We start from the raw sequence: 260,057 nt of genomic DNA, 5'->3' as shown, positions 1-260,057 counted from the left end.
CTATTAATAACCTACTCTGCCAATTAATGACGTCAATAAGTTGGAGAGAGGTCCAGTCCTCGGGAAGCTCAGACTGTTACGGGAGACAGTCAAGTAAGCAAAAGCAACGTTAGAATGTCTGGGACAAAAGGCTCCGTCAACAGATGGACTGTGACCCAAAGGTGGGTCTGCTTGGCACCGCTTCCTCTTCATCTCCCACACCCGTGTTCCTCCGGATACTTCATGGTCACTGGAGACCAGACTTGGCCACAATGAGGCAGGCTGTTCCTCTTTCTCATTCCAAAACCCCTTACCCCTGTCTCCTTACAGATCTTCTCTCCTGGGCTCCTTGCAGGCAGGCTGCGGCCTCTGGGCTGCGTCACACATTCTTAACCACTAGCTCAGGTGACACTGTCTCAGAAGCCTTCCCTGATGCCGGGTACGGCTCGCACAAGTACACACACACACCTGCTAGGTCTGGTTTGCATCCCCTCGCTATGCCCCTGCACACCTATTTTTTATTTCTTCCACTATTAATTGAGCATCTTAATGTCGTTACCAGAAAGGGGACCTGGCCCTGAGCAGGTCCGCCCAGGGCCAGCGGTAGCGTCTGGGTTCTTGACTTCGTGCAGGAAGGAAACGTTTCAGAATACGCATCCAGGTGAACTTCAGAGGCTGTTGATTAAAGCTGGGACAGTGAAACAAGGACGGGCTGGGGAGTGAGCCTGGGCTGGGCTGCTTTGCTCACTAAGACGTCAGAGAAAGGGGGGCCTTGGGGACAGGTTCAGGGGGGTTGTCTGGGACAAACCGCCGCTGCCCGCCGCTGCCCTGGTGGCAGGTCTCATGGGGTCCCTTAGAGCTTAGAAGATGCACGCCTGTCTCATTATAAGAGACCATTTTTTAACCTCTCTGTCCACAGACCAGTGCCTGGCATGGAGCAAGGACAAAATGAGTGAATGAGTGAATGAGTGAATGAATGAGACAGCTGTTCCTTTGGAAGAAGTGGCTGGGTGGATTCAAGATGTTTGTGTCATCCTCTTTGGATATTGGCTGTTTGGATATTGGACTTGGATGGGACATTACGGGGTGGGGGTGGTCCACGGGCCCACCTTCAGAGCAGGAGCCCCACTCAGGGGGACAGAAGTAAAGAGACAAGCGAGCCTCTTATTTGAAGAAAGCAAATAATTCAACTGAGGCCAAACAAAGCCCTGCCTCTCCGCGCCCAGGGGACCCCCAGAATATCTGTCATCTCGCATCCCTGTCTCCTGGATGCTGCGCCTCCCAGCCCATTAGAAATGCTGATCTCCAGCTCAGAGCTGGATTAACCATCCCAGTGGGAGGCGACAGGCACCGTCCAATCTTCATTAAGAGTGAAGGCTGTACCCGCTCTTGCCCAGCTGCCCACAAAGGGATGGAATCTGGGAATTCATTATCGCCCCGCTCATCAAGACAGCCTCTGCTGCTCACCCCCTATTAGGTGGGGGAAGGCAAGGGGGCCCATGTCAGCCTCCCCCGCTCCACTTAATGCATCAGAGCCCATTTGTTTGATGTCGGTTCCTCTGGAGCATGGGCCAGGCAGTGGGCCTCAGAGCAATTTGGAGCCACAGCTGCGGCCCAACCGCCTGGCCCCCAGCCCCCAGCCCCAGCCCCGCCCTAGAACTTGCTGCTGATTAACCCCAGACCCCACGGCGGAGAAGCTTGGCTTTGTGTAGACCAGGAAGCAGTCTGGTAGGGCCCATGAACCCTCTCAGCCCTGGCCTGGGTTCAGTAGGATTTCACCTTACCCACACTCGGTGGGAACTAGAATTCAGACCCCTCAGCCTCACAGGATGAGCTGTGTGGCTGGAGGGCAGGGGAGTATTTCACTCTGAAACAAACAAAATTACTATATATATGCCATCACAATACCCTCTAACAGGGCTGAATCCTATAAAATCGAGGGTTCAGGGATTGATCCGGGCAGGGAGTTTGCAGATAAGCAGCAGGAGAGAGTCCTATATAATGAGGGGAGGGGGCAGATTTTGCAACTCCAGAGGCAGATGAGGAGCCGAGACTGGCAGAGATTAGAGTTGTGACTCTCCAAGTATGGTCCTTAGACCCACAGCACAGAATCACCGGGAACTTACAGAGATGCGCATGCCAGGGCCCCGCCCTCATCTCCCGTGTGGGGAATGGAATCGGTGGTCGCACAAGCCCTCCAGGTGGTCCTGCTGCAGGCCCAAGTGTGAGGGCCACTCGATTAGAGAGACACCCTGAGCGCGCTGGGCAGTCTGGGGTGTGACCCTTCCCTGCGCCCCCCACGTTCTCAGCCAAGTCTACCCAGTCAGTGAATTTGCCTCCTGTGAGTGGATGCTTTATACAAACCAGCAGAGTCGGGGGAGTCCACATCCACACTGATGCAGGGCGAGGCAGAGACCACAGGAGAATGTGGGGGTCAGAGAACAAGCCCCCGGAATTAGCAAAAATGGTGGGAGGGACTGACATCCACAGACCATGGGATTGGCAGGGGCTGATGGGGAAGAGGCCAGCGGCACCAGATGGCATGTGTGTCACGACACACTTAATGACTGGAGGGAAAAGGGGAACTCATAATGTTGACGCTTGCTGACTGCGTGAGGAAGAGGGATGTGCACTTGATGCAAATGATCTCCTTGAACCCTCACACCTGCCCTGGGAGTTGGGTAGCTCTACATCCTGCGGCCCAGGAGGACACCGTGGCTCCAAATGGCTGAGTCACTTGCCCAAAGTAAGTGACAAAGCCAGAACTAGCTGCTGACGCTACAGCCCAAAGTAAGTGACAAAGCCAGAACTAGCGGCCAGGGCCGTCTGACGCTACAGCCTCTGCTCTCCCCACTGCACGCGGGTCCCCTCCCTGAGCGCTCACAGCTCCGGTCCCCCTGGAATCAGTAGGCGCCGTAACCTCCCTGCGGGCATCTGCCCTGAGATTTAGGAGCCCGACTCTCCCATTTAAACACAGGAGAGAAACCACACCACGGCATGAGAGTCTCCACACGGACCGCGCCTCTCCCCGGAACGGGAGTAGCCCATCATCCACGCAGTCAGCTCTGAGGTCCAGAGGAGCTAAAACAAAGCAAAAAGGCTGCTCCTTCCTCCTGAACAGCCTTGGCCTCCCTCCCAAGCTTTCCGCAGGGCTGTGCCCTGGTGTGGCTGGGCCGCAGAGGCCGCCGGCTAACTGCAGGCAGGGGACACAGGCTGGACTGGACGCGCCCGAGGCCATGAGGCAGTGTGGTCAGCAGGGTCCTCAGAGAGGCCCTCAATTATGTGCCCCGGGTCAGAGGCACAGACGCCAGGGCTGGGGCGAGCCCTGGTCCACCCCCCTCGTTCTATTGTTTCCCCATGTTCTCTAACGCTGCATCCAAAACTGCCCCGCCCACAGCGAGTACGCCCCCCTCCCTTCCTCATTAGCTAAGGCCTCCTTGGGAAAGAATTTCAAATTATGGCCACATTTCAAAGGATGGCCAACTAGACTGCATCTGAAATGGCCGAGAGTTTTTCTAGGGCGAAAAATGCACAAACTTGAGATTGATGGAGACTGAGATACGGCGCCAGCCTGCCACGCTGTGGGGAAGGCTGGGCAAAGGGGCAGTGGCTCTGCCAGCACTTCTGTCTGGGAGAAAGCGGCCCCTCCAGCTCTTGGCCTGAAGCCAGACAATTCAGTCCCTCCCCTATGTCCCTGGCACCTTTCGTGCTGCTGCCCCAGCGCTGGAGCTCAAAGCCCGTGAGTCCAGTGTCAAAAAGCCCTATTTGTTAGTTTCACCACTGATCTCATCAGAAAAATCTGATTGTCCAGCTCAGAGCCTCCCTCACCCCAGCTGCAGGGACAGGACACAGTGATGTGCCCCACGTGGTCCCCGGGCTGGGGCAGGAGGGAGGATGCTACCGGGCCCCGAGCAGCACCAGGAAGGGGAGCCCATCATCAGAGGGTGACAGTGAGATTCTCAGAGCTGTCCCTGCACAGCCAAGCAAATGATCGCAAGTTCATCAGTGGATCAAAAAAGACAAACCCACACCCCTCAGCTACAAGATAAGCGCACCTCAACCAGAGGTCCCCAGCAGCCAGCAGAGACTAAATGTGGAGATAAGCTGTCCCCCACCCTCACTGTGATGTCATCGAGCCCCCCCTCCTTTGCCTGGACACCGCCCAAAGAAAAGATGGAAGGTTCTGAGAAGCCATTACTTCCTGTTATTCCAAAGTAGGTTGACAGATGAATACAGATAAATGTCAGATAAACAATGATTTTGTTTTATTTTAAAAAAACACCACACAGCCCTGGCCTGCTTGGCTCAGTGAATAGAGTGTCGGCCTATTCACCGATTCGGGTCAAGGGCACGGACCTTGGTTGCAGGCTCCTCCCTGGCCCTGGGCCCTGGTCAGGGCTCGTGCAGGAGGCAACCAATCGATGGGTTTCTCTCACATTGATGTTTCTCTCTGTCTTTCCCTCTCTCTCCCACTTTCCCTAAAAATCAATGGAAAAATATCCTGGGGTGAGGATTAACAACAACAACAAAAATACACAAATTTACAAATATACTCATTCTGAGCCAGATAGAAATAGATTGGGGTTTCCAGCTGCCCTAGACTCCCACGGAAGCAGACACGGGGAGCTGTGCTGGGCTTGGGGAAGGTGGGGGTTGGAAGAGGTAATATGGGAATTCTCAGCAATCTCATCCGATCCTAAATCGAAGTCTATGTAGGTATAACTTTAGTTTCCACGAGCAGGCAGACCCCAGAGGAGGGTGGAGCTCTGGGCACCCTCTCCTCTGAGCCTCACATCCGCCCCTTCCATTTCCGACGCCCCAGCCCTTCCTCAGAGCTGTCAGGCACGCTCTCGAGGGTCCATCAGCGGCTTTTAGAGGAGGCCCCGGCTTTCATCCTATTAGTGAGCCCGGGAGTAATTATGACTTCATTAGCCAAATAGGTTCTTGGTTCAGAGACTTCCTCCCCAGAAAACAAAACACACACCCGCTTTCCCTTTATCTGAAGTCTGTCCCCTGGGGCGGCAGCTAACAATGCAGCAGGGCCCCAGGGAACCTGGGAAGGGGAAGAAGCCAGGGATGGCTGGCCAAGGGGGAGAGGCCCATCGCCCCCCTCCTCGGAGGCGCATCTGTTGGTCGGCTGGCCCCTGGAGAGGTTTTTGACAGGAAGAAGGATGGCACTCCAGCAAATGAGAGGCATGACCCTTTGCATCTGTCTGCGGCCCCTCTGGCCCTGCTAGCCCTTCCAATCACAGGATGGCCTTCGGCGGATGGCCAGGGCACTTCCCGGTGGATGGGGTGGCCTTTTCCTTTGGGGGACTCCCTGGCAAGTGCCCAAGGACCTCCAGAGCGCCCCTGGCTCCTCTTCCCCCCATGCCAGGGTCTGCCACCTAAGGACAAAGCTGTGCCCCAGGACCAGCTGGCTGGGAGAACCTTGGTCAGCCTCGGCCACCAGACCAGGAAGGCAGGTCCCTGGCACCTGGGAGAGATGTACCAGGCATCCCACACCTCAGTGTTAGAAAGCGTTTTCTTCGGGTCAATTAGCTCTCCGTTGCAATTAAAACCATCCCCCCTTGGGAAACTGCTTATTGTCCTCTTTTCCTATTCTTTTAATAGGCTTTAGGGCCTGGAGTCCAGTCCTCCCGCCTCTGGCTGGCTCTACGGGAACCTCCCTCAGTTACCGCCAGCCACCAGGATGTGCCAGCTCCCGCCACTCCCATTGCCTGCCCTCCACAGGAGAAGGTGCAGGCTCCTGCAGGTCCTCAGACCCAGGCCTCTGTGTCCATGCAGCGTCCGAGAGAGCTGGCTGCTGCTGCTGGGGCTTTGCAAAGAGCAGCTGGTGAGTTCTCGTTCTTGCTGAGGGTCCCTCTGCCTGGATCCTCAGCCGGCAAGAAGCCATCTGCTGGGGCTGGACCCAGAGGCAGGAGGATGGATGAGATGACCTCCCGACAGCCCTGCCACTTACCAGACTCCACGCTCTGCACAGCCTGGCCTGGCCCTGGCCCTGACCCTAACCTGACCCCGTTCAACCCCCAGGCCCGACAGCTCTGCCTCTGGCCCCCGGCCCCCAATCCCAGCCCACAGCCAGCGCAGGGGCCAGGCAGGAGGACCCCTGCTCCTCGCCCTTCAAGGAAAGGGAGTCCCCGGAGACCGTCCCAGCTGTACACACTGCGCCCATTCTCGTGTCCCCCGAAAGCAACCGTCCTTTTGTTCATTCTGCAATTTCCCCAAGTGCCAGGAGCATTTCATCTGACAGTCAGCGCATCTGTTCCTCTCACTCTCCAGAAGGTCGGGTGGGAAGCGTGCCAGCCCCTTCCCCGAGGCTCCCCCTGCCTCACACTCCTTCCCCCAGTTTGGGTGCCCTGCTCACCTGGTCCCCTGGGAGCACCCCCAGTGCCTCTCTGCACCCCTGTCCCCTGATACAGCACCCCCTTGGCCAGGGCTGGCAGGCTTGATAACCATCGCCCCTTCTCGGGCCATGTCGCCTGCCCAAGCGGATGGGTACCGTTCCTGGTCCTCGGGGGACTGCGGGGGAAGAGGCTGTTCTTCCATTGGTGGCCTGCCCAAGGCCCCTCTAGATAGAGGAGCCTCGGGGGGCCCAGGAGAGAGGGCGCGCCATACGTGGTCCTCCGCCTTGCCCTCTCTACACACGGCCTTTGGGCTGCTCACGTCCAAGGCAGTGGAAGTGATGGCTGGTTCCTCAGCCCAAAAGCCCCCCGGGAATCTGGCCTGCCCCGGTCCTGAGCTTCTGCATGGGGTTCTCGCCCTCCGCACCACTGACACTCGGGGCTGGGTAATCCCTAGGTGTGGGCTGCCCTATGCATTACAGCCTCTACCGACTAGAGGCCAGAATACGTATCTCAAGAACCAAAAATTGTCTCCAGACACGGCCGCATGTCCCCTAGCTGAAAATCACTGAGCTAAGGCGCTAAGGAAAGCTGACAGCTGAGTGTCAGTGATTGACACCCCAGCTCCCGCCTTTCTGATGCCCAGGCTGCAGGTGACGGAGGGACGGCCTAGCGAGGGGCTGGCAAAGGTTTCCTGTGAAGGGCCAGATGGTAAATACCGTCAGCTTTGCACACCATCCAGTCCCTGTTGTGACTACTCAGCTGCTGGTGTAGCGCGGACGCGGCCAGACAATACGTAAATGAACAAGCGTGGCTGTGCGCCAATAAATCTTTATTTATGAACAGCGAGATTTGAATTTCATATTATTTTCATGTGTCATGAAACATTTCTCTTTTCCTTTCTTTCCAACCATTTAAAAATGCAAAACCCGGGCTTAGCGCATATACCACACCCCTGGCTTCGAGGATCTCAGAGGGACCAAACACCAGGGCCCCTTAACAAAGCCAAGGGCAGAGGCTCAAGTTGAAAATGGGTCCTGCTCCTTTGAGAGTGTGGGGGAGCCAAGTACCCCAGATCGCTTTGGCCCAGTAACGCCGGTACTGTTTTTAGGGGGGTAACCCCACTGACCTCAGCAAGACCCACTACCTGATGTTCAGCGCCCAGTGTGAAATGAGAATGCTGGGGCCCTTCTTGCAAAAGCAGCAGGAGAACGTTCAACCAAGCAGGCACCTTCTGAGCACAGGCCCGGGAGGCTACGGGCTGCACACCCACGAGGCGGCCCTAGCGCTCGGCCTTCTCCCAGGAAGGCCTGCGTCCTGCTCAGAGCCTCCGCCGGACAGGGGGCTGGCACTTCAGGCTGGTCCTCTGACCCTGGAGGGCAGCTGCTCCCCCAGGCCTTCAGGCTGCGCTGCCATATAGGACTGTGTCCTGCATGGTGACATCGGCTGAGGTGGTGAATGGGGGCGAGAAGCTAGCCCTGCTCCCCTCGCCAAGCAGTGTGTCCGGTGCAATGCCACACCTGCGTGTGGGAATTTGCACTAAATGGGCAGGTACTGGCCCTGCCTCCAGGCACCCAGGAAGTGGAAAGAAGTCGTCAACTCTGCCCAATTGGGTCTCCGCTACCCCATTCTAATCCCCTGAGAGAAAGAGATGACCTGCTCATCAATCCATGTAATAAATAGATGCAGAGCCCCTGACGCTATTCTGAGGACATAAATACTCAAGGTGCAGGGTGAAGACACCCCATCGCCGTACAGATTAGTCAGAGGGAAGCCTATGAAGTGACAAGGACACCAAAGAGGGACACCTTGTGCCTAAGAGAGAGCCGGGCATGTTAGCTTCTTAAAGAGGTGACCCCTGGGCCAATTCTTGAGGACGAGGAGATTGAGCCAGGTACACCTAAGGAGGAGGGGTGACTATCCAAACAGGATGAAGAGAGTAACACGAGAGACTTGGGCCCTTCCCGGAAGGACAGGCAGGGCAAGATGGCTGGAGTGAGCTGGGGAAAGGCAAGGGAAGAGAGCAGAGCGAAAGAGGGGGCCCGGGGACAGTGAGGCCTGTGTCCCGGGAAGGAGCCCGGCAACCCGGGCAAGGGAAGCTGAAGAACTTTTAGCAGGAGCGTGACGCGATCTGACTTGTGGGTTAGGTAGCTCACTCTGACTGAACCCGGAGGGTGGTGGGAGGGGCTGATCCTGGACCCCAGGAGCCTGGTGAGGACAGGTAGGCAGAGTTCAGGTGGAACTGGAAAGGGTCAGGGTGAGACTGTGGCCGGAGGCTGGGGGCATGTGTAGGAGACGCCTTGGGGAGGCAGGGGAGCAGGACTGAGCAGTGGTCGCCACGGTTCTCCTGAGAAACAGAACCAGTAGGGTGTGTGTGTGCATGTCATACACACATACCATATATAATGTGTGTGTGTGTGTGTGTGTGTGTGTGTGTGTGTGTGTGTAGATACATATACACACACAATTTATTTCGAGGCATCAACTTGAACAATTGTGGGGGCTGGCGGTTCGTTCTCTGAAGGCAGCCAGCAGGCTGCACACTCAGGCAGGAGCTGGTGCTGCAGGTTGCCGGCGGGATTCCTTCTTCCTCAGGAAAACCTCGGTTGTGTATTTAAGGCCCTTCAACTGACTGGATGAGGCCCACACACATTATGAAAGGAAATCTCCACTTAAAGTCAACTGATTATGACATTAGCCACATCTATAAAATACCTTCACAAGCAACACCTAGCTCAGTGTTTGGTTAAATAGCTGGGTACGATCGCCTAGCCCAGCCCACACATAAAACTGACCGTGGGAGTGGGGGTTTGGTTCCCTCTAGAGATGGGAGAGGCCCAGGAGCATCCAAGAGATTCTAGCTGGCCAGCGCAGGTCTGAGCTCAGGCTCCAGGGCGCTTCCCGGGCCTCCTCAGCTCTCCTCAGACTAGCTGCCTCCGTTCCTTCCACCCTCCCCGCCACCAAAAGTGGACTTTCCGAAGCACACATCCCAGCCAGTCTTCGCTTGTTCAGACCCTTCCAGGAGCCCCTGGTGCTCTCAGACAAAGCCCCTACAGGGCTCATGAGGCTGACTCCTCCTGGACTGGCCTGTCTCCCTCCCCGAGCCTCATCGCTTCCTCGAACCCTCCGCTCCAGTCATGCCGACGGACTCCTTCCCCAAACTCGCCATGCTCTGCCAGTGGCTGCCTTTGCAGGAGCTGCTGCTTCTCCCTGGGACCACACCCTCCTTCCCTCCGCGCAGCCCGGGCCACATACACCTGGTCCACCTGGTGAGCTCAGCTGAAATGTGTTCCTCTGTTTCTGAGACTCGCTAGGCCAAGGCATGATAGTCTGTGCAAACTTGGGTGACAGAACTTAGACCCGATTGTGTTTTGATTATTTTCACATGTCATCCAGTCATTACACTGTGATCTCCTCAAAAGGACAGACCATGCCCGGCCAATGTGGCTCAGCTGGTTGGGCAACATCCTGTGCACCAAAAGGTTGCCTGTTCAATTCCCAGTCAGGGCACATGCCTGGGTGGCAGGTTCCATATCCAGTTGGGGCAAGTATGGAAGGCAACCGATCCATGTTTCTCTCTCACATCGATGTTTCTCTCTCTCTCTCTCTCTCTCTCTCTCTCTCTCTCTCTCTCTCTCTTCCTCTATTAAATTAATTAATTAAGCTTATTTCTTTTTTTTAAAAAAAAGAGTACAGACTATGTCTTATTCTCCTCAGTATCCCCAGTACTTGGTCCAGTGCTTGGTCCAGTATTTGCCTATTGGATGGATGGATGGATGGGTGGACGGACTGATGGATGAATACAACAATTTTCTAATCATTCTGGCCAACACTTCTTTGTTCCAGGCACTGTGCTAGGAGCTCTAAGTCATGAATAAGCCTAGGTTCTTGGTTGCAGGCCGCAGCAGCAGACTTTGGCCACCCCAACAGAAAAAGATTTCACCAGAAGTCCATCAGGTGAATTGCAGAATCCCTGGGAAGACTAAAGAAGCCAACTCTGAAATGGGCAGAAACCGAGGGAGACTAATCGTCAGAGACACATCGAAGTCACAGCCCGGGAATGGCCTGACCAGGATGCCCGTGCTGGCATCCCTTCACTGGACACTCCTCCCAAGGGAGCCAGAACCTTGCCATCCCCACTGCTGTGCACCTCACCTGGGCCACACAGCCTCTGAGGCAGAGGCTCACCTCTGCTTAAGGAGGAGAAGCCCAAGGCCACATGGCCAGACAACAGAGGGCGAAACTGGAAACTGACTTCAAGGCCACAGACTCCCACCCCTGTTCTTAGTAAATACAGCTTTCCAGGTAGCCTGTGACCCAGCAGCCAGGAAATTCTAACGTGCTGGCTTTTGTGTAGCTACGTATTTTGGGTATGTTTTTGGCCCCGACAAATTGCATTGGGGAAACATAAAGACAGCAAAGTCGGCACAGGAAGGCGGAGTAATGAGAGAGGTCTGTGCACTGACATGGTTGATTGCCGCAGCTTCCAGGAGGCTGTGCATCAGACATGCGGGGAGCCCCGGGGGGGGGGGGGCGCGGGGGGGGGGGGGCGGGGAGGGCCTGCAGAATCTGGCCAAGGATTCCTGGTGTCTTCACCTGCCCCTCCCTGCTCCCACGTTTCACAACTGCCCTCAGCCACCCTGGGCAGGCTGAGGGAAGAACACGCCGGCCGCGCCTCTGCCGCCAGCCCCCATCACCGGTCACAGCAGCTCCCTACCCGGCCGGATGTCCTTGGCAGACCCAGCTGCCCCAGTGACGTTGGCGGCAGAGCTCAGATCAGGGAACCCAACCTTAGTCTCAGCTCTACCTCCACTGCTCTGTGACCTTGACCCCAATCATTTGACTTCCTGGGCTCTGGTTTCCCTATGCCTTTCCCCTTCCCCTTCCCCCACCCTCCCACCTCTCACACTGGCCAAATTATTTCAGAAAAAAGAACTCGGGTTTCTTTGAGCTCTTTGGAGAGACCACATAAACGCAAGGCATTATTAGCATCATTACTATTAAATATTAATAATGGCATTAGCATTGTCTATTATAAGCCTGAAAAAGAGGTTCCAAGAGCCCTGGGTAGAAATGGCTAGGAGAATAATTAGGCCCTTCAGGCCACAGACCCTTTCAGGTCCTCAAGTGAAATTAGAAAGGCAAATGAGACGGAGCACTGAGATTTCCCCTTCAGCAGCCCCTGCTCAGTTCAACGTGGCTCCTCCTGGCCCCACACAACTCATGCTCCTTCCAGCCCCCTACGCCCTGTGCCACGACTGCATTCCCACCCACCTCTGCCTGTCCAGGCCTATTTCAGGATGTGCCCCCCACCCCAACCGAAGCCTTCACCCACGCCCAGCTCCCTCTCTCCCCACCACCTGAACTGTTACAGCGGTTATTCCCCTCTGCTCATCACCCCGTCAACCAGGGTTCACCGAGTCTCTACCATCCGCCAGGCATTGTGCGGAGCAGGAGGGGGTGCAGGAAAACAGGGACAATAATGAGATCATCGCTACCTTCGGAGACTTCTTAGGGGAAACTGCGTAGGGAATAAAATCGGTATTTTGTATGACACTTGGCTAAATGCTCAAACCACCCTAAGTAGGAATAGGATTATTCCCGTTTTACAGATGCGGAAACGGATTCCTCCATCAATTAAGTGTGTTCAGCGGTCTGCCCAGTGCATCCCCTAGGAGTGACGGAGCTGAGGAGTCTGTTCTCCTGCCTGCAAACCCTGAGCCATCCCAGCCATCGCAGCAGCGAGGGCCCGGCAGCAGGCGTACATCCCTGTGCTGTGGCTGGGAGGCTGGACCCCAAAAAGGCCCAAAGGGAAGGCTGACATTTACTGAGTACTTGCTATGTGCTTGGCACCGGGCTAGACACTGCAAGGGTAACTCAGTGCTCGCAGCTGAGGTGTGTGTCTTCATCCCAATTTTCCAGGTGAGGAAGTGAGTGGCCAGGCCCCGGGCCACCCAGCTCACAAACAGCACGCCTGCCTGTTCATCTGGCCTGAGTTCGGAGCTCACCCGTCCTGCTTCGTCGCTCTTCCCCGCAGCTGCGGGTGAACCATCCTGGGACCTCTATCAGGCTGCTTCCAGAAAGACTGAAGACAGACCACCTCCTATGAGTTTCACCTCCTCACCCGAAAGGCAGAACCTCCTATGGCTCTCGAACCCCCACCGCTCGAGGCCGAGAAGCTGCTCCATGAACCTGTGGTCTCCTGGGAGCTCTAGAAAAGTGACTGAAGCCTGAACCCCAGACAACGGTGCTGGTGGCCAGAGGCCCAGACAGGAGAGTGAGGCTGAGGCTGATGAGGAAAGGCATCGCAGAGCCCCACAGTCCCCGGGCTGGGCTCCAGGCCCCTCCCACAATCCTTTGCTGTTGACTTGGTGGGGCTGCTGGAGGCGGGAGCAGATGATCTAAGAAGGGTTGGGTGACGCTCAAGATGCCTTTTGGGGGGCAGTGCCCTCGGTGGCCCCAGACCCAGGGACGCCCCTTCTTCCAGCCTCCAGCCACTCCCCTGCATCTTATCCAGTCACCACCTTCAGAACCACCTCCCAGAGCAGCCAGCGCACCTGGTTTATTTCTGCCTTAATCCTTATTGCCGAACCACCACGAGCTCCCAAATCCGTCAGCATTATCCCACCAGGGTGGAGGCTGCGGTCAGCCGCCTGCCCCGCCTGCCTCTGCGGGCCCCCCACCTACCTCTCTCTGGGCTTCTAGTTCGACCTGGACCTGGACGATGCGGCTCTGGAGGGCTTGGGCCGCTTCATCCGTGAGTTGGTAGAGAAGAAGCGTGAGGGCGCTGAGCGGCTCTTAAAGTTGCAAACCCAGGCGGTGGGCGCACTCTCCCCCAGGACGCACTGAGGCCCCCCAAGATGAGTGGGCAGAACTCAGGGCGCCAGGGAAGCCGCCCCGGCCTTGGAGAGGAGCCTGACCCAGGCCCTGTGGTCCTGCGTGCCGGGTTCTGCCCACGCAGACGCTCAGCTCTGACTTCCTGCAGAACCACTTCCGGGTGAGGAGGTGAAACTCATCAAGATGGGCCACACCTGGCTCCCCTCCACAGGCTGACGGCCCCCAGGCTGGGCTGGGCGAGTGTCTCTTCGAAAGGCTCACCCTCAAGCACGACTAGGAGCCTTTGGAGCCCAGAGGACTTTGAGGGGCCCCTCTGCATCCCCTGGTGTCTGGCTTTGACCTGAGCCTCTCCCCGAAACTACTAGCCATTCTTTGAACCACCTGAAGCCCTCTCCCATGCATTGGACCAAATGAAACAATAAAGCTTTTTGCAGGGGTCGGGGGAGCCTTTTGGGAGCTCCCACTCTGAAGCCAATTCATGTTCACAGGCGATCAGTGGCCCATTGATTAGCTACCCACTCGTCTTCACTGGCCCTTCTTTGTCTGGCCCGGGAGACTGTGGGGACTCCACTTGGGATGCGGCGTCCTGCTCGGTACAACATGGAGATGCATTGGTTAGCCACAGCGAGCAGAGGGGCTCCTTACAGGAAGTTGTACTGAGGATTCCGGGACCTGGCAGACACCAAAACAGAGGAAAGCGTCCTCCCCGGCTGCGCCCCTCCGAAGGCAGGTGCCGGCAGCTGGAGCCCAGGGCACCGTGGTTAAACCATGGAGGCTGGAGCCAGACCAGCAGGCTCCACGTGCGGACTGTTTGCGTGGAGCAAGTTCCCTAATCGCTCAGCATCACCTGTAAAATGAAAGAAATAGCAGCAACACTTACGCCGTGATGGGTCATTCCGGTAAAGCACTTAGCACAGCTTCTGACACATTGGAGACACTCAGATGATTATTAATAATTTATACAAAATTAATATGACATCATAAAATATTCTGGTCGTTATCAGGCTAATGGACCCCACAAGCAAAACTCAGCCTGGACCCTCAAATGTTCACCCCACTTTTTTGTCAGAAACCACAGGGGTTGGCAGTGAGGATCCCCAATAACCCCCCAAATTCATTGTACCAGGCTCAGGTGAGAGCTTGGAACCAGTGAGAAGAGAGAGCTTGGGAAGTGTCTCCCCAAAGCCAGGCCTGGGCTTAGTACTGCTCTCAGTTTTCACTTTTTTTGTTGTTGTTGTTAATCCTCACCTGAGGACATTCCCCCTGATTTTTAGAGAGAGTAGAAGGGAGGGGGACAGACATTGATGTGAGAGAGATGCATCGATTGGTTTCAGCCGGGGATTGAGCCTGCAACCAACGGACGTGCCCTTGACCCCGAATCGAACCTGGGACCCTTCAGACCAAGGGATGCTCTATCCACTGAGATAAAGCGACTAGGGCAATTTTCACTTCTTGCAGCTGCCAAGCCCACCTGGGCGGGGGTGGGGCCGGGGGGCGGGGGTATGCAGGCTGCAGAGGAATTGAGGGGACCTTTGAGACCAGTCACCTGCACTAACTGGGAGGGAGCTGTGACCACCCCAAGAGCCCTGCCCTCACCACGGGACAGCAGCTGTCCGACAGTAACCACAAAGACAGCTGTCTCCATCTAAAGCAGCCCTTGCAAGCATTCCAGACCCTTGGCCCCCCAAGTCAGCCAAGCCCCTGGCCAGCACCACTCCCGCACACACACACACACACACACACACACACACACACACACACACACACAGCAGAGGTGCCGCCGCTTCCCTGGGCACCACTTTCTGCCTGGGGAGACTCAAAGTCTCTCTGCAGGGCCTGGGCTAACCTGGGCGGTGTCAGAGGGCAAGACACACCACAGGCGCTCAGGGCCAATGTACCAGCCCCAGCAAGACAGACAGAGAGACAGACAGACAGACAGAGAGACAAGGCTGCAGTGCGCAGAGGCAGGGAAGGGAAGGCACCTGGGAGGGATCTGTAGAGAGGCCTTCCCAGCTAAAGGCGGTCACTGGCATGATGGATCGGACGTCTCTCCGCCTGAAACAAAGAACACTGTCTCCCGAGTTGGGAAAGCACTTGGAGGGGAGCAGGCAGATGGAGGGCAGAGCACCTGGGACCTGGGCAGGCATCCCGGCCCTGGGCGGCTGGGCAGCGACTCCTCCTTCTCCAGGCTCCCCACTCAGCCCCGCTCTGTCCCCAGCCCCTGTGACCCGCTCTGCTCAGGAAGACCCGCGGCCACGCTCCAGGCTGGACAGGTACAGCCACTGAGACTCCGAGACCGGCCCGGTCCTGCCAGCTGTTTCAGCATCTGGACCGCTCACGGGTCTTGCCTGTGTGACTGGACAGCAGGTGGACAGAGGCGGGTGAGACAACAGTGACAGCTGATGGGGCCGACAACTGCCACAGATGGCTGGTCCCTCTGCTTCTGGGCACACACACCCCCACCCCTCATGACAGGAGCAGAGCAGGAGAGATATTGCCCACCTGGGTAAGCCCCCAGCATCTCAGAGCTGGCAGTGAACTTGGCCCTTCAGGTCCAAGTGTGGCTCAGAGAGGACAGCGCACTGAGCCTAGCACCCACAGCCAATCAGCAGAGCCCAGCCTACCCTTCAGACTGCCAGGCCCCCCACCTGGTGAGCTTTCTGTGACATCACACTGCTGGTTGATTAAGACGAAGCGTGGATCCATCGGTGCTGATGTGGGACGTGTCCCAAGATCTATTATAGTTCAAAGTATTTTGCAAATCATGACGCCTTGTGCGATTCATTCTCATAAAATAATACTAATAATCCATGGAATGATATACATGGAATAATAAACACGGAGGCACGGAACTCAAATTTGTTAAGGGACTTTTACTGTTTATTTTTAATTTTCCTCTCATGTTTGGATCTTCTGACAAAGGGCCGTGTGGCTTTGATCAGGGAAACAATAAAGATGAACATGTGGGGTGACCACGAAGGAGCCCTCCACCCCACCCGCCCTGCGCGACAAGCTGGAGATTTCTGCTTTGCATTCCTTCCTCAAATTTCTGGGGAAACAAGGAGTTTGGCTCCAGGAGTCCCCAGGGGTTTGAAGAGCAAGAACCACTTTCTTCTCCCTCTGCAGCCCACCCCTCTGCAGCCCCTTCAGCTCTGGGCTGGGTGGGATCGGGGGAGGGGGGGCGGGTGTGGAGGGGGCAGGCCAGACAGCGCCCTTGAGCTGAGCCGCCCATGCATATGGAAGACGCGGGCACTCGGTCCTTAAATGACAGCAAATGAGGTAAAGCCAGGAGGGTGGGGACGGGAAGGGGGGGGGAGGGGGCAGAGGAAGTCATCTCCAGGGCCCGAGCGTTGGCTGAGGACAGGAGCCAGCCAGTGAGCGGAGCCAGGGAGAGGGAGGAGCACATCTTGATGCAGAGATGCTGCAGTGGCTCCGGGCGCGCACACACACCAGCGCCCTCGCCCGCCACCGCCGCCAGGGCTGCCGCCGCCGCGCCAGGACAGCAGCGAGCGGCTGAGGGAGCCGGGGCGGAGAGGCGGCCGGCCCAGAGGGCTGGTGGCCGGGCTAGCTCTGACTCATCGCCTCGGGCAGCGTCCACCTGCCCCAGCCAACACCCCTCTTTCACCCAGGTAGGTGCCAACCAATTTTGTCTCCTCTCGCAGCCGCTGCCGGGGGACTCCCCAGGGTGCTATTGTGGGCAGGCACTCAGTGCCCTTGCAACTTAGGAGGGGCAGGGGCAGGGCGGGAACCCCCGCTTCGGGCGGGGGGCCAGTCTGACTTCTCACCACTGGGACTGGAAGTCCCCTCCGCCCTGTCTACATGGTGGCACCCTGCAGGGCCCGCAGGCCCCGCCTGGCCGGGAAGCTGGCCTCCTGCAGTGTGCCCAAAAATGTAAGCCGGTCGGCCACTGGCTGGCAGCAGCAAATGCCTTCAGAGGGGACAGTGGCTGTGGACCCTGCCCCGGCCCCCAGCCCAGGACCAGGAAGTCCCAGAGGCCAGGCCCCAGACCCTGGCCTGCCCCCAGATCTCCCGGATGGAATGGTGCTGACTGCCCAGGCTGGAGGCCCCCCGGTCTGCCTCTGCAGGGTGACCTCTTTGCAAAGTCTTGCTTCGGTGCCACAGAGGAGGGAGTGGACCGCAAGTTTGGGCAAAGGCCTGTCCAGGAGCAGGGACTTAGGGAGGAGAAACTGAGGCAAGTCAGATCCCAAAGGGTAAGGAAGGGGTCCACAGGGGCTGACATTTCTTTTCTTCCCTCCCCCCTCCCCAACTTTATCTTCCCCCAAATCCCTCCCTCTCAGCTTCTCTGGTGGGAGAGAAAGATGTGCATGAAGTTGGTAAGAAAAGGGGCTGGGGCTAGAAGGGGGAGGGACACAGTTTCGGGGTCTAGGGAAAGAGGGCCACCCTTCTCCCCAGCACCATGGGGCTTACATAATGGGTCTGCGGTGGGGGAAGCAGCCCCAGGCAGTGCCCCGAGCGGAATCCTGTCACCCGGTCCAGGGGGCGTTCCAAGGCCTGGGAAGGCAGAAGGGGGAGCGAGATGAGACAGTGCCTGTGGGAAGAGAGTCCCAGGGCCGCACGGGACAAAGCCAGGGACGCTCAGCATAGACCTCTGGGAGCTGAGCCTGTGCCCCGGGAGGAAAAGCTGTCAGTCAAGGTTGTTTGGAGGTTTGGGAATCCAGACAGACCAGGGTGGGAGGAGCTGTGAGAGCCCGTGGCCCAGCCCTGCAGAAGGATGGGTTTCCAGCACCCAAGGTACCTGTCCTTAGCTTTGCCCCCTTTCCATGTCCAGCCTGAGACTGGTCAGACCTACCCTCCTTTCCTTTCAGCTTCACTCCTCAGCCATGAACCCCCTTCCCAGCCCAGCCAGCATCCTTTCTCCTCTGCTCCAAGGGAGGCAGGAGTGGGTACAGCCCAGTACCCCAGCCCATCAGAGCCATCCTGGTCTCCTTCTGGGCAGACGACTCCGTCTCCCCTCCCAGCTCTCTGGCCAGAGAGCCCCTCAGTCCCCTCAGCCACGCCTCCTCTCAGCTGCACTCAGAGGGACCAGAGCAGCCACTGGGGATCCAGGGCAGCCAGAGGTGGGCCACCTGTGAGAGGCTGGTGTGACCGGGGCTCCTGGGGGTGGGGCAGGGGGCGGAGCCCAGACTCCTGGCCTGGACAGCAGCCCTCTCCAGGGTGCCCACCAGTTAACCCTTTCCAGCCAGGCTGCAGACCCACTCAAGCAAGGCTTTGCCACAAGGTCAAAGTTCTTCCTGATCGCCTGTGGGGTCTATCAGGAGTCCCCAGCCAGCAAAGGGGAGGCAGGAAGGGAGAGAGATGGGAAGGGGGTCCCGGAGCACATGACATCAGTCACCAAGATCCACCTGTCCTTCCGGGGCTCAGCACGAGCAGTGAAGGAAGCAAAGGCTCCCTCTCTCTCTCTCTCTCTCTCTCTCTCTCTCTCTCTCTCTCCCTCATTCCCACTCATCCTCTACGCCCCACCTGGCCAAGCCCTCACACTTTTTTCCCTGGTCAAATGTGCTCTCCACCTTCAGCCCTCAAATAGAGACGCATGCGGGACGGGCCTCTGAGCCTTGTGCTCAATGGGGTGCTGGTACAGACCGTCTTTGACCCAAACTTACTCCTCAGGAGTAAGCACTGGGGAGGGCACCCCAAGGCATCCTCTCTGGCGCTAAGGCTATCAGGGAAGCAATTCATCTGGCAGGGGGGGGGGGGGGTTTGGAGGGTGCACATCCTCCACCCCCCACGCCCAGAATATCCTCAAGCCAAAGGCTTGTGAGAAAGTGCATCTCAAAGACAATCGAGGTCTGAGAGTGGGTGGTGTTTGCACCTTTGGAGGGATTCCTGGGGCAGAACCAGGGTGTTGAGCAAGAGGTGGTCAATACTCATGGAAAGAAGAACCAGAGCGAAGAACAGTCCAGTGAAGCAGGAGGGATTGAAGTTAGACTGCAGGAGGCACTTCCTCACCAGAAAGATGAGCCCGAGGCGGGGCAGTCTTTCCAAAGAGGCCATGGGGAACGGGGCTCCGGTCCAAGATTAGACAGTGTTGCTTGGGGGTGGAGGTTGGGCTGGATGACCCTGTACATTTCCCCCAGGCTCAGGTAACCCTCTTTCCGTTGGTGAGAGGCGGGTGACTAGGACTCCTTTCACTCCCTGCTGCCTGCCATGCAGGCCATCTCTCCCAGCCTCTCTCATTCTTCTAGGCCACCCTGACCTAGGCCCCCCCGCCCCCCATGGTTTGCTCACCTGGACCCTGTGGGGGTTTCCGTGGGCTCCGTGTCTCGATGGCCGCCATCCTGGAGGAAAGCAGTCCTTCCTCGGGTCCATGAGTCCTCCTGCTACACCATGAGCCCACGTTTTCTTGTTTATCAAAGGAGGACGTGTGATGTGCTCCCCCAAAACTGAGCCCGTGGCATCCCAGGACCCGTGCAGCCCCAAGTACAGCTCAGCGTCCTTCTCATCTGATGAGCCACACAACCATGCCCCACCATCCCCCCACACCGCCCCCCCCCACACACACACACACACAGAGCACCCATCCAGATGAAACCTCGGGGGCCTCCTCTGGCCCCAGCCCACATCCTCTCAATGTCTGCCAGCCTCCTCAGACCAAGAGGCTGTCCCACCCTGTGCCTGCCCTAAAGTCGGCCTCCTTGCCGTGTAGCCCAGAGGAGCCGTTCAGCTGGGCTCCAGAGCAGAAGCTGGCCTGAGGGGCGGAGCAGGTAGTGCGCACCCCGTCAGGCTTGGCGCTGACCGGCCTGCAGGACACTGTCTAGGAACTGGGGCGTCTCCTTTCTGCAGACCTGAGGGGACATGCAAAATCACTCCACTCATTTCTTCCCGATTCAGTTCTTCAGAACCAAATTAAAACAATTATTGTTACTCCTGACATCTCAAAAACGTACCCTCCTCCCAACGCCTCGCTCCTTCCATCAGCCCCTATCCCAGCCCCTCCCAGGAGGGTGCAGGCCCTCCCTCTGTCCACATCCCCTCTGAGGGCCTCTCTGTGCAGCGGCAGAGGCAGGAGGGCCAAGGTCTTCAGGCTGAAGATCCAGGGCCAGGTTCCCTCAGGGCCAGGCTGAGAGCTCACACACCCACTTTTCCTCAGCGGGCAGGGCAGTGAGTGCCAGGGCTGGGCCTCAGGGAACCGGCTGCCAATGCAAGAGCCTGCGGACACCACTGGGTGCGGGGAGGGAGGGGGCACTAGAGGGGCTGAGGAGGGACCCAGCTACACAGTCCCCCTGCCCCCCCTGGGGACTAAGAAAGTCCCCAAGCCTCAGGACCTCCTCCAGGGAGGGCGCCTGCCTTCCTCACCGAGGCCTCTCAACCATGGTCCTGCTCCTGGCCGCGCCCACCCTGCCTGCCACGTGGCCCCACCAGGCCACCATAGAGCCCTGTCCTCCCAGAGGGGCGTGGAGTGGTCCTGTCCCAGAGTCCCCCTCCCCTCTGGGACCCGAGGGAGGGCAGCAGGTGGGGAGGGTTGCGGAGGAGCACCTGCTTGGGATGCCCCGTGGGTCCTCGCCAGGTGCTCTCCTGGACAGCTGGTGTCTAGATGTGGCTGTGCATCCTTGTGCCCTCCTCTGGGGTGGTGTGCGTGCTGGCTTGCCCGGGCCCCCGCGCCTGGGAGGCGGAAGCGGAAGAAGGCGCCTGCCCCGGAGACGTGGGAGGCTGTCAGCATCCTAAACCCGTGTGAGTGCAGCCCCCACGCCGTGACTGTGTGGAAGTGAGCCTGACACAGCCAGGCCCAGCGTCTGTGGACACCTGTCTGTGCCCCCCCACCCCCACCCCGACACTCACCATGGGCCAGGAATGGCGCTCACCTCACCAGAGTCCCTTGGGGTGGCTACCCCTTCTCACCCCCATGTTGCAGACTGAGGCTCAGAGACTCTAAGTAAGGAACACGGTCGCCAGGGCTGTGCTAGCTCGTCAGCACCACGGAGGTCGGTTGAGGGCCCCCCCGCTAGTCTGTGCTGTGCTGCGGGGTGGGGCGGGGGACCTGAGGGCTCAGGCGGTGCTCGTCGCCTTAAAATAAATCACTTCGTCTCTGCCCTCCACTGGACTCCAAACTCCCCCTTTGTCTGTCCCCACCCATCGGAAAGCAGCCCTTGGTGCTCACCTCTCCCCGGGGGTGGCGGGGAGGCGGATTCAGGGCCAGGAGCTGGGTGTCCCCAGTGGTAGCATTTAGGAGGCGTGTGTCTTTCATTTTCTGGCTGTTCTGTTCAGGGCCCTGAGCCCAGCAGACGCTGCCGTGTGCTCAAGTCCGGCTCTCAGTCTCCCCCCGCCCCTCATTGTCCCCCAGGCCCTTTGTTCCCAGGGCCAGCAATCCAGCCAGGTCCCCCTGCAGCCTCTGAACCCCAAAGCAGCCCGCTTCCTCATAGGCCCAGCCCCCCTGATGGCTGCAGCCTGTGCCCGCCTGTGCCAGCCTGTGCCTGCTCCCCTGTACCGGGGCAGCTGGCCTGGGCCAGGCTGGGCTGGCTCGGGGCTCACAGGGCCAGCTCCGGGCCTGGCATAGCTCCACTCTGGCCTTGCTCCTGACAAAAAGGCCTCCTCCATCCTGAGCATTCTAGGACGCGTCACAGGGCAGATGGCGTGAGGAGAGGGCTGGTCCGTGGAGCTCACGAGCACATCCTCGTGGCGCGCTGGTCCATAAAGGCAGTTTTGTTACCGTCTCCCGGCGCATAGCACAGTGCCTGGCACATGGCAATGAATGCTGGGAGGAAGTGCACACGGGGCAAGACTGGATGCCAACCGCCTCACCTTCAGGGAGCAATAAGCTCCAACCTTTGACCCAGACTCCAACGCGTGTGTGTGAGCGTTCACACAGGCCTTGGCACACAGTGGGGCTCAGCGTACACCTGACAGGCCGATGGGCCCCTAGTGCTGCCATGTCTCTCTGGGGCAACCCAGGTGCTCCTCCCTCTCAGCCCCTGCCCGGCCCTCCCCGGTCTGTCCCTTAAGGGTGCCCAGGGCCCCTGAGCCCTGAGGTGACTGACAAAGGTCTGGGTCAAGCTGAGTTTTAGGAGGAGCAGTAGAATTGGATTATTCACAGAGTTTGATAATTACCTGTGGTGACATCATTCTGACCGCTGTGGGTGGAGGTGAGTGATCCAGGATCAGGCCTCCTCGTGGGCCACAGGAGGACAAGGCAGGGCTGGGTTCATGCCCCGTGCAACCAGGGACTCACACACACATGCACAAACACATGGGCACACACACAAAGACTAGACATATCCAAGCACAGACCCACAGAGACACAGGCATATACATAGGGACACAAAGACCAGACCTCACATATCCACAGGGACACATAGGCATGACACACAGATACACACCAACATCATACACAGGCACACACGCCACCCCGCTCTCTCCAGCACTGCGGGAGCAGCAGTGGCTCCTGTCCAGGGCCCCCAGCTCCCTGGTAGTCCGTCTCTGCTTGGCCCTGGCACACTCAGGGTAAGTGCCTTGAGCCCAAGCCAGCACCCTGCCCCTCACTGAGCGCCCAGACTGGCAGACAAAGGGCGGGAATGAGCAAGCAATGATTGAGCCCCTTCTCTGTGCCCGGCTCGGGGATGTGCCACACTAGCGCTAAGGGGGTGTTTTCGAACCTTTTGGAACCCTGGGACCCTTAGTTTAAAGCCGGCCTGGGGAGCATCCGGCTCCTGGGCAGATTAAGGCCCTGCCAAGGCATTAGGGGTGAGTTAATTAAATGTTTGATCAAATATAGCAGGCTAATTTGTAAGTTGATAATTCTGTATGGCCCGTGAATGATGTTGTTAGAAATACCCAAATGGCCCTTGGCAGAAAACGGTTCCCCACCCCTGGTTTAAAGGGAACCGTGTGGGGAAGTCCAGGAGATGAAGCAGAGCTGAGTGAGGCCGCTCTGGCTGGAGCTGGGGAGGGTCTCAGCCATCCGCTCTCTGGCCCCATCCCCGCTGTGACCCTGGCCCCAAAACTTCCCCGGCAGGCACTCCAGTACCTCACTGAACACCAGAACGGCTCTGCAAAGTGATCTCCACTTTGCAGGTGAGAAAACAGGCTCCAGCAGGGGAGTAACTTGTCCAAGCTCACAAAGCCCTTAGGAGATGAAGTCAATGTCCCCGAATCCTGTCCGCGGAGGCCGAACCCTGGACACTCACAGAGCCCCAGCGCCTCCCTGTTGGGAGAGCTCCCTGCTTTGGTGCAGCATCGTGGGTCATACTTCCCCGTTCCTGTGACCGAAGCCCCTGTGGCCCTAGAGACCCGAGTGTGTGTGGGAGAGAGAATGTGAGAGAGTGAGGTGTGAAGGTGAGTGTGAAACGGAATGTGTGTGAGAATATATGTGAGAGAGTGTGTATGAGAGCGTATGAGAGCCTGGCCGGTCGCCCAGTTGGTTAGAGCATTGTCCTGATACGCCAAGGTTGCGGGTTCGATTCCCAGTCAGTGCACATACAAGAATTAACCAAGGAATGCATAAATAAATGGAACAACAAATCGATGTTCCTCTCTCTCTCTCTCTCTCTCTCTCTCTCTCTCTCTCTCTCTCTAATCAATCAATAACTTTTTAAAAAAAGTATAAGAGAGTGTGTGAGGGTGAAAGTGTGTGCACGTGAGTGTGTGTATGAGGGAGAAAGAGTGTGAGTTTGTGAGAGGATGTTCGAGTTGGCCCCGGGGTTGTTCTGGGGAGCGCTGGAGCCTGGTTAGCCCAGTTGTCTATTGAGCTCCACTGTGTGAGTGTGAGTGTGAGTGTGAGTGTGAGTGTGAGTGTGTGAGAGTGTGAGTGTGTGAGAGTGTGAGTGTGAGTGTGTGAGAGTGTGAGTGTGTGTGTGAGTGTGAGTGTGTGAGAGTGTGAGTGTGAGTGTGTGAGAGTGTGAGTGTGTGTGTGCGTGTGAGTGTGAGAGTGTGAGTGTGAGTGTGAGTGTGTGAGTGTGAGTGTAAGAGTGTGTGAGTGTGACAGTGATGTGCACAGGCTCCTGGAGGCACAGAACACAGCTGTCCTCAAACAGCACCACACAAGTCAGAGCTATTCCGTGCCAGGCACTTCGCCAGGCTCGGGTGAGACCTGGAGGAGACACGGTCTCTCCCCGTGGGGAGCTCACAGCCTCCTATGGAGGCAGACATGCCTCCTCGGGCAGGGCCACGGCAGTCAGGATGCGAGCTGGATTCTAACTGCGTGCTCGTGGGGCATGTTAGGGGCTTGGGTGAGCTTGAATGGGGCCGTGTGGGATGCGGAGGTGTGTGCCCGGCCTGGGAAGGGCATTTCAGAGGAGGGGAGTCACGTGACAACGGCACAGAGATGGGGTGTTGGGGGAAGGTCATGGGACCAGAAGTGCTGAATTTCTCAGTTCAAGTCTGGAACGTGGCCAGGACAGGGGAAGGGGGGGTGGGGCAGGTAGTCGTGAGAGGTGGCCCCAAGGCCCTTCCTGACAAAGGCAAGCGGGCATGAGGCTGGAGTTGGGCGGAGAGGCTTGAGAGGGTTTGGGGACTCTCTTTCCAAGAACACAGCATGAAGGGAGACAGGGAGGTACTGAGCGTGCTGTGGTTTTCAGACCCTGTGCTGACCCGGGGCCGAGTCAGAGCCACCTGCACCTGCCTCTCCCCGGCCACCCCGCCCAGGGGACAGCATCCAGGCCCTCAGCGCCCTACCCTCTGCGAGCTCCCAGTCTCAGAGCTGGAAGGGGCCTTAGAGAGCAGCCATTCTACAGATGAGGCACCGAGACCCGGGGGGTGGGGGGCGGGTTTGTAGACAGTGAGTGGAAGAGCCCCAAGCCAGGCCCCGCTTCTCCTCCTGCCCAAACCCCCACCACCATCCCCGCCCCGCTCTTAGGTGTCTGCGAGGGGGCAGGCAGGACAGAGACGCAGACTGGCTGCCTGCTGGCTCCCATGGCAGCTCTGACAGGGACCCTCGGGAGCCCAGGGACCCAGGCACCCAAATCACGGAAAGCACGCCCCTGCGATGCCCCGCTCCCTCCGGAACCTGGAAAGCTGGCCCGGAGACGGGGAGTGGCTGGAGAGGCTGTCCCTGGCCTCGCTTCTAGGGATGCGGCCCCACCTGTCAGACTGGCAGAGGGGCTCTGAGTTGTTCTCGGGGGCCCCTCCCTAGGGACCAGGTTGCCCTGAGCTCCCAAGATTTAGCCAAGACCCCGCCAGCTCCGTGCCAGGAGGCTCCTCTGGAAGCTGCACCAACGCTTTCAGCTCAGGCTTCTCTGCCCATTCGCCCGTGCGGTCGGGAGCACCGCTGTGCGGTCGGGAGCACCGCTTAACGGGCCACATGGCTCCACCCGCAGAGACGTGATGCCTTAGCCGGGGGCCCGGGGAGAGGGTGGGTGCCTCAGTGAGACCCCTCCTCACTAGAAGCAGGGCTGGGCCTGAGAGACGGTGCATTGCCCCCCGCCCAGGCAGCTATGGGGGGAGTGGGCCCCCCTTACTAGAGAAAGATGTTACTAGTTCCCCAAGTCCAGGCCCGGGCCCTGTTCCCGTCAGGACCCACACCAAGAGCTATTGCAGGAGAGCTGGCAGCTGGCCCTTGCCTCCTGACCCCAGTTGGTCACTGTTTCCCCTCCTGAGGTCCCTGCTGGCCGAGGGGGTAGAGGAGGGCAGGGCAGTGACTGAGCCAGACTCCCAGGGGGCCGTGGGAGGCACTCAGCCATGGAAGAGCTCCTTGGTAATAGCCAAGCCCCTTCCCCTGGGCCCCGGGAGGACGAGCACTTGAGCAGTTCCGGCCTCGCCCAGGCAAGACCCAGACAGCCTGGAGCTGGGAGGGGCGCTCCGCTCAGGGCCCCCGGCCCTCCTGCCTCCCCAGGTCCTGCTCAGCGTCCTGCCGCACTGTCCTCTCCTCTCCACCTCGGCCTGGACGCCGCCATGGGGACACGCTCCGGGAGGAGGTCGCCGCCGCTGCTGCTGCTGCTGGCTGTGGCCCTCGTCGCCTCTCCAGGTAAGAGGGCTGTGGGGTCCCTGAAGCCCAGCAGGGTGGTTCTAGGATTATGTCATTGCTATTATTGGGGTGATGACTACAGAAGTCCCTGGCTCTGTAGTGCTGTGGCACTTAACGTTTCTGAGGCATTTCCTGGCTAGAATTTCCCCATTTATGGATCTTCCTCCCCTTTGAGGTTAGGAGAGGGACTGAGTCTTGGCCACGTAGAGATGAAAGAAGCATGATCAGCCCTAACCGTTTTGGCTCAGTGGATAGAGCGTCGGCCTTCGGACTGAAGGGTCCCAGGTTCGATTCCGGTCAAGGGCATGTACCTTGGTTGTGGGCACATCCCCAGTAGGAGCTGGGGAGGGTCTCAGCCCATCCACTCTCTGGCCCCATCCCCGCTGTGACCTCCTACCTCAGTGCAGGAGGCAGCTGATAGATGTTTCTCTCTCATCGATGTTTCTAACTCTCTATCCCTCTCCCTTCCTCTCTGTAAAAAATCAATAAAATATATTTTAAAAAAAGAAAGAAAGAAAGAAAGAAAGAAAGAAAGAAAGAAAGAAAGAAAAGAAGCATGATCAGAGAGGGTGAAAGGCTTGCCCTGGGTCACCCAGCCGGATTACGGCACAACCAGACCCCACAGCATCAGCCCGCAGTGGAGGCCTCGAAGGCTGCTCTGTTCAGTAGCGTAGCCAATAGCCACGGGACGATCACAATGAAGAGAAATTCAGTTTTAAAATTGGTTCCTCAGTGGTACTAGCCACATTTCAAGGGCTAATTGCCACGCTGGACCGCAGCACAGATTACAGAACATTCCCGTGGCCGGAGGAAGTCCTCCTGGTGGTGCAGGGCTGACATTTATTTTCTTCCCTCCCCTGGCAGACCGTGTGGAGCAGGCTGTGGGGAGAGGGGAGGCAGAGCCCCGGGGGCCCAGGCAAAAGGCAAGAGGGACCCCAGCAAAGGCTCTCACGCCAGGGGTGCTGCGAAGTGGGGGGAGGGGAGGACGGGCTGATGGGAGGAGGAGGGGGGCGTGGAGAAGAGGGCCGTGTAGGCTGAGAGGCCGGGGTAGCTGGACTCTGGAGAGGGTGCCGGAGACCCAGCCCTTCTGATCGCTGGAGAGCGCTCAGGCCACCTGCTGCAACTTGAGGGGTTCGCTATGCCCACCGCCGGCCTCTCTGCCCTGACCCCCAGCCCGGATCCATAGACGGTCCTTTTCTCCTTAAGATCTCCATGGGAGAAAGAGTGCCCGTGCTCCCCATCCTCCTCTGTCCTCCTGGAGTCCCCGCCAGCTCAGGCTGCACCCACCCCTCCCTCAAGGCTGTGGCCACACATTCTAGGTTCTTGTGTCACCAGGGAAGGACTCGGCTGGCATGCTTCCCACCGTCTCAGCGTGTCCCAACGCCTCTCAGTCCTGCACCCGAGCCAGTGAGGCTGCTGGGAAACAGGAATGACCCGCGGGTGGGCGGAGTCTCCCAGCCCCAGCCCCAGGCCTAGCTGCCTGGGAGGGCCCTCCGTCCCCAGGAGCTGCTGGGTTGGGGAGCCCTGGCTGAGGGAGCAGGAGACACCCATCCTGCAGAGAGCAGAGAGGGGCCTGGGCCGCTCAGCACTGCGCCCTCAGGGATAGCTCAGTGCTGGGACCCCATCACTGGAGGCAGAGGTGTGGGCAGCCTCCGGGGTCCTTAGGCCCAGAGATGCAGGGAAGGCCACAGGAGAGGGGACCCGGTCTGCCACGTGGCAGAGCTCCAGAGACTGGAGTGGAACATCCTGTGGCTTGTTCCGCCCCCAGGAAGGTGCCTGGGCTCCACCTCCTCACTGCCCTGCCCGGGAGGGGGGGGGGGGGCTGCACCTGGTACAGGGAAAGGCCAGAGGGCTCCCCTCCACCTCACGTCTCGCGCCCCTCACCTGTGCTTGGGGAGCAGCGTTGCCAGGACAGGGAATCCTGCCTCCTGCCTGTGCGTGTGTTCGTGCGATGTGGGTGCACATAAGGGAGTGCGAGCAGGTGAGAGGTGTGGGCACGTGCATCTGTAGATGTCGGGGTGAGGGTGTGCACACGGCTGAGTGCAAGGAGAAGGCTTTACCGGGACGAAGGCCAGTCTGAAAGCATCGGTGCCCCTGGGCCCACTCAGCCGCCCCCACCAGGGTTCCTGGAAGACAGGGTTACTGGAAGCTGCTGTTGAGCAAGATGGTTCCCAGCAGCCTGGCTGCCTCCGCCCCCCTCCCTCCCCTCCCAGCCCCTCTCCGCAGTCCCAGCTGGGGCAGGGGTCCCTCCCCTCCACCACCATCATTAACTTGGGATTAGGCTGGGCCCTAGCCGCCATCTCCAAGGCCTGGGGCGGCAGTGAAGGGTGGTGATGGGCGGTGGGGAGGGGGGTGGGGGATGCATTTCAGGGAGCCCTGCCTCCATCCTCATTCTGAGAGCTGCTTCACAGCTGCCCTCCCTCCCCGGGGTCCAGGCTGGGCCTCAGCTGTAGCATAGGGACCAAGTCCCCGTCCCTGGAAGAGGGCTGACAGCTGGGTGCGTTGGGCGAGGAGGCACTAATTGGTTCATGGAGACCCCACAGCCCCCATGACCCCCCACGGAGGGCCTGGAATCAGCTGCACTGAGGGTGGAGCAATTAGGGGTGGCCTGGCTCCTGCCTGACACTACGAAGGCGCATGAGCCTGGTCACAGGAATTGGCACACGGAGCCGCTCCCCACCTCCCAGGAAAGGCAGGTGCGACTCGCTCCCCCCTGCGCCCGGGGCCCTGCCCTGGTGAGGCTGCACACTGGCCCTGAGGTGCCCGTTCGCTCAGCTAATTCAGGAGACCGAGGTGCAGACCTGCACGCGCCTCAGACCTGCCCTGTGACCCGGCACGTCGTTCCCTCTTCTGCGCCTCTCTTTCTTTTTTCTTTTCTTTTTTTTTTCCTTTCCTTTTTGTTAATCCTCACCCGGGGATATTTTTCCATTGATTTGTAGAGCGATGGGAGGAAGAGGGAGAGACAGAGAGAGAGAAACATGGATGTGAAAGAGACACATCGATGGGCTGCCTCCTGCAGGGGCCTGGGGCCTGGGATCCAGCCTGTAACCCAGGGGGTACGTGCCTTTGACCGAAATTGAACCCGGGACCCTCCGTCCTCGGGCCGACGCTCTATCCACTGAGCCAAACCGGCCGGGGCTGTGGCTCTCCTCCTTGAGCTGTCACCCTGGGACTGTATACAAATGCCCCCAAAGCAACGTGCACACCATCCACCCGTCAGAAAGCCGCCCTTCCTCCCCCAGTCCTCCCCCACCCACACCTGGGTCAGCAGACATCTGCTGAGCACACGCCCGTGCCAGGCTGAAGCCTCCCACAGACCCTGGGAGGGGAGTGCACCTTCTTTCCATTGCACAGGTGGAGATGTTGGGCTCAGAAGGTTCTAGAACAGCTGGTAAGAAGCTCAGAACCAGGGCCCGTTCCCTCGGGACAGCCTCTCCCAGGGACATAGATTCCCTCTCCCCCTTTTGACCAGTGACTTCCCACACAACCTCCAAGGCCGACCTCACAGCCTGCAGACCAGCTTTCCCGAGAGATCCCCGACAGCCCCTGGGCAGTGCCCCCTGCTTCCACTCGAGGGCCCCCTGCACCTTGAACCTAACCTGTTAGGGTGGCTCTTGTCCCCTGTGCTGGCCCTTCCTGTCTGCCCTCCCGGACTGCAGTCCTGGGGGGAACAGGGTCTGTGTCTTCCTCATGTTTGCAACACAATCTCTAGCCCAGCGCCAGGTATACAGCAGGTGCTCAATACCCGTGCAGGATGGGTGATCGACTGAACTAACTTGCCCTGATCGGGCCTGTCCACCCTATTTAAATTCAACGTTTAATTAATTACAATTAAATAAAATTAAGAATTCGGTTCCTCGGCGGCACGAGCCACATGTTGAGGCTCCACGGTGGCGAGTGGTGCCGGACTGGACCGTGCAGAAAACAGAACCCTCCCCGCTGTGAGAGTTCTCCTGGGCGGCACCGCCCCGGGGCCAGGCTGCAGCCCCCGGTCCCTGAGGCCTGTGTCCCCATCTCAGCTGGGAGCTCGGCCCGGGGATCCCCGGCCACCTTTGGGCCTGTCTTCGAAGACCAGCCGCTCAGTCTGCTGTTCCCAGAAGAGTCCACGGAGGAGAAGGTGACCTTGGCGTGCCGTGCCCGGGCCAGCCCTCCGGCCACCTACAGGTGAGACCCCACGTGGTGAGACCCCACGGTGGTGAGACCTCATGGTGGTAAGACCCATGGTGGTGAGACCTATGGTGGTAAGACCCCATGGTGGGTGAGACCCCACGTGGTGAGACCCATGGTGGTGAGACCTCGGGAAGCTGTGCGGGCAGGACTCAGGGGCCCTCCTCCCGCTGCAGGTGGAAGATGAACGGCACCGAGATGAAGCTGGAGCCGGGCTCCCGCCACCAGCTGGTGGGCGGCAACCTGGTCATCATGAGCCCCACCAAGGCCCAGGACGCTGGCGTCTACCAGTGCCTGGCCTCCAACCCCGTGGGCACCGTGGTCAGCAGGGAGGCCGTCCTGCGCTTCGGCTGTGAGACCCAGACCCGTGGGGTGCCGGGACATTCTGGGGGAGGGGGTGGGGACTGGGAGAAGTGTCCAGAAGAGGCAGGTGGCTGCCCCCCACGGGGGCTGAGTGGGAGGGCCCGGCGGGCGGGAGGACGGCGCCTGAGCACGGCCTGGCCTTCACTCCAGTCCTGCAGGAATTCTCCAAGGAGGAGCGGGACCCCGTGAAAACCCACGAGGGCTGGGGAGTGATGCTGCCCTGTAACCCCCCTGCCCACTACCCAGGTGAGTCGGGCCCTGGCCCGTGGTTAGACAGAGGGCCCAGGAGGGCGCCGGCCGCCCAGCAGAGGAGGGTGGGTGAAAGGTGGTGAGTGACGCCCGGGAGCTAGCCCTGGGCCCTCAGCCTTAAGTGACGGCTCCTCGATGGGCCCATCCTTTTCTAGCGCTGCCCTGCCGTCCCCTTCCGGCGCGAGGTCCCTGCGGGCCGTTCCCTGTCAGGCGCACTGCTCTCCCCAGGGGCAGGGATCAAGGGCAATCTTCCCTCTAGGTCTCCCCTCAGCCCAGCTCAGAGAACGGGGCTCTCAGGACCCCCCCCAGCAGCATGTTGGGGTCCCACCCAGAGTGGCCTGTTGGCCCAACACCCCCTGGTGTCCTCATACTCCCCACGTCCTAGGCCTGTCCTACCGCTGGCTCCTCAATGAGTTCCCCAACTTCATCCCGACGGACGGGCGGCACTTCGTGTCCCAGACCACGGGGAACCTGTACATCGCCCGGACCAACGCCTCCGACCTGGGCAACTACTCCTGCCTGGCCACCAGCCACATGGACTTCTCCACCAAGAGCGTCTTCAGCAAGTTTGCTCAGCTCAACCTGGCCGCTGAAGGTCAGGGTCGGCGGGCAGGCCGGGCGGGGAGAGCTGAGGGGCAGGGGAGGTGCAGAAAGGGGTTTCCCCTCAGGGATTGTGAAGCAGCTCAAGGGCACAGGGTCTGGGGCCCAGACCACCGGGTCCTTCTGCTACAAGCCCTCAGCCGCTCGGCCCAGGTCCCCAAGGGGGAAGCGAGTTAGGACGGAGTCAGCGCCGAGCTGGGCTGAGATCCTGGCACGGGAGCACCTGACCCGGACCTCTAGCCTCCGACCTGCCAAACCCTCTCTCCCCAGACCCCAGGCTCTTCGCGCCCAGCATCAAGGCCCGCTTCCCAGCGGAGACGTACGCGCTGCTGGGGCAGCAGGTCACCCTGGAGTGCTTTGCCTTCGGGAAGTGAGTGGCGGAGGAGGGCGGGCGGGCGGGACACGGGTGACCCCAGAGAGAAAGGGGGCAGGCAGGGGCAGCACCCAGTCATCGTGGCGCCCCTCTCAGGGTCTAGCGGGGTGCCAGGCCCACAGTCTGCAGTGGCCTGCCTGGTTCCAATCCCAACTCCGCCACTTGCTGGCTGGGAGACCTTGGGAAAATGACTTAACCTCTCTGTGCCTCCGTTCCCTTATTTGCGCGTGGTGATGATAATAGCTCCTACCTCGTGGGGTCGTTATGAGGAGGCAGTGAGTTAATATACGTAAAGTGCTCAGAGCAGAGCCTGGCGTTCAGTCAGGATTCTGTGGCTGCTGACCGTTGCCTTTTTTAAAAACTGCGATAGGAATCATGCTCTCCCAGGAAAAGGATTCCCTGGAACGGGCGACACAAATTGTGGGTGTTCCATAAGTAAATATCTGCAGAATGAATCCCTCCTGCTATTTGGGGAAGCCCAGGCTGCCCCCTGCTTCGGGGAGAGTTATTGGGCTTCCAGAGAATCCTTTTGTCAAGACTCACTGCTACCTCAGTCCATTTTAGCGCACAACTGGAGGCCCTGTGGGAAGCAGCGGCCAGGCCTGTTGGCAAGAGGGGCAAAGGGCCCATAAAGACCCAGGTCAAGGCCACTGTTGGCGAGGGCAGGCCCAGAGGAGGCACGGTGGTCAGCGCAGGGTGGGGGCGCGAGGGCCAGTCAGCTTCCGGTATAGACCACGCGGAAGACCATGCTCACGGGTGTCACAACTGTTCAGGGGCGTGGAGGGAGGAGGGAGCCCCCCTTCTTGCCCCTCCCCTGTCTGTGCTCCCAGCTCACCTGGGAGAGGCCCTTCCCTCCCTCGGTTCCTTCCCAGGCCCCCGGTGAATGCCCTCCTCCCCACCCCCACCTGCCCAGCATCTCAGGAGGACCTGAGGGTCTGGGTGTGGAGAGCTGCCCGCACAGGGGAGTCAGTGCACCCCCTCTGGCTTTGTCTCCCCGCCAGCCCAGTCCCCAGGATCAAGTGGCGCAAAGTGGATGGCTCCTTGTCCCCGCAGTGGGCCACGGCCGAGCCCACCCTGCAGATCCCCAGCGTCGGCTTCGAGGATGAGGGCACTTACGAGTGTGAGGCGGAGAACTCCAAGGGCCGAGACAGCGTCCAGGGCCGCATCATCGTGCAGGGTACGAGGACGCCTCTCCCCGCCTTCACCCTGGCCTCGGGTTGAGGGAGTCCATCCAAAAGTCAGGGAGGAGCCTGGGAGGCCCGTTGCTTAAGCCTCTGGCTCCAGGACTGCCCTGGGGGTGGGGACAGAAGAGGCTAGGGCCTGTGGCCAGCTCAGCTGGCGTTACAGAAAGCACGCGGAAGGCGTTAGAAGGACTTAAGTTGCTAAGACAGCCAGTGGCACGGGCTGCATGTGCCAACTTGCTGGAGCCGCTTCTCACCACATCCCAGGATGCTGATAGCTCCCTCTGCTGTCTGGCACAGGAACTGCAGTGCTGCAATCCCGGCCCTTTCAATGAGCTGGAGGCTCCTCCCTGCTCAACCCCAACCTCTCTCTCCCTTGCACCCCACAGCCCAGCCCGAGTGGCTCAAGGTGATCTCGGATATGGAGGCCGACATCGGGTCCAGCCTGCGTTGGGGCTGCGCGGCCGCCGGCAAGCCCCGGCCCACAGTGCGCTGGCTGCGGAATGGGGAGCCTCTGGCCTCCCAGGTAAGGGACTTGGGCTTCCTCCCACACCCCTACCTCCCTACCCCACTCCCACTTCTGGGCAAAAAGGGTGTTTCTAGGTGCTTCTTTTCATCCCCGCGTCACTTGGCCACAGGCTGGTCAACCGGATAGACTCCTGACTGGAGTCCAGGCACAGCTCAGCCACAGAAACACTGTGTGGTCCTGGGCGGGTCACTTCGCCCCTCTGGCCTCAGTGCTGATGCACAGGGAGGCCCAGCGAATCAAGTCCTGAATTCCAGGCGACTCTGAGATGGGACTGGGCATATGAGCCCCTCCTCCAGGGAGTGGGCCCTCCATCCTGGACCTCCAGTGGTCCCGACGCCCCTGCCCCACCCTGCACCCGGCTCTTTTGCACAGACCCGGGTGGAGGTGCTGGCCGGGGACCTGCGGTTCTCCAAGCTGAGCCTGGAGGACTCAGGCATGTACCAGTGTGTGGCAGAGAACAAGCATGGCACCATCTACGCCAGCGCTGAGCTGGCCGTGCAAGGTAAAGGGCCCAGGGAGGCTGGGGACACCCCTGGGGGGCAAAGGGGGGCGCTAGGGGTCGACATGCAGCATTTCTAAACACACAACACACCTGGCAGTTTTCCTTTGTTTTCCAACAGCTTCTGAGTAGAACTCAGGGATTTAAGAAAGGAGATGAGGTGGCTTGTTCTATGTCTGGCACAATTTAAATGTTTGTGTTGCAGTGAAAAAAAAAAAAAAGATGGCAAAAGTCATTGGAAACCAGATCAATTAGATTAGTGTTTAGCCTGGACCCTTCAGCGCTGTGTCTCAGTTTATTAATTTATAGAATGTGGGCAGTAGTCCTGCCCTCACACAGCTGTTGTGGGATTCAATGAGATGACAGAGGTAAAGCGTAAGGGACCTGCCCAAAGCATAACAGGTGCCCAGTAACTGTTGGCAGCTGCTCATATTCTTATTGTGTGACTTGAGCTCATGAAACTTTAGTCTTCTCATCTGTAAAATGGGCACAGTGGTGCCCACTTCATCAAGTTGTAGTGAGGCTTACAGAAGGCTCATTCATTCATTCCACTAATATTTATTCAGTACCTCCTCAGATAAGGTCACTGCCTTCAAGTATCTTACAATCCAGTAGAGAAAGAGGGCAAATAAACACAAAATCAAATCATTAAATAAGATAATTTCAGACAGCCATTAAAAATACAGACTAAAAAAAAAAAAAATACAGACTAAAAAAAAAAACAAAACCAGACTCAAGAAAAGCCGGTAGTGAGGTAGGAGGAGGGGGGCCAGTGAGATGGGGTGGTCGAAGAAGACCTCTCTGAGGCAGTCGCTTTGAGGATGTGACCCAAGTGTTAAGAAGGAGCCAGCCATGTGAAGATCTGGGGGATTTTCAGTGCAAAGGTCCTGGGGCAGGAACAAGGGGTAGCATTTTCAAAGAACAAAAATGGCCCAGGTGATTGGAGCACACTGAGTGAGGGGCAGAGTGGAGTGAGATGGGATTGGAGAGAGGGACTTAGTTCTGAGTCCCTGTGAGAAGCTGGACTTCCTTCTGAGTGCCTAACTCACATTTTTAAAAAGATATCCCTGGCTGCTGCGGGGGAAAGAATTGAAGAAAGAAAATGCAGAAACAGGAAGACCGATTAGGGGGCCTTTTCACCGTCCAGCAGGAGGGGTGGGGGCTTGGAGCAGCTCGGGGGCAGCGGGTGATCGGAAGGGGTGGATTCCGGGTGGATTTTGGAAGTGGTGCTAAGGGTCACTCATGGACTGACCACGAAGGTCCATAGTGCTTAGCACCCGGCCAGGCGACGTCTTAGTCACGGGTCCTGTCGTGACGCCCTGGGTGACTGTGGGGTGCTCCCCTTTCCTTCCAGCACTGGCCCCCGACTTCAGGCTGAATCCCGTGAGGCGCCTGATCCCTGCAGCCCGCGGGGGAGAGGTCATGATCCCCTGCCAGCCCCGGGCAGCCCCGAAGGCCGTGGTGCTCTGGAGCAAAGGCACTGAGATCTTGGTCAACAGCAGCAGGTACCGCCCGCACCCACCCCCAGCCACTCCCGCTCCCCCGCGTTCTCCCTGGAGCCGAGTCCCTTCCCCGGACCACGTGTGTCCCCGGGGTGGCCCCATCTGCTCTGTCCTGGCTGCAGAGTGACAGTAACCCCGGACGGCACCTTGATCCTAAGAAACATCAGTCGGTCCGATGAAGGCAAATACACGTGCTTCGCTGAGAACTTCATGGGCAAAGCCAACAGCACGGGCATCCTGTCTGTGCGAGGTAAGGGTGTGGTGTGGCTGAGGCTGGTGGACTCAGCCACAGGGGGCACCATCCCCCCTCGCCACCGTGCCCTGGAGTCCCACGCTCCTCCCAGCGTGATTGTGAGACCACTCCGGGACCCGGGTTCATTTGGGGCCACCCTCTCGCCTCCATCCAGAATGTAGACCCGCCTCCTCCCACACACTCGTGGGGCTGCTGGGAGGTCCGGATACGTTGGCCACGCCGCCCCTTCTCATTCCCGGGGCTTAGGACAAACCTCTCCCCTCACCCACCCAGAGGCCTTGTATTTCTTGGCAGATGCGACCAAGATCACGCTGGCCCCCTCCAGTGCCGACATCAACTTGGGCGACAACCTGACCCTGCAGTGCCATGCCTCCCACGACCCCACCATGGACCTCACCTTCATCTGGGCCTTGGACGACTTCCCCATCGACCCCGACAAGCCTGGGGGTCACTACCGGAGGGCCAGTGTGGTGAGGCCCGAGGCCGAGAACCCAGAGCCACTCCCTCCTTTTGGGAAGACAAGGCACCCAAGATGGCCTTGACCGCCCACAGCCTTTCCCCGCTCCCTCGGGAATGCCAGCCAGGGCAAGCTCGTCCTCGGGTTCATAACCATCCTCCCTGGAATGGCAGCTGCCTGGGTTCTCCGGAGCCCGTGCGCTTAGGAGAGATGAGGGACAGACCCCGAAGGCACTCGGCCACTCACTCCCCCTGTGGTGACCCTGCCCCCCGCGCCCATGGCATCAGTAACGTGGGCCCTTGTAGACTGTCTCGTGTCACAGACCGTGTTTAGTCCCCGGTGGGACTGAGTGGGGAGGAGCCGATTCCTCCCACGGAACAGATGGGACCGAGGTACGGGGAGGGCCGGAGCTGCGCCCCCTGACCTGGCCTCTCCCTGTCCCCTGTGTGCAGAAGGAGACGGTTGGAGACCTGACCATCCTGAACGCCCAGCTGCGCCACGGCGGGAAGTACACCTGCACGGCCCAGACGGTGGTGGACAGCGCGTCCAAGGAGGCCACAGTCCTGGTCCGAGGTGACGGGGTTTCCACTGCCACCCCCACCCCACTTCCTCAGAGGCCAGCTGGGCTGCTCCGGTCTTCACTCCCTAACTCCCCGCCTCTCCCCGAGCCGCGGGGAAGGGTTTCTGACAGAAGTTCGCCGAGCTGAACTCATCTGGCCGTTCCTTATAGATCCTAGATCCGTGGTCGGCAAACTGCGGCTCGCGAGCCACATGCGGCTCTTTGGCCCCTTGAGTGTGGCTCTTCCACAAAAATACCACGGCCTGGGCGAGTCTATGTTGAAGAAGTGGTGCTAGAAGAAGTTTAAGTTTAAAAAATTGGGCTCTCAAAAGAAATTTCAATCGTTGCACTGTTGATATTTGGCTCTGTTGACTAATGAGTTTGCCGACCACTGGCCTAGATGAATAGAATATTCTTTCTCCAAAGCCAGTATCTTAGGAAGCATTCCTAAACACATCCCAAGAGTAGAGAACTTTGCTGCGGCCAGAAGTTCTCCGTGCTGGGAAGTGAGTCCACATCCCTCTGTGAGGGTCTCTGGGACCCTCCCAGCCTTGGACACATCCCACCCACCACGCAAAACCCCATTCCTCACTCTCCCACCAGAGCCTGGGTTTGTGGCGCCCTCTGCTGCCTCCACTTGGTACTTCACCAGCCCAAACCAGCCTGGGGGAGGTTGGCTTCAATTGGAAGCTGCCCAATTCTGACCCACAATGCTCTGACCTCTGGTGCAGGTCCCCCGGGCCCCCCGGGAGGCATGGTGGTAAGGGACATCGGCGACACCACTGTCCAGCTCAGCTGGAGCCGTGGCTTTGACAACCACAGCCCCATTGCCAAGTACACCCTGCAAGCTCGCACTCCGCCTGTGGGGAAGTGGAAGCAAGTTCGGACCAGTAAGTGCCCTGCCCTGTCAGGATGGACAAGGCCTGGCTGTGTGCCAGCAGTGGGGGCAGGGGGCAGAGGGCTGGGGCTGAGCCTGGAGCTTCAAAGAGGGACAAGCTTGGGCCATCTGCCTGCAGAGAGCTCCCGGGCCAGTGGGGAGATGGTGGCACGGGGACAGCAGGAGCGTGGGGAGAGCTGAAGGAGGAGGCGCTCAGTGTGCACCCTGAGCGCTGGCGGGAATGTTACTGGGCAATGACTGCATGCACGGCGGCATAGGGTGCCCACGACACCAGCAGAGGCTCCAGGGCGGGGAGGACTCGATTTATGGTCGTTTCTGAAAGAGGTATTGAGTGCTTTGTATGTGTCAGGCCCCAGCCGAGGGCTGGGCCCAAAAGGTGGGCCAGGCTCAGGCCCTGCCCGCCCCGTCCAGACCACCGACTCCTCCGTGCCTTGCAGATCCCGCCAACATCGAGGGCAACGCGGAGACCGCCCAGGTGCTGGGCCTCACGCCCTGGATGGACTATGAGTTCCGGGTCATAGCCAGCAACATCCTGGGCACTGGGGAGCCCAGTGGGCCCTCCAGCAAAATCCGGACCAAGGAAGCAGGTCAGCCCTGGGTGTCCCCAAGTGAAGTAGCTTCAGGCACAGACACCACCCTCCTCCAAGGGAGCCCCAGCCAAGAGCAATTCGCAGAGTCCCCCCACTGCTGACCAGGCTTCAGACTCTAACGCAACACGAGACAGGACGCAGGCCAGGGCCGGGCCACTGCGCTGCACGCAGCCCTGTGCCCTGACCACGGCCTGGCCAAGGCCCTCGTTAAAACATGCGGCAACCTGACAGCTCCATGTGCATCTACGATATCTCAAAACAAAAAGGGTTTTTTACTGGGGGGAAAAAAGTTTGGAGAAGGGAAGGGTCATAGTCTGGACTTGAACCCAGGACGCTGGGGTGGTGGGCAGATGTCCTCCCTGGAAGTGCACGAGCTGCAGAAATCAGCTATGAGGAAGGTGTGTGTGTGAGAGTGTGTGAGCATGGAAGTGTGTGAGAGTGTGTGAGCATGGGAGTGTGTGTGTGTGTGTGTGTGAGTATATGACTCTGTGTATGAACATGTGTGAGCATGTGTGAGTGTTTATGAGTGTATGACTCTGTGTGTGTGTGTGTGTGTGTGTGTGTGTGTGTGTGTGTGTGTGTGTGGTGCAGGGGCCTCGGGAAGCAGCCAGTGTCTCCCAGTCCTCCGATGGTTCCTTTGGGAGCAGGAGGAAGGCTGTCTGCCCACAGCCCTCCTGAAAGGCGGTGTCCGAACCTGAGTGGGGCAGGAGAGGGAGATAGCCTGGTCAGCATCTGCCGAGAGGCGCCTGCCCGCCCTCTGAGCCTGTCCCAGGCAAAGGCCCAGCGCGAGAGCCCGTCAGTCCACCAGCCCCAGGCAGGGTCCCGGGACTGGAAATCTACCTCGGGAAGTGGGGCAGGGAAAAGCCTGATAAAGAGGCAGGACACTGCCTGGCCGTGAACAGAGTTTACGAAGGGAAGCCAACGTGGGCGTGGCCTTGGCAGCTGCAGGATGAAGTGGATGTTCTGTGCCGCCTGACAGCACCAGAGTTAGAGAGGGTAAACGGGGGATAGGCACAGGTCCTAACCAGGCACTCCCAGGTGCAGGTGCGGGAAATTACTCTCCCTGCTTGACCAGGTCAGGACAAGGGCCTATTCCAGGAACCAGCAAGAAGCAGGGGTGCTGATGTATGCCAGAATAGGGGCGTCTCTATGAGGGTCTTGGAAGGACCCTTTGGCTTGAAGGACAGACAGTGGTCACGTCCTAGAGCAGTCTCTCGTCCACAGAACCCTGGAGCCCCGGCCGGGCAGCAGGGAACCAGGACGCTGCCTCCCCTTCTCCTGCCCACACAGGCCTGCCTCCTGGAGGTGTAGTGAGGGTCTGCCTTCTCGTGTCCCTTCCACATAGTTTCCTGGATCCCCAGGCTGACTCTGGGCCCTTTCTGACTGGGACCCTCCTGAGTCAGGAATCCAGGAGCACGTGGCCTGGCTTCCGCAGGGCCGGGTGTGGGAGGGCAGCAGTCTCCTCACTCTGGCGCCCCACCAGTTCATGAGCACAGAGGCCACTGTGGTGCAGAGGGAAGATGAGAGGCTTCGGAATCAGAACTGAGTTCACATTCTAGCTGTGCCGTTTTGCTCTGTGACCTTAGGCAAGTTGCTTAACCGCACTGGGCCTTAGTCTTTCCGCGCTGAAAGGGGGACAGTAACACCCAGCTCGCAGGACCCCAATGGGCACTGAGAGGAAGTGCTCCTTGCAGGTGACAAGGCCCTAAGCTACGGTCTTCAAACCAAGTGATAAGCCTCTAACTGCTGGGTCATCTGCAGAAATATTTTGACCCTCAGCCAACTTAACCCCTGTCAAGCTTCATGAGCTGATGAAATATATCCTTGTTTTAATATCAGCCTTGTTGAATAATAGAGACAATTGGGAAATTAATTCTGCCACAAAAGGAAAAAAGGTAAAACACCCTGCAACCCAAAATAAATGCTTTTTTGTGTCCATTGCATTCTGAATTACTCATTCCCCTGAATTCAAAGCACATTGGAGCTGGTCTCTTATTTAGTTTCAGCGACAGGAGGGAAGGAGGCAATGATCATTGATGGAATGCACACACAGAGAGACACACACACACATGCACACACGGCCGCCACTGTCTTTTTACATTTTATTCTCTTTACAGCCCTTTGAGAGAAACAGTATCCTCATCTTCCAGAGGGAGAATCAGGCGCAGAGAGGTTAAGTAACTTGCTCAGGGAAGCACAGGAGTAAACGGCAGAGGTGGGATTTGATCTCAGGTCTGCCTGACTCCGGGGCCCACGTCCAGAGGGACTGTTAGAGGACAAAACCAGGGCCCATCTGCAGGGGGGTCCCCATCCTAGGTCACTTCACAGGCACAGGCTCAGGGCTTGGGTTCCCTCACTGCCCGTTAACCAGCCCGTTAACATCTGTGTCCCTTGGTCCTGACAGCCCCCTTCGTGGCACCCTCGGGGCTCAGCGGAGGTGGTGGAGCCCCTGGCGAGCTCATTGTCAACTGGACGGTAAGCGCTCGGACAGAGGCAAAACGTGCTTCCAGTTCTCTGGGGGGACAAGTCCTGCCCCCCCCTCCCTCCTCAGTCCTGACTCGTCTCTGGGCTGGGCCGCTGCAGGGAGAACCCAGACAGAGCCAGTGCCCAGTCCCGCAGCCGCCGTCCTCTCCCTCCCCTGCACCCGCTGCCTCCCGCAGGAGCGCCCACACAGGATACACACCACCACGGCGCAGTCCTGGGCTGCCCTCCTGGTGAAGGTTGGGTGGGGGCACAGGATGGGCAGGAAACGCACCCGCGGCCCCTCACCCATGCCACGCTCTTGCCCCTCAGCCCATGTCACGGGAGTACCAGAACGGAGACGGCTTCGGCTACCTGCTGTCCTTCCGCAGGCAGGGCAGCGCCGGCTGGCAGAGCGCGCGGGTGCCCGGCGCCGACGCCCAGTACTTCGTCTACAGCAACGAGAGCATCCGGCCCTACACGCCCTTCGAGGTCAAGATCCGCAGCTACAACCGCCGAGGGGATGGGCCCGAGAGCCTCACTGCCCTCGTGTACTCGGCGGAGGAAGGTGGGTGGCCCCGGGCACCCCTTCTGCCCCATCGCGGCTGCTACTCCCCCCTCAGGCCCACAGTGGGGTGGAGAGGACACGGGTGCCCACGGGGAAGACAGGCCTGGGGTTCTAAGCCGCTGGCCTCATTTCTAGCCCTTGCCACCTGGTCTCCCCTCAGGCCTGGGAAGGAGAGGGAGGCCCTCTGGGACCCCCGTGGCCTTGGTCCTGGACCCTGGGCCCTAAAGTTTTCAGCAAGGGCCGTCGGGGTTGGTGGCTGCCCTGTCAGACACGAGGAGGCCCTGGGAATCCAAATCCATTCTGTATCGGTCCCCAGAGCCCAGGGTGGCCCCGACCAAGGTCTGGGCCAAGGGGGTCTCAGCCTCAGAGATGAACGTGACCTGGGAAGCGGTGCCGCCGGACATGAACGGGGTCCTCCTGGGCTACGAGGTGAGCACTGACCTGGGGCCTGGGAGAGGGAGGACACTGGGGTTGAAGGTTGGGTGAGGGCGCCCAGCCAGCGGGGCTCAGTGGCTGAGCGTCGACCTGTGAACCTGGGGGTCACGGTCCGATTCCAGGTCGGGGCACATGCCCGGGTTGCGAGCTTGGTCTCCCCATGTGGGGCCCATGATGGGAGGCCTATCGGTGGTTCTCTCCCTCCTTCTCCCTTCTTCTCTGAAATTAATAAAAATTAAAATAAAATAAAAAACAGATTCGGTGAGAGCACTAGTCATTCCTCTTTGGAGCACTCACTCACTAACCTGGCAAACAGCACCCAGTCTGTGCAGTCTGTGCAGCAACCGTAGCTGAGACCCGATGGCTGGTGCCCACGGGGAAGACAGGCCTGTAGACAGCCTTGAGGTAATGCTAGGCCAGCACCTGCCCTGGAGCTACGGGGCCTAGGAGGGGAGGGGCCTAGGAGAGGAGGAGTTTGGGGAGGAGGGGCCTAGGAGAGGAGGAGTTTGGGGAAGAGGGGCCTAGGAGAGGAGGAGCCTAGGAGAGGAGGGGCCTAGGAGAGGAGGGGCCTAGGAGAGGAGGAGCTTGGGGAGGAGGGGCCTAGGAGAGGAGGGGCCTAGGAGAGGAGGGGCCTAGGAGAGGAGGAGTTTGGGGAGGAGGGGCCTAGGAGAGGAGGAGCCTAGGAGAGGAGGGGCCTAGGAGAGGAGGAGTTTGGGGAGGAGGGGCCTAGGAGAGGAGGAGCCTAGGAGAGGAGGGGCCTAGGAGAGGAGGAGTTTGGGGAGGAGGGGCCTAGGAGAGGAGGGGCCTAGGAGAGGAGGGGCAGGTTCTGGAAGGGGCATGGCCTGCCCCTTTCATGCCAGAGCCCAGCTAGCTTGGCATCCTCAGGGCTGCAGGGAACCACATGGCCCCCTCTATGTACCAGTTGATCATCCTGTCCCTGTGGAACTCTGGACCCAGCAGTTTCTGCCCTGAGCCCTGGGCCCACCGATGAGCCCACCCTAGGGTGCCTGTGCAGGAGAGGGGGCGAGAAGCCCAGAGGAAGGACGAAGAAGCAAGGCTGTCACTGCCTGAGGAAGCCATCTGCCCGGTCACTAGTGATGTGGTCGATGCCACTCCAGCCGTCAGCTGGGTGTTAGCCCAGCAGGCTAGGCAGGCCCCACTGAGGAGTGACTCCCCACTCAGGGAGCAGGAGAGGAACAGGATGTGGCGGCCAGGGCCGGAGTGAGGGGAGCCCTGCAGTCCCGCACTTGACAGCTGAACCTAGGGTATCCCGGCCCCCTCAGATCCGCTACTGGAAAGCTGGGGACAAAGAAGCAGCCGCTGACCGCGTGAGGACGGCAGGGCTGGACACCAGTGCCCGAGTCACTGACCTGCACCCCAACACCAAGTACCACGTGACCGTTCGGGCCTACAACCGGGCGGGCACTGGGCCTGCCAGCCCTTCTGCCAATGCCACGACCATGAAGCCCCGTGAGTCTGCCGGCCCGGGGTGGGGGACAGGTGTGTTTGGGGGGAGCGGGTGTCTCCAGGATCACTCTTCCCCCCAGTGCAAGACAAATGCTCTAGCCCACAAGCCTGGCTGGACGGAAACGAGGCAGCAGCCTCGTGAAAATGGGGCGTTGCGTTCACAGCCTCTCTCCTCCCGCCGGTGGATTCCCACGGGGTGTGTTTCTTAGGCGGCTGTGGCGGGATGTTCTGGGTGCAGACACTCAGAAAAAGGCTGGCCAAAGGCAAGGGGTGGGTGGTGAGGACGCATGCACAGGTCGGCCCAACTCCTCCCTCCTCTGGCAGCTCCGCGGCAACCCCCCGGCAACATCTCCTGGACGTTCTCGAGCTCCAGTCTGAGCATTAAGTGGGACCCTGTGGTCCCTCTCCGCAATGAGTCTGCGGTCACCGGCTATAAGGTAGGAAGGGATCGGCCAAGCGCTGGATGGTGGGGAACGGCTCGTCTGCATTCGCGGGGAACACAGGAGGGCCGCACTTTGTAGCAGAAGGGACCCGAGTTAGATGTAAGCAGGAGACACACGAATGGGTCTCCAGGTCACTTGTAGTGGCCACTGTAAGAAAGGGGGCCGCAGGAAGGCAGGGTCCAGGGGGGCCGTGAGGGACTGGGGGCAGTCTGGGGTCCTTCTAGCCTAAGGGGTCTGCAAAAACAGTGCAGCTGGCTGCCAGCTTTTCTCCACCAATGGAGCGCTTGTTCAAGAGCCTGGTCCTGGTCAACAGGAAACAGGAGGGGTGGGGACGCAGGCCCTCTCGGGCCCAGTGCCTCGGGCTGAGGAAGAGGGAGGAATCGGCCCTGGTGTAAGTGACGCCACCTGCCTAACCTCCCCACAGATGCTGTACCAGAATGACCTACACCCGACTCCCACGCTCCACCTCACCAGCAAGAACTGGATCGAAGTGGCCGTTCCCGAAGACATCGGCTATGCCCTGGTGCAGATCCGGACCACGGGGCCTGGAGGGGACGGAACCCCGGCAGAAGTCCACATCGTGAGGAATGGAGGTGCTGCCTCCCCCCACCCCTTCCCCCGGGAGTCTCAGGGTGCTCTCCTCAGGGGCCAGGGGGAGGCCGAGGCCCTGCACAACGCTGTAGGAGTGGGGCTGAAACACCTCTCCGTCCCGAAGCCTGCCCTCCTTGCGTCTCCATAGAAAGGCCTGGGTCCCCTCCCAAGAGTGGGGTGTGTGTGAGGGAGGAGGGTACCCGGCCAACCCTGCCCCACGTTTCTGCCTGCCGCTTCCAGACACAAGCATGATGGTGGAGAACTCGGCAGTCTGCCCGGCCCCGCGCCCCAGCACCATCCTCTCCCACTCCGTGGCCATGCTGGTCCTCATAGGCCACCTGGAGCTCTGACCTTGGCGCCCCTCCCTCCACCGCCGGACACCACCTCCGAGGATGCAGCCAGCTGGCCCGGCCCCTCCCGATGCCAAGATGGCCCAACACTGTGCCTGAGACTGGCTGGTTTAAATACCTACTGTAGACAGCGCCCTTTTTGTAGGAGGCAGGGTATTTCGTATTCTGCCACTGGCTAGAACCCATGCGAGGATTTTTATTTATTTATTTTTTAATCAAGAGGCACCGGACAGTAATTTCCAAGATGATACGGAACCCGTGCCGGGCCCTCTGGGGTGCCAGGTCTATGGGAAGAAGGGCATCTGAAACATTCCCTTCACGTCTGTGGAGATGGCGTCCTGGGACCGCAGACGGACTCTGTCCCCTGAGGGCAGCGCCCCAGACCCGGCAGGAGCACTGGAGGTGACCCGGGCTGAAGTGGAGCAAGGCATACACCTGAGCATCCCTCAGTCTAAGGAGAGAGCCCCCCTGGGACCAAGGACCCTCCTACTTTCTCGAGGGGCAGCACGGCTGGGCCCTGGCATTGCCCTCGATGACTCCCTGGAGGATCCTGCCACCTGACCAGGTGGCTGAGCACCAGTGCCCTGAGGGCTGAGCCCCTGCAGCGTTGGGGGTGATACTCAGACTTGGGGGGAGGGGAGCTAACAGGGACTGAGAGGCTGGGACACCTGGTGGGGAGGGGCACCAGACTTGGCCTGACGTTGCCCTCTTTAGCCAACACTGCCAACCCGACCTGTCACCCAGAGTGACAGCAGCCACTCCAGGTGGCGGGGTGACTAAAGGGCTTGTCTTGGGGAGGCCCCCCCACCCACCAAGACCCATTCTGCACAGTCCCTCCAGGGTTGGGCAGGAGACCAGAGACAGGGGTATGTGCCCACCCTCCTCTCCAGCGTGGCCTGCAGGCCCAGGACTCCCTCCCCCGGCACTGACCCCCTCGCGCCTGGGAGAGTAAAGGGCAGGCTTCTGAGGACGACAGAGGATAAACATGGCCCTGCCTGCTCCCAGGAAAACCCGTCCCCGGGCTGCCTCAGACCGCTCTTTTGCATTTCTCCAGAAGAAAAGGGGATAATAAATGGGACCTCCGACCTTGTGCTCTGGGTATATTACCAGTCACAGAACATCGAGGCTTTAGAGCTCACCTGTCCAAGCCCCTCACTTTACAGATGAAGACACTGAAATCGAAAGGGTCAGGGTCACACAGCGTGCCCGAGACGACGGGGCTCAGATAAGAACTCCAGCCCCCTTATTAAGGAGGGCGTGGAAAATTCTGCTTCTAGAGATCCTGGTGGGTGATCGTGGGGTGAGCAGCCTGGCTGGGCCCAACCCAAGGTGTGGGCAGATTCTAGGAGACATCAGGCCTTTGCCTTCGGAGCCTCGCTTCTGCTAAGACCTCACTCTGCAGTGCTGGCTTGAAGCCCCCGTGCCCCTTACCCTTGTTCCCAGAGGCCAAAGCCGGGACAGGGACTCCCCAAACCCAGGGGCCAGTGGCGGCACAACCTGTGCTGACTGGTGGCCGTTGACATCCACGAGCAGCAGGACAGGTATCTTGTAGGGAACGGGCCCCTACGCCTGGTTTTTGTGGTTTACAGTCAGAGCCCTATTTTGCTATGGTTTTTTAAACGTTTGAGTCCTGCTCTATTTTCCTGAGCAGGCTTATGTTGATGTGTTTACCCACTACAGTTTTTTTCAAAAATGCAAGCTCACGCCTCTTCTCCCCACCACCTGCCCCAGCTCAGGACTGCCTCCCTGGAGACACCAGATCACACCCTCCTCACCTGCTACCGTCCACCCCCCCCATGTAAGGTGCTGGGCTGAGCTCTGTGACCCTTACAGTGACCACGAACTTGGCCTCGCCTCCGGGCTGACCTCGGTGGCGGTGGTTCGGCCATGCCTTGCTCTGTCAGAAAGGGGATGCTCGAAGGAAGCAGCCTTCCAAGGTTTAGCTGAGTCTGTCCTCACTGCCGGGGGAGCAGGGGACAGGCATCTGTGCTGGGCCCAGAGGGAGGAGGGGTTGGCACGGTGCCTAACAGCGCAGCTGGAGGCTGCAGCCCTGAGCTTGCCTGAGTCAACAGACACCACCAGTGTCTTAGCTCTGAGGAGGCCCGTTAGCAAAAGGGAGGAAGGCAGGCCTCTGGGAGCTGAGGAGGGTTTCTCACTGGGGAGACTCAGTCCCAGGGAAAGCGAACCCCTGTGTGGGGAGGACCTGTTCCAGGGACGCAGGACTGCACTAACACCACGTCCTGGCAGCTGGAGGCTTCAGGTAGAGCTCAGGGTTAATGAGGACGCGCAGGTCTGAGAAATAGAACAGCCTCCTGGACAGGAGCTCGCCTGGGGGCGGAGGAGATGAGATGGTTTTTCAGTCTCTTCCTGCCCCAGGGGCCTCCGATTTTCATCTCCTCTGCTGCTCGATTCTGAGTCTCCCCTCTCTCCTCCCAGGCCCAAGCAGCAAGTACTGTCCCCCAGTTTAGTGGCCAGTAAGTGCCTTGAGGACTAGGGACAGAGACAGCCCACAGATACCACTTCAGGGACGGGGAGTTTCTCTGCTCTGTGTCCTTGGGCTCAGGGCTCCTCACCGTGGCCTTGGCTACCCGGTCTCGTGGCTCTGACAGGCCCAGGGAGGGCAGCTCTCTCGGGATGGGGTCTTGGGGCCCAGCAAGGTCAGGTTGTCTACTGCCATCCAATGATCCAGATGCTGCCAAGAAACAGAAGGGCCAGGCCGGGGGCTTTTTCTTTTGATAAAGAGCCTGAAGTGAGACAGAAGCGTCTGCAGTGACAGCCTGGATAGCAAGAAGCCTCTACCTTCCTAAGAAAGCCTTGAGGAATGCGGACAGCTGGGGTCTAGTGAGGTGAGGACCGGAGGGTGGGGAGATGCTGTAGGGTGTCCCTCCAGGGCCGAGATCCTTAGAACCAAAGGTGTCGGCACAGGAGTCCTGGAGCGTCCATCTGCTGTGGCCCGGCCGCATCACAGTGGGAGGAGCTCACCCAGGCAGCGATGCCCAGCATGCACTGCCTCCTGGCCAGCCCGAGGACCACCCTTTCTGTGCTCTGGACAAGAGCCCAGGCTGGTTGATGATTGTACTCCTGTATCCCTTTCCCAGCCAGAGGGCTGTCCTCCTGGTCTCAGAATGACTGCCACCTGGGCGCCTGCCGTGAGGCCCAGGTGTGGTGCCGATTGCCCTGGGTCGGCCTCCCCTGGGCTTTGTCCTGGGGATGAATGGGGTTGCCAGAGGCTCCTCGAGTGGTGCGGGGGACTAGCGAGGCATTTTAAAGGGACGTCAATGAGCCCCAGGGAAAGAGGTGCCTGGGAGCTGTCTATGTATATGGTCATAGTTTTGGGAAGGTACAATAGAAGGAAACCGGAGAAGAGGGGAGTGGGTCAGGCAGCTCTGCCTAGAGCCCGGGAAGCCTCGTGCCCTTGTGGGCTGGGCCCCGCCTTGGTCCCCGCGCTCCAACTTACCCACCTCTCCAGGGCCTGCAAAGCTTAGGAAGGCTCCGGGCCCGCAAGGCCTGGGGCTTCCTCAGACCCCGGACCTGACTCAGTGTTTGTTCAGACGGAACCACTCCCACCGGCCTGTTGTCTGTCTCTTTCTCTCTCTCTTGTACTTCTTGTAACGATAGTTATTGACTCTGGTAGCAGGCAGTTCTGAAATAAAGACGGTTTCTCCACCTGCGGAGGCAGCCGGCACCAGCTGTGGGTGTTTTATCATCAGCTCCCGCACCTCCTCCTCCTGTTCCCTAACCCCGGGCGGGCGCCTGGCCCTACCTCCCCTTACCCCAGGCCAGTGGTCGGCAAACTCATTAGTCAACAGAGCCAAATATCAACAGGACAACGATTGAAATTTCTTTTGAGAGCCAAATTTTTTAAACTGAAACTTCTTCTAACGCCACTTCTTCAAAACAGACTCGCCCAGGCCGTGGTATTTTGTGGAAGAGCCACACTCAAGGGGCCAAAGAGCCACAGTTTGCCGACCACTGCCCCAGGCAACTCAAGGCCATCACAGCGTACAGCCCATGCTGCTCCATGCAGTCCTGTGGGGGAATCCGCCAGGAGGTTTAGGGAAGCCCAAGCAGCACACGGCGGGCATTCTGCCAGACAACACGATGGGCGGTCAACAGGGCTTGTCTTTCAAGGTGCCCCGGTTTTTAAGACATTGGAGGTATTGACTCAACTGTTCCCAAGGGCAGTCTTCTCCCTGCAGAGACGTAGTGACCCCCACCTGGAGAAAAGGTGCCTCCAGGGTCCGCTCAACAGCAGCCAGTAGAACTGGAGTTCCTAGTCATGGCTCCCAGCTGCAACCTCTCTCAGGCATTCAGCAGACACCGACCACACTTTCGTTCCGTTCGTTCCTTTTCAGAGAACGGGGAGGCGGAGGCGAAGGCCCCTCTACTTGCTACTCAGCCTGTGCCTGAGAAATAGAACAGCCTCTTGGACAGGAGCTCACCTATGTACCCTGAGGGGCCAGCATGGATGGCAATGATACCTCAACAGGCTCATCCCCTTCACTTTGCACCCAAAAGGGCTGCTGGGACCATTGGCCACTCTAGACCCCAAATTTTAGTCCAGTCAGCATCTCCTTGACCCTCAAGGCTGATTACGTGCACAGAATTCAGTGAACTGAATTGGGTCTGAGTCTTCACTAACACATCTTAGGGCCTTTTGTTTTCTTCCCTGTTCAATCCCTTCGCACTCTCAAGAGTCAAAATTCAAGAGTGCAGTGCACAGAGGGCTATAAACCTACATCTGCACAACATTCCTTCCAGGCTTGGCCACTGACTTGCTGCAAAGGTGACCGAAGTGACTTGGCTCGTCTTGGGTCTCAGTCTCTCCATCTGTAAAACGTGGAACCGAACCCCCGTCCTCCTCCCTCCTCAGCAATGGCACGTTGAGTTCCTACAAAGATGTTGTTTTTATGGCCTTTGAAAGTATAGCAAGCTCTCTCCTGACTGCTTCAGCCGATTGTCTGGGTCTGAACTAACAGGCATCAGTCATAACTCTGCCCCATTCATATCCAGTCCTTCAGTCAACAAGCAGTTTCACTCACAGGATCTCATTTGGTCCTTACAATCACGTGTTCAAAGATGAGGACTCAGAGGGTCAGAGCTGGCTCCATTGTACAGTCACGAGTAGAAACAGAAGCAGAACCCAGGTCTTCTAAACCCATCCCCTCTGAGGTAGAGAGAAGTGGGGAGGGGGGGAGCATTGTGTGTGTGTGTGTGTGTGTGTGTGTGTGTGTGTGTGTGTGTAAAATGTAAGGTCTTCTCAAAATAAGAGCAATAGTAAAGACTCCCTGTGCACGGCCTAGGCCAGTGGTCCTCAATCTTCACTATGAAGCAGAATGGCCTATACCAGTGGTCGGCAAACTCATTAGTCAACAGAGCCAAATATCAACAGTACAACGACTGAAATTTCTTTTGAGAGCCAAATTTTTTAAACTTAAACTATATAGGTAGGTACATTGTTATTAACTTAATTAGGGTACTCCTAAGCTGGCCTTTGCTAAAAACTCAAGGGGCCAAGGAGCCGCATGTGGCTCGCGAGCCGCAGTTTGCCGACCACTGGCCTATACCACTCCTACAAAACAAACATGCTTTGAACTTATGATTTCTATGAACCTAGGACACTGAAAGGACCCAAAAGCGGTGACTCCACAGTGCAATAAGCACATCCAGCGCCCAGCCCTTGGTTTCTGCCCCCACACTATCAGGAGGCAGAGCTCCCTGGAGAAACAGCAGATTCCGGTTTGGAGAAAGTCCGAATGTGGACCTCAGACATATTGTACTAGGAAGCAAGGACATACTCGAAGTCAAATGGAATCACATCTAAAGGACAAAAGAGCTGGCTTGAAGGGACTCCTCCTAGCCAAAATTGGGGACAATTTGAATATCAAAAACATGACAACAGTAATGGATTATATACAATTCACTGACTAAAAAAGAGAATACATTGAGACCTCAAAAATAAAGAGTCAAAAGAGCAGCTCTTCTTTACAGAAAACTGCAGGCTTATAAACATAGAAATGATGAATGTAACGAATCAACAGTTTGCAACCCCCACATGCCATAATAAGGTAAGGATTATGAATGGATTCCAAAATGTTTGTGGAGATTTTTTAAGAAAACCAGATAATCACAAAGTATCATCCCACAGATTAATTACAAAAGGAAAAAAACATCCTGGAGTGGGCAAAAGTAGGTTTACTAGTACGGTTGTAATACAAATAACTACAAGGATAAACTTTCGCGTATTAACTGCAGACCTACTTTTGCCCACCCCTGTATATGCCTTTGGAGAGGCCTATCGACAGCAGTTCAAACGGGCATCATGCGCCTACTGAGGTGATGCAATAAGTACATGTCATCATCCACATAGGCTCTTGTCAAAATGTTGAAGATTCATTCCTCAGAACCTAGTCATCAGGAAACAATGACAAATCTAGATTGTGGGACGCTATTCAAGACAACTGACCTAGCTAGACTCTTCAAATCAATGTCATGAAAAACAACAAAAATAGCAGCCGATCTGTTGTAAAATAAGGGGTAAGAGAAACAACCAAATGTAATATGTTAACTTTCACTTGATCCTAGATCAAAAATTAAATTAAAAAGCTCTAAGATTTTAGGAAAATTAAAAGACACAAATTACATGCGAGATTAGGTAACAGTTCATTTTCTTAAAATGTGATGAAGATATTGCAGTTACACCAGGGAATGCCCTTATTATGAGGTGCATACATAATTTAGGACTAAAGGCCACAGTGTCTGTGACTAGCTTTCAAGTGGTTCAGGAAAATCAGTATTTAGGAAGATAATTGCAGCAAAATGTTCAAACTTGGTGAATTTAGGTAAAGACTCTATGGGTGTCACCAAACCTTTCTTTCAACTTCTCTTTGGATTTGACGTGTTGTTTTTTTTAAATTAAAAGTAGAGGAAATCATAGAGACCCATTGGCCATAATTGAACTGAATTAGCATCCTCAAGGCTCAGGAATCTTATATTTCAAAAGCTCATGCAGGTGGTTCAGACTCAGCTAGAGAAGGGAACCACTGGTCCAAGTCTTGGTTTCTACTACACCCTCTGTAGCCAGAGAAAAGTGAGGGGAAGGAATGCTGTAATTTTCTCAGAATTAGCTTGGCTACAGCCAAGAAGAGCCTTTTTCCTGATGGTTCTACAAGCCAATTATCTCTGACAGTCGGAATGGCCTCTGCGGGTCTTAGATTGGATTTCCCATGGCGGAAGGTGCTAATCCTCCCTTAAGGGGCCTTGGCTGCTGTAAGAAACCTAATACACTTGACCTTTCCAGGAACACATGCTTCAGGACAGAGAGAGCTATGAGGGAAGCAGGGAGCAAGCCAAGGCACTTTTCGGGGGAAACCTATCAGATGAAGACTCCAGTGTTTTGCCAGGAATCAATGTTGCACTGAATACAGAGGGTTCACCTGGGAGGAAGGAGAGGGGCTGATAAATTATTAACATTTAGTGAGGGTCTATTCTATACTGAGTCAGATGTCATTGCTAACCTTGGATCTGGTACACAAAGCAGTTTGTTCAATACCTATTCTAAGAAATTGGAGGAAAACGAAAGCCCAACCGATTATGGGACTATTGAAACAAGTGCAAGAAATTTTGAACTCAAGAGTAGGAAAGATGATCTCCACTCAGCTACTGTCGATTATTTTTATTGAGGAAAAAAGTGTTTTCACTAGAAAAGCTATTATTAATGTACCCTTCTATGTGATTATGCTGCTCAGAAGGGAGAAAGTGGTGGGGAGGTATACCAGATGTAAAGTGTAGAAAATAAATGCAAGTTTGGAAGACAGAACTCTTCCCAGCAGAAGAGGAGATGCGTGCTGTAAGGTTATCTGGGTGCCTAGTGGGCAGGGAAGTTCAAGAAGAGGTCCATCTGGGACACAGTTGAGATACTGCCCATTGCTACCAGGATGCTGTCCCTTCTCCACACCCCCACTCACTCTTTTGGCTCTGGAAACCCTCCCTCCTAGCTGGTCCACAATCAGGCAGCCAGACGCTCCCCTGAAAATCTAGCTTGGCTTCCTGAGCAGTCAAGTCCTGCTTCCTGGGCAGCCAGCCCTTCAGGAGCAAGGCCTATTAGGTCTAAAGGTTGGCATTGCTATTGCCCACCCTCAACCCACTGTACAAGGCAATGCCCAGCGACACAGTGCTAAACACTCCACTAGCAATTCCTATTCCCAAGGCTATAGCCACCTTCTTTCTCCACGGTGGACGGTAAGGCCTGGAATAGTTACCCAGATTCACTTCCAGGCCCTCATCTACTAACTTCTGATCCTCCGTGAGGGACTGCTGAAAATTCAGCTTCACCAACCTAGGAGGAAGGACCCTCACCCCAAAATAGAGCCTCTTGACAAGTCTCAAGTTTTTTAACAGCTGCACATCACACCGGTAGGTCCCAGAGTCCTCCTCCTGAATAGATCTAAACTTCACAAAGTGGGAGCTGGCTCGGAAGGGCTTGAAGACTTCGTCATTAGTGGAGATGATACCCCGAGCAAGTCTCCAGGTGAACCGGAATTCCTCCTGCCCGATCTCCAGGATGTCTGAACTCAGACAGCTCAGCTCAAATTTCTTGCCTTTGAGAACGGTGAAATGGAGCATCCCACAGATCCAGTTGGTCAGACACTCCAAGCGCTGAGATTTACACTTCCTTCTCACTCCATCAGGGCCCACCTCACAGACGGTCTCCTCCTTATAGCCAAGGCCACAGGTGACAGTACAGGTGGTGGCGTTGACAATGACTTTCCCCACAGCTTCTTGCAGCTTCTCAGGGATGGCCAGTGTTTTAGGGGAAGTCATGACAAAAGGCATGTAGAAGGCCAACACCAGGCTTCCGAGGATAAAACTAGTGGCCAAGGTCATCATGTCTCAGTAGACATTTCACCGCTCTCGGACAGCACCTCCAGGTGTTCCAGTTGAATCCTCTATGATATCATAACTCAATTCCTTCGACATGAGATATCCTTCAAAGTTAGAAGATATGATGCATGCATTGTCAATAAAATACCGCCACTTCATAAGCCAAAGTCCAGTCCTTATTAACAGGCGAGGCCACAGGCAGGAGTCACCATGTTGCTGCTTTACCACCTCTGCTTACTAGTGACCCCCTTACCAATCCCTTCTTTCCACATTCTTTCAATGACTTTAAATCCACCTCTGGGGAAGACAAAGATCTCAGAAGCTGAAATGAATTTCCAAACCACCTCAACTACTTGACTTCAAAGAGTGAGTTTCCCTCACTCTTTCCCCTCCCCGCCAAATTGTGGATCTAATTTAAAGGGTTTCAAAACCCCAGCTAAATCTGACCAAGTAAGAAATCAAGTCTTAAAAGAAAGAGAGGACCAACTTGAATTAAGTTACTGACTCTCAATGCTCCTAAACCTTCTATAAAAAGGCCTAAGAACTCCGGACTAGGAGGCAAGTGACTTATCCTTCCTGAACTGGTATGTCTAATTTCTCCTTTGTAAGTTAAAACCTTCATGCCTATTTCAGGAAGGTCATTTGGAGCATCAAATGAAAAAGTGCACACAAAAATACTTTGTAAAGTGTGAGAGACTGTTCCTGTGTAAGGAATTTTAAATAGAAATGAAAATTCATGAGGACAAGGGCCAAGAGCCCTTTTAAAAATCAACTGTTCTCAGCAAGGTACCGATATTAAAGGCAGCTCCTCTCCACCTCCCAGGCACTGTTCCTTCCCACGGGCACCAAAGGTATTCTCTGGAGGAGAGGACGCGCGATTCTCCCTGCCTCTAGGCCTATGCCCTTCATTCTGGAGGCTAGAGGAGCTCATCTTTCACTTGGGCCAATGTTGCTATGAAACAGCTATGATGTCAAAGATGGATTCTGTCACATAATAGAAAAGATTAGTAGGCAAACAGATGTGATGATTAAAAGCAAACACTTAACTAGCCTTTATAAAACATCTTGTTTAAGAGACAACACATATTCGGTGGGTTCTGAAGCTATTTAATCTAGGGGGAAAGGGCCAGTAGAGGGGAAGTGAACTGTGCTCATGGGTGTTAAGAAGCTCCTTGGAAGGCAGGAAGCTCCTCGCATGCGTTTCTATAACCTACAGAACACCTCCTAGCACTGGGGCCTCTATGGAGTCGTTACACACACTTATACTGCATTTAAAAATATGAAGAGATCATTCCTAGATGATCTTTTTAACACCTTTTGTTTGAATGGTTGGTTTATAATCTTGTCCAGAGGCAGAAACCTGGATACCTGAGCATCCCTCCCCCTCCCAGCTCTGTATTTTCACAAAGAGAGATCATTTTCCGTCATAAAGCAAAGGGGCAGGTGAGTTTCAGAAGTGGTGAGTGCCTACAAACACGCATCTACACCTGCTCTTTAATAAACATCCAATTTTATTTACAAAGCATTAAAGCTTCAGCAAGAAGTACCCAAGGCTAAGTCTCATCTTGTACAAAACTACAGAACATTAGAAAACGAAAGGAGGGGGATGAAAAAGGGAAGAAGATAATACGCTTATATGGTACAAATTAGAAAATCACACTGAAATGGACAGATTTCAGGATCTGAAAAAATTCCAAAAGCATAAATAATTATGAGGAGCTGCTGCCAGAAGCCTTTGTGTTGGTTTGCACACTACTGCAGAGCATAGCACACAGATGTGGAATGGAATGTCTGCAAATGAAAATATGTCAGTGAGCCACCTACTAATCTCAACCACTGGTCTGAGATGAAATATGAAATGAAATTCACAAAACAAGCATTTGAGGAAAAAGTAGTGGCATCTAAAAATATAGACATGTTGCAACTGACTCAAGGACAGCTCATCAACCACTGAATATTTTGGTTCAAAAAGATGGAATAGGACAGAGGCGCTTACTGATGTGATCTACCTTGATTTCCATCCTAAAATCCAGTCCTAGAGGAGCGCCCACCAGCTGATAAGAGATTTCACAACAAGCAGTGTGCAAACTCCCCTTTGAAAACCCTGTGAAAATGATGATGCAGGTTAAGCACTCTGGTCAGCTAAAAGCTCTCCTCAGACCAGTGACCCACCCCCTCACCTCCCCACCCCCCCACACACACACCTGGTTTCTTTACTCTGGATTTTCAGAGAATTTCAAACACCTAATGTACACATCCATCCAATCTGCTACCTTTTATATAAAAGAACAGCAAAAGCAAGATGTAAAAAAATTTTTAAAAGCTAAGCAACCTTTCATAGAAAGGAAGTGACTGGAACATGTCATAAGGAAAAGGAGCTTGGATACAAGGAGGGGAAGATGCGATGACTGACAGAAGGACAGATATTCACAAGCAATGATAAGAAAGTTTTGTTCCTTCATCTGTGATTTGAACTGTTGCTGCTGCTTTGATTTTGGGCGGCTTTACTGTAGTTCTTGCATAGATTCCCCCACCCCAATAAAAAAGAAGCCTGTTGAGAGACACCTTGGTTTGTTTCCATCTCTGGAAGCCAGCACAAGTAAAACAATATAAACTACTGATGATTCTTTGCTGGAGACAAATGAAACTAGTTACCTTAAAAAAATAAAAATAAAAAAACTACACACACACACACACACAAAACATGATTAATGTGAATGAACCAAACTGGAGGGAAACATGCAGTGAAAGGAAAACAAAAACCCCTCTTGCAGCCCAGCTTGAGCAAAATGGGGTCCATTAGGAAGAGGGGCCTTTCTCATCGTTCTTCCCTTTCTAAAAATGTCAAATGTTTCAAGCGCTCTCTTCTTTGCCCATCCTTTGTACACAATATGGAAATACAGGAGGAATCTGGCGAAAGGGAAGTTTCAAAATGGAAGAATATGCAACAGAAGTTTTCGAAGGATACTGGTAGCAGAATTTCAGATAAGAACAAGTTACTCAAGGACATGCACTGAGGATAGAAGGCAGGTAGGAGACAGGAAATGACAGGTCAAAATGATGCTGGGTACAGTAAGATTAGATGAGCAAAACAAGTATCTTTTCTCCAGCAACGTAACTCATATTAAAGTGTAAATGAGTCAAACTCCCGTTTGATGTCTTCACAAATCCGCCTTCCTGAGAGCCTATTTGGACTTATGCTTGAAAGGGAAGGGATGTACTCTTCGTTCATAATTCACTTCTTCATTCAAACATAAAGTTCACTCCTTCCACCTCCTGAGCGAAGCAGAGGCATTTGCTTTAAATTAAAGTCACTTTCAAATGACTGAACAGTGTCCAGAGCCACATGATGGAAAAGTGGGGAAGATCGAAGCACTTCAAGGATCTTCATAACAGTTCAGAGATTGCTCCCCCTGCTAGAGATTAGACACAAAAAGATTTTTTAGTATCAACTTAGACCAGTTACTCACAAAATACTGATGGATGCTGAATGATGCAGGGCAAGCACACATGGGCTAAGAATCCCTTCTCCTTCCCCCCTTTAAGCTAAAACCAACTCCAACTCCCGCTTACTCTTCTTCACTCAGGCAGTAATCCAAAACCCAAACCTCGACCCCACACTTCCTCGGTACTGCCCCAAAGGGCAAATAAGGCAAAATGACCAGAGTTCTACACACTTTCTAGGCTGCTAATTAACCATTCTCCAAGGTGTTAACAAATATTGCTTTATAACCCAAAAAGTACAGTAAGTAAGGGAAATTCTAGGGCCCAACATCTTCAAATCTTTCACATATTAGGCTAATGAGACACTAAATGATTAACAGTGAGCAACAAACCCTTTCCCAAGCACCCCTATTCCTTAAGTGACATTCTCATCATCACCTTAGAATTCCAAATAGGATGAAATGTTAATGAAAACTACCGTTGGCATTTCTATGTGCCAACAACTGATCAATAAGTAAAATCCTCAATAGTAAAATCAAATGAACACTTTCCTGGTTGTTCCATAGGAGCTGTTCAAGCTCTGAGGGACATCCTTACATGGGCTGTGAAATATTAACTAGGAAGTGTAAAAAGAGAACAAGGTGAAGAAAATCCTCCCAGGTGTCATTGGGAATGGGGGAGAACATGCCACTTGAAGGTAAAAGGGTTAAAAATAATGGCCCAAGTTATGAAAGTACCCATTTACACATTGCTTTTAATCTGATTTTTAAAGTAAAAATTAAAGCACAAATGAAAACTGGCAATAAAAATACATTCCCATTTGCCTGAGAACAGACTGAAATTATAAACTCTTCCTGGATGCTATACTGTCAAAAATCAAATTTAACCTTTATATAGTTCAGTAAGATAAAGTGTAGTAAGCACCTATTATGCAGATCTCTCTCAACAAAAACATAATAATTAATCTCTTGAGTCCATTTTTTAAATGTCTTGAGATAGAAGAATCTACGCCACTTAACACTTTAAGGTTAGTTTTGCTGACTGTCCCCTCAGGTATGTACCCTATCAATCTAGTTTTAACAATTTGAAATGAATGCAACATTGACATTGTAAGCCTAAATCATGACAGGAAAATCAAAATAAACCAAAACCAGAGCAATCACACTATGAGCGAGACAAGGTACACGGAAACAGCAGCACAAGGGAAGACCTCCGGGCAGCTTAGTCTGCTCAAGGACACACACAGTTTACTTGCAACAGAAAGGCAATCTACAATAACAGAAAATTCAGCTGAAGAGGAACAGCTACTACTACTACCTTCCAAGAGCAGCCCAAGCCAGTGGCCTAAGAAAATACTGGTATCAATTTTTTAAAATAAATATGTTTTACTGCTTTTACAGCGAGATGAAGAGAGAAGGAGAAAGGGAGGGAGGGAGAGAGAGAAAGATAGATGCTCAATCAACTGAGCCACAGCGGCCAGGGCTCGATACTGATTTTCAAACATTACCTTAGTCATCTAATAAAAATCACAAAGAATGAGGAAGAATATCTAAATAGTTATCTGATTTTGGCAGAAATTCATAAATTATTTGACTGATAATTTTTTAAGAAGCAAAGGGAATAAAAACCCTCACTCACTACTAAGCATTCAAAACCATCACAGATTCGGGAGATGGTTAGGAGGTCCAGGGTGGTGGGCCAGCAGTAGGCGGGGTAGGGGGAGGCCAGTGCAGGGAAATTTCCCCGTGCCTGTCCTCCCGGAGAAGCAGCGCCGCTGGCATCTCGGTCATGGCTCTCCCATTAGACTAAGTGCACACCAGCCCCTTCATGCCCACCATCTCACGAGGCCTTTAGACCACGTATGCTGACAGACCAGACTTTGTCACACTTGCTACTGCTGATGTTTACTGCCAAGGAGCCCTAGTTCTTGGGCAATCCTTGAGCAGTCACAGGGTAACGGGGACACTGGTGGTTCTGCTTGCATCTCACGTTTCTGATCTGAGGACTGTCCTCTGGAGAGTATTTAATAAGGAAACTGAGGGGACCTGGTAAGTGCCATGTTGGTCTGGTCTTTCCAAGAAGTCCCAAGGTCAGGTCACCCTCACCACACTTCACTGATGGGTCCTCCCTCAACACAGAAAGTGTGTCTTCATGGATGTTATCCAGTACCGAGGAGCTGTTTGATAGGGAAGAATTTTCTGTGGCTCTAGATTCCAGAGAGCAGATTATTTCTATATGGTTTATGTGTCTTCCAACCACCCTTTGAAATTCATAATGTCCTGTTCCAATACGAACACACTATAGCAGCTTTGTCAGGGCTAATCAGGGCTTACCAAACAGTTTATTCAATAACTCCTAAATTGCAGATATTAACCAACAGTTGTCATTTATGTAACTCGAGCAGTAACACATAACCTACACCTATAATCCTGCCTTCAAATAATTTAGTTTGAATGCAAAACTAGGGCATTTTGAGGGAGGCGACCTTGAATTGTAGACCCTCAGACTGAACTGATTTGGGGGGATGTGTGTGATCCTTGCACAGGGGCCATGCTCATCTCGGGAGCGTCCCAATTTTCGTATACGTGCTGCTGAAGCAAACACCTGAACTGATTTCTGAAGACGGTTCAGCCTCAGGCATTCTGGGTCAGATTTCATTTCTGAATACCTCGGGGAAATCTATCTACAATGATTGTATGCTGCGTTTTACTGAGAATCTCCAAGGTGTGGAAGAACATGAAACTCAAATACCAGAGTTGTTATCTCTATGGCCTTGGGGGACTATCTGAAAATTAATAGCGTGTGTCAGCCAGCCTGTGCCAGCCAGCCTGTGCTTGCTCAGGGCCCTCCAAGCTGACCATCGTATTGGATGAAGCCCCATTCTTGCCTGAAAAATCCTACACAAAGATATGATGGGTTGTCTTGCAACTGAGGCTTCTAATGGAGTTATCTGTAATCCTCAGTTGCACCACTCTCCCCAGATTTACAGCCATCACAAAGATCCTAACCAAACTGCAGCTGGTCAATAAAGCTGGATGCAGCTCTCTGAGAAAGTCTTGGAACCAATGCCCCTTTGAGGTTTCTTAATGATCCTGACCCTCAGCAAACTCAAGTTTACTCTGACCATTTCAGTTTTGAGGTTTCCATTTAGCAAAAGGTCAGGGCACCAAGGCCAGCGAAGAAAGGAGAAAAGGGCAGAAGGAAGCCTAGGTTACATGGGGAAGCACGCATGCACGCAATAATGAGAAGTTGGTGAAATGTCTGCAGTAACTATGCAACTGTTTTGTCTGTGTGTTGTCAGAAAATGTATCATCACCCTGGCTCTATTATATAAAAGTCTCCTCTAGTTCTTTTAAAGGGTAAAGCTGTGCCCTAACTGGTTTGACTCAGTGGATAGAGCGTCGGCCTGTGGACTGAAGGGTCCCAGGTTCGATTCCGGTCAAGGGCATGTAACCTTGGTTGTGGGCACATCCCCAGTAGGAGGTGTGCAGGAGGCAGCTGATCTATGTTTCTCTCCCATCGATGTTTCTAGCTCTCTATCCCTCTCCCTTCCTCTCTGTAAAAATCAAAAAAATATATTTAAGAAATAAAAAATAAAGGGTAAAGCTGTTAAAATAGTTGTGTCTACTTAAGGTTGACCAACTCAAGTGCCTAATAATGTAGAAATAAAAATCCAGTTTGAAGCACCCAGCTATTCCAAGATACAGGTTCTAGCCTTTAATGAGGTTGGTGCCTCATTTAACCTTGTCAGCAAAGTGAGTGGAAACAAACTTCCAAAGGCCCCTGATAATGGTTTCTATTCTTTCTAGAAGGAGCTTTGAAATGCTGATTTGTACCAGTACTAAAATATGTAGTCCACATATAGTTCAAAGTATCCCTGAAAACTGTATTCAGTATTTTGAAACGTTTAATGAATAAAGACCCATTTCTTTAAGGTTGAGTAAACTTGCCAACATTTTGATTCTGACTCTCTCAGACCTTTCTGAAGCATAGCTGAGAACCCACTGCTGTCACACTCTGCAAATGCCAGCAGCACCTCACCGGTGCCTCTGACAGAAACCCAGTTTGGCGAATGTCAGAGATATTTAGTTACTGCCAGTGACCACACCAACTAAACGTAAAAGTTGAAATCACTATATCACAGAGAGAAAACTTAATGGTTTATTTACCATACATTTACTATCACAAAGCAAATGATTAATTATAGGCAGCTTTTGAAGGAGCTAGGAGACTGTGTCCTAGAATATTTCAATTAATTCACTATGTTTGGCCAACTTTTAAATCACCCTGAAGCATTTCCAATCCCAGAAAAATCTACTTACACCTTAAACTGTGTCTTCTGTAGTAGCAGAAGTGTGCAAGAAGTGGGTTATAAAAGCATCAATTTTGCCCTAGCCTGTTTGGCTCGGTGGATAGAGCGTTGTCCTGCGGACTGAAGGGTCCCGGGTTCGATTCCAGTCGAGGGCATGTACCTTGGTTGTGGGCACATCCCCAGTGGGGGATGTGCAGGAGGCAGCTGATCAACACTTCTCTCTCATTGATGTTTCTAACTTTCTATCTCTCTCCCTTCCTCTGTAAAAAATCAATAAAGTATATTTTTTAAAAAAGAATCAATTTTATTCAATGAGTCAATCACTAATCTGCGATCTTTATTGACGATACCCATATAACTCTTTTAGGCTATTTAAAAATATACAGACAGAGCCTTTGATGGATTGAATGTGGAGGTGATAACTATCAGTGAAGCACCATAAATGTTGGGAAAAGTGGGGGTTCTCAGCGGTAAGGTGTTGGGCTGTGAAAAAGTGGGGATGTTCAGTGGTAAGCTGTTGGGCAATAAAAAACTGAAGTCTAGCTCATTTGAGGCAGAATACTCAAAATGAGAGTAACTGGGCCTGCTTCAGCTTCTCTGCAGAAGAGAAGTTGTGTGCACAATGATGAACTGACTGAAGGTGTAAGCAAGGAATTCTGTCTCATCCCAGTGCATCTCATCATCACATATTCATTACAATTGTAAAGCAAGGCAGGGGGGGGAGGAGGCCTGAATACAGCCGGATATTTTATCATTGGGGCGCTGAGTCTACTGACCTAGCCGCCAAAAACTAGAGAGAACTGTATTAACTAAAGTAATGCTTTGTACATAAAAAAAAAAGTTTCTAAAACCCAACAATGTTTGAATAGAAATGGATTCTAATTTGATTACTAGTTTCCAAACAAGAGACCAAAGCTTAGAGTCACAAATATTTGATAGAAAATTGAAACTGTTCTCCCATCCCCTAATAAAAATTCCTCAATCATATAAAAGTGAGAAAACTCAGTAAGTTTCAAAAGGCTTAGGTGTTAAGAAGCTACAAAGATACTGTGGTTTCTGTCTTTTTGGTAATCTCTTGTTTGAAAAACAAAACAACTCATCTTCTTTTTTTATTATGACAGTACTACGAACAACTTAATTACTGCTTCTAGACTACTGGCAGAGAGACAGAGAGAGAGAGTGAGAGAGAAAGAGCGAGAGAGAGAGAGGCCACAGTTAAATAATCATGGGCTATATAAAGCAAGCTTATAGTTCTGGTTATCTGCATGGCTCTTTCATTTGAGACAAAACAAACATCTAAGAGCAAATACAGATGAAGAAATGAATTAAACTAGGGGTTGTTTCCCCTTTTTGGGTCATGAATTCCAATAGGAAATCTAATTAAAGGTATGGGCATCTTCCCCACACAGATATTCACACAATATTCTGAATTCACATAATATCAAGGGAATGCAGACCCTTGAAACCTATTTAGGGACCCAAGTTAAGAGCCACGAAATTAAGCCAAATCTGTTTGAGCCTGCCCTTGTTGGAAGCTTAAAACTCAGAGAAAAATCTACCACTTGGAAAAGGAGGAAGGAAGAAAAAATGCTGCAGGTACACGGAGTCAAGGGCTGTACAAAGCAAGGCCACAAAGCAAGCCAGACAGCGCTCCCAATGTGTCCTTACCTGTCAAGGGCTGGCTGAGTTCCGCCTGCACTTTACCCTTCGCTGATCCTTCCAGAGGTAAACCTCTGTCCCCTTTGTAGAGTTTCGGTTTAAATGGAGAATCTTTCTCTTTACCTTTTGATCCTTTAGGCCGGCCTGCTTGCTTCTTCTTGGATTTGCCATCCCCCTTCACACCCAGTAGTGGATGGACTTCTGTAAAAGGACAGACAGGCATGGAAAGGAATCCGTACACCACCAGCCCCATCATCCCAACTAAGCACATGGCATACCACCTATCCAGGAGCAAAGGATGTTGCCCTTATGTCCCAGATCCACTAATACAAGGAGAAAAATTTGCTTTATTATTTAAAAAGAATGGTCATTGAGAAATAGTTGCTTGGCCAAAGGGCACATATAGCCTATATGGTTTGCACCAAGCCACAGCAGTTCTAAATGGAAAAAGTAGCTGAAAGACACACTGACACTGTACACACCAAGGCAGAACAGGAGTACACACAACCATAATGTCATGTGAGAACAGAGAGAAAATGGGCTTTGGCACTAGAGAGTCCCAGGTAAGAATCCTGACTCAACCACGTGATCATTAAGGCTCCCAGAGTCAGACTGCAAAAAGTATGTAGGAGGAAAGAAGACTGTCCAAGTCTGACTAGTACTCTACCACCTAATAAACTCTTCAGGGGCGGGGTGGCAGCAGCGATGGAAACGGTGGCACGGTGAAACAAACTCAGAGCCAGATGTCAGAAGACTTACAGTGTGTCATGACATCTTAGGCAAAGTACAGAGGGCAGAATCTCCCCATTTTGAAAGAGAAGTGAAAGCACGTGGAATCATTACAAAGTTGTAAAGACTCATGGGGAAATTCCTTTAAGGGAAAATCACTGAAGCAGGAAATTGCCAGATTGTATGAAGAGTAAAAAGTGGGGTCTATCCGACAACAGAAAGAGGCGGCTCTTACCATCATTTGGAACTCCTTGAAGTTCTATATTGGTTGTTTTGGGTTTCTTCTTAGGTGGCTGGGACCCATCTGCTGAAGACTGCCTCTTCTTCTCTGAACTAGCCCCTTCGTCTATCAAGGAAGTTTGGACTGCATCCGGTGGGGGGCCATAAGGATTTTCTTCTGGGTCTTCTACCTCAGGGGCAATGGGTAAATATAATAGAGCCTTTGAATCTTCCAGTTCTTCATCACTATTTGGAATAAGATCAGAGAAGGGATTGGAAAAAAAGAGGAGACAGTTGCTTAAACCAATAACCCTTCCTCTAGGACAGAATCACCTCTAAGGATCTGGAATTCTAAGAAAGCAAGCATGAATGAAAGGAAATCAGACAGCATGATTAATAAAATCAGTAGTAAAAAGCCCTGGCTGGTTTGGCTCACTGGATAGAGCATCAGCCTGGGAACTGAAAGGTTCCAGGTTCGATTCTGCTCAAGGGCGTATGCCTGGGTTGTGGGTTTGATCCCCAGTGGTGGACTTGCAGGAGGCTGCCGATCCATGATTCTCTCTCATCATGGATGTTTCTATCTCTCTCCCTCTTCCTTCCTCTCTGAAATCAATAAAAATATATATATTTTAAAAAATAAAATAATATCAGTAGTAAAATTAAATGGCATAAATGAATAAAATCGGTTTAAGATTTTCTATCAGGGGAGAAAGGAAAGGATTTTGTGTACACAAAAGCAGCTATCTCTTGGGGCTAATAAGCAGATGGGACTGAAGGACCAGCCACGGGGAACTGAAGAGGAGGAGTGTCCCGAGGCCTAGCCCCCAAGGTGGCTCACCTGCTACAGAAAGCAGCAATAGGGTCCACACTGGTGACATCCACTTCTTCATCCTCAGCAGCATCAGCCCCTGCAGGACAGATACACAGCAGAGGTGTGAAAAGTGCAAAACTGCTTTTCACTCGTGGCTCAATGATTTTCATAAATGGAAATTCAGAAGAAACCAAGGAGGAGAAGCAAACAGTTCATTTATTTAATCATTCAACAAATATGTGCTAATTGCCACCATGTGCTAGGCATGGGGACTACAGTGAAACCGAGAAACTTGGGACCAGTTCTTCAGTAAAAGCCTCATAGTCTAATTGGGAAGACAGACATTAACAGATTATTTCAATTCAACATAGTAAGTGCTACAGTAAAGATATGTTGAATTCAATTCAACATAGTAAGTGCTACAGTAAAGATATGTTGAATTCAATTCAACATAGTAAGTGCTACAGTAAAGATATGTTGAATTCAATTCAACATAGTAAGTGCTACAGTAAAGGCTTCACAGAACACAACTCGATAATATCAATACAGTCCAGCACATGCTGCACTCCCGGTGGTCCTGCTAACACACATGAGGTGTGCAAATTCCCTACTATTACAAAATAGGGACCTAATTCCAGCACCATCAAGGTGATCTGTGGCATTAGTTATTCACTGACAGTGCCAACTGGGCAGAATAAGCATTCACACACTGAAACCCCCACTAGATATAAAGCCCTGTGTTAGACACCATGGGGAAAAAAAGTCAAATCTTTATTCTCAAGGAGTTTCCTACCTGGAAGTTCAGAAGATAGAGAAAAATATCAATGATCACGATCATAACAGAATGCCTATCAGACCTGGCACTATACTGAGTGCTTCAGGTGAAGTACCTCATCCATTCCCCACAACCCTAAAAGGCAGGCTCTATTATCACCACTCTTATACGCACGAGGACACTCAGGTTTAAGGAATATGTAGTTTTCCCAATACAATATGACACCAGAGCCTGAGCTCTACCTTCACTTTACTGACAAAGGAGAGACAACACATGATACAGCTGAGACTCAGCATGTGTGGGAGCTTTGCTAAGTGCTACAGGTAAATCCTCAATTAACCATCTATAATTAATCAGGAAATGCAAAGTGAAATGTTAAGAGAGCTGGTGAATCCTAGTAATAATGCCCACGTAAGCCCTTAGTCAATTAAAAAAAGGTGACATTTTAGACTAAATGATGAAGTAAACTTTCAACACAAATTAAGGATGAATACGAAATAAAACAATCAGTTTTCTTTTGAGAAATACTATCTGCAATGAAGAAATATTACCTGTCTGCTCCGGCTCACTCTTATCTTCATCTTCAATATCGAACTCTGATTCCCTTTCCTCGTACTCTACATTTTCATCCAACTCTTTGAAGTCTGGTGCAAAGGCACTCCAATTTTCCTACACCACAAACAGAGTGCATAACCGTCTGAGAAAGCAACAGTCTGTGCTCTAGCCATTAATCACATAAGTGAAAGATTTAAACATGAAAGCAACTTAGAATTCGGAGATCAAATTTGATGGACAATGAAAATCGGAGATCTATAGGTTTTACTATATTAAGGTAATTCCTACCTTGAACATTCCAAGTTATTATTAACTGTAGTTCTTTCATTTAAAAAAAAAAAAAACCTGCCATCTTTAATCTTTTTAAGATGTAAAATCAACTCCAATTCCCACTTACTCTTCTTCATTGAAGCAATAATCCAAAACCCAAACCTCCACCCCAAACTTCCTCAGTACTGCCCTAAAGGGCAAATAAGGCAAAATGACCAGAGTTCTACACACTTTCTAGACTGCTAATTAACCATTCTCCAAGGTGTTAACAAATACTGCTTTATAACCTAAAAAGTGCAGTAAGTAAAGAAAATTCTAGGGTCCAACATCTTCAAATTTTTCATATATTATTAGACTGATTATGAGTACATCGATTATAAATATAATGAAAGGTGTTTAAAATAAAACCAAGATATAAAACAGAAACTGAGCTGGAAAAAAAGAAACGCAAAAGAATAATCTATTTCAGATAAAGAAACAGAAAAATGTAGCGGAAAGTCCACTAGACTTCTCGCTGAAAACAACTAGTAAATTGGCTATCGCCCAAGACCATCCCATCAAAATAAGGCAAATCTAGATGCACTGAACCTATTTAATTAGGTTACAAGATTCATATACAAGCCCAGCTGGTGTGGCTCAGTGGTTGAGCATCGACCTATGAACCAGGAGGTCAGGGTTCTAGTCCCAGTCAGGGTGCATGCCTGAGTTGCTGGCTCGATCCCCAGTAGGGGGTGTGCAGGAGGCAGCTGATCAATGACTCTCTCATCATTGATGTTTCCATATCTCCCTCTTCCTTCCTCTCTGAAATCAATCAATCAATAAAAATAATCATATGCAAAAAAGTAAATAAGGTAATTTTTAGTGTACTATTTGTAAAATTCTTTGATAAAAAAAAAGGGTTTCTAGTTTCAAAGTAATTAAACCAGAAAAATACTTACTACTTGATTTTGCGCCCAGATAGATACCACTCCACTAGAAATAGATGCTATGATGGGTCGAACAGGATGCCACTAAATTTAATGAAGGAAAGAAAAATCAGTTCTAAGAAGGAATCCACGATTGTCAGTGTTACAGAAGTAACAACAGCAACCTCTCATTCTACTCACAGCCACATCCAACAGGAGCTCTCCTCTTGTCCCGTGGAGAATCTTCACCAGGTTGCCTATGCTCTTCTCCCAAATGTACAGGGCGTGCTGCCGGGCTGACCCTGCCACTATGTATTCCCCATCCCCCGAGAAGCAGCATTTCTTCCACGGGGTCCTGAAGGACAAAGAAAGCACCCAAGGAAAACTAGAACCCGAGCCCAGGTTATGACTCAGCACACGTTCTTCCAGGTTCTGCTACCCACCTATTGACCAGGTCCTGTAACTTCTGCATAGGTTCAGGCTCTCCATCTCTCCCACAGGTTAAGATTTCCCTGCCATCATAAACTCGGATTATTCGATCTGCCGTGTTAATTAAAAAGCAACTGCAGAAAGGAGAAAAATCACAAGTCAGGAATCTGTTTCCGTTAACATTTTCTATTACAATCTGTTACTTAGAACAGTACCATAAAACAACTAAAAAATTGGGGAGAAACTGAGTAAAGACCTAAGTAATATACTCAAATACTTATGCATCTACTTGTCACATTCCAAACCAAAATTTAATTTGAAGTGAAGATATATTATATACCACCCGTGTATGCTTGAACCCTGCATGTGCAAACTAACAAACCAATCATCAGTACTGACTGAAATCCAAGACCTGTAAATTGAAACCAGCTTGAATTCCCAAGAATACAGTTAGATGTATATAAATACTTCATTTCTCTGGCCTATTTTATTCACAATATATTCTTCTTAATGAGTTCATAAACTATTTCAATTTAAAATGTTCCTTTTGTTTCTTACTATTAATAACTTTAGAAATTTGTCTAAAATATATTATTGCACACCCTCCTTCCAGACTCTACTGACAAACCTTTTCTTAATCAAAGAGAATTTCGAACATGAATGTCCCCTAAGCGTGTATGGTGTTCCTACATGAAATAGGATGACTGTTACCTCTTTTATTGACAACCTGTTTCTTCTTGTCTCTGTTGATATGTCTACTTCTAGCTGGATAACCAAACTTACCAGAAAAACATTGGAAATTAAAGGGGTAAACAGGTTGGTTTTATGTGAATAAAGTATATGTTCAGTTACTCTGTGAATTCTGTGACATCTATTCTAATTATAATAATGGCTAATCTTTACCCAGTGCTAACCACATGCCAGGCATTGGTTCCAGCGCATATCACTCAGCTATCCTTTCTGTAAAGGAACTGCCTGATAACCTCCTGGTAAAGAAGATTGTAAATGCTGGTTCAATGCAATAAAATTAAGAACCAGATATTGACAGTTTCTAATAACCATTTTTAAAAGTATTTTTATTGATTTCAGAGAGGAAGGGAGAGGAAGAGAGAGATAGAAACCTCAATGATGAGAGAGAATCATTGATCGGCTGCCTCCTGCATGCCTCCCAATGGGGGTCAAACACACAACCCAGGCATGTGCCCTGACCAGGAATCAAACCGTGACCTCTTAGTTAATAGGTTGATGCTCAATCACTGAACCACGCCGGCCGGGCTCTAATAACCATTTTTAAAGTAAACTTTTACAAAATTTTAAGTATAATATACACAAAAAGTGTGAATCAATGTATTTTTGCATTCCACTCAATTAAAACTGTCCCTAACAAGACAAGGTCTCACCTCCCCTTCCGGGCAAACTCTATTGACTTAATGGCTGTGGTATTGCTGGTTCCAGTTGTTACTCTGAAGGAAGCAACAAGATCTTGAGAATCTGTTTTTAAGACCAAAATCTAAAGTTTAAAAAAAAAAAAATAAAAGTAAGTAGTCAAGTAACTTACAGTAATTGGATCTGGCTTCTGTTTCTAAAACTGGGAGAGACTAGGTAAAAATATATAAATATCTTTATTCCCATGTATTCAACTTGATTAACTGGTATTGCCTTTTACCTCTTCAAATAAAGGACAGTGTCTTAATCTATTCTTAAAAGAGAATGTTTGGTGTTAATCACAATGATCAAAAAGTGGAAGCAACCCAAGTATTCATCAACAGATGAATGAATAAACAAAATGTGCATACATACAATGGGATATTATTCAGCCTTGAAAAGGATGGAAATTCTGGCACATGCTGAGCATGGCTAAATCTTAAGGATATTATGCTAAATGAAATAAGCCAGTCACAAAAAGACAAATACTGTATGAGTCCATTTATATGAGGTACCTAGAGTAGCCAAATTCACCGAATGATAGTGACCAGGGGCTGGAGGGAGAGGTAGGGATGTGGGAGCAGGGAGTAGGGAGTTATTATTTAGTGTTTTGCAAGATGAATGGTGGTGATGGGTGCACAACAATGTGAATGTACCTAATACTCATGAATTATACACTTAATGGTTAAGGTGCTAAATTTTATGTTGTATGTACTTTATGTTTTTTTACTGAAATTTAAAAAAATTGTCACTTTCTAAAGTAGCAATGGAATTATACTAGCCCATGTGCCCTAGTTTAAAAAAAAAAATTCAAGAAGCCTTATAGAACTACAAACTCTAAGCTTAAAAGGTACCTTAGCACTCATCTAACCTGACTTCTACAAAACGACAGGTTAAGCTAGCCTGAATTATACAATATTTACAGAACTAAGTATTTTCACCAGCAATAATGTGACTTTTAAATTTTGTAATTTAGAAATGATCCTTCCTTAGTAGCACCCAGTAAAGGCCCTTCCATCATTTTCTAAGCCACATAATCTCTGACCACTCTAAATCCAAAGAACATAAATTATTAAGCATGAGAGAAAAATAAGCAATATGTGTGGGAGGCATGCTTAGAGTGGGGGTAAAAGGAATTTCAAAGGAAGTAGCATAAGCACACACAAAATGAGCCAAAGCACAGGATGACTGAGGGGTATTTTGCTGGCTTCTAGGCTTACCTTGCCTTTTGCATTTCCTGTATAGATATATTCCCCTCGCCTATCAAAAGATGCAACCACGTTCAAGTCCGAGTCATCGTCTACCGGTAGAACAACATGTTTGGAATCTGAAAGGGTCAACATGACAGGAGCAGATTTCATGGGACACACGAGAACCTTGTTCCTGTTTAAAAATATGAATAGTACATTGGCTGTTGCTTTGGTATCAGAAGGTTGATACCCTCACCTACTCTTCTAGCCCAAACAAACTGAATACGTATAGTGAAAGCCTAAAATCTAACTGTGTAATGACAGAGAAATGACTGAATAAAGTTATGGAATCCTACCTTGACAAAATAAAATGTAATCACTAAAAATAAAAATGTAGCAAACTAGTAAAATATGTATAAAATTAAGTAAAATATTGATTAAAACCATGTAAAAAAATAGTATTTATGGACACGTAACATGCATGTCTACACTTTGTGAGCGATAAAGCTTTATATAACAGCCTTTGTACGTAAAGAGAACTTGACTAAAAGAGAACCCAGAGAATGTCTGGGTAACGGAATGATTAGGTAATTCTTTCTTTAATGCAGTTTAATACTGAATGATTTCTTCTACTAAAGAAATCCAAAAATGGGGAGGGGGAAGGGCAGGTCAAGGACTAGTTATTATACTTATTCCTATCTTTGTCCATTTCCAAAGTCCTATGTTTGGCCAGCATTTCACTATATAACAATCTCCTTAAAATATATTTAGTAGAACCAACCTAGACAGGAAGACTTTTTTTTATGTGGAAGGTCTAGGGATGTGTGAATTTGCTGCCCAAAACCTTAAACTGAAATTGTCATAAGCCTGGAGCTAATCCATATAAAATTAGACCCCACCCCAGGAAGAACAGCTCAGATTGAACATACTGATCTCTTGGATGATACTGGACTTTTAAGATGGGTGAAGGGAACCGAAACCTCTGGTCGCAGTCTCCTGAGAGAACATCCCACTGTGACACTATGTTATCAGTGGAAGCACTCACGAGCTTATGGCCATCTCGACTCCAGCTGAGAAGGGAAAAAGAGTAACTTAGCACATGTTTTTTTTTTGTGTTTTTTTTTTTTATATATTTTATTGATTTTTTACAGAGAGGAAGGGAGAGGGATAGAGAGTTAGAAACATCAATGAGAGAGAAACATCGATCAGCTGCCTCCTGCAAGCCCCCCACTGGGGATGTGCCCACAACCAAGGTACATGCCCTTGACCGGAATCGAACCCGGGACCCTTGAGTCCGCAGGCCGACGCTCTATCCACTGAGCCAAACCAGTCAGGGCTTAGCACATGTTTTAAGGTAAAGTACATCATACCACTCTTACGGACAAAAACTCTTAAGTCATAATATTTCTTTTTTTAAAACATATACTCAATATTTCTTTTTTTAAAACATATACAACAAGCTCTCCCAACTAAGCAATAAGAATGTTTTCATGACATTTTCATATCTAGTAACAGAAGCACTTAACAATTCAAGATAACACTACAAGTGGCTCTGTGAAAAAACATGCATTAGTCTACAATCAGCGAGCCCTTAAGTGCTGATTTAACAAAAAACAGGTTATTTTCTTAGGGGTGGAGAGGGAGTATCTGAGCTTTCTGACTGCTCCTGCAGTAAAACCTTCAGAGCTTAAACAAATAATAAAGGTAAGTATCTGGTATTTAAAATAATTAAGAAAGGAATGAATTACTCCTGCTAACTACGGCTAAGCACCTGGACATTATATATAAACAAACAGAAAAATACTCTGGAAGACAGAGAGAAGACAACTGGCTAGAGACTGCAGGACAGAGAAATGACATAACAGTTCACTGGGTGTTCTTTTTGCCTCCCATGTCCCAGACCAAGTGATGGAGAAGCCAACAGCACAGTGATACCAATGCACACACACAAAAAGGCTGGAGAAGAGCCTGCTTTCTTTGACCAAAGGACCAGGAAAGGACAAACCAGAGACAGAAAACGTTTAGACGACAGGCACTTGACTCCAGCAACCACCACAGGAAAAACTGCAACCCCAGTCAACAGGTGTAAATAGAGTCTAACTTCCACTATTGCCCAGTTTACAGCAAAGCACCCTTCCCTCCTAGCTGGTGTCAGAAAAGTTCCGCCGGAAAGCCACACTTTCACGTGGTAATGAGGATCTCAGCCTCAGAATTAGTGTAGACCAGGTGGGGAACGGGAACAAAGCACTCCGAGCCTTCCCAGGCAGGACAGCATCAGCCTAGGAGGCCCAGTGGGGAGCCTGAATTTCCAATCTCACCCAGCATATTGCAGCCAAATGAGAAACTTGGACTTCTAACCCATCTGGCAATAACAAGATGGTGCCCTCCCTTCCCATTGGTGCAGTTTCAGAGGAGGCCTGCTAAAACACAAGATTTAAATAATAAACAAGCTCTACATCCTTACAACACAACACAACACCTAAAATGCCCAAGTTTCAAATGAAAATCATATCAATCCAAGAACAAAGGAAATTTCAACTTGAATGAGAAAAGTCAATCAACAGATACTAACACAGAGATAACACAGATTTAGAATTATACGACAAGGGTTTAAATGCAGCCATCATAAAAATGCTTCAATAAGAAACTGCAAACATGTTTGAAATAAATGGGGGGAAAAACAAACACGAAAAGTCTCAGCAAAGAAACAGAAGATACAAAGAAGTACTGAAATGGGAACTTTATAATTGAAAATTATAACTAAAATTAAAAAAACAGCTTGGCTGGCATAGCTGTGGTTGAGCATCAACCTATGAACCAGGAGGTCACAGTTCGAACCCCGGTCAGGGCACATACAAGAATCAACCAATGAGTGCATAAATAAGTGGAATGACAAACTGATCTCTCTCTCTCTCTCTTTCTGTCATCAATAAGTAACAAATTTAAAACAAAAAACCACACGCTCAGAGATGGGTTCAGCAGCCAATGAAGAAAGAGGAAAGAATCAGTAGCTAAAATTTAAAAATTGCAATTTGAATAACAGGAAGAAAACAAATGGGAAAAAATGAACAGAACCTCACAGACCTGTGGGACTATAGTCAAGATCTAAAGCCATATTATCAGAGTCCTGGGAGGAGAGAAAAAAGAGTAGGGGTTCAAAGTATTTGAAGAAATAATGCTGAAAATTTCCCAAACTTGGCAAGATTATATAACCTACAGATTCAAGAAACTGAATAGACTTCAAACAGGATGAGCTCAAAGAAATTTACTCTAAGACACAGAGACAAACTTCTGAAACTAAAGACAACGAAAAGAGTCTTTTTTTTCCCCCTCATTCAGCAAAAAGGATTTATTGGGGCTGGGCGAAGACTGCAATCCAGAATGTGCAGCCAAGGCCAGCCAGGTGGAGGTTTCTGCCCAGAGGAAAATGGAAGTTCAAAGAAAAAAGTCTTAAAAGCATTAAGACAGAAATGACACCTTACCTATATGGAACAATTCACATGATAGCGGATTTCTCATCAGAAACCATGAAGGTCAGAAGGAAGTGACACATTTTTTAAGGGCTTAAAGAAAAGAACGGTCAATCCAAATTCAATATTCAGTGAAAATATCCTTCAGGAACAAAGAGGTAAATCAAGACATTTGTCAACAGCAGACCTACCCTAAAAGAATAGCTCAAGGAAGTTCTCTAAACAAGAAGGAAATGATAAAAGAAGAAATTAGAACATGAAGAAGAAAGAACAAAGAGTAAAAATATCAGTAAATAGAGACTTTTTTTCCTTCTTGAGCTTTGACATATGAAGCAAAAATCAAAATACTATCGTATGTGGGTCTCAAAATATAGAGGAAATATTTAAGACAATTATAAACAAAAGAGGGTAAAGAAAGGAAAGGTTTCTTATACTTCATTTGAACTGGTAAAATGTCAACACCAGCTAATGGTGATACGTTTTATATATACAATATAATACCTAATAGCTACTAAAAAAATACTACAGGTAAATCAAAATGGAATTCTAAGAAATGTTCAAGAAACCCATAGGAAGGGAGGAAAAAGAAAACAGAACTGAAAACAGAAGGCAGAAACAAAAAAAGAAACCCCAAACCAGTACTTATCCAAATTTTAAAACAAAGATTGCTAATGAGGACTTAGCAAGCAATATATCTCCATGGTTAAGAACACAGGCTCAAGAGTCAGACTTATGCCCAGACATTACCACCTTCTGGCTGTTTGATCTTTGGCCAATCATATACCTTTCTAAACTTCAATATCCTCACCTATAACACAGGAACAATAATAGTTACTACCCATAGGAGACTGTTGAATTAAAATCTATCCTACCTAATAATAGACAAATATGCAAATTGACCATACCTCCGACACACCCACAAGCCACGCCCACCATCCAATCAGAGCGAGCATGCAAATTAACCCAAACCAAGATGGCTACAGCCACAGAGAGCAAGGTTTCCTAGGTAACAGAGGAAGCCAAGCTTTCCGCCTGCCCTTGCCAGGCCTAAGCCTCCACTCAAGCTACAAAGTTTCAATTATAAAAGGTAAACAAATTCAAACAAATGGCAGCAGAATGGAGCTTGAGAGAGCAGGCCAGGGTTGCCACCGGCAACAGGGGAAGCAAAGCTTTCCACACACTCTGGCCGGGCCCACCCACTTAAGGCAACAAAGTTTCAATTATAACCCCAACACAAATGGCTGTCGGCCTGGAGGGAGCCCCAGGCTTGGCTCCGCTCCAGGTTACAAAGTTTCAATTGTAGAAGGAAAATAAATTCCAGATACCAGGGCCTCCGCTTGGGTTGCCAGGGGGCGTGGCCAGCCTGCAAACCACCACAGGCCCCTCGCTCAGGCCACCCCACGCCCCAAGGGAACCCCCACCTGATCCGGGACACCCTTCAGGGCAAACCAGCTGGCCCCCACCCCTGTACCAGGCCTCTATCCTATCTAATAAAAGAGTAATACACAGATTGATCATCACTGCAACACACAATATAGCTGCCCCCATGTGGTCAAAGATCCTGCCCCCATGTGGACACAAGATGGCCACCACAAGATGGCCAGCAGGAGAGGGCAGTTGGGAGGCACCAGGCCTGCAAGGGAGAGCAGTTGAGAAGGACCAGGCCTGCAAGGGAGGCAGTTGGAGGTGATCAACCCTGCAGGAGAGGGCAGTTAGGGGTGACCAGGCCGGCAGAGAAGGGAAGTTGGGGGCAAACAGGCTGGCAGCAGAGTAGTTAGGGGGCGATCAGGCTGGCAGGCAGAAGCGGTTAGGGGCAATCAGGAAGGCAGGCAGGCAAGCAGTTGGGAGCCAGCAGTCCTGGATTGTGAGAGGGATGTGGGATCGGGCCTAAACGGGCAGTCGGACATCCCTTGAGGGGTCCCATATTGGAGAGGGTACAGGCTGGGCTGAGGGACAACCCCCCTCAGTGCACGAATTTCGTGCACCGGGCCTCTAGTATATATATAAAAGGCTAAGCGAGGTCAGTAGGTTTGACACGCACTGTCCACCAGAGGGCAGACACTCAACACAGGAGCTGCCAAGCAACAGCAACTTTGCAGAGTGCCCTCTCCCACTCCAGAACCCCTCGGGGGATGTCAGACTGCCAGTTTCAGCCCGATCCCCACAGTCCAAGCCAAGGGACCCTGCTCACTCCACAGACACCCTTCGAGCCCCGGTGCCGCCCTAGGTGCAGCTGGCCAGGGAGGGACCGTGGGAGGCTGGCTCCAGGGCATGTCCTGCCAGTCTCGACCAGTCCCGCCCCGCTGACCATCTTCTAATTAATTTCCTTTCAATGTGCACGACCAGGCCTCTAGTATCTTAATAAAGCTGTTAAAAAATAAGTATTTATGTAAACACACAACAATAAAAAAGAAATGAAAAGCAATGGAGCTGGAAGGGACATAAGAGATCACCCAGGCTGGTACTCTCACTTTGTATATTAGAGAAAAGTCTTGCCCCAAACCACCAGTTCATTAGTGGCCAAAACTAGACTGGGATTCAGGCCTCCCCCCAGTCCAGTGCTTAACAATACTTCTGCAGCTTCTACTTAGACAAAAGGAAATATGTTACCGCTTAGTAAATTTAGATTTGACTAGGTACTTTTTTTGGCCCCAAGTTCATTTAAAAGAAGTGCTGTGCCAAAATAAAATTTCCTAAATAGTCATCTCAGAGAGTAAGAAAGTAATCAATAAGAATTTATATTAAATCAGAATTCAACTCAAATTATCTGACAGAAAGCCGTAATAACTATACAGTTCAATGAAGAAATGGACATGCTTTGGGTAACTAAAATTGCTGGAATCAAGAACCTGTACAAGGCTGGACTAGACGACTTCCAAGCTTCTCTCCTAACCAAGATTTTTTATTTTAAATGAAACATCTTTATCACAAACATTATTACAGCTACAATCAGTAAATATCTCTTTTCAGTACTGAATATTCTCAGACAAAGCTTTATACAAATCCATATAGTACACTAAATTTCTTATTACAAAGGAACTTGAAGGACAACATGGGTTCAAGGTCTACATCAGCTATGAGTAATTACATTACTAAAATATCTACAATAAGATTGCCAATTACACAGTCACCATTCATCCCCCTGCTTTAACTCATATTAAACATAGTAATATTAAAATTCCTTACCATAAAGAACAGACTGGATGGATATGTGCACTAATTATTTTAGCAATGCCTCTTGTCAAAAAATCCCAGATGACAATTCGGCCATCATTACAGCCAACTGCAAGCAGTGTGCCCCACCTGTTAAAGGTGCAAGTCAGGGCCATGCTGATACAATCCAAAGTTCCATCAGCTTCCTAAAAATTAAAACGAACACAAGAATACAGACAATAATACCAAGGTGTGCAAATCATTTTGTAAAGGTTCTCTACTATCTATAGACACTTCTCTTGAATTTAAATCATGTTGTACACCACAATAATCTCTACGTATGTTCTTGTATCAATTAAACTAGTCAAAATGAAAAAATATTTCTAAAAGCTAACAGAATTTTTGGAAATAGGTGTGATCAATCCTTTACACTACCACTGTAACTTTGTACACACACTCTGGAGGACAGTTAGGCCAAATATAACAAGATTCATTGAAAGAGTCATCCCACTGACCCAGTAATCATATTTTTTTAATTTATCCCAAGAAAAATAATTTAAAACAAGAATCCTAGAACAGCCTATACGTGTAACATTAGAAAAGCCAAATAAATTATTTTACATTAATATCTAGCCATTTAAAATAATCATGGCTACAATGAAATATATTCCAAGTATTACACAAAACCTTTTTACATTTAAAAAAATAAAGCACACTTATAGCATACATATTGATTTATTACTATGTAAAAGCATTGATCAAAACTAGAAAAAATCTATATACAGGTGATGGTGCTTTTTGCAATCCTTTAATCAAAGTCATTTTTAATTTAAAGGAAAATTAATTATAATATTTACATTATGGTGAGATTTCCAGCCAACTGCCTATCTGCCTCCCCCACTCAAAATTGAACATTTAGTTCCTTATTATAGCAAAAGATATATCATCACATTTAATACTTGTCAAAAAAAAAAAAGATCAAAGTGCATTTCCCACTCAAACACAAGAGCTAGTGAGTTATCATGTTCCTAAGAATCACAATACTATACTCTTACCTCTGGATAATTCTGCCCAAAGGACTCTGCAACAAAGCAAAGAAAGAGATTTGATGGAACACATGTGACATACCACAGATCCTACAGCTCATGGATGGTGTGTTGCAGTGACCTGCAAAATGTGGATGGGGAACTGAAGCCCTTTCCTATTTTCATTATCATATCAAGAGGGTACTTGCTTTTTTATCCTCGTTATTTCATGTTTATAGATGAGTTCTCCTGAGGCTATATGACCTATGATATTGCAACAGAGTGAATGCAGAACAGAAGCAGATGTAAGAAAACTGCCAACTTCTATTTAGGAAAACTTTACAGAGATTTGTAAAAATGTAAAACAATGCCACTCTTCTTACTAAATTTTATTTTGTTGTAAAGTAACTATTTTCCATAAAAATGTGTTATTTATGTAAACATGTAATGATGTTATTATGCTTATTTTTAAATAACAAACTTTTAAAAATCAAATCAAATTATCTTAAGTCCCAACTATTCTCTAAAATCTTTGTTAACAACAGCCAACCAGCAGTGATCATTCCCCTTATTAATGGCATTTAGGTTGTAACATAATCTGGCAGTTGGTTAAGCACATTAAGCAAACAACATTTTGGTACAAAAATCCCTGACTGCTTTTTCTATATTAAATTTGGTATTTAAACATTAGTAGTAATAAACATTTCAAGCTATAGATATGATACCGCCTGCTTGCCAAAAGTTTAATTTCAGCCCTAGCTGGTCTCACCCAGTGGACAGTGTCAGCCTGAAGACTGGAGGGTCCTGGGTTCAATTCCGATAAAGGGCACATGCCTGGGTTGCAGGCTGGATCCCCAGAAGAAGGTGTACAGGAGGCAATCAATGATTCTCTCTCATCATTGATGTTTCTATCTCTCTCCCTCTCCCTTCCTCTCTGAAATCAATAAAAATATATTTTTAAAAAAGTTTAATTTCAGCAGCAGCACCATCTTTGCCAGTATTTACTTAGATTTTATTACAAGGGTTTTTAAACTATACACTGAGAACTACAGGTTCAAGAAAGCTGCTTTACATATAAGGCATCCAAATAAGATTTTATTTTTAAGAAAGCCATCTGCTCTAATTTAAAAAAAATAAAGAGTCTGGCCCTGGCTGGTATGGTTCTCAGTTGGTTGAACACAGTCCTGTGCACCAAAAAGGTCACCATTGCTGGATCAGTCCCTGGTCAAGGACAACAGACCGATGTTTCTCTCTCACAATGAAATTTCTTTTTTTCTCTCCCTCTTCCTCCCGCTCTCTCTCTAATTAAAAAAAAAAAAAGTCTGAAAACCACTTTCATTACATTTTGTCCTTTAAAAAATTTAATAGAAAACATAAAAAAAAACAGGTCCCATAGTTAAGAAAACCAAAAGAAAGATGAAACTCAAGGTACCTAATTGTCAAAAAGCGTAATTATCTTGATTTATCTAATGTGCACACATTATTATGTGACTTGCTTCTTTAACAATATATACATTTTTCCAAATCAATAATATAGCTTTATGTTCACATGGTTGAGAACAAACAAAAATTTATTTAAAAATTAAAACCAAGCCTGGCCAGCGTGGCTCAGAGGTTGAGCGTCAACCTATGAACCAGGAGGTCACAGTTCGATTCCCAGTCAGGGCTCGATCCCCAGTGTGGGGTGTGCAGGAGACAACCAATCAATGACTCTCTCTCATATTTGATGTTTCTTTCTCTCTGTCCCTCTCCCTTCCTCTCTCAAATCAATAATAATAATAATAATAATAATAATAAACAAATTAAGAAACACAACCTAAAAATATACAGCACTCAGGAAGGAACCGAGTGTGACTTGTGCTGTGTTGGGAGGAGGGAAAGCCACACAAAAGAATCTGAGAGAGAGGATCCAGAACCCAGGACCATTTTAATGCATGATTACCCCTCAACACGTTACCTCTGACTCCGTATTTTTATGTTTTGGGGTGGGTTTCTTTTTTTTGAGGTTCATCCTGGTTAACGGGTACAAGAGGAGTTTAAAGGAACACAAAGAGAAAGTGAACACAAAAAGACTAAGCTAGTTTGGGACACTTTGGTTGAAGAGTCTGAGCAAGAATGCCATCAAGCAGGGTTAGGAGGGCACAAGGCCTCTCCTCAGAATGCTCAAGACCACTTTTACATTCTCCATCCTCCCACCAGCTACCATTTTCTGTCACAATTAGACTACTTAGGCTGGTTCAAGACCATTAAGGGGAAAAAATGCCCAAAGATATGAATGCCAAAGAGAAATAAACCCAGGTCAAACCCTTTTTTTTGCTACCAGGATCCTTTTTCCAAACTGCCTTGGAGCTACAGGCCTTCCTAGCCTTCTTCCTCCCAGCCCTGTGATATGGAATAATGTCTATCCTCTCAATCAGGAGTGAGGAACATCGGGCCTGCGGGCCATGCAAGGCCTGTGAAATCATTTGGCCTGGCCCTGCCCGGCATCAGGGGTGAATTAATTAAATGTTTGACCAAATACAGCAGGCTAATTTTTAAGTTGATCATTCTGTATGACCCATGAATGATGTTATAAATACCCAAATGACCCTTGGCAGGAAAAAGGTTCCCCACCCCTGCTCTAAAGTGCTGAACATCCCCTCCTTAAAGACTTACCATGACTCTAAAATTTCATGGCCTTTTCCTCTCAATGTTCCTATCATTTCCTACTTGCCAACCAATTCCTCCCTATTGTAGCAATTAGGTCCAGAGTAGCAGTTTCCATTCTGCTTCCTCAATCTAACAAGTGATGACGGAGTTGGTGGCATTTCTTTTAGAGAAATCCAACTTGCAGGTGTCTAGATAATTGAACCCACTACACCCACCCCAATCCAATGCCATCATTACCATAATTACTACATTTCCTAGGCTTCAGTCTTGCCTCCCTCAACACTTCATAAAGTTGCCACAATCAACTTTCTAAGCCCCAAATCTCATCATTTCACTTACTGCTAAAAAATATCCCTTGCTGAACAATATACAAAACTCCTAAGAATAATTTTTTAAAAAATATTTTTATTGAGTTTATTTAATTCAGAGAGGAAGGGAGAGAGGGATAGAAACATCAGTGATGAGAGAGAATCCTCCGGCACGCCCCACACTGGGGACCGAGCCCGAAACCTGGGCACATGCCCTGACCGGGAATCGAACCGTGACCTCCAGATTCATAGGTAAATGATCAACCACTGAGCCACACCAGCTGGGCCTAAGAATAATTTAAAAAAGCAATTTCAATCTGGTCTCAGCCAGTATTTTCCTATTTATCTTTAGCTAACTCTCCATCAGCACTTAGTTTAGAACCTTGTATAACCCATCCTAAGCACCAGCTATAAACTACTCACCATTTCCTGAACATACGGCACACATTTTACCACCACTGATCTCTGCGCTGGTAATTACCTCTCCAACTGTCCCTCTGGAAAAATCCTACTTCATATTTACTGTCTCGGTTAAAAGGCACTTCCTCTTGTAAAATCATCCCCAAATTTTATTGCCAGCCCCAACAATACAGAATTAATTGTTCTTTCAGCTGGTTCCATATTATACACAGTTATCTTCTCCTAAGTCTATATATTTATCCAGGGCAAAGGCTGTGTCTTATTTCAATGTTTTTCAAACAGTAGGACCCAATCCACCATAAATGGATAAATCAATTTAGTGAGCCACAAATTTTTTAATAGGTTAGCAGATACCAGAGGACACTTAGCATTAACAAGGATTAAGTGTAATTTTGAAAAACTTAGTTATATATGTAAGTCTAAATAATGGGTTGTGATAGAAAATACATGTTTATTGTGAGTTGTGGGAAAAGTTTGAAAAACTCATGTAACTTTGTATCTCCTGTGCATACCGCCAGACACAACTCAAAGGCTCAAAAAGTGGTTGCAGATTTAGTATCTTGAGTGTCCACATTAAGAACACATTATCATTCATTTCCTAAATCTGGCCAGATATCCTTTAGCATGCTCCCACAATCACATCATTTCTGCTCCTTTCTCTTTGTCTCTGTAACACTAACTTTCCTGCTTTAAAACTCAGAGTCACCCCCATAGAGATTTGTACCTTTTGGACCCTGCCTTCTTTAATTTTATTTTAATTATTTTTGTTTTGTTAATCCTCACCCAAGGATACTTTTTTCCATTGATTTTTAGAGAGTGTGTGTGTGTGTGTGTGGGGGAGAGAGAGAGAGAGAGAGAGAGAGAGAGAGAGAGAGAGAGAGAAATATCCATGTGAGAGAGAACACAGTGGCCAGTTGCCTCCCACACACTCCAACCACTGAACCACACCAGCCAGGGTGGACCCAGCCTTCTTTTAAATTGCATAACCTTCCAATACTTCCAATACTAACTATTCCTTCCTAAGTTTCACCCTCATGAATTTTCTGTATTTAAAACACACAACAAACAAACGAAAACAACCACCTTTCCCATGTGCTATCTCTTTGAAGGTAATAGCCTATCATCTTTCCTCTATATTTTAGTTTTTAAAACTAAGGGTCAACTCTTTCCCTCCATTTTGTCTCCCACACCTTCCTAAAATCATTGTAATGCTCAAGTTGCTGAGGGGTCCCCCAAGCTGCTTAAGGACTAAACAGAGCAGCCCTTTTCCAGCTCTCGGCCTCAAATGCTCTACAATTGGCTTCTATGTATGGATAAATATGTGGTAAGCACTTAAAAATAAGCCTAGCTCGCAGTAAGTACTATATAACTGTTAGTTAATTTATTATCATCACTTATTTCTCTTCCTATCCCCTAAATATAGGTAATGTCCAAGATTCTGTCCTTGTCAGTTTTCTGCCCCTCCCACTTACTCCCTTGGTCTCATCTACTCACAAGGTTTCAATGAGCCCACCTATAGGAAGATTACAAATCCCTCTCATAGATGCTACCCTATCTCCTGAACCACAGATCCACACTCAACATGCAAAATGCTGCCTTTTACCAATATCCTTAAGTTATCAGCAATACCACTATTGGCTCCCATCATTCTTCAGTCTCTTCTCCCCATCAGCACCACACCGCGATAAGCCATTGATTCTCACATTCTGTCCACTCTGCTTCCTGGATATCTCTTCTTTCTGTTTCTAGCTCAGGCCTTCTATATCACTCACCTACGTTAGCCCTGCAAACTGGTTTTACACCCTCCAAGACTCAACTAAACAATGCTGTCAGATAAATCTTAAAAAGAAATCCGGAGCTTTGTTTGAGCTACTTACCAGGTCAAAACCCTTCAATGGACCTGCCATACCTTCCTTAAAGAGCACAAACTTTCCAGCTGGGCATTCAAGAGCCTCCACAAAACTGGGGGCACCAACCCCATCTCCTGACCTTCTCTTTGCTCACAGTACCCACAACCTGGCCCAGCACACAAATGCTTCAGGTCTTCTCTCACTGAGGTCTTCAATCCCACATTCCTAGGAAGCACTCCTCCCTATTCCGTCATACTACAGGCTGCCAATATTTTACCAATCTTAAATGTCCGCTCAAAACTCCCAAGTCCTCCACAGGCTTTTTGTTCATGATAACCTTTCTTCCCCTGCCCCAAAGGCATTCGTCCCCTCTTCAGAATGTTCTTAGCTCTCTGTAATGACTCTTAAAGGCCTTCCTATGTTCTGGCATACCTTATGGCTATTTACATCACCTTCTTAATCTTTCTGCCTAACAAAAACCTCCTTAAAGGTAAGGACCATTTCTTAAGAATCTTTGTAGCCCCTTTGTACAACCAAAACCACCTTCTGATTTTTTTTTTTTAAGAGAAGCATATCCATAAAGACAGCAACTCGTTCAGGAGTTCTGGAAACTCAGACATCCCTAGGCTACCATGCTAAACACATAATGAAAGCCTCCAGTTTTTAAACAACTTGGGTGAGGGGTAGGGAGGAAATGACTCAGAGAGAGGGGGACAAAAGGCAACGACCTCGGTGGTTCACACCTCAGTGTTTTACACACCGTCCCTGGCAGTTGCGGAGCTTAAACAGGAAGACAGGATAACTGGGTTCCAGTGCCAACTGTGCCATTTACTCGTTTAGTGCCTTCAAGTCGCTACCCTCTGAGCCTTTTTTTTTTTTTCATCTGTTCAATGAGGGGTTTCAACTAGAAGATCTCCAAGTTCCCCTCCTTGGGCCTCCGGTATTTCTACAAAAAGATTTAGCCTGTCCAGACACCCACATCCCTGACAAGTCTTCAGAGCTTCACCTCAAGCCTCACTTCCTCCGACTCCTTCTCCTCCAGGAACTCTGGTCCTGCCTGTTCGGAGGTACTTCAGCACCTGTGGTCCTTGTCATCGCAACTAAGTCACAAACTGTCCCTATCGCTCCAAAACTAACGAGAAAGTAGCCTCTGGGAAGGCAATGCATTCCGCGTGGGCAGAAGCCGGGCATCCTCCTCCTCCTGCTGCCGCTGCTGCTGCACAGCAGGAGCGCCCGGGGACCCGCAGCAGAACTAGGTACCTCAGGTTGCAGCCTGAATCCCCTCCCGCCCCGGTTCCCTCTCTTCCAGGACCAAAGGATTCTTCTCTAAGCCGCAGCCATAGCCTTTCTTACCGAGCAACTCGAGGTTCATTCCTGAGAACTCTGGACGCCTGGTCTCAGCTCCAGTGACGACGCCTTCCCCCCGCCGGCTTCTAAGACTGCGTCTAAAAGGGGGGGCGCTGCCAATAGCCCGGCGCTAGCTCCGGAGACTTTCTGGTTTAGAAGACCCTTCGGCTTCCGCTTTCTTCCCCCGCCTTCCCTGTTCGTTTCAAGTGGGCTGTCCAAATATATGCCTAACCAAAAAGAAAAACAGACTCTGTCGAAATCGTTTGATTATGATATTTATTAAGGAATAAAAATGTCTTCGTCACTTAGTACTTTAAAAAACGCAAGAACTTGAGGCTGTTTCTCCCCGGGTTATGTACGTGAGCTAGAACTTTCAGGCATATAGTTAGACGACTAGTACTGCTCTGTTATGTGTTCAGCGGTGTTGTCCCGGGCGGCAGCATCAGCATCCGCAGGAAAGGTTCCGGGCAAACAAGACTGACAGGAAAGCTGGAAAGGTCAGCCCCAGCGATCAAGTGTGGAGCCGAGCTGTCGTGATCAAGGCGCGTACTCACCTGTACTAGTATGTAGCTAGTTATTGTGTATCCGTCTTTACATTTGTAAAGATATGCCATCGATCCCATAGAAATGTACGACAGTGTTTGTTAGGCCTTTACCTCAGGCTTTCCCAGTGTTGACTGAAAATGAATTGGAATTGGGAGGGGGGGGGGGGGCGGGCAGAGTACCCTGGAGCTCAGACAGGACTGTGATGAGATACCAAAGCAATTAGAGACAGTTGATGGTAACTAACGAAGAGGCAAATTCTGTATAAACAAGTTTCAACTATGGATGCTGTGGGCTATCACACACACACACACACACACACACACACACACACACACAAAAAACTGCGTTGTAGGTTGCTGCAAAAAGCCAGATCACTTGTGTAGATTTAATGCCAGGAATCTCAGCTCCACCCTTTGGGCAATATTTTATTCTCTGTGCCTCAGTTTTCTTATATGTAAAATGGAGGTGATAGTAGTACTTACAGAATTATTGTGAAGATTAAATGAGGTAGCATATGAAGTACATAGAACAAGTGCCCCATGAATATTAGCTATTATTTACAAACTAGTGGCCCCATGAATGAATTCGTGCACATGAAAGGAAATTCATTAGAAGAAATATTTTAATATTGCTGTTTGCCCTTTCTCTATAATAGAAGTGTCAACCAAATTCATGATCGACAATGACAGATGGAAACACACGCGTGCAATTGGCGCCAGCGAGAGCTTTATATGTATTGCACATGCTCAAGTCAACTTAGCCTTTTATATATATAGAATAAACTTGTTTAATTAGACCTGCTTTAGCTAAACTTTTTCCAGCCCAGTGAAGCACCCCAACTTCTCTTTCAGGTTATTGTCAGCAACACAGTAGATATCAACACGAAGCAGATTATTACTGTAGATCACGCAGGGAGAACAAAGGGTAAAATATTTAACTGCAGCAGTGTTTAACTATATTCTGCGCAGTGAGAAAACCTGAAGTCATTTTCAAGGTCCACCATTTCTTACTTCTTTTCAGTTGGGTCAAGTTTCTAAACTCTATAAATCTCCATTTTCCAACTAATGAAAATAGGATTCCACAGAGCCTCCTATATATCTATTCCAGGACTTCTGTGAAGATCAAATGAGATGAGGCACGGGAAAATGCTTCACAGACATTTGGTTAAAGTGTTAATGTTTCCATCTGGCTATAAAGCAAGTCGTGTTTCTGGGCTGAAGAAACTCCAAGGAGGTTAGTTGCTAGGGAGAGGAAGCCAGGCGTTGCTACGTGAAGGCATTGCCTGGTGCCCACAGCGACCGTTTCCGGGCTGGCCACAGGGTCTCGGCAGTGTCAGCTGCGATTTGGTGGGGTGTCACTCTGGGGTGGTGGCAGGGCCTATGTCCTACTTGGGGGAAGCTGAGTGTTGCTTTGTCGGCGCCAAGTCCGCGCTGCTGTTTCTCTGTAAATGGCCAGTGCACATCACAGCAGCTCCTGCATTGAGCATCTGCCCCTGGTAGTCAGTGTGCGTCTTGGCAACCGGTCGGACGGGCGAAGGGACACTTAGCATAATGGACTTTTATATAGATAGATCACTTTCCCCTAAGCTATCTCACTTCTTTAAGGCCATTAGGGTAGATATCAGCCCAGTTTGACCAAATGCAGTAATTGAGGCTCAGAGATCATAGACAATTTGCATTCTTTGACATATCCAAAACATTGCCAAAATGTCACCCAAAAATATTGTACTCCAGCAATGATATATACGAATATTTCTCAACACTCTTGTAATCATTCATTATCATCAGTTCTCACAAACTGACAATTGAATAGATTAATAATGTCATTGTTACATTTATTTTCATAATGCAGATGAACAACGTTTCACATGTGTAAATGTGTATTTTTCTCTTCTGTGAGGTGGCCTCTTCATGTTCTTTGCCTGTTTTTTTGGGTAGAGTCTTCATGTTGTAGGATTTTAAAAGCAAGGAATAAGATCAGATTGCTGCTTAGGAAAGAAAACAAGGACAGAGTAGACTAGGGATTCATTAGAGGAATGGAGAGCAATTAAGAGATTACTGCTGTAATCCAGTGGAGAGACAGGGAAGACCTGACTCAAAGCCATGATAAAGGGAAGAGAGAAGGCAATGCCTTCGAGAGAGATGTAAGAGACAGAACTGATAGGGGGTCAGAAGACTGGCATGACTAAGATGTTTCTAGTTGGGGTGGCTCCATTTGCCACAACAGGGAATGCAGGAAAAGGAACAGCTCTGGCAAGGTAGATGAAGAGTCCACACTGGGACACATTAGGTTTAAGGAGCCTGTCGGAAATTCAAGTGACCATACAGACTTGGAGTTCAAAGAAGAGATCCAAGCTACTGTATTTTATCAACTCTAATACGCACACTTTTCCACATTTTAAAATCTCTTGGCTATGAATTGCCCAAACTGTATTCAGAATTGAGCCCCATCTCGCTCCCCACTGTAAACTTCCACTGCAGTGGTCCCAATATTTATCGCGATGGTCCATTTTTAACAACTGTCATTCAATTTTATTTAACAATCCCACTATCACAGTGGCTTCTGCTTCTTGGAGCCAACCCCTCCTTGGGTGTAGTCATTGAAATGCAGCAAATTATCAAAGTTACACCTCAGGGAAAACTTGGGCCCAGCTGGTCTTCACTCACCCTTCCCTCAACCCCACATCTTGTAAGCACTTGGCGGCATCCTCAGGCTGCCTGTCCCTTCACCTGCCCTGGCCTGCACCCCTCACCCCAGCTTCTGATTCAGTAAGCTCTTCCAAAGCTATTCTTGCAATTCAGGGCAATTTGGTAGATGACACCAGCTGCCAGACTCCTCCTTATGCCTAAATTGGTTGGGGGGGAGGGGTACTACACATGAGGCTCTACCAGACCCCGTGGCTGGAAGAAAGATGAAGATGCTCATTTGTCAGCCTCCTCTTCAACTCAAGAGGGTCAGTGGGGAGCCGTAATTAAGAAAGGAAAACTGGCCTTGGAATCAGGGGACATGGAAATTAGTCTTGTCCTTGCCTCCAACTAGCTGTAACCACACACTACAATATACAGATGTTGTATTGTAGAGTTGTACACCTGAAATCTATATAATTAAGCAATGTCACCCAATAAACTCAATTAAAAATACATTAACTTTGAAAATAATTTAATACATTTAAAATGTTTATATTAGGTACTGACAAATTGGTCTTTTGTGGCTATATTCACTTCCCAACAATATAGAAAGTAGTGCTCATAACCCACACTTATAAAGAGGTTTTTAATATTTATTTTCAGGAATTTGATGGATGGAAATATCTTTTTGGTTTTTATATGCATTCCCCCTGATTATTAGGTGAGGATAAATACCTTTTTCAAATACGTATTAGCCTATTTGTTTTTATTTTTTTATTGGTTTCTTCATATATTAGGAATATGAATGTTTTTATCAGTTATATAATTACTAGAGGCCCGGTGCATGAAATTCGTGCACAGGGTGGTGGTGGGGTGGGGTGTCCCTCAGCCCGGCCTGCGCCCTCTCGCAGTCTGGGAATCCTCGGGGGATGTCCAACTGATGGCTTAGGCCCACTCCCCGCATCATAGCGACCAGTCGATCAACCTTTCAGTCGATTTGCATATTAGCCTTTTATTATATAGGATTCTCTCCAAATTAATGATCTGTCTTAATTTTGCTTTTGGTGTCTTTGGATGTATATATGTTCTTTATAATTTCTATCATTTTTTCTTTATGGCTTTTGGGTTTCTGATCACACTCAAAAAAGTTCTCCCTTCCTCCAAACAATAAATGATCATACTTACACACATTTTTTCCTGGAGGCAGAAAGGCATAGTGGTTAGTTGTAGAATGAGAGGTTCTGGAACTGGACTTCTTAGGTTCAAACCCCAGCTCTGGCATTTATCAATTGCATGACAGTGGTACTTAATTTTCTCATCAGTAAAGTGGGGTTCTGATGAAGGTTAAGTGAATATCTATATATCTACCTTTATATAAATATATAGACATAATTTAGAATAGTGCCTAGTATATAATAAATATTCAATGTGTGTACCATTATCAAGTTCTTTTATAGTTATTTTTAATATTTGTATCTTTAGTATACTTTTTTGTGTGCATGATTTGAGTCTATTCTTTCCTCAGGTGAATAGCTAGTTTTATAAGATAGTTTATTTTTCCAGATTTGAAATACCACCTTTAGAATATACTAAGGAACAGGCCCCTAAGGAAGCCCCTAAGAGACCTCAACCAGTTTAGTGGCCCCCTCATGAGAACTGCACTTCATGGACACCTTGGGATCCTACTCAAGGCAGAAATTTCTAAGTTAAATTGAACAGTGTTCAGAAACTTGGTGGACTCTTCTCTTGGAACCCCACCCAATCACAGGACCAGGGAGGCCACCCTAGTTGCCTTACTCAAGTAACAAGCCTGCCGAGCGATGTGTTCTTGGAAAAGCATACACAATCTAAAAATGTATATACTATAAGCTATTTTTTCCAAAGTAATAACGGTTGGAGAGGAAGTTAAGAGAACTCATACTGAACTTTATACTACAATATAGGGTATATGCATGCAAGATGGGATATATTTGGCTGTGAAGGGTGGCTGGAATTAGTGGAGAGTTTCACAAGTGTAAGAAGCTCATGTGCATTAAATGACTTTTGTGTAGGGGAAGGCAGAGAACCACTGAGATTCAACTTCAGCTTTTCCTTTAAGACAATAAAAAAACACATAAACTGTTTAAGTTGTGCTGCCATCTCCTGGCTAAACTTGTGTGGCAAGCAGTTATAGCAAAAAGTGATGCAGCCATATAAGCATGAAATAGTAACCCCAAACAAGCACACCCTACAGCAGTGATGGGCAACCTTTTGAGCTTGGTGTGTCAAACTTCGCCAAAAAACTGAGCATAACTCGGGTAGTGTGTCACTTTGAGGAAAAAACATTATTTCGCAAATGTTTCATCCTCAGGAGCAGCAAATGTTTCATCCTCGGCATGCGGCCACCTCAGCGGCCGCGTGTCATCAGAAATGGCTACGCGTGTCAGTGCTGACACGTGTCATAGGTTCGCCATCACTGCCCTACAGGAAAAGGTGGCATGCAACCTGCTGACACTTCCTGGTGACAACAGATAGTGCCTCTCTGCTGGCAGTGGCCAATGATGGTGCCTAACAAGCACATCAGAAGGTGGGGTGAGCCTAAATAGGAAATTCAAATATTCCAAATGCAGATGGTCTGGTATATAGATTCCATCCCCAGATTCTCTCACAGTGTAATAAACAATAGCTAGGCTTGTGCATGAGCTCAGAATGCTGCAAGTTTGTGCTGGAAAGAAGCTGGAGAAACATGTGTGAACCTAGGAAAGGCTCTGAAAAATAAATTGCTATCACCACGCCTTGCCCCCCTCTTCCCCACCATCCCACCTTCCATTTCCTTGCCCCACTTTCTGGTAGTGCGAAGGTCAAGTACCTGGAAATCAAGAGTGATCTATGGGGGAGCAGCATGTCCTATCCCTCTCTAAGGCAAACTGAAAGACATCTGACTGCAGTGGTCTCGGTGGAAAAGAAATAGAATAGGGAGTGCCTTGTTAACACAGGGGAATCAAGCCAAACACACATAAACTTAAAACGTTAATGTGGTCTTTATTATACAGCACATCTGGCATTTGTACATCCAAACAAGTATACAGAATACTCTACAAAACCAAACCCAACCCTTCAGAATTACACGAAGTGAAGACTTATCCCTTAATTGCGTCTCTTAAACATACACACAATTAACAGGGCCCTGCTGTAACAGTGTGGAAATGTAACAATGTGGAAAGAGACAGGTAGCACAAGAAAGGAGAGCGTGTAAGGACTGAAGTTTGTGCCAAAGTAATTTCTCTAGTTATTGCACTTTTATTCTACACACTTAGTATGTTACACTTTTATTTAACACTGTAATAAACATTAGTGCTTTAAAACAAACAAAAATATTACATGAAGACAAAAGACAACAAGCTGTCCAGACCAATTTTCTTTTCAACCCTCTGGGGAAGAAGGCCTACCCAGTGCCAGGTGTTCACAGTCTCTGCCATCATCTCAACTGGACTGGATGTTAACACAGCAGATGAAGTTAAAAATAAAACCCTTGTAAGAACAGTAGTGCTACGTGAAACCCCCAAGGGAGTTTGCAATATAAGTTTCTCAAGGTTATTCCCTCCTTATCTATTGACATCCACTAGCCCTAACCACCCCACCTCCATATTTAGAAGGATAAACCCTCCTTTTTTTTTCTTTTAAAGAGAAAGTGGGTTATTTGAGCCAGCAAATCCCAAAAATCAAGCTTTGAAATCTCAAAGAAACTCCTCTATTGGCAATGGACTCTGGGAGGGCCGTTGAGCCTGCTGTGCTGCACTGCGGAGTTTGAAGGTTCCCTGATTGGGCAGATAGAACACCAGGCATGCCTTCTTGCCAAAGCAAGGCCAGAGGGAGTTTCTATTCCCCCAAGTGCTACTGAGACCACCAATCCCCCTTGGCTTGTCAGTGCTGAATAAAAACCAAAAAATAAAGTGTCATTCAGTGCATTTATCACGTTGCAGCCCAAACCACTTCTCCGGTGACAAAAAAAAAAAATGTTTCCAACACCTTTGACAGCTCAAGCAAAGATGAAAAAAATGCATTGGAGAGCTGACTGGTACTAGTTGAGAGTTCTACCATTCCCCTATATCTGTGGTGGTAATGTAACCTTTCTTCACTGTTTCCTTGACTTTTAGTGTTAAAAATTAGGAGAAGCTGCTGCCTGTGCTCTGTCCCCCTGCAACTGATGTAGTCACAAGTGACTCTTTGGTCTGGGAAGAACCAGCACTTTCCAGAGATGTGGAAGGCATGTCATCAGTGAGCTACTCTCTGCTGAGGATCAAGGGAACCAGGACATGCCTGTGGAAACCTCACCCAGGCGAGCATTCCTCCACCCATGACTGACCTTGCTTTGCTGCTGGCTCCTTAGGCACAGGTCAGCCACTCCTGGCTCCAGACTCCATTTCTTCCAACTGCTCTGCAGGAAGGTCCCCCACTCAGTTCTGAAGCAACATAAGTGATCAGACTGCAAGGGCATTAAAAATGGCCAGGTGATCATTTTCAGGCTGGGGAAAATTGCCATAATTAAACTGACTAGAAGAATAGAACACAGGGCAATTATTTCATCTCATCCTTCTCTGTCCCCCCCCCTTCCAAAGCTAGGAGGTAAAATCTTCAGCCTTTGGTCTTGCTGAGCCCTTAACAGCCCAATTGCCATCAAACTTCTTTAACACCTAGTATCTTCCCAAGTAATATACAATACAGTACATTTCACGGCATTCCATTACTTGAATAATAACGGGTGCCAAGGAAAAAGGAATCTGAAATTTGCTAACAATGTTGTAAAACAAAAGCACAGTATACACGTGTTATACATATGTACCCCTGCACTCAGCCTGCTGAGTGTTTAAATAACACCTCCAAATGTCCACATGTGGGCTTTGATAGCCTGGAGACTTTCAGGAATATTCTGCACCTTTTGTCAGAATGCCTTTTTAAAAAAGATGTAATGGACTGTAACACAATTACACGTCCATTAGCCCTTTCCTCCCCACTCAGGCAAAAAAGATGGGGAATCTGCTAGAAAACTGATTTTGGAGAGCAGACTAAGCCACAGGGAGAAACTGAAAAGGGACTCCGGGTAGAGGAAAACCTATCCTCCCATGTCTGAGTGGGGGTATGAACTAAGGCTTCCTAAGAATGTTAGGCATGTGGTCTCCATAATGGGAGCACAGACTTCTGATTATAGTCAGAGTTAAAATGACTGGAAAAGGGAACTGTATAAAAACTTTCTTGAAATTTCTAGAAAAAGGAACTACTATATAAAAGCTTTCTTGGAATGTCATACAGAACAAGGCTTATACAGATTTTCTGTCAAGTAGAGACTACTGGCCTCTACTTTTTAAACTTGAAACATGGCTCCCTGGAAGGCCCATCATAGTCCCCAGAAGGGCAACGAGTTAATGCTGACAAGAATAGTTATTTGAAGTAAATAAGTGTTAAAAATTCTAAGAGATACACTGAACATTCCACCAAAACGAGGCTGGAGCCTATAGAACCCAAAGACACTGGGTCAGTCAACCTGTCATTTGCAAGTAAACAGGTTTTCAGCACGCTATATGGGTTTCTAAAGGGCTACAAGTGCTCAAGGGGCTACTATAATCATACATGTCATAATCAGAGCCCAGAAGAGCCAGAGTTAAAAACTGAACTTTAACAGTTCTACGAGCCCGGCTGGTGTGGCTCAGTGGTTGAGCGTCAACCTATGAACCAGGAGGTCACAGTCTGATTTCCCGGTCAGGGCACATGCTCAGGCTGTGGGCTTAATCCCTAGTGGGAGAGGCAGCTGCTCAATGATTCTCTCTCATTATTGATGTTTCTATCTCTCTTTCCCTCTCCTTTCCTCTAAAATCATTAAAAAAATATTTTTTAAAGTTATATGAAAAAGAATATTTTAAATTGTAGACTCCACTTACACCCTGTTAATGTTTAAGAGATGGGCAGTCTGTGACAAGCAACCCTAGAAAATTCCAGCAGCTAACCTGCCCACTATGTTATACACCTCCTCAGGGACCTGTTTCAGTTTGGGATTAGGCACAGGGTCAGACCACAGTGCTTGGGGCTTAGGCAGATGGAGGAGGCTACTCACCTCCACTGTCCATTCCTTCACCTACCTGTTTTCTAAATCGAATGGACTACCTGATTGAGGGAGGCTTGAAATGAAGATCTGAGATACACCAATGTTTAAATTGTTCCCCTCCCTTGGACTGGCATAAGAATTTCTCTTCTGATGTACACTTTGTGGCAAACTCTCCCAAAGACCACCACCCCACCTTCTGAATGCAAGGGAGGGGGCCCTCCCCAGACACTAACACACAGGGTAAGGGGCACACACAGAACTACAAAGTGTTCTTCTCTTTCATCTGGTCCTTTTCTTCTAACATTTAAAATAAGGAAAAGAGAAGGGACAAGTTGCAGAAGAAACCTTGGTTAAAAAGCTCAACGATCAAGTTTAAAAACATCAGTGTGTTAGATTCAAACACAAAAAGAAGAGTTTCTGGGTTTTTTAAGTTTTAAAAAACAAGCTGGTATCCTTCTGGTGGGTTTGTATGGAGACCCACGGCCTCCAGATCACTGTCCACTTCTCAGTCTCACCAAATACTTCCCACTGAGTCAATTTTACTCAGACACTCATCCCTAAGTATCATGTTAACTGGTGCTTCCTCATCTTGAGAACAAAAAGAGGGGAAAAATGAAGACCCAAGGCGAGAAGAGATTCTGTTTTAGGAGTAGCAGTAACTCAAAATCCAATAGCATACACACACGCTTTTGTCTTTTTGTGGCCTCTTGGTGATGTAACTGTGAAATACTCTCCAGAAGTCAGGGCTATGTGGTCCTATAAATGTAAACACACAGGCATTGGAGGGGACAGAGAGCTTTGTTTCTAGTTTTATCACTGGGGCCTCTGGCTATTGCCACCTGAGATCTCTGCGTCTCAGTAGCCACACGTTGTGTTTTTTGCACCTATGTTTTCACAATTCCAGAACTAAGCTTCAATTTTTTAAGGGTTCTGACAACCGGATAGAACCAAACTATCCCTAGCTAATGCCAAAACTATGAAAATTATAGTTTTTAATACTATTGCCAATGCAGTGTCCCACTTGTCTTAGAAACACAGTGAACAGACAATGGTAACATTTACCTCCTTTTCAGTTCTGAGGCCAGAACATTGCTTTCTTCGGCCTTTTACCCATGTCCTAGACAATCTTTTGCTAAAGAAATAGCTTGAGGCATCAGTGAACTGCTGAATATGCTCAGCCATTCGGACAGCACTATCCAGGAGTCACCTCTGCCTGGGGAGGTCTCAAGCTGCCCAGCAAGCATCAGTTCCCCTGGGAGCTCTCTTAAAAAACAACTGTCAGCTTCTTCCCATGGCCAAAAGGTGGGGGAAGGAAAGAAACAGAGAGTAAAAGAGGAAGGTCTTTGCTTTCAAGTAGAATCATCTAGCCCTCTGTTGGGCTCCTCAGAATTTGACTTGCATAGCCGGTCCATGATGCCCTGGAGCATGGGCTGGACAATGCCCAAGAGAGGTCTCTGAGAGGGGTCGCCATCCCAACAGGCTTCCATCAGCTGCCAGCACTCCTCATCAAACACAGGAAGGCGTTCAGGGCGGGCCCCTAGAGAAAGGAGCATGGAAATAAGACCAGAGTTAGTGAGAGGGCGACCGATACAACGAACAGGCATGCTCAGCTCTCAGGCTGATGACCCAGTTGGGGCTCAGGATGCTCAAGAATGCAATAAGCTTTGACTTCAACTACAAATATCTAGGTTAGAATCTAATAGTAATAGTGATGATAAACTAGAACACACTGGCATAGCAAGTTGAAGAATTGGAAATTTTTGAGATAGTGTTGCCTGATGGGAGGCCCTGCTGCAGCGCCTGGTCTCAGTCTGCTCTGAACAGGGGAGTTTGGACAAAGTAGGGCTGTGGCTCTTACCTCTCCGCACATTGTTCCAGAGATGGTCTTTGCTGGCACACCTCTCAAATGCCTCAGGGAGCTTGACAGAGCCTGAGCAGATATACCAGAAAAGAATGCCAAAAGCGTAGACATCCACGGAATTATCATACTTCCCTACAGCAAGAAGGGGTGACAAGCAGTGAGCCAGGGAGAGAAATCAATAGCATCACCACTAACTTGCACCTGCAGAGGTCTTTACACATTTTTTCTAAAGCTTTTATCATCCATTATCTCTCATAACAACCCTGTTAGGCAGGAAACATTCATAATGCCCATTTTATAATAAAAAGAACTACGGCAGTGAAGGCTAAAGCTAGATATTAAGAGACCCAAGACTAGAACTTGACAAAGGAGAAGGAAAACATGCCTTTTATTTTAATGGACAGTCAAAAAGATTAATCCTGAAAGGTCATATTAGGGAAATAAAGTTAGAAATACAGGTGGGTGGGCAAGTGGGAACCGGAATATAAAGACTTTTATAGGCAGACAGAAGAGTCAAGATTCAGTGGACAGAAGTCATTTATGCTTTAGAGCAGTAGATGACATGAAGAAAAGTATTTTAGAAAGATTATTCTAACAGCAATAGAATGGACTGCAGTAGAAACAATCAAAAGAATTTAAATACAAAGTAACCAAAAAAACAGGATAGCAGGGGAAACAGAAATTTAATTTTTCTTTAGTTTTGAACTTTATTTATATGGAACCATATCATACGTGCGATGTTGTATTTGGCTTCTTTGAGTTATTGTTTTATTTGTGAAATTAATCCATGTTTTACTAGATGCATTTCACTTCCATTGAGATTCAGTATTCCAATGATTCTCTCACAATTTAGGTATCTGTTTTATATTAATAGGAATCTGAACAGTTTATTTCTAGTTTGGCTTAGAGTGTCTATTACTTGGTTCTGCAGAAATTTAATTTTAAAAAGTAAGTCTAGAGAAAGAAAAAGGATGACTGTGCACTTTGTAAGATGTGGGCAGGACTACAGCCCTCCAGGTAAGTCCTAATTCTTATGTGGATCATTCAGTGAAGGGCTGGGGGAGGACTTGTGCATGAGGCTGATGAGAGGAATTCAGATATATTGCTAATTTAACTCCTACACCAATGCTACCTTCCATCTTCCCCAACAATCATACAACCCCTCCTCATCCACTCAGGCAGGATCAAACCTTGGAGTGATTGTTTAGTCATTCTTTTCTGTTCATCACTTATATCAACTTTTTAAAAACTTGCCCATTCCTCCTCTGAATTACCTCAAATCTGTTACTGTTTTTTGTTTTAGCACAATCTAATCATGAAGACAGCCTCCATTTCCCTATGTTGGTTCTTGCCACTCAAGTTCCCTCTACCTACTGCTACTAAGCTAATCTTCCATAAACATTTGTCATTCCTTACCTGCTCACGAGTGCAATAGCACCTTACTTCTTCAACATTAATTCTTCACTCCTGTGTGAATTTCAAGCTCATTGAATGTTCTCTCCAACCTGGTTTGCTAGTATTTCCCAAATGGATTTCTTTCCTGTCATGCTTATTTCTATTCTGCATTTTTTTCTCATATTTTCCATTCCTCAGCTTCCAGAATTTTCTTTCTTTCATGATACATGGTTAGACACTAGAGACAGAAAGACCTCGATTCCATTCCTCGCTCCAAAACTTCTAGCTCAGTGTCCTGAGTGGATTCTTCAGCAATCTGGCCTTGACTTAACTTTATCCATAATATAGACACAAAAATGCATCAATATGACTGCAGAATTCTAGTGAGGATTAAATTGAATAAAATATATGAAAAAATATATGCTTCCTAGCTCAAAGAATATACTTAAATATGAATTCCTTTCCCACTTACCAATTTTTCCAGATCAGACTCAAGCTCTAACTAAAATATTACCTCTACCACTAAACTATCAGACATTTCAACCTTCATTTATCCATTTTCTGAATACCAGCATTACATTATGTAGCATTTAACTTTGCACTTTATCACATGTTGTCTTATACTGCCCTCTTAATTATTTTACCTCTATTAGTATATCTCTGCTATCTGTAAGTTCTTTAATGATAGGTGACATATAGTATAGGAGTTATTCTATCGATTCTTTATGATTAAATAATTGGTTGATTATGGCAATTAAGGCCCAGAGAGACATCCAAAAGAATAGTGGGCACTTTTCTTTCTGGCCCCTTTTCCTCTTTACTCTCCCCCTACTTGTCTTAGTTTTTCCTGTTCTGTTTTCTCCCTTGCCTGTGCTGGATCTGCCAGGACTACTTGTGGACACTACCCTTAGCTCAAAGGGTAGCACTCAGGTTACAGTACAAAGCCCCATCCAAACCCACTCCCTGCCCTCCAGCTTACCTGTGAAAAGTTCAGGGGCCATATGGATTGGCGTCCCCACAATGCTGCCTGACATCATGGCCTCTGGCTTGCAGAATCCTAAGTCAGTGATCTTGGCTCGGTTCTGCTTGTCCAGCTGCCAACAAAGCAGGGTAAGAGTCACCCTGTGTCTGATCCTGCACAGAGCATTCAGCTCAGCTGCATCCCCAAACTCGCAAGTAGGTGTCTATCTCATAGCAGTACTTAACCAATTCCGCCTCCAGCCTCCCTGTTTCCAGATTCATTCCCAATAGTATCTTCTCCCCAGACTGTAAGCAACCTGATGGGGGGACTGCCTTTTTCATCTTCGGGTTCCCAGCACTTAGCACAGTGCCCGGCACTTCCAGGAGCTTGACAAATCTTGGAAGAATGAATAAGTGAAAAACACTGAGGAAAGATTTCAGTTCCTAATTATTATCCTCTGACCTCCAGGCACCAGGGAAGAAAGCTGCTAAGTAAGAACACTGAGGTCCTCTGGGCAGCTAAAGGAAGTTTCTGGAATTCCCTGTAGTTTCCTTTCCTAAAGGTCCAAGAGAATAAATCTGTGTCTGATTTGGTAATTGAGAAGCCTCTTAGGTTTCAGCCTATAATTTTAGGAAGATCTTTCCTTTCCACCGAATTGCTATGTCTTTACACATCATTTAAGTGATGCCAGAGACAACCCAAGAATAATCTAATCTGTTCTTGAGAGGAGTACATCAAAAGATTCTTTGTAATTTAGATAAGAGTCTCATGACATGTTAAGGAGCATTTACCCATGTCAGTCCAGTATTTCTGATCAAACCCTAAGCAATAACAAGACCTGGAATCCTTAAAAATATCAATGTCACAAAGCGAAAATGGCGGAAGAACTATTCTAGATTAAAGGAGGCTGAAGAAATATGACGACAAAATGCACTGTATGATCCTTGGCTTGGATCTTGGATCAAATAAATAGACTGTATTTGAGATAATGGGACATACTTGGGACAACTGGAAAATGTTAATACAGACAGTATATTAACTAATAGTATTGTATCAATGTTCTTGGATGTGATAATGGCATTTTTAAAAATATATTTTTATTGATTTCAGAGAGGGAGAGAGAGATAGAACATCAATGATGAGAGAGAATCATTGTTCGGCTGCCTCCTGCACACCCCACACTGAGGATCGAGCCTGCAACCAGGCATGTGCCCTGACCAGGAATCAAACAGTGACCTCCTGGCTCACAGGCCGATGCTCAACCACTGAGCCATGCCAGTGGGCAGGATAATGGCATTTTCATTACATAGAAGATGTCCCTTTTTTTTAGGCAATACAAGCTGAAGTACAGGCATACCTCAGAGATATTGCGGGTACGGTTCCAGAATACTTCTTTAAAGCCAATATAATATTGGCTTTAAAGTCACATGAATTTTTTGGTTTCCCAGTGCACATGAAAGTTATTTTTATATTATACTGTAAGTCTATTAAGAGTGCAATAGCAATATATCTTTTAAAAAACAAGGCACATACATTAATTAAAAAGTACTTTATTGATAAAAAATGCTAACCATCAGGATGGGAGCTGTGGCCTCAGACTAATGGTGGCAGTAGTGCAGATGGGCTGGGCAGGGACCATGGCGGCAGCGGCAGAGGTGGCAGGGGCAGGTGGCTGGTGGTAGAGGAGGCTGCAGTCTTTAGGGGACTGTAGGTGGAGGCATGGTTCGGGCCAGCAGTGGGAACAGCAGCGAGGCCTGCGGGGCACTTCGGGTGTCGCATGACAGCTTTGAGAGCTTTGCATAGGAGTGAACAACCAGCCCTCCTTCTGTGAGAGTGGTCACCGCTGCAGGGAGCCTGGCTGCTGCACCTACTACTATGAGCTCTGGTGGTTCTGGCCGCTCTGGACTGTCCTCATCCTCTTTAACTACTGTTGCACATTCTGTCATCCACAAGCTAAACTCTGGCTGCAGCAACAGCAGCGGCAGCATGAGATCAACTTGTTGGCCCACCACGGAGCACGCCACAGAGCATAACACGGAGCTGGCCCTGTTCCTACGAGTTCACTGCTTGACCTTCGCCTCCTCAGTGCCTTCAAACACGCCCCCCTCCCCCCACCTATGAGGATGGGGTTCACCTCCCAGTCACACCACCTCCTTACACTGCCATCCAGGGTGCCCCTTGACTGTTCCCAGGGAATGACTGCGGCTCCTCTACTTCTAGCTGCCCTGCTCACTGCAAAGGAGCAAACATGAAAGGTGTTTCTTCCCACCAGAGTGCCCCCCCCGCCCCCCCGCATCAGCAAAGGGAGCCTGGGGCATGGGTTGAGCCCTGTCCCCATATCCTGCTGCTATTACCAGCTGACTGGTGACTGGGGTATGGAACTCTGCCCTTAAACTGACTCCAGCAAGGGTGAGTCAGTCAAGGAGGCTAGGGCTAGATCTGGGGACCATGTCCCTTGTACACTGCCCCTAGATCCCATACCACAAGTTTCTTCTGTGGGGCTGGTCCCAACTCTTTTGAGTTCTCCTCAGGCTCTCCCTGCCCTCCCAGAATCTGTCTGAAAGGGCTGGAGTCCTGAGGAGAGGGGCTGTGCTTGAGGGATGTGTTAGCTCTACCTCCAATGACATGCACAGGAGCCTATGATCTCACTGAAGAGATATGAACAACCACAAAAAATGCTAACCATCATCTGAGCCTTCGGTGAGCTGTAATCTTTTTGCTGGTGCCTCAATGTTGATAGCTGCTGACTGATCAGGGTGGTGGCTGCAGCAATTTCTTAAAACAGCAATGACGTTTGCTGCATCAATTGATTCTTCTTTTTACTAACAATTTCTCTGTAGCATGGATACTGTTGGATAGCATTTACCCACCGTGGAACTGTTTTCAAAATTCAAGTCAGTCCTCTCAAACCCTGCTGCTGCTTTAACAACTACGTTTATGTAACATTCTAAATCCTTTGTTGTCATTTCAACAATCTACTTTCTTTGCTCATCCATAAGAAGCAATTCCTCATTCATTAACGTCTTATCATGAGATTGTAGCAATTCTGTCACATCTTTGGGCTCCATTTCAAATGCCTCCACTGAGACTTTGAACCCCTTTGAAGACATCCATCAGAGCTGGAATCAGCTTCTTTCAAACGCCCTGTTAATGTTGATATTTTGACTTCTTCCCATGAATCATAAATGTTCTCAATGGCATCTATAATAGTGACTCCTTTCTAGAAGGTTTTCAATTTACTTTGCCCAGATCCACCAAAGGAATCACTATCTATGGCAGCTGTAGCCTCACAAAATGTATCCCTTAAATAATAAGACTTGAAAGTCAAAATTATTCCTTGTTCCACGGGCTACAGAATGGATGTTTTGTTAGCAGGCATGAAAACAACATTAATCTTCTCGTACATCTCCATCAGAGCTCTTAGGTAACCAGGAACATGTCACCGAGAAGTGATATTTTAAAAGGAATCTTTTTTTCTGAGCAGTAGGTCTCAACAGAGGGCTTAAAATATTCAGCCAACATGTTGTAAACAGATGTGCTGTCATCCAGGCTTTGTTGTTCCACTTACAGAGCACAGGCAGAATAGATTTAGTGCGATTCTTAAGGGCTCTAGGATTTTCGGAATGGTCAATGATCAGTGGCTTCAATTTGAAAGCACCAGCTGCATTAGCCCCTAACAAGAGAGGCAGCCTGTCCTTTGAACCTTTGAAGCCAGCCATGGTCTTCTCTAGCTGAGAACCTCAGAGATGGCCTCATCTTCCAACAGAAGGCTGTTTAGTCTACATTGAAAATCTGTTGTCTAGTGTAGCCACCTTCATTAATTATCTTGGCTGGATCTTCTGGACAATGTGCTGCGGCTGCTACATCAGCACGTGCTGCTTCAGAGTTTTTCCTTAAACCTATGGACCTACCCGTGCTAGCTTCAAACTTTTTGTCTGTAGCTCTCTCAGCCTTGAAAAGAATTGGGAAGAATTAGGGCCTTGCTCTGGATTAGGCTTTGACTGAAGGAAATGTGGCTGGTTTAATCTTCCATCCAGACCACTAGACCATTCTCCACTGGAAACCATAACTACTGTCTGCACTCTGGCTGCAGCAACAGCAGCGGCAGCATGAGATCAACTTGTTGGCCCACCAAGGAGCGCGCCACAGAGCATAACACGGAGCTGGCCCTGTTCCCACGAGTTCACTGCTTGACCTTCGTCTCCTCAGTGCCTTCAAACACGCCACCCTCCCCCCGCCTATGAGGATGGGGTTCACCTCTCAGTCACACCACCTCCTTACACTGCCATCCAGGGTGCCCCTTGACTGTTCCCAGGGAATGACTGCGGCTCCTCTACTTCTAGCTGCCCTGCCCACTGCAAAGGAGCAAACATGAAAGGTTTGCAATAGGCTGTTTTGCTTTCTTATCATATGTGTGTTCACTGGGTCACACTTTTCCTTTCCTTCGAGAACTTTTCCTTTGCATTCACAACTTGACTAACCAGCACAAGAGGCCCCGCTTTTTGCCTCTTGACTTTCAATGTGCTTTCCTCACTGAACTTAATCATTTCTTGCTTTTAATTTAAAGTGAGAGATGGGTGACTTTTCCTTTCACCTGAACACTTTGAGGTCATTGTGAGGTTATTAATTTGCCTAATTTCAACATTGTTGTGTCTCAGGGAATCAGTGGAGCAGTCAAAACACACACATTTATCAGTTGTTTGCCACCGTATATGGGTGTGGTTTGTGGTAACCCCAAGACAATTTCAATAGTAGCATCCAAGGTCATTAATCACAGATCACCATAACAAATATAACAACAAAAATTACCAAAATGTGACACAGAGACATGAAGTGAGCAAATGCTATTGGAAAAAAGGCATCGGGACACTTGTTTAAGGCAAGGTTGTCACAAACCTTCGATTTGTAAAAAACACAGTATTTGTGAAGTGTGTTGAGCAAAGCACAATAAAACAAGATACGCCTATATTTAGGAATGACAGGTTACCTGCAATTTATTTTCATAAGAAAAGTGTGTGTGTGTGTGTGTGTGTGTGTGTGTGTGTGTGTAGAGACCACTAGGAAAAATAAAGAATATGAATCTGGGTAAATAGTATATAGGCTTTCATTGTACTGCTCTTTTAATTTTTCTGTAAGTGTAAATGTTTTCAAGTGCTGGGAGAAAAAACCTAAAGCAATATGAACTGGGTCTCTGATGCAAGTCTCCCCTAAACTTTAAGTCCAAAATACCACCCAATTATTCCGCTGTTAACTCGACTACTTTCCCTCCAGTCTTCTCCTGTGACCAAACTTACATGTGAGTGTACCCCAGGAAGATCACGTAACCCAGAGGCAGCACGTTATGCTGGAGCAGCAGCTCTTCCTTACCAGCACGTTTTTCAGTTTGATGTCACGGTGGACAAGTCCCTGGCTGTGCAGGAAGCGGATTCCTTCCACCACGTCCAGTGCTATCTGCAAACGTGTCTTCAAGGTCAGCCCAGCCTTGGGGAAACAAAAGAGCTTATTTGTCACTAGCAAGACAACTTGTCTATCCAATCTGCTTACACCAACCAAGAGTTCCTTGTGTGAGGTCTGAAAGACTGGCTGCACTAGGGTATACAAGGACAGAAAAGTGGGTAGAAAAAAAAGGGGGGGGAAGAGGAAATCAGTTAGGAGAGGGAAGCAAAGAAAAAGCAAAAAAGCGCAAGCTATATAGGCCAGATAGAATCCCTTGGAGGCTGCACTTAAGCCAGCTGGATAAACCCCAAATGTGACTAGGAGAGGTACAACCAAATGACTAGAGGCATGAGCTCATTCTAACCCCTAAACATCATATTGACTTCTCATGGTTCCTGCCAGCATTTCTAAAAATTCTTTTGTCCTACTTCTGGAAGCTTCCAAACAAACTGGTACAAGAGAAATCTATGGGAAGGGGCCTACCCAGATATTCTGGGGTTAGATTTTCCTCCATTCTACTAAGCTGCGGTATGTAGACAAAAGAAACCTCTAGTCCTTTTGGTGGTTATTTTAGATGAGGGAAATGAAGCATCCAACTGAGGGTCTTTCATTTGAATAAAATATTTTGATAGCTTCTTGCTATCTATTAACAGAATTTGAATTCTATGGAAACTCTGAACATTTTCAGTCCTCTATAACTTGCTCCAAACATTTCTTGACACATTACCCTCCTCACCCCTCAACAATTCCAAAATGAACCAGCTATTCCAATGTCAATGAGTGTCCTTACTGGCCTTCCAATGCTCTTGGCATTGCACTATTTCCTCCCCCTGGTATGGCCTCTTCTTTCTATAGGTCCAAATTTTAGCCATCAATGTGTACTTGTTAAACTCAAATGCCCCATCTTCATAGAATATTCAGTGACTATAATTCTCTTAAAAGTCCTGGTAATTATACTTTTGACTCTATGGTGCTTAATACAGGGCCTTGTACAAAGTAGTCACTACTAAACATATGGGTTGACTAAACAACAAAAACTGGTCTTCTACATTGACAGCAAAAAGGGCAAGAACAGCAGAGCTACAGGAAGCTTTTCTGTGCTTCTGAGTAGTCTAGATTTTCCCCACCACAGGAAGGAAAAGTGGTTAAATTACAGTATTCTGGATATAAACTGGGCCAAAAAATAGATTCTGAAAATTTTTAAAGATTTTTTAGGAAATAAGGGTAATAAAGCTTGATTATCCCAACAATGTCTTATAAAAGCTTGAAGCTCTGAACAAACAAGAAAGGATGAAAGGCCAGGCAGGATCTGGCTGTCAGCTGGACCTCACTCTCCCTGCCTCGCCTCACCTTCAGCCCAGTGTAGAGGTCCCGGTGGAGCCGCTCCATAATGAGCAGCACGGCAATGCTGGAGCCACCACCGTAGTTGTAGTCGATGACAGAACCATGGAGGTCCACCAACCGCTCATGCTTCGGCAGAGACCTGGCAGGAAGGAGAGAGGTCTGGGCTATAATGCACAGCGTGCCACCATGTGAGAAGGAATACCCTTAAGACCATGCTTAGTCTAGGTCCATAGATAATGGCCCTCGGTGCAGAGAGAGGGCACAGAGAATGGATTCTCAAACAAGGACAAAGAATTATGGAATCTAAAAATGGATAGGTGTTAAGAACTAAGGAAGAAAGTCAAATGAAAGGATGAGTCTGAGAAATTAGGATGTTGGGAAAGAGCAGCCAAAGACAGTGAAGACCTCGGAGAGAGCAGTTCCAGACCAGACACAGAAATACTGGCCCACCACATTCTTAGACCTGGGTGTGGAGAGATCAGGCATGCTGTAGCTCTTGGAACAAAATTTATGCCAGGCTTCTGGCTTCTTCTCTGGGTCTTTTCCTATAGAGGTGAATGAGACCCTACCCACCTCATGTAGTGAAACTCCAGGGCCAGGTCATTCCAGTGCTTCTCATCTGGAGGAACAACCGACTTGAGGGCACACGGGAAGTGTCCCCCCCAGTTGTCACAGAGGTACACCACACCATACTGGCCTCGGCCCAGTTCCTGTCCCAGTTTAGGTTTATCTACAAGGTACAGAGACAGAGATAAGGCAGGAGGGATGGGAACTTGCTGGGCAACCTCCCCAAAATTCTTAGCCATGGACCTGCCTAGAGGCAGGAAGTCATAATTATGCTTGGGAGAGAAATTCTGATGTCATTCTAAACCAGCAGAAAGTAACCTAACAGGTTTGATTTAAATAAACTCCGGTCATGTTATTTGGAGTACATAAATAGCAGAACCAAACACACTTCAGGAATGCAAAAACACATCCGGGAGTACTAGGCAGCTTCGCAAGGACGCAGCTTTGGACGCTCGGATTCTCCAAGGCCGAACATGAGAACCCTCCTCCAATTTACTTGTGGAAAAAAGGACTCACGATGCAACAAGACATCCTGTAAAGAACGGCTCTCCAGAGAAAGGCGCGCCAGGCGAGGGGCATGATCTTTCCGAACCTTCAGCCACAGATCCTCAGTTTTCTCCAACCGGCCTGAGTGGCCAGCTTCCAGCTGGGAGGACACACACAAAAAAAGACATGACCTAGTTAAGTCCCTCGCTCTGGCTTCCTCTCCTGTTGTATAAGAATAATATCTGCCTCATAAGAATAACTGTGAGAATTAAATAAGATGTATGTAACATATTTAGCTCAGAGATTAGTCATAATGGGCTCTCAACAAGTAATAATTTTTCCTCCTGGATGCATATCACATCTACCCACCCTCACCCAGCACACACATATAACACATATTCTCTCTCTCTCTCTCTCTCTCTCACTCTCTCTCACTCTCTCTCACACACACACACACACACACACACACACACACACATACCCCAAAGGGACAAGCAGATGTCATATAATTACAAATTAGTACTGAAGTTGGATAGTCATCCCTTTCTGTCATCAATCCTAAAATTCTACATAAACTTACACAAAATTCCTGCCCCTCGATTTTCATTCCTTACTCAATGAAACAGGGAGAAATTAACTGATTCCCTGCATTCTCCCTAGAGTTAGAATAGAAAAATATCCACATGAAAAACTTATTAACAAAACTTCCTGTGATGTGATATTATCCTTGAACGTAGAGGGTGGGAAACCTTTTTCCTGCCAAGGGCCATTTGGATATTTATAACATCATTCACAGGCCATACAAAATTATCAACTTGAAAATTAGCCTATATTTTCTACATTTGGTCAAACATTTAATTAATTCACTCCTAATGCCTTGGCAGGGCCAGACCAAATGATTTCATGGGCCTTATATGGCTGTGGGCCAGACCTCCTTTAACAGAATAAAAAAATATATACTGATGACTTCTTAAAAATTATGTGAACAGAGAGCAAAATATTCCCCAATGGATGAGGTTCCTCTCTGCTTGACCCAGCTGTATCTCCTTCCCTACATACCCACCTGCCTCAAGGAGGCTGCAAACGCCTCATGAGAACTATTGAGCCGGGTCCGGAATTGGCTGCAAATGCTTTTGGCCAACTTGGAGGCACTGAGGCTCTCAATGGCTTCCTGGGCCACCTTCCTCTTCCATTCTATTGTGATGGCAGGTGGGCTCACCCATGTGATGCGCTGGATGATCTGCCAGGACAAGGACAATAAGAACATTGAGGGATGGGAGACAGAAACCACTAAAAAACACCTGGCCCTCTCCATTCTTTTAAAAATATTTTAATTGATTTTTTTAGAGGAAGGGAGAAGGGAGAGAGAGAAACATCAATGAAGAGTAAAGCATAGATCAGCTGCCTCCTGCATTCCCCCTACTGGGAATCAAACCTGCAACCTGGGCATGTGCCCTGAGTGGGAATCAAACCAGCAACCTTTAGGCATATGAGACAATGCCCAACCAACTGAACCTCACCATCCAGGGCTCTTTCTCCCTTTCTTTCTTTCCTTCTTTCTTTCTTTCTTGAGGTGGAGAGAGGAGAGAGAGGGAAAGAGAGAAAAACACTGATTTGCTGTTCCACTTACTTGTGCATTCCTTGGTTGATTCTTGTATGTGCACTGACTGAAGATTAAATGAACCCACAATCTTGGAGGGTCAGGATGATGTTCTAACCCAACTGACCTACCCCGCCAGGGCTGATTTATTCATTCTTAAGACAGAAGCCCTATGAAGTCTAAGACTCCTCTCTAATTCTATCTACCTCAAAATCAGGGCTCAGCCCAAAGGAAAGCATTAAAGAACACCAGGCCTAGTCTAGGTGCCCACAAACTCTCAATACATTATATGTAGTACCAGGAAGTACCTGATACATCCCTCTGTGAAGTTAGTAACTAACTCCACTTAAAAGGAACCACATGTGGTCTCAGGCAATAAAGCCTGGTTCTGAGAAAACATTTAGGTTGGGACAATGAAATATGAAAAAGCTAGTGAAGCAGAGTCTTATGACTCCATAAAATAGAACTTAAATACACCACTTTTAGGAGTTCAAGGTAGCAATGTTAATAATTACATCAGAATAAGCACGAACCAGAATGCTCCCAGGAAGGCAAACTAGGGAAAATGGCCACATCACACTAACAGATTCTAGATAGTCATTCTCTCAGAGTGACTAAGATTCATTTGAGTCAAATAAGGGCTGACCATTTTTTCTCTAAGCAACCTCTACCTGTTTGATTTGCTCCCACAGCATCCTTGTAACGGAGGAACCTGAGTGAAATGTGACTTCCACATGATAGGCGGCATTTAAGATCTGGAAGAGAACACACAGTAGAAAATCAGTATCCCTGAGTGGTTTTTTACAAAATGCAATAAATGACATTTACTTCAAGATATAGCCTGGTCTCAAGGCTCTCAAATTTATCCCTCAATGTAAGTGCAGAGTCAATGCAAGTTGATCATCTATGTTGTGACTATTTGGGCCCCTTTTCTTCACCTTCTTCTTGCTCATTGCCTTAACTGCAATTGTACAGTTCACAAGCACACCCCCAGCCCCCCAGCCCCGCATGCAGTGGTCATATGACCGGAAAACAAAGTAAAATTCTAACTGGATCAGCAAAATGTTGAAAGGGAAATTGATGGCTAACTTGAAGTTGGGCTTGTGTGTGGATTCTGTTTCATGCGTTATCTGTAACATGGTGTCTTAAACACTCTTTGAGTACCTGTTTGAGATTATTACTGGTGATGTGAACTGAGATATCCTGAGACTTCTCTAGGCTCTGCAGACACCGTTCTAGGGTTCCAACGAAGCTCTCACGTAGGTAATCCACCGAGCTGATCAGCTTATTAGCCACCGCCTGATTCAGCCGGGAGATGATGAGTTCCTGGATCTGTCGCATGCAGCATTTGATCTCTCTGGTGCCCACTGGTTCCCCATTCTCAGGAACAATGACATCTACAGAGGCAGAGAAATGAGCTAGTTGGCTGTGAGGGAAGGGCAGGCACACTGACTGAAGGCATCTCCCAAGCCAAGGAGCTACCATGACAGTGGCTATAAAACACATGGTCAATTGATAAACTTTGACCCTCAAGATGATCAGGGGCCATGTAACCCTCAAGTACTTAAGGGAGCTAAGTAAGATCCCTGAGAAGGAGCAATTGTGTCTAGAATAAGCCTATTGATTTTGTTAGCTTTTTGGTCACATTTATAAGATGGGAAGAACATTTATTGAGTACAGACTCTTTGAAAGCACTATAGTAAGTATTTTATATATGTAGTCTAATTTAATCCTCACAATAACTTTGTCAGGTGGGTACTATTGGTTATATTTTATAGATCAGGAAACAGCCTCAATGAGAGGACAAACTGGGCATTGGGAATGTCCAGGCAGGAAGTACTACAGCCAGCATTTGAACCCAAAGATCATGAATTCCAAAGTCATATTTCACACTACCTAGCATATTGAGAAAAATCCCAGAGTTAGGAATTCAAGTCTAATCAATTACTAGATAAATATAAAAATTATATAAATATAAAAATTGGAGCATTGATTATCCCCACCAATGGCTGTTTTGCAAGCCAGAGGACTAAAGAAGTAAAGAGGAGATAAATTACCTGCAAAAACTGCACTCCTAAAAAGGCATTCTTGTGTCTACTGGTGGAAATTTAATGACACCTCTTTGGAGAAAATCTGGCAACATCTACAAAAATTCTAAGCTCATCAACTAACAACAACAAAAACCCATATACCCTCTGACCTAACTACTGTGCTTCTAGAAATTATTTTTCTAGAAATATACCCTTACAAGTCCCAAAGATATATACTGACGATGATCAATGCAGAGCAGTTTGTAATAGTAAAAAAAAAAAAAAGAAAGAAAGAAAGAAAAAAGAAAAAGAAATAGACTAAATGTCCATGAGTTGAGGAGTAGTTAAATAAATTTAGGTATAGATGCATTAGAAGAACACAAACTTGTATGCACATTTATGGAAAGATCTCTAAGACATGAAGTAAGTGAAAAAACAAGGGGCAGAAGATATGGAAGAAAACTGGATGACTGGGGGAAAGTATCTTTGACACCTTTGAGTTAAGTACCATGTATACTGGTATTATCTTTTCAAGCAGTAAATATTTTATCAAGTATGTATGTCATGATACTAAGCGTGTATGCATTATCTTTATTTTTTTTAAAGTAATAAAAATCTGGCTCCCTAGAACATGTGGTAGATATCTTCTAAATCTATTTATCGTTGTCTCAAGAATATCCAGAAAGGACTTAGAACAATGTAAGAAGTAGGCACATAAGCCAACCAGGTAAGTAGATCCACAGAAACACAATGTAGTTAACAAAGCCAGACAAGATTTACCTGTTCCCAGTTACTCCCACGTCTGTTGAACTAACCATTGTATCCTAGACACCAAACATAATATGCCTGGCACAAAACAGACAATCAAATATTTCAATGCCCAACCTAGCTGCCCTATGTGCTCTATGGTACTAGCACTGCCGCTCCAGTCTCTTTAATTATTCAGGAGACTTCCTAGGATTTCCACTATAAGTGAGCATTTCCCAGCAACTCCTCCCCACTGTAGGAAGTCAACAAAGAGGTATTTTTGTTTATCTTTAGAAATACAGGTAAGAAATGAGGCATCCTCTGTACCTATAAGTTTAACAGCCATATACTGTCATTCAATACTCATTCATTCTCCAAAGATGTACTATAACAGACTGTGCTATTTGCTGCAGGGGATATAATAAGATCCAGATCCTATTCTACTTCACCTTTAGGATTTTAGAAAATAGAACAACATAATTATTAATAACTATAATAAAAGAGCTAAGCAAAGTAAAGACAACTTCATGAAAAATGTTACTTGGAAGAAGCTTGAAGGGTAAGTAGCATTCACAGACAATACAAGACATTTCCGGTTTAGAGCAGGGCATGAGCAAAGGAAAAGGAAAAGGAGCATAAAGAGGACAGCAAGCAGTTGAGAGCAACCCAAGCAGAAATTACAGGAAGGTGCATAGTGGGAAGTAAGACTGGGAAAGTTGGTAAGGGCCAGGCTTTGGCAAACCTCTAATACTAGGCGAAGGAGTCTAAACGTAGCCTGTAGGAACAGGGAGCCAATAAAGATGAACTGGAGAAACAGAGAAAGATGTCACTGAGATCAACCAGGTAACAATAGTTCCATTAGACTAAAGAGGAGGAATAGGAAAGCAAAGGTAGATGTACAATATGGAAGAAGACACATCAAGTCTTGGCAACCAACTGGATGTGTGGATGAGAGAAAGAAAACAGTTAAAGACTGTGCCGAGGTTTTGAAGCTGGTTACCAGGAAGACAGTGGCATCCAGCACCTAGAATCAGATCAAGAAGTAAAGCATAGGAAACAGAGTTTAGGCTCAGGAGTCAGACTATATCGATTTAAATTCTGCCTCTACTACTTCGGAGTTGTGTGACCTTGAGCAAATTACTTAACCTGTCTAAGCTTCAGTTCCCTCATCTAGAAAATGGCAATAAATGGAATTCATCTAGGGAGGTTGGTTTTGAAAGAAACAACACACATGTACACACAGACAAAACAGATGCAAGGTCCCATGTCAGAAATGCTGATGAATTAGTAGTCTCGAGCATCTATATTTTCAAAAAGCCTCCCAGGTGATTTGGATGTAGAGCCACGTTGAGAACCTAAAGTGTAACTTGCAAACCATGTCTCGTTAACGGGTAGTAGAGCTAATGTTTATGCAGCTATCAGTATACAAAGTCAACAGCATCTAACACCAAAAGATCTGACTAACCACTTTGGTCCAACTTTATTAATAGCCATTTGTAAGAAAGGGACCACAAGAAAAGCTAAAAACACTACTTTGTGAAATCCTTCTAAGTTGGGTTTTAAGGGCAACCTGAAAAGAAAATGGACACGATGACTCCCACACAAAAGGACCAATAAAGTATGGGCTATGCCAAAGGAGCCACGGTGAAAGCATGACTTACACCATTCTTCAGGCAACTCTCCTCCAGCTCCATTAAGGTCAGGGACCCAGACACAAACTGGGAATTACAGAGCATCTTAGGATGGATTTACCAAGAGGTGGGCTGAGAGTCCTGGGAAGGAATGGCAGTGGCATCTTCCAGGAAGGTCTCTGAGAACAAGAGGCCACTTTGGCTGAATGGTTACAGTGGGCTCCTGCTGATGACAGCGGTGTAGACGAGACAAGCCTGAGTGTCTCCATTTCCAGCTGGAAAGGGCAGAGGCTCCTGTAGTCCTGGCACCCCACCAAGCTCTCGGGGACCTACCTTTAAACTCCATGTTGGCAGCATCATCCAGGAGTTCCTCCTTCATGGTATTAAGCGTCTCAACAATCATGTCCTTCATTTCCTCCTGCTTTCGGTTGGCAATATTCATCAATGATTCATACAACTCATTTTCCATTTTTCGTGTATATTCCAGACGTTTGGGAGTAATCTGCAGGTCCCGCTGCATGTCAAAGGCCTGGTTAATAAAGATGTCAAGGCAGCAGCAGTGCACCAGGTTCAGGGTCTTGGCTGCGTCGATCAGGCGAGCCTGTAGCATCTGGTGAGAAAATGTGCTCAAGTGCCTCAGCTTCTCACTTTGTTCCACCAACATGCTCTGAGCTTTAGTGTCCTGGCCAGCGGCCCCCCAGTTACAGTGACTGATGCTCAGATAGCCCAGGTCAATTAGCTGGCGATGAAGTGGTGATCGTTCATTCTCCATTCTTTTAGTGGGGGAGTCAATTATTTCTGAGCCCAGCTTCGGTACTTTGAAAAAGAATATGGGAAAAGAGAAATACTTTCGGATTTCCTGAAGCTCTTGCTCATCCCTCTCGGAGAGTTCATCTTTGTGGAGTGCATAGGTTATCACAGGCAAAAAGTCATTCACCAAGTCACCCAGAACATCCACTGTGGGCCGGAGGCCTTGGCACGGTGCTACCACAATGTCCACATCCTGGAAGGGTAACGGGGTCATATCAGCACTTCCAAATCAACCAATCCTTGCCTCCCCAAAGTCCCACACTGAGACCAAAGTCCAGCTCTATAATGGGGCAATCGGAATTTGGCATGCCCTAATCACCTGTCTACCTCCTACCTCCCTCCCTGGTGTAGCCCGTGCAGGCAGGCAATCATCTGGAGAGAGTGAAAAAACAAATAAGTAGAAAGGATGGCAGACCTTTAGCCATTTCAGATTAAAAGAATGCTACGTAGTCCCTGCCTTCCTCTGTTGCTTGGAAACTCTCACTGATTCTCTCTGATGAAAAAATGAGACAAATAATGGAAGAAAGAACTACTATGGAAATTATCACACTGAGAGGAGTCTGCCTGAATGGAACATGCCTCCACCTCTTGCACTCCTCTCACACCCCACCCCCACATCTCTAACCTGGCTAACTCCTGAGCATCCTTTAAATCTTGATGTGTATGTCATGTTGTACCCTTACACTCTTTCCTATTACATAATCCCAAGCACTCTCTACCTCTCCTTTTCTTAATGTTCGACACATTTAGAATTTATTTATTTAAAACACATTTTTCCCATTAGCCAATAAACTCTTTAAGGGCAGTGACCATGTCCATCTTGTTCATGATTATAACTCCAATGTCTAGCACACAGTAAGTCCTCAATATTATTGAAACAATCAAACAATAGCAAACTAAAAGCCAGGTTTGCCCAACAATATTACTGTCCTATTCTGAGAGTCTACAGGTATCCCCAAATCCTAGCCACCTAAGTCTTGAAAATACCTTTGTCCTCATGATTTGGAAAGGCACTGTCCTCTACAGACAGGGGTGGCCAATTAAGCACACGGGGCCTCCAGGAAAGCTCTTCAGAGGGGATATGATTCTACCAAGAAGTATGCCCTCTGGCCTTGCCCTCTTGCCTGGCACACAGATGTGAGTGACACGCAGCACAGCGGTGGTCATCCGGCAGCTGTAAGGCAAACCTCTGTGGAAGCCAGAGTTAAGGATGACGAAACAAAAAGAAATAGGTCGCCTGGAAACCTGATGACCACAGAGCTGCCACACAAGCCCTGAACTGCCTAGCTCCAGACTTCCTTTATGTAAAGAAAAGAGAAAAAAAAGTGGCCCGTGTCTTATTTAAACAGGCTCCTGCTTTTCTCATTGTCTTTTACGTGCAACTCAACCCAAACGTAACTGATACACCCCAGTTCCTAAAGTGAGTTTGGTTCAGGAACAAACCTTCTACGGGTTCTTTTCCTAGCCAACAGTCTCTGCGTTATGTTTTACCTCTTCCCTGAGGATCCTGAGGCACTTCGGAGCATATATTTCCATCCACTGCATGGCTGCTCCTCTACAGCTCTGAAATTGTCTACTGTGCCTGGCATTCCAGACCTAAGGGTTGACCAGGAGACTCACGCCTGTGTCACCATTTAGGCACACCAACTCCCGATGTCTTCAGGGGGGTCTACAAGCTCAAAAATCAATCCTCCACTGAATGCTAGCACATTTTACAGTTATAAAAGAACTCAACACAATCTGCCCAAATTTGTCTCCTTAACAACTATCAGATGCTGAAATTGTACTTTATTTGAAATCTAAAAGATACGCAATTTGTTTCTTTCAGATTAATGCTCTGTATTCATTCCTTACCTTATTTGAGCAACATGTATTTCTGATTAAATATTTTTTAAAAATCAAAACCTAGGCCCTCCTCCTTTTTTATCTCCTTCTCTAGATAAGTAAGAAAGGACTAAGAAATGCCAGCTTATTGTTTCTCATGCTCTGTGTGTGTGTGTGTGAGAGAGAGAGTGAGAGAGAGAGAGAGAGAGAGAGAGAGAGAGAGAGAGAGAGAGAGAGGTGCCCCATTCCCAGCAAAGCACAAAGGTCTCACCTTCCCCAACAAAGTGCTAGTAAGTTTTACTCTAAGGTGGGTCACATAAGTGTCATTTGGCTGGCCACTTTGAGCCCCCTAAAGTGAAAAGTGCTTCTAGCATCTCACCATTTGTATTTGAGCAAACACATCATAAATCCATCTGTTTGCCACCCAAGCCTAGGCCAAGAAAAAAATCTGCTGATTCATCTGTGCCTCGAATTGCACGGAATGTTTTCTGATTAGAAGGTTAGTCTGACACTCACACTCAGGTTCAAAACAAACCCTCCTTGCCCTAGCCGGTTGGGCTCAGTGAATAGAGCATCAGCCTGCGGACTGAAAGGGTCCCAGGTTCGATTCAGGTCAAGGGCACATGCCTAGGTTTTGGGCTCGATCCCCAGTAGGGGGTGTGCACGAAACAGACAATTAATGATTCATCATTGATGTTTCTATCTCTCTCTCCCTCTCCCTTTCCCTCTGAAATCAATAAAAATATATTAAAACAAACAAACAAACAAAAACAATCAAACCCTCCTTCAGTTCCCTGAGTTACTGCCTCACTTCATAAGGCATATTCAAAAGGAGGGTAAGAGCTTCTAAGGTCTAGAGTTGAACATACAGCTACCTAAATGCCAACATTGTAAATGCATATAATAATTAGAAAAAAGACTAGATGAAAATCCCAAGAAATGAAAAGTTATAATATAGTAGAGAATTATAAGTGAAAATGCTCTAAAAATGTTTATTTTCAAATTTCAAAGCTGTCTTAAATATACATATTTTAAAGATATAAGTCAATCAAACTTATTATAGGAGTATTACTGAAGAAAGCCTAAAGAGTCAAAACCAAAGTAAGTGTTCTTTAGAAAAATTTCAGGAAGATTTGTTTGCTTGTTTATTTGACGGATTTTCTTAAAATTCTAAAATAAATTTCCAGGTTTTCCGCCTAGGGCCACTTCGTGTGCAACAGAACCATTGGCCAAAGCTCAAGTCCATTTGTAGAAACAATACCCTTTCTAAGACATAGCTGACTTTATTTGCTCAGAGGTGCAAATTCATTTTTTAAAATGGACTCAAGTTTTTCTAATGGTAGGTACTCCCTGATACAATGGCACCTAGAAAGAAATTTTCCACTCCTAAATATTTCTTGTACTAAAGAAAAATGGATAGAAAACAAGTACCATGCTCCCTCTTCCCCATTCCTCAGTTAATAAACTCCTGCGGCGATCTCACTGCTCTGACTATCCTAACTTCAGAGGTAGGGCAAGAGCTGCTGGCTGAGCTCCTGCCAGCAGCACAAACTAGACTGGAATGCGGCGTGATTCTGCAATACTGCCAGTGAAGGGATGACTCATGCCTGACAGTTATAAACAAAAAGGAAGCTAGCACTGTCTCCTGGAGACAGGGAGTTAAAAAAAAAAAAAAAGGATGAACCAGAACGGTTCTGGGCCCTGTCATGACCACCTGACCTCCGACTATCTTCTCCTCCCCAGCATCTAGAACAGTGCCTGGCCTTCATAAGTATCCAATAAATAAATGTGAAATGGATGGATAAATAAATGATGCCTTTCCTACTTGTTCAAAATCACTTTCAATAACCAGGAGTAAAACTTTCTATCTTTCAATCCACATCCTATAGCTTTATCTGCAATTGCTGTTTGCCTCTCCTCCAAGGATGAAGCAGTAAGCATTTTGCTCCTAACTCAATCAAGGAATAAGAATCTCAGGGAAGCATGAGAATATCCCGTAATTCCATTTTAAGTCACAATAAGTTCCTAAAGAAGTTTCTTTTGTGGAATGCATTTGGTACAAATCTATGGAATCTACAGAAGTTGATGTTACCATCAATTTTCTTGGCAAGATTAAGAGAGTGTAATAGAGAGGAGACTGCTACCCTGCAGACACCAGAATTCACCTCCTGAGTTTTGTTTTTGATATAAATGACACAATCTTCAATGCCAAGAAGAAATCAGCCACCAACGAAGCCTGGCCACTTCCTGAGAATGCTGGCTCTCACCGATGAGAACTCCTTATCTGTTCAGGGCACAGACCAGCACTCAGTTACAGCTAAGGAGGACTATGCTAACTGGTGGTTCAGACAGAAGACAGGCAGGTTAAAGCTGTCTTTGCTTTTTCTACAGTCCTGAAGGCTCAGGTTTACATCACACAGAAGAGAAGTACACAAAGATATAACTGTCCTGCCCTCGCTCAACAATGGACACAGCCTCGACCTCCTCCCTGCCTCCATATTCTCCCTATTTTTACTGTCAATTCTTCTCCCATGCCAGTCTCACAGGGCGGTTGAAAGGTTTTTCCTGTTTGTTTTTACACAGGGTTGATTCTTCATTTTCATACAGCTCCCTGAACTCAATAACACTCTTAAATGTTATTTATATATTAAGGAAAATACCTATTCTTGTTACATTGTAGAAAATACCTTGACTCTTATTGGTACAGGGGAGCTGCAACTGCAGTTTCTGGGCTATAACATGCCTGCCCAGTAAGCAACTGGGACTAGTCTGAAGCCAACCCAGAGCCTTATCCAGCAGGCAGCATGGAATGGATACCAGTTCATCTCCTACCTAGTAAAAGTATCAGTGTGGTTAACTCAGATGCCAAAAACACAATCCCAACCAAAGCCCTAAACTAGCCACAGAAAGCATCACGCTAACAGTGGAAATATATTTACAATCCCAAACACCCCAAAACAGGGGCTCTTCATCTCAACTGATAAGCACGAAGCCCTAAGGATCAGAACTTCTCTGTATTGCATACTTGTATGAATCAGGTAAACAGACAAGTTGACAAGAATGTGCTGAACAGACACTATGCATTCTACCACAGATACACAGAAAGCAGGAATCTGAAGCTTTACTATCTTACCACTTACTAGACTCGGCGGGGCGGAGGGGGGGGGAGAAAGACAGAGGAGGGGGGAGTAAATAGTACCATGGAGAAGAAAGGAAGACTTTACCTTTTAACTTTATGACTTTAACTGTTGTATTATTTACCTTTTTATAACATTTCTCTTATTTTATTACAAAAGAACTTCATAGGGAATTATGAAGAACTTTGTCTCTAATTAGAGCAGGATAATAACTGTAAGTACATGGGGACCAGGAGGACTTAGGTTTGACAAAAGGAAGGAGTTCCACTGTGGATGGTTCTCAGGGAAGGGATGGGTGACAGAGGCAGGAATCTTCTCAAGGACACAGATTCATTCATACAAAGGGAGGAGGGAACTGGCTTACTATGTGCCAGACCCTGTGCTGGGTGCTTTACAAACACTCTCTCATTTAAGCCTCACACTAGTCCTAAAGAATATGGATAACTACTCCATCTTACAAATGAGGGGACAGTCAGTTAAGTAACGAAGCCAGGATGTAAACCCAGGTCCATTCAACTATAAAGACGAAGGTTAAACAGTAACTGAAGGTCCACTGTATGTCAGGAACTATCTGCCAGGGAAGTTCTGAAAGAACAAAGATTGGACAAGATGATTTCAGGGTTCCTAACAACCCTTGTATCTATGTTAAGAAGTATATGTTTGCTGCAAAATAAAGGCCCAGCTATGAAACAATCCTGCAAGGATTGGGTGAGAAATCACCAAAGAAAGTAAGTTTCATAGTCCCAACAACAGTTTTGCATGTTGACAGTACTTTCAACCTCTGAGTCTCTGAATTGGGGAGGACCCCCTACCCCATCATCCTCTACTCAAAGGGAAACAGCAGCAGATCTGAGACAGTGAAAACAGAGAGGGAAGTCATTTGATGCAGGAAAGAGGCAGGATCCTAGAAAAGGGAGAAGACAAAAGAGGAAGATTACGACTATGATCTCAGCCAGATTTTCACCCCAAGAGCTAATCTTGGAAGGCTAAAAATTAATCACTGGTGGTGAATTGAGAATATACATCCTCAACTTCAAGCTGTTCCTAAGAGATATCAAGGCTTCTCTCGTGAGCATAGGGATTTTTAAAAAACTTGCCTTTAAACCACATATACCCTTAATAGGTAAGTTAACCTGTAAGTATTCCCAGGTTTCTTGGCAAAAAAACATTTTATTAGTGTGTGTTAGGGGAAAGGCAAGAGAGATGTTAAATTCAAAGAATACAGGATTATTGTCGGAAGGAATTTATAATTAATGATTTGCCGGAACCTCCCATATCCTTTATTAACATATACTTCAGTTCCCCTTTCTTATTGCCCCACAAAAATCATGGTTTCTCTATTTTAATATCTCTTGAATACCATGATTTTTCTCTTATAGCTGTTATCCCAACTTCATTATCTAACTAAAAGTAAGCAACACACAACAAATTAAGTTCTATAGTGCCATATCAAATGCAATAACTAGGCAAAAAATTGAGCCGAAACCGGTTTGGCTCAGTGGATAGAGCGTCTGCCTGCGGACTGAAGGGTCCCAGGTTCGATTCCGGTCAAGGGCATGTACATTGGTTTCGGGCACATCCCCGGTAGGGGGTGTGCAGGAGGCAGCTGGTCGATGTTTCTCTCTCATCGATGTTTCTAGCTCTCTATCCCTCTCCCTTCCTCTCTGTAAAAAATCAATAAAATAAAAAATAAATAAATAAAAAATTGAGAGAAGCTAACTTTCTAGCAACAAATAATTTTCTGTAAATTTTGGAATTAAAATTGTGCATCAACGTTTATTATTTTAAGTAAGGTCCTTTATAATGAATTTTGTTTGTGAAAGTGTTAACTGCTGAGAAATTAAAAATATCAATTTCTGTATAAAATTTTGAAAAGAGCATTTCCATTGAAATCTATTGATTGAGGGTTATAGAAAACTTTACTATGCCAACTGGTTCGAGTTAAAAATAATTAAAAAATAAGTTTATTTGCAAGATATTGTACCTTTTGTGGAAACATCAACCTACTTCAGTTCCCTGAAGTATATCCTATCAGACATCACTATGAGCCAAAAACCATGGCAGCGTGTGGCAGCCTGGCTGCCAGGTGACACGTACATTTGTCCAAAAGGCCAGAAAACACCTGGTGGGGACAAACAGGCTACTGATAAGCACAGAACAACTGAGAGCTCCGGACCTGCCACGGTCAAGGAAACACTGCTGCTGGAACGCAGGATCTGTGTAAGCTCAATAAATTTAATCTTCTCTGCTTCTTTTCATTCCTTTCTTACAGCTGTTCATAGGAAAGAAATCCACAGACACCCCCACATCAGATTGAGACAACGCTGAGGCAGACACTGTGCTCCACTGGACTTAAAGAGGAAGAGAGGAGAAAAGGAGGTGGGTAGGTGGATGTAGGCAAAGAACGGGGTGAGGGTGCAGAAGGGGAAGTGTGTCCACAAAGACAGAACTCTATGGTGAATGGTGAAATGGGTTGCCAACTGGAAAGTGACTGCTTTAAATTGAACACTAAACAAGGTTTTGGAAACTAATGGCTTGACAGTGCCTCTCCTACTGAATTATGAACCAAGAATCTCTGGGGACCAGAACTAAAAAGCTGGGAACACACAGAACTACGGGTTCATGTGAGTTGGCCTATTTCTAGAAAAACTGAAAATGCCTAATTTATGAAGACTTTAAAGTAACAGATTAGAAGAATAACCATTGTATAAGAGGGCAGGGGAAAACTCTGCTTTGACAATCTGACAGTTGCAAATGAACATCCATTTCCCCTAATTCAATCTTGGTTTCCTTTAGCTAAATGTTTCCTTTCTTCGCCACCCCTTTTACACACCAAATGGAAGGGCTGTTTAGAGCTAACTCACTGGTCCTAAATATAAAGGGAGCTGAACAAAAAGATCTTTCTCACTGGCATGAAAAATCTTCAAGGTGGCTGTGAAATGCTCCCAGCAGTGAGCTGAGCATGGCTGATGTGCTTCATGGGGACAGGAGCCTGACTGCAGAGACAGGGCAGGGCCTGTGCTCCACAAAGGCTGCCCCTGTGAGGCTCAGCATCAAAGGGTTCAAACTTGGAACCGTTGGGGTCTGTTGCTATTTCTACATCAAAACCATTAGTGAATAAAAGCAGATCCGGAGAAACACTGGCTAAGGAAGCCTCAGAAACCACATGAAACAGAAACACAGGCTTGTGAATTCCTCAAAAAGAATATTCCTCAAGAAAGAATATATATTTCAACTGGGTGGAGAGAAAGCTAGTTTGGTATCTCAACTCCCCAACCAGGTAGCCTCCCCAGTTGCCATCTCAGTCCGAGTGCTTAGCAAGATCAGGAGCAAGCACCACTCTCACCAGTAAGCGATGCGCTCAGACAGGCTCCTGGGGGAAGGCTCTCACTTTCCCTCCTTGCATCACCTCAATTCATGGAACAAAAGTAAGTGAGCGTTAAAAATGAAAACCAATGAAAGGAATAAATATTTAAAAACTGAAACCAATAAAATGATGGGGTACAAAGAAATAAAACAATTTGCCTCTCCTGCGATGGCTTCGCACACATTCCAAGACTGTTTTTAAAAGGCAATAACAGGAAAAATCACTACCCAATCTACAGCAGTCAGTCATTTCACCCATTTACCGGTGTTTTTTAAGCTGCAGGTCACAAAGTATGCGGTCATCGCATCAATTTAGTGGTTGCTACCATCATTTTTCAAAATGAAGTCAAATAGAATAGAAAGAAAAATATCAGTGTGTTTTGCAAGAAGTAAGTTTTGGTTCCTGAAACTTTATTTCAAAGTATATGTGTATGTATGTACTGGGTCCTATTATAAAATGTTATTCCTTACTGTGAATTAAAATTTAAAAAAGTATAAAAACCACTGAGCTGCTGAAAACTGGAAGGAACCAGACCAGGGCAGTATACTATAGACAGATTGTGTATGGATCAAATATTTATGCCTGTGAAGAAGCTCATGGGTCAACTGAGGAGCCTCAGTCAATATACAAAAATTACTCTCAGAGTTATCTAAGAACTCTCACAGCGTCCCTGAGCTGAGAAATGCAAGCTCAAGGTATGAAACAGGAAAGTCACACTGAAACTGACCTGAGAGAAAATGCTGCCCTATATACGTAGTCCCCTCTAGCTTTTATCAAGATAAAATAAATCTGGACTCTGGAAGGAAATGAGTTTCTATTTCTAGAATGTCACAGACCATGGTTACAACCAAAGGACTCATTCATTGACTGGGAGATAAAGCCTTTTAGAACAAGAGTAGGTGAATAGGTTATAAGAAAAAAGAAACCGCCCTAGCTGGTTTGGCTCAGTGTTTAGAGCTTTGGCCTGCAGACTGAAGGGTCCCAGGTTCGATTCCAGTTAAGGGCATATGCCCAGGTTGCAGGCTCCACCCCCTATGTTGGGTGTGCAGGAGGCAGCCAATCAATGATCATCATTGATGTTTCTATCGCTCTCTCCCTTCATCTCTGAAATAAATAAAAATGTATTAGAAAAAAGAAACCACTCCCCTAGTCCTGCCAAACTAGCCCGTCCTTCCTAGCACAACTAACCAAGGTGACGGACTCTCTATGCTGAGAGTGTCTGCATTCTTGTATTCCTACCCACTCCTGACCCCTGGCATAGTCACATGCGTTGCCGATCCCCATTCAGTCTACTCCAATAGCCCAATGCCAGCTATACAGCAGGAAAGGAAGCCTAGCACAAGAGACAAATCCTCCCTAAGTGGACACAGCAACATGTTCTCCTAGGATATGCCATAAGACCTGTGCTCTCTTTGCGAGTTTACTTGAAAAGAGAAGCAAATGACATTCTCCAGATCTCATAACATTGAGCCAGACCTGTCTTCACATTCCCAAAATTCCTTAGAAAGTAGGAAACATGCCTAGACAGTGTTGCTCGGTGGTTGAGCATCTACCCATGAACCAAGAAGTCACTGGTTTGATTCCCAACAGGGATAAGCCTGGGTTTCGGGCTCGATCCCCAGTGGGGAGTGTGCAGGAAGCAGCTGATCAATGATGTTTTTCTCTCATCACTGATGTTTCTCTCTCTCTCCCCCCTCTCCCTTCCTCTCTCTCTAAAAATCAATAAAAACATACTTTTTTAAAAAGTAGGAAACATGATCTGTCCCACTTAGCAAGTAATGGCTAAGCCTAAGGAAATACAAAATTCTTCACTTGTCTCAACTCTAATAAGTGCATGCCCTAGCCAGTGTGGCTCAGTTGGATGGACGTCGTCCCAGGCACCAAAAGGTTGCCAATCAGGGCACATGCTCGGGTTGCCGGCTCATTCCCTGGTGGAGGGTATGCAGGAGACAGCCAATCAATGGTTCTCTCTCACATCAATGTTTCTCTCTCCTCCCTTTCTCTCGCTCTCTCGCTCTCTCTCTCTTAAAAAAAAAATCAATTAAAAGATACATGTATTTTTAAAAACAACACTAATTATCCATCATCTTATTGTTCCTTTTAGAAAGGGATGGCTAGAGATAATCCTAGAACACCTTCCTGCTAAGAAAGAAAAAAAGGATTTCTGCCCTTGAACATAATCATTCTGTAAAAGCGTAGTGAGATGCAAGTATCACATTCCTTCTATTTTATTTTATTTAAATATATTTTTATTGTGTTCAGAGAGGAAGGAAGAGGGAGAGAGCGATGGAAACATCAATGATGAGAGAGAATCACTGATGGGCTGCCTTCTGCACACCCCACACTGGGGATTGAGCCCACAACCCAAGCATGTGCCCTTGACTAGAATCAAACCTCGACCCTTCGGTCTGCAGGCCGACGTTCTATCCACTGAGCCAAACCAGCTAGGGCACATTCCTTCTATTTTAAAAAGGGAGACAGGAGGCAAGGAGAAAAGTCAATCGCTCAGGGCCTTGCAGCACGGCAGCAGAGGCAGGGATGGGCACTGCTACAACCTTGTCTGTTTTCAACTTCCTAGACTATGTTCCTTTAACTCCATCAGCTGATGCTCAGAGCCGAGAATATATACTGCCTTTGAGAAAGTTCAAACACAAGAAAAGCTGGTATATGTGTATACAATTGTATAAGTATGAGATTGGTACCTGTAAGAGAGCATGTTGCATCGTCACCTCCAGTTCGGCTAACACATGGGCAGCATCCTCACTGTCCTCTTGGACCTCCAGGTCCTCCTCAGGGATGGTCTCCCAGGCGCCCTGGTGAGCAACCGGAGTGTGGCTGACCCGAGTCTGAGTCCCATAGGTGAAGCGGAGGCGCCGAAGCTTACAGCTCTCTTCACTGCCCAGCTTGGTGGTAGGAAGCACCTGCACCCCCAATAGCAGATTCAATAGCTGGCACTTGACATTACAATCCTGGCCGAGGATCAAGATGCAGGGGAGGCAGTCCACAATCTGCTGGAGGTACTTCTCTTCCTTAGGTGGGAAGGAAATGCAGCTCAGCTGGCCTGGTTGGGGAAGGGGAGGGTGAGAAGGAGAAAGGAGGACAGAGAGAAGAGTGAGGAGGGGTAGAGAGAGATTCATACAGAGACCCCATGAGGATGCCAGGGTCCTAGAGAAAAAATTTCTAGGAAGCTCTTGGTTGAAGGAGATACCAGGAAAACATCCCAGTCAGAAAAGGCTCCTCAAATATCAAACAGAATTCCCCTCCCTGGCTCATCCCCAAAGCAGCTGTTTCTATCCAGAAAGGCAGCAGTGACCTGATCTACCCTCCCCCTCCTTTTCCATCCAGGGGAGGGACAGCCTAAGGAGTTTACAAGGCCTCAGTCACAATCACAAGATCATTACATTGACAAAGCCACTAACTGGGAAGTGAGGCCAAGGAGAAACCACACCTGAGTGTTAAAATGAAAACCTTCCTTAGGATAGAAGATCTAATACTTGAACATATTCAACCTTTTCCAGTGTTGCTACCATGTGAAATTTTAGCTTGTTATTTTCCTCTTTGATGACATATTTTATAACTAAATGTATGGGAATCTCTAAATACACACCTATTGAAATAAAAAGTTACTCAAGCTTACATAAGCTCTAGGATCTTTTCTGGCTCATCTCTCCGAGAGCTGGAGATACCACCCCAGTTGGCAAGTCATCTGTTTTCTTAAAGCATCAGGTACTCAATTAAGATCAGTATTTCCTAATCAAATCACATTCCCGTTTATGGAAAAGGAGAGAAATGCCTGTTAGGATCCAGGCAAATCTAGAAGATGTGATTTATGTCAAAACCGTTCTTTCAAGACAACCACGCTTCCACACACAAGTCCAATAGTATCAAGCAGAACAAGGGACTTCCTAAAGCATGAAGACCCCTGTTTGAGGAAAGGAACCAGAAATCAGCTGACTGAAGCTCAGATTCTGAACTCCTTCGTCCCCCCTCTTGTCCAGTGCCAGTGCCTGCCTATCTCTATGATTCAGGCAACCCTTGAGTTTGTTCGGAAGGGCACAGACACATGGTTCTTAGGCTGTAAGAAGGCTGATCTTACATACATCTTAACTGAAATTTGGGGTGGCACCAACGAACAGTATTCCCTTCAGTCACTGAACCACGAGCTGCAAACCTTCCATACCCTGTTTATTTTGTTCCTGTACATGAAGCAAGAGAGCCCAGACTCACTGAAGAGGTTGGTCTACTTTAGACTGTACCTATCCTGCCACAAACTTGCCATTTCAAATCCTTAAACCTCCTTCTCTTCTACAAATGGCACCACCAAAAGGTTTACAGGGGTCCACTTTCACCCAGACCCCCGTGTGCATTTCAGGGAGCCCTTCCTGTCAGGGTATCTGCAAGCACACCACCTGGCCTGCACATGCACGTCAGCAACGCCAGACACTGAAGCAAGGAAGTCTACGCTCCTAAGGAAGAGACGGGTCCTTTGAAAAAGCAAAGAGCGTAAATGAGTGCCCAATTCTGTGTAAGGTGCTTACTAAGCGCAAGAGTAAAACACCAGACCACTGGTCTAACTTTGACCTACCGTCAAAAGCAATGGGACACAGCCAATTTCTTGTATGACCACTTAGCACACAGCAATGGCCTTGTCCTGAGTGCCTGCATATCTTGTTCACAGCTAAACACTTGTCACAGTCTACTCTAGTTATCTTGTTTATAATTAGCGAAACACCCAACACGACAACGAAAACATAGTAAGTACTTTATGTTACACCTTTGTTCACTCTGTGCAAGAACCCATTTATTGTGCAGAATGGTTTATAGAAAGCTGTAAGTATTCTGCTAAAGACTCAGGAAAGTCCAGTACCATGATGAACCACTTAGGAGCGACTAACATTACTAAAAACCTCCTTCATCTCAACATGGGCAACAGAACAGGATCTCCCCAATCACCTTGCAGAATTCATTTAACTACCGAACTCTCCGCCTGAGCAGTGAAAAGTCCAACTAGATTCACTCTCATCTACGCTTCCTACCTTTCCTCTCTTCTCAGTCCTCCTCATATCCTCAGATAGGTGTAAATTCATTCTGACAAACTTCATAACTCCTAAAACAAAAGCTGGTACATAATAAAAACAATCTGAATGAGATTTATTATTGCTGCAGCTAGGAGAGCAGGTAATCCTATATAATAAAAGGATAATATGCAAATTGACCAAACGGTGGAATGACCGGTCGCTATGACATGCACTGACCACCAGGGTGCAGGTGCTCAATGCAGGAGCTGCCCCCTAGTGGTCAGTGCACTCCCACAGGGGGAGCACAGCTCAGCCAAAAGGGGGGCTCTCGGCTGGTGAGCACAGCGGTGGTGGCAGGAGGGAGCCTCTCCTGCTTCTGTGGCAGTGCTAAGGACCCCGGGGGGAGAGGGCCTAAGCCAGCAGTCAGACATCCCCTGAGGGGTCCCAGACTGTGAGAGGGCACAGGCTGGGCTGAGGGACTCCCCCCAGCCCCCAGCCCAAGTGCACAAATGTCGTGCACTGGACCTCTAGTAGATAATGAAAATCAACCAAGCATTTTCAGCACCAGAGGGAGAGATCTCAACATCTCTGAGACACTGTCAACTATAGGAAAGCCAGTAAAACATGCTCTGCATGAGCCAAAAACCACAGCAGACACACTCCATTGTTCATCTGACCCAAATCAACACACACACACACACACACACACACACACACACACACACCTCTGTAGTGACAAAAACGGTCACTACAAATAGACCCACTAGTGTCAAATAGCCATAGACCAGTGCAATGGGCCAGGGGCCAACACCGAAACCAGTTTTAATTTTTGTTTCCATGGACACTGAAGAAAGCTCTTACATGGATATCACCACTGGTTTTTCCATACCTCATTATCTAAGCCCTTTGCTTCTCCTACAAATCTTTACCTTTCTTTAAAATGTTTTTTTATTGCTTTCAGAGAGGAAGGGAGGAGAGAGAGAAACATCAATGATGAATCATTGATAGGCTGCCTCCTGCACGCACCCACCGGGGATCAAGACCACAACCTGGACATGTGCCTTTGACCAGAACTGAACCCGAGACCCTTCAGTCTACAGGCTGATGCTCTATCCACTGAGCTAGGGCAATCTTTAACTTTTTTATTGATCTCCAATGTGTCTACAAGATTTGAACAAGGTTGTGGAGAGAAATGAAGGTGAAACTAGACTTTCACTCCTTGATTCTCTCAGCAAATGGTTCATGGTTCAGTGAGGAGGAGTGCAGCATCGAATTGGAAACAGCACTAGAGAAGGGAGAGATCCTAATTCACTGCTGATTAGCTCTGTGACCTTGGCAACTCACTTGATTTTTCTCAGCCTTGGATTTCTCATCTCTGAACTAAGGGATTAGATCATCGTTAACATCCTTTCCAGTTCTATAATTCCAGGATTCCATCCGGCTTTAACTGTTGAAGGAAAAATAATTGAGGGGATGGGTGGTTGGTCTGGTTGTTTTTACCTTAAGTTATCTGTGAATTTAATTATGCACGCTCTCCCTGGGCTACTACTGGAACTGCAGATCAAAAGCGCGACTGAACTAGCCAGGGGCCCTGAGGACCTACAGTGCAGTGTTAGCAGTTCGCTACAGCAGATGAGAAACTGCAAACTCACAGGAGGAGGAAGGAAGAAAACCTGCTTCGGAGGTGGAGCAGCTGCCCCACTGACAGTTAAAGGACTTCTGAGTTAATCGGGTTTTCTTTGTAATTAATATAACAGCATCTGCATATGGGCTGCCAGAAGGTAACGGTAGGGCTTCTCTGCTGGAGCACATTAACCCTGCCAACTCTGGCTACAGGAAAAGTCAATTCAAATTCAAGAGCAAGCTAAGGCTTATTTTTCTCTCATAGTTCCTAAATACAGATTTTCTTGACTGCGATTAGAGCTGGCCCTTGGACAATGTCAGGATTAGGGGCTCCGACAACCTGCTAGTTGACCCTTGAAAGTGGGTTTGAACTGACCCACTCAGTTCGATTGAAAAAAGGCACGTATAAGTGGACCCAAGCAGGTCAAACCGACGTTGTTCAAGGGTCACCTGTACTTCTGAACAAAGCTTTCAAACTCGATGGAGAAGAGCAACTAAAGTAGCAACCCACTTTGTTCATTTGTTTTAGATAATGAAGGGGAGCAAAATATACCACCCCATAATGCCTCTGGCATGTTGATTGATTTTAAGCTGGTTATTTTTAAGAAACAGCAGACTCGGGTGACGCTCTGAAAACTGAGCAGAAGTTACCCTTTTGTAAGAAACATTTATAAGGGGAATCTCCATTTGTAAGGATATCTTCCTCTCGGTAGCAGGAAAAGATGACTCTAAATCTCTAGACACTCTTATCAATGAAGAAGGGAAAGCTTAGATCTGCATTAACAACCTTACCCTTGTGTACTATGCTTTTCCTGGTAACCTCGCATAGCTACCCAGCCCCCAACAACATCTGTCTTTAGCTGAAGATGATATTTAAAGTGGTAACTTAGACCATTTCAGAATTACTCAGTTTTCCTGAGTTTCTCCCACGTATACAGGAGGTACGCATATTATCAAATTTCTGTTTGTTTTTCTCCTGTTAATGTCTCTTTATTATGGGGGGAAGGGGAGAGTCTCCACCAAGAACCTAGAAGGGTAGAGGAATTATTTTTCCTCCCACAGTAACATTTCACTATACCCTTTCTAAGTACATAACTTGAATTGCCTCATGTCATTTAATGTTCCTGATTCTACCAGAGAATGAATATTATTATCCCTATTTATAGATAACAGTCAAAATGTATAGGAAACAGCTTTTTAAAAAAAGAGCCGATGTTTCTCCTTGTATCTGGGCAAATAAAAGGTGGAACACAGGGCAGTGCAGGAACTATACCTAGGTCTCAGGAGACCAGTGTAGGGGAGGAAAACGTTTCCTTCTACCCTTCGAGATTCTTTGGCTGGTCTAACAACCGAATTAGTGTAAGACACATTAACAGGAGTAATTGCCTATGAGTACAGGACCCCCATAAGAACATGAGACTCACAGGCAGTCAGCAATTGAGATCTATTTGCCTTACTGAGATAAGGTCTGGGACTTCAAAGGTCAGAAAGACCATTTTTAGGAGGATGGGAAAAGCAGAAGTTTGGTAAACAAATGTTTGCCAGGCCATTGAGAGACAATGGAACTCAGAGAGGACTTCAATCTCCAGGCCTTGCCAGGCTTCCCCCAGACCACTACACCTACCCATACTTGTTGTGGCTAACAGTGTGATAGCTCTCTTCCTAGACCAGGCCCTCTATTTAAATTCTTTTGGACAGTTAAGGGGTAGGTAAAAAAAAGCTCTATGTCATTGGACCTTCATGGTCTTCAGCTCAAAATAGTTCACATGCCCAAGTGCCACATTCTGGGAGACTGGTTCTGAACCACTTCACCAGGTTATTCCTCAGTCGTAGACCATACCCCTGAAGGGTGGCAGAATATGCCATCCCAAAATACACCACTTTGGCATAAAGATTATTTTGCACTAAAGGTTCTTGGCACACAGCAGGTTTAAGAAGAGCGCTCTGACCTCCCCTTTTTCTTCCTGAAAGCAGGAGATACAACCCCCATCTGGCAAATGTCCTCCTTCAACCAGAAGGAAAGCAACATCCTTATCACCAGAGACCAGGAGTCAAGGCCATGAAAAATCTGTACAAATAAGCCTTGTGAAACCACCCTTTGTCTTCCTACTTTTCCACCATTAACTGCCCTAGCCCAAGGCCCTGTGTCTTGTCATGTTTTCAAATTTACTTCTCTTTACCCAATTCAGTAAATGCTCAACTCCGCCTCTTTGGGTCTTCATTCTCTTATGAGGACTCCCAAATACGAGGAGAATTTAATAACATGCATGTGCTTTTCTCCTGTTAATCGGTCCTACATCAATTTAGGTCTTAGGCCCTGCTTCGAGACCCTAACTGAATAGAGATATTTTTCCTCCCCTACACCCTCTACCACGTTTTCCCAATCTGCACGAAACATAACTTAGTAATGGTAGAACCCCAATGTAAAGCAGACTGACAGAGCCACTGTGAAAACTGCCCCAAACCCGATTTAAAGCAGACTGACAGTCACTACGAAAATTGCCCAAAACCAGAAATAAAGCTTGGGGGGAAAACACAGTATTACTACTAGCTGGTGAACATTTTTAAAAATTATTGTTATTCTAAGGTCTCTAGAGTCTTTTTCCTATAAGAGTCTGTAGATGCTTTTCAGAAAAAATTTAATGCTCCTCTTACCAGTGTGTATTATCCTTTGGGTTTGAGGTTAAGACTATTCTCAAAAGGAAGAACTAGAGAGAAGGAATATTAATGGCCTTTTTATGTCTCTACTGCCCATTAGAATAGGTACTTTAAACTGTTTTGGAGTAAGGGCAATGGAGTTTACCACACTCTCCTCCTTGCCAGTTTTCCATCCTAAACAGTATTACATTCAAGAGGTGAGTGAAGGCCAGGGTAAGGTGCAGTCTATGGCCAAGCTAGGAAGGCATTTAACGAAGCGAATGAAATGGGACTCTGCCTTTGCCTCATACTATTGAACTATTCAGATCTCAACAGTTCCTACTGCGATCTCAGTTCCTGGTATGCAAGGATTTCCTCCTTCAGTCAAGTTTTTTACCTCACTTTTACATTAAACATACAGTCCTCTCTGAAAGTGAATGAAAATACAAAGGATTTTATAATTCACTGAAGTAATCAGTAACACAAATATACATTTCCACAAATAGTGATGTTTTATTTCTTATTAATTACCTGTGCCAAGAGTAAAGGATAAATCCTAAGTTGAGAAATGAAGCTTATAGTCTTTCTACTACAATCAATTCTCCTACACGCTTCAAAGTATTGAGCTACAAAAATCCCAGGAGCTGAGAGAGAAATAATTCTGCTAAGAAACATTTATCATTCCCCAACAAGCTCTCTGACCTTGAGCTAAATTTAAAGGATTCTGAGTTGGAGTAAGCACCCCTTTAAGGAAAACATATGCGTAGGTAGTCTGGGTTTCAGAAACTTCAGGACCAAGCAGTACAAGATATTTTGGTTGAAAGGGATGGTTTTTAGAGATTAGAGATTGAAATGTACTCAAGAAGCCAAGCTTGTATTGAAAGCTGAAAAGTCAAGCTGGCAGAAATGTCACTGAAGTTCTCCTACCTGATGGGCATCTCTGATAGTTTTAAAGAAATATGCTGTCCCGGCACCAGGGAAGAGAGCGCCTCTGCCCCCAGCGTTATAGCCTCTGGAGGCCATGAGCAATGAGGAGACACGCACTCAGCAGCCTGCTGACAAGCTACTTTCTGGGTGAAGCTGCTCCCGGGCCTGCTGCAGAGGGAGGGAGCACAAAGGCCGCTGGCAACTGAGGCTGGGATTTACAAGATGCAGAGAGGGAAGCGGCTCCTCGAAGAAGGACCCCAGGCTTCACCAAGGGCTTAGTTTCTGTCATTTGGAAGGCAGCATCTTATAACTCGTAACCAGTAAGCATGATCGCAGGAGCCAGCTCAAACGGGGGCTCACAGACCAAATCAAGAACAATATAAGCTTGAAAAAAAATTTTTAATGATAACAGATTAAAATCCATTGAAAAAACTCTCAAGTGCAGACTGATATAAACAGATAAACAAAGGAAAAGGAGAGCTCTTCCTTGACACTGAATACCAACTAAGAGATACGTGATAACTATAAAAACCGCCACTGAGGCAGATGGCAGTTGTCAAGTAGACCAAGTAGATGCTACATCTGGTGGTATATCAGGAACAGGATTCTCAGTGAAATCTTAGAACACCTCCCCACAAAAAATTGACTGCAAAGAGGAAAATGGTGACTTTAAGGTGAAAACCTAGAGGACAGTAACATGACCAATGACCAAGCTTAATGTCTCCAGGAGCGGGGTAAGCTGACACCATGCACACCACGTCATTTCTGTGCCTAATCCTGCTAAGAGCTCATGACCCAAGTCTGGTCATGAGGAAACAACAGATAGATCCGCGCGGAAGGTCATCCTACACAAAGTAAAACCAACTCTTTAAACCTATCAAAGATGTAATAAAGGCCAGGGGAAGGAGGAGGAGAGACATGACAACTAAATGCAACATGTACTCCCGGACAGGACCCTGGATCAAAAAGAAAAACAGACATTACTGGGACAGTTGGCAACATCTGAATGGGATCTCTGGACTGGATGGTGGCAGTGAGTCAATGTTAACATCCTGATTTGGGGGGCTGTATGCTGGTATGTACACTGGAGTGTTTACAAGAGATAAGACAACCTACTTAGAGCTTGCTTTCAAACCTTCCAGAAAATGAGTAGACATCATGGAGAGATAGATATTGGGTGATGGAGCCAATGCAATAAAATGTTAACTGGGGAAGCTGCATGAAGTAGTATGAGAGCTCTTTGCACTGATCTGGCAAGATTTATGTTTGTTTGAAATTGTTTCAAAATAATTATTTTAAAATGAGCCAAAAGGATGCCTAGCAAAGTGACGCAGTTCTGGATCTCAGAGGAGAAAGACATCAAGAGAGAGAATTTTACTTGACAAAACAAACCAAACCCTGCAGGTTAAAAATGCATTAAATACGGCAATAACAGAATTTAAATAAGTTTCTTCGCTGTCTGCACTTTGGCCCTGCACGTTACTTTCTGCCTCCTCAATCCTCCTGTGAAGGCTTACTGCTGCCAGATCAGAGTCAGGGGAGTTCAAGGCACTAATCTTAGCAGTTCAGGATCAGATTGAGAATCCAAATCCTCAAGGCTAAGCGGCAGAGACAAACATCATGCTCCAGGTCAGGACACTTCGATAAAAGTTCCTATAACGATCCAGTTCACAGAACAAGAACCCACCAGAAGAACCTGACCTTGGACTGCCTACAGTGGTGCCTCTGATTCCTCAGAGGTGGGGAATACACCCCCACTTCTTCTGGACTCAGCCCTCCTTCTTACCAGATACTAGCAAATCATTTCTATACCAACAAACCACTTTCCCAGGGTGGAGCAGTGGAATGCCTCCATTTACCACATGGAATGAGAGCCAGCAGAACAGGAAATGGTTCAATCCAGAGAAACCGAAATGGGTTTCGACAGTGGGGCTCTTGTATGCCAGAGGAATACTGTTTCCCCTACATTCTTTCCTCGTACCTGGATATCTCCATAATGTTAAAAGTTAAGGCTAGAGTATGTGGTGCAGCACATTACAAAAAAGTAAACTCCATTTTGGTTCAGTCACTGTCTCTCTAATTTAAATAAAGTTTTTATTCAAATAAATCTTATAATCTAGCTATATTTATGACAGGGCCTTGGTCTTTGCGCTGAAAAGTTTGTCTTGATAAAAAAAAAATCAAAAAAAAAATCCTGGGAGCCCTGGCTTGTGTGGCTCAGTTAATTGGAGTGTTGTCCTCTACACCAAAAGGTGGCAGGTTCTAATTCGTCAGAGCACATACCTAGGTTGTGGGTTCGATCCTCAGTCTGGGCATATACACAGAAGGCAGCCGATCGATGTTTCTCTCTCTTCCTCTCCTCCTCCTTCTCTGCCTCTTCCCTCCCCCTCTTCCTCTCTCTCTTTATTAAAAAAAAAAAAAATCAATTAAAAAGAATCCTCTCTACATAATATAGACTGAAAAGGTTAAATACGCTAAGATAAAATTTTGTCCAGCATAAATAAGGCATTAAAACTCTTAATCTGATGAAGCTACAGTTAGACCTACTTTACATCTGAGTTAAAGAAAAGGAATAAAAGTATTTTTTAAAAGAAATGTGAGGTTTTCGTTTCAAAATAAAAGGCTTTTATGACTACATGGCCTATCATAATTCTTTGGGAGAGTTTGTGATGCATTATTAGTTAAACAAGTGAAAAGAAAAACAACCTTCAAGTCCTACTTCCCATGTTCCTGCCCAGAAACCACCACCCCAAGGAACGGAAACACATTATAGAGGCCCAACTCCAAAGAGGATTGTAGTCAAAGGTTCCCACAGCCACAGGGCACAAGGCTGGGGCATGCGTCCAAACCACTCACACTGCCTGCTAAAGAGACAGAAACAGGCACTACTACACCCCATGGCAGGCCCTGCAGCTGTGGGCCATCGGGGACACTAATGGGTCCCCCCACCCCCCATGCACTGGCCAACTTTTCTTCAGTTTTGGTTTGGACTTTGGAGGAATATTATATATGGCTGGTTTACAGCTCTAAGCAAGAGGGCACATATCTCAGCCACTGCTACATCTGGTTCTCTCTGTTAAGGTGGCAAGTTCCAGGATACCCAAGATTACCAGACTCCCCATTTGGCAAAGAATAAATTTTCAAGCATGAGGTGGACTAAACTTAGACTGGAAATCCCACAGGGACTCCAGTCAGACCTTGGAAGGTCAAAAACGAAAAACTGGCCCAGCCAGAGTGGCTCAGTGGTAGACCATCGACCTTTGAACCAGGGGGTCAAGGGTTCAATTCTCGGTCAGGCCATATATCCAGGATGTGGGCTCGATCCCCAGTGTTGAGCATGCAGGAGGCAGCCAATCGATGATTCTCTCTCATCAGTAGTGTTTCTATCTCTCTCTCCCTCTCTGAAATCAATTTTTAAAAGTATTTTAAAGAAATAACGAAAAAATGCATCTTCCACAAGGATTCACCCTCTGTGTTCTTGTTATGAATGACAGCATTCAGATTCCCATATAGGAAGCAAAACGTATCATTCCTAGAGGTGAACTATTTTCCTACAAGAAGTAAGGAACAAATTTTACCTTAGGTCTTAAAACTGTTAGGGAAGTCCTGGCTGGGTAGCTCAGTTGGTTAGAGTGTCATCCCAATATGCCAAATCCATGCTTTCTTTAAAACTACATTTGCCGAAACTGGTTTGGCTCTGTAGATAGAGCGTCAGCCTGCGGACTGAAAGGTCCCAGGTTCGATTCCGGTCAAGGGTATGTATCTTGGTTGCGGGCACATCCCCAGTGGGGGGTGTGCAGGAGGCAGCTGATCGATGTTTCTCTCTCATCGATGTTTCTAACTCTCTATCCCTCTCACTTCCTCTCTGTAAAAAATCAATAAAATATATTTTAAAAAAAATAAAACTACATATGTGGGTTCAATCCTAGTCATGGAACATACAAGAATCAACCAATGAATGCATAAATAAGTGGAACAACAAATCGATGTTTTCTCTCTCTCTCTCCTCTCTCTCTCTCAAATCAATTTTTAAATTTTAATAAAAAATAAACAAACTGTTAAGAAAAAAAACACGCACCCACACACCTCATACTCTTCATACTGGCTTCCTTGTGAGTAACCTCTGAGAAAGATATGAAGATGACAAACACTCTAACAATAATCACAGCCCTGGCCAGTGTGGCTCGGCTGGTTGAAGCAGGTCCCGTATACTGAAAGGTCATGGGTTTGATTCCTGGTCAACATGCCTGGGTTGCAGGTGCAGTCCCCGGGGTGAGACTGCTTTTGAATCATACAAACAAGATAATTATAATTACTCCATAAAAGAGTTTGGGTCCTGGCCGGTTTGGCTCAGTGGATGGAGCGTTGGCCTGCGGACTGAAGGGTCCCGGGTTCAATTCCAGTCAAGGGCATGTACCTCGGTTGCAGGCTATTCCCCAGCCCAGGCGCTGGTCAGGGCACGTGCAGGAGGCAACCAATGTGTCTCTCTCACATCGATGTTTCTCTCTGTCTCTCCCCCTCCCACTCTCTCTAAAAATCAATAGAAAAATATCCTCGGGTAAGGATTAAAAACAAAAAGACAGTTTGGAGCTAATTTTCTGTCTTCTTTCTGAAAGTTAATAAAGCATGTCAACTCCTGTTTTATCAATGCCATTCAATCTTACAACTTCCCCTATGCCTTGTCCCTACACCCTGCAAGGCAGCTAATGGTTAATTAAGTAGGTAACCAATGTGTAGAAAACCCAGTAGAAGCAGCATGATGAAACACTAATCCTTCTTTCATAACATCAACTTGGAATGAGTAACGTAATTATTTGGACAGTGGTTCACCATTCATTATGTGTCCTGCATCCAATACAATCAGGCATTAATAAAGGTTTGTTGAGTGAATGAGTATTAGGAATTTACTTCCTGTATCATGGGGAAGCTCTGATACCGGATATCTGCATGCAACTCATTCTGTGGGACGTGAAAGTTGTTCTCTGGGATACTAGCAAAAAACGCAACTCCAGCCTAGTCAATCATCTATCAAATGCGCATCATTATTTTTTTAGGGGCCCAGAGAGCAAAATGGGGCAAATCTACAAAAAGCATTTTCTTTTAGGGGGAAAAACCCTTCTGCAGTAGAAACAACATCATTCCAAAGTCTACTAGCCATGGAAATAATTGAAAAGGTATTTGTCTGTTATGCACAAAGCGCTATGGTGGAAATTGTAGGGTACAAAGATGAGTAAAAACAGTCTTTACCCTGAGGGGTTCACGATCTAGTCAGAAGGATAAGACAAATACATCCACAGCTATCATGCAAAGAAGTAAATAATTAAAAGCATAATCAGTATGTGCTGAGCCTATAGGAATTGAGCAGCAGATATAAGGGGAAATTCATATTTCCCTTTACTTCAATAACATGTTTTTAAGGTTTTATTTTAAAAAGGTTGTTTTTGAGAAGTACATTTACTGCAGGAAGATCGTTTTTTCCCTTAACCTAGTGAGTCAGATAACAGAAGTATGAAGAAATAAAGAGCATGCTGGCAACGTGGACAGAGCAAAACAAAATGTAAAGGCCAGAACGAATTTTTATTTAAATCTATGCTTTCTTTAAAACTACTTGCAAGGCTGAAGAATTAATCATATTGAAATCAATAAACACTGAAAATAATAATAACTTAAGGTAATAATATCTTTTAGGAGCAGGCAGAATCATCCCAACCTTTTTAATTGTGGGCTTCCCTGTGCCATGGGAAACAGATAATCCTAGGAAAGGCAGATTAGAAAGGGGAAAGGTGGGAAAGGCAAAGGGTGCAAACAGCCACTGTGTTTGAGGAGGCCATATCCTCCCAGAGACAAGGAGGTAGCAAGATCAGCAAAGAGGAGTCTGGCACCCTAAATGTTAGGGAATGGACATGGGACTAAGAGGCTTGGATATAGGTAGTGTCACATTATACTCACTCCATCAGATAACGTCTCCACTGAAGTAAATTATGGTTCCATGACAAGCTATGGAGCCTGGGTTATGACTCATTTGCAGTAAGATCTCTCCCCTGCCAGGGTGCATTTTATATTCCCGTGGCCAGGTCAGAAAGAACAGGGGAGGAGTCACAGAAACAGAACTGGAGCTTAGAGACCCGCGCCTAAGTCTGGTTCCTGTTCAAAACTGCTCTGTCCCACATTCTATCTTTCTGCTTCTCTTATTCTTCCCCTAACCCATCATATTCCAACTTCCTAAGCTACTGTTCACCAACTACACACACACACACACACACACACACACACACACACACACACCACACTAATATACTTAGCACTAACTATATGCCTGCACTGAGTGCTTTGATGTATAGTGTCTTTAAAGGTCATAGTGACTTTGTGAGGCAGACATTATCACTCCCATTTATTTATTTAGATAATTCACATATCACTGAATTGTGCAAACAACACTACTATCTAATTCCAGAACACTTTCATTCCCCCAAAGAAATCCATACTCATTAGCAGTCACTTCTCACTTTTCTCTCCCCATCCCCTGGCAATCACTGATCTACTTTCTCTCTTTATGAATTGGCCTATTCTGGGCATTTCATATAGATAGAATCATAAAATGAGTGGCATTCTGTACCACTCCCATTTTACATATGAAGAAACCAAGACTCAAATAGGTTTAAGTAACTTGCCCCAGGCCACACCATTAATAAGAGGCTGAACTAGAACAGGAGCCCAAGTCTGATGCAAATGCTTGGGCTTGCTTCTGACCACTACATGCTGCTTCCATCCAGGAAGAAAACTGAGAGAGAAAATGAAAGTTTTAGATGAACTTGGAGAAAGAGGGTTTTATTCATCTAAGATAATATAAGTAGCGAGAACCACAATTACACCATCTCTGCTGAGCTTATATTGAAACTAGAGACCCGATGCACAAAACTCGTGCACTTGGAGGGGTCCCTCAGCCTGGCCTGTGCCCTCTCGCAGCCCGGGAGCCCTCAGGGGATGTCCAACTGACAGCTTAGGCCCGTAAGTCATCAGTTGGACATCCTTAGCACTGCCGCGGAGATGGGAGAGGCTCCCGCGACCACCGCTGCACTCGCCAGCCTGTATATAAGCCTGGCCACAGGGGGAGTGCACTGACCACCAGGGGGCAGCTCCTGCATTGAGTGTCAGCCCCTGGTGGTCAGTGTGCATCATAGCGACCAGTCTTTCGGCCATTCGGTCGATTTGCATATTAGCCTTTTATTATATAGGATGCTGAGGCAGCTCCTCTACACAGACCGTGGCAAACTACTAGAAAGCACACCAACCCATCTCTTTCTGTTCCATCCCCAAACCCCAACTTCCCCCACCCCCAACCCCATGCAGACGGCAGTTCTATAAATCCAGGCTGGAAAGAATCTCCTCTCTCCCAACTTTCTGTCCCTTGCCCAGATGTCACTCTGCCACTTAAACTGTATTATCCATACCAATTTCTGTCTAAGGAGTTCAAGAAAAATGTCTACTTAAATAAGTGCACTAGTGTTTTTCCTCTTCTTTTTAATTCTGGCAACCAGTTTATACTAGCTGTGACAAAAAAGAGGGTGAAGAATGTGGGAGAAGTCAAGCTGTTGGCTAACCAAAGGCAAAGAGCTCTAAAAAGAATCATAACTCACATAAAACGCCTACAATACCTCAGCTTTCTGCCATTTTTCTGCTTTACGCATTAAGTGTGCATTGGTTGAGATCAGATTATACTTTTCTAGAGGACCAAGTTCAGGTCTTCCTTTTCATCTCTCATCCAACATAAACAAATAGGTACATGATAATGTTGACTATTATATATATTTTTTTCTTTCTTAGGAGAAAAGTATAAAAGGGAAAGACTGACTTCCACTAATCCAAGGCCAAGGCCAATGTCTTTGACTGTTTATCCTCTAAACCAGGCACTCAAAAGTTTATTGAATAATAGCAAATAGTTAGACAGCAGTACCAGACACTGCTCTAAACACATATAACTCCCCACAACCCTGAAGTGCTATTACCATAATCCCCATTTCCTGATGAGGAAACTGGCCCAGCATAGCTGGGATTTGCCCAAGGTCATTCAGTCAATAGGAGTGGGAGTCAGGATTGAGGGAATGCAGGATACTAGAACATTCCAATTAGACACATTTGAGTCATTCTGGTTTCTTAAAATTGAGAGATTTGTGATCCATTGCGATAGCTAGGCACTCCAGAGGATCTAAAAAGAAAAGCAGTTTTCCCTTTGCTACTTGTAACAGTCCATCTGCCTTTTTCAGAAGTGCTCAAAGCCTTTCTCTCATTACTTCTCAACCTTCTGACAGCGGAAAATTGACGGATAGAGGAGCTCTCCAACCCCACAGTTAGGTGAAAAGAAGGCCACAGAGAAACTCAATTAAGGAAATTTCACTTATAATTCAGTTTTCTTTGTTACAGTCCAAGCTACTCTCATTTTAGAGTTCTATGTCATCTATTTTATTTAACTTCTAAAACATCATGTGCATTATATACAGGGTGGAGCAAAAGTAAGCTTACAGTTGTGAGTCCATGAAACAGTTTATCCTTGTATTGTTATTTATTAATTATTGTATTATTTTCCATATGAGCAACTGTAAACCTATGTTTGCAACACCCTTATGTATACTGCCTCCAGTGAATGCAAAGCTGTCAAAAGAAAGAAGGAAGCATAATTTTGGGGTCCTTCCCATCTAATTTGTGGTTAAAAGTGATATAACAGAAACAGAGTAAATCCATGATCTTCAATTGCTCAAATACCATATACATCCAACCCAGAAGCACACCCCATCCTGATACGATCTTAAAACCTTCTAGAGGTTCACTGGGTGAAAAACTGAGGGTCCCACCGAGACCAGTGTGGCTCAGGTGGTTGAGCGTCATCCGTGCACTGAAAAGCCGCTGGCTGGATTCCTGGTCAGGGCACGTGTCCAAGTTGCGGGCTCAATCCTGGTCAGGGTGAGTGCTGGAGGCAGCCAATCAATGTTTCTCTTTCCTATCGATGTTTCTCTCCTTGCGCCCCCCCCACCCCCCGCCTTCTCTTTTTCTATAAAAACTTTTTTTTTTAAATCGAGTGTCCCCTTCTCTTAACATCCCAAGTTCCTTCTAATTAGAAACCAACATTCACAAAAGAAAGTCGAGACGGTCTCTGAATGAACATGACCCTGCAGAGATAGCCTATAAAAAGGAGAGAACAAGAGCTCCTTGTCTCTTAAGGAGTGGTCCCTCGTTTCACAATTACCTACACAGCTGGGGAAACGGCACCCCAGAATATACATACGAGTATCAGTGCTACCTCACTAATCTCCCCTCCACAGATAAAACTCCTCACACTGACAGGAACTGAACCAAATTGCTCCCAGTGCCGTCATCGGTAGCCTCTCTTTGCTTTTATTTCGGGTGGACAGAGGGTGAAGAGAGTTAAAAGCGCTCGGACTGGTTCACCATGCAGTCAACTAGAAAAGCCAATGAGGCAACATGCAAAAGGTGCCTTAGTATTCGTACGCTGACTTTTAAAGGATAAAAATAAAGAGCCAACCCAGATGCCTTGAAAACTTCCATCCCTCCCAGGTGTATCTACTCTCTCGGTTTCTTTTCAGTGGTAACTCAAGAATAAAGAGTTGTTATAAAACGACGGCAATAGAGGGTCTTTTGTTTTGTGCTGTTTTATTAGATAAGCTCTAAGAAAACCCGGTGAGCAGGGAGAGGCACTGCTAAGGGAGAGGGTCAAAGTACACACCCTGGGGATCATCGCTAAAATCCGGAGCCCTTCCCACCAGTTGTTTTCTGACGGCCTCACAGAAATCAGCCCCCTCTATCGCTCCATTTTCAGAACATCTCTGGGCATAAGAGGTCAATACCACAATTTCAGCATAGCTAGTGTGGGGGCCCTGGGCAGGCCAATCCCACAGAGCCCACGATGGCAGATTAAGTATTTTGAATTAAAGTTCCTTAAGGAACAGCCTGTATAAGAAGAAAACCCTAACCTCTGCCCCCATGTGCTAGGCACCCTCCTAGCTCCACAGGGCTGAGACAATCTTGTCACAAGGGTTTAAAAAAATCCAATCAAAAGCTCGTATTAACAAGCCCTGTAATGCCTTCACTAACTTACTACTCAATTCCAAACTTTGCTTAGATTCCTTTCTAATAAGCACTAACTTGCGTTGTTCTGTCAATTTGTCACATTTGTTTCTTTGGCTACACAGTATAAAAGGTGCCTAGTTGGTCCTGGCTGGGTGGCTCAGTTGGAAAAAAGGTTTCGGGTTAGATTCCTGGTCAGGGCACATACCTAGGTTTCGGGTTCAGTCCCCAATCGGGAGCGTATGGGAAGCAACCGATGGATGTTTCGCTCTCTAAAAATCAATAAAACACATTCTCTGGTGAGAATTTTTTTTAAAGGTGCCCGATTGGATAATTCCGAGCCTCATTTTATGATCTGATCATATTATCATTCTCCTATGTGTACCTATTAAATTGTTTTTTTCTCCTGTTAATTTATTCTTGTGTCAATTTTATTATGAGTCCAGCCCTGGAACTAAAGAAGGGGGGGGGAATCTCCCCCTCCCTGACACAAGTCATCCTCCTCCTCCCATTTATCCCATGAAGTAAAATGGTCTTTTTATTTACATCTAGGCTAGTTAAATGTAATAGTATAGTATCACTAAGGACCTTATCAGAATCTTACTGTCTTATTCTTATCACCATTTCTGGAGTCTCAGACAAATTCAGGATACTAAGCATGCAACTTCGGAAATATAGGGCCCAATACACAAACCCTGATGAGTTTAACAATTCGTTCCATTCTGAGCCTCATGTTCAAATCTGCTATCAGCCTCTAGTTTTGTGTTTCTTAAAGTTTATTTGCAGACCACTTGTATCAGATCCCCAGAGATGTTCTTATGTTTAGATTCTTAGGACCCACCCACTACACCTACTCATTCAATCTGTGGAAAAGAGCCGGAGACATATAGTGTTTTAATGTGATGTTAATACATACTTAAGTTTGAATCACTAAATTAACCCCACTGACTTCTTTGCTATGTGGTCCCCAAGGTATCCGTCTGTATGGGATCCCTTCCAACCTAGGTTATTTCCTAGTTCGATACAGTCATTAACAAACCAAACCCTCCCGTTCCCCGCCAATAACAAGCCGCTGGAGAGGAAACAAGAACCTAAGAAAGAGCGAAGACCCTGCACAATCTTAAGTGCCATTAGGGCCTCCAACGCATCCCAGAGAGAATCCGTGTCAAGAAGTCTCAGGGCCAAAAACAATCCCTTCCCTAACTTCACCATAAGCACAAGCAACATCTCTGACAAGTCGATGCCACCCATCAACTATCATCGCCTTTAGCGACCCCAGGGCCACTGTGAGTCCATTCCTTACTTCAGAGTTGCCTCCCGACTGGGTGCAAAAGCATTTCACATGCATAATCAAACACGCCTATCACACACATAATCAAACACGCCTATCACATGCATAATCAAACACGCCTATCACATACATAATCAAACACGCCTATCACATACATAATCAAACACGCCTATCACACACACAATCAAGCACGCCTAACACACGCTCAATCCACTAGAGTTCCCCGGCCTCCTCAGCCTCCCGGGGCGCCCTGCCTCCAGCCCCTCCTCCATCCCTCCATCCCTAAGCAGGGACTCGGAGCCACAGGGGCTCAGCCGCCTACACGGAGCAACTTCCCGCACTCCTGGGGTTCACCCCCGCCCTCCCCGACACCCGGCCTCCGCGCCCGCCCGCGCACAGCCCGGCCCCCGGGATCCAGCTCCGGGGACTCCAGCCTTCGTGCGTCTCCTGCCCCCGGGACCCCAGGCCGAGCCCACGCCGCCCCTTCGCTTCTCCCCACCACCCGGAGGGATGCCCTCCCAGGGCATGTGGGGTTCGGCCGGTGCAGGCACGCGGGCCCGGCCGCACGGCCCTTCTCCCCTTCCACCTCTCCCCGGAGTTGTTTTGCAGGGCAGGCAGGGGTGCGGTCCACGTCCCGCTGGCCTCTCGGCCCTCTCGGCTAGCGGCTGCCCTCCTTACCGGCCTGCAACCCGGTCTCGGTGGGGGAGGAGGGGCAACTGTGACTGTGGGAGCCCTGGAGGTCGCGGAAGAACTTCTGGGTTTCTCGCAGGTTCTGCCGCAGCCGTCCCAGGTAGCGGCGGTAGCGGCCGAAGCTGCGGCACAGGTCCCGGATCATGCCGCCGCCGCCGCCCGGGCCAGGACCCGACAGCGGCTCGCTCCCCCACCGCACCCCGTCGCCCTCCATCTCCTCGGCCCGCTGTCTTCGGGGCTCCGTCCCCAGCCCGCTGGCCCGGCTTCCCTCCTCCCCGCCCCCCAGCGCTGGAGGGAGGAGGAATCCGCCTCCTAACGCCCCCGCCTGCAATCGGCCGGGCTCCGCACTCCGTCAACGCGGTTAAAAACAGACCATACTGCAGTGCGCCGAACGGAACCTTTTATCTCCACGATCCAGAAGAGCGAGGGAAGGATCGTTGGAACGCGCCGTGGGCTGCGGTGTCTCCTGGGACTTGTAGTCCAAACCCGCTGATGGTGAATGGTATTCATCCCCTTTTGGTATGGACCTCACTAGTTCTCCTGCTTACACGCTCTCCTCGCTTAAAAACGTGTTCCTGCTCCCTGCATATGTGTCTCTGAGCAGAGAGAGGAGCTGCAGGACCCGGACGCCAGCAGAAGTGGGGTGCCTTACAGAAAGATTCTAACAGCAAAGAAAAGGAAGGAAACAGGACGGAAGCCAGTAATATCTCCATGGTTACCCTAATGGCTCTGAATTTCCGAATACAGTAGATACTGGGGAACTGGGTAAAAATACCCTGGAAGTAGGGAAATCCCTCATGTTTGTGTTTCCTCCTTTTCTTTTCTTTTTCTTTTTTTAAATATATTTTTATTTATTTCAGAGAAGAAGGGAGAGGGAGAAAGAGAGAAACAATTATGAGAGAGAAGCACTAATCAGCTGCCTCCTGCATGCCTTCCACTGGGGATCAAGCCGGCAACCCAGGCATGTGCTCCCCAAATCTAACCCAGATCCTTCAGTCCGCAGTCCTACGCTCTAACCACTGAGCGAACCGGCTAGGGCTCCTGCTCTTTTTCTGACTTTCCTCTCCAAGTGTGAGTAAGGGGTGTGTGAAAGGCTCATTAAAGAGCTTTAAACTGGAGCTCATTTGGTTTCTTGAAGGAGAGAGCTGGTTAAAGGGAAGTTGAGGTTTGTAGCCTTCCAAACAGGTTCTAATTATCTTAATTTGGCTTCTGCTAATATAGAACACTTTTATTCACACGGACTGTCAAGGAGCCCAGAACACAAATACAGAGGAGACAAAACGTGACAACCACCTCTTTTTCCCCTCCTGCTTTCTCTCCCCTCTTCTCTAGGCACAGAACCCTCCTGTCTTTCTTGATGTGAAAAGACCCCATATTTCACCCAAGCCAGACTTCTCTGACAGCCTGAATAATGTAGTTCCTCAACTGAACTTAAACGTGACTGTAGTTTGAGTCTGAACTCCCCCAGTGCCTTGCCTAGGGACCTATGAAGTAAGGGTTTTGACTAGTTGATCTTCAAGCCCTTTGGGCTCTAAAATTTTAACTCTTGCTTTAAAATCTTTGCTTCTGTCTCCCAACATCTCATCCCTTGGGTGCAGATACTCCTAGCTAAGTCCTGTCATGATCATTGGATTAGTTCCATGTAAAATGTGAAGGCTTTATTTTATATTTTTAGCATGTTATAAAAAAGGGGTCTCTGGTTCACATAATCTCTATTTGGTAAATGCTTTTGAAGGGTCCTGGCAAAGAGGGAGCCTCAAGCTCCTTCTCATGTACTCCCTTCTGTTTGCTCACATATTCTTCACTGGCCACTCCTCATCTTTGCAAGACCCCACAGACAACCCATAGAAAGGCTCAGTGAAACCAAAAGGAAAATACAAAATGGAAAGTTTAATACAAGAGGGTTGATATTCTTAAAAATGAAGAAGAAGCACTGTAACAAAGCAACGTATGATGACTTGCGACACAAAATAATTTCTAGTCAAGAAGATCAGATGACAGCGTACTTGGGCTGAAATTGTCCAGAAAAGGAATAGGAAATTAATATCTATTGAAGATGGAGGAAAATTTGGATAGGCAGAATTAACCAGTTAACTGCCATGTGTCCAAAACGGAAACCATCCCTACATGCCATGATATTTTGAATTTAATTTTTAAAAAATCAAATTTGCAATGAATATTATAAAAATAAATATATTAGCCCTAACCGGTTTGGCTCAGTGGATAGAGCGTCGGCCTGCAGACTCAAGGGTCCCAGGTTCGATTCCGGTCAAGGGCATGTACCTTGGTTGCGGGCGCATCCCCAGTATGGGGTGTGCAGGAGACAGCTGATTGATGTTTCTCTCTTGATGTTTCTAACTCTATCCCTCTCCCTTCCTCTCTGTAAAAAATCAATAAAATATATATTTAAAAATAAATTATATTACTCACTATTCGGGTGTTCTTAAATATTTTCAGTTGAAAATTCTCACGAAAAAGGATTTCTTCAAGCATCTATAGACACGGCATACAAAGGGTTAGTCAGGGAGGGCATTGTGTCAGGTAAAGGTCATGGAGCTCATTCTTTTAAAAACCATTCATTAGTACTTTATATTTATTTTTTAAATGAATAAGGCTGTGGTATGAAATTCAAATAGTACACAAGGAAAAAGCAAAACTTCCTTTTACTTGCTGTCTTCCAGTCACCTAGTTCCCTCCCAGGAGATAACCACTGTTACAGATATAGATACTATATAAATATGTATTTTTAAACTCAAATGATAGCCCACAATACTAACTCTATACTGCCCTTCTAGACTTTTCCACACCAGGACATAAAGATCTGCCTTATTATTTTTCACTGTATAATATACTACCCTATGGATTGGAATGTTTATTTAACAAGTCCCCTATCGACGGACCATTAGATATTTTGCAGCCTTTTAGTGTTAACAAACAATGCTGCAATAACTAACCTACATACATAACGTTTAATATGTATGAGTATGTCTCATCCTATTTTTAAAATGTATTTTAAAGTGAGGAAGGAAGAAAGAGAAGAAAACATCGATGTGAGAGAGAAACATCAATTGGTCCTCCTGCACACGCCCCAACTGGGGATCAAACCTGAAACCTGGGTATGCGCCCTCACAGGCAATTGAGCCCACCACCTTTTGGTGTACAGGATGACGCTCCAACCAACTGAGCTACACTGGCCAGGGCTCATCCCCATTTTTGAGCTGCTGAGGAAAGTGATCACTTGTTTTGTTTAAAATCTTAATGCTCGTGAAGGACAATGAACGCTTTCTAACTCACAATCACCTAAAGTGAAAATACATATTTTATTCAGATATCCAATTCTAAGGACAAATAGATGAGCAGAAGGGTTTGAATGATAACGAGAGGATTTACGTTAGTACAGGAAAGTGTTTCCAGAAAGTGATGAGAGTTCAGCAGTTAATGAAGAATGTCTCCTTTTTTCCCTTCTAGACCACTGAAATGACAGTAACTGGATTTTTATTTTGTTAATCCTCACCTGAGAATATTTTTTTCCATTGACTTTTAGAGAGGGTGGGAGGGAGGGGGAGGGACAGGGAGAGAGAGAGAGAGAAAGAGACATAGATTGGTTGCCTCCTACACCCACCCTGACCAGGGTAGGGGATGGAGCCTGCAACCGAGGTACGTACCCTTGACCAGAATCGGAATAGAACCCACAACCCTTCACACTTCCGTCTCAGGCTGACATGCTAACCACTGAGCAAACTGGCTAGGGCTAGTAACTGGATGTTTTTTTAATTACTTTATTGATTAAGGTATCACATATTTGTCCTCAAACCCCCCCCCCACATTCCCATCCCAAACCCCTCACCCCCCTGTTGTCTGTGATCACTGGTTAGGCTCATATGCAAGCACACAAGTCCTTTGGTTGATCTTTCTCCCTTGTCCCCAGTAACTGGATTTTTAAAAGCATAAACCCACAACAACGAGAAGAACCAGTACTAAAACAAAAACAACAACGAAATAGAAGCTGAAAAGCAAGTGGACAAGTATTAACTATTACTAAGGTAACCAATCTGGAGAAACCTGAATTCCAAACCCAGAGTGGGAAAAACCTGGGAGTCCATGTGTCTTCCTTCTGCTTGTGAAAATTTAAAAAAAATATTTATTTTTTATGTAAAAATGACTGAGGCCCAACCTGGTTAATACTGCAGAATCCCGCAAGTCTCAGTAATTAGTTGCAGGAGGTCTGAGGATTTTATAAGCTGTGTAAGATCGGTTAGATCTCCAGGTCACCTCTCCCTTCTTTAACTGTCCTACTCCTCCCCAAAGAAGACTGTTTTCTTTATTCTCCAGAGAGGGTTAAACAGGAGGTCTCTTTATAAACAGGGAGATTAAGTTGAAATTATGGACATTAGATGCTAAAATTCTCAGCCCTCTTCCTCCACTGAGTTCCTAGGTCTGTGGCTACCAGATGTTTCCCCTTCAGAGAGGAAGCCTGAAGTGTCTTCTTCAAGGTCACTGGCCGGCCCAAGAGGAAAAGCCCAAAGATCTTGACAGCAGAACAAGAGGTGTTTGTCTGGCTTGTTCACGGCTGTGTCTCCAGCACCTGAACAGCGCCTGTCCCTGAGTGGGTGCTCATTAGATGCTTGTTGAATGAGGGAATGTTCACTGTAGCATTTTTGAATATTCAAGAACGCACAAGGGAAAAAATAAAGACCACTGATGTTCCTGCTACCCAGAAAGAATCGGTAGCTTTACATTTGTGTAAGTTAATGTGGTCCGCGTTGGAGGAAGAGGAATGGGTAAGAAATGTAACTTTCTAACTTTACTGTTCTATGACAAGTTCCTCTTGGTTAGATGATTCCTGGGGAGATTCTGAAACCTTGGTCCTCACGTTCATGTAGGTGGGACTCGAGTGTTTTTTTATGGAACACCAAATGACATTATCATTGACTGCTGCCAAGTGAATCAGAGACACGTTTACTAATAGAAAGTATTACTATTCTCCATCATGAAACATAAAATCACAACCACAAATTAGCCCTAGCCGGTTTGGCTCAATGAATAGAGCATCCACCCGTGGACTGAAGGGTCCCAGGTTTGACTGTGGTCAAGGGCACATGCCTGGGTTGCGGGCTCAATCCCCAGTAGGGGGCGTGCAGGAGACAGTCGATCAATGACACTCCTCATTGATGTTTCAGTCTCTCTCCCTCTCCCTTCCTCTCTGAAATCAATAAAAATATATTTGGAACAAAAAAGAAAGAAATCCACAAATTAAAGAGAGATACAACTAAACACTTCTGAGTTTCCCATGGGTACTTTACTACTGTTCCATTGTCATCTTCTAAAGTTATCACTAACAGCCAAGTGAAATTCGGCTCCAAAGAAGAGAGGGGGGAAACATTAGGAAAATAAAATGAGATGATAACATTCGTTAACCATTTCTTTGCTGTGAATTGGGAAAAGATCACCATTATCAAGTTTAGCAGCAGAAATGTACCTTCTTCCAGCTCAAAGCGGATTTCCAAGGGAACACATTTTAGAATCCCTGTTTTATTTTTTTGTTTGTTTATTTTCTTTCTTTCTTTCCTTCTTTCTTTCTTTCTTTCTTTCTTTCTTTTCTTTTTCTTCTTCTTCTTCTTCTTCTTCTTCTTCTTCTTTTCTTTCTTTCTTTCTAAGAATCCTGTTCTAGACTATCTTGCTCTCTTCTTTGCTTATTCTGTATATTGCTGACGGTGTTGCAATTCAGTGCTTCTCAAACTTTAATGTGCACAAGAATTGTGTGGGCATCTTGCTAAAACACACTTCTGACTCAGCAGGCCTGGGGCGGGACTTGGGTTCCACATGTATTACCAGCTCCCGAGTGAGGCCAATGCTGCGGTCTGCGGGCCACCCTTTGGGAAGCCCGGGTGTGCGGAGACAGAACAGGAGTTAGCAAAGCCGCAGGGTCAAGCCAATAGTTTTGGAGTCCAAGAGACCTGCATTCAAATCCTAGCTCTATCCCTTCCCGTCTGTACGCCCTCGGAGACATTACTTTCTCTAAGTCTTAGTACCTTCTTCATAGAGTTACTGTGAGCATTAAAAGAACAATGCCAATTGTAAATCTCAAATTATGTCAAAGTTTTTAAAAAGCAGTATCTGACACATAGTAAGCACTCAATCAATGGCTGCTGCTTTTATCAATTATATTATCAATATGACAAACCTGAGTTCTAGCCCTGACTTGCAACTTTCCCATCTTGGGCAAATTGTTGGCCCCTCTGAGTCTTGGTTTTCTCAACCATCAAATGAGATAATCATGAGGATTAAGATGAGGTTATTATAAGGATTAAAATGAGGGGGAAAGTATTTTTTTAAAATGCTCAACATAGAGCCCAGCACATAAAAGACACTCAATAAAAGGTAACTGTGAGACGATGGTGATTGCTACAAACCTAAGTTCTAAAAGCTGGCTCTGTGACTTCTGTTAAAAGAGAGAATCCTATGATTGTGCTCAACATCAGTCTTTTGTTGGGATGAGCCACAGTAAGTGGAAATTAAATTTTGTAAAAATTTAGGGGAAAGCGTGAGTCAGAGAGAATCTGACCCAAGTTCCGGGGCTGGTTGTGTTGCTACTTACTTTGTGATCTTAAGCAAATAATTTAGCTTCTTGGAGCCTCAGTTACTGCATCTGTATAGTGGAGCTAGTACTGCCTAACTCACAGGGTTGTACAGATTGAATGGCATAATGTGCAAAGCAGTCAGTACGTTGCCTGGCACATAGGAGTGCTTAATAAATGTTTTCTTCCCCGGAGACCAAAGGTCTATAAAACGGAACTAAATGCATTCTATTTAATTATACATCAAGTATCATTCCAATGCTGAATATTTCATCAGTGGCATCCCTGGCTGTTAGGATGCACAGCATGGAGAGGAAAAACACTTAAAAGGAATTTGGTGCAACCCCAAACAGAGATAATCTTGTTTTACTGCCAAGTAGAGGAACAAAGTTTCTAGAAATTTTTCTTTTTTATTGATTTGAGAGAGAAAGAGAGAGAGAGAGAGAGAGAGAGAGAGAGAGAAAACATCAATTTGTTGTCCCACTTTTTTATGCATCCATTGGTTGATTCTTGTATGTGCCCTGACCGGGGATCGAATCCACAACCTTGGTGGGTGTATTGGGACAATACTGTAAACCAACTGAGCTAACTGGTCAGGGTTAGAAATTTTTTAGAGTAACTGACCCAAAGCTTTCCAGAAGTCCTGAACATAGTTTTGCCACAATTCATTTCTCATCAGCAAGATAATATTGCTTTTCCCAGTCTAAGTGGTTTTGATTCTTTCTCCGCTATGTTGTCTGACACTTTAGTGGAATTCATTGTTGGTTAATGTTTTTTTGCCTGCCCAGCGTAAAACATAGCAACAGGTTGTATTTTTATATCTCTGGGCCAGTCCTGGATGGAGGAAGATGGATAGATGAAAACCTGTCAATACCCTTTTCTGTGTCAACACTCTCTCGGTAGAGGTTTTCTAAAAGATTCTGAAGCCTGAGTTCTAAAACATATTCCAACTGGCTTAGTACATATCTATCCACACGTGTCAAACATAATGCCTGAAACAGAGAGGGTGCTCGATCTATTTCGGCTGAAAGAAAATATCTCTCTCGTATCATCCTCTGGCCTACCCCCTTTCTCAGGAATCCAGCTCCGAAGGGAGGTGGTTTAATGGAAGTGAGGGTTAGGATTCTGAAGCAAAAGTGGATGGAGGACATCCTGGTCACGAGAACATTCCCCATCCCCAAATTGTAGAGGAGAGAGGGAGTTCTACGTAGCAAGCTGCACATACATCTCTAAGGGCATGGAAAACAGGTCCTGGGACCCAGCGGAGCCACCTTCCTACGTGCCAGCGTCTGGGGCTTCTACCATCCTCCAGGAGCTGATTTCAGCAGCACTGATCTCCGGCCCTTCTTAAAGGGCTAGTGATCCACTTGGGCAAGTTTCCAGATGACATGAGCATACATCTCTGGCCTAGGGAGTATGGAATGTTTTAAGGATGTGGAGGAGTAAGTGGGGGGGAAAGTAGTATTACATTTAAGACATCATAAAAATAAATACATGTCAAATAAAAATGTTCAGTAGCACTCCCGGCCCATCATGGTTTCTACAGATTTTACCCATAGAGTTTATATCATCTTTAATTCTTATAACAACCCTGGAAAGATAGGTATGTTTACCCCCTATTCTATAGACAAGGACATTGAGAGGCAGGTTAAGGGATGTGTCTCAGTCCATCTAGCTAATAACACAAGTTCGTCGGACTCCAAAGCCCTTCTTCTAGCTCAAGGCAAACTTTGTATTCTAATGTTTTCATTTTACATCACTTAAAGAAGGCTTTTTTGTGCTTCTGTATCCTTGTATGTCTTTTGCTTAATAGCAACATACCATTCCATTGTATCGTTATGCCATTGTTTCTCATTCACTCCCTATTCTTGGGCATTAGGGTTGTTTCAGGCTTTTCATGGTAATAGATATTTTTTGTTGTTGTGTCATTACTTACTTTTTCTTTATTTCCCAGGAAAATGCCCAGGAGCGTATTACTTGGTGAAAAGAGTACAGACAGACATTTATATGACTTGAGCTATCCACTGCTGAATTGCACTGTCATTCTATCTTGAATGGAGTACTAACTCCCTTCAGCAGCACCCTGTGAGAGGTACAAGGCAAGCCTGGGTGGATTCACCAGTGAAAACGGCCCTTTGTCTCTCTGTCTGCGTGAGTATGCCCCAGGCTGTGTGAGACTGAAAATTATTTATAAGTATGCATGCTTCAGAATGAGATCTCACATGGGACAGTGTGATTCCCCTTCCCAGAAGAGGCTTCCTTGATGAAGTTGTCTTTTTCTTTGTAGTCACAAGATCAGCAGCAAGTTTTTCAAGCCACTGACATTTTCCTCTTGATTCAGACTGTGGCTCTCGTTCCTGTTCAGAAAAGGTGCGGTAGCTGTTAGAAAGGAGACCTAGATTTCAGCTCACCATTGGCCATTCCAAACGAGGTGCAAAAGGGTCGGGATAATTTATACCAAGAAAGGAAGCCCTGGCAGCTAGAGCTGAAAAAAAAGTATTAAAAACTCAGGAGGAAGTAAAAGTGAGGAAAAGCAAAGCAAACTCTGTTGTCACTGGTGGAAGGTAATTTTGAGATTATAAATCAATACCTCTGAGTCTTAGTTGTCTTACATGGCAAGAGTACCATGTGAGGGCATTGAAAGATTTAGGTTGAAATGATATGGCACATAATAGGCACTCCATCCCTAGGCAATGCTGTGGTAGGCATTGTGGGAAAAGCATACACATTGAAGGCTAGCAGAACTGGTTTGGCTCGCTCTCTCTAACCAGGTGAACTCAGCAAGTTTTAATTCTCTTTGAGCCTCAGTTTCTTCAACTGTAAAACGGAGGCTACAATACTTACCTACCAAGTTTGTTTTACAGACGGAAGTGAGTGTGTGCTAGGCATACAGTAAGTGCTCAATGAATAGGAGATATTATTAGCTCACAAATCTATCAATATATGTGATTAACCAAGTCTTCTGCTACATCAGTTTCTCAAACTTCAATGTGTATAAGAACCACCTAGGGCCCTGGCAGGGTAGCTCAGTTGTTAAGAGCATTGTCCAAATATGCAAGGTTGTGGGTTCAATCCCTGGTCAGGGCACATACAAGAATCAACCAATGAATGCATAAATAAGTGGAATAACAAGTCGATGATTCTCTCTCTTCTCTCTCCTTTTCTCTCTCTCTAAAAATCAATAAATAAAAATTTAAGCCCTAGCCATTTTAGTTCAGACCATCGTCCTTCGGACTGAAGGGTCCCGGGTTCAATTCCGGTCAAGGGCACGTACCTCGGTTGCAGACTCCATCCCCACCCAGCCCTTGTAGGGGTGCCAGAGGCAACTAATCAATGTGTCTCTCTGTCTGTCTTCCCCTCCCTTCCACTCTCTTTAAAAATCAATGGAAAAATATCCTGGGGTGAGGATTAACAATGAATAAATAAATAAATAAATTATTTTTAAAAAGGGAATCACCTAGGATACTTGTTTAAAGTGCAGATTTTCAGGTTCCACCTCCAGCAATTTGGTTTCTATCAGTTTGGAGTGGGGCCTGGGAATCTGAATATAAGAAATCTGCATGTATACCTAAATTCCAAGGCGATTTATGTTGTCAATGTGATACCATTGTATCCATGTGATACCATTGTCATTAACCCAGTTATTAATTAATTAACAAGAAAGGAGCAAAGGGAAGGCCAGATAACACAGGCATGCCGTTTGTGCCAGGAAGCTGCAGCTTAACACTCTCCAGGTCTGTTCCCTGCAGAACCTGGGGAAGGGACTGGACAAAGGAAGAGGAGACGCGTGCCCAGTAACGTCTAGGTGACATAGAGAAGGTGACTATTTGTCAGTCACACCTGGGAGTAGGTCATGGGCCAGAAAAGGCAAAGCCACTGCAAGGGCGTGAAAGCTGAGGCATATAAGCTCCTGAAAAAAGGGAGCTCCCTCTCTCGGCCCTCTTGCGTTCCTGGCTCTCTTGTTGCAGGGAGTCTATTCCTCTGCATTCGCCCATGTGGCCCACAGCCATGTGGACCCCACACACAATGGACTGATGGGCTAAAATGAGCCTGATGCTGCCCTAGCTGGTGTGGGTCAGTGGATAGAGCGTCAGCCTGTGGACTGAAGGGTCCCGGATTCGATTCCGGTCAAGGGCATGTACCTTGGTTGCAGGCTCAGTCCCCAGTAGGGGGCATGCAGAAGGCAGCCAATCAGTGGTCCTCTTTCATCATTGATGTTTCTATCTCTCTCTCCCTCTCCCTTCCTCTCTGAAATCAATATGAATAAATAAATACATACATACATACATACATACATACATAAATAAATACATAACTAAATAAAATGAGCCTGGTGCTGTCCTGGACTCACCTCCACCGTGGAGTGGAAACTTTGAACACTGGCTTTGCTGTTAGCTCTACTGGAGCCCCAGCTGCACAGTCTCTAGAAATGGGTTTAAGGGAAATGGGACTTGACCAACCAAGGGGTATAACTCTAGGCCAGTGGTCGGCAAACTCATTAGTCAACAGAGCCAAATATCAACAGTACAACGATTTGGGAGCCGAACACTGACTTCTGCGCATGGGCCACCAAGTTTCCATCGCACTGTACATGCGTGCCCGCACGTGGTATTTTGTGGAAGAGCCACACTCAAGGGGCCCAAGAGCCGCATGTGGCTCGCGAGCCGCCGTTTGCCGACCACGGCTCTATGCACATAAAAATCTCTCATTCTCCCGTGTGAGTCTTAGAAACTTCTTTTCCTCGAGATATCGTAACAGCCCCACTCCCGTGAGCAATGGAGAAACCCCATCCTGGCAACACTGATCACACATGAACCACACTTTGAGAAACACTGCTCCGTGGTCTCAGCGAATACAAAGAAAAGGTGTCTTTCCCATGACTCGTATGCCATAAAAATTCTGTCATAGGCAGGCGTTAAATTAAAGAGATCCAAATACTGAATGAGCACATACTCAAGATGACATATAGTTCTTGCCTACTTAAAGGCGTTTGAACCATTCCAAAGCAACATGTTATCCTTTTAACATGAATGATATGGATGGATGTGTGTACCACTTCTTCCTTACTCATCTTAATCCATCCCAGAGAGCTCTCTCTCCCCTCTGGACGGTGGCAGGTCATCACCGCGCCCCCTCACCCCACTCTGAGTATTGGCCGACATTACTGTTTCAATCCTGTGCTGTTGTTTTATGTTTCATGTGTGTCCCATTTCCCGCACCAGAACTTCTTTTAAAATATATTTTTAATTGATTTTTTTTTACAGAGAGGAAGGGAGAGGGATAGAGAGTTAGAAACATCGACAAGAGAGAAACATCGATCAGCTGCCTCCTGCACACCTCCTACTGGGGATGTGCCCACAACCAAGGTACATGCCCTTGGACCGGAATCGAACCTGGGACCCTTCAGTCCGCAGGCCGACACTCTACCCACCGAGCCAAACCGGTTAGGGCTGGACCTTTTTAAGTGCAAAGGCAGGGACCAAGGACTTTCTTTTGTTCCCTACCTCCCACAGGCATCTTGCAAAGCGTTTGTACGTATGTGTTTCATAAATATATTCGAATGCAAGTCGGTATATTTAACTGTAGACTAATACTCATTGATAAATTCTTTACCACGAGAGTGGCTCAGAATTACAGTCGTGAAAAGGTGAGCTACAGGCTTTTAGGGTTCGAGCCAGGCAGAGCACAGCGCAGATCTCAGGCCTATGAAAGGGCTAGGCTCTCTCCAAGCCTGTTTCCTCTTTGGTAGTGTGCGAGTAACACTTGCCTTTGCAGACTTGTTGTGGGGATTAAGTGAGCGAGAGTTCACAAGGTTCCCAGCGAAATGCTCCACACCTAGGTTTCTCTGTGAATGGTAGCTGCTTGCTCTTATTATATCTAAAAGCACCGCATAGAATAACAGATGAAACTGCCGAAGGTATTTATCTTCAGAAGTAAAATAATAAACAACGGATTTTCTCTGAGCGAAGCTGACATTTTCTCTCTTTCCTTCTTCCTTGTTTTTCTAAGGTCTAGCATTTTCAGCTTTAAGTAACAGATTGTCCGGAGGTTTGTATGGTTTCCCTATAGGGACGGGAAAGGACACAAAGCAGCCATTTTTCCAGTCCCAGGCTTTCACACAGAGCAGTATAATCAGGGTTTAAGTTTACGCCTCACAAGCCTCCTCTGTTCATGGCCATGATTATTGTGACTTTTCTCCCATCACGGAGCAGCAACAAGCACCCAGAATGAGGAATACGCATCCTCCCTGAAAGGAGAAACAGAAACTTCCAGCTTGTTGTACCACCGATAGGAGAGTCACCGCTCCAGGGACCAGCCGGACCCTGGAGCCTCCCATCCAGGCCTAGGGATGCTGGGAGAGCAAAGGTCACAAGCTGGATAATCTATTCAGTTTGTTCAGTCCTTTAAAACATTGACCGGTATCAGAGGTTCTATGCTATGGAGGAATAATATATGCCATTTCTGAATAAAAAAGAGTAATTATAGTTTATTTCTGAAGGTGAAAAATGGAAATAATTATCTAAGAATAAGGAGGTTAAACCAGGATATATTCACTTGATAGAATGGTAACCTGTCATTTTAGACGTTTACTTAGCATATGTCTAATTGCATACGCAGTAACATGGAAAATGTAATGACATCTGGAAAATGCTCCTGAGTACGTTTTAAATAAAAAAAAAACAGGATAACGTTTGTTTAGACACAGAGCCTTCTCCAACTCATGAGCTAAGCAGAGCCTTCCTGGTCCTGCCTGCCTTTTACAATAGCCAATCGAAAGCCTGGATTGCGGTGGTGGGATGGTGATGTAATCAACAATCTAGCCAATCTCCCTGAGGATGATTTGCATAGTTCCCTCCTCCCAATCCAACAGAACCCAATTTATTTTTAAGGGGAAATGGATATCTCCGAAAGAAAGGGAAGAAAGTTACATCCACAAAGGAATATTTGTAATGATGCTGGTATCAAAATACAGTAATCAAAATTATTATATCTAGTCGTTCTAAAGAATGCTTTCACCTTCTCAGAAAAGCAGTCTACTCCATATGTTTAAAATAGCTCTCGAAAAAATAAAAGAGAAAAAAAAATAATAAAAAAATAAAATAAAAATAAAATAAAATAGCTCTCGAAAACTACCTACCCATTTCATATGTAAAATGTGTTTTTAAATTAAAATAAAACTTTTAAAAAATAAAATAATCTTGCCCTAACCGGTTTGGCTCAGTGGATAGAGCGTCGGCCTGCAGACTCAAGGATCCCAGGTTTGATTCCTGTCAAGGGCATGTACCTTGATTTCGGGCACATCCCCAGTAGAGGGTGTGCAGGAAGCAGCTGATTGATGTTTCTCTCTCATCGATGTTTCTAAGTCTCTCTCCCTCTCCCTTCCTCTCTGAAAAAAAAAAAAAAAATCAATAAAATATATTTTAAAAAATAAAATAATCTTAATAAAAATGTTTTTTAAAGAATGTCTACAGAATAGGAAACAATTTTCTTGGATAATCTACAAGCCTCTTGCTATTGGCAAAAAGAAGCCTTTTATTTCTCAGACTTAATTGATTTTACGTGCACACACACACACACACCCTACTCTATGCTTACTTGTTGATTTCAGCAACTTATCCTCTATAATTAAAACTGTATCAGTTTATCAAGCTAAATGAACTGGCTGCTGACAAAGGAACAGGATTCCACAACCCTTATCTTTATCCTTGTTTATACAACTTACTGGTTTCACAAATTTGATACTACCTGGAGAGGCCCCTTTCAAACTGGGATTTCCTTTGACAAAAAGCATTCATCTTCGTGGGACAATTCTGCCTTTCTCACGTGGCAGACAGGGGCTTGGACAAGTTGATCATTTCTGTTTCATTCAGGTTTACTGAGCACATACCATGTGCCAAGCATCTTCACATACATTGTCTAGTTAATCCTTACAATATCCATCTGGAATCATCTTGAACATCAACACATAGTATGTGCCTGTATTTTCCCCAAGAAGCCTAGAAAAATAGAAGGAGCCAATCCTTTAAACAGAATTTCAATCAAAACACTTTCAGGTTCTATTTCTCTTAGGTACTCAAGAACTGATGATGGTTGACCTGACCGGTTTGGCTCAGTGGATAGAGCGTCGGCCTGCGGATTGAAGGGTCCCAGGTTTGATTCCGGTCAAGGTCATGTACCTTGGTTGTCTGCCCAGTGGGAGGTGTGCAGGAGGCAGCTGATCAATGTTTCTCTCTCATAGATGTTTCTGACTCTCTAGCCCTCTCCTTTCCTCTCTGTAAAAAATCAATAAAAATACTTAACAACAACAAAAAAAAGAATTTACGATGGCTAATGAAAATGTGCTATCAGCTTCAAACTGGCTGTGGCAGGTCACACAGCTCTCTACACAGACTTCCCACTCAAACTTCCTTGGCAGTAGCACATTTGTTCTACAATATGACACTCAGTGGAAGTCAGAAGTGGGTGCGACACATTTAAATGAACTACCAAGGATAGAACCGTTGGAGTGGAATGTGCAACGCTTTTGAAACCAGATGACATCTCTGATTATAGGTATCACCTTCCCTCTGTGCCAGGCAATATCTAAGTGCTTTACAGACAGAGGTGGCAAAAGTAGGTTTACCGTTGTGAATGTATATGAAATATACATCATTCTGAGTTAATAAAACTATTGCAATAATCATAACCTGCATGTCTTTTTCCATCTGAACTCCTGTAAACCTACGTTCGCCCACCCTATTACCCAATACCCACTAAGGTAGATACAGTCAGTATCCCCCCTTCCAAATGAGGAATCTTGGCATAAAGAGGCTAGAGAACTGGCCTCCAATCACATACTCAGAGGAGAGCAGAGCCAGGATTGGTTCCCCAAGCAGTCTGATCAGAGTCTGAAGTCTTAATGACTATGCTATCCTGCCTCTCCAAAACGGAATGTAAAGTATTAGTTGATTTCATGAAACACACCACAGACTTTTTGTTGATCTGCATCACACCTTGTTAAATATGACCACAAATAGGAAATTTGGCTATGTGTATCCTATATGAGAAAAGCCTAATATGCTAAGTGTACGGTCAACCGGTTGGCCATTCAACCAATCAAAGCGTAATATGCTAATGATATGCTAAGGCCGCTCAACTGCTCGCTATGACGTGCACTGACCACCAGGGGGCAGATGCTCCGACTAGTAGGTTAGCTTGCTGTTGGGGTCCAGCCAATCAGGACTGGGCGAGATGGGCTGGACACACCCTCGAGCCCTCCCTCAGTCCCTCCTTGGCTGGCCAACCTCCCGCATCCCTCCCCTGCCCTGATCATGCACCACCAGTGGGGTCCCTCAGCCTGGCCTGCACCCTCTCGCAATCCGGGACCCTTGGGGTATGTCAGAGAGCTGGTTTCAGCCTGATCCCGCAGGCCAGGCCGAGGGACCCCACTGGTGCATGAATTCGTGCACTGGGCCTCTAGTGATAATATAAAAACCAAGGCCTTAGCCGGGTAGCTCAACTGGTTAGAGTGTTGTTCAGATATGCCACGGTTGCAGGTTTGATCCCTGGTCAGGGCATTTACAAGAATCAACTAATGAATGCATAAATAAGTGGAACATCAATGCCTCTCTCTCTCTCTCCTCTCTCTCTCTCTCTCTCTAACCAACAAATAAAATTTTTAAAAATCAAACTTAAGGTCACTTCAACCTAGTACAGAAATGAGGCATAAGTCAAAATGGTAATAGTCTCTGCTTCCTTAAAGCTTCACACCATCTCTCCACTTTTCTTCAGCTTAGAGTCAGGTCCTGATCATGTGTCCATGTAGGTTCACCATTTGCTGGTCACTGCTTGCCCCCCAAGGCTGGCCCAGGGTCTGTGAGGCCCCTGCATTTCTCTGGGGCCAGTCAGGCAGGGGGCAGTAGACTCCTCTGCCTGACATCTTGCACCCTGGGAATCTGCCCCACTGGTTCTGTCTAGATCTGCCTAGGTCTTCACGGCATGTAGCCTTTCCCTCACCTTTGGAAATGCGGCAGGCTTGCAGCTTGCGTTTCTTCTACATGGTGTCTGATACTGTGTAGTGGATATGGTGGAGGGGCGGGGGTTACATTACCAACCCATCCTAAGTTCCCATCTTCTAAAAATGGAGCTGCCTAGTTTAGAAAGCAAATTCTTAACAACTTAGACTCTTCTAGGATGCACATTAAGATGAGTGACTAGAATGGGAAGAAGATGGAAGAGAGTCAAGAAACTCACAGGCTAGTCCTAACCAGTTTGACTCAGTGGATAGAGTGTCCGCCTGTGGACTGAAGGGCTCCAGGTTCGATTCCGGTCAAGGGCATGTACCATGGTTGTGGGCACATCCCCAGTAGGGGGTGTGCAGGAGGCAGGTGATCAATGTTTCTCTCTCAGCAATGTTTCTAACTCTCTATCCCTCTCCCTTCCTCTCTGTAAAAAAACACACAATAAAATATATATTTTTTTTTAAAAAAGAAAGAAACTCACAGGCTAGTAGGACTGACATGAGGCTAGAATAGTATGATGGGTGTAAAAAGGATTGTTAAACTGTAAAACAGTGGAGATCATCCCTGTGACTCACAGAGTCAGTGTCCCCTTCACTAACAGTCTGGGCCAGTGGTCCTCAAATGTTAGCTTGCATCAGAAATACCTGGAGGGCTTGTTAAAACAGATTTCTGATTCGGTAGATCTGGCTGGTGTCCAATACTTTGCATTCGATCAAGATCCCATGTGCTGCTGATGCTGCTGGTCCCAGAACCATTCTTTGAGAACTGTTGTTCCAGGCTGCTGGATGGGCAACAAGTAAGCACACAGTAGGCATTCGGATGGCCTTGTTATTACTAGGCTCTGTATATTGGTTACCCCAATATTTGCTCTCTTCTGCCTTCAGATTACTCGGTGCAGTTTGGCTGAGATTTATGGGAAAAAGAGATTGCGTTCCTCTCCTTCTCTCCCATACGTCCCAATCTCCTGCCACTAACATCCTTTCTTATTTAAAAAGCTCTTTATAGTTTACAAGGAACGCTCACACTCATTATTGTGTTCAAACGTGAAAGACGTTGTCATTCCGGAGCGTAAAGCTAAGACTCATGAGAGTTAAAGTGGGGGAAGGGACAATGGGACAGAAGAAGCCCCTTTCCCTCTGCGTTTGCAGCGCTGAATGTAGCTCTGAGTTTCTGTTTCAGACCAAGTTTCCTAGGGACCAGAGTCTTCCACATTGAAGGGATATCTATATCTATATATCTATCTATCTATATATCTATCTATCTATCTATCTGAAAGGCTAATATGCTAAGTGTCTGACTGGCCACCGTTGACTGGTAGCTATGATGTGCACTGACTACCAGGGGGCAGACACTCAACGCACAGGCATGGAAACATGGAACAGGCTGATGAATCTCAGAGGGCAGGGGGGAGAGGGAGGACGAGAAGAAATTAACTAAAGATCTTATATGCATACTAGAGTCCTGGTGTACGATTTGTGCACCGGTGGAGTCCCTCTGCCTGGCCTGCACTCTCTCCCAATCCGGGACCCCTGGGGGATGTCCGACTGCTGGTTTTGGCCTGATCCTGCAGGCCAGGCCGAGGGACCCCACCGGCACACGAATCCGTGCACCAGGACTCTGGTATATATATATACAGTGTGCAAAGTTAGAGAGAAAAAAGCAGTGATGATAAGCACACCTACTGCGCCCCCTCCCCACCAAATAAAACTGAGTGGGTGGGAGTAATCCCGAGAGTCTTTCCTGGAAGGTTCCCTGCAGCATCTGTCACCCTGGTCCCGGGTGGCCCGCTGTCCCCGCCCCTACTCCGCAGCCCTCTCCGCAATGCCAGGACGCCTCGGCAGAGCCCTCCAGACTTCTCCTGGGGGCGCACACCGTGCAACCAACCCTAAAACGTGGCGGTGTGACGCCCCCTCGGCCCTGCAGGCTTCCCATTGGCTCGTTGCCGTTGTCACTCCTTCCTTGCCTCGCCTTCCCCTGCCAGGCGGAGGCGCCGGGCGGGGTAGGTTGCGTTCGCCGTTGGCTTTGGCTGCGGTCGCGGCTTTGCAGCAGGCAGCGCGCCGGCGGGGAGCGGGCCGCGGGCGGGGAGCGAGGAGGCCCGGCGCGCCGGCGCGCCGCAGGCTCCGCGACCGGTCCATGCGGGGCGGGGGCCGGTGGCAGGGCCGGGGGGCCCCAGCCGGCGCCGAGGGCGGCCGCCGAGGTCCTGCCCGGCCGGCAGCCCCCAGCCCTGCCTCGCCCAGAGCCCGGCCAACCCAGAGGGATGCGCTGCGCTGCTCAGCTCCCCTGCCCTGGCCGTGCCCTGAAGCAGAAAGTTCGGGGGCCGGGGGCCACCCTCCTCCTCCCGCTCCAATGATCGCCCCAGGACTCCTGCCGGCCAGCCTCGACTGTGCTCTGCCTGCGCTCTCCGGGTCGTCGGGAACTATTCCAGGCTGTAACCGAGGCTCCCCTCCTCGCTCCCTCCTCCCTCTCCTTTAAAGATTTATTTCTTAATTCAAGAAATCGTATTCCGTCGACTCCTTTCCTCGTTGGTCATTTAGATCGTGGGCCTCGTTTCTGAGTGTAAGAGGGGGTGCGGTCTCCCCCCCCCCCCTCCCCGCAAGACGGGTCGCGGGAAGGACAGATTCCCCCGGCCGACCCACAAACAGCATGAAGAGGTGCAAATCGGACGAGCTGCAGCAACAGCAGGGAGAGGAGGATGGAGGTGGGCTGGAAGATGCCGTTTGCCACCTGCCCGGCGCGGACCTCCGGCCTGGGTCGGCCCTGGGTGCTAACTCTGCTGGCGGGCCAACTTCAGACGCGGGCGCGGCCTCGGCGCCCAACCCGGGACCCCGAAGCAAGCCTCCCGATTTAAAGGTGAGCACAGACCCTCCCCTGGCCGGGCCAGCCGGCGACTTAGCTTTTTCCCCTGCCCCGCGCCCAAGTGCTTTCACAGGATGCAAGTGATGGGAAAGCCAGGCAAAGGTCAGAGAGGATGTTGGGCCAGAACCCCGGGCTGGGCTTCAGGTACCATTAGTGCCTCTGTCTTTCGGCTCCATTTCAGGCTTCTGTGTTTGTTCCTCGTTATGCAGCAGACCTTCTAGTGACTCACCCATAAAGATATGTTTGAAAGATAATGTGTGAAGTGCTAGTCCCAGACAAAGGGCTGGAGAAATCCAAGATGCTAACCAAAAAGTTGACGCCACTCTCCGTCCTGTGAGATGGCAGAGGGAGACAAGGACAGCGCGGAAGGCCACACAGGACCGTTCATCTTCTTTGCTGAACTGGTTTCCTCCTTTGGAGGCCTTTCTGGGTGAAGCTCAGTTTGTCCATCTGTGAAAGGGGAGTGTGGACTTCTTGCCGTTAGGTGGAGCCAGAGGTTAAGCTAGTGCTTGGCCATCCCTGCCTGCCTGCCTGCTCGTGGAACCAAACCCCCGGGTGGAGAACTGACAGGTGGCCGAGCACTTGGGCTGGTTTGGGGCCTCGGTTCAAGTTGCACACATGCTGAGCCGGCGGTTAGAACCAGAATCCGAGAGAGCTGATCACACGCAGCGGGGAGTGGTTTATTTTCCAGCCTGAGGGTGCTGGGAAAATTATCGAGCTGCATTGAGTATGTCTCTATATTAATGAAAACAGCAGCTGCGATAAATAACGCACCTTAGCTGGAGCAGGGACTGCAGGCTCAGGCTTCTCAAGCCAGCTCACCTCCAGACTGAGCGCGATGTCAGCCCACGGAAGGAACTCAGATGCCTTGGAGATTGATGCCTCGGGGAGATTTTCTCCAGAGGGGGTGCGAGGTCTGGACTAGGGGAGGGAACGGACTCGCTATGTCAAATAAAGCCTGTATCCTATAGCAGCAGACACTAAGGAGCTCACCAGAATAAGCCAATGACATTCCTCGTTTGGCCTGAGCGGCTCAGAGTCAGGAAGTCAGAGCGCAGGTGAGTGTGCTCTTACCTGTGTGTGTGACCTGTCTGTGTTCCTCGGGGAGGGATGAGAAGGGGGACAGCTAGCTCCTTGTGTGTGATTTTTTTAAAAAATTGTAGTAGTTCCTCGAATGTGACCTCTGGGTCTGCTGCCCTTTTCAGAGGTCCGGGGCTAGCCTGATGTCTGAAGATGAGTTCCGCGGGCCAGGCTGTGCACAGGAAGCTGGGGGCCTGGCCCCGCTGTCACCCTGGAGCCCACCCTGTGTGCTCAGGAGGCGTGGGTCCTATTTTAAAGGAGATGGTGAAGGGACAGGGATGCCCTGAATGCTGTGGTGGGGGTGGGGGTGGGGGGGGCAGCCTTCTGCTGCAGACTTCAGCTTCATTCCGGGCCGAGGTGGATGAGTTTGGCCAGCGAACTCTGGTTCCTTCATCAGGTGGACCCTCACCCTGAGTCCAGAAAGAGCAGCTCCGAAGCCCCCCCACACTCCAGCTTAGGCCAGCAGTGGAAACTGTGGGCTCCGTTCATCCTCCATCCCCGCCCCCCCAAGATGGGCCGTTTGTGGTGTGAGGGCTGCAGTGTCTGCCTCTGTAGATAAAGCTACTTTAAGAAGCTTGTTCACCTCACTCTATAACATCTCTCTCTCTCTCTCTCTCTGGTGACACCTTCATTCTGGTTGCGGTAAAAATAGCAACACCTCTACACTTGCTATTGAATGCTGAACTCCCCTGAACCAAAATTAACACCAGGTGTGACAAAAGGAGTTGGATCCCCCCACTCCCGCCCCGGAGAAAACAGACCCCTGAGGTGGATCTCAGCCCTCTGGACCAGGTTGGCAGCAAGGAGCAGACAACATAGCTGCTGCCTGCTGGTGGGAGCACAGGGAGACCGGCAGGGCTGTTTCTCTCAGTCTGCTTTCACACATGTTTACAGGGGAGGGACCGCAGAGCCAGACATGAACTTGGGGGCTATTGCAGTTTGATTTGCTGTGTGATCTCGGGCAAATCACCCCGCTTTTCTGAGCCCCTTTTCCGGAGAAAGGGACTAGGAATACTAGATGTGTCCAGACTTGTTTTCCAACGTTGGCACAGCCTCCCAGCGATGGGAAAATTCCACCATCGGCTCTCGCACTGGGTCAACGCTGAGCTGTTCTCGATTTGATGGCCGTACAAGGAAGGGGCAAGTTTAATTTTGAACACCCCCTGCTTCACACCTGTGTCTGGCCGAGGGAGACCAGCAGTTCCGGTTTGCTTTTGTGTTCATCTTAAACTTCGGAGATGGGAGCTTTCGGTCCCTCAGTCCCACTTGTATTTTCTGGTGACAGCCTCAGGCATTGTGATGGGTGGAGTGCAGTGGAGGAAGGTCCTCTTGAGAAAGGGGCAAAGGAAGTAAGAGGCTTTGTGTGGAGCACCTCCATTGAGGTGAGGGGGTGGGGAGAAGAGAGCATTTTAGCCTTTGCCAGAGAGATCTGAATGATGCCTGACCAGTGGCAGCGAGGTGTTGGGGCGGGGGGCGGGGAGGGGGGGCGGTGGCGCTCGCCTGTGGTCTCCCTCCCCGTCCCTCCATCCTTCAGCCCTTCGGTCCTGTGGCCTTGTGGAGCATCTCGCTCTGCACTGTAAAACTTCTGCTCCCGTGGCCTGGCATCTGTGGTTATGGGATGGGGAGGGCCAGTGAAAAGAAGGGGAAATAGTTAAGCAACAGTCTTAACTAGTTTCAGAGCCATCATCAAACGGTAACTGCCAACCTGAACATGAACATTGCCCTACAGGGAGGCTGGTGCAGCTAGGTTGGGGCCGTCTGAGCTACTCCTCACGCGACAATCCAGAGGCACACCCCTTCCCTCTGTGGCTTGGGTTCCTGTTGAACCGCCCGAGCTCATGTCTTGATTCCACTGTCATCATTATCCAGCCCTTTGCTGCTCCCAGAAACCCTGCTAGGAGATGCCAGGACTGCTGGCCACAGAGAGTGTTGGCTGACCCAAGGTACACTGGCATTCTCCGGCGAGGAACCCAGCTCCAGGGAGAACGGGAGGGGGGCGGAGCTCGGGAAAGCGGCAGAAAGGGACGGGCAGCACACACTCCTGTTACAAATACAGCAGGTGATGGACAATCTGAGGCCGGGGGGCGTGGCTAAGCGCAGGTCCGTGGTCCTGTCCTGATGCAGTTCAGAAGCTGAAGGCAGGGGAGGAAACCCCCAATCTTCTCCCTTCTGCTCTCTTTCCCCTGCCCTCCCTCCCTCCTCCCCGGGCCCCCACCCCTCCCTACCTCCCTCTGGTGTAGCAGGAGGAATTTCCGGAAAGGAAGGGTCTGGATGTGCCGGCCAGAAGCATTTCCCTGGAGGTTCTTTTCCCTCACAAAAGCCCCTGCGAATAATTTCCCCAGGGATTTCTGAGCAGTATTTATATTTTTCCGGGAAAAAACAGGGGGTGGCTCCAAATTCCATTATTCCAAGTGCTTTTGACCCAAGACCCATTTGGGTTCCTGCTCATGTGCTTTCATTCCCACCATACACTGGTCCCACTCAGGAAGGTCAGGAAAAGCAATTAGAAGCCGGGGGCAAGTCACAGCCCCTCCTCCGCCTTTCCTGGGGAGCGCCAGGCCTCAGCCCGCACCCCACGGTGGCCCTGCTCTCTCAGCACTCCTGCCGAGGGCCCACTGGGGAAGGGATCACGGTCCACAGGTGCTGAACGCCTTCAGTGGGAAAGGCGCTGTTTTAAACTGTGAAATACGACCTGCATATACACAAGTGTCTGAAAAGACAGGTATGCTTCAAGTAACAATCGCAAAACCAACACCCCATCTCCCTACTGCCCAAGTCAAGAAAGAGAACATTGGCATTCCCGGGAAACTGCTGCTTGTTCTGTTCTTTTGTTTATTTTACTTTTTTTTTTTTTTTTAAGGCCTAGGCCCTAGGGTTTTGATAAAATTAATGGGTCTGGGTTTCTCCACTTTTTCAGTGGAATAGACAAGCTATTCATAGGAATGTGGGCGGGATGCAGGAGTGTGCGCTCTGGGACTCAGGGGGAGGTTCCCATGGCAAGAGGGTGGCTCTGTGTGGCCTGGCTGCACCTCGAGGCTCCTGGTTCCACTTTAGAAGTGAGGTGCTGAGGTGTGGAGATCCCTGCAATCTCAGGTGGGAGCTGGGCCCTTGGGGGAGGCAGGCTTGAGGTAGACCTAAGAGCAAGGTCATGGAAGATCAAGTTCTTTGGCAGCGGGCACTGCCTCTGCCTCTAGGTGAGCTCCCAGTCAAACAGGATGGAGTCCTTGCAGGAAAGTCATCCATCGAAGGACACATGAGTTTCAGGGTGCTTCAAGCATCATAGGATGGAATCAGAAGCACACGGGGTTAATTGGAAAAGATGTTCTGGGGGAGGTGGACATAGAGCAAGATATTAAAGTCAGGGTGGAATGTTAATTATGAAACAAGAAGATCGGGGCTTTCCAAGCGGGGAGTGAAATGGCAGGGGCCAGGTCCCTTTAGGGACAGCACCCTTTGGGGCTGGAATGGCACTTGTTTTCCCAGCCTGTAAATAGTCAGGACCAGTGGAGGGAGCTGAAGAATGGTGAGGTCACCTGTTTGTTTGCTTTGTTTTTTGTTAATCCTCATCTGAGGATATTTTTCGATTGTTTTTTTTAGAGAGAGTGGAAGGGAGGGGAAGAGACACACAGAGAGAAGCATCAATGTGAAAGAGACACAGGGATTGGTTGCCTCAGGCACACGCCCAGGCAGGGGCTGGGGATTGAGCCTGCATCCGAGGTCCGTGCCCTCGACTGGAATGAAACCTGGGTCCCTTCAGTCTTCGGATCTGCGGTCCACTGCTCTACCCACAGAACCAAACCGGCTAGGGCAGTGGTTCTCAACCTTTCTAATGCCGCGACCCTTTAATACAGTTCCTCATGTTGTGGCGACCCACAACCATAAAATTATTTTTGTTGCTACTTCATAACTGTAATTTTGCTACTGTTAATAAATCGTAATGTAAATATCTGTGTTTTCCGATGGTCTGAGGCTCTACAGCAGCGGTTCTCAACCTGTGGGTTGCGACCCACAGGTTGAGTACCGCTAGCAGGGTTGCCTAAGACCAAAAATAATTTTATGGTTGGGGGTCACCACAACATGAGGAACTGTATTAAAAGGGTCGCGGCATTAGAAAGGTTGAGAACCTGCCCTGACCGGTTTTGCTCAGTGGATAGAGCGCTGGCCTGCGGACTGAAGGGTCCCGAGTTCGGTTCCGGTCGGGGGGCATGTACCTTGGTTGCAGGCATGTCCCCAGTGGGGGGTGTGCAGGAGGTGGCTGATTGATGTTTCTCTCTCATCGATCTTTCTCTTTCTCTCCCTTCCTCTCTGTAAAAAAAATCAATAAAAATATATATTAAAAAAAAAAGAAAGGTTGAGAACCACTGGGCTAGGGCGAGATCACCTGTTTTCATTCCACCTGCCCTTAATGTGAGGAGGGCAGGGCTCCCGGGGCCTGGGATTGCCCCACTCCCATCCCCTCTGTCTTCAGTAACATTCAGAGCAGCCCTGTACGTAGGCTCAGGAGGAACTAGCGACCGATGGGAAAGCATGTGGCAAAAGAAGCTCTCTGTTCTCCTGCCACGTGTGTTCTAGATCAATTCCCAGCTGCCTAGTGCTAGTGGGATCTGTCCTGCAGGCTCAGTGTTTACAGAATGTCCGTTCAGTGCATCTACTTGTGTCTTAACTGCCAATCCCATCAACAAGAATCTCTCCCTCAAGGAATGGAAACATCTGCTAGGATCTGAATTTGGGGTTGAAGTTTAAAAAAAAAAAAAAAGTGAGTGTCGGGGCTGGGAAAAAGCCCAGCTGGCTTCTCAGTGATGGTCGTGGAGGCCAACTTAAAACTCATCTCCACCTTCATCGCTCCTGTGAGAAATGGCACCTCCTTTTGACATCCTCATAGACTAGGAGGGTCCTTCTTAGAACGGGGGCTTGGCTGGAACAGGGTCCACCTCAGCCAGCCAAACGCGTCAGCCTCTCTCCTTCTTAAGACGTTAGAACAAAGCTGTCGAGGGATAGCAGGTACTTTTCGTGATGATGTGAGAAAGACAGCAGTTGACTCTCCAAACCAAATGGTGAAAGGTTTCCTCATTTCAGCCAAGTTAACTGAGTGACGCCCGTCCTGGCAGTAGGGACACGAGCCCCACCTAAGCCACGTGTGGGGACAGGGAACCCGTTGGAGCTCCTGGGTCTGTCACGCGCCTCCACGCCAGCTTGATCCCGTCAGTTACTCAGACAAGGGCTGACAATGCAGCGGGAGGGATCTGGGTTAGACACGACAAAACGCGGCCCTAAGCACTTTTTAAAAAAATATACTTTTATTGATTTCAGAGAGGAAGGGAGAGGGAGAGAAAGATAGAAACATCAATGATGAGAGAGAAGGGACGAGGGAGGCAGCCAACCACGAAGGAGTTGGCAGACTCCTTCGTGCTGCTGGGCCAGAGGTCCCGCGTCCCTTCACCTTGATCCTCATTGGTTGGCTGCCTCCTGCACGCCCCCTGGGGATCAAGCCTGCAACCCGGGCATGTGCCCTTGCCCAGAATCGAACCTGGGATCCTTCAGTCCACAGGCTCTATCCACTGAGCCAAACCAGCTAGGGCCCTACTAAGCACTTTAAATCTTTGGAAAAGTAGTTGTCTAAGGATGAAATGACCTTTTAAAGATCCTTTTGTAGACGTGGATAGTTCCACTCAGAAAATAAACATAATTAAGTAGCACTCGCCGTGTTTGTGTTGCGGTCTCTGCCGGGTAATATTAGGGACACTAAGATATAGATGATATAGGTCCTGTCCTCCATTCACTCGTATGCTCATTGTGAATTTCGTCCAAAAGCCAGTGAAAAGTTTGGGTGACATTTGAGAGAGCGGGGGAAGCCATATCATGAGGCAGTACACGATTAATTGCAGATAATGTGCTCTCTAGACCAGGCGTCCTCAAACTACGGCCCGCGGGCCACATGCAGGTGTTTTTGCGGTTTTGTTTTTTTACTTCAAAATAAGACATGTGCAGTGTGCATAGGAATTTGTTCATAGTTTTTTTTTTAAACTATAGTCCAGCCCTTCAACTGTCTGAGGGACAGTGAACTGGCCCCCCGTTTAAAAAGTTTGAGGACCCCTGCTCTAGACTCTAGAGTCTAGAGTTCAGAGCAGGGGTGGGGGGCGGTGAGCTCACTGCAGATGGTGTGGTCAGAGAGGGCTTTACGGAGGGGGAGGCAGGGAGAGGGCACACCATGCAGGTAATTTGAATCACAACCTTCTGTGCTGGTGGATGTTGAGTCTGTTCTGCCTGATGACCCGATGGGTGAGGTCAACTGTCCCACCTTGGATTTGCTCTGTAAGCCACGAAGGAAACGAATAAAATTGGGAATGGGGAAATCATTTGCCCGAGTTGAGGTCTGTTTTTTAATGTCCGCTGTGATGCTGGAGAAGAAATGATTAAAAAAAAAATCCTTTCATCACTGTGCTTCTAAAGAAACCCCAAACAGGCCTGTTCACGCTTCCTTGTGGTCCTTGGTGCCAGACCTGGGGTGACAGCTCCCGTCCCCCTCCAACCCCGGGGTCCCCACCCGAAGCTTCTGAAGAGCCGTTGGAGACTTCCGCAATTCACTTCGCATCCCAGAGAGTAGAACTCTGTGGGTTTTTCCAGCGATTAGCTCTCTAATGCTGGCCCCGTTTCCATAGAGACCCTATAAATAGAGAAACGTTGGCGACTTAGGCTCACTAAGGCGCACTGTGACCCAGGCACCCCCCTGAACCCTCACAGCCAAACCTTCGTGGGGGACAGCGGGAGTTTCCAACCCGAGCGTGAGGAAGGGACATGCAGTCAGCTGCCAGGTGGGATCCGTGAGCTGTAGGTTAGTGTGACTTTTCAAGATGCTTTCGGCTTTTCCGGGAGTTGTGAGGAACACAGGGACCTGTGGGCATGAGAAGCCACTTTGGCTGTTTTTCATCAGATGGTGGCAGGGACTCTGTGCCTCGAAGCATTTTACTTTTGGCCTCAGGCAGCTGTGTTTGCAGATTTTGGAGCGAACTTCCTCTTTGGGGGACCCACACCCAGGGAGGAAAACAGATGAAGCCTAGCTGTTGGGAGACCACAGGCGTCTCGGGAAGGATCTTTCAGAAGCCATCTAGTCCACCCTTTCTTCCGGAGATGTCACCAAAGAAGATGGGGTCCTTCCTGCCCTTAGAGAGAGCTCCAGGGAAGGAGGCAGCCCCCTCCCCTCCTTACCTCCCCACGCATAGGAGCTCTCTTTCTGCTCACTTCCAGCCTCTGGGCTGCTTGGGGTAGATCTTGCTTTTTCTTGTGAATCAGGAAACCCCTGTTTGTGCCCACCTCTGACTCTGAAACATCTCAGCTCTTTTCCTACTACATGGCTTCATTTGGCCACCAACACTGGCTTCTGGCAGCTGGGGAAAAGCAAAAGTCAGTGTGGAAAAGCAAGTGACATTTAGTAGCTGGAACCTGTTAGTCAGAGCAGGTGGTGCTTTCTGCTGCGTTGGTGGCTAAGTTCCCTCCAGCTAGTCACCATGGTTTTCCTCGTTTCCAAAACTTAAGACTGGGTCCGTGGATGTGCTGAGTGGTTATTGTGTTTTTAACGCACCATGTTATATCAAAACTCCGGAACCGCCTCCTCCCCGGCACCCACGTGCAGCAGCAGTCGGCCGGCCACCCCGCTTTCTTGCCTTGCACCTTGTGGAGGAGAAGCCCTTGCGTTTGGAGCTCACCTGCCCCCCACTATCCTTTGACTTTTTTTGTTCCCTTCCTTCGCGCCTACCACAGGCTTGAGCAGACTCCTTCGTGCTGCCGGGCCAGAGGTCCTGCGTCCCTTCACCTGCTACACGGGTGGGGAGGTGTGACACGAAGCCACAGCGTCGAAGGTCTTGCCCAGGTCCTACATGTGACATGGGTAGAGTTACCACTCAGTTCAGGGGGCCGTTGGTTTTGTTTTGAACCTGCCTTTGATACTGTCCCAGGAAACAGAGAGCGACCGTGTCCGCTCCAGGGTTGGGGTCAGTGGGTGAGCAGGGGAAGGTCCATCAGAAGCTGAGGGTTTGTCTGTGTGATTTGGATGAGCCACTTGACAGTGCTGGCCTCAGTTTCTTTTCTTTTCTTTTTTTTTTTTAGAAACATTATTAACTTTTATTTTTTTTTTTTTTTTAATATATTTTATTGATTTTTTACAGAGAGGGAGAGAGATAGAGAGTTAGAAACATCGATGAGAGAGAAACATCAATCAGCTGCCTCCTGCACGCCCCCTACTGGGGATGTGCCCGCAACCAACGTACGTGCCCCTGACCGGAATCGAACCTGGGACCTTTCAGTCCGCAGGCCGACGCTCTATCCACTGAGCCAAACCGGTTTCGGCTGGCCTCAGTTTCTTCCCCTGCAAAATGGAGACACTACTGCTGTATCCGTCCCCTCCTCCTCCCTGAGGGGTAGGCTGGCATCAGGCTGGAATGACAGCATAAATTGGCAAGCACTTTGAAAAATGCTGTTGTGTAATATTAAAAATAAACGGACCCAGGGTTTTAGGATGCAAGGCCATGTGGCAGACAGCGTTGGCTGCTGTCCATGGCACCTCCGCCCATTTCCTGGGGCTGAGGGCAGGAAATGCCTCCGGCGCTGGGACCTCTGGGGAGGCCTTTTGGAGGGACTGTTTCTTACCTGAGTGGATATGGAAGGTTGGCCTCATTGCTGGAGAAGCTAGGTTAGGAGTGGTGGGGAGAGGAGAAAGACCTGGAATAGAATGCTAGAAAGACAGTTTGTGATATGTAATGGGACCATTTGGCAGAAGCAGCTGGCCCAATGCCAGAGCCAGCTGGCCCATCCACGGCACTGGGGGGAGGTCTGGTATCAGCTTGGGCATAAGGAGGAGGGAGGTGTCTTGGCTCACACCCAGTCTGGAGACGGCGAATCTGGCCCTTTCTAGCCCATAGCCGACTGTGCTACCCGGTCTAGGCTGCCTTGGACGCGTTGGTTCTACCCAGAGTGGATTCAGGGGGTCCTGCCTCGTCGGGCCCTGAGGGATGGTGACTCCCACGGGAAAGCTGGCATTGTGTAGCCTGAACTCGGGGGCAGTCCCAGAGTTAAACTCCCGAGACGGAATGGTGGTAGCTTTAATTGACTCGTCTGAAAATGGAAATGTTACTGCTGTCACTGTTGTTAGTTTCTGGGGAAATCAGGTGAGATAATGCGGGAGAAAAAGCACATTGAGACTGGAAAAGGTTAGTTTACAGTGAGCTCTGATGATGTAACTTATCTGGTCGGTGGAATGGGTGAGGCGAGGGCCCCGCCCACTTGGAGGATTGCAGTGAGACTCAGGGAGGTGAGAATGAAAATGCTAACCTTTTACACAGCTCCGTGGCAGTGTGGCCACGGACATGCAGGAGCAGCGGTCTACACAAACGGACATGAAGGTACAGCGGTCTACACCGCGGGGGATAGAGTAACGGTGAGCTTGGGGCAGCTAACGCAGATCTACAGGCAGCGTCTTTTGGTTTCTACATGGTCTCAGTTTTCTGCTCTGGAAGATTTTTGTCGAGAAAAAAAGAAAATCCAGGAAGTGTAATTCTCTGAAATGTTTTTAAAATGACGGAGGCTGCCTCATGCCATTAAGGGCTGTTCCTCCAGATGTGGCTCCTGGGGCCCCACATGGCTGGGTTCAGAGTTCCCGCTCAGGAGGTACAGACTGTGGGTTCTCACCTGGTCCTCCCAGTCCCGGCCCTCCTCCCAGGGGCTCTGGAGCTCTGCTGAGGGCTCCGCCTGGCCACAGGAACCAGCCCCCTGACAGAGCAGCTGTCTGGGATTACAGCACACGTTGTCTCGCCTGGCCCGGTGGTCCAGCTGCCTGCCTCTCTGAGCAGCCCAGCCCGGGAGCAGGTGGGGAATCTCAGCAGCAGAGCTGCAAGGGCAGGCTGAGGCCAGGGTCGCACTGGGCCCTAGCGCCTCTTAGGTTTGCTCCAGTCTGAGGGGAAAGGCACTCATTTGGACAGCAGGTTTTGATGCGTGTGCTAAAGAAGTGGCCACATTACTGACTACACGAAAGGTTTGTCCATAGGGATTTATTTATTTAAAATATTTTTTATTGATTTTAGAGAAGAAGGGAGAGGGACAGGGAGAGAGAGATAGAAACATCAATGATGAGAGAGAATCACAGATCGGCTGCCTCCCACATGCCCCCCACGGGGGATTGAACCTGCAACTCAGGCATATGCCCTGACCAGGCATCGAACCGTGATCTCCTTGTTCATAGGTCAACGCTCAACCACTGAGTACACCGGCTGGACATATTTATTTTATTTTTTTATGGTTCCCAGTTTGTTATAAGGGACACAGAGGAACAGCCAGAGGAAGAGGTACATAGAGTGAGGTCTGGAGGGGTCCCAAGTGCGGGAGTTTCTGTCCTGAAGGAATTGGGGTGTGTCCCACCCTCCTGGCATGTGGATGTACTCACTGTCCTGGAATCGCCAGTGAAGTTTATCTTATTGTCAACAATACCAGGAATGAGATTGGCTCCAGATAACAGAAAATCATACTCGTGTTGTATAGACAAAGCGAGGTTTATTTATTTCATGCAGTAAGAATCCCAGGATAGATACTCACAACTGGTTTGGTGGTTCCGTAGGGCCCTCGAGTTCTCAGGCTCCACTGTGTGCAAACGGACCTTCATATCATGCCAGTCACCTAGTGGCAAGATGGCTGCTGCGTCTCCAGGCATTACCTCCACATTCCGGTCAGGAAGAAGTAGAAAGGCCAGGACCTTTATCAGGGAAGCAAGTCTTTCTAGAGAGTCTCACCTTGGGTTTTTTTTTTTTGTTTGTTTGTTTTTTTGGCTAAAACTGTATCATGTGGCTATTCTTAGCTGCAAGGGAGTCTGATGAAGCAAGAATTTTTAGCAGGGTGCATGAAGGCTATGCAGTTTGGTTGTTAAGGAGGAAAGGGGAAAAGATATTGAGTGTGCAGTTAGCAGTGTCTGCTACAACAGCTTAGCCTGATTGTATGGCTCTGATTTTCCCAGAGTGTCACCATGAGGCCTCTTTGGAAATGGATGCCTGCTGGTCTAGAGGAGCCCATGCAGCTTGAAGGAGGACCTACCTTAGAATGAGGAAGGGGCGGGGGGACGGGGGAGAATCAGACCAGAGGGAAACCACCTCAGTGCTGCCTGCGTGTGCCCCTGGGCCCCAGACTAGCCACGAGGATCTCATGCCCAGTAACCCTGACCCTGCATGTGGATTGGGAATGTCCTGTGGGGAGCCATGGAGGTGCATTTCTTTGGAAGGAAAGGAGCAGGTCTGGGTAGCCCCCTTTCTGCAAGGCGTGATCTTTAGGTGTGACGGGCCCTTTACAGGGTCTTCCCGGTTCAGACAGCTGTAGTGGCTACACTGATCTCCCAAGAGCAGACTCCTCACTTCTGCCCACCAGCTGGGCACTCTGGAGCTTTCCACTCACCAGGGGCCTCTGTCTCTCCCTCTTAAGAAAATCCAGCAGCTCTCGGAGGGCTCCATGTTCAGCCACGGCCTGAAGCACCTGTTCCACAGCCGCCGCCGGTCACGAGAGAGGGAGCACCAGACGTCTCAGGATTGCCAGCAGCAGCAGCAGCAGCAGCAGCAGCAGGGCGTGTCTGACCATGACTCCCCGGATGAGAAGGAGCGTTCCCCCGAGATGCATCGGGTCTCCTACGCCATGTCCCTGCACGACCTGCCCGCCCGGCCCACCGCCTTCAACCGTGTGCTCCAGCAGATCCGCTCCCGGCCCTCCATCAAGCGGGGCGCCAGCTTGCACAGCAGCAGCGGGGGCAGCAGCGGGGGCAGCAGCCGGCGGACCAAGAGCAGCTCCCTGGAGCCCCAGCGTGGCAGCCCCCACCTGCTGCGCAAGGCCCCCCAGGACAGCAGCCTGGCCGCCATCCTGCACCAGCACCAGTGCCGGCCCCGCTCCTCTTCCACCACGGACACGGCCTTGCTGCTGGCGGATGGTGGCAATGTGTACCTCTTGGCCGAGGAGGCCGAGGGCATCGGGGACAAGGTGAGGTGGGACAAGGTGAGGGCCTTCCAGGTGGGGGGGCTACTCAGAGGCAAGTGCTGTTTCGGGGCGCAGGGGGTGGTTCTGCACCTGGGGGCTGAGCTGGGGGCCCCCGCCTAGTGGGCTGGACCCCGGTTGCCTGCGGATCTGTCTGCCTGCTTGAAGGAGGCAGAGGTAGACTAAGCCAAAGCCAGAGGTGACCCCAAAGGCTCAGGCTAATATTAATTTTGGTTTTGTTTTCTTCAAACGTGCTATTGAGAGGAATTACGTGCAGTGGTTAAGAGCACAACCCTGGTTCTGCCACTTACCAGCTCCATCAGTCACTTAACCTCTTTGTACCTCAGTCTCCCCAGTTGAAAATGGGGATAATAATAGAGTTGCTATAGGAGTAAGTGGGTTCATCTGTGTAAAATACTTGGAATGGAGCCTGATACAGTAGCGTTGTTATTATGATTACCACCCAAAGAAGAGAGGGGCGGGACCCAGGAAGTGCTGTTCAGTAAGGAGACAGTCTAGTCTGGTACTTCCTGGACTTACTCGTGTAACAAGTATTTATCGAATACTCGTTCTGTGCTATGAGAACGAACCAGCCAGAGGTGTGTCCTCAGGGAGCTCACTGAGCAGAGGGGAGACAGCTGGGCGAGTGGAGCGATGGGGTGATGAGGCTGTGATAGAGGCCGCGGGAGCTTCAGGAGAGGGAGGCTGGAGGGGAAGGGGGAGTTGGCAAAGACCTTCTGGAGGAAGCCGTCGAGCTAAGTCTTGAAGAAGGAATATAATTTAGGCAGCAAAGAACGGGGTGGAGGGGACCAGAGCGGGAAGGTGTAGTGTGTACTAAAGCAGTTTAGCTGGTGCCAGGGGCTCCTAGGGGCTCGTTGTGGTTGGAGAGTCCAGCACTTTGGGGGACTGACAGGTAGACTGAGGCCAGTGAGACATGGAGAGGAAACAAAGTCAGAAAACACTTGGCGTTAGAATCCGTGGTACAAGCTGAGAAGTGGATATGGAAGACGAAGGAGGGAGGGAGGAGAGGCTGGCTCCAGGGTTTAGGGACGGGGCTTTCTCTAGTTGGGAAACACGGCGGAAGGATATGTTTGGGAGGAAAGGGATAAATTCCGTTTCGCTGTTGTCTAACTACAGAGCACCAACCGGCAGCCGGGTTCTTGGGGCGAGGTCTGGGCTGGGTCTAGGGCCCTGGAAGTCAGCACTGAGCTTGAAGTCCTGGGTGTGGATGAGACTCCGGAAGGGCATGTGTTGAGTGAGAAGGAGACCAAGGGCGGGTCTGACATACAGGGAGAGAGCAGCCAGGTGTGGAGGAGTAAACCTGGAGAGAGGAGGCCAGAGCCAGAGGAGAAAGGCATTTGAAGGAGGAGGAAGTGGTCCACAGAGTGGAGTGTGGCAGGGGTGCAGGTCAGATCTGGGTTTGGAACCGTAGATGGGTAGTAAGTATCAAGGTGGGGCTGCGGGGGTCACTGGTAACCAGCAAGAAACCAGTTTCAGGGCATTGAGGGAGACGGTGGAAGGGGTGGCAGCACGTGTAGCTAGTCTGGGGAGGAGAAAGGCCAGTGATATGGGGTTGGGGAGATTTTATTTTGAGTGGTTTTTACTTTATTTTATTTTATTTATTTATTTATTTTTAGATGGTCAGGGAGGATTGCAGATCATACAGGGCCCAGTAGGCCAGGAAAAGGGCTTTTGACTTTTTTTTTTCTCAAGTGCGATGGGAAGTCATTAGAAGGTTTTCATACAGATGAGTGACACCTTTCAAGAAGATCACTCGGGCTGCTAGGTGGAAAACGTGCTGTGAGCCAGGGCATGAGCATGGAGCCAAGCTAGAAAGTGCTGGAATCCTCTAGCGGGGAGGTGATGGCTTGCGGCAGGGTGGGGGTGCTGGAGGTGAGGAGAAGTGGTGGGCTCTGGATTTGCTTCAGAGATCCAGCTACACCCATCTCTGACAGATGTGGGGCACGACGGGGAGCAGGTGAAGATGGCTTGCATGGTTTTGGCCTGGCAGCTGGAAAGAAGAAATTGCCCTTGACGGAGTTGGGGGAAAGCAGCAAGCGGAACAGACATTGGGCAAGGGCTGTGGGGGTAGACACGGAGCAGGTTTGAGGCATGCTACATTTGAGACGGTGATTAAACGCCCACGAGGAAATGCTAAGCCATCAGACGAGTAAATCTGGAGTCTCAGGGAGAGAGCCAGGCTGGAGGCATACACTGGGGAGTTGTCAGTGTAGAGACAGTGTTTAAAACGGTGGCGCCGGACCATTCGCAGGCAAAGTTTCACCCGCGAAGAAGTCTGTTCCGAGAGCGAGATCTGGATGTATCTCCAGAAGGGTAGCGTGGCCTTGTGGGGGAGGCTACGAGGGGCCCGGCACACCGTCAGCCAGGCCCACCTCTCACTGCTGAGTCAGCGAATACATTAAAAAAAATCAAATTAGAACAGTCCTGTTAAGTGAAGGTCTCTGGTGCCACAGCGACCGTACTTTAGCAAGAGAGGACATGGACCGTGTGGCCTCTGCCCCTGGGGCAGATGGAGCGGGTGGGCGGTGGGCCCCGTGGGAAGCTGGGAAGGGTTGTAGATGTTTGCTGACTGGGAGCACGGTCTGGGGAGCTTCTCCCCGGGGGTTTTCCATGTGGCTCGTAGTTGGCCTTCACAGTGGCCTGGAGATACCCAGAGGGCAGGCAGGAGTCTCTTCTTGCTGCCGGCCGAGGCCAGGCCCAGAGGCTCTTGGGTGAGCTGAGTGGGGGGATGGCTCCTGGGCTCAGGGTGGTGATGGGGGAAGTGGTTGTTCCTGTGATTGTTTTCTATCCTTATTGAAAGCTTTCAGCTTTCCAAAGCCTTGTCACGTGCGCTGCCTGGTTAATCTTAATAACATCCCTGTGAAGCAGGCATTATGATCTCCATGTTACAGCTGGATAGACTGAGGCTTAGCGGCAGGAATCAAGGGGCTGCTGGCCTGAGGGTGCCCAGCTAGTTCATGGCAGGGAGGAGACTAGATCCGCTGTTTCTAGCCTGTCCACAAGATCGAATGGAGACCGTGTTTATGCAAGGTCTCCCGTGAGCAGGTTTGCCTCGGCCCAGCGAGGGGGACATTTCCCTCAGTTACACAGCTTCCTAACCTGGAGCTGTCCCTCCACGGACAGGTGTGGCCTTGGGGGGTCCTTCCAGGTCAGGGAGGGAGCCCTGCTCTGTCAGCTGACTTCCCCAGACCCAGAGGCCATTGGTTGGTGTGAGAAGCTGTGGCGGTTCCCCCTTGGTCTCTGGCATGAATAGAAGGTATTCTTCTCTCTCGAGTAAACACAGCCCCACATGCTCCCTGCAAGCTCCCTGGTGATTACTAGCATCTATTTTTAATTCATAAGCCTCCCTCACTACAACACCCCTTGCCATTGTTTAGAATGCACCAGCTGGCTTTCGGACCAGAGCCCTGACCAGAGTCCCCTCGGGGGGCGGGGGTTGAGTTATCAAAACACCCCGGAGGCAGCTGAAGCTGCTGGGCTGCCCTGGAGAGGCTCATCGCACCCCAACCTAAGAAAGTAGGGGCCCTGGAGCCCCGAGGAGAGCTTGGGCTCCACAGAGGGACAGGATGGGGCCCCCAGTCCCAGCCGCAGTTCTGCCTTGGTGATATGGTCTGGCTTGTCATTTGTTCCCTTCAAACCCCGTTAGCTGTCTTTGAGGTTGTGCCTTAAATAAGTCCCTCTAAAACAACAACAGAAGCTGTCATCGCAGCCTCACCATTCTGCTTTCTATTATTTGTGTGACACTGAGCAAGGTAACTACTCTGTCTCATATCTATGAAGTGGAGAAACATTGTCAGCATGCGCCTGTACCCTGGGGCATTGGCGGGCGAATCGAGAAGGCAGGTGACAGGACTTCTGGGTCCCCATCAGTGTGTGGCCTGCTCCCGGGAATCCCGGGGCTGCAGCAGGAGCCACTGGTCATGGGTGCAGTGATATGGGCTGCCTGCTTCCTCAGCGGCTGAGTTCCTGCCCTCTGTTTTAATTTGTTCTCTGCTGAGCAGCAGTTTCTAGAAAATGCGTACTCAGGAAAATTGAGTAACTCTTTCGTCCTGGCTTCATTACCTGGGAGTGGACTGGCAGGAGTCAGCAGTCTGTATCCCTTTTCTCCTGTTCCTTCCCTGTCCGGATTGTTCTTTGCTTCCCTTTCAGCCTTGTTTAAAACCTCTCCCCTGTCCTGGCCGGCGTTGCTAAGTGCACAGAGCATGGGCCTGTGCACCAAAGGGTCCTGGGTTCAAGTCCCAGTTAAGGGCACACACCTGGGTTGCAGGTTTGCTCCCTGTCCCCAGTTGGGGTGCGTGCAGGAGGCAGCCGATAGATGTGTCTCTCACATTGATGTTTCTCTTTCTCCTTCCCTCCCTTTCTCCCTCCCTCCCTCCCATTCTCTCTGAAAAGCAATGGAAAAAAATATCCTCAGGTGAGGATTAAAACAAATTAAAAAAACACACACAAAAAAACCTCTCCCCAGCTGTCACCACATTCCTCCCACCCCTCCGGCTGTGCTTGGTGTCCGCAGCGGAGGCTCTGTGGAGAGGGCTAGCGCAGGAGTGTGGGTTTACAGCTAGCTCTGCCCAGTCGCCCCTGACCTTGCCCTGCTCGCCCTTTCCCCTCTGTGCACAGGGAGCAGCATGGGGGGTGGGGAGCTGGGAGCTCACAGAGGGTGTCTGGGCAGCCTTCAGAGGCCAGCCAGGAGGGCCCAGGGGCAGGAGGGCTTTTACTGACAGGCCAGCCTGCTGACCCCGGCTTGGAGGGCAGGCAGGGTGGGGAGAGGACCAGGTGCTGAGGAGTGAGGAGGTGGAGATGATGTCATGACTGGACAGTTCCCTGCGCCTGCCCGTGGAGGTGTTATCTCCAGGCTCCAGCTGGGGAAACCAGTGGCTCATCATCTAAAGCAGGGCAGGCTCTGGACACTCCTCCACCAGATTCATCAGCAGCAGGACTTCCCCTCCACCCTGGCGTCAATAAGCACCCCTCTGTGCTCCGGGGGGAGGGGGGGAGGGGCCGCCCTTTGCCCGAGGCTCTTGCCAAGAAGACAGAGCTTGGCAGGCACGAGGGCTCTGGTTTATTTATGTCTGGGAGCCTGCTGGTTCAAGGTGGGTGGGGTCGGCTCTGCTGAGAGAGGTTTCCAAACATGTCCCCTCGGCAGCTGGGGGAGGCCGGGCCATTCATCGGTGCGGCCTGCTGATGTGTCTGAACGTGGAGGCCAACTCCCGTGCCCCATGCCCACAGGGGGTCCCTCGGCCTGTCCGCGCGATGCATGCACCCCCGGTCACAATCACTCGTGTACCTGCTCGAGTCTGTGCCAGTTGCTGGGGAGGACAGCTGCCGACTCTCTTCCCTCCTCCACCTTTCATCCTGTCTTCCCCTCTCTCTCCCCCCGCTGCCTGGAGAGGCTCCTTAGGCAGAGCAGGGCCAGAGGCAGCCAGCCCCGTGGCCTCAGAGGAGCCTCCGAGGCCAAGGCAGCCAGCTCTGTGATTTGCCACAAACTCTTGCTTCCGGTCCCAGTGATTAAAAGCCCGTATTCCCAGGGGCCTCCGGGCCCCACCGCAGCAGTCTGTCTTACGGTACCTGGCAAGCCGAGCAGTGCGCGCAGCACAGGGAATAATCAATAGTGTCGTCATAACTCTGCATGGTGACCGATGGTCACGCGTACTGTGGGGGTCACTTTGTACGTTACATAAACGTTGCATCCCTGTTATGCACCTGAAACTAATGTAATGTTGCACGTCAGTTGCACTTTCATTGTTAACGAAGCTCTTTCTTTAGTCTGGTTTGAATTCCCGTTTCAGGGGAAGCCCCTTTCCTTTGAGGGTCTTGTCCAATCAGGAGAGGGGCCAGACGTGAGGACTCTGCCCCTGACCTGAAGCTCTGGCACCGGAGGGCACGGGCAGCAGCTTCCTCTCGACTTTTAGGACGGACCGTGGGCCCAGGCAGTGTCCCCTCAGGCACCTGCCTCTGGAATTAGCCTTTATGCACCCTTTCCCCACTGATATCCGTGACTTTCTTTCGAGATAGAAAGTTCCCAGTGCTCCCCAGATTAGCTCCGACTTCTGAGAGTACAGAGTCCCCGGGTGCCGTTCGGTAACATCCCATCACCGCGCTGAGACCTGATGTCATGCGCTTGCCACCTGACGGCTGAGATGATGCCAGCCCAGGCACCGATGGGCGACACCAGCCAGGCCCCCAGCCTGCTCCCTCCGGGTCATCGGCCTCAGCCTGGGCCTCGGCACCCGCGGACACGCAGGCCCCGGCGCTGCCAGGGGAAGTTGCGCTGCTGCAGGGTCCGGTGTCAGCCCCCACGCCGGCGCGATAACGGTCAGCAGCAAGAGGAGCCCTGTCATCTGGTCCCAGACAGCGAGGAGCCGGCGCTGGTGATGTGGGCATGGGGCATGGGAGCTGGCACAGGGCTCCCAGACACTGGGCACATTCCTCCCTGATCCAGCACATCCCTGAGACGTGAAACGTGACCCCCGTCCCCTCTGGTGCCAGATGAGGCAATGGAAATACAGTATCGTGAACCTGATCCCTGCCTCGGCCTCTTCTTGCTTTTCATAGGCACAGTTTGGGCTTTATTTGTACCCTCTGGGGCAGAGGGCACTGACATAGGAGCAGAGAGGAGTGCACACCACCTATTGCCTACCTTCTGGGCTCCCAGGGGCTCCCCGGCTTTGCAGTAGGGGTGCTGGAGGCAACGAGTGAAGTTTTCTGAGAACAGTAGCCTTCCCTTCTCTCTCCAGCAACAGGCGTCGGGGTGTTGCAAGCAGCTCGTCTGACTGTTCTTGGTGCCCCCGGCCCACTTCCCACCTCCTGCAGAGGCTGGTCAGATGCCCCTGACTCCTTTGTCCTTTTCGACCTTCACCCAAGTCTGGATTTGGGGGGGTTCTCACTGCCTCCTTTTCCATCTCTCCAGATACCCCACCACGGGGACCCCAGAGCTAGGCCAGTATCCATAGCTCGTGAATAATTCAACACGCTCACCACAGCGAACTCGGATCCAAAGTGATACTGTGACCAGGAGGCCTCCTGGGGGTGGCTGGAAAGGCGAACCCTGCCCTGGAAAGACGAGTGCTCTGTAATATTAACTTCATTATATAAGGTTTCTCCCCGACTGCAGAGGCAGCTCCACACCCAAATATTAGCCGAGTCCCATGACTCCTCGGGGGCTCAGCGCCATCGTGGGCAAGCCGCTGGGACACGCTGGGCACGCCCCTCTGCGCCTCCCGGGGCGGCACGCTGCCCGTGCGGAGTGCTTTCGCATCCGTTACTCCTGCGGTCGCTCACGTCGGCTCCTGGGAGGCTCTGAGCCGTTGAGGCAGCAGGACGCCTGAGAGTTCTGTGTTTCCACCCTCCGCTTTCGGTGGAAAGGAACCCTTTGAAATTATTCTTGGCCAATAGGGTGGAGCGGAGGGTGCTTTGTTTCCTAAAAATTGCCCCCAAATAGTGCTTTTCTCTGGATCACTCTCTCTTACACCTGTCAAGGTCGCCTCCCCCAGGAACATAGAGTGGCTGGGAAACGCTTGGCATCGTCCCTCTCTCTACCTGCCTGGCGCCCATTTTGATTTTTTAAAACGTGACCTAGGTGCGTGGTCCTCTCCACTGCCCAGCGTCTGGCTCATGACTGTGCCCCGGGAGGACTCCGGAAACAGGAGTGTCTCTGGCATCAGGCGGGCAAAGGACCAGGGGGTGGCAGAGGTGGCCTCCTCCCTCCCCGGACGCAGCTGGAAGGTGGCGTGGGGTGCGCGTGCGATGTCGCCCCGTGACTTTCTGGGCTGTGGCCTCGCCGCCTGCTTCTTCAGCCCCTTCGGCCAGGCCTGCCCACGTGCTCCTGGGAAACACCCCGCCCTGGTTCCTCCCTCTAGCTCAGTGGTCGGCAAACTCATTAGTCAGCAGAGCCACATATCAACAGGACAACGATTGAAATTTCTTTGGAGAGCCACATTTTTTAAACTTAAACTTCTTCTAACGCCACTTCTTCAAAATAGACTCGCCCAGGCCGTGGTATTTTGTGGAAGAGCCACACCCAAGGGGCCCAAGAGCCGCATGTGGCTCGCGAGCCGCAGTGTGCCGGCCATGGCTCTAGTTCATCCTGAAGAATATGAACCTCCTACCGCATTTCCCCAGAGGGAGGCCAGGCTCCTCGCTCACTGGAGTTCCTGAGAAAATGCAATTTCCGGCTGCGGCTCAAAGTGAGTGTTAGGTGAGAGCCCTCTGAATAGTGGCCGTTTCCCAAGCCCCGAAGTCCAAGAGGTGAGCCTTAGAGGCCGGAGCCCCTCACAGCACAGTCCTAACAGAGAGTTCACAGCTCCTCTGGAGCCTGAGGTATTTTGTAAGGCCTCACCTTGTATTCCGAGCTACTAAATTTAGCTGCTTTTCAGCGTTAGACTTTGCTCCTAAAGACTATGACTTCTCAGGTTTCCCCCCCTTTCAGAATGTGTGGTTCATGCTTTCTTTTTTTTTTTCTCCCCCAAGACAAAAAAGTAAGTAGGAAGATTTAAAGAGGAGGGGACTGATCACAAGGGCAAAGGGAGAGACAAGAAACATTTAATATTTAGAGTATTAAAGAAAGAAGGGGTGTGGAGTGAAAACTAAGGGTCGGGAAATAAAAGAAGGGAGCCCAGTGAGAGAGGGGGCTGGGACCCGCCGAGCGTGCAGGGAGGAGAGCCTGTGAGCAGGACCTGGCTTCCGTCCAGGGTCCCCTTCCAGGGTGCCAGGAGCCCACCTGTCGCCCCCCGGACTCAGGCTAACTTGCAGAAGTGGCGAGGGTGAGGCCAGACACCTGCCACCACTCAGCGGCCCGGGCCTGCGCATCCCCAGTGACTTGGCGAGGCGGGGCCTGCGTCTCGGCCAGGCCCTGGAGCAGGTGGCAGGGCAGCCAGTGATGGCCAGGACTTACCAGGAAGGACACGTAACGGCACCTACCCGGCTCTGTGGCGCCTGTGCTTTCAGAGCCTGTGGCTTTAGCACCCACGGCAGCTCTTCCTGTGTCCTTCGGCCACTCTCAACGGCGCTCCTTACGGCAGCCACTTGCCTGGCTTTTTCTGTCCCAGGCAAAGTCTTCCAGGGGCCTTCTCTACTGACTGTGGCGTGTGTATGTGTGTTTGTGTGTTTGTGTGTGTGTGCGTGCGCGCACATGTGTGTGGACATACACAGGTGGTGAGGAAGCCTCAGGACCAGTCATCTATTCAGTAAGACCTATGACTTGTCATGCTCCCCATTTTACCTTCCCTGTAGCCTAGGAGCAGCTAGAAAACCCAAGACTGGGCTTCAGAGGAAGTCTCCAGGGCTCAGCTCGCCCCCTCTTCCCGTCTCCCCATGCCGATGCCCTGGTCTCGTTCCCTAAGGCCTCCTCCTTCCGGCAGCCGCTTTGTAGGTGCTGCTGCCTCCTCGTGCACTTGTGAAGAAGTGTGTCCGAGGCCACACAGCCTCTGAGTGGCAGGGCGAGCACTGAGAGCAGCCTCTGACTCCACACCCTCCGTGTGCCACTGAGTCTCAGCCAGCGCCAGGGACTGCCGAGCCTTCCTGCCGTACGCCCGCTCTCAGCCAGGGCCTTCCCAGCCCCCCGCTCCTCTCGGAGCCCTCCCACTGCTGTTGTGGACACTGAGTATCCGAGCCTCTGGTGACTTGAACAAGGTCCCTTAGCAGGTCTGGACCCGAGACCCAGACCCTCACCGTCCATCCCGAGGCCTTGGGCGCCTGCTTCCCCACCCCAGAGCGGGAGGCAGATTGAGAACAGGCCTCACGTGCAGACAGAAACGGACTAGGGGAGCGGGGATCTCTCCCGCGGGCTTGCCCACCAGGCACCGCTGCTTCCTGTTTGCTGCTTTCCTCTTAGCAGACTTCACCCCTGAGCTCCACCGGCCCTTCCTGAGGTTGTTACTGTGCTGATGGGTAGGTGTGTCTGGAGGGGAGCTGAACCCTCTCGTTAGGGGATGCTAAGAGCTGTGTTGGGGTGACTCTCCTTAGGGTCATCTTGGTGGTTCCGTGTGGCCTGGTAGAAAGCTCTTCCGGGTTCTTCTGAGCCTTCAGGATCCTTGGCAGCGTGGGGAGCGAGACCTGTGAGGGGTCCTGAGAGAGCCCCAGGCTCAGCTCATTCAGCCCCTCCCACCTCGGGCTCCTGCTGCCACTGCCTTCTCCCTTTTCTCCTCCGCCTCTTTAAGGAAAGGTTACAAATCCTAGCCTGGGGGACTTGCGTGTGAGGACCAGGCCATCTCCATTGCTGCTGCAGTCGATGACTGTCTCGGTGGCAGCCGAGTGAGATGACGCAGTCACTTTACAGACCTAAATACTGAGGGAGGGTCCGTCTCCTACTGGGTGCAGCGCAGGGCCTGGCATATTTGCCACCTGATCCCTGCCTTCCTAGGGGACAGCAAGGCCTATTTATACACAGCCATTATGCAAGAGGGCAAGCGCTCAGTGCCAAGGTGTCAAGTGAAAATTGAGAGAGTTCATCCTTTACAGACGGGGGGCTGCCGAAGTGGTCCCTGGCCCCCCAAGTCCCTGACTCCATGTGTCAGAGCTGGCCCCAGAAATTAGAATCTGTGTTTTTGCTTTTGCTAGGTTCCTGTCCTCACAAACCCCAAGTCATCGGCCACCACAAATATTTGTAAGGTTTTCACAAGCCCAGGGTGGGGACTCCTGCCCCTGGTGTTTTGGCTGCAGGACCTGGCCCTGGGCCCCAGAGATAACACGGGGCCCTATCTCCTCGCACCTTCTTGAACTTGGAACCGCCTCATCAGCATGATCCATGTTGACCCTCAGTATTTAAGCTCTGAGTCCCTCACCAGGCTCAAGTGGGTGCAGAATCCATGTCTTCTTTGACTGGTGACTCTGCCACGGGAAGCTGCCCTTAGAGAGACGCAGCAGACCCCAGAACTCTTGTGGCCTCCCCACTACCCTCCTCACAGCTTGCTCTCCTCAACTGTGAACCTCTGGCCCCCTCTGCTGGCCATTCCCGGGATTTCCTGCTGGTACTGTCAAGATGAAGGTCAAGGAGGAAGAGGCTGCTGTGAGTTTACCATTAAGTTTTCTCTTAGATGTTTTTGCCTGGGCAGGGCTGCTGGGGGTGAGGGCAGGGGTGGGGCAGGGGATGGGAAGGAGAAGCTAGCGGAGCAGTAGCCGCAGGGGCATTCCGAGCACAGAGTGGATTTCTAGGAGAGGACCTCAGGGCAGAGGAATTCCCCGGGGAGGCTGGCTGCAGTCTGGGTATTGGAGGGGGAGGGTGCATTGAGAGGATGGTGCCTGAAGCCAGTGGGCAGGGCAGCAGGACTTGGCTAAGCTGGCTGCGTAGGGATCCAGCAAGGAGCCCCTTTTGGGCTTTAGCCCATTGGCTTTGGAGAGCTTTCGATCCTGGAAGCCTGGCTAGGAGACCCACTCCCTGTGGGAGGCTGAAGAAGGGAGTCAGGTGACTGCACCTCTGTTTGTGAGAGGGGCTGTGATGGTGGGGGGGTGTCTAGGCATGCACAACGGCAGGGAATGATGCAGGTGCACGCGTTAGAGTTGCTTCCTGTCACACCCGGGTGTTCCATGCACACTGAACTCACCTGGCAACCGCTGGACTTGGGGACAGGCAGGGTGGGTTGGGCAACCCCTCATCCGAGCTTGGTCTACAGGCCCGGCGAACCCTTCTGTCTCCTTCCAGATGGGAAAGAGCAGTGCGAGAGCCCCAGGGGAGGGGGAAACCGCCCAGAGCAATCCGCCCCTAATCCTTGGGCTGGGCCTCAGGCGAGATGGCGGCTGCAGAGCCTGGGAGCGCCGGCACCCCTGCTCGCAGGCCCCGGCTTCCCTTGGCCAGCCCAGTGCTGCCCAGGGACTGTGACCCCGGGGGTCTGGCTCAGCCTGCAGAAAGCTGGGGCCCTAGAGCCCCCGGCACCCCGGCAGCAGCACAGCTTCGGGAAATGGTGCCCACACAGGTGAGGCCCCCGGTGGGTGGAAGGAGAGAAGCTGATGGGTGGGGCAGGGTGATGGGAGAAAGCCACTTGGGCAGTTTGTCAGGCGGCTGTGCTGGGTCTCAGGGTGCGGCTCCCTCCTCTCCCTTATAGAGAACTCTTTGTGGAGGGAGAAGGGAGGAGGGGCGAGCACTGGGCCTCCAGGCTCAGGCTGCCCAGTGCTGGGAGGGCCTCTGGGGGGACTTTGTGCAGGAGGCGAGTGAACCTCGGCACTGATGCTTCCAGAAACACACCATGTGTCCCTCCACCCGGGGCTGGAGGAGCTGAGTGCAGTTACGTAGAAGGGCGTTCCTGGTTGTGGTTGTTTATGTCCGTGGAGACACAGTGACAGGGAGAGGGGAGTGTGAGGGCCCATGAGCACGGACCCAGGGGGCCAGTGGGAGAGTCTGGAAGGAGCAACACGTTGGGCGCTGGGAGCTCTGGGAGAACTCAGAGGAGGCCCCCAGGTGGGAGGGCAGCTCGGGGGCCTGTCGGGTCTGTGGGAGTGAGGAGAGAGGGGACTGTAGGACTTCTGTGTGGACAAAAGGGCATTGTTGTCAGCAGGGTAGGGAAGGAGGCGATGGAGCGGAGGCTGTGGTTTTGACCAGAACCCAGGGGTGGACCTAGCGGGAAGGCCTGGCAGCTGAGGGCTAGAGGAGGGGGTCCCCAGGAAGAAAAAGGAGCCTGAGGGTCAGGGTGGGGAAGTGTCGCTGGCTGCAGGAGGAGGCTGATTAGAGCCTCAGCCAGTGGCGCTGCCTTGAGATCGTGGGTGCAGCATGAGAGGATGAGGGTGCTTCCTCGTGTGTGTGTGTGTGTGTGTGTGTGTGTGTGTGTGTGTGTGTACTCTGCACCGCGAAACCCTTGTGGCAGCGTGAGGTTGTCTGTAAGCCACCGAGGCCGGGAGAGCCAGGAACCTTGCGCCTCTGCCCTGCCCCTCGAGGGCCCCGTGTGGAGGTGGGGATGTTGCTGCAGTTTTTCACCCCACTTTACCCCGGTGAACAGGCCAAGTGTACACACCTGCTGCCCCCTGTGTACCCCGTCATCTAAGCATTTGCCTCCCAGCCCTCTGGAGAAAAGCTGAGGCTCTCGGGCGCTGGTGGGACCCCTGGGCGGGCCAGTGTGCTCCCCCCGCTCCCCCATACCTGTCTCCACCGGAAGTGCCCGGTTAAGCTGTGAAGCCGCATGTCTCCGCCAGGAAGAGAAAGAGCCCGCAGCCCAGCAGCTGTGCCCGCTGATTTGGTGAAAGAGGGGCAGCCCCTGATGCCAGGACCAAGAGCCGGGATAATTACCCTGCCTGCGATGGCTGGAGCGCCAGGGTGGAAGGGGAGATGTCAGGTTCCCTCCCTCCCAGCTGCCTCTTGCGCTGAGGGATTGTCGCCGGCCATGGATTTTCCTCTCGGCCTGGCCTGGCTTACCTCCCTCTTTCGCCCTCTGGGAACTCATAGGAAAAGGGAATCTGGGGGTTCTCCATCCTGAGAGGGGTGCTCAAATCAGTCACGGGGCCAGAAGTGAGCAGATGCAGGCATCTTGCTGAGTCGCCTGGGACTGAGCTCCTGACTCACTCGCCTGCTGGGCCTTTGGCCACTGGAAGCCCAGGCCCTGCTCTGGGCAGTGTCCTGAGTGGACCTTGACCCGCTTGGCCAGGCCCACAGACAAGGCAGTTCCCCTTGTTCCACAGACCCTCTTTTCCCGACCCTGGGAGGGCACCTCAGGGCCCCCTCTTCCTGATTGACAGGCTGCCGTGTTCCCTTTTTTTTTTTTTTAATATATTTTATTGATTTTTTACAGAGATGAAGGGAGAGGGATAGAGAGTTAGAAACATCTATTGAGAGAGAAACATCGATCAGCTGCCTCTTGCCCACCCCCTACTGGGGATGTGCCCGCAACCAAGGTACATGCCCTTGACCGGAATCGAACCTGGGACCCTTGAGTCCGCAGGCTGACGCTCTATCCACTGAACCAAACCGGTTTCGGCTGCCGTGTTCTCTTAAAGGGAAGCATCGGCACCCTAGCGCTCTTTCCGTGTGTAAGAGCGACCTACCTCAGTGCTGGCTTTCCACCCCTGAGCAGGACTGAAGGCCCATCTCTGTCAGCCGGCTCTGGGGACCCGACAGGAGCTCTTTGTAAATCTAGGAAGGCACTGCCTGTCCCTGGGGGTGGGGGTCAGTCTAGGCCCCTCTGCAGTGTCTTGGGAACGGGGAGCTCAGGTGTGGAGCACACACCATCGTTAGGACCCTTTCCCTCCCACACAGCTCCACGTAAGCCAGCACTTCTTTCTGCTCCACAATGTCTCCTGTGTGCTCCCTGCCTCGGGTCCAGGCTGCTGGGCTAGTGTGCGGAGGAAGGGCCGCTGTCCCGTGCCTGGGCCGGGTTAACACGAGGACATGAGCTCAGGCCTGGGAGGAGGGAGGAGGCCAGGGAGCCAGGGCTGGTGCACGCCTATAATCTGGCCCAGTGCCTAATCTGGGCTTAGAGAGGCTGGGGGGGTGGGGGTGGGGGGGGGGTGGGAGGGAGGAGAGTCCTGTGAGCCATGTGCAGGGGTGCTTCCAGGATCTCACAGGGGCAGGGAGAGGAAAAGGGCAAGTAGAGCCCTGGACACTAGAGACAGCGCCCCAATTCTGGCTCTTCCAGGACGTTCATCCGCACTTCCTGGAGCTCAGTCTCTGTGTAGAGTACGGTCTTCGACGCGGGCCCTGGCTGGTGGGCACCCTGCACAGGGAGCGTGGCATGGCCTCCCTAATGGCCTGGCATAGAAGGGGCTCATGGAAGAGGCATGGCCTCCCTCCACAATCTCCTCTTCTTAGAACTTGCCCAGCCTGTGCGCAGGGGTTAATGCTGGGGTCAGGTACCTGCGGAGTGTCCAGCCCCTCTCAGGCAGGAGAGAGCGGGGAGGGGGCCTGGGCCAGGTGAGCCCCTGACGGTTTTGAGAGGAGCGGTGGTGCCTCTGTAGCACACGCACTTCCTGCTCTGGGCTGGGGGACCCTGGGGTTCCACCTGCTAGTAACCGGGCGTTGAGTGACCAGTATGGCTCTTCTTTTTACTCACCCAGCCCCAGGAAGGGGGTCGGCAGTGAGTTAGAAAGAACCTCTGCTCTACTGAAAATGTGGCTCTAAGACGAAGGACCCTCATACCCTCCACAATAGGACTTTGGTTGGACCTGCAGCCCAGGCTAGCAGGTGGGAGGACCTTGACCCTCCACACCCAGGTGTGCAACCATCACCTCTAGTTCCAGAACCTTGTCATCCCTCTATGGATTTAACTATTCTGGATGTTTCATATAAATGGGATCATTCAATGTGTGACCCTTTGTATCTAGTTTCTTTCACTTAGTGTAATGTTCTCGAGGTTTGCAATGTTGTAGCATGTGTCAGTACTTCATTCCTTTTATGGCCAAATAACATAATATTCCATTGTATAGATTGGCCCGTTTTGTTTGCCATTTACTAATTAATGGGCATTTGAGTTGTGTCCACCCTCTGGCTATTGTGAATTCTTTTTTTTTTTTAATATATTTTATTGATTTTTTACAGAGAGGAAGGGAGAGGGAATAGAGAGCCAGAAACATCGATGAGAGAGAAACATCGACCAGCCGCCTCCTGCACACCCCCCACTGGGGATATGCCCGCAACCAATGCACATGCCCTTGACCGGAATCGAACCCGGGACCCTTCAGTCCACAGGCCGACGCTCTATCCACTGAGCCAAACCGGTTTCGGCTGAATAGTACTGCTATGAACAATATGCACAAGTATTTACTTGAGTACCCATTTTCAATTGTTTTGGGTATCTACCTAGGAGCGGAATTGCTGGGTCATTTCATTTGGTAATTCTATGTTTAACTTTTTGAGGAACCACTAAATTGTTTCCCACAGTGGCCGCACCATTTTACATTGCCACCAGCAAGGTATGAGGGTTCTAATTTCTCCGCATCCTCGCCAACAATTGTTATTTTTCTTTTTAAAATCGTAGCCATTCTAGTCGGTGTGAAATGTTGCTTAATTTATTCTCACTTGTTTTTGAGCACCTTCTGTATGCCCTGAGGTTGTACTGCCACTGTTGACTTACTCAGTGTCTTGTTTCATCTTCCTGACAACCCTTTGGTGTAGGTAGAATTACACCCCTTTTCTAGATGTGAAAACTGAGTCTCAGAAAAGTTAATGACATATCCAAGGGCACACAGCTGCTAAGTGAAAGCCGGGATTCTAAACCGGTGTCCGACCTCAAGTTTAGTGCCCTTTCCGTTCCCAGCATGGGTCCTATAACCTGTCTCATTGCTTTTGCTTTTTGCTTTTTTTTTTTTTTTTGCAAATCCTTCTCCTTTCCTCATACTCTGCTTATTCCATCCCTCTTTTTTTTTTTTAAAGTATATTTTATTGATTTTTTACAGAGAGGAAGGGAGGGGGATAGAGAGCTAGAAACATCGATGAGAGAGAAACATCGATCAGCTGCCTCCTGCACACCCCCTACTGGCGATGTGCCCGCAACCAAGGTACATGCCCTTGATTGGAATCGAACCTGGGACCCTTCAGTCCACAAGCCGACGCTCTATCCACTGAGCCAAACCAGTCATGGCTGTTCCATCCCTCTTAACAGCTTTCTCCTTCTGTGCTCTCGTTTTCCTTCCTTAGTTGACGCACCCTCCCTCCTTGTCCCTCTGCTGTCTTCTGCCACCTCCTTGGCTCTCGTTCGCTCAGCCGCCCCATCTCCCTTCAGTCCTTACAGGACACTGCTGCTGCAGGGGGTGCCTGGGAGGCCAGGGCGTGGAGCACCCCCCTTGCTCCTACGTGCTCCCTTTCTCCATGGTGACGAGGGCGAAGGGGATGTCCTGTGACTGGAGATGACCAGCAGGACCCAGGCATGGCAGACCTTGGGGGTTGGGGGGGGGCAGCGAGGGTGCTGGTGTCCTGCTGCAGGACCCCAGGGCGGAGAAGGGGGTGGGCGAGGGGGCCAGGGCCCCAGCCCCAGGTCACTGCAGCCCACCAACTGGTTTTACCAGTGTGTGTTCTCCTCTCATTCCTGGGATTTCACAGCCAGCTTCAACTCCGTGTGTAAGCTAGCTGGACTCCCAACGGGGGACAGACTCCAGGCTGCCAGAGCAGAGCTGCGTGCACGCCCTCGTCGTCCTGAAGCACCTCCACTTTTCACAGCTTTTCCGAACCCATGTCTCATTAGTGCCCCCCACGCTCCTCCAAGGCGCCGGGACAGCCGCCCTCCTCATTATGAAGAGGAGCAAACGGCAGTGCTGAGCCTCAGGCAGTGACGCAGCCAGACCCAAACTCTTCTCTGGGAATTCTTTCTCCAGGAAGAGGGTGGAAAAGAGGGAAGGAGTTGAGCTTCTTTGGAAAGCACAGTGGCCTTCTGAGAGGGTCAAGTTCCTTCATTGTAAAGCTACGTGTTACAGAGAGAATCTTGTCTAGTTCACTGCCTATATTGCAGCATCAGTACTGAGTAAACCTGTTGGTATAATCTCTTAAATACATGTTATTCCTCCCCTAAGAGAGAATTGTGCCGCGTAGACCCGACAGCATTTATGAGCGCCTTCTGTGTGCTCTGCAGAAGAGCAGTGCTCATCACTCAACGCCCGGTCCTGTGTGACCCTCACCACAGGCCCGAAAGTAGGTCTGATCATCCCTGTGTCACAGGGGGGGACTCCGAGGGGCAGGACAATTGAGAGGTGGGCTGTTGGCCGTCTCTGCAGGGAGCAGCATGGGAGGAAGTGGCTAACTGCAGGCTCGGTTGTAAGTCAGACTGGTGGGGCCATTAGACCCCAAGCAAATGTAAGAGGGCAGTCCTGACTGCAAGAGAGCGGGGGAAGGGACCTCGGTGTCCCCAGCGTTCCCAGTGGAACCACGACCTGAACAGGCCCGGAGGAAGCCCACGGAGGAGCCGCCCTCCCCTGGCTCCCGAGGGTGGCGGGGCCATTGTTCTCAGCCGTGTTTTCACTGCTTTGTATCTCGGCAGGCATCGAGTTGGGTGACTTCTGCCTGTAATTGGCATGGGCTGTTTCCAGTTCGAGAGCATGTGACTGGGCCACGTGCTTTGTGTTTGACCCCTTCCCCCACATATACCTCACCCCGCCCCTGCCCCCCATACATATAAAAAGCGATGATGTGACCCAGCCGAGTTGGGGTGTGTAAAAATACATGGGGTTGAGCCATTTCCTGCTGCTTCCGCTGTTGCATGGCGATAAGACACTCAGACTCGGTTGTGGAGAGAGAGCCTCCAACAGGCTGAGGGGAGCCGGCCCTGGAGAACAGGGCCCCAGGCCCACCCGCCCTCATCTGACCTGCCTTTCCCATCTTTCCTGTCCTCTGTGACCTTCCCTTCCTGCCTTATCCGTCTCTCTTTCCTTCGTGCTTAACCTGACGCGCCGAGGGTCAGGGGCCGGCTTGCCTGCCGGTGAGGAAGGGGCTGTCATCTCTTTCCTGCACGTCCAGCCCCTTCCCAGCAGGGCAGCTGGGACCTCTGGGCCCCAGACCGCTGCCTGCTTCCCTCGGCCTGTGGGTTACTCCTGGGACGGAGTCTTCGGGGACCTGGCCAGCAGGGTGGCAGGGGGTGCTCCCCCTCTCCCCCCCCCCAGTTCTGGGAGCCTGGGCGGGGTCGGGCTCTCCCACCACCATGAAGCGGAAGAGGTTGCTGACAGCTCCAGTGAGCTGGAAGGTAACAGGCCGGGAGGGTGCAGCAGAGGTGGGGTGACCCGCTGAACTGCATTAGAGAAGCCGGGGTGGGGAGGGCGGGGAGCTTCCTGTGCCAGAGCTGGGGCCAGTGCTGGGGCCAAAGTGTGGGCTCCGGTCAGGTCTGAGGAAGAGGCCGCTCAAGGCAGGAGCCTGTGGGGAGGTTGGGTCCGGAGGGGCGGCTTGTCTCATCCCTGAGAATTCAACCCTGTGACTCCAGGGCAGCCTCAGCCCCGCGTGGTCCGTGTGGGCGGGAGACCTGATGGCTCATCATTGTGTGAACTCTGTCCCGAGGAGGAACCCCTCTGCCTAGGCTGCATTCAGGGCCGTTGTGGGGTCAGCTAGATAACAGGTGGCAGGTGGGTGAGCGGCGGCTGTAAGGGATTCCGTTGTCACGCTGAACCCTCTTCCTGAGGCCCCCGGTCATCCGCCCCCACGTTCTGGGTAGAGAGGCCAGGTCCACAGGTGTCGGGCTCCTCCCCCCCCCCCCCAGTGGTTTCATGGTGCACCCAGGCTTCCTCTGCTTGCCTCCCGCCCTAGGTTGACAAGGGGGACCTCGTGGCCCTGAGCCTCTCCAGCGGCCCCGGCCACGGTGACCCCGACGGCCCCATCAGCCTGGACGTGCCGGACGGGGCCCCCGACCCCCATCGGACCAAGGCCGCCATCGAGCACCTGCACCAGAAGATCCTGAAGATCACGGAGCAGATCAAGATCGAGCAGGAGGCGCGGGACGACAACGTGGCCGAGTACCTCAAGCTGGCCAACAACGCGGACAAGCAGCAGGTGTCGCGCATCAAGCAGGTGTTCGAGAAGAAGAACCAGAAGTCGGCCCAGACCATCGCGCAGCTGCACAAGAAGCTGGAGCACTACCGCCGGCGCCTGCGGGAGATCGAGCAGAACGGGCCCTCGCGGCAGCCCAAGGACGTGCTGCGGGACATGCAGCAGGGGCTGAAGGACGTGGGCGCCAACGTGCGCGCGGGCATCAGCGGCTTCGGGGGCGGCGTGGTGGAGGGCGTCAGGGGCAGCCTCTCGGGCCTCTCGCAGGCCACCCACACGGCCGTGGTGTCCAAGCCCCGGGAGTTCGCCAGCCTGATCCGCAACAAGTTTGGCAGCGCCGACAACATCGCCCACCTGAAGGACCCCCTGGAGGACGGGCCCCCCGAGGAGGCGGCCCGGACGCTGAGCGGCAGCGCCACGCTCGTGTCCAGCCCCAAGTACGGCAGCGACGACGAGTGTTCCAGCGCCAGCGCCAGCTCAGCCGGGGCTGGCAGCAACTCCGGGGCCGGGCCCACCGGGGTGCTGGGCAGCCCCAAGTCGAACACACTGTACGGGGCGCCCGGAAACCTGGATGCTCTGCTGGATGAGCTGCGGGAGATCAAGGAGGGACAGTCGCACCTGGAGGACTCGATGGAGGACCTGAAGTCTCAGCTGCAGAGGGACTACACCTACATGACCCAGTGCCTGCAGGAGGAGCGCTACAGGTGGGTGCTCCCCCACCCTCCCCTCCGCCCAGCCACCCCCGGCCTGAGGTGCGGGCCCAGGGCTCAGACGCAGGGCCGTGGGGCAAGTGGAAGAGCATCCACAGGGCCCCGCGCTGCCGGAAGCCTCCTCCGGACTGGGCAGGGAGACGGGCGTACGGGCCCCGTGGGAGGGAGGCTCCGCCTGTCTCAGGAGCTGTGAGCATCCCCATTGATTTTATGTGCTCAGCGTACAGAAGGGGAAACTGAGGCAGCGACCAGCTACATGGCCTCTCCTCTGGTTAGGAGCACTGACTCCGGAGTCAGGTTACCCGGGTTCAAATCCCAGCTCTGCTCTTTACTGTTTACTGTTTACTGTTGACAAAGCCTTACTGCCCTCAGCACCTGGTTTCCTTGTCTGTGTGCGGGAAGAACATGAATCCCCACGCGAAATGCCTGTGAGGATGAAACGAAACCAAGTCTATGAAGTTAAAGGGTGTAAGTCTCCGGCTCGGCCCGTGTGCATTGAGCTGCAGCCCTGGCCCCGCCTCCCCTCTGCCCACCTGCTCTTCTGCTCTGTGCCTCTCGTGTGGCATTGGCACTCGCTCCCTGGGATTCTTGGGGATTTTATCCTTAGCTCTTTTTCTTTTTTAAAAAAAATTATTTATTGTTTTGAGAGAGAGAGGAAGAGAGAGCGAGAGACATCCATTCGTTGTTCCATTCATTTATGCATTAATTGGTTGATTCTTGTATGTGCCCAACTGGGGATCAAATCAGCAGCATTGTATTGGGAGCTCTAACCAACTGAGCTACCTGGCCAGAGCAGCGCTTCTTGTGTATAGATATGAAGAAGGTTTGGAATCCTGCCTGAAAACTAACCACCCCCACCTAAGACTCAGCTTTCAATATTTGTGCCTTCAGAACAGGGATTGTGACTCTATATCCCTGTATGCCCGGTACCCAGGAGAGCATCGTAGCTCAGGGCAAATTCCTTAACCTCTCTGTGCCTCAGTCTTTTTATCTGCAAAATGGGGGTGACTAGTACTTACCTTGTGGGGTTGCGATGATGATCCTATGAGATAATCTGGGTGAAGTGCTCAGCACAACACCTGCTCCTGAGGAGTGCTGTGTAAGTAGTACCTTTCATTGGTGTCGCTGAGCACATGGGGTGGGTTGAGTGACTGTTGAGAATGAATGGAATTGATCCTGGGGAGAGAAGGGAGGCTCGAGAGCCAGGCCTGGTGTCACACACACTTTCCCTCTGCCAGGTACGAGCGGCTGGAGGAGCAACTCAATGACCTGACCGAGCTTCACCAGAATGAGATGAGCAACCTGAAGCAGGAGCTGGCCAGCATGGAGGAGAAGGTGGCCTACCAGTCCTATGAGAGGGCCCGGGACATCCAGGTATAACCAGGGACCCTTCTTGAGGAAGCCCCAGGTGTGCTGGCAGCTGGCAGCAGCCAGAGGGTGAGGCTTTACCACGTGGGGGATGGCGGGCACCGCCTATTGCATCAGCTGGGGCAGACGGACACGTGGGTGAAGCGGGCAGCGCGGGGAGAGGTGGACGGAGATAAGAGCGGAGCGGCAGGCAGAGTATGCACTGTGCAGAGGCAAGCTGACTGGCGAGGGCTGCCAGTGCCCCCAGCTCTGTGATGGCAGCCGCGCCCATGAATGATGGGAGTTCCCAGAGCCTCAAGAGGAAGCTGGGATTGGGCCAGCTCCTCCCCTTCCCACACTAATCAAGACTCCAGTTTTCTAGCAGCCTCCCCAGACCGTCCTAGGGCTCTGCCCACAGCTGCAGCTGCTCAGCCTGTACCTGCCTGGCCTGTGCACTGTCCCTCTCTCACGGGCCCACCCTCTGTCCCCACAGGAGGCCGTGGAGTCCTGCCTGACCCGGGTCACCAAGCTGGAGCTGCAGCAGCAGCAGCAGCAGGTGGTGCAGCTGGAGGGCGTGGAGAACGCCAACGCCAGGGCGCTGCTGGGCAAGTTCATCAACGTGATCCTGGCGCTCATGGCCGTGCTCCTGGTGTTCGTGTCCACCATCGCCAACTTCATCACGCCCCTCATGAAGACGCGCCTGCGCATCACCAGCACTGCCCTCCTGGTCCTCATGCTCTTCCTCCTCTGGAAGCACTGGGACTCCCTCACCTACCTCCTGGAGCACGTGCTGCTGCCCAGCTGAGTGGCCAGCTGGTCCCTACCCCGTGCTCCCCCGGCCCCCATCTGGCCATGGCTCTCCAGGAGGGATCTTGGGACTCCCCACTCCCTTGGACCTTTTCATGTGTCTGGTTTGGCCTCCTGACCAGACTTCATTCCAGCAGCTCCTGCCCTCCTCTGTTCTTGCTTCTGTCCGTCACCTTCTCCCTGTTGGCTAGAAGGGAGCCCCCTGAGCGGCCCTGGCTGGAGGTGGTGGGGACATCCGTGGCCAAGTGGAGCAGAGGAGGACACCGGCAGGGACTGTTTCGATGGCTTACATTTGCACAAGGATGTCTCCCAGCCGACTTGGATGCGGCCAGGCAGGAAGGCCCGTGAGCATAGGAGCAGGAGAGGGCCGTGCCTCAGCTTCCCCAGCAAGAGCCCACCCGGTGGCAGCCACTGCCCCCTCTGAGGCTCTGCTGGCCCCAGAGAGAGGGAGGGCCTTCCCAGCCTCGGGCACCTGCTGAGCTGGGCCAGGCAGAAGGTTCAGCCCACCCCTCCTTCCTCCGGAGCTGGTGTGAGGCTGGGTTCTGGACTGGCCCTTTGGGGAGCTGGAGGAGGCAGGCCCTGGAGGCCTGGTGGGTGTGGCTTTGGACTGGAGCTTTCCCTCTTCTTTCTGCCTGTCACTGGATCTGCTCTTTTCAGGGAAACAGGCCCCGGGGGCCCTGAGCCTCAGCCTAAGCCCTTAGGCCCCTGGGAGCGGTTGGGCTCTATTTATTTATTTATTTGTTCCTTTGTCCCTGATCCCCACAGAGCTCCAGGGAGAGGCTGGCCCCGTCCTCTCTCTGAAGCCAGGGCTCGTTCTTGGCTGTCAGGCACTTCCATACCAGTTAGCCTCTGGATAGTCCTGGCCGGGAGGAGCGGGCCACGCCACCCAGCCCCTCTCCCAAGCCGCCTCTGGAGCCAGGACAGGAGGAGCGAAGCTTCCCTTTTATGTGTCTATTTATTTTGTGTGCGTGTGCTTGTGTGGAGGAGGTTGTTTGTGGCTTTATTTTTTTAAGGCTCTGGAGTGTTGTGTATGGTTTCTCTTCATATCCCAGCCTCCCCGTGAGCACTTCCAAGAAGAGAGGGGATTTCTCAGAAAAGGAGAGAGAAATCCCCTGGAACGGGAGGGCAGTGGCTGCCAGCTGTGGACCTTAGGAGAAATAAATATCCTCTAAATTTTCAACCTTCCTGTCTAGTGTTGATGGATTAGGCTGTCTCCATGGGTCTCCGTGGAAAGCGTGAGTCTCTCCCCACTCTCCAGCACTGTGGTGGGTAACACACACCGGGCCTCACCTGTTGGCCTGAAGCCTTCTTCCTCTGGATCCTGCATTGAACAAGGGACCATCTACTTTGCTCAGGCTACGCGAGATGGCACCTACCTCCTCCAGCCCTCCTGGAGTGCTTTCCAACAGGAGGGGAAGGGGATTTTCTTAGCTCGGAGAAGACAAGCAGCGGGAGGCCTGGACAGCAGCAGTCCTGCCCAGAGGTGGCCAGGAGAGGGCAGCATACTCCTTAAGTCTTAGGTTCAGTCCCTAGGGGCCTCTGTTGGCCTTCGCGTGGCCTTATCTGTTCTGTCTGGCCAGAGCTGGAGCAGGGCCTTAGCATAGAGGCCAGGCCCTCTGGCTGCGTCTCCCACTCCTGGCAGTGAAGGGCGCCCGCAGAAGGCACTGGGTTCCCGGCAAGATCACTGTGGGAGCTTGAGTCTCCCTAAAAGAAGGATGCTGGCTGCCAGCATTATAGAAGCAAGAGGGTGGGGAGGGCACCTACCCCAAAGTCCTGGCCCGTAGTGAGTGTACCTGTGGCCAATTCCCCCCCCCCCCCCCGGGGCGTCCGTTTCCATATCTGTACTATGGGATGGGTGCAGCAGCTGCTCATTGCAAAGGGCTCTGACATTCTGTGGTTCTGTAGGTCTGAGAAGTCAAAAGTTTAGCTGTCTCCATGAGGGGACTCCGGGAGCAGGGACCAGGCCCTAACAAGCTCAGAAAGGGCACTATGCTGGTACCATGAGCAGGGCAGCATTTCTGTTGTTGCCAATCCTCACGGGAGGATGTTTTTCCCATTGCTTTTTCAGAGAGTGGGAGGGAGAGAGAGCAAGAAACAACGTGAGAGAGACATATGCACTGGTTGTCTCCTGCACTCACCCCGACCAGGGCTAGGGATCAAACCTGCGACCCAGGTACATGATGTTGATGTAGGCCAAGGCTCTAACCACTAAGCACACCGGCCGGGGCAGGAGTTTCACCAGGTGACCTTACGGGGCCTCCAACAGTGTCATGCCTGGACCCTGCACCTCCTCCCCTCTTCCCTTCCAAGCACATGCACATCTCCCTGGGGGGCACTGGAAGGGAGGCTGCCTGGCTGGGAGCCCACATTCCTGGGCCCTAGGTGGGGGGTTTCCGCTCCAAGCTGCAGACATTTTCCACATTCCTCCCCAAGGTCAGGTGCCTTCTCTGTGCTGGCTCTTAATGTCACTGCAGCCACAGTCCACCCTGAAAGGGACAGGGGGAGGGAGGGAGGACAGGCTGAGTTCTCAGCCCATCCTGAGGCTGCAGGCCCAGCAGTTCAGGAAGAGGGGAAGGTCAGCCTCAGCTCTGGTCACCTGCAGAAAGGACCACAAGGCCCCTTTGCCTCTTCGTGATAACGGGGTGCCCAGTAAAGCCCCACCCCAACTGGGAGTTGGGTTTTGCTCCCCTGATGATCACTGATGCTTCCTTGTCTGGTCAAAGCCTCCACCCTCTGTAAAGAGGGGGTGAGTTGCCCCCATTCTGGACCTGCCTCCCTCTCCTGCCAGGGGTTTGCAGGGTGGCCTCCTCTGTGGGGGACCATCCTCCCTCAGCCGCAGGACCCACAGGCAGGCTCCTCCCCAGAGCATGTGTGTGCTGGTCCTGGCCCCCCACCTCGGGGCTCAGAGGGCTCAGTCAGGCCTGCCCGTCCCGAAGCCTTGGCCTGCCCAGGGTGGGGGCTGCCTGGGCTTGGTGCTTCCTGTTCTAGCAGCACCTGGGCAGGTGGCTGGCCGGGAGCCGCACGCTTCCGGGGCCCACGCAGAACCTGCGCTTCCGCCAGCCGTGTGGAAACGGTGGGGCTGTGGCAGGTGCAGGCTGAGCGAACACCAGTCCTCAGCACAGCACCTGCAGAGGGAGTGACTTCCCCTGCCTGGCAGGTCATTCTGGGGATCCCAGGAGAGGAGGGACGGAGGGGAGGAGAAGAGACCTGGGCCACAGGGTGGGAGAGGAGAGGCGCTGTCGCTGGGGCACCTGCAGGGACCCTCGTGGCTTCATTGCTTCGGGGTGGTGGGGCCCCTGAGTGAATTCCCGACGCCAATATTAGAGCATGGGCTTTGGGGCCCGCAGACCCGGGCTCAAATCCCAGCGCTGCCCTCACCTTAGACACGGCGCCAGCTGCTCTCACACCAGCCTCCTCATCTGCCAGTAGGAAAGCCAATGATGGGCATCGCGGGTTTAGGGGGCAGGAGAGAGGGCATTCCCAGGACTTGAGCATGTCGCCACAAACCTAATGGGACGAACCCAAGGCAGTATGGCTACTCCTGCTTCCTGGATCCAGGCCCCGTCCGAGGGCTGAAGAACCGCTCACAGGAGTCCAAGGCAGACCCTGCAGGGCCGCGCAGGCTGAGGGGGACGGACGGTCTTGGCCTCCGATGCCTTCTCTGCGAGCTTGCTTATTCCAGAGCCGCTCCCCCAGTCTCAGAAACAAGGCGGCCCAGTCCCAAGAGGTCAGCCCCAGCCTGAGAGCGGACCAGGAGGCCTGCCTGGCCCAGGCAGCTGCCTGTGTGCTGGCGCTGGAGTGGGTCAGTGCACAGCATCAAGGGGCCTGGGATTGCCCAGCTGGGGTAGCTCAGTGGTTGAGTGTCGACCTATGAGCCAGGAGGTCACGGTTCGATACCCCATCATGGCTCATGCCCTGGTTGTAGGCTCAATCCCCAGTAGGGGCGTGCAGGAGGCAGCCGATCAAAGATTGTCTCTCATCATTGATGTTTCTCTCTCTCTCTCCCTCTCCCTTCCTTTGTCTGAAATAAATAAATAAATAAATAAACACACACACACACACACACACATATATTCTGAAATACTAGTGTGTATATACACACATATATATATGTGTATATATATATATATATATATATATATATATATATATGGCCTATACATATTCTGAAATAATTGTGTGTGTGTGTGTGTGTGTGTGTGTGTGTGTATATATATATATATATATATATACTAGCGTTCCCATTGCAGGAAAAATCCTGCAATAGGATTTCCTGCTGCACTCTACCCCGCCTCCACTCCTCCCTTGTCGCCCGCCCCGCCTTCTCTGCCAGGCTGCCTGCTTTTCCCTTCGCCCCCGGCCCCGCCTCCGCTCCTCCCTTGTCACCCGCCCCGCCTTCTCCGCCAGCCCGCCTGCTTTTCCCTTCGCCCCCGGCCCTGACTTCGCTCCTCCCTTCTCCTCCCCCCCGGTTTGCTTGCTTCTTCGAAGCTTTACTCCCTTCTGCAGCTCTTGGCTTCTTTCCACGCTGTCTTGATATGCAAATTAGCCGCCATCTTTGTTGGGGTAATTTGCATACTCATCCTGATTGGTTGGTGGGCGTGGCTTTGCTACACCCAAGGTGCGGTCAATTTGCATATTTGTCTATTATTAGATAGGATATATATATATATATATATATATATATAGCCTAGGTTTGAGTAACTGAGACTCAGCCACTTGCTGGCTGTGAGGTTCTGGGCCTCAGATTTCTCATCTGAAACATGATAATGATTCCTGTGCTACCGAGTGACAGGCTGTACTAGTAATTAAGGCTGAGGAATCTCGGATACTTGGCTATGGGTGCCTGCCCCCACCACACCCAGAGCTCTTCCCAGGGGAGATACCGGTCAGGAGGCTGCTGGACCATCTGAGCCCCTGGGAGGGATCCCACTTGCTCTTGGCCTGAAAGGTTGCAGCCAGTCTCCAGACGGAGAGGGAGGAGGCGGTATGGCCCTGCCAAGCATGCTGGGACAGCTGTGGGGAGGGAGGGAAGGCCGGGACTTACCTCAGCACATCTTGACCTGCCGGCTGGGAGACTAAAGGGAGGTGGCTTCTGCCCGGCAGGTGTGGCTCAGTGGCTGAGTGTCGGACCATGAACCAGGAGACACGGTGTGATTCCCCATTCAGGGTCCATGCTCCGGTTGTGGGCTCGATCCCAGTGGAGGGGGAGGGGTGCATGTAAGAGGCAGCTGATCAATGATTCTCTCTCATCAATGCTTATATCTCCACACCTCTCCTTCCCTCTCTCTAAAATCAATAAACATATAAAATAAAATTTAAAAAATTATCTTAAAAAAGAAAAAGAAGGTGGCTTCTACACACAGCCATCGTCTCCTCAGGTGTGATTTAAGGGTGTGGGAAGGCCCAGGCCAAAGTTATGGCAACATCAAACCCTTTTTCTGTCCAGAACCTTACAGCTAACACATGCTGTGTGCGCACACCGATTCCCTTTCTCTTCACTACAACACGAGGGGATGGCTAAAGAGAGGCCATTAAACCCCGTTTTTACAGACAATCAAACTGAGTCGCAGAAAGATGAGGGGAACTTTCTCATGGACACAGTGGTGAGCGGCAGCCCCAGAACAAACCCAGCCTTGCTGACGATGTCACTGCCCGTAATTAAAGCCAGACACCCACAGTTAGGTGAATGCTGCTTCTTCGTGGACAAATGCGAGTGCTCTCAGGAGAGGAAAACCTTAGGCCATCCACACCTTAGTGTGTGGGTATGCTGCACTGCCAGGGAAGGAGAAGGTCAGGGCTTGTGGGGCGAGGAGAAAACACTTTCAAAGAGGCGGGAAGGTGCTCGCTTCGGCAGCACATATGCTAAAATTGGAACGATACAGAGAAGATTAGCAGGGCCCCTGCGCAAGGATGACACACAAATTCGTAAAGCGTTCCATATTTAGAGAGAGAGAGAGAGAGAGAGAGAGAGAGAGAGAGAGAGAAAGAGAGGCAGAAAGGGAAGACAACACTTCTACAAATTCCATTGACTTTCTAAATTTCCCCAGAACTGGGTCCTTTAAACCTTGAAACCTAATGCCAATCCCAGAGGAGAAAGGCGAGGGGGTCCCAAGACACCATTTATTCACCTGGTCAGCAAAGCTGTATTAACGTCTGCCTTGCGTAAGACACGGAGGATGCTCTCCAGACACCTGGAGATCTGTCCTGGAAGACAGAGTTCAAATTGGTAAATGACAGGGCAGCTTGGTAACTGCTGAAACAGCTGTGATCTAAGGAAGAGCAACCGCTGCTGGAGGGGAGCTGGGTTGGCAAGGTTCTCCTCGCTCGATGACACACCCCTCGTCATACATTTTTCACCCATCCCAGCGCCTCCCGAGTCTTCCAGCCAGAAAGTCCTTGTGACCTCATGTACCTCTCTCTTGCCCAGCACTGCCCAGGACACCGGGCCACGCCCAGTGATGCCACCCTGTGACCTCAGCAGCTAGGTGAAGGGCTCTGGGGCCTTTATGGAGTCTCTGGCCAATGCTCCCATTATACAGATGAGGAAACTGAGGCCAAGGCAGGGGAGATGACTTGCCCAAGACCACCGAGGTGAGGTGGTGCTGCAGGAGATGTCCCCACCACGACACACAGACCTGGAGGGGTGTGACTGAGGACCCTGTGCTCTGTACGTCGTTGAAGAAGGAAGGTAAAAAGGCATGTGGGGGGACCTGACTCCACCCTGAAGAGAGGGCGCTCTGAAGCCAGGGGGAAGTGAGAAGGTGGGGGGAAGCACCTGTCAGGACAGGCTCAGATGGTGACAGGGCCGGAAGCTCGTGCTAACACCCCAGTTTCCCTCCACAGATGGACACCCCTGCTGCAGGTGTCTGCTCTCTACGAGCCTCAGTTTCCTCACGTGTGCAACAACCCTGCCATTCTGAGCTTCCGTGAGCTGCAACCCCCGGAGGCACCAGGAACCGAGACGTGGGCTTGACTGGGGGCGTGAGGGAGGCTCTGCCCCTCAGACCAGACCAGGCCCTGCTGAGGGGCAGGAGTGGCACTGTCGGGCACTGACCCTGAGTTACCCTCACTCTTCCCAGGCTCCCCCGGGGGCCCTGAGGTAGGGTGGGGTGCTCAACAGGCCTGCTAGGTGAGAACAGGTCCTGAGGAGGTTTAGGAAGGGTGTGGTGGGGAGGGCGTGCCGCTCAAACCCGGTGTGATCACTCCAGGGGGCACGCCTGCCAGCTTCCTCTGAGGTGCCAGACGGGGCAGGGCAGCTTCTCACATCTTAGCAAGGAGCGAGGGGAGTTGGACACCCACTCCCTCACCACCCACCCAATGCCAGCTCACCAGCCCGGCCTTGCTCAACGATGGACAAGGAGGGCCCGGGAGCCAAACCCAACTGCCCAGAGCTGTGAGGACAGGAGTGTGGAACCTGTCCTCACAGGCCCAGCTGGCCAGAAGCCTGGTCTCCCTCGGCTGCCTCCCCAGAAGGAGCAGGAGCAGACAACTGCCACAGGTGACTCACCAATGAGCCTTCTTGCCATTCCCACTCCCGGGGCCAGCCCAGGACAGCCCAGCTTCTCCCCCGAGGGGCCTGGAGACCAGCCCTCCTCACGGCCAGCTTCTCTGGGTGTCCAGCCCTGCTCCCCCGCTCTGTGCAACAATCAGAGTCCATGGGAGGGGGGAGGGGGGGGCTGTGTTTGCAGCAGATCCAGGCAGTCAGAGCAGATGCCTTTGTGAAAGCAGACAGAGGCCACGGGCCCAGACCTGGCCCGAGGTTTGCTGTCCTGCCCCCTCTCTCCTCCACAAGGCCACACCCATTCTCCCTGAGTCCAGCGACAAAGTGGTCATTGTCATTCCTTCTCTTTTTCTTTCTTTTCTTTTTTTTTAATAAACATCAATGATGAGAATCATTGATTGGCTGCCTTCTGCACGTCCCCTACTGGGGATGAAGCCTGAAACCTGGGCATGTGCTCTTGACTGGAATCGAACCTGGGACCCTTCTGTCTGCAGGCCAACACTCTATCCACTGGGCCAAACCAGCTAGGGCGTCATTCTCATTTCTTCATCTCCTTCCATGCTAGAGCTAAGACCCTGCCTCACATTTATTCCCTTCTCAACGACCAAAGATGTGGGGCCCTGGAGAGTCCCAGTCCATTCACTCCCTGTGGGATAGAGCTCACGGTTAGAAAGTATTTCCTTTTGCTGAGTTACTGTCTACCTCTGTGGAATCCATTCCCGGCACTTCAAGAACTGCATGTCCCCTGCCCATCCCCCAACTAGAATTCTTTGTTCTGAGCCAAATACCCTCCGGTTTTCCAGTCATTCCTCCTGAGACTGGTTTCAAGACCGCTTGTCAGCTGGCCTGTGTCCTCTGGACACATTTCCATTTAGCCACATTCCTCTTCTAACACGGTGGGCACGACGCTTCAGCCGAGGCCAGGCCAGCGTGGAGAGTGATTCCAAGACCTCACGTCCTAGACTTGGGCACGATGTGGATGCGTGAGCTCTGCTGTCTTGCTGGCCTGCTCAGAACGCGGGGTCACTGAGCATCTCCGTGGCATTTTTGGACCCATATAGCTGTCTCACCAGGTCCATGTTGGACGGGTACGCACAGGTCACCCCAGCCTGCGTTACTGCTGATCCTTGGAGGCCCTCTGCCTGCCTTGTGGGCAGTTCCCTGGCACATGATTCCCCAGAGAGGGAGCCCCAAGGATCAGGTCTCTTAATAGGTTTTTGCTTGTGGATTCCTTTCAGGGTCTGATGGGAAACTCCATCCTCTTCCTAGAAAAATGCACTTGCTCAAAGTTCTGCAAATGGCAGCAGGACTTCCTGCAGGCCACCCCTGGACCCAGGTTAAGAATTCCCATCTGGAAGCTGATGCCTGAAAAATGAACTCTGCGACAGCCTTCTGTTCAAACGATGGGCCCAGGGCAAAGCCAAAGAAATAACCTCCCAGACCAGGGCTATGCTCAACAGCTCGCAAAGCGTGTTCACCTACATCACCCCAGACAGACCCTCGGGTACAGATTATGATTGAACAAATGAGACGTCGAGGTCCAGAGATGTGCAGTGACTTGCCCAAGGTCACACAGCCATTCTGGGCAGACTCCTCTACCCACACGGGGCCTCAGAGAAGCCCAACACAGTGGGGAAGACACAACGGAGAATCCACTCCTGCCCAGCCGAGTGGCTCAGTTGGTTGAGCATTGATCTGTGCACTGAAGGGTTGCCGGTTCGATTCTGGCTTAGTGCACATGCCTGGGTTGCAGGCTTGATCCCAGGTTGGAGCATGTATTGAAGGAAAGTGATCAATGTTTCTCTTCACGTTGATGTTTCTCTCTCTCTCTCTCTCTTTCTCCCTCCCTCTAAGTACGTCCTAGAGTGAGGATTAAAAGAAGAATCAGCTCCACTTGGCTACTGGGCACACCGGTCCTGGCCTCTGTGGTGAGCTGTGCTTTTAGCAGCCTCCTCCTTGGCAAAGGCAGAGAAGGGCTGTGTGTCAGGCTCTGGCTTGTGGGAGGGGAGGGACACGGGCAGAACCAGGCCTGGAGCCTGAACCTCAGGGACCAAGGGGACCAAGAAAGAGGCTCCGGCCTCCACCTCTCCCAAGAGTGCGGACAGCTGTCTGGGCAGAAGGGAACAACATGGTGGGGAGGAGGGGAAGAGAAGAGGGGGAAGAGAGTTAGGAGACAGAGCCCATCTGAGTGTATGGCTCTAACACAGGCACCAGAACTATTTGAGGCCAGTTTTTAAGTTTCCCAAAAATTCTTATTTCCTAAAACCCCCTCTTCTTGACCCAGAGAACTCCTCAGCCTGCGTGGCCCAGCTCACTCCCTCCCTGCAGGAAGCTTTCCCAGGCCTGTGGCCCAGGGCCTGGCTCCCTCCGATGGCCTGTGTTCAGACCCCACTCAGGCACTGTCTGGTCATTATCTGACTCCTCTGCTGGCAGCTGCAGCCCGAACTCAATGCCTCACCCCACCCCTGGCAAGTGAACTCTAGACACTAGAAATGACAGGCTATCTTTTGCCTCCACTTGTTCTGTGACTTCAAGCTGGATCCAAAGCCATGGTCAAAGCCAGCCAGGCCCCTCAACGTGTCCTTTAAAACCTTCTGAAGGAGCCAGGCCGGCGTGGCTCAGTGGTTGAGCGTCGACCCATGAACCAGGAGATCAGGGTTCAATTCCCCGTCAGGGCACATGCCCATCAATCAATGATGGAGGCAGCCCATCAATGATTCTCTCTCATCATTGATGTTTCTATCTCTCTCTCTGCTCTCTCTTCCTCTCTGAAACCAATAAGAACATTAAAAACAAAAACAGAAACAAAAAAGAAACCACCTTCTGAAGGAGCAGCTAACAGCTGTTTCCAGGCTCTGCTGGGTGAGGGAGAAGGTTCCGGAAACTGTCATTTCTGTCTTTCCTCCAACCAGGTTGTTGCTCCGAACAGTTGGCAAAAATGGGCAGAAGAGGGGTCAAGAGCGTTGCTCTGCGGACAGCGGGATGACTCTCTGTTCTCTATTGGTCTGTGGCCTGGGCCAGAGGCTGGGGAGTTGCGGGGCGGGGGGCGGGGGAGGCGGAAGGGGAAGGAGCTTAGGTTGTGGGGTGGGGGGGTGCTGCTTGGGCCTTCAATTATTCACTCTTATCTCAATAAATTCATGCGTTCAGATTGATTTTGTGCATCTGTCTCCTCCACTGGACTTCCAGGCTCTGGAGGGCAGGAACCACATTTTATTCCATTCAGGATCTCCAGGGCCTGGTACGGTGCCAACCACCCAGTGGATGCTCAATACACAGTGAAAAAAGCGTGCCCCGCAGCCTCCCCACCAGTCTTATTTCTGGGGCACCGCTGTTCCCCTCAGTGGGAAGAGCTTCTTGGAGCCTCCGGTGCAGGTGCAGGGAGCTGGCACCCCTCCTCTGGGCTGCTCCCGAGGCCAGTTCCTTGTGGCTGTTTATTTCCAGCCCCAAACATGCTTCTTAGGCTTTCCTGCCCCCTGGCCTGAAGCCCTGCCCCGCCCCCAGCCTTAGCTGTGCAGCCTGCCCAGACGTTGATTCACCTCCCTCCAGCCCCCTGATGGATCTCCCCCACCGAAACCACAACTATTTTTAGCAGAATCTCATGTTTTGACATCCTCCTCCGCCCCCACCCACCCTTCACTGGTGTCACTTCCCTCTTTTAATGACAACAACATTGAGGATGGTGTGTTTCGCTGGCCTGTTTTGCTCCTGGGGGCTGTCTGGATTCCTTGGGGGGGGGGGGGGGGGTGACTCTTGGGCCCAGCTCAGGGCAGAGGTTTGTTTCCCCAGGTGGTCACCTGGGCCCTGAACAGCTAGAGGCCTGCCCTGTAGGTCCTCAGACACTCGCTTTCCTTACCGCTGTCCAGAACAGGGAGTTGTCCATCCTTTCCTAGGTCAGAATCCCAGTGTCTGACCCAAGTTCTTCTCAACCTCACCTAAGCCTTCCCTGCCCTTGGCGTTGCCAAACTTAGCAAATAAACATTCAGAACACCCATTTCAATGTGACTTTCAGGTAAACAACAGTTTTCCAGTTCAGCATGTCCCAGGCAATATACTAAAGAAGTGTTTGTTGTTTCTCTGAAGTTCACATTTCAGTGGGCAGGCCTTCTGTGTTTTATCTGGCACCCCTACCTGCTGTGTTCCCTCTCACCGGAGCCGCAGTTTTGAGATGTTTTGGTGTCAGGATCCCTTTACACTCTTAAAAATCACTGCGGACACTCCAGCTTTTATGTGGGTGAGTTGACATTTAGCATATTAGAAATGAAAGCAGAAACTTAAAAATACTATTAATTTATTTTTAAAAAGCAGTAAAAACAAATTACTCATTACATGTTTATGTAAATAAGACCTTTTAGTGAAAAAGAACTATATTTTCCAAAACAAAAACAATTAGTGAGAAGAGGGACATTGTTCTACGTTTTTGTTTTGTTTTTTGCAAATGTCTTGCAAAATGTCAAAAGTATGGCTTAATGAAAGAGAGCTAGATTCTTTAAAAAATTTTTTTAAATTTTAAATTGTGGTAAAAAAGACTTTAAACGCTTTAACTACTTAAAAAATTGATTTGAGAGAGAGAAACATTGATTCTTGTTCCACTTATTTATGCATCCATTGGTTGATTCTTGTATGTGCCCTGACCAGGCCTCAACCAGCAATCTAACCAACTGAGCTACCCAGCGTGGGCTAAGATGTATCATCTTAACCATTTTTAAGTATACAGTAGGGTTAAGTATGTTCACAACGTTGGATTCTTCTATCTTCTTCAGCATTCAGTGTGAAGCCCTGGAACATTCCACTGTACACTCATGAGAGCATTAGTGTGAAAGTGGCAAATACTGTTTTCACATTATTAGTAGAACAGTTTTGACTGTGCACATCCTCTGAAAGGATTTGGGGAGCCCCCAGGGGTCCCTGGGTCACACTTCGAGAACCAGGGCTCTAGCACAATCCCAGAGTCTTCAGTACCTGCTCCTTTCCCTCTTAACTTAACGAGGCGTGGGGATGGTGTTAACACGGCACACATCATTTACTGGGATTCCAAACTGGTTCTTATTTCTGAGATAGGTGTTGGGCTGGGAGGCTGGATCTTGCCCAGTGCCTTCGTAAGGAAGAACAAATGGGTCTAGAGCCAGGGGTCCTCAAACTTTTTAAACAGGGGGCCAGTTCACTGTCCCTCAGACCGTTGGAGGGCCGGACTATAGTTTAAAAAAAACTATGAACAAATTCCTATGCACACTGCACATATCTTATTTTGAAGTAAAAAAACAAAACGGCAAAAACACCTGCCTGTGGCCCGCAGCCGCCTGGTCTAGACAGACTCTGAGCCAAGGGACCTGGGCACGGGACACAGGTTGCAAAGTGCACCAAGCCAACTCAGGTGAGGAAGAGAGTGGCAGCGGTCTCACCTTGAGGCTGTAAGAGGCATCTAAGAAGGTACCCCCCTCCAGGCAGGGAGAGAGAATGGATGAGCCTGGGGGTAGCTCTGGCTCCTTGGGAACAGGGTCCGTGAGCCAGCTGCTTGCTGCCCCACCCCCCACCCCCAGCCATGGCTGGCAAGGTTAGGGGGAGCTGCCTGGCTCTCTCCCTCATTCCTACCTGGTGTGTATCATTCTGATCCTTGTTGTCATTTGTCACAAGGCTAAGAGGTACGAGTCCAGCTTTGGCTGTGAGGAAGGACAGCTGGACGGTCACATTTCAGCCGAGTGGCCTCAAGTGAGACCCTGCCTCCCGGCCTAGGCACCTGAAACTGCCAGTCAGGCAAGCTTATCCCTTTACTGGCCAATCTAGTGACCAAAGAGTGGGGGCCCTAAACAGTCAGTGGTCTATCCCACATCCACACCAGTGGTCTCATTACAACCAAATCCATTGGGACGTGAGCGTCTCACACATTCTCTGTACCAGACATACCACCCTTAGCACACTTACCTCTGTGCCATTCATGACCACCCTGTAGGCGTTAGTTTATAGTTTATAGTTTCAACTTTATTGTATATGAATTCCTTGAGGGAGGGGACCATGCCTTTATTGTTTCTGTAGTTTTCATGGCACCTAGAACAATGGTAAGGTCTCAATTCATGTTGACAGTTTATGAGGGGGTGGGTTTTTACTGATTTAACTACTAGATTCCCCTTTATAAAGGGCTGGGGCCTGGGAAGTGGGCGGAGGCCATTTATTAAACATATATTGGGCACCTACTCTCACGCCTTAGGCTTTCTTTGTTGAGGCTGCACTGACAAAGCGTGTGTTCCTGCGTCGTCCCATTTCACCCCTGCAGCCGCTGGACTGTGCGAGTGGACTGTGAAAGCGACCTCTGCAGTGTGCTCTGCCTGACGAATGTGCTAAGCCAGGGAGGCTGACTCTGTGGCACCAGATATGTGTGTGGGGTGCTGTCCAGGGCTGTGCTGGGCAAGGGTGTCCTGAATGCAGCCACCTGGTGTGTCCTGGCATGTCATGAAGACCATTCAGCTGGCGCTCCTTGCCCAGCTTTCACGCTCTGAGTGACCTTCCCACTGAACTTGAGCTTTCCCGTGTGTGAAATTGCCAACAGATAGTGAACGTGCGCATCAGCAAACCCAAGTATCTGGTTGGTTGGACAGCAGTTCTGGTTTTCAGAAGACGTCAATGAGCTGGCATTCTGATTGTACCCGTTCATCCCCTGGAGACTGAGTCTGCCCTGGGGTCTCCTACGCCTGTGGCAGGCAAGGCTTCTGAGCAGCAAAGTGAGGCCCGGACCCTGAGCTGTGAGGAGGTCTCAAGGAAACCTGTCACCGGGTGGGGCTCTGTCAAAGGGCCAGCCTGCCCTCCAATGGCTTTCCCATTCACAGAGAATGGGGCACCAGGCTTGCTGGCAGAGCGAGCCAGGAGCCCTTTAGTGGGAGGGGGGTCCATGCCAGGGCTGGGCTGCTGCTACCAGCCAGGGACCTGCCTGCTGGACATCAGAGTGATCCCTCAGGGATCAGGAAGTCTGAGGGTGACGCACAGTCCACGGGGGGCGGGGAGGGGGAGCTTTGAAAGGTCATCACACCTTTTCGCCAGCTTCCAGGTGGGCAAGTGGTCAGTCCTGCTGCACTGATGAGGGTCCCACAGTCCAGAGCCTAGGCCAGTGGTCCCCAACCTTTGCTTGGCCACGCCCCACCTAAGCATCTCTAAAATCCTGATTGCCCCCCACCCCCCGTGACATATAATTCTCATGATTCAAAAAGTGAACTCCTATTCTCATGGAGGAAGCCTAAAAGGCCATTAACTTGGTCTAAACAAGCTTCCAAAGAACATGGCATCCATGAAAGAGAAAAATAAAAGAACGAAAGGACGGTTGAAGTACTGAGGAAGAAATCCTACGAAACTGTTAAAAAATAATATGAAGTGATATGAAAAAAAATAGCAAATAAAGTTTCAAAACATATAATAGAGAACTGAAATGCATAAATATGTCACAATATGTATTTCTATACTGCACAGGAGGCCCCCAGGACCATAAGAAATGCAAAAAAACTCACTGTTAACAACTCCTTCTCGAATTGCCCCCCTTAAAAATCAAATTGCCCCCCTCTGGGGCGTGTGCCCCACGTTGGGAACCACTGGTCTAGGGCAGTGCAGCCTGGAGCTGGGACTGTCACCCAGAGGAGAAAGTGCTGCAGAGAAGGGGGGAGGTGGGCCTGTGACTCTAAGGCAGAGCTGGCCACTTCCACCTGGACACGGAGCTTCGGCCTCTCGGGCTGGGAAAGTCCTGGCTGGCCGTCTGTTTATCACGGAAGCTGAGTCAGGCTGACCCTGTCTCCTAAAAAACTGCTGTTTTTAGAAGTCCATTAGTCAAGCCAGCCTTCCTTTCCTCTGGGAATTTCTTTGGAGGAGGGCACAGAGGGGTGAGACTGGCCCTTTCCTGGAGCCCCAAACCTGAAATCAGAGTTTTCACCCATTTATGGACTTGAAGCCCCTCCCCCACCCGAAGATTACTCATTTCTCCAGTGTGACCTAAGAGCCCCGGAGAGGGGATTGGGAGGAATTGAGAAGGTGGGATTAGCTCTGGAGAGGGTTGGAGACTGGACAGAGCAGGGAAGAGATGACTGATAAGCCTGGGGAATTCCTTTGCGAAACAGCAGGGAGGGCAGGGGAGGATTTTAGAGCCAAAGAAGGTAGAATGTGTGTGTGTGTGTTTGTGTGTGTGTGTGTGTGTGTGTGTGAGTGTGAGAGGGGGGGGGGGGCGGGGAGAGAGAGGAAGAGAGAGAGAGAGGAAGAGAGGGAGGGAGGATGGGAGGAAGGAAGGGAGAAAAGAAGGAGGGAAGGGAGGAAAGAAGGGAGAAAGAAAGGAAGAAAGTGATCTGTATCCCAGATAGAAGCTGCCTGCAGGCAGAATGAAGTTCCTCTAAATTCCTTTCTTTCTGTCAAAGGCCATTTGGATATTTATGTCCTTTGCAGGCCACACAAAGTTATCAACTTAAAAATTAGCCTTCTACATTTGGTCAAACTCACTCCTAAAGCCGTGGCAGGGCCAGACCAAAGGATTGCGAGGGCCTTATATGTATGGCCCACAGGCAGTTCCCCAACCTGCAAAGGCAGCAGTCCAGGGAGGCAGGTAAGGATTCTCAGCTGGAATAAATTATTTTATTATATATATATATATGGTTGATTTCAGAGAGTAAGGGAGAGGGAGAGCGAGATAGAAACATCAATGATGAGAGAGAATCATTGATTGGCTGCCTCCTGCACGCCCCCTACTGGGGATCAAACCTGTAACCCTTGACAGGAATCGAACCTAGCACCCTTTAGTCTGCAGACTGATGCCCTATCCACTGAGCCAAACCGGCTAGGGCTGGAGTAAGTTCTCAGACTTCAGTGTGATCAGAGCCTCTCGCCAAGTTTGTTAAATGCTGATTCCCGGGCCGCGGTGGGCTGTGCTCAATCCCCAGTGACCTGAGGGAGGAAGTGCTGGGAGGCAGGAAGAAGCCTGGAGTTGGCGGGCTGGCTCATCCTCTGGGGGCCGGGTGGCGTTTCTAACGTTCTTATAAAACCTGGAAAGCCTTTTGGGATGTGCAGCTGTGGGGTTTCAGAGCCAGAGGGTCTTGAGAAGCCTTTTAGTCATGGCATAGATAGCAAACCGCGTCTCGGGAAAGTTCGACTATACGAAGGACCATTTCCCCCCAGCCTTCTGTCTTCCCGAAGAGAGAGCCCCTCGGTCTTCCTCAGAAGAAAGCCAACCCCAACCAGGCAAATTGCCTCCCCAGCTCAGCAACACCCACCTCCCCTACTAGCAAACTCCCACTAGCAACGTATCAGCTACGGAAGTAACTGTGTTCCTATTCAATACAGTCCTAGACTCTACAACTCAGAAACTTCTGAGATCACCTAGTTCCACATTCCATCCCTAGCAGGAATTCCTTCTCACAATTCCTAAATCCCTATCTCCAATTCTCATCTCCTCCTCAAAGTGCAGACGCCTTATACATCTTATCGCCACTGGAGGCCAGAGTGCTCCCAGGCCCCCCACCCCCACCCCCACCCCCACCCCCACACACATTCTACCTGCAACCCTTCCTGGTCTCAGCTAATGGCCACTTCATCCTTCAAGTCCTTCAGGCCAAAGATCATGGAGTTGACCTCCCACCCCCCAGCTATTCTCAATAGCAGCTTGAGAAGTTTTTCTTAAAATCGAAAGTCAGATCATGCCACGCCCCTTGTTCAAAACTGGCCCCCCATTCCGTTCAGAATAAAAGCCAGAGCCTGTCCAACGTGAGCTACTCCCCACCCCTCATCTCTCTTGACCCCCTCTCTTTCCACACACTCTGCTCCGGCCTCACTGGCTGTTCTAGAACTTGCCCGACCTGCTCCCACCCGACAGTCTATGCTTGGCTGTTCCCTCCATGGGAACACTGTTCCTCCAGATACCCGCATGGTCAGCTTCCTCCCCTCCACAGGTCTTGGCGCAAATGCCACATTCTCGGTGAGCCTTCCTCTGATCATTCCTATTTGAAATTGTATTCCCTGTCCCCTCCATTCCAAGGCCCCATCCTCATTCTCCTAATACTTATTGCCTGTGGATACAGTATATACTTTTTAAAGAGGATATTAAATTGTTTCTTGACTACTCATGATATTAGATGCCACATAAGCTTTTTTTCCCCCATCAATAACTGTCTGGTACCACAATTCAACTTAAATATATTGCATAGGATGTGCCAACAATTGCTCATGACCAAATAAACATTTCATGGTGAACTCCAGGTCACAGCACAGTAACTGTCCCTTCGACCACACCAAGGCTTCTGAAGACACGGCTTCTTGCCCAAGCATGTTGTGAATACATCTCAAATGCAAGCTAGCATCACCCTGAAGGAATTCTACCTTCACACTGATGACTTCAGAGTGGACAAACTTTACACAGCACATTTTTAAAAAGACATTTATCAGCATCATGATCAGACGATTACATTTAGCAGTCAACAGCACAGGCACAAAAAAAATCTACGTGAAAACCCTTTGTTGGAATGCTTTCCACTTTCCACTGAGCAGAAATGAAAATAACCTGTTACACAATTAGTCACAAATACAGTCCTCGTGGCTCTTGCCCTTTCACGTGAGTGTTGTCTAAACCCGTGGTCGGCAAACTGCGGCTCGCGAGCCACATGCGGCTCTTTGGCCCCTTGAGTGTGGCTCTTCCACAAAATACCATGGCCTGGGCGAGTCTATTTTGAAGAAGTGGCGTTAGAAGAAGTTTAAGTTTAAAAATTTGGCTCTCAAAAGAAATTTCAATCGTTGTACTGTTGATACTTGGCTCTGTTGACTAATGAGTTTGCCGACCACTGGTCTAAACCATGTCTGCTCTGTGGCAGGTAGGTCCTGCCACCTCTGCGCTGGGCTGCGTTCACAAATCGCTGTGACCTGTGGCTGCCCTGGCCCTCCTCTGCTCTCCTCTCCTGCTAAGCCGTGTTTCCTGGCGGTAACTCAAACCTGCGGCCACCGCCACGGCTGCTGCTGCCTCCGGCCCGCCCAGCCACCTTGGTTGCGTGGTTTGGCAAAGTGCGGCCTCCACCCCCACAGGGGTCAGCGCTTCTGCCTCCAAGGCTTCCTCCTTTCCTGGGCCCAACATCTGAAGACTAATTGTTGAAATTGCCGAAATCATGGTAGCCTCTGCCACCTCCAAAACCACTTCCCTCGTTACCAAATCCATGACAGCCATCCCCATGCCGCCACCACCACATCCACCACCCCCCGGCTGCCACCTCTGACGTTCCCTCCACGGCAAGGTTGTCATTCCCACCAAACCACCTCCACGAGCAACACCGAAGTTTCCAGAACCACTTTGGCCGGAGGAAGCGCTGGCCTCTCAGCTTAGACAGGGCTCCCCTTACTCCACAGCGGGGCATTCGCAGGGTGGTGCTTCTGAACGACAGCCTTGTCTAGAGTCACGGTCACCAAAGGTCACCCAAGCAAAGCCTCCTTCCTGCCACGGCCTCGGTCAGCCCTGATTTCAGTCGCTTCAGTCTTCCCACGCTGTTCACACAACCTCTCGGCGATGATCTTCAGTTGAGCGGGCACCGGGTCTTTGAGAATTCTCTCTGAGACAGCCCTCTCGGTCCCTCACTCTCCGTCCACCCCGGTGGCCCTCACTCGTGGCTGCATCCACCTCCCCCTCAGTGGCATCGTGACAAGCCAGAGCCCCCGGAGCCCTTGGTGTTGGGGTCTCTCGTCCCCACAGCCTGTGAGCGCCCCCATGGCTCAGGATGGCTCCTCGGGCTCCCATCGGCTGTTTCCAAGCTCCAAGCTCCGCTGAAGAGCTTTCCGCAGCTGTTCCAGCCCTTTGTGGGGGACTGACTTAGACATGAGGATCGGGGGAGGGGAGACGTCCATCGGCAGAACGTGATACACTATGTAGTTTACTTATCTATCACACCTATGGCTTTATCTTCCTCCACTAGAATGGAAGCCCCGTGGGGTGGAGATTGTTGTCAGTTTGTTCAATGACTCCTCAGAGACTAGAACAGTGTACAGCGTAGGCACTCAGTAAGTAATTCCTTACGGAAGGAATGAATGGACACATCATGTAGGTGGCTGCCCTACAAGCAGAATCCTGGCTCTCAGGAGCCCCTACCCAGGTCTCGGTCCTGCTCTCTGAGCCTTGAACCTCCAAGTCTATGTCCTCTTTTCAGAAGACCACTCCTACCACCTATCATGTGGTTTCCCCTCCGTCTCCTCTTTTGCTTAAAAATGCCAGGCTCTTCAGCTAATCCTCTGCCCTGGGTCCATCGGGGTCTTCAGTCCTCAGGACATGCTTCCGCGGCCAGTCAGGTGTCAGATTCTGACTTGAGCTGACCCAGAAGCTCCAGCAGGATGTGGGCACTGTGCCTGGAGGGGAAGGTGTTCCCCACACAGCGGAGTCGGAGTCCCCATCCCCCTCCACTTGGGCCCACCAGGAGGGTCCAAGGCAGCCCTCTGAAGGGGTGGTCCTGACCTGGGGACAGGCTAACATGCCAGGGGGTGTCCCTCCTTCCACACGGAGGGCACTTGGTTCTACGAAGGGGCTTCCACTCAGGGACAGCCTGGATGGACGTGCCCAGGAAAGGGCTGAGGACGGGAGAAGATTCTGACCAAGACCTTTCTTATCTTGGTTCCCGAGGGCCCTCTCCTGTCTCCCAACACTGGCCCTTGTCTTTGTCTGGGCTATTCACATTCTGGAAGCGCTCATGTGGCACTAAATATTCCTAGGGCTCCAGCATTCTCCCCTGGGGCCCAGCGTCATCTCTAGGAGCCTGCTTCTGGAATGTTTTTGGTATGAAGCTTCGAGGCAGGTGAGGGGAAGGGCTGCGCTGCGTGGGATTCACAGCCCGCGTCTAGGTCTCTTTAGGGCTGGGGTAATAGATGCTCTCTATCCACCCAGATTCTCCTTCCCTAGCAGGCGTCCCCCACATCACCCCCTCTGCCTGTGTGCCCTGCCGGCCCCTGGATTAGAAGGGGTTAAGCAAACAGGTCACTAGGAGGACAGCTATCTCAGGATCTTTCAGTTCCTTCTCCACTGAAATGCCAGCTTCCCCCCTGCTGAGATAGTGCTACTGGGACCAGGCAGCAGGGACTATGGCCTCCTTCTCCCTCCTGCTCCCCCATTTTCTTTATGTGGCTGCCCTTCCTGCCAGTCCCTCCTCTCACTTTAGCTTTTCCTGGTTCCCACTCACCCTCTTCTTTCCCAGCTTCCTTTGGGGCTTGCAGAGATAAGGGGAAGATATTTTTGTAGGAGGAACTACTATATACCTCCTGCCTGGAAAAGAGCCTGGCACGTAATAAATGCTCAATAAGTATTTGTAGTTCCATTCACTTATATTCTTGCTCTCAACTCTCCAATCCAATCCAGATAAAATGTCCCCCCACCCAATCCCACTAAAATTTGGCATCCCACAGACCTGGATTGGAGGTCTGGTTTTCCCACTTGCTAAGTAGGCAAGTTATTTAATGTTTTAATTTCTTCTTCTGCAATATGAGAATGATGAAAATTGTATTAAATGAAATAACACAACACAGTGCTTGATGCATAAGCACTTAATAAATGGTAGCCCCTATTATATTATTTTTTTAAATATATTTTTGTTGATTTCAGAGAGGAAGGGAGTGGGAGAGAGAGATTGAAACATCAATGGTGAGAGAGAATCATTCCTGCACACCCTCAATGGGGGATCAAGCCTGCAACCCAGGCCTGTGCCCTGACCTGGAATTGAACCGTGACCTCCTGGTTCATAGGTTGATGCTCAACCATATGCCGGCTGGGCTGTAACCCCTATTATTATCTCCTAAATTTCAGTTCTTTTTTCCATCATTCAAAGTCCCCTGCCACATTCTCTGAACTGACAATTTCTATGTTGAATTTTACTTATTTTTAAAAATCATTTTTATTTTTCAATTACAGGTATAAAAGGCTAATATGTGAAGTGTCCCCTCGGGAGTTCGACTGGGAGACTGGGAGTTCAATCACTTGCTATGATGTGCGCTGACCACCAGGGAGCAGCACGGAATGAAGGAAGTCCCCAGCTGGTAGCCAGAAGGCCCCCAATAGGCCCTGATCATCGGCCAGGCCTAGGGAACCTACCCATGCATGAATTTCGTGCACTGGGCCTCTAGTAATATTATATTAGATTCAGCTGTGCACTACAGTGATTAGACATTATATAACTTACTAAGTGATTATGCTGATAAATCTCATACTCATCTGACACTATACAAATACATTTTTATTGATTTCAGAGAAGAAGGGAGAGGGAGAGAGGGATGGAAACATCAATGATGAGAGAATCATTGATCAGCTGCCTCCTGCACTCCCCGCACTGGGGATCAAGCCCACAATCTGGGGAATGTTGAGAAATCAGCTGACAGTCTAATGGGAACTCCCCTGTAGGAAATTAACTGGTTTTCTCTTGCTGCTTTTAAGATTCTGTCTTTGTCTTTAAACTTTTGCGTTTTAATTATGATGTATCTTGGTGTGGGCCTCTTTGGGTACATCTTGAACTCTCTGTGCTTCCTGGGCTTGTATGTCTATTTCCTTCACCAGGTTAGGGGAGTTTTCTGTCATTGTTTTTCAAATAGGTTTTTAATTCCTTGCTGTCTCTCTTCTTCCAGCACCCCCATGATGCAAATGTTGGTATGCTTGAAGTTGTCCCAGAGGCTCCTTAACCTGTCCTCATTCTTTTTGGAGGGGAGGGGGGTCCTTTTTTCTTTTTGGGTAGTTTTTGCTTCCTTACATTACAAATTGCTGATTTCATTCTTGGCTTCATCTACTCTAATGTTGATTCCCTGTAAATTATTCTTTATTTCAGTTAATGTATCCTTCATTTCTGACTGGTTCTTTTTTATGGTTTCCATGTCCTTTTCTATGCTGTTGAAGTCCTCACTAAGTTCATTGAGCATCCTAATAACCAGTGTTTTAAACTCTGCATCTAGTAGATTGCTTGTCTCCATTTGGTTTAGTTCTTTTTCTGGACTTTTGTTCTGTTCTTTCATCTGGGCCATGTTTCTTTTCTCCTCATTTTAGCTGTCTCCCTGTGTTTGTTTCTAGGTATTAGGTAGAGCTGCTATGTCTCCCAGACTTAGTAAAGTGGTTTAATGTAATAGGTGTCTTGTAGGGTCCAGTGGTGCAGCATTCCCTGGGCACTCCAGGTATATCCTTCCCCCCACCCCATGTGAGCTGTGTAAACCCTCCTATTGTAGTTGAGTTTTGATTAATGTTGGCATGTTACGGGGAGGGATTTCCCCCCAGACCAATCAGCTGCAAAGACTGGCTGCGACCACTGACCACCAACCTCCGATTAGAATCAACTGTGCAGGGGCCCACTCCACAGAGCTGGACTTACTTTAGCAGGGCTCTGGTGCCTGCTGAGTCTGCCCCTTGACTATGGCACTTGCAGAGATGATTGGATGATGCTCTGAAGCTGCCCACCAGGTGCACTGGCTCTTGGGCCTCTTGGAAGGTGCAAGCCAAGGTCAGCTGCTGCCTGTGTTCTGCCTGGGGCCACCTTGGAGGTGCTCAGGTGAGGCTCAAGGCTGTGAACCAAGGTTGGCTGCTGCTAGTGCTAGGCCTGGGGCCACTTAGTGAGAGGTATAGGGAACACTGAGGCCAGATGCTGCTTGTTTGAGAGATTTTAGGAAAGTCTGAAGCATGAGCCAAGACAGGCCAATTGTATTGAAAAGCCACTGGTGGGCACCCAAGTTGGGTGGTGTAGGTTCTCTGGGAATCACCAGGGCAGAGTGAACAGTGTGATCCAGGTTGATGGAGACTCAAATATGGAGCCTACCTGCTGGCTCTAAAGGGGTCAGGGAGGGGGGTCTCTAGAAAGAAACAATGGCCTCTGCCAGCACTTTTGTCGGCAGAAAGATGTTCCCCTCCAGCTCTCCCCCTGATGCCAGACAATTCCGTTCCTCCCTATATGTTACTGATGCCTTTTGAGTTGCTGCCCTGGTGCTGGAGCTCAGAGGGAGTGAGTCTGAATAAGTCTGTGTGTAGGCCCTTTAAGAGAAACTGCCTGGGACTCCAGATGTCCTCCATCTCACTCAGTTACAATCCCTCCTGGGTTTAATAGCCAGAAGTTATGCGGACTTCTCTTCCTGGTACTGGAACCCTGGACTTGAGGGCCTGATGTGGGGCTGGGACCCCTCACTCCTCAATTTTTATCCATCACACATGGGTGTGGGACTAGCCCTTTCTGTTCTCCACCCTCCTACCCGTCTCAGTGTGGTTTCTTCTTTAATTCCCTAGTTGTCAGACTTGGATTCAGCCAGATTTCAGGCAGTTCTGAAAGATGGTTTGTTCTGTAGTTTAGTTGTAATTTTGATGTGGTTGTGGGAGGAGGCGAATATCACATTTACCTACACTACCATCTTGACCGGAAGTCCGAATTTTACTTATTTTTACGCATGCCACCTTACTGTCCAATCTGCAGCCTCCTTGAGGCTAAGATCTTATGCATTGCACCGGAGATACAGCAATAACCTTTGTCTCCACAGAGCTTAGCAGAGAATAGGGCTGATTCCTAAGCTGAATGAATAAAGGAGTCAGCCAACTCTGCAGCTGAACTCTATGCTTCTTGAGTGTAAAAACCCTCTTATATTTTCCCGGTGTTCACCCAGAGTTTATAACCCAGAGCTCCAGTCCTCAGTAGGACTTTGAAATATCAGACTGAAATACTCCAGTTGTAGTCTGAGCAATTTGTTTGCTCTAGCATCTTGCCCCACACTTGCCTGGACTCTTCACTTACTCCCCAGACCCAGCGACTTAGCAGAGAAGGGGAGGGAAGATCAGAGGCTCCGAGGCTCCAGCCCAGAAGAGCAGGTGTGCTGAGGAAAGGGAGCTGGAGCTGGCTGGGACCGGGGAATGTGTTGGGGGTAGGGAGTAAGGCATAGGGAGGGAGCCTGCTTGAAGCGGGAGCCTTCAGGCTGCTTGCCTGCACTTTGTCCTTATTCTCCCTTTCATCCGTCCTCATGGAACCCTGGAGTTTCTCAAAGGCGCAGAGCGGGCTGGGCATGCTCTGCTGGGGGTTGAAGGACGGCCTTCGAGGGGGGGCATTCCAAGCATTCTTTATTTCACTAGGGGTCAGGCGGTGGGGGCAGAGCGGGGCCCCGCCCAACACTGAGCAAAGGGGATTTCTTTGGAGAGAGAATAAAGGCAGTGGGGGTGTCTTCAAGCAGCGGGGGACAGAACTGGGTGGGGGAGGGGTGGAAGGAGAGGCAGAGAAGGCGGCGGGCAGGGCTGGACAATCAGCCAAGCCTAGTTCTCCCTTTAGTGCCAAGGACGGGAAGAGCACCTGGGGGGGGACCTTCAGCCCAGGGCTCCCCCACTTGCGTTTAACAGGGCAGAACTGGGAATGCGGGTACCTCAAGGAGCTTTTGGGGGCTACAGCTGGGTGATTGTTGTTGGCTTGTTTTTATTAAGTAGCTTCTCTATTTCTCAGCAGGAGTGTGTTAAGGCTCAAAGATCTGCGCCCCCACCTCCTCACACAGAACAACAGAGGCTGTTTTCAATCGCCATTCTGGTTTTTAATGGAGTGGTTCTTTTCCTGGCCACAGAGAAGGGAAGAGGGACCATCAGGTAGACGGAATCAGGGCGTGGATGAGGGAGCCAGAGACCTCCTCTGGCCAGTGCAACGGAACACGCGGATTTATAAAAGGGCCCCCCCGCTTCCCATGATCAGTAGGGAATCACTGCAAAAATATTTCTCTGTACACAAAAGTTACACGTATAGCGGACTTTCCAGAACACAGTATTCACAGTATAGAAAACAGCAACATTCACTTTTTTAAGAACACAGAGCTTGAAAACATAAATAGGACATTCTGGGGTCCGGAAAACCCAGAGAAATAGGCACATCCATTCTCAGGAGCCGGAGCAGCTTAGAGGCCGGAGAAGGTTACAGAGCCTTTGAGGTTTTCAAGGTGGGGTCCTGAGGCAGCTGGGCCCCTTGAGATGAAGTCCGGTAGCAGCCTGAGCCTTTTCAAGTCTTTTAGATTCATAGCAGCGACGCCAGGAGGCCTGGGCCAGGCTTGGAGAACAGGAAAGGGGCGAGAGCCTTTGAGGAAACAGGTTGTGTGCTCTCTTACTGCTGGAGAAATTAGGACGGGCACACACAGGAGACTGTCCGAGGACGTCCCAGGCACATGAGCAGTTTCCATATTCCAGTTTTAGTGCCGGGTGGGGATGGGGTGGGGATGTGGAGAGTTTCCATCCCTACCGTGGTGCAGGCACCGTGCACAGCAATTAAGGACATGGCTGCTGAAAAGAGTGCTCTTTCCATGGGGCTGCGTACACGAGATGGAGAACCTGGACTTGGCCACAGGCCTTCCCTCTACTTCTCTACCCTTTTCCCTTCCACTATCTTCTTGGTGCCACAGGGCTGAGGACATTGAACCCTCAATGCCTTTCACGTGCCCATTTTGCCCAGATCCGTTCCTCCCCAGGACTAAACTGCCAACCATCTCAGCCTTCTGGGCTGGGATGCTGGTCCTAGGAGGCAGGGGAGAAGGCGTCTCCCCTCAGGGTGTTGCCAGGTGCATCTCAGAGCCTATCCGCTGGGGCGATGCCCGCCCCGCCCTCAGCTGAGCTTTGAGCAGATGCCCAGGGCCTGTCGGTAGGCCTCCGTCACCTCCTGGCAGTCCATCAGGGAAAAGCTGCTTTCCCCCAGGGGGTCTTGCCTCCAGCGCCTCAGGCCCCTGCTTCCTGGGCCCTCTGAGGGGGGCTCCTCCAGCCCCGTGAGGTTGTCCACAGACACACAGCCCCGCAGCAGAGGCTGGGGGAACCGTTCAGGCAGGTCCAGCTGGTCAAAGGACTCGGAGGACAGGATGCTGTCCTCACTCACAGCTCCCGAGGGGCGGCTGGCCCTGGACGGAGGGCGGGGTGAGGCCAGTTCGTTCAAGGAGCAGAAGGTGGCGGGCGTTGTGAGCTGCAGGGCCGTGTGGGAGAACTTGCCGTTGTGTTTGAGGATGCCCTTGCGATGGTGGAGCAGCCCCGAGGCCTGGGGCGGCTTCTGCTCCACGGAGTCCCCGCTCATAAACACGTCCCCCGCGTCCAAGAGCTCCCCAGAATCGCTGGGTTCAGGAGAGGAGTAGTACCCGGATTCCCGCTGCCGAGACTTCTTGAGGATGCCCTTCTTGGGGAGCAGGGGGGCAGCCTGCTCTGGGCCTGCGGGGGCCGGGCTGAGCTCAGAGTCCTCCCCCGCCCAATCCGAGGAGGCAGCGACCTTCTTCTTGAGAATGCCCTTTGGTAGTTTGAGGTTGTCCTTGCTGGGGCGAGGGGCAGTGTCATCAGCCGGGTCCCCCTGGAGAGACTGGGCCATGGCGTTCTCTTTGCGGGACTTCTTGAGTGAATGCTGGCGCTCCAGGCCGGGGGCCACGCTGCCCCCTCCAGGCGCGTGCTGCTTGAAGAAGCTGCACACCTTGGCCCCGTTCTCCAGGAGGGGCCGGGAGGAGCGCCGGAGCCAGTCGGCCATGGAGGCCCGGCCAGAGTCACTGCCAGGGTGCCCTCCCTCGTGCGGAGCCTCCTGCTGCCCCACACGGGTGGCATAGCCCCAGTTGACCCACCAGTGACTGGTTACATCCTCCAGGGTGGCCCGGCGGGTGGGGTTCACCATTAACAGCCACCGGATCAGGCCACAGGCGTCTGGAAGACAAAGACAAGGGGCTTCAGATTGGCAGCCATGAGAACGGGCACCCACCGCCCCTCTCCCTGGCTTCCCCCCACCTGCGCTAAGATACCACTCACTCCGTGGTAAGTTACGTTGACTCCCACCGAGGGCTCCGCACACGCCCCAGCCCGGCCACCGCCCAGCCTCTGGCTCTCCTGGATGGACTCTGCCAGTTTCCTCTCTCATGCCACGCCCCTCAGGGCTCGGGCCCCTTCATTAGCCTTGTTGTATGTGAGTGTGCATCCTCGTTCTCCCCAGAGATGCAACCCTCCGAGGGTGTGGACTGTGCTGAAGGGTAAACCAAGGTGCTTACAATGTAGGCAGAAGGGACAAAAAGATCTCAAAGGATGAGGGCAAAAGCAGTGGAAAGTGAGACAACTAAAGCAAAAGGGATCTAAGTTAGACCTTAGGAAGCATTCCCCAAGAGCATGTCCATAAGGGAAGGGAGAGATATCCCTCCTTTTCCAGGTCGCAGACACCGGAGGCAGAGAGATAACAGCAGGAGGTGGTGGAGGGTCCTCTCATCTGCATGGGGTGTCCTCCTCACTCTGCTGCCACTAACTCCCGCCCCAGGAATTAGCTCAGGACACCAGGGCCTGGATGCGAACACCCATACCTCCCACTCACCTGAGGGTTTAGGTGGCTCCCGGTAGGCCCCGTTGCTGATCTGTTTCACCAGTGTCTTATGGTCTTGCCCGTCAAAGGGCATGGTGCCATGCACCAGGATGTACAGTAGAACACCCAGGGACCAGCTGTCCACCTGAGAGGGGAGGAGAGCGGAGATCAGCAAGGATGCTGGAGGGCCTTCAGCCTCCCTTGTACACCAGAGAGAGAGGCCAGTGCATCGGAGGGTCACCTCCCTCTAGTGTCTGGGGGCAAAGGAGTGACGCTGCAGGAGGGACTGAGGCTCAGGGGAGAGGTGCTGTCAATCACCTCTCCTTGGCAGGGGCAGCCACAAACACAGAGGCCATCTTCGGGGACAGGAAGGGGTGGCAGGCTGGGCGCTGGGAAAGGTGATGGGAACCAGGAAGGTGAGCAGCACAGAACCAGACTGAGGGTGAAGAGATTTAAGTTCTTGTTCCAGTTTGGCCACTGCTGGCTAGAGACCTGGCAAGTCACTACTTTGGGGGAGTGGGGGTGAACAAACAGTGTTGAATTTTATGCTCTGAGGAGCTAAAGTCACACAGGAAATGCCCGAGGAGGCTGGTGGTGGAGGGCGGGCACCCACCTCGGGGCCCGTGTAGGGCTTCCCGTTGACGATCTCGGGCGAGGCGTAGAGGGGGCTCCCGCAGAATGTCTGCAGGAACTTGCCTTGGTGGTAGAGGTTGGAGAGGCCAAAGTCAGCAATCTGCAGGGTGGGACAGACACGCAGGGTCACGCCAAGGCCTGGGATGGTCTGCCGCTTTCAGCCTGCCCCTCCCAGAGCCTGGGGAAACCCAGGCCCCAGCAGGAGGAAAGGCTGCCCATGACTCCCACCCCACACTGGGCACTGTCAACCCAGCTCAGGCCCTGGAAGAAAGAGCTGCGGAAGGTGTGTCAATGAGCACTCCGGGAGAGGTGTGGGAGGTCCCAGGGTCCTCACTGTTCCCAGGCTCCTCTGCTCAGGCTGTACTCCACCCCAGGCATTGGCATCCTCCGGATCCAGCAAGCCCACCTCCCCTGGGAAGCCCTCCACTGCCCTCAGATCTTCTCCCCCGAAGGCCTACAGTTTCCAATGGCTTGCTGTAGCCACTGCCTAGCAGTTCTGTCTCCTCATATTGCCACATCAATGCTCCCCGTGCTGACCTCCTCTGTCTCCATCCCTCCTGCAGCTCCGAGCACAGGTGTGGCCCATGAATGGGACTCAATGGGAAGGCTGACCAGATGGAGGAGGAGACTCAACATCTCATGCCAGTGTCACGACCCTCAGCAGCATGCCACCCCAGCTCTGAGTAAGCATGCGAGGCTGGGCTGCTCTTCCCAGCCAAGGGTTTGTTTCTGTCCACACCCGGGCAGGATCATGGGGTCAGCCCAGTATGGCTGAGAAGCAAAGGTGAGGGCAGAACCAAGATCACGGTCGGAGTTATAGCCCAGGAGAGGGGATCTTTTCACAGGACTCCCTGAGCCATCGGATACCGAGGCTTTGAGAGGCCCCAAGTCCACCTCTTGTTCTCCAGAGAGACCTTCCCCAACCATCCTCTCAGACAGAGGCTGAGGCCAGTGCCCTCTGCTCCTGACCTCTTCACCCCCAGCAGAGGGCCATGTGTGTCCAGGGTGGAGAGGGCCTGTTTATGAAACCCTGGCTCCTTCGTTTATGGTTTTATTGGCCTCTTATCAAGCAGTTTCCAGTTAAAGCCCATCATGAGGCAGGTGATTGGTGCAGATGGAGAGTTCGTGCCAGTCCAGGGTTTATTGGCTCTGCTCCCCTCCCCCATCCCATACATCAAAGCAAGCTCCACCTGCTCCGGGAATTGGCTGCGATGGGGGAATGAAGTCAGCGCCAGGGCACCCCAAAGCACAGGTCATGAGCCACTGGAGAAGGGACTATGTCCTGAGTTCAAGAAGATTCTGAGGAAGCCTGAGTGCAGAGTCAGTGCCCTCCCAGGTACATGCAGGGGCCGGCCTGGCATCTCCCCCTTCCAGCGCTGTGATCTGAGTTTATCTCATCAGTGTGCCCTTCTCACTCCTAAATGAAACTGCTTAGGCTCAGGGAACCAGAAGCTGCAGGAAGCTGGCGCCGGAAGGCCTGGCCTTTGGGGAAAAGTGCCAAAGGGTTACCTAACTGCAGCAGATGAACGTGTGCATGTGTGTGCGCATGTGTGCACGCATGTGTGCACGCATGCACACAGGCAGGGAGAACTATGGTCTGCTCCCTGCCAGTCCCAAGTGAGCAAAAACTGTCCCTAGACCTAGACTCCTGTCAGTCTTGTGATGTCGAGAGCACTGGTTGTGGAGTCAGAAGACCTTGGTTCTAGCCCATGCTCAGCCTCTCGTTAGCCAGAGAACCTTGTGCAAGTCACCCCTTATTTTGAGGCCTCGGTTTTCCATCCATAAAACGAAGTGGGAACCAACATGTAAGTCGGAGCTTGTTCGACTCCTCCTGCAACCCCCTAAGGCAGGCGTCCTCAAACTACGGCCCGCGGGCCACATGCGGGTGTTTTTGCCGTTTTGTTTTTTTACTTCAAAATAAGATATGTGCAGTGTGCATAGGAATTTGTTCATAGTTTTTTTTTAAAACTATAGTCCGGCCCTCCAACGGTCTGAGGGACAGTGAACTGGCCCCCTGTTTACAAAGTTTGAGGACCCCTGCCCTAAGGGCTTAGAGATACTTGGCGAAAGGCTGCGGAAAGGCTGGGGAGGAGTGGGAGCTGCTGGAAACAAGAAGTGGGCTCACCTTGATATTGCCATTGGCATCGAGGAGGATGTTCTCCAGCTTGAGATCCCGGTGCACAACCCCATTCTGAAAGAGGGAGGAGGAGGTTCAGGGGGGGTCAGCAGGGAGGGCAGTGCATGAGGGCCTAGTCTGGAAAGTGAGGCAAACACAAGGCGGAGGGGGCAGGGGCGGGGGCACAAGTAGGCTGGGAATACCCATGGTAATCACAGGCCCTTCCAGCCCTGGCCAAGGGACTCAAAGCCTAGCATCCCCTAGGGCCTAGGCCGAGAGCCCAGAATCGAGTCTTGCCTCTGCTCATCTCCCTGTGTGATCCTGGAGAAATCTGGAATCTCTCTGGCCCAAACCAGCCGCGGAGCCCAGGGACCACCCCTCGGAGCAGGGCTGGGCGGGTAGGGGCCCACCTGGTGGCAATAGTGCACGGCGGAGACGATCTGCCGGAAGAAGTGACGGGCCTCGTGCTCGCTGAGCCGCTGCCGCTCACTGATGTAGTCATACAGGTCGCCCCGGCTGGCGTACTCCATGACGATCACAATCTTGCTGCTGTTCTCGAACACTGGGCAGAACAAGATGGGACATCAGGACCCTCCTGACCACACTGCTCCCCCTGGGGGCCACTGGCCTGTCCCTGGCCCTGGACCAGACACCTCCCTCCAGGACCTTCCTCTAGGGATGTCTGTGATGGGGCAGGAGGGTGGCAAGTAAGGGCAGGAGAAGGGCCTCTGAAGCTCTCCACATCTCCCAGTAGCAACTAGTTAAGGCCAAGCAAACTGGCTCCCCCGCCCTCTCTGGAAGTTCTGGCTTTTGTGGGTTCTTGAAACCACCTTGCAAGTTCCCAAAGGGCAGAGCCATCACTGGATGAGAATGGAAAGGCTGTCGGATTCAGAATTCGATGCTTTTTGCTTTGGGACGTAGGGCAAATCTCTTCTAGACCCAGCAGTAAGAATGTCGGTTTGGGGTTGGAATCCTAGCTGACCTTGGCAAGTTATTCAACCGGCGTGCCTCAGTTTCCTCATTTGAAGAGGGGGATGATAATGGCAACCTCTGAGGGCTGCGGTGAGAACTAGATAAAAGCCGGTGACAGCCGGGGGCTGGCTGAGCAAGCTGGCGGAGGGGCTGACATAAACAAGCCCTCAATACATGCCACCTACTGTTAGATGTATTAGCAGCATTCTCCTGTATGTAATATGTATAATAATGCCCACACAATGCCTGCCTTGAGGATCAGAAAAGGAACAGAAGTCTATGTAAGTGGTTTGTACACTATAAAGTACACTGGAGAGCTGAGTATTCACCTCCCCTAGCACCTTTGACTTCCCACCCAGAGTACTTCCAGGGCCTTGTCCACAGAAGCAAACAGTATATTCGGTAACTAATTGACTGGCTGGGCTCCTGGCAGGCAGCCTGCCCCATCTGGCTCATCAACACGTATAGGAGGGGCCTTGTCCTGGCTCGAGCCCCCTGGAAAGGTAGGGAACGACTAGGTCACCAAACTGGCCCTTCAGCTGGATTGTGTCAGAACACGCATGGCCCTGACATTGCATCTTTGTGTCAAACAGGTCCTAGGAGTTGGGCTTGCTGGGCCAGCCCCGGGCTGCTGCTGTCTAGCAGGTGAGAGGGAGCTGAGGGAGGTGGCTTCTCCCAGGAGGAGCCCCAGCTCCCAGGCACTTGGATACATGGCCGGGAGGACTGAGCTTTTTCCCAGGGGAACATGACTGAGTGGCCCTGATGGGTGGTGGCCCAGCCTCCTGGGGAGTGTCTAGCTGAGCCTCTCCCCCTGTGCTTCTCCATATCTCTGCAGCCTCTGTGCCATGAAATTGGGGGTCAAGAGCCAGCACATTCTGGACAGCAGCTAGGTCAGTCCCCCCACCCCCCAGTCCATACCTCCTGAAGGCTGTGGCAGGATGGGGATGGATCGGGAGAGCCCTGCCGCATACACAGTAACTATGATGGCCCTACATCTGCAGAACTGGAAGGTGAAGGGGAAGCCACATCCTGAGCTTCAAAGCTCAGTGCCCAGACCTGGCTGGGGATATGGGTGTGGGACATGCACCCATATGTGTACACACACACACACACACACACACACACACACTGATCACCAAGCTCAGCCGGGCTTAACCAATACTCCGCCATGCCCACTCTTCCCTAGGGGAATACACAGAGATACAATGGGCTTTCTCAGCTACTTGCCTGGGCTCCTGTGGGACAGGCTCAGGCCACAGGGCCTTGTGAGCGGCTCTGCCCTTCGTCTTCCTATGACATAACCCAAGAGAGAAGACTTCTCTCACATTTCCCACCAGGAATATTCAGATAGAGGGCCATAGTCTCCCTCCCTCTGCTGCTATCCCTTGGTCCCATCTAACTGATATTATGTAAAGGCTGGAAGCAGACAGATGTGTGTGGGAAGGTGTTCCCCCTCTTTCCCTTGCCGCCCCCCCCTCCCCGCCCCTTGCTTACTTTGTTGTCTGGGTCACAGGGAACAGGGCAGCTGGAGTGGAAAGCCACCACTGTTGTCAGAGCAACAGGAGGCTGGGAAAGATGATAAGGAGAGGAGGGAGCCAGGCCCCTGGTGGGAATGACTCCGAGGACAAGGCAGGCCCTAGGAGGCTGGCTCTGAGCACCCATGCACCCGAGGCAGGTGCAGGCCTCCATGTTTCAGCCTCCCCCGTATCGCGGAAGCTCTCACTGGGTTGGGGAGGTAGCGTTCAAGTACAGAAACCCTAACAATAACCACGAAAAGCCTACAATACACGGAGTTCCTCCCATGAGCTGAGCACACAGTGACATTTTATTCGGCCTTTGCAACTACCCTGTGACGTAGATGGGATTATCCCGTTTTACAAATGAGGAACTGAGGCCCACCCAGAAACTAAATTGAATAGTTGCCCAAGCCACACCGCTGAATTTCAAATCCAGCTTTTGTCCAACTCTAAAGCCTGTGTTTCTTTTCTTTTTTTGTATCATCTGTTCTGACTGCTCCTACACACACACACACACACACACACACACACACACACACACACACACTCCAGGTTCAAACCTCTGTACCTTCGTGGATGGCAACGATGTGGGGGTGGTTGAGTGACGACATGATCTCAATCTCTCGCCGAATGTGCATCAGGTCTTGCTCATCTTTGATTTTGTCTTTCCGGATCGACTTGATGGCCACCTGGGAACAGAGAATGTTGGAGAATGAAGAGGAAGGTCTGGCAGCTCACAGTGTCCCGGAGGACCCTCTCCAAGTCCTGACTGTGGTCCGCCTGCTGCTGCTGCCAAGGCCACAGGACGCACCCAGGGGGATGCCACTCCGACCTCCACCAGGGAAGATGGCGGAGAGGCTGGAGAGCACCTTCTCTCGGTGTGGCCCATGCCGCAGGAAGGAGTAAGGACCGACGATGAACAAGGAAGGGAACAACCACTGGGAAGGCTGATGCTTTAGGATTTACACAGCAAATTTGCCCTACTACACCAGGAGGACGAGGATCTGCTCACCACTGGGTCCCTGATGCCAAGCATAGTGCCGGGCACACAGTAGGCACTGCATAACCATTTGTTGTGCTAGTCAATTACCTGCCCCTCCCAACAGCCCTGGGAGGTAGGCACAGAAAGTATCTTCATCCCCATTTACAGGCAAGGAAGCTGGTACCCAGAGAGGTCAAGTGACCCGCTCAAAGTCATACTGTCACTGACTGGCACCGACGTGATGAACCTGGACAACATTATATTAAAGTGAAGTAAGCCAGACACACAGGCCAAATGCTGCGCCAGTCTCTTTAGATGAGGTGACCAGGGGAGGAAAATGCACAGGACAGAAAGTAGCACAGGGGTTACCAGGCGAAGGGACTGGTGGCGGGATGAGCAGTGCCTGTCTAATGGGTACAGAGAGCTTCTGTCTGGAGTGATGAAACAATGTGAGGAATGCACAGTGGTGACGGTTGCACAACATTGTAACTGTACTGAAAGCCACTGAATTGTACACTTAAATGCTTAAAATGGTAAATTTTATGTTATACATATTTTACCACAAAAAAAAAATTATGAAAACAAAAAACCCCACACAGGTCTCTTCAGTCCAGAGAAGGAATGTCCCTCTCCCAGCAACCGGGTCCTCTGCACTTTGCGCTCTTGTCTGTAAAGGTGAACATCCCAGAAAAGGACGAAGGCTCCAGCTGGTTTTCCTGGCAGGTCAGCAAGGGTGAGGGAGGCGAGGGAGAATGAAGAAAGAGCTGCCAGGTGCCCTTGCGGCAAAGCTCTGGAGACGGAGGGGTCTCCGTCCCCCTCTCTCTCCATCCCACGCAGGGCCAAGGTGACAGAAAGGGGAGAATCACAACTGTGGAGTGTGTGAGTGTGTATGTGTGTGTGTGTGTGTGTGAGTGTGTGTGTGTGTGTGTGTGTGTGTGATGTGTGTGTGAGTGTGTGAGAGAGTGAGAGTGTGTGTGTGTGTGTGTGTGTGTGTGTGAAGACTCGGCCTGGGGAGCCAGAGAACCGGGGTCCTCCTCCAGGCTCTGTCACTGTCCCCATGGGCAGTCCCACCCCTTCTCAGAGCCTCAGCTTTCTTTTCAGTGAAACAAACAGGCTGAACGGACATGTGTGGTGCTTTCCTGCTTTGGCTGTGAGATGAGCCACGCAAATGCCAAGGCCGCAGATGCTGGCACTGGGTGCTGGGCAGGGGCGGGGTGTCACAGGGCTGGTCACTTCCTGTCAAGGCTGGTGCAGGGACACAAATGGTAAATACAAGACTTCCCCTTCACGGGAGACAGGCAAGTTAGGAGAAACCCCAAGGCACAGACGGAGGTAAACAGCTCCTCATTCAGTTTCCCAGGAGAGTTTCAAAAGGAGACAGAGAAAAGGAAACCACTTCTGGACGGGAGGGGCCTCTAATCCCCCCTTTCACCGGCTCCGGAGGCAGACAATGGCTTCCTGCTCACAGGGACAGCGACAAGAATGCGGAACAGCCCCGCGTAATCCCGTAAGAGGAGCTGCTGACAGTGCCCAGGGCCGTCACCCCGGCAACGGGCCATCGGCGTGCCCTCCTCCCCGTGCCCTCCTCCCCGGGAGCTCTCTGCGTCCCTGAGCAGGGCAGGGAGGACAATGGCAGCGGGAGGGACTGTCACCATGGAGCCTCCCGCCAAGATGCTGCTGAGGCCCACGCTGCAGCTGCAGGTGCTCGCTGCACGCCCCCGCCCCTTCTGCTCCAAACCACCCCCGCGAGCTGTGCTGCAAAATCCCTGATTTAGAACTGGACAGGGGGTGGGGATGGGGACAAAGGGGCTGGAATCCTCCATCAGCTCTGAGGTTTCAGCCTGGAGCGCGGCTTCTGCACACGTCTCTCCCCAGACCCCTCTCCTCTCCCTGAAGATATGATTTTATGGACTAGTTCTTTCCTCTCTAAATGTCTGCATTTTAATAATCGGACAATGGATAAAGTACTGTGTACTCTTCAGATAAAGGGCCATAAAAACCTATTAGCAGATAGTAAAAAATCAGACATGAATCACATAACTTGATAATGAGACAGAACTATTTGAGGGCCTAAGATGCACACATATGAAAAGGCTAAGCACACCTTGGATGTATAATTGTGTACACACAAACAAACACAACAATGAGAGAAACCATCCTAGGCTTAGGAGGCAGAGCTCTCAAAAAGACAAGACCTAAAAGAAAGGAGGGCCCCCCTCCTCCGAATAAAGGGGTCTGAGCTGTGCTAGAAACTGCACTCTGATGGATAGATAGAGGGTACAAGTCAAACCTTGAGATGCATTTCTCTCAAATTTGGAAGCCTATGGCTCTAAACCAGAATTGTTAACCTCCATGGGCAGTTCCATCCTCCTGTTAGCTTATGCTCTGGCCTCAGGGGGGAGGGCAAGGACCCCAATCATCTACATTAGGTCCTAGGAGAGCACCCTGTGGCTGGCACTTCCCAGGAAAGAAACAAGTAATGTCAGCAGGCCTCCACCAGTCCCTAAGCAGGTGACAAACCAGAAGAGAAAGATGTCAGTGCCCTGGTGAGGCTGGGCCACTGCTCCTCAACCTATCCCATGAGAAGGGCCCCTAGCTACCTGCTGGCTAGCCTCGCAAAGCAGATTAGATGTAGCCAAAGCTCAGGCCTAGACAGAGCTCCGCAATCGAAAGTACTCAACAATTGTTTACTGGTGAAGACAAATCGCCATCTAGATATATTGGTGAGGTCATTGGGCTGATCCCTGACTGATGGGGCCAGTGCCAGATAAGATTTTCTGCCTTTCTTCCTGGGCATGGGTGGAGAGGCAACCTCTGTTACAAGCACTCATTTGGAGGGACCTTTGTTCTCCATCTGCAAGGTAGTTGAGCAACCACTCTCTAGAATAAAAACATACTGACTGGAGCTGAATGGATCACCCAGAGGCAGAGAGATCACATGCCCAGGGACAACCCTGGTTCATCCCAGCAATATCACTGATCGGGACCCCTTCCTCTCCAAAGTACCCAGGTTTAGATAATACAGTATGCGGCCACTCTACTCAGAGGGAACAGGGGACCCAGACACAACAATTATATTAATGGACACGTGAACACTACGTCTGTGGAGTGGGTGTCAGGAGCTCAGGTATCTCATCTTTATTTGCCACTACTGAACTCTGCAACTCAAGACAAGTCACTTAAATCATCTGGTCAACTGGTCTGGCTGGTTTTATTGTCCTCACCTGAAAAATGAAAGGTAATTTATTCTCCAAGCACTTGCTGAACACCTACTATGTGCCTGGTGCTATGTTAGGTGTTGGGGATTTAGACAACAATTGGACAGTCCCTCTACCAAGGTCTTCAGTCCAGCGGTAGGACTGGCAATGAACATCAACTCCAGTGGAGTGTGATGAGTGTGAAAACGGAGGCCCCTGCCTGCCAGGGGCTCCAGGAGCACTGGAGGAGCTTCCTCTGCCGGAGGAGCGGGGAGAAAACTGTTTTAGATCTTGACAGAGGAGTGGGGTTTGCCAAGCCAAGGAGGGTAGGCTAGGGAGGGGCAAACAGGGGCATGCCAGGCAGAGAGAAATGTCTGAGCAAAGGCCAGAAAGAAAGGGGCCATTCACAAATGTGCACACCAGGATCTCTAAGCTCCCCTCCAAACGCCAGCATTGTCTGCTGAGCGTCTTCAGAAATGGGTCACCTGCTACTATGCCAGGAAGGTGCTAGCCAAGGATTGTTATAAAGAGCTTGTTCGGAGGCCCTATGCTGTATCTCTGTTAACCTGCCCGAGCACAGCTCCTACTGATACCAGCTCAGTGATTTTCTCGCTCCTGTGGCCCTGCAGGGCTAATTGCCTACCCCATGTTGCAAATGGCAAACACTGCAGAAAAGGTGTACCGATTCTTCGAAGGTTCCCTGGTACATCAAGGCAGAGTCAGGATCCAAGAGGGAGAGGTGCTCCCTGGGGAAACTGCCATCTCAAAAGACAAAAGATCCTTGCAGATGCCCCACCCTGCCTCCAGCTCCCTACCTCCCGCCCCTGGAGAAGGGAATGCCCCACACCCTGCCTTAGGCCAAGCTGCACACTACCACCAGCCACCCCCATCCCACTTACACAAACACTGGAGAGATGGGTGCTGGGGTTCAATTGGTTAAACACTGCCCCTACCCACCCCCCAACTCAGATCAGGAATGATCTGGATTCAGGAGAGGATGGCAGGAAGGTCTTAGAAAAACAAGACCTAAAGGTGCTGGTCCCAGGTCCCAGGAAAGAGGGCACAAACTGGGCATCTCTGGTCATAGCTATTGCCAGGAGTTGGAGCCAAGGTCCTTGGCTCCTCTCTGACCTTTCGCGAAGCAGCTGCCATCTGGGAGGTGGGGAAGGAGATGGAGGATGACCCACTTAGATAATGGAGGAGAGGTTGAGCTGGGCTGGCCTGGGCTGGGCAGAGTGGGGGTGGGCCTAGAGTGTGGGGGCTCACCATCCCACCAAGCTTGCCAGAGAACCAGCCAGGGAGAGGAATGGGCTCCAGGAATGAGGGGAGCCTGAGCTGCTTCCCCTAAACCACATACTGTGCCCACCCCTCCTTGCCACCCTCCTGCCCACTCTGCCAGGTTGCTGGGCAAGGCACTTCCCTGCCCAGCTCTCTTGTGTGGTTTGGCCAGAGCCCAAGGACAAGAGTCGCCTGCAGCCGGAGCCTCCTCCCTGCTGCTGAGCAGGCAGGTGCAGGAGGCGCTGGGAGGGCAGCTGGCCAGGTGGGAGCCCTTCTCTGGAGTAGGGGTTGAAGGACAGACTAGGACTTTGAACTAAGCAGAGACCAAAGTGGTTAGGCTTAAAGAAGCTGAGCACAGCCCAGTGTCTTGCTCAGGGCAGAGAGACCCAGGATGGATGCCTCCCGGAGAGGGGAGGGTCTAGTCAAAGCAGCCTCGCTGGGATGACACTGTATCAGCTACTGTGCTCAGCACTTTACCATGTATGATCTTATTTAATCCTATGAGAATACCAGGCAGTAGGAGTTACTATGACCCCACTTTACAGACGAGGAAATTGAGGTACAGACGAGGAAATTGAGGTACAGAGAGCTGGTGAGCAATAGAGGCAGGATTTTGAACCCATCAGTCTGCCTGAGTTAAGCAGCCTTCCTGACAAGGTAAAAACCAGGAATGCAGTGTAGTTCACCGAACCAGGATCCTTCACAGGCAGAGTGTGTGTGTGTGGGAGTCGGTTCTCAGCGATCCTCCAACCCTCAGCACTGCCTGAAGCACTGAGAAAGGGGACTGGAGCAGACTGTTGGAATGACAAAACACACCGAGCCAGGCCGGGCCCAGCTGAAGGCCAACTCCCAGACCAAGACTCAGTAGTGGTGATCCAGGACTTGGGGTGGTCAGGTCAGGGGCCTGTGTTGCAGGCATGCTACTAACCAGCTACAGAACAAGTATCATCTCCTCTCTGGGCCTCAGTTGCCCCATCTGTCAATGAAGGAATAGGAACATCTCGGGCATTTTCAAATCCCAACAAGGCATTTAATATATCAGACAGAAGCACCTCTGCCCCAGATCACCAGCCATTTGGACCCCCCTCATGTTCCTCATGGAAGCCCTTGGAGGTTAAGACTTCCATGCAGATCATCCCAAAGGCTCTGGTCAACTCTACCAGCGGGTGTGTTTCTCTTTAGGGGGGAGAGGGAGTGAGGGAGCTGGGAGGGTCACAGGAGGAAATGTCATCGGGATACCAGGAATGTACGTGGAGACTAGAAGACAGAGCAAATATTTGTTTTTCCTTTGATGCCCTCCTGGAGTAGCCATTAGTCCTGCCCACCTGCCCCTCCCTCCGACAGTCCCATCAAGCCCCTGATAATCTCATCTAGGCAGGGTGGGGATGGGAAAAGGTCTGTAAAAGTGGAGAGAAAATAGGGATGGGAGTCACCCAGCAGGTCTTCCTCTGAAGTCAGTCTCTGCCAATTAATCTCAGTTCATTTTGGGTGGCTCCCATGTCCCTCTCTCCTATTGAAGATCCTGAGGTTGGTTTCTCTTCAGGGGGGACAGTGAAGAGGCAGGAATGAGGGGGTGGGGTGGGGAAGAGGACTCCTCTCCAGAACTGAGGAACCATTAGCACAGCAGGCAGCTGCTCCACAAGGAGAAGAGAGACCCTGAGCAAGTGCCCAGCAGAAGCACAGAACGGTCTATGGATCGGGGAGGTTCGGAACAGGTCCCATTCCTACAGATCTCAGCTCCCTGCATACAACAAAAGGCACGGGGGCGGGGGGGGGGGGGGTATAGAACACTACCTTCTGGAGTCAGTGTTCTGATGTAACAAGAGCTGGAACCCCTGCCTCCAGACACTGAGATTTGAAAACTGAAAGCTGGTTTATCTCATTCCAGAATCAATAAGATCTCTCTATTGCTCCCTCCCTCCCCACCTTCCTCCCTCTCTCTCCTATATGCAGTGACCTAGGTCAAAAGCCTGATGGGATCTCTAAACTTAAATCTCAGTTTCCCAGTTTTTGGGCCCTCCAGGCCCCCCAACCCAGTCTGACCCCCCCCCCCCCACAATCAGCTATCTTCCAGCTAAGCCCGTGACAAAGCCTGGGCCCAGGAGTCCGAAGCCTGGAGCCTCACCAGGCCCTCACACTTTTATAGAAAGAGAAAGAAAAGGAAAGTCAGGAAGTACATGATTGCCCAATAGCTGTAACCTGGCAGCAGGCAACAGGGGACCATGCCAGCCAGGCATTAGCAGAAAAAACATACTCGGTCCTATTGATGGGACCATAAATCCATCCCCTTTTGCCAGCATCCACTCTCCTTCACCAATGAAATGACTTCTTGAATTTCAAACCAGCTACTGGCTGCTAAAGCAAACAATCTGGGGTGGCAACTGCAGCCATAGCCGATTGGGCAAACCATGGCTACACACACACACACACACACACACACACCCCTGTGCTTCCACACATCTCATAACCAGCACCCAATTGGATTTGGCAAAACAATTCCTAGAGCACCTGCCCTAAAAGGCTTGTTAAAATACAGATTATTTGGTCCCATCCTAGACCTTCAGAATAAAATCCTATGGGTGTGGGACCAGAGAATAAGGATTTCAAACAAGCACCCCAGTTGACTCCTATGCATATTAAACTCCAGCTTGAAAACCACTGTTCCCCAACTTTTCAGCAAGCTTGCCACTCTTTCAGGGTTGGCCTTTCCAGATGTAAGCATCAGTTCTCACGGTGGTTTCTTCATGGCAGAACAATTTACATTCACACTTACTTCTCATTCAGTCCTCCCAGCAGCTTGTGAGGGAGGCTGAGGTTTCTCCGTATTTGCAGAAGGGGAAACTGAGAGTACGGAGATAAATTAATTGCTCAAGGTCCCACAGATTACTACTACTATTACTACAATATGTGCGCGCGCGCACACACACACCAAATTAACAGGACACCTTTCTGAAAAGGCCTTGGACCCAAAGGAATCTTGGGGCACAGTGGACCTTGCACCAGAGCCTGGTTTCACATTTCTCAGAATAAAAAACTCATCATGTTGCCGGTGTTGCTTAGTGGTTGAGGGTTGACCTATGAACCAGGAGGTCAGAGTTGGATCCTAGTCAGGGCACATGCCGGGGCTTTGGTTTCGATCCCTAATAGGGGGTGAATAGGAGGGCAGCCTATCAATTGTTGATGTTTCTATGTCTCTCTCCCTCTCATTCTCTGAAATCAATAAAAATATATTTTTTAAAAACTCGTCATATGGACACTTGGACTCACTCTTAGATTTAGAAAGGACTTAAGTGTCCAACCCACCCCCACTCCACCCCCGTGCAGATCTCCGTAGTGTGCTGGGCTGCCAGACGCATAGAACTGAGTTGAGATCTGGAGGCCTCCCTCATTCATCCACACACACACACACATTTACTGGTACTAACCCCCTGCTAGGATCAGGTGCCTTCTCCTTCCCCTTCCCATTCCGCCCTATGGGAAGTCTGTTCCAAGCAAAACCCAACTCAAGTTCCATCTTCTTTAGGGGGACCTCTCCTCTCTAAGGACGCTCTTAGACTTGCAGGCACCCTGCACCAACTGCCCGCCTCACTAACTGGCCATCACCACATGCTGTCCGGTGTCGTTGGGGTTCTCAGGTCCACGACCACTGTCCGTACAACCCTGGGCAGACACATCTGCGATAAACACCGCCGCCGCCGCCCCGTCCCCGCAATCTCAGCTCGGTCAAGACTGAATGAAGGGGGCCGCTCCCCGGAGCAAGGCTCCAGCCCCCGGCCCAGCCCGAGCCGCCCGCCGCCGCGGAGGGAGCCGCACTCACCAGGCGCCCCGAGCTCTCCCGCGCCTTCTTCACTTTGCCGTAGGTGCCCTTGCCCAGGGTCTCCAGGAACTCGTAGCGGTGCCGCAGGTTGTGCTTGTGGTGGTGCCGCTTCACCGCCTGCTTCTTCATCACAGGCTTGGGCGACTTGAGCCCGTCGGCCAGGGCGGCGGCCGCCGGAGGAGCCGGGCCGGGACGCCGAGGGAGAGCCAGCGACTCCATGACGAGCAGGAGCTGAGAGAAGGCGGAGAAGGGGTCGGCTGCGGGGGTAGAACTAGGGCACACGTCCCGCACCCCGCACGGGAGCCCACCGCCGCCTCGCAGCGCGCGTCCAGGCACCGCGTTCCAACTTGCTATAAACGCCCCGAGTCCGAGGCCCTGGCCACGCCCCCCGCGCCCATTGGCCCGCTCGCCGGCTTTGTGTGACCGGGGCCGCCCTCATTGGTTCGCCCAGGCCTCCGGCCCCGCCTTCTCTCCTCCGCGCTGCTTGGAAAGGTGTCAATGGGGTCCCGCGCACCCCCTCCCGCGCACCCCCTCCCGCGCACCCCCTCCCGCGCACCCGCTCCCGCGCAACCCTCGCAGGGACAGGCCCGGCCTTAAACCAGCGGTCGCCAACCTTTCGGACCGGACCACCGGTTTGGCGGCCGCTGGACTAAAGGACACCGGTGGAGGCTGCTGGGTGGGTTGTCTGGAAACTTTGAGGCGCCCTGGAACTGCTCTTGCCTCTGAGTGGCGCTTGGTCCTGATTGGGGTCACCTGTTGTCCTTCTATGGTGCTGTGTTCTCAGTGAGCAAGGGGCAATCTGACAGGACTAGAAGTCACCCAAGTATTTCTCCATCCTAGTAATTTGCGTCTCTCAAGCCAAAATCTATAAAGTCACCTACCACTTCTTTAAGACAATAGGGAAAAGGAGGATGGGATGGGGTAGAGGTAGGCTCCAGCTACCTGAGAGGGCTAGCTGTTCCAGGCTTCTGAGTTCATCTTCAGTTAGATCAGCCTTGATTGGATCTTAGAAATGCGGTTCTAGCAAGTTCTTACCTCTCCATCAAAGAAAGCCTTCTAGAGTTGAATGGGCCTTCAAGATGTGGTGGGATTTGTGTTGGAAGGAGGTAGAGAGAACCAAAGGGAAACACTCACTTATTGAAAAAATAAAATTACACTCCCATTACTTAACTTGTATCTCTAAATTCATAAATAGTTATCCATCCAAGTTTTTCCTGTCTTCGATTTTGCAGTCAGGAGGACTGGTGGTAGGTCATGAGGTGGGTCATGAGCACCAGGTCCATGCGGAGTGTCATTTAGAGTGAAATCAGAATAGCCACAGGTTCTCCTCCTCCCCTAACATTTCCCCTTGAGTCTGCGTGATAACCCAATCCTGCGAAGTGGGTATCAGAACTGATACCGACACCCACTTATAAGAAACTGAGGCCAGACCCCCCAGGATGGTGCCTTCAGCTGTGTCTTCAGGGCATGCTGAGGATCAAGAGGGACTAGATCCCCAGTGACTGAGTTTTGTATTTGGTGTCTGACTACTTTCTTACTTCCACTGATGTTCTGATCCGTTCTAGTGGGAGTTAAGGATGGAGAATGGGGCCCTTTGCCTCATTGTGGCTGGAGAAGATCCACTTATGCAATAAATCCAACCCCCTTTCCCAAATCTGAAGGGCCATAAGGAGGGGGAGCCAGTTTGGCGCTCTTCCCTCTACTGGCCTCCCCTCTTTTTTTTTCTTTTTAAAAAAAAATATATTTTATTGATTTTTTACAGAGAGGAAGAGAGAGGGATAGAGAGTTAGAAACATCGATCAGCTGCCTCTTGCACATCCCCTACTGGGGATGTGCCCGCAACCAAGGTACATGCCCTTGACCAGAATCGAACCTGGGACCTTTCAGTCCGCAGGCCGACGCTCTATCCACTGAGCCAAACCGGTTTCGGCCTGGCCTCCCCTCTTGCTCTGGGTTGTCTTCGAAAACAGAATGCGGCCCAGGTGACAGTTCCCCTGACCTGCTGTTCCCTTTCTCCCTTGAGATCTGCACCCATCCCTAGGGGCTCAGTTAGCTGGGATCATGCAGATGGATAAGGGCTCTCAAGTGGAAGTATGGGTACTATAAGAGTAAGCACAGGGCACAGTGTTGGGAGACCTCAGTTCTAGTCCTGACATACCAACCAGTCCTGGGGCCTTTTATCAATCACTTATTCATTCTACAGATACTTGGTGCTGGGCCTATGGATCTGATGGTGACAAGATAGACATGGTCTCTGTCCTCAGAAAATTCTCAGTCTAGTGAGAAATAAACAAGCAAATCTTAGAGGAAGATGTGTCCAGATGGGGGAAACAGACTATCCTTGGGGTGTGTAACAGGAGGGAGCCCTTAGACCAGACAGGAGGAGGTTGGTCAGGGGCAGCTTCCTGCATACAGGGTCTTTTAAGCTGAGACCAGACGGGTGTGAGAAGTGAATCAACATCTCCTCATAAGTAAGATGAAAGAATTACACAGATGAGCCTAAGGTTCTCTTTCATGCTCAGCCGCCTATGAATGCTTCCAGGTGTCCCCAACACCAAAGGACACTCAATAGACGCTATGAACCAAAGGAATGCAATGGAATTGAGAGGCTAAAGTGAAAGCAACTACAGATGAGCGATTTCCTTCCCTCCATTATCAGCGAAACTGTGATGGCAGTGGGGGGTAGATCTCCTGTCCCTGTTGCCTCTTCCCCACCCCCACTTCAGCTTCCTTTGACCAGAATGTGAGTCTCCATTTAGGGGCAAACTGTGGATGACCAGACGCCTCAGAGAAAAGCGATCTCCCCTGTCCCCGCCGAGGGGCAGCCTGACGGCTCCCGGGGGGCTGCAGGACAGGGCTTTAGTGGCACGTGCATCTGGCTGATGTCTGTCCACAGCAAACAGGCAAGGGAGGCAGACAAACAGACATGCGACTCGGAAATGATCTTAACTGCTGAAACTTAACTCTCAAATTCCTTAGAGGGAGACCAGAATGCCTGATAGGGAATCTAATTACGTCAGGTGACTCAGCTGCCAGCAGATCCTGGGGAATTCCTGGGCAAGTGCTCCGAAATGCCGGGAATCTGGGCTGAGCTATTTCCATCCTGCCTGTCCCATTGTCCAGTCCTAGGAGGAAGCCTACTATCCCTGCCCCCGCCCCCCACGCTGACATTTAATCACTGATTGAAGTCAGAAGGGCTCAGTCTAGTGAGAAATAAACAAGCAAATCTTATCTGGGGATAACCATTCATTGGGCCTACTAAGTGCCACACGGGGAAAACTATTAGGAACAGACTGTCGGGCCTCAGAGGGAGGGTAGGGGAGGGTGGGGGTAAAGGGGAGAGATCAACCAAAGGACTTGTGTGCAAGCATATGCGCCTAACCAGCGGTTGGGGACAACAGGAGGGTGGGGTCATGTGTGGGGAGGGGTGTGGGATGGGAATGGGGGCATGAGGACAAATATGTGATACCTTAATCAATAAAGAAATTTAAAATAAATAAATAGGTTAAAAAAAGAAAGAAAGAAAACTATTAGGAACAAGCGTGTGTCCCAGTCCTTACACATGTGGCAATCTGTGTGTCTGTGTGGATCTGGACTCATGAAGGGAGAGTTAAAATTTGGTTCAGAGTAGGGTCTGCAGTGATATGTGGAGTGCAGGGTGCTTGCAGGAGGGCAGGTGAGGGACACCAAGTTCGGGCTTTGGGGGTGCGGTGGGAGTGAGGAGTAAGACAGTTCGCATGAAAAAAAAAATTCTCTGGAGTCTTGAGGGGTGCCTAAGAACTAGCTCCCCGCTCTCAGGAAGTTACTATTTAGTAAGGGAAATAAGATAAACACATAATTTACTGTATAATTCAAGGCAGAAAGTGGGAAGACTCTCAAGATAGGTACAAAGTGCCATGTGGGGCTTAAAGGATGGATCTTTAAGGGGTTTGAGGGAGGGCCTCACAGGAGGCCTATTGGGCGTTGGAGGGGTGCCCTCTTGGAGGGAGGGTGGGATTTGGTAAACTGAGGAAAGACCTTCAGGGCTGGGGTGGAGTGGGGGGTGAGGAGTGGGAGCGTGGGGAGGAGATGCTGAGAATGGTGGGGATAGGAGAGAGAGGAGAGAAGGGTCAGCTGAGTGCTCTCTGTATCTGATGAGCCAACACCTCCCTTGGAATTTGCCTCAGTATAGATGTCCGAGCCCCTCTCCCCTTTTCTCTGGAAAAAGGGCTGCTGCAGGCTGGAGGCTCAGCTTACCATCAACTTTCAACTTGAGACCTCAACCATTAAATTCCCTTTCCCCAGAACTCTGAGGGTGAGTGACAGCCCTCAGTCACCCCGGGGGGTGAACTGTACCCCCTTTAAGGTGCTGCCCTTCCCCTCTCAGGGCCTGGCGGAACTGCCTGCCGAGATAGGAACCTGCCCGTTAGAAGAGGTGAGTCAAAAGAGAGGGTTGTAGATCCTGGAACTCTTTGGGCAAATTGGGATTGCTGACTCAATGCTGCCCTCTTCTGACCAAAGTAAGTCTAGCAAGTTTTATGGGATGCCCAAAGCTGTAGCACAACTTGGGGTCCCTTAGGCAATTTGTTCCTTCAAGGATTCAATCATTGGTTCATTCATTCATTCATTCATTCATTCAGAAAATATGTACTGAGCAACTACAACAACAGGTATAATAATAAATCTAACATTTACTGAGCCAGCCCTGGTTCTGAGTGAGCATTTTGGATCCAGTGTCATGCCCTACACCCCCCGCCCCTTGCTGGGAGTAACGGAGCAGGGAGGCAAACCCTGCCAGTCCAATGTCACAGCTTGTTCCTAAGGATTGCATTGCCTTGTGATGCCCAACTGGGCTGGAGAAATACAAGATGGAACTAGTGAGCTGCTTACAATCTAAATCCTAGCAAGGCTTACCAGGAATTGAGGGGGATTTTGTCCTGCAAATACCAAAAACCGTCCCCAAGCTCTTGATTGCAATGGGAACTTCATGTTATTCACTGTCCAGGCCCAGGAGGGATGTGACCCACGAAGAAGCTAGCTCTTCTCCCCAAGCCAGAGAGTTCCCTGTCTCCCCAACTGAAACGGCAGGGAGAGCACACACAGATGGACGGAAGTCAGGAGTCCTGGGTTCCAGCTCCTTTTTTTTATTATTATTATTTTATTTTTTATTTTTTTTTAATTTAATTTTATTTTTTTATTTTTTTTATTTTTTTTTCCAATTTTTTTTATTAAGGTATTATATGTGTACATATTTTACCATTGCCACCCCCCACCCCCCCTTTTTTTTTTTAAACCACCAACCCACACTATAGTCATGGCCAAGGACTTTCACTCTTTGGGGCAGTTTCCTCATCTATAAAAAGGTATTTGGCCCTAGCCTGTTTGGCTCAGTGGGTAGAGCGTCAGCCTGCGGACTCAAGGGTCTCAGGTTCGTTTCCGGCCAAGGGCACATGCCCAGGTTGCAGGCTCGATTCCCCAGTAGGGGGGCGTGCAGGAGGCAGCCAATCAATTATTCTCTCTCATCATTGATGTTCCTATCTCTCTCTCCCTCTCCCTTTCCCTCTGAATTCAATAAAAATATATATTTTTTAAAAAAAGTATTTGGATAAATCAACTGCGCATTCCATTTCCACTCAGCTGTAACTTCTCTGCAGTGTCTAAGGAGGAACAGATTAGAAATCTCGTCACTCAGCTCTTTTGTTCACCTGGTAACTGCTCCCTTCACTAGATTCAGGAGCCCATTCCCTCTCCCACCCCCAGACTTGCATGATGGGGGTGCTCTGCTCTGCCACTGATTGGCTATGACTGTCTTCCCTCGGCAACTCTGTAGATGAGAATGATTCTCGCAATACAGCTAACCCAGGGTGTGCTAGCCACTGTATGAATGAATTCAATCCTCACCGCAACTCTAAGAAGTGGGTGATTATCTTCATTCCACAGATGAGAGAACTGAGACCCCGAGAAACTAGGTAACTGCCTCTGGGGGATCACGAAGCTGGCAAGTGGTGGAGCCAGATCGAAGCCCTGGCCACCTGGCCCCAGAAACAGTGCTCTCAGCCATCATGCTTTGGCTTAGAGAGGCTTCTTGATTTGCCCAAGTCTAAGTAGACCATGTTTCTTTTTAAAATATTTTTATTGATTTCAGAGAGGAAGGGGGAGGGAGAGATATATAGAAACATCAGTGATGAGAGAGGATCATTGATCGGCTGCCTCCTGCAGCCCCCTACTGGGGATGGAGCCCGCAACCCAGGCATGTGCCCTTGACTGGAATCGAACCTGGGACCCTTCAGTCCAGAGGCCAATGCTCTATCCAGTGAGCCAAACCGGCTCGGGCTAGACCACGCTTTTTGATGTCCCAGTTTACTCACCCTGCAATGTGGCTCATGATCGCCTCGTGGGCTTGCTGTGGGATGTAAGGAGGAGATGTGAAGCCTGCCCCCATCGTGTCAGATTGATGGTTTCCTATAGTCTGCTTGGAGTCTCTTCAGGGCTCTTGTCCCCCAAGTGTCCTCCCCCAATCCTGGCAGAGACCCAGTGTGTGTGCGTGTTGCGGGGAGGGGGGCGCTATGACAGCAAGGGGCTTATCAGACTCCCTAAGCTACAGCTGCTATGACTGGGATGGAGGACAGTTAAGATAAGCTCAGAGCTAGGAAGTGACCATGAAAACTGGCCACGGCTGGAGTTCTGTGTGTGGGAGGAGGGAGCAGCCTGACTTGGCAGAGAAGAGAAAGGGCCTTTAAACTGCTATCAGAGATGTTTTTTGCATGCCAGACAAGGGGATTCTGAGAGATGGGAGGTGGGGTGGGTGGACATTTGTGTAGGTTTAGTCTAGGGCTTCGGGTCAGTGGTTTTGAAAGGATCTCCTCATCTCATTGTTAATGGCAAAACCACAAGGCCTTTGTCTTTTTCTGGCCCTCACTCCTGTGTCCAGTCCTGGTCTCTGAGGTGTGTACCTCGTGCTGTGGGGAGGAAAGGGGGGGGACCTATGCTCATGACTGGGGTAAAGGTTTCATGGCTCATCCACTGGGCGCCAGGAGTCGCCACGTACTTTCCACTGACGAACCCTGCTGTACGATTGCTGCAAGTCATCTGGGATCCTTGATGGACTGAGATGGGGTATACATAAATATAAATAAAGACAACCCTTCATCTTTACAGGGGTCAACACTTTCACATCCACTGTTTTATTGATCCTCCACTAACCCTGTGAAGCGGGGGGCCTTGGGTTAGATCCTGGGATACAGGATCTGTTGATATGGATGAGGCAGGGGGTACATGAGTCTCAGAGTAGAAGTCAGAGGGTGGGGTTCTACATCTAGTCTGTCCCTTGCTGGCCACATGATGGGGGCAGATGTCTCCGTCTCCCTGGTCCTTAGGTCCTCAGTGATCAAAGGGACCCTGCACAGGGGGGCTCTCTGTAAACTGTTAAAGGCTCCCAGCAGCCCGGGGGTTATGGCGGTGGGTACTGGGCTCAGGGCTCAGGACTTTATACTCCCTTGAAGGGGCTGAGTGTCTTCTTCCTCCGGGTTCTGCCTCCACAGCTGCCAGCGAGGACAGGGCAGGGCAGGGCATGGGCTGTGTGCCCAGGAGGGAGCGAGGGAGGTCTGCCCAGTGCCGCCTCCCTGCCCCGTGCCTGGCTCCCACTGGCAATCTGAGCCCTTGGCCTCCCAAGCTGGCCCTGGCCTGGAAATCCCAAGCAAAGCACATTCTTCAGCCCGGTCACCAGCTCCTGGCCGTGTTAAGGGAAACTGGGAGGCAGCATTTCTCTTGGCCCCGAGTGACACTGGCACAGATGGGTGCTGGGGGCTGAAGCCTGGATCAATAGGCTGGCTGTCCGCCCCCCAACCCCCACCACCACAGTGTATAAAAAGCCCCATCTTGACCTATGGCACTCCTGTCAGAGCCCACAGCAAAGACAGAGGGCAGCCCATTTCTAGGCAGGAGGTTTGAAATACTGATTCCTGGGTCCGATCCTGTGCCGGCCACGGGCTGTAGATGGGCCTGGGGGTTCCTCCCAATGTCCCATGTGGATGAAGTCTAGACTCCTTAAGGCCCAGCTTGATGTGCCCGCCTGCACTGCCAACCCCATCTCCTTAGACTCTCCAAGTGGTACTGCCACCCCCCACCCCCGTAAATCAAACCCTTCCCCCCAGTGGACTTGTGAACCCCCTTACCTCTCCCTCAAGAACAAAAATAACAACGGAGCTACCCACCCAATGTAAGTGAATTATTTTATGTGAAGGAGGGGGCTCGTAACCTCATAGTGAGGCCCTCTTTTGCCCAGTTGACAAATAAGGAAACTGAGGCTCAGAGAGGTTAACAACATCCCAAGATCAACGAGCACAAGACAATCATGATTCAACCCATCTCTCTTGCGTCGAAGCCTGGGACCCTCCTCCCGGCCTGGCTGGCCTCCTTCTTCTATCAGAGTGCAGCTTGAGATTTGCTTCCTGGAGCCCTGCCCTGACATCCACAGCTTGGCTGGGCTCTCTGTAGCCACCACGGGTGAGTCGCTTCTGGGCTGTGCTCGCAACGGCTGACAGCGATCTCGTCTCATTAAATAGTAACTGCAGATTTAGTCCCATCTGCCTCTCCAGGCTGCAACTGCTGGGCGGCAGGAACCTGGCATCGGGTACTGAGCCAGGCACAGGATAGGCGGCCAGGGTTAAACAAAGCACTGGACTAGCCAATGGGATGAAACAGCGAGAGGGGACCTTTCCTTGGAGATTAGTGTAGGACGGTTCTGTGCTCAGTTCACGTTACCCCTTCCCAATACTTCCTTGTCAATCCTCATACTAATTCCTTGGGACAGAAAGTCTTTGTCCTTCGAGGTTTGACATTTGGGACCTAAAGCTAGGCTAGTGCAGTTGATTTTCTCGATTTTCCCAGGTGCTATTGCATTGGAGGCAATGCAGTGGGGTCGTAAGTTTTAGAATCAGACCTCGTTCGGTCACTTACCAGCTTGTGACCTTGGACAAGGTACAGCCGCCCAGGAGCCTTAGTTTTCTAATCCACAAGATGGGACGATCCTACCTGCCTCACAGGGTGGATCTGAGGAGGAAGCAGGGCTCTACCATGTGCGACGGCATCATAGTGGCTGTTTTATAGATTGGGGCATGAAGGCGAGAAGGGGCGGGACTTCCCAGAGTAGATGGCGACAGGAAAGCCTGTTGGAGGTGGGGCAGAGGAGTCAGGCCTGGAGCCATACCATCCAACCCTAGATCCTGAGCTGCCTCCATGGCACCGTGAGGTATGGCCATGCGGTTTGCCACTGCATGTTTCCTACTTCCCTGGCACCCCCAAAGTCTTCCCAGAATGGACCTGCACGAGGTGAGTCCTCAGAAGATACCAGCGTTGGCCCTGGGTGGCCCTCACAGTGGCTAAACCCCCATTCTCATGATGGGAAGAACCTTTTAGGGTTGGCTGTATCCCTAAGGTTTCGACCACCTTAACACACCTCAGTCCCATCCACGGATCTGGTACCGTTTTGTGCACATGGAAAGCCCCATACACCCCACCCACACACGTGCTAGGCTTGGCTTCCTCTAGGAAAGAGTGTGGGGAACCCTTTTCTTGGGGAGGGTGGTGAGGACAGTGCAGACATGGAAGTGGCCTGGGGAGACCAAACCAGGGCTTCCCTTAATGTGCTGTTCCACCCTCAGTATCTGCAGCCCCTTAGCCCCGTGTTCTAACAGTTATTTCAGGGGGCTGAGCTGAAATAGGGGTGTCCAGAATCAATAGAAAAGGCCTCTCTGCAGCCGGCTCACCAGGGGGCACCCGTGGCTACCGGATGCCTCTAGCTGGGTGGGAAGGCAAGGCAGGGCCGGCAGGTGGCGGTACCCTTCTAGGGACCACGTAAGGACAAAGGCCAGGTGCCAGAGGAGAAACGGCCCAGCTCTGAAAGTCCCAGGTTCCACTTGTGCAGCTCAGCAGGGTCCCCGCCTCTGGGAGGGGACTCCCAGCGTCCCTGCCCCAGATCCAGGCCGGCAGGCGTGCTCCCTCTGTTCCTGCCTCACGAGAAGCAACGGCACATCAGCGTGGTGTTCTCTGTCTCCCCCGCAGCCGCACAGGAGCAGGTCTTTTTTTCACGTCTGTCTCCCTGGTGCTAGTACAGCCTTTAAAAATCACTGGGAATCAGGAAGAGGCGCTCTGCAAGCTAAAAGGGGGCATGTTCTTCAAGTCCTGGGGCCAGGCAGGAACGAGCTGAAGCTGAATGAATGGAAGCTAGATGTGAGGAGTAACCGGAAGCAGTCCCGTGACTGAGGGCAACCTTTCCTCAACACAGCCGTGGAGCCTCCCTTCTTTCGAAAAGGAAGCTCGGCTGTTTTCCTAGAGGTGAGGTGCCTGGTTGGGGGCAGGGGGAGGGGGTGCTGGCTTGAAAGGAGAACCTCTTCAGAGGGAACAGCCAGGAATAGGGGGTCCCTTGGGACCCTCTTTAGCCTGAGGATGACAGAGGGACTGTTTCATGGGGTCCCCTTTTAACCATCAAGACACCAGTCCACCCCGCCCCGGTACCAAGATGCCAGGGAAGATAGGAATATAGATTTTAATCATTGTGCTGCTGCAGATAACCGGAGTGCAATTAATCCATCCTTTGTGGATTCCGATGCCACAGTGTAAATGAGGTTTCACACAGAAACACTCTGGGGCTATTGGTGACAGAGGGCCAGGCCTCTGGTCGGCAGAAGGGGTGGCAGAAGGAGAAACAGTGAGGAGAGGAGCGGGGAGCAGAGCCTGGGCGGAGTCGGCTCCTTCCCCAGCATCACATTCCCATCGAGGACCCGGGAGAGGCCTGGATCCTTCCTGGCCAAGGCTGCCGACAGGATCAGTCCACGACTTCGCTTCCAAAGCTGCCTCTGAGGCCAATTCTTGCTGCGGAGACGAGGTCCAGGGCAGGCTCACTGTTGACCACCAAATGGGGAAGGGATGTAGGCCAAGGGAGAGAAGAGGCATTTGGGAACACACACCCCCCACCCCGCAACCCTTCTCCATTTCCATCCTAAGAGACCCTCAAACTCATTGAGAGCTGGGGAAGGACAGCGGCAGCAGCTCCTCCTCTGGAGATGGGGAGAGGTGGGACTCAGAGAGGGGCAGGTAGCGGCGACTCCTGTGCATTTCTCTGCCTGAGCAGTAAGTGGGGACTCTCCCCTGAGGTCCGCTGAGCTCCAACCCGGGGCTGGAGGTCACTGGGACTTCCTACAGTTTCCTAGGAGTTGGTAGGATTAGGAGGTGGAGGGAGGTCATTTAAGCCCCCGAGCCTGGCCCCACTGGCTGCTGACAGGAGCTGGCCTCTGGGAAGTAGCCCAAACGGCTTTGACAAGACCGCTCCTCTTGTCAAGAGTCAGGTGATCCGGTCCAGAGCAAAGGCGCCGGGCCCAGGACAGCTAGGAGTCAGAGACACACAGGGCTTCTACCGCGTCACTCAGACCCTGGTTGACGCCCCCCACAGCCAGGAGGCAGTTCTTGACGACAATGCTGGAGCAGGCACAGCGGGGCGTGGGCATGGCTGGGAGCACCTCCCACTTGTTCTTCCCTGGGTGGAACGCCTCTGCCGTCTCCAGGACAGTGGGTTGGTTCCCTGAAAGGGAACCGGAACTTACAAAGGAGTCCAGCCACCCATCCGTGCCCTGCAGTCACCCCGCCTCCCTCGCTCCCACTGGTAGAAGCCAAGCAACCTCAACTTCCTTGGCTGCTCCTCCCTCCCCTCCAGCCAGTAGCTTTGGTCAAACAGCCACTCTGCCCTCCCTGCTTTCCATCTCTTCATGAGTAAGCGTTCTTTCCCCGATCTCCTGCTTTTACCAGAAGTTTCTAGACACTGTTGCCTCCCTGCCTTGTACGGAAAGCAGCCCACGTGGTCTAGCTCACACTGTGCTCCTTTTGTGAGGCAGTGAACTGGAGTCTGTCCATGCTGAGTGAACACTGGCTGCCTGGAAGCCCGCTGCCCATCTCTCTCTCCCCTGTTGCTGCTGGGGTTCTGCCTCTGGGAGGGAGGGTCATACAGCAAGTCCTGAATTCATCACACTAACGTGTGTGACCTTATTGCTTCCTATTCCATGATGGAGCTGGGCATCCAGGGAGAAGATGTGGTCAGAGAGGACCAAGGCCAATCCCCGCCACACTTCTGCCTCTGTCATTCCGGGCTAGGGCCCCCAGGGGTCTGTGCTGAGCACCCGAGTTACATGGTCATCAGTAAGTTGCTTATGCTCTCTGGGCCTCAGTGTCCCTTGTGTAAGTGGACAGAAAGACTACATCGGGGCCCACGTGTGGACACGTGAAGTCCAGGCTAGGAGAAAGGGAGTGTTGTGAATTCTTTGGAATAAAGCAGAGGCGGGCCCTCGCCCATTTGGCTCAGTGGATAGAGCGTCAGCCCGCGGACCGAAGGGTCCTGGGTTCGATTCCGGTTAAGGGCATGTACCTTAGTTGCAGGCTTGATCCCCAGTGGGGGTTATGCAGGAGGCAGCTGATCGATGATTCTCTCTCATCGATGTTTCTAACTCTTTATCCCTACCCCTTCCTCTCTATAAATAATCAATAAAAAAAAATATTTTTTTTTTAAAAAAGCAGAGGCGGGCAGAGTGCAAGGAGCCAGCTCCTTCTCCTGCTTGTGCAGAGTGCCAACGATCCACCAAGCACCAGAACCCCAGTACCCGCCTGAAGCCCCATCCTTACCAAGTCCTCCGGCCACGACGACCCGCCCACTCAGGGAGCCAGCCACAAAGTCTGCTCGGCGCTTCTTGAGGAAGAAGGAGCGTTCCATCTTCAGCCAGCCCCCTGCAGGCCATGGGAGAAGACAGAGAGAATCAGAGGCGACCCCAGCACCCCTAATACACACTGAGTCCCAAACAGCTCTCCCCTCCACTTACACGATGCCTCCTGCTGTGTGAATGAACACTCTCTGTGGCTAACACCCTCTCCCAAGTCTGCTGCAGTCCTAGGAACTATGGTCCCCTACAACAAACTACTTGTTCTACCTCTGATCTCACAGGCTCCCAGCTGGGAAAAAAGCGAAGGAGCGGCAGTGAGCATAGGGGTCAGGATCCTTCTGATTCTCTCTGATGATTCCCGTGGCCCTGCCTGGATGTTGTAAGAAGAGACAATGGGTGGCAAAGGCTTTGATAGAAACAAAACCAACCCACCAAAGGGAGCTCAGTACAGATGAAAGAATTTGGTCCCAGAGAACCCCTGAATGGAGAGGGATGTTTAGACTTCTGAAAGGCTCACCAAGCTGGGTAAGTGGCCCTGGGAGTGCGGATGGGAGAGAGGTATGGTGGGGGGAGGGGCGGGGGGGGTGTCAGCCAGAGGCAGATGGCACCCAGCTCACCCTGTTCCATGTCAAACATGTCCATAGTCCGGAGGAACTTGGGCTGCCGGTAGAGCCGGCCCTGCCGCAGGCCTCCCAGGCTGTACAAGCGGTCGTCCAGGGTCACGAAGCTGGAGAAGGCCCGTTTACAGGGAATGTTGGGGAACTTGGTCCAGGAGCGAGTCTCAATGTCAAAGACCTCGAAGGCGTTGACTGCATACTTGGACTGTCGTCCTCCTGGAGACCAGAGCAGGGTGGGGGGTGGGCGGAGGAGGAAGCCCCTGAGGACTGGCCTGGGCTTCCCTTTCTGACGGTTACCTAGTCAGGGAGGAGCTCCCTGAGGGACGGGGCAGCATGCTTTCCCCCTAGTGCCAAGGAGATGCTCACCACACAGGCACGGCTTCCCGGGGGAACTGACCGGAGGGAGGGAAGGAGCGCCTGATGTGGGACAGACAACCCGTCCTTACCCAGCACATAGATCTTGGAACCTCTAAGGAAGGAGGTGGCCGCGTATCGCGGGGTGGGCATGGGTGCTAGTGACACCCACATGTCCTTGAGCATGTCATAGTGTTGAAGGTGGTTGTGCGGACGCAGGTCCAGGCCCATCCCGCCTGCCGCGTACACTCGGTAATCTAAGGAGAAAGGCCACATGCAACCCCGGGCTCAGCTCACAGACACATGAGACAGTCCCACCTGTGCTCATCACCTGTCACAGCCAGGCTCCGGTAACTCCCTGAACACCAGCAATGAAGCCAGGCCCCGGTTCCCACCCACTGCTCTGGCCGAATGAGACACACACACACACACACACACACACACACACACACACACACACACACACAGTAGGGTTGAGGCAACATTGAAAAGACCCTGCTGTAGTTGAGCCTGGGTCTTCTTGAAGCCATGTCAGGCCTGCATGCCTTAGCTACCTTGTGTCCAGCCGTTAGCTAAGCCCGAAACACCAGGCCTCATGTAGGAGCAGACTGCGGTGGAGTCTAGACCTGGACAATCCTCTGCAGGTCTGGTCCCCTCCATTCTCCTTCCTGGGAAGCCAGAGGGGATGGGAAGCGGAGGGACGTGGCTCTGATACCCCCCAGAGGTGGCCTGGCCCAGGCACTCTGAGACTGGAACTCTCTACAGCTAGCAGGAGCCTTTGGAAATGCGGTCAGCCCTGCTGTCATTGGCCTTGTGGGACACTGGACTGCTGCTGGTTCTTCCATTTTCTGCCGCCCCCATGGGGTCTGCAGAGCCATTGCACTACTTCCTCTCCCTCCCGTCCCCACTATCCTCCTTCACAAACTGGGAAGCCTGTGGGCTCCAGGAGGCACTGCACTGAATGGGCTAGGGCTAGGGGTGTATGAGGGCGAGGCTCGGAGGAGAGAAAACCAGCCCCTTCAGGAAGCTGCCGGGCAGTGAGCTGGACGCTCTGGGAGAGCAGCTCTCCCTCATGCTCTGGGCTGCAGGTGCCTTTTCAAGGCGCTTCTCTGCCATTGTACCCGAGAGGACGGGCAAGGCATCTGTGGGTCCCTGGGCCTCACCCCAGTACCTCCTGCAGCCTGTCAGGGGCACAGCCCCCCAGAGGGCTATTTCCCTGGACCCACTCCACCTCTCAGGAGCCAGTCCTCCCCACATCTGGCTCTCAGAGACCTTTGTTCTTCAAGAGTATTTCAGGGATGAGTACTATTTCCTTCTACTTTCTAATCCTGCTTGGGGGGGGGGGGGGGGAAAAACAACCAAACCAAACAAAAACCCCAACCCTAGCCTGAGGCTAGGAGATGGAGCCTGCTAATGAATTTACCTTATATAAGCTCCACCTCTCCCAGCCCTGTGCCGCCTGAAACACACCTGCCGCTGGGAATCCTCCAGTCCCCTCCACGCATTCCTTCGGACTCACCTGGGGTCCCTGAACACCCAGGATGGGCTGAGAGCACCTGCTCAGTGCTTCCACGACACTTGCATCAGTCTAGGCACCACACGCTCCTGAAATAATCTTTGTCCATTTCTTCCAATAGATTGTAGGTCCTTGAGGATTCGTTAATCTGTGACCCCAGCGTCAGGTACAATGCCTGGCATGCAGGCATATAAATGCTTTTTAATTAACTGATGAACCCATTCAGGGCCACAGTTAAGAGCATAGACTCCATCATCGCTTACTGTGCAACCTTGGCAAGTTTTTTAACCTCTCTGGGCCTCCCATTGCTTCTCTCTAAAATGAGGATAATAATCGCACTTACCTCATCAGACAGGTTGTGAGGATCAAAGATGTTAATATATATAAAACACCTATGGTAAGGGTTCGAAAAATGTTAGTTCTTAATCTTTTAGCACCGTTTATTGAGGCTTGGGGATAAGCATGGGCCTCCAGGCCTTCCATCTTCTTACTGGGAGTTTGTGGAGGCTCCACTGACCATTGTGCCCTGAAGGATTCTGGGCTAGAGTTTCTCTCTGGTCACCTTCATTGGTCAGACCTGGGTTCCTGAAGGCAGAGACCAGACCTGCATCTTTCTCTCCTCCCCGGGACCTAGGCCTGTGGCAGGGACAGAGCAGGTGCCCGGGCGATACTGTAGACCCAGCAGGCAGCTGGATGCTTTCACCAGAGAGGGCGGGAAGGTTGCAGCCCATTAAGCCTGTCTGGATTTGGACTATCCTAATTCCTATTGGGCCACTCCCCACAAAACCCTTCATGTTTTAACAAAATCAACTTTTGGAGCTCCCTCTATGTTCTGGGCTGTTCCAAGCCAGAAGCGAGGGGAAGTAGAGGCTTGGAGAAAATGAAATGAGAATCATAAAACCACATGGTCAGCACACCCATGCCCTGAGAACTCAAGGGGGGTAAGATGCTGCAGGAGTACAGCCCTTATCCGTATCTCAGAGATTAGGAGACGGAGGGAGAGCCTGAGGGTGGGGAGAGGGCCCTGGAATCAGGCCCCAAAGCCCCCTCAGGGGAGCCTGGTGTTGGGGCAATGATGGTGTGAACACCCCCAGGACCTCAAGGATGTGTCTGGAGGTGGTGGCAGGTGCAAGGCGGTTTCAGGGGATGGAGTTGTGGATGGTCGGCTGCAGCACGCTGCTGAGAGAAGGGGTGTGCAGAAGCCATGGCACTCCCCCCTCCCCTCCCCTCCGGCCCAGCCTGCCAGTTTGTTGGGAGGAGCCAGGTGGAGTGGCGATGTGGCATCATGTAGGATTACTAGACCCTGCACTCACTGGGTCTCAGTTTCACCATCTGTAAAACACGGCCGGCCACTGGGTCTCCAGTTTTAGTGTCTACTGGAAGGACCAGATGGGATCAGGAATGGGATCGCGCTGCCCCCACCCCTTTCCTTCCCTGTGGTCTCCCCAGCCCTTCTCTCCGCCCACCCTCAGCCCTTGCCCCCACTTGCCTTTGGCCGTGACAGAAATGCCCATGGCGGCCTCGCGCAGCACGCTCCTCTTCTTCCACTTGCCCTCGTCGATGTGGTACATCTCCACCACCTTCAGGGGCAGCTGGCTGGTGCCCACCCCGCCAATCACCATGATCCTCTTCCCCAGGGCGGTGACGGCCATCCCAGCCCGGGCTGTGGGCAGCGGGGGCAGGGCCGTCCACTGGTCGGCCTCGGGGGAGTAGACCTCGAAGCTGTCCCTGGGGACGCCGTTGTCGTCACAGCCCCCGATGGCATAGACCTGCCCCCCAGTCTCCAGCAGGGAGCAGTAGACGCGGCGGCTGGGCAGCGGCGCCAGGCGCTTCCACTGGAAGTCCTTGACGTTGGGCACCTCCATGGCAGCCCCTCCCGCCGCACCCCCAGCCGCGGAACGCCGGGGTCCGGACGAAGGTGCGAATCCGGGAGCCGGGGGCGAAGGCGCCGGCTACTCCGCGTCCCCGCTCCCCGCCTCCATCCACTCCCTGGCGCCGGCTCCCGCCCGACCCCGCCAGGGCCCCGACGCCGGCGAGCGCTTCACCGTCCCTCAGCGCTCAGCATCCCGTGCGTCCACGCTGGGCCCTGGGGGAGGAACGCGGCGAGTCAAGGGCGGCCGTGCCACGGGCCCTCGCCTTCCGTTGCCGGCGGCGGCGGGGCCGCGGAGCGGGCTCCCAGCCATTCACCAACTTTCAAGGGAGGTCGCCGCGGCCCAGAGCGCCACCCCGTGGCGGCATCACGCCCTGTAACTCTTTGTCCTCCACCCCTCCGTGCGGGCTGATTGGAAACCTGCGGGGTCGCGGGGGGCGCAGGGGCGCGGAGAGCGCGGGGGGACGCGGGTGGGGCGGGGCGGGGCTTTCTCGGGCTCGGGGTGCCTGGCTGCCTCCCCGTAAGCAAAGAGTTAACACCTTTCGGTATTCACGCCCCCACCTCTACCCTTCTCCTCCTCCCCGCAGTCTCCCGCCCCCGCACCACTTACCCAGCCTGGCGGGGCCGCGTGGCGCGAGGCGCAAACAGCGCATCACCGAGAGCCGAGCGTCCCCGCCCGGCGGCGCTGGGAGCCAGGGACAGGCGCTCTGTCCTTCCCGAGTTCGCACCCCGCTGTCAGGCAGGCAGAGGAAGAGAAGAAATGGACAGCAGGAAGGAGAAGGGCTGCTGCGGGGGAGGAGGCCGGCCAGCCAGCCGGCTCCACGCACTCCCACCCGCAGCCGCCGCCACACCTGTGCAGGAACCCGCGTGCGCCCCGCGGCGGAGCAGCTGTGACCTCTTTACATAAGCCCCGGCAGCGCCTGGCCGCGGGGGAGGGAAGGGGGGCCCCGCGGAGACGCTGGTCTTGTCTACAGGATCGGGAATAGCGGGACACTAGACCCAAGTACCCAGCTGACGGGGCCCAGACTCCCTCCCGTGTGGGGGTGGGCGGTTTGTATGTGTTTGTTTTGGATGAGGAGGCGGAGAGTCCAATTACCCAGTTTATCTACAGTACACAGACCCAATTCGCGACAGGCTGGCTCCACAGTCAGCTTTGCTTTGGGGGAGCTATTATCAAGTGGTTAACCTAATAGAAACAAGGGATGTGGGCGGGACCTGCGCAGAGCTGACACAGGTGCATCCAAGTAACGGATCCACCATGCAGAACTTCCACATCACCTTCCCCCCCCACCACCCCCCCTGCAAAAGGAGATACCCACGGAGGAACTGACAAATACACGGATATGTGGACACACCTAGAGATACCACGGTAGATACACTCATAGGCTATCTTTCCCCACCCCCGTGGGAAGGGGAAACCCGGTTATCCAATTTTGGCCCTCGGCACCGACCCACAGGGCTTGCCAAATATTCCTTTGAAACCACTCTCTAATAGCTTTTTCAGGACAGTTGTCCCCAGCAACAAAGCTGCCCGTGACAACAGTGGCCACCTGGTCTGATGGACTGACTGCAGGGCCTATGAGGTGTCCGTCCTACTTGAATGCAGCCAAGTCTTAAAAACACTCAGGCTTGGGAGTCTGACAGGCCTGGGTTTGAACTCTGGCTCTGAAATTATTTAATGACTCCGAGCCTCCGTTTCCTTCTATTATTTTAACTAGCCTTTTCATTTTGAGATAAACTGTAGGTTCACAGGCAGTTGTAAGAAATAACACCCTTTACTCAGTTTCCCTCGATGGTAACATCTTGCAAAACGTATAGTGCAACATCACAACCAGGATATGGAAATTGGTCAGTGAAGATACAGAACATTTCCATCACCCCAGGGATGCTGCAGGTTGCCTTCTTATAGCCACACCTACTTCTCTCCCCCATCCCCCTGGCCACCACTACTCTGTTCCCCATAATTTTGTCATTTCAAAAATGTTACATAAATAGAATTGTACAGTATGTAACCTTTTTGGATGGGCTTTTCCTCCTCCAGCAGAATTCTGTGGGGATTCACTCAAGTTGTTGCCTGTTCCAATAGTTCATTCCTTTTTATTTCTGAGTAGCATTCCACAGTATGGATACATCCTTGTAGGTTTTTGTGAAGGTTAAATGAGATAATATTGGTAAAGTGTTCATTCATTCAGCTTCTGAGACCAAGCAAGGACCTGGTACATTGTATTAATATCATTATTATTACAACTACACTCAACAAAACCAATAAAAAGGAAACCTGAGAACAAGCCCAAACATCCCGCCCCTTACAGGTCACACTCCCAATAGGCCCACCTTAATATCTTGAGTCCTTGGCTTAGAAATTCCACTGTGTTCTGGTTTGAATTCTCTGTACTTACAGAGTAAGCATCTCTAGAACCTCCGCATAGGAAAGTTGTGTTTCGTTTTCTCTATTCATTAAGAAATCATAAATTAGCCCTAGCTGGTTTGGCTCAATGGATAGAGCGTCAGCCTGTGGACTGAAGGGTCCCAGGTTCAATTCTCCTCAAGGGCACATGCCTGGGTTGTGGGCTCGATCCCCAGTAGGGGGCATGCAGGAGGCTGCCAAACAACGATTCTCATCATTGATGTTTCTCTCTCTCTCTCTCCCTCTCCCTTCCTCTCTGAAATCAATAAAAATATTTTTTTAAAAACTCATAAATTACAAAAAAATATGTTCTGAATTAATGAAGTTTCCTAGGAAACACCTAACATTTCTCTTTTTCCTAGGGATCACCATCTGCCCAGAGGAACAGAGAACAAAGGGTGAGCCCTCAGCTGGAACTGTGTTCACA

At 50.3% G+C, this 260,057-nt stretch overlaps 7 protein-coding genes, 1 non-coding gene and 1 pseudogene across 11 annotated transcripts; 4 read left to right on the top strand and 5 right to left on the bottom strand.

Moving 5' to 3' along the window:
• Positions 1–25,985: 25,985 nt before the first annotated feature.
• CNTN2 (contactin 2) lies at positions 25,986–44,607 on the top strand. Its single transcript, XM_008154210.3, has 22 exons — positions 25,986–26,073; positions 30,093–30,237; positions 30,417–30,592; positions 30,754–30,849; positions 31,238–31,447; positions 31,723–31,822; positions 32,827–33,002; positions 33,396–33,532; positions 33,908–34,037; positions 35,389–35,539; positions 35,659–35,786; positions 36,084–36,259; positions 36,699–36,819; positions 37,537–37,695; positions 38,141–38,290; positions 40,698–40,768; positions 41,087–41,321; positions 41,638–41,750; positions 43,040–43,226; positions 43,548–43,660; positions 44,091–44,259; positions 44,498–44,607. The coding sequence occupies exons 1-22, from the start codon at positions 26,001–26,003 to the stop codon at positions 44,605–44,607; spliced, it is 3,126 nt and encodes a 1,041-aa protein (XP_008152432.2). The 5' UTR covers positions 25,986–26,000.
• A 7,662-nt stretch (positions 44,608–52,269) lies between these two features.
• On the bottom strand, positions 52,270–54,428 carry TMEM81 (transmembrane protein 81). The gene is made up of 2 exons (XM_008154281.3): positions 54,281–54,428; positions 52,270–53,594 (listed from the first exon to the last, which is right to left on the bottom strand). The coding sequence occupies exon 2, from the start codon at positions 53,494–53,496 to the stop codon at positions 52,717–52,719; it is 780 nt and encodes a 259-aa protein (XP_008152503.1). The 5' UTR covers positions 53,497–53,594; positions 54,281–54,428; the 3' UTR covers positions 52,270–52,716.
• Positions 54,429–56,182: 1,754 nt separating this feature from the next.
• On the bottom strand, positions 56,183–84,574 carry RBBP5 (RB binding protein 5, histone lysine methyltransferase complex subunit). Of its 2 annotated transcripts, none has more exons than XM_008154207.3 (14): positions 84,442–84,574; positions 77,892–77,917; positions 76,870–77,042; positions 71,143–71,283; positions 70,244–70,406; positions 68,999–69,108; positions 67,613–67,732; positions 67,371–67,524; positions 67,203–67,274; positions 65,991–66,108; positions 64,692–64,761; positions 63,870–64,099; positions 62,915–63,106; positions 56,183–56,906 (listed from the first exon to the last, which is right to left on the bottom strand). In XM_008154207.3, exons 1-14 carry the CDS (start codon positions 84,458–84,460, stop codon positions 56,878–56,880), a joined length of 1,617 nt encoding a protein of 538 aa, XP_008152429.1. In that variant the 5' UTR covers positions 84,461–84,574; the 3' UTR covers positions 56,183–56,877. The 2 variants fall into 2 exon arrangements, with proteins under 2 accessions (XP_008152429.1, XP_008152430.1); XM_008154208.3 differs by having other exon boundaries at positions 63,029–63,106.
• A 6,035-nt stretch (positions 84,575–90,609) lies between these two features.
• Positions 90,610–143,379, bottom strand: DSTYK (dual serine/threonine and tyrosine protein kinase). The gene is made up of 13 exons (XM_008154205.3): positions 143,138–143,379; positions 123,586–123,944; positions 112,079–112,748; positions 108,502–108,734; positions 108,009–108,092; positions 106,801–106,977; positions 105,768–105,897; positions 105,258–105,414; positions 104,691–104,823; positions 103,272–103,385; positions 97,923–98,037; positions 95,546–95,680; positions 90,610–95,224 (listed from the first exon to the last, which is right to left on the bottom strand). The coding sequence occupies exons 1-13, from the start codon at positions 143,361–143,363 to the stop codon at positions 95,037–95,039; spliced, it is 2,721 nt and encodes a 906-aa protein (XP_008152427.1). The 5' UTR covers positions 143,364–143,379; the 3' UTR covers positions 90,610–95,036.
• LOC129148006 (WW domain-binding protein 1-like) lies at positions 99,618–100,465 on the top strand (annotated as a pseudogene).
• Positions 143,380–162,366: 18,987 nt separating the features above from the next.
• On the top strand, positions 162,367–199,079 carry TMCC2 (transmembrane and coiled-coil domain family 2). 3 transcript variants are annotated; one of them, XM_008154203.3, is made up of 5 exons: positions 162,367–162,578; positions 175,119–175,664; positions 194,815–195,755; positions 197,000–197,135; positions 197,602–199,079. In XM_008154203.3, exons 1-5 carry the CDS (start codon positions 162,372–162,374, stop codon positions 197,911–197,913), a joined length of 2,142 nt encoding a protein of 713 aa, XP_008152425.2. In that variant the 5' UTR covers positions 162,367–162,371; the 3' UTR covers positions 197,914–199,079. The 3 variants fall into 3 exon arrangements, with proteins under 3 accessions (XP_008152425.2, XP_008152426.2, XP_027985087.2); XM_008154204.3 differs by lacking the exons at positions 162,367–162,578; positions 175,119–175,664 and adding an exon at positions 186,655–186,681; XM_028129286.2 differs by lacking the exons at positions 162,367–162,578; positions 175,119–175,664 and adding an exon at positions 187,403–187,585.
• Positions 199,080–203,753: 4,674 nt separating this feature from the next.
• LOC114227327 (U6 spliceosomal RNA) lies at positions 203,754–203,860 on the top strand. The gene has a single exon (XR_003613366.2). It is a non-coding gene; the product is annotated as a U6 spliceosomal RNA (small nuclear RNA).
• A 19,045-nt stretch (positions 203,861–222,905) lies between these two features.
• On the bottom strand, positions 222,906–240,402 carry NUAK2 (NUAK family kinase 2). The gene is made up of 7 exons (XM_008154202.3): positions 240,184–240,402; positions 231,478–231,598; positions 228,831–228,982; positions 228,430–228,495; positions 226,285–226,404; positions 225,684–225,816; positions 222,906–225,031 (listed from the first exon to the last, which is right to left on the bottom strand). Exons 1-7 carry the CDS (start codon positions 240,400–240,402, stop codon positions 223,968–223,970), a joined length of 1,875 nt encoding a protein of 624 aa, XP_008152424.2. The 3' UTR covers positions 222,906–223,967.
• A 10,322-nt stretch (positions 240,403–250,724) lies between these two features.
• KLHDC8A (kelch domain containing 8A) lies at positions 250,725–257,218 on the bottom strand. The gene is made up of 5 exons (XM_008154201.3): positions 256,843–257,218; positions 253,930–254,094; positions 253,484–253,699; positions 252,832–252,933; positions 250,725–251,740 (listed from the first exon to the last, which is right to left on the bottom strand). The coding sequence occupies exons 1-5, from the start codon at positions 257,216–257,218 to the stop codon at positions 251,547–251,549; spliced, it is 1,053 nt and encodes a 350-aa protein (XP_008152423.1). The 3' UTR covers positions 250,725–251,546.
• Positions 257,219–260,057: the final 2,839 nt, after the last annotated feature.

The sequence above is a fragment of the Eptesicus fuscus genome, chromosome 22 (assembly GCF_027574615.1).
Source record: "Eptesicus fuscus isolate TK198812 chromosome 22, DD_ASM_mEF_20220401, whole genome shotgun sequence".
NCBI lineage: Eukaryota > Metazoa > Chordata > Mammalia > Chiroptera > Vespertilionidae > Eptesicus > Eptesicus fuscus.
The sequence above is the reverse complement of the archived record's forward strand: the minus strand, read 5'-3'. Positions and strand labels throughout refer to the sequence as shown.

Excerpts from the sequence above, each read along its gene's own strand:
- TMCC2 (XM_008154203.3), top strand. The coding sequence starts at position 162,372 with ATGAAGAGGTGCAAATCGGACGAGCTGCAGCAACAGCAGGGAGAGGAG. Across the intron at positions 162,579-175,118 it reads GCAAGCCTCCCGATTTAAAG|AAAATCCAGCAGCTCTCGGA; the intron begins GTGAGCACAGAC and ends CTCCCTCTTAAG. Across the intron at positions 175,665-194,814 it reads CCGAGGGCATCGGGGACAAG|GTTGACAAGGGGGACCTCGT; the intron begins GTGAGGTGGGAC and ends CTCCCGCCCTAG.
- TMEM81 (XM_008154281.3), bottom strand. The coding sequence starts at position 53,496 with ATGATGACCTTGGCCACTAGTTTTATCCTCGGAAGCCTGGTGTTGGCC.
- NUAK2 (XM_008154202.3), bottom strand. The coding sequence starts at position 240,402 with ATGGAGTCGCTGGCTCTCCCTCGGCGTCCCGGCCCGGCTCCTCCGGCG. Across the intron at positions 228,496-228,830 it reads CCGTGCACTATTGCCACCAG|AATGGGGTTGTGCACCGGGA; the intron begins GTGGGCCCCTAC and ends TCCCTCTTTCAG. Across the intron at positions 225,817-226,284 it reads AGCCCTACACGGGCCCCGAG|GTGGACAGCTGGTCCCTGGG; the intron begins GTGGGTGCCCGC and ends CTCCCCTCTCAG.
- DSTYK (XM_008154205.3), bottom strand. The coding sequence starts at position 143,363 with ATGGAGGGCGACGGGGTGCGGTGGGGGAGCGAGCCGCTGTCGGGTCCT. Across the intron at positions 105,415-105,767 it reads ACAGGATGTCTTGTTGCATC|ATAAACCTAAACTGGGACAG; the intron begins GTGAGTCCTTTT and ends TGTACCTTGTAG. Across the intron at positions 98,038-103,271 it reads TCAAACTGAAAAACGTGCTG|CTGGACAAGCAGAACCGAGC; the intron begins GTAAGGAAGAGC and ends CTTTGTTGGCAG.
- CNTN2 (XM_008154210.3), top strand. The coding sequence starts at position 26,001 with ATGGGGACACGCTCCGGGAGGAGGTCGCCGCCGCTGCTGCTGCTGCTG. Across the intron at positions 33,003-33,395 it reads GGGCCGCATCATCGTGCAGG|CCCAGCCCGAGTGGCTCAAG; the intron begins GTACGAGGACGC and ends TGCACCCCACAG. Across the intron at positions 38,291-40,697 it reads AATCCGGACCAAGGAAGCAG|CCCCCTTCGTGGCACCCTCG; the intron begins GTCAGCCCTGGG and ends TGGTCCTGACAG.
- RBBP5 (XM_008154207.3), bottom strand. Across the intron at positions 66,109-67,202 it reads TCTGGGCGCAAAATCAAGTA|GAAAATTGGAGTGCCTTTGC; the intron begins GTAAGTATTTTT and ends TTTGTGGTGTAG. Across the intron at positions 63,107-63,869 it reads TCAAGGAGTTCCAAATGATG|AAGTCCATCCACTACTGGGT; the intron begins GTAAGAGCCGCC and ends GTCCTTTTACAG.
- KLHDC8A (XM_008154201.3), bottom strand. The coding sequence starts at position 257,218 with ATGGAGGTGCCCAACGTCAAGGACTTCCAGTGGAAGCGCCTGGCGCCG. Across the intron at positions 252,934-253,483 it reads CATGTTTGACATGGAACAGG|GGGGCTGGCTGAAGATGGAA; the intron begins GTGAGCTGGGTG and ends CATGGCCTGCAG. Across the intron at positions 251,741-252,831 it reads CGTCGTGGCCGGAGGACTTG|GGAACCAACCCACTGTCCTG; the intron begins GTAAGGATGGGG and ends GTTCCCTTTCAG.